This window comes from Perissodus microlepis, chromosome 5 (assembly GCF_051167445.1).
Source record: "Perissodus microlepis isolate ML-2025 ecotype Zambia chromosome 5, ASM5116744v1, whole genome shotgun sequence".
Taxonomy (NCBI): Eukaryota; Metazoa; Chordata; class Actinopteri; order Cichliformes; family Cichlidae; genus Perissodus; species Perissodus microlepis.
The window spans coordinates 20,506,568-20,794,925 of NC_140465.1; the positions used below are offsets into that span (position 1 = coordinate 20,506,568).

The 288,358-nt window shown below is 39.2% G+C and overlaps 7 protein-coding genes across 16 annotated transcripts; 4 read left to right on the top strand and 3 right to left on the bottom strand.

The window, feature by feature from the left end:
- Nucleotides 1-18,698: 18,698 nt before the first annotated feature.
- On the top strand, nucleotides 18,699-28,343 carry hrh1 (histamine receptor H1). Of its 4 annotated transcripts, XM_084928673.1 has the most exons (3): nucleotides 18,699-20,270; nucleotides 21,890-22,102; nucleotides 24,588-28,343. In XM_084928673.1, the coding sequence occupies exon 3, from the start codon at nucleotides 24,823-24,825 to the stop codon at nucleotides 26,473-26,475; it is 1,653 nt and encodes a 550-aa protein (XP_084784799.1). In that variant the 5' UTR covers nucleotides 18,699-20,270; nucleotides 21,890-22,102; nucleotides 24,588-24,822; the 3' UTR covers nucleotides 26,476-28,343. The 4 variants fall into 4 exon arrangements, with proteins under 4 accessions (XP_084784799.1, XP_084784801.1, XP_084784800.1 ...); XM_084928675.1 differs by lacking the exon at nucleotides 18,699-20,270 and having other exon boundaries at nucleotides 20,281-22,114; XM_084928674.1 differs by lacking the exon at nucleotides 18,699-20,270 and having other exon boundaries at nucleotides 20,281-22,106.
- Nucleotides 28,344-30,431: 2,088 nt separating this feature from the next.
- On the top strand, nucleotides 30,432-90,896 carry atg7 (ATG7 autophagy related 7 homolog (S. cerevisiae)). The gene is made up of 19 exons (XM_084928676.1): nucleotides 30,432-31,023; nucleotides 33,366-33,567; nucleotides 33,958-34,012; nucleotides 34,596-34,713; nucleotides 34,874-34,951; nucleotides 35,082-35,198; nucleotides 35,493-35,639; nucleotides 36,010-36,098; nucleotides 39,458-39,579; nucleotides 40,314-40,404; nucleotides 40,581-40,725; nucleotides 42,410-42,568; nucleotides 45,634-45,828; nucleotides 47,221-47,466; nucleotides 49,007-49,122; nucleotides 54,386-54,461; nucleotides 57,844-57,924; nucleotides 62,516-62,638; nucleotides 89,811-90,896. The coding sequence occupies exons 2-19, from the start codon at nucleotides 33,396-33,398 to the stop codon at nucleotides 89,841-89,843; spliced, it is 2,163 nt and encodes a 720-aa protein (XP_084784802.1). The 5' UTR covers nucleotides 30,432-31,023; nucleotides 33,366-33,395; the 3' UTR covers nucleotides 89,844-90,896.
- A 156-nt stretch (nucleotides 90,897-91,052) lies between these two features.
- vgll4b (vestigial-like family member 4b) lies at nucleotides 91,053-132,910 on the bottom strand. Of its 2 annotated transcripts, XM_084928681.1 has the most exons (6): nucleotides 132,652-132,910; nucleotides 129,844-129,917; nucleotides 106,597-106,810; nucleotides 97,141-97,402; nucleotides 96,649-96,766; nucleotides 91,053-96,168 (listed from the first exon to the last, which is right to left on the bottom strand). In XM_084928681.1, the coding sequence occupies exons 2-6, from the start codon at nucleotides 129,905-129,907 to the stop codon at nucleotides 95,912-95,914; spliced, it is 915 nt and encodes a 304-aa protein (XP_084784807.1). In that variant the 5' UTR covers nucleotides 129,908-129,917; nucleotides 132,652-132,910; the 3' UTR covers nucleotides 91,053-95,911. The 2 variants fall into 2 exon arrangements, with proteins under 2 accessions (XP_084784807.1, XP_084784806.1); XM_084928680.1 differs by lacking the exons at nucleotides 129,844-129,917; nucleotides 132,652-132,910 and adding an exon at nucleotides 113,500-114,249.
- Nucleotides 132,911-135,897: 2,987 nt separating this feature from the next.
- tamm41 (TAM41 mitochondrial translocator assembly and maintenance homolog) lies at nucleotides 135,898-141,618 on the bottom strand. Of its 2 annotated transcripts, XM_084928677.1 has the most exons (8): nucleotides 141,172-141,617; nucleotides 140,439-140,621; nucleotides 140,028-140,120; nucleotides 139,692-139,842; nucleotides 138,988-139,133; nucleotides 137,428-137,593; nucleotides 137,212-137,274; nucleotides 135,898-136,946 (listed from the first exon to the last, which is right to left on the bottom strand). In XM_084928677.1, exons 1-8 carry the CDS (start codon nucleotides 141,307-141,309, stop codon nucleotides 136,855-136,857), a joined length of 1,032 nt encoding a protein of 343 aa, XP_084784803.1. In that variant the 5' UTR covers nucleotides 141,310-141,617; the 3' UTR covers nucleotides 135,898-136,854. The 2 variants fall into 2 exon arrangements, with proteins under 2 accessions (XP_084784803.1, XP_084784804.1); XM_084928678.1 differs by lacking the exon at nucleotides 137,212-137,274 and having other exon boundaries at nucleotides 136,890-137,166; nucleotides 141,172-141,618.
- Nucleotides 141,619-154,507: 12,889 nt separating this feature from the next.
- Nucleotides 154,508-241,617, top strand: syn2b (synapsin IIb). Its single transcript, XM_084928682.1, has 13 exons — nucleotides 154,508-155,509; nucleotides 210,132-210,189; nucleotides 211,637-211,728; nucleotides 216,737-216,893; nucleotides 217,125-217,214; nucleotides 229,784-229,846; nucleotides 231,029-231,171; nucleotides 231,513-231,587; nucleotides 232,390-232,492; nucleotides 234,433-234,609; nucleotides 235,649-235,715; nucleotides 238,740-239,571; nucleotides 239,690-241,617. The coding sequence occupies exons 1-13, from the start codon at nucleotides 155,082-155,084 to the stop codon at nucleotides 239,841-239,843; spliced, it is 2,439 nt and encodes an 812-aa protein (XP_084784808.1). The 5' UTR covers nucleotides 154,508-155,081; the 3' UTR covers nucleotides 239,844-241,617.
- On the bottom strand, nucleotides 217,880-229,394 carry LOC146387232 (metalloproteinase inhibitor 4-like). 2 transcript variants are annotated; one of them, XM_084928688.1, is made up of 6 exons: nucleotides 229,130-229,394; nucleotides 228,658-228,971; nucleotides 221,574-221,671; nucleotides 220,853-220,967; nucleotides 220,339-220,463; nucleotides 217,880-219,989 (listed from the first exon to the last, which is right to left on the bottom strand). In XM_084928688.1, the coding sequence occupies exons 2-6, from the start codon at nucleotides 228,794-228,796 to the stop codon at nucleotides 219,792-219,794; spliced, it is 675 nt and encodes a 224-aa protein (XP_084784814.1). In that variant the 5' UTR covers nucleotides 228,797-228,971; nucleotides 229,130-229,394; the 3' UTR covers nucleotides 217,880-219,791. The 2 variants fall into 2 exon arrangements, with proteins under 2 accessions (XP_084784814.1, XP_084784813.1); XM_084928687.1 differs by having other exon boundaries at nucleotides 228,658-229,394.
- A 4,585-nt stretch (nucleotides 241,618-246,202) lies between the features above and the next one.
- Nucleotides 246,203-287,698, top strand: pparg (peroxisome proliferator-activated receptor gamma). Of its 4 annotated transcripts, none has more exons than XM_084928684.1 (9): nucleotides 246,203-246,848; nucleotides 268,153-268,449; nucleotides 268,730-268,896; nucleotides 271,701-271,839; nucleotides 277,736-277,935; nucleotides 280,926-281,052; nucleotides 281,719-281,912; nucleotides 282,180-282,423; nucleotides 284,886-287,698. In XM_084928684.1, the coding sequence occupies exons 2-9, from the start codon at nucleotides 268,158-268,160 to the stop codon at nucleotides 285,131-285,133; spliced, it is 1,611 nt and encodes a 536-aa protein (XP_084784810.1). In that variant the 5' UTR covers nucleotides 246,203-246,848; nucleotides 268,153-268,157; the 3' UTR covers nucleotides 285,134-287,698. The 4 variants fall into 4 exon arrangements, with proteins under 4 accessions (XP_084784810.1, XP_084784809.1, XP_084784811.1 ...); XM_084928683.1 differs by lacking the exon at nucleotides 246,203-246,848 and adding an exon at nucleotides 247,244-247,372; XM_084928685.1 differs by lacking the exon at nucleotides 246,203-246,848 and adding an exon at nucleotides 247,395-259,755.
- The last annotated feature ends 660 nt before the right edge of the window (nucleotides 287,699-288,358 follow it).

The window sequence follows — 288,358 nt, forward strand, 5'->3', positions numbered from 1 at the left end:
TAGAAAGTAAACATAAAAGAAACTTCAAGAATAACCCATGATTTTTACCTCCTCTGCCCTCTGTCAGTCAAGACTCACATGTTTGTTGACCTAAAGCTACAAATACCAACAAATTATTTTGAAAGTATAAAGGTCAAGGCGCAATTTTACCCCTATCCTCCCTGACTTACAGGACAGCTGTCACTTCTAGACATGTTTATTTAGAATGAAATCTGCCTGCAGAGAGCATATCATTGCCCTCTCTTTAAAAATAATATAATCCAAACAGTGTCCTTACCGATTGCATCATTAGGGCAAGTTATGCATGTTCGAAATTGGACTGACTCATCACCTGGACATAAAGCCAAAAATTCATCACGGAGCAAAATTGTTACGTGTGGTCAAAGAGACTGTTCTCCTAAGAAAACAGCGAGCATCAGTGCTTTCAGTCAGCTGTCAAGTAAGGGTTGACTGTGACATTGTCAGCTGCAAAGTCAAGAAGAGAGGATGTTGGGTCAACAGATAGGGTCTGACACCATACTTCTCTTTACTGAGAACTTAAAGGACATCCCACATAATGATACGTTTGCTCCTACGGTCATTATTTCACAGCTGCTGTTCCAGGAGAAGACTGACAGCCTATCCAGTGATTATTCATGACTGGAATATAATATGATTCAGATGGAGTGATGCTTTTTTACCAAGAGACAGCTGGTTTAAATCATTTTCTTAAGAGGGTAAAGGTTTTATTTAAGATAATTAAGATAATCATATACTGGCTAGAGCAATAGTTAGGTCATATGGGTTAAAGTGGGTAGTAGGGCAGTATGGAGAAATGACTCACTTTGAAATGAGTTGCATAATAATTTCTGGTGTGTGCTGCATTGGATTTTCTTTGTGGGCAGACTGTGGTCAGCTAACTTGTGTTTAGGCTGCTGCTGGTTCTATGTGAATTTAGTCAACAACAATCAGCAATATATAAGTAGTATAATAGCCGAGTCAGCTATCCAGCCACTAAAAGATAGACATCATTGTATATATACTGCCATATGTACCATCATTTAATTCTGTGTTATAATAGGCCACATCCTCTTCCAAACCATTTCACTATAAGGTTTCTGCTCACACATTTTATTACTATCATGACTGTGCATGTCATTCTTCTGACATTTGGAATATTTGAGGCAACATTGTGAACCATCGCCCTCCTCATTGTTATGATTAACGTTTGAGCTAAAATATGCTGAGTGCAGACTTGAAAAGCATGACATGGAATAAAAGCAACAAAAGGTAATATGCCGGCTTGTACACATACACGAGAGACATGAGAGGTAAGAAGGAAATGTTTCCTGCCTTTTCCATAGCCTACATAAGGACTCAAAGTGCACAACAAAACACTATAAATCATATTGTCGGTCTGTACATCAAGATGAATAACTATTTTAAATTGTTTATTTAAAACAGTTTACGTGTTCCTAAAAAAACAGTGTTTCTTCCCATTTATTTTGTTGAATCTATTAAAATTTCCAACAATAAAACAGTTTGAAAGGTACAAAATAGTGTTTTTACACCAAGAAGGTGATCCTCAAAGAGGTATTAGCTGAAAATGTGGCATAGCTCACCATGTCCTTAAAAATGGGATGAAGTGGGGTGCCAGCTATCTTAGTGGGTGAGATGACCATATGCGGTGGCCCGGGTTTGTGGATGACCCACGGACGGCCCTTTGAAGAAAGAGAAGGGGAAGAATTGCATGACATGTGTCTTTTCCTTCTCTCTCATCCCATTTTCCTGTCTATCTTCACTGCTCTACTATTGAATAAAGGCAAAAAAAACAACAGGATGAAACTGCACAAGTACTGAGCAGATGAAGAAGTGGTAGGCCTAAAAAAACAAAAACATTTCTCTGTACTGGAGAAACAGTATCTGAAAATCCTATCTTTAAGGAATAGGGGGGAAATTCAGCAAAGATCTGACACAGGACCTGAGAGATGCATCTGGCCCTTGACTTGAGTCCATGTGCCATCAGAACTGGCCTCAGTGGAAGGGTGGCTGTCAAGATGCCAAGAGTAACAGGGAGGAAAGGCTGGCGTATGCCAAATTACACAAGAACTGGACTTTAAATTTTATGAAGTGATCTAAATCTAAATTTGAAATTTTTTGTTCAAATCATGAACAATATGTACAGAGGAGGTTTGGAGAATTACAACAGTGAGTGTCTACAGCCATCTGTAAAACATAGTTTGTGACTGCATTTCAATCAGTGTTATTGAGAATTTTAAATAATAAAAGAATTATGAGTGCAGGTATTTGTTCATAAGCATAAGTGTGACAGATACAGAAAGATGACTTTTACGTACACAAATTGTAAGACTAGAGTGGTTAAAAATGTATTCATGTAACTTTTAAAAAAAACTAAATTCATTAATTTCTGAATAAACTGTGTGTGTGTTGGGATGATGAACTGGGAAATATGCAAATATGTAAAAAGTAAAAAAAAAAAGAAAAATTGCAATGCGGCTAATTTGATGCTGTCATATTCCAAAAGCAAATTAAAATAGGATAGCTGTTTAATCCTTGTGCACACAGTTTGTCTTATTGTTTTAGGTGGTTGTTCACTTTGATTGCAGCAGCTTCATACAACCACGTCAGAACATGTTAAAACTGTCTGTCCTGTGAATTCTTACTCAATTACTCAGATGCAAAGCAAGTTCAGAGGGTCATGAGGAAATAAAAAAATAGAACAGGTATAACAGGACTATTTTCTTTAAATGAAAGCAAAAGCAATATAAAAACATTTCTACATATACCAAGGTAATAAAAACAAGCCATTTCTCACTATCTTCTTTATTAGCAAGTCTTTAAGCATCAGTGCCATTTATTCTGATTTTAATTTGCAGCATTTGTCACAGTGCAGTGCCAACACACATTTTCTATTTTATTTTTTTTGCAAAAATCCAGACACAGCAAATCTATTTTCCCCTCCCCCCTCCTTTTCAAACACTACTGTAATGAATTGGCATGAATGACAAGAAGGTAGTGTAGTGAAAAGCCTTTTTCTTGTCTCCATTAGCAGGTCCTGTGTTTCCACAGAGGCATCAAAGAGAGAGGAGCAGGAGAACGCAGGAGGGACAGGGGGGGAGGCAGGCTGCAAGCTTCAAGCTGCACACAGAGATAAAGACCAGACATATCTCTCTCTCTCTCTGTGTGTGTGTGTGTGTGTGTGTGTGTGTGTGTGTGAGGGATTAGGCTGACTTTGACTGGCTCTGCTCCATTGTGACAGCGGCTTCTACGAAACTGCACACTGCCACATGATGGACATGGCTTGGAATTGCACAGATAATGTCTCCCTTTCTCTCTCCATCACGCTCTTTCTCCCTCTCTCCCTCCCTCTGGCTTGCGCTCTTGCTGTCCCCCCTCTTTCCCCTCTCTCAAATACACACACTATACACTGTATAGTGTGCGATGATGTCTTAGCCTCAGGACACTTGAGTTTTGTAAATTTGCGAGCCTGGAAAAACATGCCCTTCTCAAAACTGTGCAATCATACGCATTTGGTGATTTCTATCTGTTTTTGTTTTGTTATGTGCTCTAGATTTGTAAGTGCTGATGCAATAATAACCAGGGCAGAATGCACGCTAAACATTAGAGGAAATGTCATAAGGTCACTTTATGTGTATGTTGAACAGCTAAATGTCTTACTGAGTGAAGATGTTTTCACTACATTGCATCTGTACTCTATCTGTGCTGGTGTTGTCCCTACAAGATCATAACACTCGGGCAAAAAGACCATAACAATAATAAAGCATCAGTATAACTAAAAGCTTACCAGGGCAGGTCAAGGACCACTAGAGTGGTAGAGTTTCATATTTTTAAAAAAATGCATGATGCAAACACTTTTAATTACCTGTTGTATCCTTTGTACATATAATATATTGGTTTCCCTCTTAATGCTATTTATGTTTTATGTAAAGCACCTCAAATTACCTTGCTGTTAAAGGGTGCTGGAAAATAAACCTGCCTTGTCATCTAAATTGGGGTAGTCACAGAAAGTAAATAAAAGATAAATATAGCTATCATGTCTAAAAAGCCAAAGATAAATCAGGGAACCCTACAGCATGGGCCTATCTTATCGCGATCTTATGAGTATGCATTGTCCCTCCGTCTATTGGTGCCTCGCTTGTGATGTCTAGTTTTAAAACAGCTGCTCCCTTGTCACACGAGGTCACCACAGCATATGGCTGTACATGTTTTATTTGGCAGTTTTGTGATGCCCTTCCTGGTGCCACTCCAAAAGGGATTTGTGTCTCCAGCTGGAATCAAACCTTTCACTTGGCAAGCAAATGTGTAAACCACTACACTATGGAGCCACACTTTAGGAAAGCTACAGTAGCAGTGGCCAAAATGCTTAGCTAAAAGATTTGGAAATGGCAGATGTTACACTGATCTTTTACGTACGGTCTAGGATTATAGTCTATGGTGCAGTAAAATGTGCATAGAGATGAGGTCTCAGCAGATACATGGGTCAAACACTGGGAGACTGCGGTTCGTCTTGATTGAAACCAAAAGTTAATAAGGCAAGCATGTCTTTTCCCTGACATGACAGCAACTTAACTAAAACTAAAACTAGCAAAACGATTTATGGCAATATCAGGTTATGCAAAACTATATACAGAGGAGAGTGAAGGAGCAAGAGGGGGACAGAGAGGTAAACTAAGGAAAGACTAAGTAACCCTGTAGGGAAAAAACACAAAAAAGCAAAAGGAATAATCGTGACCATGTAAAGACATCAATAAGTAAGGAAAAAAGTAAATCCCTTTTGCCTTTTTTTTTTGAGTACAACAGCATTAGGCATTACTGTACATCCTGCTTTAGGACTTTTTTTTTTTTTTACACTGGTGTAAATGACATAAGCTCATTTCTCTGGTCAGAGTTTTAATATTTGACTAAAACTCCTGCTAAGTCCTGCCATGCCTGACCATCCTAATTAGCTTCATCACTAAATGAAATCAGCAGTGACACACACTGTAATAATTCGGCAGCATATACCATGGAGCTGCAGGGAGGAGCTGCATGGTTGCATGACTTGTTTGAGTCATATGTTATAAAGGACAAGCTCTAAATGCCAACATTTACCATAAGCTTTAATATAGAATTACAAGACTTGAATTTAACAGATTTTTCCAAATCGCTGTGTTCTTAGTTCAGCTTCTGCTTGTTTAGTGGTGTAAAACTGGTCGTGTATTTGGTGACTAAATATTAAGATTTCATAGTTTTAAAAATTAGTCATTGAAATTACTTTTAATATACTTTCGTGTTCTTTTCTTCTTTTTCGGGGGGATAAAGCAAATCTTATGGTAAATGCAAATTGTCACGTATTATCTTCTAGTGTTTCTAGTGTACTATATGTATTACACATATTACGTGCATGGTTACATCTACCAAACTGAGTTCTTGTAGCATTTTGTACCATGCCACTAAATGCCATGTCATTTAGTTGAGTGTTTAAGATAGGAGTCTTAAATCGATTTGTTGTTGGAGTCAGGCTCAAGTGGACATTAGAGGAACCACTTGGAGCTTTCAGTACTCTGTTACTGGCTTCATTTTTAAGCTCCAGAATTGGCCACTTAGCCTTAACTATCTGTTAGTATGCAGTGATAAACTTCACCGTGAATAAAAGGGATGTAAGGATGGTGTAATAATTTTTTATTCAAAATTAAATGTGGTTATTGTCAGTTCGTTGTAGGAACAACAATAAAACAGAAACACTAAGCTTTGCATTTATTACATTTTACATTTATTTACTCTAACATAATTCAATTCTATGTTTTTGATTTTTCAGTTAAATCATTCAGGCTGCCAATTGCTTAGTGTATCTTAGTATGACCATCAAACAAAATATATGTTGCTGACCCCTCTTGTTAAATATGCTTCAGCTGCTAAAGCCTAGATACTGTTAATGCAGTTATGGACATTTGTTGTTGGTGTATGTGTATAAAGCATGACTCTGTGCCCTGATATGTTTGTCATGTATAAGTGTGTTTGATGTGTGAAGGCAAGGCTTTTTTCTGTGTCCAACGCAGTGCATTATTCTTCATTAGAAACAGATCAGTGACTCTGTCTATTCCAGGACTGCCCCTGGGTTCAAATCAATCCACCACCCGGACACCCACACAGAGATGCTCACTCATGCGCTCTTATGCAAATTCACCATGTTTGTCTGAGACCATTAGAAATGAGTCTTGTCCATCAGCCAACATGGCTCAGTTTGTGTTCTGTGTATGAATAAATATATAACGTATTATGGCAAACAAATGCTCTAGTTATTTATCATAGTCTACCCTAATGCTTAACAGAGGAAAGTAAACAGACAACTCTGCCAGAATGGAAATTCCCAGTGCTGCAATGGTAAAAAATGCAAAAAGTTTTTGTTTTTTTAAATAACTTTTAATTAGGGCGTCCTGTAAGTAATTAAAGTTTGAATGTTATTTAGATTTTTGCTGAAAGGTTTTCAAAGGTGTAACTTTAATATCTTTGCCACATTTGGTCTTTTAATTAGCCTTTGTAGCAAATAACCTCAAAGGCAATTAGCCTCCCTCAAAAATATAAAGCACAACTGCAATTGATACACTTTTACAAATATATATTAACTTATCTGTGATTAAAACTCTCACATTTAATTAAAAACGTTCTGAAGCTCATGTACCCTAAAGATGTCACATCAGCCACTTCTCATGCAGGCCAGGTTTTCAGAGGTATCACTAGAGGAATATAAATTGAATTTCAGGATGGATTGAATTGCATGATTTGACTTAATATTGCCTACAGCCACACTGCCGGCTATTTGTTGGATGGAATTATCCAGTATGCTAACGTCTCACTTTTTTGTGCTTATTCAGGATGGATAAAGCCTCTGTTTGGCTTTTTTCATTATGTCAAAAGTCATTAGTGTTGTGCATAACTTCATATAACAGTGGCTTTAGCTGATTGTTGTAGAAAAATATACATAAAGTATTATTTAAAATAACTAGTTTCATTTAAAAGGAGCACACAGTGTTACTTTAAACTGGGAACCAAATTTGAAGGGTATTACGTACCAGATTACTTTGACAGGCAGGTGAACAATGGATCCAGTTTACAGTGGCTGTCTGCATTTGCTAAGTCTGCACATGCATTTACAATTCCTTCACACAAAGACAAGAGGTGTATTTGACTTCTGTAGCCTCCACATTGTTGGCAAATTGGCACCACTGTAGAGAGAGCGACAGACAAAGAAAGACAGAAACAAGAGAATGTATGGAGAGAACAGATTACATAAGTCCTTCACCTCACATGCCTGACTATGTGACTGCAAAATGCCCAAGAGACTGAGGGATGGAGGAAGGCAGTGAGAGGAGAGGAGGTGGGGGAAGCGGAGTAAATTGGAGAAAATTAAGTGGAAGAGAGGAGGGATTTGAGAGAGAGAGAGGGATGGGGTGACGGCGAGGGAGGATGAGTGAGCCAGAGAGAGGGAAGCTGATGAGTGGTTTATAAAAAGGAAAGTGAAGATGATGTAGAGAGCATATGAAGTATGCTTCTGTCATTCTAGTAAATGCCAGTCGCCTCGCCTCAACAACAGCAAAAAGACTGCCGCTGAATAGGGCTCTGATATGCAGCCTGACAAAGGCACTTATCAGATGCAGCACAGCTTGAAAAATGCTGACACGCTGACAAAATGTTGAAATCAAGTGAACTGGGAGGCAGATTGATGACCCTGTTTAAATTGCCTGGCTGACAAAACATGACAGAAAATGTGTTTTGTAATCTTTTTTTTTTTTTTTTCTAATTGCTGCAGTTACCCTGAACATTTTAATTAGAAAAAAATATTTGGATGATGGGATGAAATAGAGTTTGGCATTAAAAAAAATGTCTTTCTCCTTTTATGTTGTGAAGCGTATTTTTGATCTATGTGTATCAGAAAAACATGGTTAAGTCCAGACATAATAAGTTAACGTACAGTAGTTTTCTTTAAAGAGATTAGGTTCATACAGCACTGCAGCTGTTACAAATCCAAATCGCTAAAGCCGTTAAGGATTAAGTGTCTTGCTCAAGGACACTTCAGAAGGACATGTGCTTTTTTTTTCTTTCTTTATATATCCATATATATATATACACCCACTCTAATGGTGGAATGCAGCTAACTCAGGTACCTACATACAAGCTTAAAACATGTTTATTTGACTTCATTTGCAATCCATGCCACCTTACAGCTGCACAGTACAGTTCAGGGTTAATGCAGTACTTCTGTCTATGTCTTACAACAGAATTCATTTATGAATCATGATAGAGTCATGAAAGAATTTTCTCAGGGTCAAATGATGTTTTGTTTTGTATTTTTATTAGTTTATTCCTATTAAAGGTAAAGTGAATCATTTATAATTTAGGACCTGTTCAACAAATCCAATAATTTGAAGATGTACGTTTGGCTTTGGGATCATTTTTGAATACACTGCATACGTCACACCCCCATTAAAATACTGCGAAATTATTTACAACACCACGTGCAGGGTGTAAGTTACAGTCAGGGGGTTCTGTTTTTTGAGAAAGTGCCTTAAATTACAGCGCATTGCATTTACTCAAAGGTAACATTTGCTGCAATATGATAATAGAAAGCTAAAACTCCCTGTCATAAGTAGTCATAAGTCATAAGTTAAGTACATGAATGAAAGCCCATTTTCATTATACAGTATGTGTAATATGGGCTTCATCTTTCTTACAAAGATAACAAATAGCTGTGATGCTGCTAGGCTGCCTTCATGTGAACCCTATGTTTAAGTTTTCAATCAATCCATCTATTCCAGAAAATGTTGAAATACTGCACAAAAAATAATTTGCAAAGAAATTGACAGAAGTGTAGGAATAGCTTCAGTGGGGCTGGAAAGGAAGTAGTGTGGGGAGTAAATAAAAGTCAACAACAGTTCCTGCACTGGATCAGTTCCCCTGTTTCAGTGTAATGATTCATCACTGACATTTCGATCTCTATAAAACTGAACTGAATTTTAAAAAAACGAAGGGAAAAAAAAAAAGCTTCTAAATCCTCTGCTGCTCAGATGCCATTTCGATCTCTACTGCGTTTTTAGGTTCAGCTATTTGTTTACCGTAGAGTGTTGACATTTGCACCTGATGGTTTTGTGTACCTTATGCCAAACAAAGGTTACAAAGTCAACTTGGAGTTGCAAAGTCAACTCTGAGTACAAGAGAGTACAACTCATGTGTGAGTAGCTGAGATTTACTCATCGGTTGGTTTGTTTACAGTGAGTGACTGAGTGATGCTATCTAACTGTTCTGAGATTTACCAGATTTACAAAAGCTTTACTAAAGCTTGTATTGATTCCGGCCACTAAAAAGACATTTTTGGGGGTGTTTTTTGTTTTTGTTTTCTTGCACTATGAGCATTTCAGAGCTATATAATGGATGACATACCCTACATGAGAGTTGCTTCTATTTCAGCAGGTACAGAGCTAACCAGAAGATGTCACTGTTGACCTAAAAAAAAACACAGCATAGTGCTCTTAGACACTTGCAATATTCCTTTTACCTTAAAGAAAATAGCTAAACGTAAAGGGTGTTGATAATCTCAGTATCAGTGATCAGATCCTATCACGGGGACAAAGACCTACATTTAAGGAAATGATTTATAGGACTGTGGCTTTAATAACAAATCTAATGTCTGTGGCCTCTGATTGATTTCCATCAGAACCATCTGCTTCGTTTTACAAATATTATGACCCCACACAACAATGCACTGTAACTGGCACTGTAATTATGGATCATTATGGGTTGCCATAGTACGGAGTGACGTTAATGAAATTAGCAAGACCTGTGACGTACTCATTATAAGCCACTTGCTGTTGTATAGCAAGTAGAGTGAAGGTTCAACACCACATGCCAAAGTGGCTGGACAGTGTGTGTGTGTGTGTGTGTGTGTGTGTGTGTGTGTGTGTGTGTGTGTGTGTGTGTGTGTGTGTGGAATCACAGTGGTTTAGAAGGGTATATATAAGTGCAGCCTCTACTCATTCATACATACAGCTCGATACACACACATTCTCCTATTCACTATGCATGTACTGAAACTAGACGCACACACTTACACACACACACAGAGGAAAGAAATGTGATTGCTCATACACAGCTGTGCACTATAAATATTACATCTTAATTGATGTACATTCTACATCATTATCTGCATAATTTTAAAAATAATTATATGAAATACTTGTCAGCTCATTGGCCCCATAGCTGTCACAGCACTGTCCTTTATCTATGTTCATTTTTACTTTGTATCCTGAGTAGTTTTTTCAGTCTGTAAACAATGGCAGGCTTCCTTTTTCATGAATAAATTCAATCCCTCCGCTTTCTGAACGCAGAGCAGAGTTACTTGACTGTTTATTTGGCATTTATTGAATGATGGTATTTTCCCAAAGGAGTCCAAAAGTTCAATATCTGGAAGTCATAGGGTGGCAGAGACAGCTCTGTCATAACTGTTGCTTCTTTCTTAGCATTTATTTTAGGCTGCCATTACCTTGATGTCTTATCCTCTCCAGAAACCACACACACACACACACACACACACACACACACACACACACCTGATGATTTTGTTTACTGCCTACTTTTCTTTTTCCTCTCACTCTTGTTTTTCACCCTTTCACTCCACTCTCCCACCCTTGCTTCCTTCCTCTCTTTCTTTTTCTCACCTTCTAACCCGACCATGTCGGGTGACAGCAGGGTCACTTTTACTTTCCTGAAAAAATAAATAAATAAAATGACTTTGTTGGTGCCTCCAGTGGTGTAAAGAGGCCATCTTGGAGTTACTTACTAGTTCATTTCTATACATCTGCTGCTTGCACAGGTGTAACACAAAGTATAGCTTGTGAATTAAAGGTCCTGCACACCCACACAGGTGTTTAGGTTTCACTCTGTTTTCATTAGACGTAACGTTGGTTTCTATCATACAACAGCTACAAATCCATTTTTACATAACAAATGCAGATGGCTTCACCAGCTGTGCAACAGTTCACACTTCATAAACGCACATAACAATGATCCTGAGCCTCTTTTAATGGTTTAGACCTGTATCATCCTGATGGTACAATCACGGCTGCAACTATTGTGTGTGGAAAATGTGTATTTCTCATTAATTTTGACCCCTTCTGAACTTAAGCAGAGTCGTGACAGGGGTTTGCTAGTGTCACCGAAATCCAGACAACAGAAAGGACTAATTGTGTCTCACCCTGACAAGTGAGTGACCCAGCAGTGAGCGAGGATGGAGTGATTGAGACTCGTCACTATGTGCCCACACAGTCCCCAAGGAGAGGTCTGACTGATCAAGAATAAATGTAAACTTCTGCATATGTATAGAACTGATGTAATCTCACTTTTTAAGACTGTCATGGATAAACTACATCAGGGTGACATGTTATTAAGATTAAACAATTAATTCTAATCTCATTTATATGTACTATACACGTCTTATTCACTTAAATTCTATTAATAGTTTTCATCCCTTTGTTTCCTGTTAAAATATTTCGAACTGTCAGGCTTCATTTGTACAGTATTAAGTGAAATGGATGTGTCTCCTGAAGTCTAAATTTAAAATTGAAATTTGAGTATTACCAGGCAAAGCTCAGCAAGATCCAGTCTTGTCTTATCTCAAGATAACGGAATAATCAAGTCTGACCTCAAATTAATGGTTTAAGACAAAATCATGATGATTTACAGTTGTTCTGACCTTCTTACTACAAGGCAAATCTGCTTTGCAAATACTGTGCATGTTTATTGTGCATCTGGGGTTTCAAAAAGGATTGATGTGGGTAAATTATTCTTAAAATGTCCATATTATCCTTGCATGTATACTTGTTATAGTAATAAACAGCGTGATTACAGGAAACAGATAAATATTTCAAAATGCATTAAATTTCTAAACTAATGATGATCAATGATACACTAAAGTTTCGGAGTCATTAAATGTTTCTATGAGATTTTTTTTTACCATTTTGTTTATTAAAGGAAGGACAACTAATTGACCTGAACCTTAGACTCGGTCTGGTAATTAGGGCCCATTTACAACCATCATATCGTTCACAAACTATGACTACTGACGCAAAACTCTCAAGAGAGAAAAATGTATTGACTTTGATATCACTATTTGGTATAGCGCTATGGCAACAATTTTTTCATAGATTTATAAACACAGTCAGCGTACAGATCGTGATTTTTACATAGAAAAATAGACCACTGCTTCTACAAATGTGGCTAATAGTGAGGTCAGGGAGGAAATATCTATCTGAAAAGGCGAATTATCTGTACAAGATTGGCTGAAAGAAGCTCATTCTGATGAAATGTCTATAGAATCCATTAAAATGAAATCATTCTTTCAAATGAACCCACTCCAACCTCTAAATGTAGTGTTAAAAAGTCTTCATCCTGTCGTATAGGTAGTACTTCTCAGAATGGACAACCACCTCAGCTCCTCATGCCTTTGCTGGGAAGAATCAGAATTTATTTTATTTATTGCATTTTAATTGAAATAATCTGGAGCTCTTTGGAGGTGTGATGTACCAAGGGAAACACCAGAATGTTTAAGCTTCACAGTGAGAGCATCTATTGGGTTTGTGATGCTTTTTGGATTTTTACCAGCATGATTTGGATCCACTTGCTGCCTTTGATGAAGGAGGCATCTTTTATGTCAACATCCTGATCAATATAACATGAGAGGGTCACTGAATGGTAGAAAAATTATATGAATCATATGGCCTTCAAAGTCAACAGATCTCAGTCCAGTTGAACACATGAGGAGATTTGGACAGATGTTAGACGGCTCTCTCTATCATCGTGATAATCCTTCTGTTAGAGTTCCAGACAGACTCATAGCTGTTCTGTTCAAAACGTAGACATTATCAGGGGCTGGGTCTGCCACCCAGTGTTTAGTTTACATTCTTGATCTTCTTATGTAAGATTACAATAATGTTAAGTTCTTGTGTTAGTGTTCAGTTAGGGTTTAGTTGAGTGTTATTCTAGTTTATGCTTGTCCCCGTATTTATGAGTCTTTTCCTGTCTTGTCTAGTCTGTTTTGTCCTCTACGTTGAACATTTAACTTATGCCTGTGCCTTCATCTTCCTTATCTGTTCCCATTTGCCTTTCTTTGTGCTCCATGTCTCCCCAGTCTGTCCCCAGGTATTTCCACTTCCCACATTTCCCTTCTGTGTATTTAAGTCCTCTGTCTTCCTCTCTTCAGTGTCGGGTCATCTGTTTTTCTCCCTCCACGTCACATCAGGTTATCCCATGTCCATGTTTCATTTTCATGCTTTCTCGTCACAGTTTCTCGCATGCACCTGCTCGGATTCATGTTCATGTTTTTCTTGTCATAGTTGTCAGAGTCATTCCTAGTTATTCCCAGTATAGGTTTTAGTTTTAGTTTTCGCCCCTGTTCCCTGTGCCCTGTTTTGTGTTCATGTTTTTTCAGCTTAATAAATGGTTCGCTTTTTGTTAAGATTCAGTTCCATCTCTCCCTTGTCTGCTTTTGGGTTCATATTGCAAACTCATCTGCCATCCCGGCCGTGATAGACATTAGTAATGTAGACATCAGCAACAGGAACAACCGTCAGGCAACCCAAATAACTTAAGCAGAAATGTTTTATATAGGAACTTGAACTCAAGAAGAACTAGAGCCAAAAAAGGTATTGACAGTACCTGGATTTATCTTCTACTTCCTGATATGAAGCTTTTGGGGGAATTGCGCATTTCTGGAATGGATACTTCCTAAGGACAGGATCTGAGTCATACCTCAGCGTAAAGACTATATGACTCCACTCTGGTCAGTTAAACAATTTATCCATTAGTTCTGGGTAAAAATCCCACTCTTGCAGTGGTGAGTCATTCATTGCTGTGGGTGGACGTGAGACAGCTGGTGAGTGTATACCAGGTCAGCGGTAGATACAAGCAGCCTACCTATATGTAACTCTTGTCAATCTGGAAAAAATATATATATTTATAAAATAAGAAAAAATGAAATCTTAAAACAACAGTACCAGTACTTTTCCTGACCTCTGACTGGGTGGGCAGCCTGTAAGCCCACTCTTAAGTAATCTAACCAACACTTTCAAAAGTAAAAAGCCAATAAACAAGTTTTCCTCCTCAAGAAACACTGGCTTCTGAAGCACGACAACCCAAGCAACGTGACAGACAGACAACTAGTGGGCAGCCAATGAGCTGAGCAGTTTCTTCCTCAGGTTCATTTCACAGCCCTCTGCTGCTTTCTCCTGCCCCGACAAACACATACCCTCACACCCCTACTTGGCTGTGACTTCTGCCCCGGTTAGCTGGAGAAAAACACTAAACCCCACTGGCCCTGATGGCATCACAGTTCTTGAACTGTGTAGTTCCTGCACTTGAAGGGTGACACCATCGGAGCGTAACAACTATGGACCAATATGGACCAATATGGACCAATATGGACGAAGGTATACTGAAAAAAAATATACCTATTAAATTAACATAATGTAAATTGACTTTGTACAATAAAGTTATGTTTAATCAGCATCAGTTTCCTGTGTTATAATTGCAGAATTTTTATTTTTACATTAACATGACTGTAAAATTGTTTTTGTGAATTTGATTCATGTCTTTATGGTGATGTCATGTTAATATCAGATGAAATGATCATGCTTATATTTAAACTTTTTATATGAAGTGTATGTACTTACCTTATGTTAAGCTAACCTAATTATTTCATTTTAATAATTATATTATGTATTCTGTTATTATATCTACTAAACCACTGTTTAGTGACATGTTTTCAGAATTTGCTTAAGTATTATTAGAAACTACAGTCTTGTTTAACTAATGCTTCTACGTTACTAAATCTAAACACTTTTTGGTTAATAAACAAAAGGATACTGATCAAGTCAAGTATATGTTTTCTCAGGAATGCACAGTTGAGTCATTTAATCACAAATCAGCACAGGCCTTTAGCTCAACAGTCAGAATCTGTCATTTGGGACAGCTATGATGTAAAAAAAAAAGAAAAGAAGTCCAAGCATTGTATAGTTAATAGAAAAAAGTATAGCACTGCTGCTAGGGCTGTGCGACATGACAAAAATCTCATATCCCGATATAAGACATTTATCATCCTGGCAACGATATAAATCACAAAAATGTAACATTTTCTGTAAATTCTGTGAATCTTGGGCAGCTCGACTTGCATTTAGTTTTTCCAGCTGGGCGTCCTTTACCTGGATTTGAGTGTTTTAACCGATGCATGAAACTATACATTTTTAGACATAAGTTGTAACCGCCACCATTTTCTTTTGAGTCTAAGGTTTATTTTTTAGCACATGACGGCTCTTTTTTGCTTCTCATCTGTAAACTCTCTGCATACTCTTTCACGTGATTCAGTTTATTTTGAAAAGTCTCAACAGGATCTTGAGCTTTATTGTGAAAGGTTTACGTGGAAAACAAACAAGCGGACAGCGGAGCCACGCGATAGTTTTACCGTCATTGTTGCTAACAACAACATGTAAAAACAGGCACTTGTCCGTCCATAGTGTGGTTATATTAAATATAAGAGAAAGAGAGAATTTAAGAAATTAATATAGCCATTACAGTGACCGTCAAAACGATGAAAAAATATTGCTGTAAACAGTTTATTTTATGACACCATGAAACAAACGATAGCGTAATAGGAAACGATAGACGTTTTTATATCGTCATCCGATATATATCGTTATATCGAACAGCCCTAACTGCTGCGAAGTTCCATATGTGAGCACACACTAATAAAAGAACTTCATATGTCAAAAGACAAATAATTACAATTTCTGAATGGTACATAGTTGAGCATGTAGAATGCTTTCTAATATTAAATTCTTAGTCACCAAAATGAAGAAAATGTAATATTCATTCAACTTTCATGTTTTATCCACCAAATATAATGGGTTGTACCACAGAAATATCAATAGATTGTCATGTCCAAATAGAACAACATTCTGGTGTTTCTGGATGTTGCTCTAATTATAACTCTGACATATTTTTCATTTTTAAGACCTGGGGCACTCCCATTTCAAATAATCCAATTTTCAGAGCATTTTTTGCTCCACTATCTTCAAATTGGCTGATTTGAGATTAAATGAACCAGTCAAAAAAAACTGGAATTGCAATTTAAAAAAGAAACATATAACGCACAACTGAAAATTTCCAGTCAATATTATGTGTCCCTAAAGTGGATTTATGTAAAAACTAAAAAAAAAAAAAACAGACTGTGAGATAAGGTCCTATGGAAACAGAAAATAAAATCAGTAAAATTCTTAACTGCAATATACTGAAGCAGGTTCCAGCCCAAGCAGCTAGGTGTAGTCACTAAAAGGTATCCTTAAACTCAGGAGAGCACCCACAAGTACAAAGTAAGTGTACAGTAGTCCAAATATCATAGCAGTAGCTACTACAGAACTGTATGACTCTGGTTTGTCACAGGCATTTGTTTTTTGACCGCCTTACCATTCTCACTGTGGTCTGCTTAATGGGTCTTTAAAGGTGAAATAAAGTACAATGTCACAGCTGCGTTTCAAAAGCTTCAGTCCTCCATCAAATCGAAATGGAGGAACATATAAGACATATAAGATGGATTAAAATGTAATTTAGCTGAATGAGCTGAATTTCTCTGTCTATCAGTATCAACACACCGACTAGAATAATACTGCAAGTGAAGGCAAACAGCAGGAGTTGAAATGGAAGCGATTTTAGGACACTTAGGGGTCAAGTAGTCAAGTAGGTGCCCCTTTTGTCCTGCACTTCACCCACTCAAGAACAGTGCAGTAGTTTCAAATGGTCCAGCTATAAACAGAAGATAGTGGTAAGGCCATACTGTTTTTGTACATGACTAATACGTTCTGAGCAGAGGTGGAGGCAGACATTTGATACACCCGGGGCTTAGCCCTAAAGGGTAGTATGCATGTGGGATTTGGGGGGGGGTTTAGAAATGACTGAAAGATTAATGGGCTCTGTTTTGAGTTATGTTCAAAAAAGCATGACTTCATATAGGGAAAATAAATATCACATCTGCAGGACACCTTAAACTAGTTTTTTAATTAAGGCAAGGCAGAACAAAATCAGGGCTGCATCAAGACACGCGGCCTAAACCCCAATTCAACCAGACCCAGAACTGATCCAGAATTAAAACAGGACTACAACAGTTCAAAATCAGGACTACTTAGGACTTAACCAAGACAGAACCAGAATCAGAACTAGATGATAGTAGCACTAAAAATCACCATAGACCTGCACTACACTTATTTTTTAATTCTACCAAAGTCCACTATTTCGATTCAGAAAAGTTTATATAATTATTTAGCCTTGTTGTGCAAACAAGCCTGCATAACTTAATAAATATAGAATTTGAAAAATAACAAACCTAAAAAGAAACACTAGGTACGAGATACATGAGTACCTATGATACGGTGATACTTTTGGTAAACAACCATTTGACTAACATGTGTGTCTCACCTGCTCTTGTTCCATCTCTGTTCTGTCCTCATTCTCCTCTCTCTCCCTCTTTGTGCTGACAATCATCAAATATACAGTTGAAACCAGATATTTACAAACTCTTCAGAACACTTCAGAACAAACACTTTTTTAATTGTAATATCAAATCAGACTAAATGTTTATTTTTTTTAGATTGATAAATATAAAAACATATTTGTTAACTTTAAGAGTAAAGAGAGAAACTATCTGTATTTCTTAATTGCAAATGGCACCAAATTGCATTCAAAATTGAGCCACACTTATGGAGCTCCACAATTCTTTTCCTGGTGTTTTGGTTGATATCTCTCGATTTTCCCATGTCACAGAAACAGGCTCTGAGTTTTGCCTTATATGCATCCACAGCTGTTCCACCAATTTACTCACATGGACTCTACTAACCAATCAGAAGCTTCTTCAGCTCAGAATGGAATCGTCTGGAGTTTTCTTATTAATTAACAATAAACTTAGTGTACATGTACTCCTAAATTTGATGAAAGTGATAAAAAATAGACAGCTCTGTCTCTCTTTATTTTGACATTTCACTAATTCAAAAGATATTTCAATATTGATTTATCCAAAACAAAATAAGTTTACTCTAAATTGATGTTGTACAGTAAAAAAAATGTTCTTGTGTTTTCCATAAAGTGTATGTAAATATCCGGTTTAAACTGTGAATATACTGCTGTGTATTGAAATTCCTCTTGTTTTGCATAGAAATATACTGAACAACATACAAAGCATAATATATAAAATAACATCTACCAGAGTTTTTTCTTTGAAAGAAGCCCCTTATGTCCATTCTTGTATATCAGTGCATTACTGAAACCGATTTATTTAGCCGTGGAGGGAAACAACTGAAAATATGAAATAAACACACATGTAAGCTAAGACTCTCTAAAGAAACAGCATTGTTGTTGTTCAGCTTTTCATTTCGCCATTTGTTGATTCACTTGAAGAGCAAGTAACGTAATATGGGTCAAGTGATCAGTTTGATATCAATCTTTCATGATACACCGTCATATTTACATTATTTGTACAGTACGAATGATTTGCTTTGGTACCTGGTCAAACTTCAGTTCTCCTCTGTCTGCCTGGCTGCGTTTCTCCAACAGCGCACTTGCAGGCAGCAGCTGCCCCGCCCCCTCGCTCAGGCTTAGTGTCTGAGCTCGGATCATACCAATATTAGGGGGGATTTACGCACAGTCGTAAATTCCCACAGTGTGCACTATGTGCTTCGAATATTGTGTATAGTTTTTGTTTTATACAGTTGTCAGCCAGGCATCTAACTATGAAAAAATTACACTCCAAAAGACCCCGGGCTTCTGAAAAAATAACCCGGGCTTAAACCCAGTAAGCCACCCCCACGCTCCGCCACTGGTTCTGAGACAAGTCCAGGAGGTCTGTGTAGAGTCAACCTACAGCGGATTTCTTACACAGTTTGCAGACACATAACTGCACATTTTGATCTGTTTAAAAGATTGGAAAAAAAAATCGCTTAAAGACTTTTTGTATACACTTCATTTTCACATTTAATTGTATTTTCATCTCCATTTACAGATGAGTGGGAGAGAGAAAATAAATACATTTGCCACATCATGGAGCATTTTTGAAAATAACAGATATGGGATATGCGCAGCTAAAATAAATGCAGTTTGAATACTCATCAGTACTAGAGAGCATTTGCAGAGACACTCAGAGTGAAGGGAAAACTGATTACTGTATTTCACAGGAGAAATATCAGATACCTGTAAAATATCAATTATGCATTATGAATTTCACCTCAGAGAGGATCAACATTCAGCACATTTCTTTCTTAACTGTGAAAAAAACAGACATCCAACCTGTTGGTGAAGCATGCAAGAAATAAGGTGATTTGTTGTTTTTTTTGTATGAGACAGCAAATCCATGTAGTATTTCAGATAATCAAAGTACATATGAATTTAAATTAATAACATAAACATGCCTATGCAAGACATTAATTATACAGTAGACCTTGGAATATTATTTATAATTACACAGATTTCTGTCAAAATTATACTTAAATTTCCAGAAATGTTCATGAAACACATAAATTATCCAGTTAAAAGATCTTAAAAATACTCACCAAAGCACAGGACCTGAATCAAAGTAGAAGTCACTCTGCAGAAACAAGATGCATCATCCAGATCAACACCAGGTATCTACACAGCAACAAAATGAAATGTTACATCTTTGTGTGTCCAAAAGCAGTAAGCACAGTCACCAGTCACTTGTTATTGTAATGAACTCATTTTTCTGTTTATTTGTTATTACTGGTTGATATGTCTCTCTGGATGTAACCTATGAAAGATTTCGATCCAGTGAGATATGAGCAATTTCCTCTTGTGAGGAATAGCATGTGAGAAATAACACACAGCCTCAGGCTCTGTAAAGTGCATGCCAACAGGGACCTGAACAGGTGCAAGATTTTCTATAATGGGTTTCCATATTCTGTGCATGTGGTACAGCATGCTGTTTGCTGTTCCACAAACAAAAGCTGGGTCATCACTACAGTGTTTCTGTAGCTTCAAGCTTATTTCAGGGATTTTGGTATCACTGAAAAAGAGCTACTGTTTTGGGGTTTGTTTGTTTTTTATTAATCTTGGCCCAAACACCTTTTGACCCTCTGCTGTTTCCTTACAGTCCAAATCTAGGAGCAGTCATCAGCTGTTCATCTGCTGCAGAGAGCATTCCCATATGTGATAGCAACAGCTACAGGGTGAGGATTACCTTCTTTGATTTCTCAAGTGCATTTAATACGATTGAGCCACTGCTACTGAGAGAGAAACTACAGGAAATGTCATTATACATGTCCACCATCTCATGGATTACTGACAGACAGTTGGCAGTATGTGAGATTGGGCAGCGCTCTATCTGATTTGGTGATGTGCAGTACAGGAGCTCCACTGGGGGGACTGTCCTGTCTCTGTCCTGTTCACCTTGTACCATGGCCCAATTCTGGGTCATGGCACCTACAAAAATTTTGCAGTGGTTGGACCTGTTATTGATGGGCAAGGAGGGAGAGGACAGAGCACCAGGGAATTATTTTGTAGAGTGGTCTGGAGTGGTCTCCTCCTGAATGTAAAAATCATTGAGGCGGAAAGTGACTTTTGAAAGAAGAGGACAGCTGTTTTGTCTGTCCAGGGGCAGGGTGTTGATATGAAGGAGGCTGAACAAGTTGAACTGGAAGACCAACATAGAGGCTGCTGCAGAAAGTGGAAAAGTAGGATCTACTGCTTATGAAAAAGCTGAGATCCTTCAGCGTGTGCAGCAAAATGATGATTTTTGATCAGTCAGTTGTGGCATGTGCAGGGTGCTTTGCTGTGGTCTGACGGGGGAGCAGCATTAGAGCAGCCTGATTAGGAAGACTGGCTCCATGAATCTGGCTTCAAACTTCAAACTGAAGTTGTGGAGAGGATAAATTGTTATTCATCAAAATCCTGACCACCCTCTGCATCATTTACCAGACAGTCAGCAGAAAACCTCTAGCAGGCTGATTCAGCTCCAGTTCCACAAGGACAGATACAGGAAATGTTTCATACCACATCAGCCTCCATTATATATCTGTCTCGCAGACAGGTATCTGCAGGATAATATTATGATTATCGTCATTTTGTGCAGTAGATATTATTCGTCATCATTTCAACTGCTGTAATAAAGATTGACCTAAATATGGTCTAAGTAAAGTATTTCTCCTCGTATTATCTTCTCATCTACTGCACAAAATTAGCTCTGATGACTCAAGTTGCCTACAAGTAGTCTCACTGCTTGTGCAACCCCCCACCACACACACGTACTTAATAATACTAATACAATCCACACCAAATCACCAATACAATTTTACAGTTACATTTAAACTTTTAAGTGTCTTCACTGGATCGTCTGACACCCAACCCGAGTTCAAGAGTTCAGGACACCCGCTTTTTCTCACAATTTTCCATTCTTGGCACACAGATCACGCAGTTTCGTCATTTCCTTTTCTGTTTTGTGATTGGAGGAATTTCTGACGTTATCATTGCCTCTTACGAGTGGTCTCTCATCCCTGCTGGTGATCCTTACTGATGTCCCATCATCTCTCCATTATGCTGAATGTTAATCATATGCACAATTGTAGCTTAAATGAGTGTTAGAAATGTAAAGACAAACAGGTGTTTCCGCACTCTGTCTGAAAACCGTAGTGTTTAGCATCCAGTGTCTTTTTAAAATCTCTTATCTCCAGATTTCGTGGTATAGCTCAATGGAAGTTGCTCACTGCGTCTTATGCACTGATTCATGCCGCTGCAAATTAAAGTGCGCCAGCTCACCCCGTTCAAGCAACAGGATATTTTTTTATTGCAGGAGTAGGCTCTCCGCTGGAATATTATAGAAACTCCAAAGTTCATCAGAGGGAGAGAGAAAGAGAAAGACAGCGCTGAGGAGAGAGTGGGGGGAAGGAAGCAGACGTTTTTCTTCGCAATCCCAACCTCTGCCCCTACAATCCTTTTCTGATTTTCACCGGGAATACACGCTGGAATACGAGGATTTTCTTTGAGATGCACCTCTACATCAATGGCAAGTATGAAAGTATGAAACTTATTTTTTTAAACCGTTTAACTTTTTACTTTTTTTAAGGCAACCGAGAAAAGTATTTTGTAGCACGACTATTCTTAGAAACTATACATGTTTGAGGCGGTGCTGTAAACCTAAACGTTTCCTGCTGCGGCTCAACAGGTGGTTCTTTGACGCCGACTAGTAGTATTATATACGAGAGCCATTTTTCAGTTTAATAGACGGGCTTCATTAGGTCTCACGGTTCATCGGTGTTATTATAAGATTAGACAGATAATCATATTGTGCAATTAGTACCGGATAAATCACCCTTTCCTTTTTTCTGTGACAAGAAGTGCGTTGCTCAAATGCAGAAAACGCGCAACAGGTTTATTTATGCCTCCTGTGAATTTCGTCAGCAATGAAGGTCCTAAATATTTGTGTTGTGGGGGCAGTTGTTGTATAAACAGGGGCTGTATACAGAGAGACGTGATTTGCAGTTATATATATTGAGTCAGACTCAGGCAGAGATAATAAAAAAAAGGTTGCGAAATCATTCAAGTCACTCGAATGTATTCAATTAAATCACGTAACAAGAAGCTCACAATATGTCAGATAAGCTGTAAATGCAGTTATATGCATGCTCGCTTTTCCCCATTTTTCTGTATAGCTAGCAATTGGCCAGTGCGTTTTCTTGGTAATTTCTGTCTTAAAACTGCTTTTTCTCCTCTTGAGATATTACCCTGTCTGTGTCTGCGCTTGAGGAAATCATGTATAGACCTACCCTGAAGGCATAACACTTTAATTAAATCCACTTTATCCACCCAGCATCCACACTAAAGCTCCACAGTTCATTTATTTGGAATCTAGATTTCTATTTTTTCTTGTAATAATTGTTCCAGTGTTGACTCATTTTAATATCAAATCATCAGTATGAGTCAATTTTCAGTGGACAACATCACTAAAACTTTCCAGCCCCCACTACTGTTATTTAACCAATAAGATAAGTAGCCCACTAAAGTTTTTTTTTTTTATGTGTTTCTCCTGAGTGTGTGTCATCTTTGAGACACATACACAGATAGATTCCAGCACTGAAAGAGGAAGACCACAGAGAAAGAGTGAAAGAGGATATAATGAGGGTTGGTGTGACAGAGGAGGGATGTTAAGGATAGGATGAGGTGGAGGGTGATGACCCCTAAAGGACCAACCGAAAGAAGGAAAAGATTAATATGTAGCTTTTGTTTTGTTTTCCCTGTACAGTACAATTCGATTTAAGTGAAATTACATGATGATATTGCCTAAATCACACAGATGAAATCATTTATTAGCATGGGAGTGCAGGGACCGCTGAAAAATGCAAAATTACATCTTTTATTTCACACATTAATCACAGAAAGACAAACAGAAATGTCACCTGCATCCATGGCAACAGGTTTATTTCAGTCTACTTTCTTAAAAATCAATATCCCAAACAGTTCAGATAAGTGATTTTCCAGTACCATATTGATATGCATTATAAGTCATGCTGTGCTTTTCACATTCAAACATAGTATCAAGCGTAGTGTTGAATAGGCTTTTATCAATCCAAAGGTTCCATCATACAGCGCTGGCAGCATATTCACGGCTCCTTTCCGCCTATGACACAGTTTGTCTACTGTGTTGTTGAAGGGATTCGCCGCCCTCCCCTTGCGTAAGTGTGAAAGAAAGCCAGCTGGACAGTGAAAGAGATGGAATAAGGGAGGTTTTAGACTAATAATAATTCAAACCCAAACTGCAAAGGTGGAAAGATTACAAGAAATGTTTATCTGTGTGTTGAAATATTGCATCATGACTGTATCTTCTTCACCTTATCTTTCTTCAGGCGGTTTTCTTAAGCTTTCCTGTGGTCATGTTTCAGCCATGTTCTTTGAATAATGATTTGTGTTTTCATTTTCAAGAGTAAAAGTGTTTAAAAACTCACAGTTAACTTTCAAATGTCTTGTAGCTCTCTTCACAACTACACAGACACAGACCGGTTCTTTGAAAGGGGCGTTTATTACTTGGGCTTTCTCTCCTCCTTAGTTACACCATCGTCAATACGCCGTGAGAACTGGTTATATGAGTGAACAGTGCAAACACATTAGCAACTTTACAGTACACATATTTAGTTCAAAAGTTAAACATAAACACTTCAAAAAAATGACATAAACCTCGTTGACCGCTTGTCCTGAAAAGAGGTCTTTAAGTCTTTGTGTTGCTTTGCTTTCAATAAACCTTTAGCTTAGCAGCGCTTCATGAGAGACATCTGCTCACCTGCAGTCCATGAAAAGTCTTGTATACTCTCGCTAAGGTTGTTCTCGTGCAACATTAGCTCTTACACATTTCAAGTGAAGACATTTTTTAACCCTAAAATATATTCATGAAATTATGTAATCCATTATAAATCAATCATCCACATCACGAACTCTATACAGTACATTGTTTAACAGCATTTACATGTCTAATCTTGCCTACTTTTTGTGTTTTCCAGATGCTGTTACTTGGGGTTTACAACAAAATGGACCGTAGACTGTGGATAAACTGACCAGGGCTAGTGAAGGAATACACATTTTCCAGAGTGAAAATCAACTTGTCATTATCCATTGAGTGTAAACACACTGATTAAAACCTGCCATTCCACACATGCCATGGTGTTTAGTTAAACAAGCACTGGATGAAAGCTTTCCAAAATGTGACAGGATCTAGAGGTGTCCATCTCACCTAACATGATGGAATCTAGTCTGTCACCTTCAGCAGACCCTCTACGCCACAATGCCAGCAGCTATGTAAACTTCAGCAACAACAGCCGGAGTGGACTCCGTGATGGTGACTCATTGAGGAACAATCAAACCCTGACCTTCCATGATCAAATCAACAGCGCCCTGCTGGGAGTTTTTCTGGGATTTCTTTCCCTTCTCACGATCATAATGAACCTGCTCGTACTGTATGCTGTGAAGAAAGAGAAGAGCCTCCACACTGTAGGGAACCTGTATATTGTTAGCCTCTCTGTGGCGGATCTCATTGTAGGGACCACGGTCATGCCTTTGAACTTGGTATATTTGCTGGAGGATGAATGGAAGCTGGGGCGGGCTGTCTGCCAGTTTTGGCTGATTATGGACTACGTGGCAAGCACAGCCTCAATTTTCAGCTTATTTATCCTCTGTTTGGATCGGTACCGCTCAGTGAGACAGCCGCTTAAGTACCTAAAATATCGAACACGGGGAAAAGCCAGTGTGATGATTTCTGGAGCCTGGCTGCTGTCCATGATGTGGATTATTCCTATTTTAGGATGGAGGTCTTTCACACACGTGGACCTCAAACCTGAAGAGGAAAATAAGTGTGACACAGATTTTCGTTTTGTCACGTGGTTTAAGGTCATTACCGCAGTCTTCAACTTCTACGTACCCTCTGTTTTGATGTTGTGGTTTTACACATATATCTATTTGGCAGTAAGACAACATCTACGGGACAGAGAGAGAATCATTCATCCAACTGATTCATTTGGAGAAAACGACAATGGACAAAATCCTCAAACCCCTGTGAAAAATGACTCCAAGTCACCTAAGAGGGAAAGTGAGGTATTAATGAAAGGATCCAAAACAGAAAAACTGCTAGACCAGAATACTCTCGAACAGACAGATCCCCTTGAAGACGCTGATAAAAACAGTAAAACTGCTCTATCGAGAGCGCACAGAAAAATTGGTGTAAAGTGCCAGCAGACGTCATTGCTTGCCATGACAACAAAAGGACTCAGAATGGCACGAAAGACTAAAAGGTGCTCTTTGTCTCCTGAGGAGAAGCAACCAGACTGCGAGGTTCCCCAGAGCCAGCCATCGGCACCACAGGATGTGATTTGCTCAGGTGGAAATAATGAGAACAAACTTCAAGCATCTTTAAATGAATGCCATGTGACAGTGCCAAACCCAGTGAGCGGAGTCTGCGATACCACCAAGGTATCAGACGTGCAGAGATACACATCTGTGCTCAGCAACAACTACGACCCCAGCCAAGCTCTACCTTGGGCCGAGGAAGGAGTAGAAGATGCCAAATTAGACGCGGATAATGAAATTACTCTGAGACAGGCGTGGCAAAAGTTCATTGACCAATCACGCCATCGCATCCACAGTCTGAGGATCCACAAAGAGCACAAAGCAGCCAAGCAGCTGGGCTTCATAATTGCCGCTTTCTTATTGTGTTGGATACCATACTTCATAGCTTTCATGGTCATGGCCTTCTGTAGAGAGTGCGTCCACCATGACCTGCACATGTTCACCATATGGCTGGGTTACATCAACTCTACTCTAAACCCTTTTATATACCCGCTCTGCAATGGAAACTTTAAACGGGTCTTTAAAAATATTCTTAACATTCCTTTGTGACTGTAAATGAGCAGAACACAATCACAGGCGTCTAAATGTTGAGACAACAGCAGAATTAGCAAAAAGAAAAAATGTCTCATCAAGCGTTGACCAAAAAAGTGTGCTATTCCTTTTATGTTCCGCATTTTATTTTTATAAACACCAATTCTTTGGACTCAAGACTCAAGCTGAGGATAATATGTCAGTTTAATGTTATTTATTTTGTTTATGTTACACTAATTATAATAGTAATTATAAGAATAATAATAATAGACTGTGTCACAGAAGAATTTGAGCTTTGATTTTTGCTAAAAACTATGTAAAAATTGTATTTTGAAAAAAATGTTTTTAATTGATTTTCTGTGCTAGGAATATACCATAAGACACATAATGTGAAATATGATTAATATTGTTTAAAAAAAAAGAACAAGGAGAAGATTTTCTTTGAAAATGACAACCACATTGTGAGTCATTCTCCTTCTTATTATTTAAACAGAGTACGAGACTTTAGATGCATCTTGGTGCTTGGTACTAGTGATCGAGGAAGGGCTGAATTATGATACCTACTGTCTTTATTTTTTATGTTTTTTTAATTAAGAATGGCAACTCTAAACAAGCACATTCAGTCACCTACACTCCCTTAAAGAAAACCTCAGATCTTGTTCTACCTGTTCGTGCTTTGACATCTATTTCCTGGCATTAAGTCTAATAGGTTAATATATTGAATTGAAAGCCTTTATTGTCATTATACATATTATAACGAAATTGGAAATATATGAGCAAAAACCTGATTATGAAGACAAAACTACTACCAGAACAAACTATTTGTCACAGTGTTCTTTCGAACTGCAGAAAGGTTTTGTTTCTCTCCCTGATGGGAATAAGTTGCTTATCTGTTATAAGGTGTAGCACGTCGCTACACGTCATTAGCCAAAGAGTGTCGAAAATGATTCAAAAATGCTGCAGCACACTATAAATCTGAGACTTCTTTAATGGATTTGTGTCAGTATTTTGTAACAAACGCATTCAAGTGCATCCAGGCTATACACAGAGCTTCATGGTGCAACTCTTTCTCCCAGTAACTCCCGTGTTAGCTATGCTAGCAGCTTCCTTGTAAAAAGAAAATAAGGATAAATGGAATTAAGGACATTTCCTTACACTGTTACTTTTTGCACAGTGTCACTTCAGATTTTAGGGGGGGCAGGGACAAAGAACTGAATTTCATATTTTAATATGTGAATCATAGTGTCTGAAATAATGTTGTAATGAGCGTGGCAACGTTGTGAGTCACTGTGCAGCCAAATCAAACAAATCAGAGGAGGCTGAAATTGAGCTGGAAGAGGTGATGATGGGAAGACGGATGTGTGTGACTGCACAGAGTACACTTCTCATTAAAAACAAGACAAAGGGGAAGAAAATTTCATTTTATATGCTGTTTCTCTGTTGCTTGAAAAGGTTCTGCAAAGAGCTTCCCCTGAGGTAACTCTTTGTAATGAATATTATGTCCCACTGAATGTTTTGCTGTTTGTGTGTGTGTGTTTTTTGTTGTTTTTTTTAAAGTAGTTTGGATACTTTTATGTCAAAGTGAAGTTGCTGCCTATGCGCTTTTAATGCTGGGTGTCTCATGTTGAGGGCAAAGTTTTTGAATAATGCTTATAATGATCACCAGAGTATGATTAAAACATGTGGGTGTACAGTGTTCTGGTTTATATTCTGTTTTTTGTTATCAGTGTCTTGTAAGCCTATTTAGGCTGGCATATTATTTCATGCATGATACAGTAATGAAATAAAATTGAAGTCAATCTGAAAGAAAAAAAATTGATGACATTTAATGTCCTGTTTATGATGTACACCTAAAACTAAAAATAAAACGTTCTAATGTGCTAGTCCTTCGAGCCTCACGTCATTAACACTATTAACTTCAAACTGTTTTTCTAATTTTATTTTGTCATTAGTTTGAGGTGCTGACTTTGGCAAGAACATTTATGTGAAATGCTGAACACATGACCTAATTAACCTGGGACAAAACCCAATGCCCATGCTGCAGCAAGATTCCATCAAATGTACCCATTGGTCACTTTATTAAGTACACCTGTTCAACTACAGCTTTTCAAACCAATGATCTGAATGGGGAAGAAAGGTTATTTAAGTGACCGTCAATGCGGCATGGTTGTTGGTGACAGACAAGCTGAGTGTTTCAGAAACTGTTGATCTGCTGAGAGTTTCCCACACAGCCATCTCTAGGGCTTACAGAGAACGGTTCGAAAAAGAGAAAATATCCAGCAAAAGGCAGTTCTCTGGAAGAAAATGCCAGGTTGTTTTTACAGATCGGGGTGAATAGCCAGACTGCAGCAGTAACTTAGATAATCATTTGTTACAACCAAGGTATGCAGAAAGGCATCTCTGATTGTACGACATGTTGAATCTTGAAGCAGATGGGCTACAGCAGTAAAAGACCACAACAGGCGCCAGTGCTTCCAGCTAAGAACAGGAAACTGAGCTACAGTTCACAAAGGTTCATCTATAATGGACAAGCGGAGACTGGAAAAACACTGGCTACTCTGCTGAGTCTCAGTTTCTCCTGCAATGTTGAGATAGTTTACCTAATTTTGCCTAAACAAGATGATAGAGCCATCCTGCCTTGTATGAGTGATTCAACCTGCTGGTGATGTAATGATGAAGGGATATTTTTTTGGCACAGTTTAGGTCCTGTAGTACCAAGTGAAGATCATTTAAATGAGCACTGTGTAAATGCCACAGCCTACCCGAGTAATGTTGCTGACCATGTCCATCCCTATATGACCACAGTGTAGCCATCTTCTTTTTAAGCCATATTGGGGAATTTTAGCATTTTTTAACAAATTATGATGCACATATACTGCATCAATTAATACATTCATATTTTCTCCTGTGCAAAATGGAGAAATGGCTCCAGAAAAAAAGACAAGAACTCTATTTCTCATAATATAGTGCCACTTAATTTTCTTTGTGGCAGTTTCAATAATATTCACCAAAATCTGCAAAGCTTGTGACTTACCAGCATAAGTATTTCATTCAACTTATCAGTGTGCTGAAACTGCTATATTTCCTCTCTTGTATGGGACGTATAACAAGGACATTTTCAACAATATGCCAATGTCCCTCATCCCCTCTCTCTTAATAACCCAGCAGAGGCATCATTCATGAATTTCTATGGCGTGTCTCTCAGGTTACTTGTACTAAAATGAGAACTGTTTTTCATTTAATCTGTAATCTTTAAACTGGAATGGACTCCATGGTACAGATCTGAAAATCTCAATTCAGTTTTACCTCATAGTTTACTGTAATAAACCAGTTTGTGTTGAAGGTCTGAATCAGAAAAACATACACATGCTTTCATCAAAAATTGAAACCTGGAGCGGTCTTATCCAAGTGAGAAAAATCTGAACAAAAAAAAAAGAAATTCAATTATTAATACTAACACATATATCTCACCTTACAATAATTAAACCATGAGCTGTTGAAGGGGGAAAAATCAGCCTGTATGAGTAGGAGCAGTTTTATATCAGTCAAGCTTTTTTTTAAAGATTAGTTAAGAGCAACACAACTTGACACAGTCTGCATCTGCATGAGCATCATTGTGAGATGTTTCCTTGTTTCATTAAACCAGTTAACACAGCTCACACAATGTCCCTGAACTTACCCCGTTGAAGATTTCCACTGTAAACATGTACTCCATCTAACAAACGGAGTACTTTCAAAGCATTTTATGCTTTCGTTGAACCGCTAGTCTCATCGGCTACTTCAGAGTGTTCTTGTGTTTAAATGATAAGGTACAAGGAAACCTTGAGCACTTGTACTTTCGTTCCTGTGTTGTCCTTCAGGAAGGATTCAAGAGCTCAGTTGCTTTTATATGTGGTAATAGCTGTTCCATGTAGAACAAGCTATTTAAAAAAGGGGGGTGCTATTATTACATGCTGTCCTTCACAGTGCAGGAGCTACCACTGGATACTGTGGTTGTCATCCAGGGAAATACAAATACAAAGAGGTGACACTTTGTGGGCTTCATATTATTTTAGATGGATTTTCTCAGTTTGTTTTAGCCTCCTGGCCAAAACATGACATCTTCTAATTTATATCGTGCGTTTTTGTACAGCAGCACAGTTTTGCGACGGTCCCTAACCCTGTTTCCGTACGGTCCGCCGCTCACATACAGCTAATTTCTGGTGAAAACTGGAGTCATAATTGAGCCCAAAAGTAGGAGCAGAAGTAGCTTTACCGGTTTCACCACTATTATGTTGCGTTTGTAATTTCACAAGCTAAAACCGGCGTTCATTACAAACGCTTCAGCCTCTGTAGCAGTCTCCGAAATGAAAAGAAACGGCGCCTACAGGTTTTTGTCTGTTTTCTCCTGCTTTATCGTCTGCGCGTTCTTGTTTATGTTTTGGTTCTTTGTATTTTACTCAATGGTGCTTGCACCATAAAGACACGAAACCGTAGCAAGTAAGCTAAAGCTTACCCACACTGCACTGCTTTATTTACAAGACTCGCGATCACATGATCTCCTTCACCAGGAAGTAAGGTTTTATGGTAAGTGCACAAGTCCTGTTACACGTTAACGTATAAACATGTATGTATCTGTCTGAAGCGGACATAAATTGTCTGTGTTGTGATGCAGGGATGTCTTATTTTATGATTTATTTCCATGAGAATTTTCGTCGCGTTAAAAAGCGCTTGAAGTGCTAAAGCTGCTGGGTTTCATTGTGTGGTCTCTATTGAGCTGACTTTACTTCTCAGCAAGAGAAAACAGTTAAAGACACGAAAAAAAGTAAACGTAGAATTTAATCATTAACATGCCAAGACTGACAGCCATTAAATGCTTAGTCTTGAAGGGTTGGTGCTCATTATTTAACCAGAGTTTAGGCTCTCTTTGCAGCTGAGCTGGCCAAAAATATTGTAAAATCCTTTATTTTTTCATGGATTATGCACGTGGATGGGATACAGGAAAGGAAACACGAATCCTCTTTTTTTCTTTTTTAAATGTCCAGTTTATTGTTCATGTAGCTTGCCATCACATATGGGGTTATTTGTGACAGATATACAGTACCAAGAGTTAAAGAGAATTTTTATAAGATGGGACTGAGACCTTCCACACATCATAGCGTCTTGTATGGTTTGAAGATTGTGGTGCTGACAAAAAGACGGTTGAGCTGAAAATGTTCAGATCTTGTTGGGATTGACCAAGGTGGACAGAAATCAGTGTCAGAAGTTTAACGGTGTGGAGGTAAAGTTAGAGAGCCAAGGCTGAGGTGGTTTGGACGTGCAGAATAGTAATAGAGGATGGACAAAGGATGTTGAATATAGAGACACCAGGGAGGAGGAAAAGACGAAGACCTCAGAGAAGATTCACTGATGAAGTGAACAACTGGGACAACAAATCAGCCCTGGCATATTTGGTCCAGGCGGCTGACTATGATCAGTTAATAAATAAATAAATAAATAAATAAATTTTTATTCTTTTTTTTTTTTTAACCACGTTGGTACACTTGTTGTTGGGTTAGGAAGTCTTTGTTGTGCTTTAGTGCAGCATGGCACAATTAAAAGCTACTCTTTAGCTATTAGCAGTGGCTTTTGGTCATTGATGGTGGGTTATTTTACTTGAATGTCTCCCTTGATAATTATGTCCTTCCATTTATTTCCTTACCATATTATTTACACCTTCCCCGCTCTCTTGTTGGAACTGCTCTCCCTCCTCCATCATTTCTCCATGGCTAGTGCTGGAAACAGGAGCAGTACTGTGACTGTGAGAGCTTTATAGTAGTGGTTGCTGGTACTGCTGTTGACAGTGCAGTTGCTAATATGTATATAAACATTTTGCTGCATATATGCCTAGTTTCTTTTTCTTTTTCTCTCCTGGCTTTTCACTGACACCTTTTTTTGTGCTTTTGTTTGTCCATCCGTGTCTGTAGGAGAGGGATGGTTGCGTTAAAAGATTATATTGGTCTATCCAGGGTTACTAATAAAAATTGTCCACTGGACTAAAATGGTAAATGGCCTGTATTTGTATAGCGCTTTACTTAGTCCCTAAGGACCCCAAAGTGCTTTACACTACTAGTGTCAGTGTTTGTAGTGCCAGTGCACCATGGCAGGTGGCCTGTATGATTATAGCAACAAAGAAAAAAAAATATATTGACCCACCAGGAAAATGCCTAATATGCATTACCAGTCTAGCCCTAGTAGTGAAGGAGGATTTACAAAGGGTTGGTGTGACTGAGTCGAATGCTAGGGACAGGGTGAGAAGGAGGCAGATGATCTGCTGTGGTGACCCCTAAAGGGAGCAGCTGAAAGAAGAAAAAGACAACTGACAATAGTGTGATTTTTTTTTTTCCTTCATTTGCATGTGTGGCAGATACTTTCACATATCAAAAGCACATATAGTTACAACTCTGATATCTTGGGCGATGTACTCATCGAGTAATTTTAAACCTGGCTGAGTAATAAGCTTATTCAAATCAGATTCTTCACTGGGTTGTCAATTAAACAGCAGCATTGGAAATTTAGGGCTCAGCAGATAATGAACTGATTATTATGTGATCAGCAGGAGCTCCTGATTTAGGTATCCACTAATCACAGGGCTCCACCAACATGTGTGAGTGATTTTGGGAAGACATTGAACCACAAGTTACTCCTGATGGGCAGGCCAGCTCCTTGCAAGGGAGTTTTCCCATAATTGTTGTGCGAGTGTGAACTGGTAATTGAGGCACTCCAAAGTCATAAAACAGTATACAAGTGCAGCTTTTATTCTGTGCTTTTATTCAGACAGTTTACTTCAACAGTGCGAGAGTTACTTTTACTACTCTTTGTGTATCTAAGTCATAAGTTATTATAGTGCCTGCAAGTGTTTCATAGCCGTCTGCTGTTTTATTTCACAGCTTGTTGAACGTGGCGCTCTGTGAAGTGTAATGGCATCTGACATCAGTGAGGCATCGCCGTCCACTGCAGAACTTAAGCTGCAGTTTGCTCCTTTCAGCAGCGCTCTGGAAGCAGGCTTTTGGCATGAGCTTACTCAGAAGAAACTCAATGACTACAGATTGGATGAGAGTCCCAAATGTATCAAAGGATACTATTACAATGGTGAGTATTCTGATGGCATGGTTTCAATAAAAGATCAGTTCAATTCAGTTGTATTCATATAGCGCTAAATCATAACAAGTTGCCTCAAGGCACTTTATATTGTAAGATAAAGACCCTACAATAATAGAGAGAAACCCCGACAATCAAACTGCCCCCTATGATGAAGTACATGGCGCCAGTGGGAAGGAAAAACTCCCTTTTAACAGGAAGAAACCTGCAGCAGGACCAGGCTCAGGGAGGGACAGCTATCTGCCATTACTGGTTGAGGGTGATGGGAGGAAGACAGAATAAGCAACATACTCACTCACTGTCAAATGCAGTTTTCCCACTTGATTGACAGATCTGTATTTTCTATTACCAATGTGGCTGATCGACTTTCATGTCTGATAGGTGATCCTCTTGGTTTGCCTACCCGTCTAACTTTGGAGTACAGTGCATTTGATGTGTAAGTATAAGGCATTATGTTGTGTAAAGAAGCATTACACTTCTGCTAAGTTTTTCTGCTGCCATTGAGTCTTGTGATGCACAGTGTCATTGTAAACAAAGCCAAAATAAAAGCATAGCATAGACTGTTGGGGTCACACTGCTGGGCAGGTGGGAGGACAGCGTGGACACCTAAATTGATACCATCTACTAAAAATCTTAAATGAGTTGAATCTCGGTGACCTCCACCTGAAGATCAGAAGTTTTCTGAAAATCTTGTGAATGTGATAACTCAACAAGGAAGTTACCCAGGATGTTTCGACTTATTCCATAGGTGCAGCTACAGTGAGGCAGAGGGGAAGCACTGAAAGCTGCCAGTATTTTTAAATCGGCTCTGAACAGTTACAAAAAGCCTGTGTGTCTAAAGAAAAAAAAAAATGACGTGGCCTTCATCCGATTGTGCAGTTGTCACAGAGATGTTTTGTGTATGTACTTCTATATAGGGAAAAATAAACTTTTATATAGCCCACTGGTTTCTGGTGGTCAGTATGTTTACACTGTGAACATACAGTTTAATGAAAAATGTGTTGGTTTTTTGCTGTTAGTGATGGTTCAACTCCCGCTCGTTGCTGCCCAGCTTTGGGAACGCTGTACAACACCAACACTCTTGATGCCTTTAAGACTACTGATAAGAAGGCTCTGTTGGAGAAAGAAGCCAAGGAGGTAAGAGACATCCAGTGGCAATTTGTTCTGACATCAAAAACATGTTGAAAGTGGATTATCTATAAAGTAGGCATTAGAATGGTCATATTTCCCAACAGAACATTACCTGATTAAATTATTGAATATTTTTTCTTTTGTATTATCTCTCTTTGTTGGGTAGATTTGGGATGCTATACAGTCTGGAGCTGCACTGAAGGACCCGTCCATCCTTTGTAGATTTATTCTCCTTACCTTTGCAGTGCGTAAAAATATGATCATATATGTTTGCTTGTTCTTTTTTGCTTTTGTTTTTTTCTACACTTTAACAACTTCATGTAACCAGTTTCCTTTCATGTTTCTCTCTTGTTCTGGCTACTCTTTTTAAACAGGATTTGAAGAAGTACAATTTCTACTACTGGTTCTGCTTTCCTGCTCTCTGTTTCAAAGAGGCGATAACGCTTGTCCGACCGCCCTCCGTCCTAGATCAGGTTTTCTCTGCAAAGCAGGTTGGATTTTTAAAGATCACCATATAATTTTAGATATTACACTTTGAAGTTATCCTTAAATGACCTTTTCTGAAAAAGTTAAAACTCTACAATTACTATTAGCTGTTTTATATGATGAATACAAAGTGCTATCAGTGTCTTCCACTGCTTCATCTATATAAACCAAAAGAATTTTACTGAATAATTCGGTTTTCATCCCTTTGAGGTCACTTGGTTGAGAATTGCTGCACTGACTTCAGCACTTGTGATATGTTTGAATTGCTGGATTTTTCTAACTTCTAATTTCTGTCTTAGATTGCAGCCCTGCAGGATGCTTATGATGGCCTGTGCATCAAAACAGGAGCCACTGCAGTTCCTTACTTCCTAATAAAATACACAGATGAGTCAGTTCAGATGGCCGTGCTGGGGGACTGGGAGACATTTTTCAGTGATACTAAGAAGGTTTCAAGAAGATTTTTATATTTATATCATTAGAAACAGGAATTTAAACTTATATGTTATTATTCTGTGTGTCTGCTACTTTTTTTGCACTTAGATTAATATCATAATAGTATGATTTAAAGTATACACCAAAAGTTTCCAAACTTGTTTTTGTTCATTCTGTAATAGTTTAAAGTGTTTGAAAAGATTCAAACAGACTCGTTTTTTTTAATAAGGTTTAAAATTTATTTTGTTGTGGCTTCAAACTGGATTTCTACTGTAGTTTTATTGGCTCATCACATTTTACTAATGTTGTCTACTGTTACACACTCACACAATAACACATATTCACACCTTGCTAATGTAAACATACCTTGTTTGTTTTCTCTAGGTTACTGTGGGTGTCTATGATCCGTGTACTCTGTCCCAACATCCGGGCTGGCCTCTGAGGAATCTACTGATGCTTGTAGCTAACCAATGGTAAACTCTCTGTGTGTGTGTGCATGTGTGACTGTGTTTTGAGGAAGTTGTCTCAATGATGTGTGCTGTGGGCCATTAAGTAATTTGGAAAAACCTGCTGAATTTCACTATGAGTTGCACATAAATGAAAGGCTCCTCTTCCTGACTGATTTCCCAACCCTGCTGCAGTGTTAGGAAAGCAAACCTTTGTAATTTAAGAAAATTATCAATTTCAAAAAGAGAAATGTATCAGTTTAAAAATGTTTGCATCAGGACAAAAGCAATTGAAACTCTACTAAAGTTATTCTGCTCCACTCGGACTGAAAAAGAAATATCAAGCTGCTGCTTCGTCTCAGTGGTGTTGCAAGAGTTTAGTGGGGGTGTGATTAATTTGATCAATTACATGTGCTCCTAGATGACAGCACTTGCTTACAGAAACACGACTGTTGCTTTTAAGCTAGTCCCATTTGTCTATAAGGATATCAATTTTCCAGATAAACAAGGTTTATTTCTTCCATTTAAGCTCTTGCTAAGCTTTAATCTTAAAATGTAAATCAGGTTGTCCAAACAGTTTATATTGATCTAATCTGCCTTGCTTGAAGAGGGTGAATAATGATGTCACTGCTTGCTGATTTATTATTTTTTTCCACCTAAAAGATTTTCAAAATTATCTCCAAATTCCATCAGGAAACATTGCCGCTCTTGTTTGAACTACTTTGCGTGGATTTATTGCATTTATGTGAATCATATTTCTTTTTCTCAGTTGTATTTATTTTTTTTTTACATTTTATTTATTCATTTATTTTTTTATTGTGGCATGGTGTAGTTGCGTGGTCTGGGTAAAAGACCATAGCTGGTATGTTAACTCATGCCATACCTATCTGTGACACACAGCAGCTACTGTTTGTTCTAACCATAGGCGGTGTTGTTTTATACACAGTATGAGGTGTCTTTGCAGAATATTGACAGATATTTTTAACTAGATTTGATCTATTAAAGGTGCTGTTATTAAACACTTTTAACGGAATATGTATATTTCTTATTCTTTTTGGTTTGAAAAGCGTTAGCAGGCTCTCTTGGGATATTCCAAAGCTGATGGAGGGTTTCTATAGCAGGATAGATCGATAACGGTTGTTACTTTCATGTATGTCACGTAAAAGGAATGTGTTGTTACATTGTTACAAGGCCACATTAAGAAAATTCTTATTAATCATTTGGTATAAAGTCAAAATATCAAGATCAAAGATGAAATTCTATTTCAAGAAAAAACTTCAAATACTCTTTTGAGGAAAAAAAGTTGAAATGTGAAGATTACAGCTGTTATTTTAAGACAAAGTGCCATAGCTCCTATACCCTAACGTTTAGATGAGTTAGTGAAACAAATTGATCAGCCGTCTTATCATGTCTTGTGATACAAAGGACATCCTCTTTATTGCACGAGGGTGTAAACATCAGTATCATTGCATCTGTCCATTACTGGCCTTTTCATTTTGTACAAATCCGAACAATTCTTCCAAGTCCGTGTGTTTTGTTGAAGAAATGTTGTAGAAGAAATCGAGACACGTCAGACCTGGCAACATCTTGTCGCATTTTCTCTTGTCTTTCTACAGTTGTGGTGTGATATCACGCTGCTCTACCTGCAAATAGTTATTTGAGTTAGTTTTGCCTTTCTATCAGCTAAAAACAGTTTGGCCAATCTCCTCTGGTTAGAGAGCCCCTGCTCGCTGGATATTTTCTCTTTTTTGACCATTTTCTGTAAACCCTAGTGATAGTTGTATGGAGAAATCCCAGTCGATCATCAGTTTCTGAAATACTCAGACCAGCCTGTCTGCGACCAACAACTACGCCTTATTTTCCCCGTTTTGATGCTCAGTATAAACTTTACCAAGTCATCTTAACCACGGCTACATGCATAAACGAACTGAGGTTCTGCCATGTGGTTGGATGATTAAATGTCTGTGTTAAAATGCAGTTGAAGAGGTGTAGCTGATGAAGTGGGCGGTGAGTGTACATATTTATTCATTTATGAAGGACACGTTTTTTTATGTTTTCGAAAATAGTTATCTGTAAACAACACACTTGGACGTCCTCCTACATCAAGGGGCCATTTATTTTGTGGTTAAATTAGGCTCCTTCATGAGTATATGTCACATATCATCAGGAGCGCATTTTTAAAGCAGGATATTGTCTGTGTTCATCCAATCAGCCTCTTTAAGTGTTGTAGGCTGTGATTTTTGCTTGTTTTGAACACCTTGTGCTTATGCTCAGTGTCTCCAAAGCAGGTGGTTGTGCTTTATCATCTTTAAATATTCGATTATGATTTTTATTTGCTTTATACAGAAGTGGTTGATTCAACAGTCAGAAAATTTAAAAAATAAAATGATTCATATCCCACGGGCAATGATATATTTTAACAAGCTTAAGTAAAAAAAAAAAAAAAAAAGGTCGTTTTGTTTATTTTTTTTAAATATTGTATAAATGATGTAGGTGAAAACTGCAAATCATCTGAAAGCTTTTCGGTACTTTTATTTTCAGATGGTAAATAAAGGAGTTGAGCTGAAAAATGAAACTAAATAGTTTTTGAGTAAAAATGTAAATATTCAGATGTAGGAGTAGATATCAAAATGAAATAACATAACCCCATACCTGATAACTTTGAGCAAGAGGAAGCAATCCATCTCACACAACTGAACATAATGTATTGTTATGTTCTGAGACTGTCAGTGAAATTATCTCTGTATGTTTCTAATTGTGGCTTTTATATCAGTTAAGAAGCGTTGCACACTCTTATTTCAGGTCTATATTGAGGAGTGTTTTGTCACAGAGCTTAGTTTTCCCTCTTTTTTTCTGGCATTTAAATTTTTTTTCTTCTATTGTACAAAAAAGGAACTCCCCCAGAGGCTTGTTTAGCAATAGTCTTCTGTGATATCAACTCGCCGTCAACAATTAATCAAGAGTTTAGCTTGCATGCTCTGCAGGTTTTATCTTAAAAAAACCTCATCAATCCTGTGCTTGACTACATTTTTTCTCTCTGTTAAACATAAACTGTTGATACTGGCATAGATGGCTGTGATGTCTTGCCTATTCAGTTCTTTTATCAGAGCTTGATTGTGTAACATGACTCAGTTTTTCAGGACCATATTAGAGGAAGTGTGTTAGTACGGCTGTATAAGGTGTCAGAGTTTTATTTTGGAGCAACAGGCACGTTAACGTGTATTTCACAATGATGGATGTGAGATATCTACATGTAAAAAAAAAAAATATATATATATATATATATATATATATATATATATATATATATATATATATATATATATATGAATGTGCTATTGTCAACATTTCATGTAGCATCTTCTGTGTGTACGTGTGCACTACAGGGGGTCTAAGCTGGACACAGTGGAGGTGCTGTGTTTTAGGGACAGAACTCTGCAGGGAAGCCGCTCCATTCAACAGAGCGTCATCTTCCATGTCAAACTACCTGAGTTTCCCAGCAACTCTGGTAATCTCTATTTCTTTCTGTGTTTCTCTTTTTATGTATGGGTGCATTTGTGCAGTTTGCATTGTGCTGCTGTGCATCTGTATATCGGTGCATTTGTATTTGTATTCATGTGAACGTGTGCATGCATTCAGATACATACACTTGTGGATATTAATACTAAATTGAACACGCATTCTTAGTTCACTTTCCACCGAGACTCACTGCTTCTTTTTCAGGACACACTAATCTCACAAAGCGTTTCCATTATTCCTTTATCTGCTGAATAAGGGAAGAAAGTAATTTAAATGGTAATAGCAGGATGGGAAAGCGGGTAGCTCTTTGATCTGCAAAGGTTTTTGTTGAGTTCAGACAAGGAATCTTTGTTTTCCTCAATCTACCTCTGTGGTTCATCATGTCTTTTAATTAATTTGCCGAGGATATATTCATGCAGCAAAAAATGATTCATCTACTCTGATGATTTGATATTGTTTTGAAAAGGATTAACCAATCAACCTTGGCCCAACTTTACACCGGGTTCAGCTAATCCATCTTCTAAATTCTGAAAATAGAGAGGGAGTAGACTGTATGTTTGTGAATTAACATCCACACATCTCAATTAAATAAAGGTTTTGGTGTATTAGAAGCTTCCTTAAAGTTGTTCTAGCCTGAAAGTGTTTCTGTATGTATGTATGTCTGTATGATTTTTGCTTATTTTACATTGCAAGTGTGTTTTTTGTTGTTGTTTTTTTTGATAGCTTGTCCCAAGAGTGTCGGCTGGGAGAAAAATCCAAAAGGAGCCATGGGACCCAGGATGGTCAACCTCAGTGAATGCATGGACCCCAAACGGTGAAATAAATAATACAAGTATTTGAACTTCAGCAGGTTGTCTCGACCACGTCTACATGCCTAAATGCATTGAGTTGATGTCCAGTCATTGCTGATTAGATATTTGCAATAACAAACAGTTGGTGAAGTGGCTAGTGAGTGTATGTCTTCACTTGTCTTACTTAATTTTTTTATAGGCTTGCAGAGTCTTCAGTAGACCTGAACCTGAAACTCATGAGATGGAGGCTGGTTCCTTCCCTGGACCTGGACAAAGTGATCAACACAAAGTGTCTCCTTCTAGGTGCTGGGACACTTGGGTGCAATGTGGCCCGGACACTCATGGTAAGGATAGAAAATCAAATTGGTGGGTAGACAGGGTGATGAAGGTATGCTAGAATTTGGATAAGTGCTCCTTGGAAAGTGTTATGACTCTTAATTCATTAGGGTCTATGACTTGCTTAACCAGAAACTGTTACAGAAGATTTTTTAAACACTGATGTTAGTAAAGATGAGAAATGTTATGTTTTGATGATGGGTAGTATTTTTTTTTTTTCATGCTATGTTAAGGTGTAGCCGCAAGTCAGGTTACGAAACCTGTATAAAGGTTACTGCAACTTACAGGACAATCCATACAAATACTGCTAATACAACAATAATAAGCAGTAGCCCCGGTGCCATTATCAAGACAGTTATCCTAAAAAGTGTAGATTTAACATTATTATCATATTACTGTGTGTCTCAGATTACATTTATACAAAAGAGGAAAAAAGGACTATTATTCTTCTAACTAATATGCTAGCATTACTGTTTCCACTGTTAACAGTATATATACACATACATGATGCTTGTTTGTTCAGAGTGTTTTTGGAACCACTGACTTTCACAGGAACATACTTGAAGTCAGGATTTCATCAAAGGTCCCTTTAACAGAAGCTCATAAGCTTTGCAACAATTGTCAGCTTCACTGTTTCACTGTCACACACCTCAATTTTTTACATTCTTTTTAAATGTCTTTATTTGATAGTTGAGCAGTTAATATAGACAGGAAATTGGGGAGAGAGAGGAGGGGAAAGCAGGGGTTGTAGTTGAACCTACGCCACTGCACTCCAACCACGTGGCATGTGTTCACCAGGCATATGGTTTTACAAAGATTAGATGTTCGATGTTAATTATTTTTCATTCTGGGGATGTAGGCAGCACCTCTCTATAAATAAACCTTCTCTTAAACTGACCAGCTGACACACTGTTCACCACTTGTTTCACTTTTGGTGTCTGAACATAATGTGTGCCATAAAGCTTACAGTATACTGTAAATGAGTTATCTTGAATTGCTTTTGCTAACCACTTGAAATTCTGAAACAACTTTAGCGTTTTAATTAATTTGCACTCACAGAACAGAAGCATAGACATGTCACATTATTTGTGATGATATAATCTTGTCCAATTATCAACTGGACAAAATAGATTTTCTTTCATTTTTAAAAATCCTTTCCATCCATATCAGTGACTTAAAAAACTTTTTTAAAAAGGCTTACTCAGCTTTTAATATTTTTTTCAGTGTGAAAAACAACAGCTCTGATCTGCATTTTAGCCTGCAGGTACAATCATCATCCTTGGTGCTTCCTTTTTTTTCACCAGTTATTTGATTGTCTTTCAGACTGAACCTGGTGTAATGTAGAATAGAACTAAAATTATACAGTTGTTTAACCTGCACACTAATGATTAGATTAGATTAGATGAAACTTTATTAATCCCTCGGGTGGGTTCCTCCGGGAAATTCAGTTTCCAGTAGCAAAGCACCGAAAGAAGTTGCATGTTACAGATACATTAAGGGGAATGAGAGTAAGGATATAATAATGCACCCATTATTTCAGAGTTAGATTGTAATTGCACTAAGTATTCATTTTAAACGCACACAAGGCACACCATCTCCCACTCATTGTCACTGAAACTGTTTACAAAGCGCCATTTAGGTCAGTGTTCATGTCAGTAAATGGTCGATTATGGTTTTTCCATTTTTCTCCAGGGATGGGGAGTGCGACACATTACATTTGTAGACAACGCAAAGATCTCATACTCCAATCCAGTGCGGCAGCCGCTTTATGAGTTTGAGGACTGTCTTGGAGGTGGAAAGTCCAAAGCCATGGCAGCTGTTGACCGACTTACCAAAATCTTTCCCGGTGTGGTACGTCGAATAACAATGCTTAACTGTGTAATATGACGTCTGTATTTCTGCTCATATTTTAGAGTTAAAGCATGCCCTGCTTCTTGGAAGCCAATGATTACAGTCTGTCATAATCCCTGTTATTCATTTCTTCAGAAATCCTGTGATTCTGTTCTGCATATTTCAGCGTTATGTTGGAATCGCACCAAGCACTCATTTGAAATGCACACAAGGCACAGTGCCTACTAGTTACTGTCACTGATGATGCTCACAGAGTGCTGCTGAAGCCAGTGTTCATGTGATAAATGGAGGTTAATTATCTTAAAATAACATTGAAAAAGATGAATTTGTAATCACTTTACAACTGCACTGAATGCAATTGCCATTTTACTATTTTTAGGTTTTTAATTGTATTCCTGTTTGAGTTCTTGTAACTTAGATGTGAAGTACACACCATGGAGAATAATAAGAGTTGGTTTTTATGCATATTAATGCTGGTGGTTTCAATACTTTGCAAATTAATGAGTGGGTTCTCTGTGGGTGGGGTTTTTGTTTTCTTTTTTTTGGGGAGGGGGCATCTATTTTAGCAAATGAAAAGAAAAAGCAGCCAAACAAACACTCACAGAAGGGCTGTGGATTGGTTTGAATGGGGCAGCCATTATTAAGCTACTAGAAAGTGCAAAGACTGGCTGCATATTTATAACGTGAGTCACATGTGCTGTATGCATTTCAAAATGAGGTGATTCACTTGTCTGTCCTGGAATATTATGCAATGTTGGGATCAGAAGATCATGAAGCTTAAAAAAATGATTGGGCAGTTTTCCCTTTTATATGTTGGTGGCAGATTTAATCATCTCGGTATCTGACAGCTTCATTGACTCAGAACCCATTTATAATGAATCTGTGTGTTTCTTTTGTGTGTGTGTGTGTGTGTGTCTGTGTTTGTTTCCATGACCAATCATACTGTTTTCACATTAGCTATAAACATTTAAGCCAAAAATGATTTCTCCTTCTGAAAACATGACACTTCAAAGCTGGAGTGAGTTGACTGAATCAATAGCAATCTAATGGACAGCAAATACAAAGCTACTGCCAGGAGATTTTGGCATAGCTTAGAAAAAGCATCCAGACAGGTTGCTTTGCACAGATAATAAAATTAGCCTCACAGCACATCTAATGCTCACAAACCAAACACATTATCTTCACTTTTAAATCTGGAGCAAAATCCACTTCTGGAGCCTCTAAATCGTTTTTAAAGCATTTGAAGAAGACTGACTAAGAAAAGCAGCGTGTAAAATGCTTTCACACCTTCTGCTTCTTGTCAGCTTGTAAGTTTTAACTAAACTGACCATGTGTAGGAGTCTCAAAACTTGTGTGTCCCTAGCGTGCCTGTGCCTTTATCAGTCACATCTCACACAGCGACTCCCTCAGTGTTTAAACGTCTGATGTAATTTACCTTAAACTGTGTAAGATTCAAGCCTCATTGTAAAAGTATTGATTTTTCAGAGCTTGCAATCATCTCTGTAATAACGTGTCGGTGAAACCAGATACACTAGGACGGGAAAATGGTGTCACACACTAAGAGAAATGTGATGTCCTTTAAGTTGAACACACGCGCACACACACACACACACACACACACACACACACACACACACACACACACACACACACACACACACACACACACACACACACACACACACACATCTGTCATGTCATCAACTTGATATCCAGGTCTCTCGCCACCCTGGCCCACCCTTATTTTCAGTTTCTCTCTGAATGTTCTGGGAATGAAATAGAAAGTGAAAAAACTGACACGTGTAGTCATGACGTGTCGTGACACTTTGTGTTTCTACCATCAAACTAGCTGCATCCACACCTGCTCCTATTTTTAACAGTGTGAGCGTGTGCCTGCTTGGCTTTCCTCCCTGCTTGTTTTTCTGCAAACGTATGGGTGTCAGGTGCAACTGTGAAAGATGGAAAGACAAATATGAAGAGGGTGAGCTGAAAGTGCAGAAGTACTTTAATTGAACTGGGGGAATATGGTTCAAACAAGGTCACAATGTTGAAAATGTCAGGCAGATTTCTTATTTTGTATGTGGGCGAACACCTGACACAAGTCACCTGACATTTCCAGGAGCTTCTTTTTCTCGCTTAAAATTTGTTCTCATCAAAACTGGATCAACAACAGCGGCTTTCTTGGATTGTTTTATTTTTCCAGAAAGTTTTTTTTCTCACACTCAAAAAGATGTATGTCTTTCTTGGCTGTAGGTTAAGGATGTTTATAGAGGAAATTGGAATATGATTACCACCTCTGCAGCTTAGCAACACTTACGTCAGTGAAATATAAATTCAAGACTTGGTTGACAAGCTCCCACACTTACAATGTGAAGAGTGAAGGCAGAAGACCCACTGATTGAGTAAAAGTGGCATTTTTATTTTTTCTTGTTCAAATCTCGCACTTCTGCTTTGCCCTTTCTGTCCTTCTCTTGACTATGAAATGACTCTTGACATTTCCGTTTGCCTTGTTGTTGAGTATACACTCCCTGGAGATAAACATGGCACGAGAAGTTTGGCAGTGGACAACAAAAGACTGAACATTGCCTTTTTTAAGGATATTTTGTTGACTTTAAGATGATCTTTTATGTTTTATTTTCATACTGCTGAGTTATACAGGACCATTTTTTTCTGATCTCCCCAGTCTGTCAGTTACCAGACAGCAGAGAAATTTGCTTTTCAATCTGTGACTGAGGAAATCCATATTTTCGTGTCTCAGAAGACTTCTGTAACCTGACTTCTTTTTATGTCCAAGGTGCCTTTGGAACGGCACTATTCTTTTATGTCCTTACATATTTTATACTATAGAGATTTGAGCCACATGTACTGGAAAAACAATACCTCCTGAGAGTATTAAAAGTTGGTTGTCCCATAAATAATGTATGCATATGAATCAAATACATTTTAATAATGAGAGCTGATTGTGCAAACAAAAGACTTGTACATATTGTACATATCGTGCTAGTTACCACACATGTCTGCTCAATTTGTAAGCCGTTCCTTACCTCTATTTCTTTCTATTGCAGAACGCAGAAGGTTACAATATGAGCATCCCCATGCCTGGCCACCCAGTGAATTTCTCTCAGGCCACTCTGTCTCAGGCCCAGAGAGATGTCGAGCAGCTGGAAAAGCTAATTGAAGAGCACGATGTGGTGTTTTTACTAATGGATACAAGAGAGAGCCGCTGGCTGCCTGCGGTTATCGCTGCCAGCAAGAGGAAGGTAGGAAGGAACGGTACAATATGTAGAATGAACGGTCACAAAGCAGTGCGGTAGGATGTGTGTGTGTGCGGGGGTGGGGTTCGATTATAGCTCCACTTATAGTATTTTACATAAAAACAATGAATGAAATGATGACATGCAATGTGAAAGTGGACACCTGCAACGAAGTGCGCACTCATGATTATTATTAAACTCTGCAGTTTAGTGGAGCTACTTTCAGCTCATTATTTGGTTCTGCACATTCGCCCTGTCGCCGCTCTCATGAACTCGCTTAGAGGAGACAGCTCTTTTCAGCAAAAAAGCTCTAAATCAATCCACTGAGCAGCATCGTGTAGCAACTAGACAAACTAGTCTGTGAATAAAAGTCAAACACCAAAAAGACCAAAATAGACGTAAATATTCAACCTTTTTACCTAAATGACTAGAAAAGTAATTAGAAACAAAGTTTTTAATAGTTCATTGTTTTATACTGCAGATTAAAAGTGCATGTTATACTCCACTTTTTTAATTATTTTATTCTTTGCTATTAGGGACTTTTTGTAATCTACACAATGAATTGTAAAGGATTTTATTACTTTGTCTAGTCTGTACTGGCGCATTGTAGTCTAGTCTCAGATGTACATAAACAGAACAGGCTTTATGAGCTTTGTTGAGAGTATTTTGATAGTGGCACAGGAAATCAATACCATGGATTTAAACAGATCTGTTTGCTCAAAGGTTACTTTGGACCTCAAGCCACAGTGCAGCACTCTGGCAGGAGACATTAATGTCTTTTTAACTTTGTTTTTCTTTTATTTACCTTTAAGCTTGAATCTGAAATTGGGAAGCCCTTTCACTTCTCCTTCAGGAAACTAAGATTGCTTGATAACTCAAGTCCAACTTTTCTCTTTACCATTTTATATTAATTTTATTTTATAATTTGCCATACAAAATTGGATTTATTGAACATTGTGTCAGGAACTTGTAATGTTTCCAGTGGGAACAGTAATGCAACTCTTATGTTGCTGTGTGCTGTTAAGTGGGCTGTTGATGAGGTTTTTTTCTGATGGCTGGCTCAACTGAGAGGTTATTTGGCCATTTGTGCCATGGAGCTGTTTCAGACTTCACTGCTAATTGGCATCAAAATTTGTTTCAAGTGCTGCTCCAAAAATGTAGACGCTTTCCGTAGAGGCCAGTAATGTTTTATATGATTGATTTTTTTTTAAAATAATCCAACATGATGTTCCCTTATTGTCTGCATAAGAGAAGCCACATTTAACTGGTTGAAAATGTACTCAGGGCAAATGGCAAAAATATCAGTGATCAAGCCAAAGCAATTTTGATTCTTTTTTTTCTGTTGCTTTGTAAAAAAGCTTTTATGACCATGATTTACCATAATTGTTATTTTCACAGCTAGTGGTGAATGCTGCTCTAGGATTCGACACATTTGTCGTGATGCGCCACGGCCTGAAGAAACCTCCCAACACTCAGAGCGTTTCCACCGAGCCGGACTCCTCCCCTTCCTGCTCCTCTGCCTCCTCGTCATCCTCCACACCGGCCGGTGCTGCGCCCGCTGTCCCGGGATCATCCCTGTTTTCAAACATCCCAGGGCACAAGCTCGGCTGCTACTTCTGCAATGATGTTGTGGCACCAGGAGATGTAAGGAAACCACACAGATAACAAGTATACACTTAACTAAGTAGCTCACCTAATACACTCAAAACCAGGTAGACCCTGCTGCGACACTCAGCTGTGTCATTTACAGGGGTTAAAATTAGTGATTGTCGCATGAGCGAGATCTCTTTTCAGATGTTATTTTCAAGCAAACAAGGTTTTGAGATGGTCCCAAGCAAACAGAAGCTGAAGTGAAAATGATTGCTATTAAAAAATGACGGTCCCATATGAGATATGAACTTGAATCTCCTGAGTGAAAGTCTCACGTGATTCCTGTTAAGCCTCTTAAGCCCCAACGCCCCCTGATACGGGGGCAAAAGGCAGGAGATCAGGTGGGCTTGGGGCTTAAGAGGTTAACTGTTAGGAGCATCACATCAGTGTTGTGTTTAAGGATGCCTGCACACTTCGGGGTCATCAAAAATCTGTTGGTTTTAAATGCAGCATTTGGTTTAGTTATTGTTTGGTTTTTAGATTTTTGAGAAAGATGGTTGTAATTGTTTTTCTGTAAGAGTTACAATATGCAAATCCCCCCCCAAGAAAGAATAAAACAGAACTTGCTGCTTTGTAGCCTCGACACCCACATTCCCACATCCTGCTTGTGTCTCTGATGTTCTTTGTTTTGGGGATTTTGGATTTTCTCCTTCTCTTGACCTTTTCGGAGTAATGCACGAAGATTCTTCATAGGCTATTAAAGGCTGTGGCATTTGTTGGAAACTTGCTGCAATGGGCTCTGACTTCTACTGTAAATGCCATATGTGTCGGTCTCTCTGTGAAACATTAAAGTAATACTAAGATTTGAACTTGAGGCAGAGCCTGCTATCAGTATATTCTAAATGTTGATCTAAGGTTGAGTTCAGTGAATGAATAAATATAGAGTTTTGCATATTGTTTTAAAGGTTTAAGTGAGACAGGCCTGAAGCAAAATGATACAGATTGTCTAAACATATGGGACATATTCAGTGTGAGAATGTACTGCTGCAAAAATAAAACATGACCAGAAAGTAAAAATGAAATACCTTTGACTCTAAAGGGTTACATGTCAGATTTTGTAGCCATTCCCCTGGTAAGCATGTGTGGTCCACAGCGTAATATCCCCAAAATGATTATTTGCAGGTTTGGCACAAACACTAATGATCCGTTCATCCATCCATTAGCAATACCCTCTTACCCTTTTACATGTGAGCCGGAGCCTGTTCCAACTGACACTGGCCAAGAGGTTTGCAGCCACTGACACTAATGGTCCATTTATGAAAAGACTATGGCATTACTAACACCCTGCTCAACTGGAAGTATCCGCTAGTCATCAGTGTGTCATAAACAGTTTGTGATCAACAACTTGGTCAAAATTCCCCTGGAGAAGACCTTCGGCCAGTGCCAAGGTTTCTCACCTCTCGTTTCTCTACTTATTGTGGAGAAAGTCCTCTCAGGTTTACTGGATTGACCTTTGGCTTTCTGGAGTTCCAGGACATGATTCTCTATATTGATCTTCTTACTGTTTTTGCTGTGTTTTGTTTTGCTAAAATAGTCAACCCGGGATCGGACTCTGGATCAGCAGTGCACAGTCAGCAGACCAGGCCTTGCCATGATTGCCGGAGCGTTGGCTGTTGAGATGATGGTCTCCATTCTACAGCACAGTGAAGGGTAAGGATGACAAAATGTATGTTTGCTACTAATAAGAAATTGAAGTTGTATTAAGGGTGTAACTACTGGCCGTTATACTTGTGTAGATTTTGATGCAAATAGTCGCTGGGACATCACTCATGGGTTTATTTAGAAGTAGATTACTGTTTTGATTACTGGATTCTGTGAACATGAGCGCGATCATATTGATGACCAGTAGGTAAAAGCGAGCCATGCCCCAACTGTACAACCTATTTTATGCTTAATAGGACTGTTATTTACGAAATGAGCCTTGTACTGTATTGAAGCGACCCCGAAACTAATGGTTGAAGCCACAAAAAAATGTTGACTGAGGGAATAAATCTCTGTTAGAAGTACAGTCATCTTCTCGTCGACTGCTAAACAGTCATGTCTCCTTTGCAACATGTGTCCTTCATTATTGTTTAATTTGTTTATGTATATATTTACTTATTTTTGACTGTGGTTATGTGTAATGAACAGTAACTGTAGGCTAAGAAGGAAGTGGAGCCTGATGTCACAGAGTTTAAAATACTCAAATATTTACTGGGAGAGACCAGGGTGGACAGGATAAGGACTGAGTATATTACAGAGAGAGAGCTACAGTTGGATGGTTTGGAGATAAAGTAAGAGAGGCAAGGTTGAGAGTAACATGTGCAGACAGAGAGGGGAGTGGATATATTGGGTAAAAGGATGTTGATGATTGGGCTGCCTGGCAAAAGGAAAAGAAGAAGAGAACACTTATGGATATGGTGAGAGTGAACATCTAAAGTGCTTCATTTGACAGAAGAGTTTGCAAAGGTTAGGGTGAGATGGAGCCATCTAATCTGCTGTGGCAACCCCTGAAGAGAGCAAGTGAAAGAAAAAGCGGGCTAGAAAGATGCTAGTCTAACAGTAGCTTTACATTAATTCTTGATTACAGATGTACACAAAATCATTAGCCCCCTGATGACATTTTAAGTTGTTGTCCAAATTTGCCCATGTGCTTTTTTTAATTTAACAGAATCAGGGATCTTCAAGATAGCATTTCTAAACATATTCGTTTTCTTTAGAAATCATAAAATACTTCAATTTTCACACAATAACATAATTATTATAACAAAAACATACCAGGCTCAGTATTGTTACCCCCCTGAAAAACGACCCTTTTGTAGAGCAATAGCACAAACCAGTCCTGATGTCCTTTAACTTTGTAAAGCTCGATGGATGTAAAATTGAGTTAAAACTAAAGGATATTTTCCCATTTATTCACTTGAGAAGGCTTCAGGCCAGAAACAAAAGAAAATCAGTTTAGACTGGAGAAAAAGAATCGTTGATGCTCTCAAAGCAGGAGATGGATATACAAAGTTTTCACAAGGTTTATAATTGTCGAAAGCTGGAATGAGAAGTATCATCAAGAAATTCAAAGAGAGCGACACAGTACAGAGCAAGCCTGGCAAAGGTAGGAAGTGAAAGAGTTCACTCATTCATAGAAGAAGGTCACTAAAACCCTGCACAGAAATGCACTGCAAGGCTGTAGACTGAGGAAAAACTCAATTTCTGCGTGGACACACCTTCAAGCCAGACTCAAGTACACTTAAAACAACCTGAAAATTGTGCATCATTTAATCACATAAAGCTAGACAATTAGAAACTGAAAACTAGAGCTATTTGGCTACAGAGACACTGCTTATGTTTGGAGAAAGAAGGAGAGGCGTAAGAACATCAACCCACAGTGAAACTTGGTGGTGGGAGTATTATGTTTTGAGGATCCTTGAGTGTGACTGGAACTGGGAATCTCGTCAAGAAGAAAAACGATTTTAAAAGAAAACCTCAAGCAGTCAGCGTCAAAACTGGATACCTGTCTTCCAATAAGACAACAACCATACATCCCATCTGGTGAAGAACAATGTCAATGGTACTGACTGGCCTGCACAAAGACCTGACTTGGATTCCCCTGAAAATCTGTGGATTGACTCAAGACTGACAGACAGGTAGATAGGCATATAGATACATAGACACTTTATTGATCCCACACGGGAAATTATTGTGTTATGGCAGCAGGAAAGAATGAAAAGAATAAAAATGGTTCAGTCTACAATAACTAAACAACATAGTTATAGTAAAAGTGACGCGGGCACTTATCAGTTTTTTTAAGGAAGAGTAAGAACATTAATACACATTAATGTTAATAATACATTAATAAAGAAGATATAACACAGGTAATATCTATAATGCAATCTTCCTCAGAGGTGTGGAGTTGAGCAGGTGAGATGGGATGTCCATGTTTGTTCAGTGACCTTCTGTCCCTCATTGACTCAGACGCCTCCAAATTTTGGCCAATGATGCTTCTGGCCTTGTGAATCAGTTGGCATCTCTGGCACTGACACTGACCCCCAGGAGAGAACAGCAAAATAAATAGGGGAATTGCCACAAACTGGTAGAACTCCAAATCTTGCCGAACATGTTAAAGTATCTGGACTTCATCAGAAAGAGGAGTCTGCTCGTCACCTTCTGCTACGCAGCATCACTTTTGATCTTCTAGTTCAGTCTGTTCTATTCAGGTGGACTTAGACGTATCCGTAGCTGCCCATGTTGTTAATGGGCCGTGTCACAGATTTTCTTTCCTCCGAAGGTCAACCACCATCTCTTTGTCTTGACCTTCAGAAGCAGGTTATTTCTGCCAGACCACTCCACAAAGCTCCTCACCAGCTCCCTACAAGAAACAACTGCAGGCTGTTGTCCAGCAAAAACAACATATAACTCAGTATTAGCATTGGTGGGCAGGGGTAGTTTTTGTAAAATAATTTTGTATTTGTGTGCAAAGTAAATGCCAGCATCCAAAATAAAATTAGTATGTTTGTAAAATGGTGTTAAAAATCCTTTGCTCTGTTGAACTGCACTTAGAAAATACTTTAAAACATTTCATTTTCGTATGAGCTAACAATTCTGTCATCTGTATGTCTGTTTAAAAATAAAAAAGCAGCTCGTTTAAGCTCAGCAGGACATGGCTATGGCTATGTAACAAACTGTTAGCTGGGGGATCTTAGACCACTTTGATCCAGCCTATCCCAGCAGTCATAGGGTAAGAGGCAAGGTACAGCCCAATCATATCCAGCTCAGTCTAAGACTAATGGAAAAACAGAAAACTCTTTGGCTCCCAGTGTGGATGTGAGAGCAATCTAGCATCGTCATTTAACATGACATGAATGACATGAGAGAACATACCAACTCCATAGAAAAGCCTTAGCCAACCAAGAAGTTTGAACCCAGAACCTTCTTGCTGTGAGGCATCAGCGCTAATGCGCTGCACTGTCAAAGCCCCAAACCTGCATTTACTTGCTTTCATCTATAAGGCTAACTACACTTACACTTTCTGGTAAAACACTGTCACCTGGTGGTGAAATTTTTAGTTAAATTGTACAAATTCTGATTACACTTAGATACATTTTACACTTGAAAAAACTATATGTGTTAGAAGGGAAAAAAACAGTGTGAATACTGAGCTATGCATCAAGGTTTGACTGCTTTTAATGCCATTAGATCAATATTTTAACACAAGAGTCACTTTTGGAGCAGCCTCACGTAGTCATTAGACGATCTGCAATTTTTAGCTAAATGTCAAACTGGCTTTATTTTTTGACACTGAAGGTTGACCCTTGCCGTGACATTTTAGACCTGTACGCAACGTTCATCTTTTATGTATTAAAATGTATGGTCTGGCCATACATTCATAGGTTAAAGTGTTGGGCAAAGTGTGAGAGGTTGACAGCAGGTATTCTTGTCTCTTACCGGTGTCAGTGGATGTTCCCCGATGACCACTTGAGTTTATTCTCGGCACAGTCTGCTTGACTCTTGCGTCACACCTCTGGTTTTTGTGTTTCTGGTATACAATATATGCTTCTCAGCATGGTGCTAGAAAAAAAAAATCATACTCAGAATCATAGTAGAAAAAAAGTTTTTATGTCATACTGCCCTCTTCTTTTACACACACAGTCCACATTCCAATTTGGGTTTAATAAAACATCCTTGCAAACACTAGAGGGCTAGCACTCCTTTAGTGAACGACCCTGATTACCAGTACCTGTCTGAAGTACTCTCATCAGTGCTTCACTTCAGGCCTAAAGCTAAGGGAGATGTTACCTTTTTGATGGAGCAGCACAGCAGCTGAGGTCTCACTGCGCTGCAGGTAGCATTGGTAATTTGGTTGTAGCACAGTCCCGACCCCCCCGCCGAGCTTTTTCTCATTTTCATGCTTCAAAAGCTCTAACACCGAGGTTCAGTCAGCCCTTAAGTTCTCTTTGCAGTCTGTGCTAGCTCGATATTTCCATCTCTTAGAATGTGTATTTTTTTTCGTAACGCCAATGGGGATGTGTCCATGCCTATTAAGTGTGTAGTCATGTGCACGGGTGTGTCTTTGTGAAAATGGAATTGTGTGTGCCCTTTTTGGTGAAAATCATACTAAAGTGGCTGCTTGCTGGGCCTGATAAGACGGCCATTTTCTCTCAGAATGTTTTTGAGATGTTATAAGCTGTTACAAAGCCGTTCTTTCGGTCCTGGATAAAAAGCTTAGAAAGTAAAGGAGAAGGTGAATTTCCATGTGCTTTTTCCAGAACTTCTGTGTTTATGTAGCTCCTTGCTTTACACCAAGATCTCTCTGTGTCTTGCTTCAGCTACTCTCTGTGTCCTTGTTTTTATCTTTGTAGCTGTGTTTGTGCCTTTCTGTATAACCCCAATTCTTCCAGCTCTTTATCCCAAAAAAGCCCCTTGCACCAGCTCTCATTTGAAATCTTACTCCATAGCAACCACTGGCTTTAGAAAATTGGCACTTCAGGATTAATGTTGCTGCAGTTTGACAGAGATTTCTGACTTTGCAAAACCACTGTCAGCTCAGCGCGAGATGTGATATTTCACTTATTGTTATCCACACAGAGTAGAACCTTTTAACCCGAATTTAAATTAACTGGGGAGCAGGAGCTCTCAGATCACATGAAAAATGTAAAACCTTTTTAATATTCAAGGAAGTAGGATCTATTAGTTCTCAGTATAGAAAACCAAAGTCAGTGTTTCTTAGCAGCACATTTAGATTTGCTGTGTATAATAAAAAATCATCAGAATGCAGTGTATTATAATTTTCTGTGGAAGGCTGTTTAAGCAGGTTTGCTGGTTTTAATTCTTCATCTTATTTATTTATTTATTCTTTTATTACTTATTTCTTAAAAACTGCCAAAATTGCACAAGCGTGTGTGTAGGTATATAAACTTATGTCCCTTTTCTTCTCCTTCAGAGGCTATGCAGTGGCCAGCAGCAGTGATGACAGAATGAACGAACCTCCCACCTCGCTCGGTCTCGTGCCACATCAGGTCAGACATATAGATGCACTCATATAAAAATCTGAAATTAATAACTTGCAAAATGTTGCTAAAAATCCAAAGTATGCATGTAAGAGTTAAAAAAATAATAAAAAGAATTGCATAACAGACAGTAAACTGTAATTGCTGAAGTTGAATTCAGGGTCAGCATATTTACAGGCTATTAAAGTTTTCCAGACACCTACATACAAAGCTCTCAGTGACTCAGGGGAACAAGTGGCAGATCCTGAAGGCGGAGGCTGATTGCTTTAACATTCTGAAAAAGCTGCATTTCACTGAGAGTCCAGTTTGGGACTGCGAAGAGAACAACAGTAGTGCAGAAGAGAGATAATTGCAAAGGAGTATCTCAGCATTCACCCCAAGAAGAAATGATTATGTTTTGATTCAGCAAGTGAAAAGGGGCATAGTTTGCTGTGTTGTTATGCATACTCTGTGATGGAAGTGTTGCGTAATTCAGCAGCCTCGCTGTTATAGTATTTCACTAAGTGCCCTGCACACAACCTTGCCTTAAAAGCTTGGCAAGTCAGTTCTGTGGTTGCTATTAGTGGTGATTTTTTTTCAGTTTTTAATATTCTGCTGGGTTTTTGTCCACATCAGTACAAACATACATATGTAGAGGCAACATTCTTACATCTGATGTTTTTTATTCTGTAACAATACACAAAGGTTTCCCGTTTTGGTGACTTTAATAGTCATTAAATATGTTCAAACTGAAAGATCAAACATGACTCAAGGTTCCTAATGAGGAGACTTCATCATGCCTGGAAACCATCATAATTAAGAGATCTTAGTCTTTCCGAGCGCCAGAAGCCCATTTTCTGGGACAGGAAGAGATTTTCTGATATGCAAACTTTAGCTGCAGATTTGCATGTCTTTGTGCTTTATGAATTAGTGCCTTTCAGTCCTTTTGTAGAAATGAGTCAAGAGTAAGGGGCTACGGCTCGTCATAACAGGCAGTAACTAGACTTGAATTTGGTGCTGCCAAATAGAACAAAATTAATTCTTTTTCATAGCTCGAGAAACACGGCACTTGAGGTCAGGCAAGGCTGAGCTGGAAGCTGTGGCAAAGTCATAGCTCATAGTGATAATCAATGAGCTGCTTGCAGCAGCTATTATGGAGAAGAAAGGAAAAAGAAAGGGTCCGTGTGCTTATCTGAATAGTGCACCTTTGTGTAGCTCTTTTACTTTGGTTTGTCATTAGTAAAACTCAATTTGCAAGTTTTTTTTGTGTGTGTGTGTGTTTTTTTTTTTTTGTTTAATGTTTTTTGGATTGTGTTGAGCGTGATTGGACTAATGACACATTCAAATTGGATTTTGTTTACTAATATATTCATTTTTTCATCTAATAGGAAAGTGTAAATATTTTTATTGATTTTGCAAATTACCTAGGACAAACTGTGCTCCTGGCTAAATGGTGGTTTTTCATCTCCTCTATTTACGTATCACCATCAATATTCATCATCATGAAAACTGCCTTTTGCTTGACACATCTGCTGGCAGCCAAACAACCCATAAAAAATTGGCATTCAAATGTGGTATTTTATGTGTGTGCTCATGTACAGAGAGAAGGTGCAAAAATGATTGGAGTGAAAAATGCAAAATAAGTAATATGCTTGAGACGCACACATTTATGTATAAATGACTGAGGTGCTCAGTCCCCCGGCACTCAGTGCCTATACAGCACTCTGCAGTTTGTTTGGGTTTTTTTTTTTTGTGGTGCCACAGTGACAGCTTCTGGTGATTTGCAAAAATTGCACACTTGTATCTCCATTGTAACTGAAGTGCAGCTATACCATTGCCTCCCCCCTCGTTTTCACCCGCACTGTCAATTTTGTGCCCTTGAATAGAGCTGTGTTTGAGAGATGTTGTCAACATGTTTTTGATACTTCTGTGTGTTAAGCCCAAGCTAAATCAAATAATCAACATTAAGGGTTACTATAAGTAACAACTACTACAATAGCACTTTACTCTGATATATGTAAAATTAAACTGGATTTAGCTATATTGTCCAGTTTCACAAACTCTTAAATTTACTTCAAAGGGCATGCAAGACCTTTTATCTTCAGTCCCTCAATTACGGTCCCCAAAAAACAAGAATATAAGAATATAAGGGGTGGACAGCCGGGCCTAAGGTAGAAAATAATCCAAAATAGCAAAATTGCAACGTAGATAATGGATAAAATGATCAAATTAAGCATGGCCTTAATGTGGGAGGAATGTTGAGCAACTTGAACTGGGATCCAAAGCGGCACATATATTATCATCCCTTGAAGTTAAAAGCACTGATTGTCAGTGGAAATGATGCACCTTGATTGCTTTGATGTAACTCAAGGATGCTTTAATACTCCATGAAGTAATTAGTGGTCTTACAGTCTTGAATGACATGTCTGACGAGCCGTGCTTAAACAGCAGTTAATCTTCATGTGTTATCCAAACGCGTGTTGAACTGTGCCTGACGTCGACTGAGCACATTACTTGACACACATACGTCATATGTGGTCAGTTTATGCTCTCTACAGGAAGCTATAGAGTCTGTTCACGACTGCCTCACTCGCCCACGCTCATCCACTGGTCTGACTCACTGCCCCCCCCTTAATCTCTGGACATGGTGCGTCACCTGTCACTGCAGGTTAACACACAGCATAAGAAATGAATTTGGTGCACATAAGGACGAACACTGATGCTCTTGATCTTCAAACACCAAAAGCAAAAGCCTTGAATTTCCACCTTTTCTCTGTCACTGGGCATCAGCAGTAATTGGCCACAAATGTTTGATATACTCGTCAGTCTCACCACCAGATAATTATAGCCAGGAAATTGTTGCATGCTCCTCATGTTTTGTGCGTCATCAAAAAAACAAAACAAAAAAAACCAAAACATTATTGGCTGAAGCTTTTATTACAAAACAGGAAGCTGGGGGTGGATGAGGAAGGCGATTACAAGAATGTGATGTGATAAGTGATACTGTAACATGCATGTATATGATTAATTAAGAGTGAAGGCATTTAGCACTTAAATATGATGAAATGAACCAAATTGAAACATGCCTTTATAACACCAGAGGGCGCTCTCTGCTTTCAGTTTAAACAGCATACAGAAATTGCTGGCAAATTTTCATTACATATTCTTGTTTTGCATTTTCACGATTGTCAGTGGAAGCATTACTTTCTGCTTTCAAGGAATAAAAGCATCACCTTTGCCATTTCCTAGCAAGTCTCCTGGTGAACACACCGACTTCCAAAAGCTGCTTGTTTTTCTTGTTGTTTATCTTTTGTTAATGTCAGCTTGTCCCCTCTGTTGTCAAACCTTGATCACATAATTAGAATGTCTGCTTTTCTGAATATTTTCTTAAGGGTCTTATTCTCCTCCACAGATTCGAGGCTTTCTTTCAAGGTTCGATAATGTCCTGCCTGCCAGCCTGGCCTTTGACAAATGCACTGCCTGCTCCCCCATTGTAAGTGGCACCAAATGTAACTGAATAGTTCTAATTACGTGTTTCTGAATCCAGTTTTGCAGCAAGACTGTGTTTTAATGTTGAACTGCACTTTGCCAGAAAAAAGTAGATACAATGTAGATGTGCCTTGACGCATCCCTCAATCATCCAGGTAAGGAAATCCCAAAAAATGGATTCTGTTCTGAGACTAGCACCACTAAATGAACAATGGGCTGTGAGGTCTATATATATCCCCTGCTTAAAGTATCGGAGTATCAGATTAGATTCTGTTACTATGTGACAACATTGTTTCCAAACACAAATTGCAGCCTTAACAGAAAGAGGGGGATTCCCATCTCTCCTATTTCCACATTGTGAAGTCAGTGTTGAAATGCAGTTCCTTGAGGAATACTGAATCCACACAGAGAGAGACACAGAAAAGCTGGTAAAAGCATATGGTAACAATCAGGCAGCAGTTGTTCATTGATGTCAGTAACTGTTGTTGAGTGCAATTAGCTCCCACTGCTGCTCTCTCTTTTTTTGTCTGTGTATATGTGTGTGTGTGTGTGTGTGTGTGTGTGTGTGTGTGCATGTGCATAGATGGGTTGTTGAAGGGTTCACATATCCTAACTAAGGCCAAGAGGGGTAAGAGAAATTGCCCTTTGTGTTTTGTTTTGTTTTTTCTCGTAATAGGTTGATATCCAACTGGCCAGTGTGTAGCAATGTGACTCATTGTTTTTACACTGGTGTAAGACTGGGAACCAGGGGAGTCGCGATAGAAAAGTACAAATTAAAGAAGGAGAAAGTTTTTTGTCATTTTGTGGCTTTTGTTTGTTTGTTTGGTGTTTTTTTGTTTGTTTGTTTTTAAATGGGAAGAATATCGAGGGTTTATAAGCAGAGGAAGTAGAGCGTTAAAAGCAAGGGTGTTGTGATGAGTGGAGGGCTGGTTCAGTCTTTCATTCTTCCCTGATCTCAATGCACTCTTTGTGTCTATAAAGAGGTCATAAAGCCCCAGATCTATCACTTTCATGTGAAGACGGGGAGAGAAACCAAGAGGCAGCAGGGGGAGGGAGTTGGCTAGCTTGTGCACTAAAAGTTTTTTTTCCACCTACGCTCTGACAAAAAAAAGAAAAAAAGTCTGCAGTTCCAGCCCATCTTAAGGTGTCATGTTTCTGCCTGTGTGACTGATGAGATTATTCGGTCTGCACAGAGGTTTCATATGGTTTGACAGGGATTGGGTAAAGCCTGTGTAGTTGGGAACAATGAACAACATGAATTTGGAAAGACGATCCTTTGCTGAGGCAGGGATAAAGGTTATGTAGTGAAGCTGGTGAATATGTTTAATCCCACTCACACATCTTTTCCATCTGTTTTGCATTCGCTTATCATCCTTTCAGTCTCTTCTTTTATTCTTTTTTCAGTCTAGTCCTGTTTTACATCTCCTTCTTTCCTCTCGTACATCTTACCTTCTCTGCCTTACGTCTCTTCCTCCCCCACATCTCTCCTCCCTTTGTGTGTTCCTCTTGTCCATCTATCGGTGTATTAAATAGTGTGTGGATGTGTGGGTTTTTGTGTGTGTGAGAGAGAGAGACAGCGAGTGCAGGTCTTTCTGTGTGTATTTCTGCCGCAGTCAGCTGTGTGCTGCCAGGTCACTATGGAAACAAAACAATTCAGCCCCTGTCTGGGCTGGAGCAGTTCCTGTAGAGTTGGGGCTTTTCGCTCTGTGCGTGTGTGTGCGTGTGTGTGCGTGTGTGTGTGTGTGTGTGTGTGTGTGTATTTCCTAACTCTCTGGGGCTACAAGCCAATAAAACTATACGCCAAAGAGTAAATCACAGCTGACGTGGCTTTGTCTAAAACTGTGCCAGATACCTCTTACTACAGCTACTTGTACACACCACCAAATATGCTTCCACTATTAATAGCAAACATATACTTTTTCTGTTTGGGTTGTAAAGTTCTGACGACATTTGTAACTGGTCACTAACATAACTCACAGTGTTCCTCTGTGAAGGTGGTCTCTCTTTTAAACTTGTACTTGCTTGTGTTGTTTTATATTCAGAGTAAATCGTCCTTAAACCACAGATTGTAAAGATGAAAGTGAACAGCCAGAGAGAGTCTGCAGGTATTTTTTGTGCTATGTCGGGGTGAATTTCCATTTCATTGCTTTTGCTGATGTGTGATATTAAGTTTTTAAAGCACCAACCAAAAAAATTAATAGAAAATAATCAGATATAAAACATAGGATGCAATCATAAGTTACCACAAGTGCACCCTGGGGAAAAAACAAAAAATAGTCCTTTAGATTGCCTGATCTCCTTTTCAAGGTAGTCTCCTTAGACGGAGCTGCACAGCTGCCAGAAGGGCTTCTATTTTGGGAACGCTCAGTGGAAATCTTGTTTAAACCGCTCGCACTTGTGTGTCTGCATTTTGCGGTGGATGTAGTCCAAAATAGTAACCCTTTAACTTGAACTTCATAATGGGTAGGAGGATGAAGATGCAGGGCATCACTTCTGGCGAGTAGGTAAGATGGTAAGAAGGATGATTATGCTGATGTGTCCAGGAAAAAGAACTCAAAAAACTTCTAGCTACACATTCTTTGCTAGCTGTACCTTCTCTGAAGTGTCCTTTTTCACCAATACTGTTACACCCACAAACCTATAATAATGAGTCAGTATGGAGTTTTTAAAGCATGTGTCTGCATAGGCGTGATGGCCGTTCTTGTTAACAGAGGAAGTGAGTCAGCAGGAACTGTTTACTCACAGTATTCAGAATATATTAGGTGTCACATTATGGAAACACAAAGTCCTGGTAAATTATGTGCTTAAGTTAAAAATGAAACCAGCTTAAACCACCATTAAAGCAGCTGTACTTTGAAAAGCATCCGGTCCCGCATATTCTTCAGTGTTTACAAGCAAATTTGAGTCCTTTAAAATTTGGTTGTAAAGGAGTCCTCTGTGTCACCAAGACCACCCACTGTTTGATATCTTTAGAAACTGCTAGAGGCACACGTGTAGTGTGTCATGCTTCCAGTTAATGCCTTCTGTATGGATCCAGCTTCAAAAAGGAGGCCTGCCAACTGTCAATAAACCTCGGAGATGCATTTATGTGGCCCCGAGTGGAAGGAAGCTTTGCTACAAGTGCACGTGTGAATCCATATGTCAGCGTTTATGTCCATATATGCAGCAACCCATCTCATCCAGATGTTTGTTTGTTGGTGAATTTGTAGTTTTGCTTAATTGATGCTATCCAGCAGCAGCACATGATCACTATTAAAGCCATCAACACCACGAAACACTTCAAAATTTTCTCTCTTTTTTTTGGAGTCTTTTCATTTCTTTGTGTGTCCAATTATAGTATTTACAACAATGTAATTACATTTTTATGGGAAATGCTCTAAACGCAGAGAGCCTTTGTGGACATGTTTTTCCAAAAGGTGTGTGTTTGATGCCCTTAGCACTGTGTTTGTGCAGTGACTTTATTAACTTTATCACAAGATCGTCATGGTCATTAGGTTGCTTCCTGTGTCATGAAAAGCTACATTTCAACAAAGTGGGTTATGGCCGTTGGCGTCTCACATAACACACCCCATGGATCGAAGTGGAGAGTCAAAGAAATAAAAGAGAAAGAAGGAAAGAAAAGAGAGGTTGAAAAGATGAATGAGGGGACACATCAGTGTGTATTGTGTGCGGTGTGTCTGGCTCCAAGACTAGACGCCAGTCTGCGAACTCACACACACAGACAGTGATGCACACATTGTGTTGCTGTCTGAAGCAGAGGTAACTCTACACCTGCAGGGGAGGGTCTGTAGGCATCTATGAAAGGCTTTGCTAAGACTAGCAGGGTAGTCCAGAGGGCAGAGGATCTGTGGATGTGTGGTTTTTGGAAAGAAAGTGTGGGTATTTGAAGTCTGTACTGTAGGGGATTAAGGTAAACACCGCAGAGTGATTGTAGAGGTGCCGAATTGTGGTCTTACAGAAGTTAAGCCTGAGGGCCAGAGTTTTAAAAGTCCCTTTTTTTAAAAGTGTGTCTTCCGTGCAAAAATTATGATCTGCTTTTATGTAATAATGTTTTTGCGGATACATTTTCTCATGTTGGGATTCTTTAGCATGGCTTACTTGTCCAGTGCAAGGCACATTTAATAAGGACACCAAAAGCGTAATGTGTGGGGAAGGAAAACATTTCATAACCGCCTTTGGCAAGATGTAACATATTACTAAAAAACACAGTAAAGGTCAAACAGTGCATTTAGGTTGTGGAACCTTTTTTTCACCTGTGTGAGTCTGACCTTTGCTGTTTTAACTCTTGCACCTGAGCAAACTAAAAGAGGGCTTCGTCTGTTTAGTCAGCACACACGGCGACATCTACGTTTTCAGAAAGAGAAGATTTAGAGATTTTATCTTGTAAGTGTTTAAGTCATTTTGTATTTTTCCCAGTTACTTAGCCAGTTCACGATCAGTTTATGCTGATCAGCTGTTTCTGTATACTTTCAGTGAAAGCAGAAGTGTAGTATCATAGCACGCATAATTCAAACAATGGTGTAATACCCCAGAGTTGCATTTTGGATGAAATAACCTTTAACTGTTGTTATGTTTTCTTTTGTTTTTTAATCTAGGTCTTAGACCACTATGAGAGGGAAGGTTTCAGCTTCCTGTCCAAGGTTTTTAATTCTTCCCATTCATTCCTGGAGGACCTGACGGGGCTGACTCTGCTGCACCAAGAGACACAGGCTGCAGAGGTAGATTGCGTCCACACATACACCCACCCACCCACACAAATAGGTGGAGACATGATCACAAAATGTGCTAAGTGTGGCAAACCTGGTCCTTGAGCCATAATGACAAGAAATTGATGTTTGTATAGCTGGAATGAGAGCTGTGTGTGTATTCTTTGAAAGTAGTTAAGCCCACTAGTCACCAATTTTGTGTTTTGTTTTTGTTTGTTTGTTCTGTTTGTCTTTTTTAAATAATGTTAGCCACCACTGTCAGGTGAAGTGTCCAGTTATAGAAGTATGTTGGGGTCTGGTTTGAAAGTGGGAGTAAAGAGCTCTGCGTGGTAGTGCATCAATAGTGAGTAAGTGCTCCAAAGAGCTATGATGATGCAGGTTGTAGCCTCAAAAATATATGGTGTTTTTTGATGTTTGCACTCTGGTTTGTACTTCACCTTAGCCCATGCTGCAGAAATTTATTTATTTATTTATTTTTTATAAAACTGTCTCAGCAATGACGTTAAAACGAGTGATGAAAAGCTTTGTACTGCAGTCATTATCAGTCCTCTCCTCCGTGCTTCTTAAAACTTCTTTGATTTTATTGAAATTTGCTGTAGCAGTTCCCTTTCCTATCCATGTGCACAGGCCACATACTGTTAGTTAGCTCCAGGACCACATGCAAGCAAAAATCTGTTGATTGGTTGATTTTCAGTCATTCTTTTCTCTGCATAACTGGAAAGTTACAAAACAGACATGATTGCAGGATCATAAATCTATTATTTTTGGGGGGTTTTTGCTACCACTGCTGCTCACCAACAGGAGGTTGTTAGTGGAAAGTTGTACACAGGACTGAAAAGGCTAAAATGGCATGAAGTTTTTACATATTTACCTCAGACTGATAGTTAAACCATGTGGTCCAGTTTTGTTTTGTTTTTTGTTTTTTCTCAGTGAAATATTTTACCCATCTCTTTTATCTGTGCTCTTTATGGTGACCTCCCTACACCAACAAAAGTGATTAATGTGTTTTTAAAAGTTAAGGAGATTGATAAATGAGCTTCTCTGTAAATGCAGAGTCACAAAAAATCAGTCCACCAGTTAGAAATATCCCCCTGTTTTTCTCATTTCATTATGCTGGATCAGTGTCGCTGCTTCACATTAATTTTAAAAGACAGAAGTCTGGGCATGAACTTGTTTGCCTGCCCGTACACGTCCAGACACATCTGTGTTATAAGCGTCTTTTATATGTGGAGATTCAACATGAAAACAACACTGAGACAAATTCAGTTTAATGTTAATGTCATAATAATAAGATTAACTTAATATGGAAAATAACCTAAAAATGGGCGGACTTTCACCTGTCAATTCCTGACATCACCATTAGCACAACCCTAGCCCAAAATATACTAATTGGTCAGATTGTTGGATTAGATTGTTGCAATGGAGTTGGACATTAATAGTAAAGAGGCCATTCATTAAATCAGCCGCTAGCCTTCACCTGTGGAAACTAGTTACTGCTGGACTGAGGTAACAGCATTAGTTAGATTTGTGAAGATGTTTCAGCTCCCATTGAAGAGACTTCTTCAGTTTTAAAAACAAATTGGTGGGGTCTCAGGTACTTAACCCTTAATGGGGGTTGTCCCCTTGAATGTATTCCTGAGGCTCATTGACTTTGGGTCATGTGATGACTGACATGAGCCATGGGGTGAAAGAAGTCATGGGTCATTACCATCACTGGTGGTTAAAGGTGAAACCCCTGTGAGATCTTGCCTCAACCTATCATGTGACTTACTGAGGTCACCAGAGACAAGGTGCGAGTGGGGTTGCCTGGGAAGAGAAATCAAGACTGCACTGGAAGTGGCTGACAGCTCATGTTGTAAGCCATCACTTTTCTTCAGTGACGGTTACTCACAGTGGACAAAGATGGCCTCCTTTACTCCTCTCTTAAACCATCTGTAGTTTGTCCTTTAGGTGCACATGTACAGCTAAGTCTGTTGTTGAGGTGGTTCTTATATGTTGTACTGTGCATTTGTGAAATGGCTGTTTAGTTTTACCTATGCAGAGGTCCGACCACACCTCACTGCAGAGTATACACAGCATACATTTTTTTCATCTTGTGTTTGAGAGTTTGTGTCTTAGACAAAAATTGGACCAGGTCTAAGGGGACAGCTGCCACTTGGGGTCAAATACCTGTGACTCTTTATCGTTTGCTTTTAGAACTGAAGAAACCTCTTGGATGAGAGGTGAAACGTCTTCACAAACTTAAAGAAGTCCAGTTGGCTCTTTTTTTCAGGCTCTCTAGAGTGTAGTTGAAATGGTTTGGGCAGCTCGTTTCATATCGGCTTCATGGCTGACCAAACAGATTTCTGAGCTTCTTGCTTTGCCTTCTCCAACCATGACTGAAACCTAAACAGTGGGGCAGAGATTAATGGCTACATAGCTCTTAGTTTGGTCCTGGAAGTTTTACAACAATGGGAAATTCGTACCAATATGTTTTTTCACACAGTTTCAGAATGGTTTTATCCTCTTGTGGAAATTTTAATTTCATCATTGGGATTTCTCTAAAAGCAAAACCAAACAGGACCTAAATCATTAAGCAAAGATGCCGTTTTAATCCCGAAGCAGAGATATTTTCGTCCCATAACCTTCCTCTAATTATTGTGTTGCCATAGAAGCGCACAGTCAGTGTTGACGGAACAACGAGCGGCATAAAGTTCCAGCAAACACCCAGAATACTTTGTGGTGGAATATGGGTGGTTTTCTTCAAGACTTTCCCCCTCTGACATGAGACAGAGGGAATCGGGGGAAAGACAGAAAACGAGTGCGTGTGGGTGGTGGGGGTTGGGATTGGTCCTGTTGAACTGTGGGAAAATCCCATGTACTTTCTCCCTAATAACACATCGATGAGGAGGAGGGGGTGAAAGAAAAGCATGAGAGCCAGATTCAAATGCTGAGAAACATAAGAGATAAGAGACAGTGGAGATCGTAGAAAAGACAAGGATGAAGAAAGAATGGACGTCAAAAGAGGACTGGAGATGAAAAGAAAACAATTTAAGGTGAAATGAGAGAAGCAACAAGTGAAGAAGAAAATGCCTTCACCTCTTTTCTCTCTCTCCCCAACTTCTACCCTCTTTCTCACCTCTTCTTCTATCAGTCTCCACCTCATCCCTATCATTTTTCTCCATCTCTTGCATTTGTTCCCACCCCCTTCTGTCCACCCCCTCTCCCCGATGAAGCGTGTTGAAGAGTCTGGCATCGGTCCCTTTCTCTTCAATCAGAACACGGAGAGATTGTTTTGATTGCTCAGCCCACTAGCGCCAGAAGTCTTTGCGTCTGTTTCCTGTACACAGATTACTTTTTCTGAAAATTACTGCGCTTTAAGGACGTCCCTTAAAGCTTTTCTTTTTTTTCCTGTCATTTCCAGGAAAGACAGTAGTGTTTTTTTTTTTCTTGACTTTGAAAGCATATTATTACTTATTTCATGCGGGAACCCACTAGAAACAGGCTTGTGGATCATTTTGGGGCTCGACCCCATATTTTGAGAAGTTCTGGTTTGAAATAATGATGATTCTCACTGCAAAATAAGGGGGTTTAAAGGGTTCTTATGTGATTCTTTTTAATGTGTACATATTGGAATTGGGTACAGTTATGAGTCCTCATGGGAAGATTATCACTTTCAGTGACTTTTCAGTGACTCACTGCTTTTAAAAGGTTTCCCTGAATTGTAAAGAATAGCTATTTTCATGACTAACTATCTCATCTGGTGTGGATTTTTTTTTAGAAACTGTTGACAGATTTTACAAATATGACTTTTAAACTGCAGGGTCTGATGAGAAATACAATAGTACTGGTCATATATGAAAAAACATAGTATTACAATGAAACAAGTTATACTTTTCAATGTCCTCGCCTTTCCCTAAAGCATGACACTGAATTCATTACAGCCGTTCAAGTGTGTGTAACCATTCTAAACTATAATCTACGTCACTAGATATCACTACTATGTACTTAAGGCCTATTTTGGGTGAGTTTGTAACCTGAGAACTACTTTTTATGCGGTCACTGCAGGGTTTTGTGGGAGTTCAAGTTCGGTAAAAGTTTAGACTGCCTGAAAGCTGTGCCTGTGCCTGTGCGTGTATGTGTGTGGTGTTAACGTGCACAAGTCACTTTGAATGGCTTCTTTGTGAGATCAGCCCTGCTGAGATTTCAGCCTGTGATGGGACCATGGCAGAGTGGAAAATGTACTATAAATCTGGCAAATCAGTTACTTATATTTGAAACATTTGTATGCAGCATGCCTCTTAAGGCTGTTCATGTTCGTGGCAAGGAAAATGAAACTTGACCTGATTTTAATATTTATGAGCTGATCTGTAGTTGTGCTATACTCCTTTGTTTTTTACTCTGCAGATTGCCATGGTTAGTTTTCCTTGTGTTGTGCAACTGTTACCTCCACTGTCACTCCCTTGTGTATGAGTTATTTTCATATGGTCTAATTGTGTCATACAGCAACATTTTTCAGAATCAGAATCAGAAACTTTATTGTCATTGTCACAGGAACAACGAAATTAAGAATGGTTTTTTGGCTCATTTTCGGAGATAGACTCTCCAGCAACCACACCACCTTTATGCTGTCATGTGTTTCAGGCCTCTTTTACCCCTCTTGGCCCCTATTTATCTCATAACCACATGAATGATTATGTTTAAGTTAAGAATGAGTGTGGGCCACTATCTCTATTTTTACTATTTATAGCATTGTAGAAGCAAAAGAGATGAGGGAAAAATGTTACACAGCCACGAAAAGACCATGGCAACCATTCAGACAAGCCTTGGCTATAAAATCATTGTACTTACTTCTTCCGAGGCCGTAAAACTGCCTCATGCATCGACTGATACACATTTTCTCCTAACTTTAGATGAGTATTTGTAGTTAAACGTTATTGTTGCCAACACAAATACCCATTTACCACAAGATTTTAACTGTTTCCAGCTTGTGATTTATCCAAACCAGATCAAATAAGACTGAATCGGGTCACATGTTCAACCTGTGCTGCCATGTTGGTTCAAAAGTTGAATGGGATGCATTACCTGAACTGAATCAAGCTCCGATTTCAATTCACAATAATTTTGTCATTTAAACATGTTTAACCGGAACATTGCTTTGAGTTTTGGCTGCCCTTTCCTTCCTCACTGTAGCCTCATTGTTGAGGGCAGGGTCAGACACACAAACACTCAGAGAAGCTGACAGGAAATGAGTGTCTGTACAGGATGCTCTACCTTTCCTACGATGCCCACTGATTGTCTTTGCCTTGGAAGGATGAGTCACTGTGCTCATTCATACAGCCACTTACAGGGATCAAGGACAAAATAGGTTAATTTTATGACTTTAATGTTAACAAAAAATAGAAGCGCTATACCATTATAAGTCATAATAACAAGCTGGCTTTGCTTTTTTACTCATTTGCAGCTCTAATGCGTCAGGTTAGTAATGTGATTGCAGGAGATTTTGCAAAGGAAGTGATGCATTACACTCGTATACAGTCATCTGACTTTATCAAGGTTAGATATTATTTTGTGGCTGTGCAGTTTCCTTATATTAACATCAAGGAAGCACGTGGTCATTGATCTTCAGTTGTGTATGTTGTATGTCCCTGTCATCATTGTCAGTAAACATGGGAACGAGCGTGTTTCCCGTATGTGTTAATCTGTCAGCCTGTAAATGGCTCAAACAGAGGATGTGTGACCCTTTTAGCACAAAGGGTCTTTCTGCAGAATCCATGCTCCACTCCCTTCCACCTACTGCAACTGGCACTGGCAACAAGTCACGAGTTAGACACGTCTGTGCTGAACTTGAAGAAGAATGTGTCACTTGTCACACTCTTTTCTCTTTTGATTCTTTGGGACGTAGTCTCATGTTGAATACCGTGACAGCTGCTTGATTTTTAACAAAGGGGCCTTTAGAACATGCTTAGTACAAGAATCTCATATCACACAAGTAACACTTGATGTGATTTGCTCCACAAGGATTTGAGTGAAAAACTAGGCAACATTTAATATGGGTTTGGTTATGTGAGCACACTCTAGAGAGGGTGTAACCTGTGTTTGTGTAACATCATCATCTTATTGTTGCATTTTGAAATGAAATCATTGTGAAATTACTTCAATCCCTTTTTAATAATATAGGACCATCTTGTATTCCTCCTTTGGGTACAGGGGCCCCTGATTTGGGAGGCATTTGTTTTTAAGTTGATACTCCAAATATCCAAGGTTACATATCGTGAGTCAGTGTCTTGCTCAAGATCGGTTTGTGAGGCACACTTTGGGTAATTGCTCTGACAGTTGCTATCTAAATTATTTCGGTTTTGCTGCGTGACCTAAGATTGAACCGTACCTGTCGTCTAAGTAAAGAAGTGATCCAAGTCTTGCTGAAAATTCTTTTGGTCTAATTTTAGTACACAGAAGCTGTGTTCGATAAGATGTAGGTACCTGGATCTGTCCAGTGTGCCTGTGGCTTTTTGATAGCAATCTCAGTGCCATCAGATGCCAGTAATCATTACCCTGAGTCATACTCATCCCCTTAAGGAGGAGATGTTACCCAACCACCCACACACATCCATCCATGCTCTGCTCTGCGCTTATCCACGTAAAACAGTGCGCTGACGATAAAGTTGATTTAGTTATGTTGGCGTGTCACCCAGCAGCTTGGAAAGCATACAAGTGCGGATACGCGCACACACACTCAGAGTAACACAAATTATCCAGTCACATGCTTTTTTTCTTCTTCCTCTCTCTCTCTTTGTCCCCACATAAACAGACTCTCCCAGTGGAGACACACACACGCGCGCGCACATACACACACTTACTCTATGAGCGTCAGAGGGCCCCATGTATGTCAGAGCTTTATCCAAACACAGCTACAGTTGCTACATGCTGCAATTATTACCAGATGGACTCAGGGAAAACATATTAAGTCTGCTTTTTCATTATTGCACTGCACACCCTCCTGTGAGACGGAGAGTTAGAATGGAAAAAAAAATGAGGAGGGAGAATGAGAGAGACATTTTAAAAAAGTATAAATTGTCTTTAAATTGACTGCAATCTACCGTCCCTGAGTAGTTGCTTATTTTCATTTCGATTTACCATTAAGTTCCTTTGAAACAAAAAAAAATCACCTATTTTTTTTTAACTCTTTATATCTAAGTACAATCCTTTTGTTTTTTAACTTGATGAAATCCATGAAACTCCATTCAGTAAGACTTGGAAAGTATGGAAATTGTGTGTTAACAAGCTGTTGCTGTTCATAAACACCAACTTCCTATCCAGTTGTTAAGTGATGATGTATGAACCCTGCTTCCGGGGCCAAACTACTTTGCGTTTACTAAGGCTGTTGTTTTTTTTTTTTTAACACTATCTATTTTCTATTTAATTTTCTATTTAATCTGAACAAGCTCCTTAAAAAAAAAAAAAAAAAGTCAGTGAACACTGTCTGTGTTTCTCAGTTTTTATTACCACTATTCATCGGCAGCACGTTTTAAAGCACCGTTTTTTAAAAACCTTACAGTGTAACTACAGCCCATCCCATGCAGCAGTATATTAATGACTAACCTCGTATTGTTGATGAATGATCTCAGTTGTGCTTCTGATTGAAGTTTGGTCCGTTTACAGCAACCTGCCATGCGATTGCTAACTTTTATTGAGTGGAAACGTTACTGTGCTAATGTGTTTATATAGCTAGCCACCACGTAGCACATCAGTACATACCAGCTAGCCAAACTTCAGTAACCCCACAAACATCACTGCTGTTTAATTTTCTGTCTTCATTTATGTCAGAAGTGATAGCAGAACTGTACGTTTTAATTTTTCAGAAATCCCTCAGTTGGAACATGCTATATTATGTTTAGATGGAAATTAGCAAGCTAACTCCCTGCTAACGTCTAACTCCGTTAAACTTTAACATCCAGGCATCCATGGAAAAAAAGGATTTATTAACTTCATTGTTACACCTGGTAAAGCAGCCAGACTCATCATTTTATTAAAGATGAAAAAATTTCAGTTTTTAACTCAGTGATTCCGCAGGGTTTGATTGACTTGAAGCAGAGTTTGGACCCGGAAACAGCTAATGACATCCGACTGAAAAACTGAATTTTTCCTGTTTCCATAGTCACACACAGGCAGAAGAAACTTTTACCATCCAACCTTTAAAAATGAAACATCACTAAACACCTTCCCACAATCACCCTTAGGTCTTCTTACTTTGGGTTTAGTGAAAGTCAAAGAGCAGTCAGTGGTCCCCTGGCAAAAACTAGTGTCTAGGGGTAGAAGACTATTCCTCACTTGATTAGCAAGCGGTTGCTGGCTGTCGCTATGTGACATCGGTTGCAAAGAAGGTTCTGGACCAAAAACCTCTCCCACGGTCACCTGTGATTTGCCTGAACGATGCTGATTTGTGTGCAAACACTTGCCAACTAATCACTGAGCAGCAGTGAAACTGGAAATGGAAAATATTCAACTTCTAGCTAAGTGTTTGTCCCTTACCAACCGGTGTGTTTCAAAACTCCCTTGCAACCTGTGTCACTGGCATTACTGACCAGTCTCTGGATCTGTGGCTTCAGCAATCGATTGGACCCGAAGCAAGCACTTCCTGACCTGTTGAGTAATACACATTTTGTCCTAGTTACTGGTGGTTGCTAGGAGGTCACCGTCAAGTCTCTAGGCCTGTGTGACTGGGCCCTTATTGAGTTTAGCAGCAAAAGCCGAGTATTAGAGTGCTCTCTTGTTTAAACTTTAGGTTTCGATTATACACTTCCTCTTCACCTTGCTTTTTATTGATTTTTTTTTTTTTTTTTTTTTGGCCATGCAGTCTTTATTTATTTTACTTATTCCAACATCTGCCATTACAATCTAATTCAGGAAAACTACCAGGAAAATGAAATGTTCCTTTTGTTTTGGCTGCACGATTGAAACTTCATTTTCCCGGTAGTTTTCATGCCCAGTTGCAGACAGAAGTGCATGGTGAAAGCGACAGTTTTTCATGAAACCAGTCTGGATACAACTACATTATGCAACCAACTCTTATTTTATAATCAGTTGAAACAAAAAAGCGTGCCTGATGCATGTTTTAATATCATCTATTACTAGCATAAAACATCACCATTTGAATTATGTATAATATCTCCCCCTTGATCTCAGCCCAACATCTTCTTTCCAGTAAAAACATGTCAAACCACAAAAGAAGTTAAAATATCACCTATTAAGATGCAGAGAGATGAAGCATTTTATATTTAATTCAGTAGAACATTAACTGGCTGCTTTCATGCAGCAGTTTCCAGGAAAGGAGAGGAAAGGTAGCAGTTGTGGTTGAAACACAGAAGAAGTATCCAGAAAGTTATTTGATACCATGTTCCATAATTTGTTTACAGTTTGAAAGTCAAGAAGAGATTCTTCACAGATCTTATAAAAATAAATTTCAGTTTAAACATGAGGAAATATGTGATCATTCTAAATTTATTACTGGAAACTTTAGTCTTCATTTCTTTCTTGTTATAATTTGATAGCTTCTAAGTTCACTCTGCCTAAAATACTTTCAAGCTTATTGTTACAGATCATTTGAATTAATTGATCTGAAGTTTACTCCTTGAATAATCTCAATTGGTTAATTCCAGAAAACCTTCAAGGAAAATTTACAAAAAATATTGCTACATTACAGACTTTTTGTATGATTTTGTATTTCTGTGTATTAATGTAAAAAGTAAAGTGTGCATACCATCATGTGGCACATGCATATTTATGTCCCATACATATGCCAGCTATTCCTGCTTGACATCTTCTGCACTGCTAATTATAAAAGTGTGCTCTTCTTTCCCTGATGCATGCCAGCAGGGAGAGACAGGTCACATCTTCTATCCTTCCTTTCTTTACATAGTTTCTCACACATGCAGAAACTTTGTTCCTATACATAGTCTAAATCATCCCAGTCCTTTACAGGCTAAATTCAGAAGCTTTGTGTCATCGGTGGCTTGACTTTTAACCTCACTTGCTAATCCTACATATGCTAACCTTAACATATAAGTGGGGTGAGTAATTCTTTTGTGTTTGTTTTTATAACTAACCCTAGTCTTCACAGGTTATAGATTGTCCAGCACAAATTGGCTCTTGGTTGTCTGACGCTGGCAGTGAGTGCTGGCAACCACAAAAGGGAAAATAGGGAAAAATGTAGTGCAAACAAGTGAAGTTTGACAAATAGGGATAACAAAGTGATTCAACCACAGCCTGCTTTACTCAATAGAGTTACCGGATTGAATAATACTTGTTCTGTGCCAGGGCAGGTCATTCAGGACTTGGGTCAGGTGTGGCAGCTACAGTAGGCCATCAGTCATTTAACTGCCCCTGTCCCACCTTTCTGATCGTCTAGCTGAGGTAACATGACACTTAGAACTAGCAGAGCTGCTCAGTGTTTCCATCATTACAAGGTGCCATGTTCAGCAAAATATAAATACCCAGGAAAAATGCAGTTAACATTAGAAGAAAGAAGAAATATCCAGTCAGTGATCCATTTGCCTTATTAGTACATGCTCATATTGCAATATTGTTTGTTGCCTGTTCTTGTTTGGCCGTGAAATTAAAACGATATGAGGTGCTGTAAGTGTATAAATGCAAACAATGGTCTCTTTTAGCCCATTGCAAGGTGATTGCTAGGGAACGTGATAACATTGTCATCTATCACGTATAATTCAGCTTTTGTGGTTATAATGGACATGTTATTGTCATAAAATTAAAACAATAGGATCCTTTCATAAGGTGTTGTAGGTGCATAGAGGCAAAAAATACTGTTCAGCCTAGCCTGTTGCTAGGTGGTTGCCAAGCAATTTGATGGCATTGTAATGGTTGCTCAAATCCTCATCATGTAGGAGGAGTTGGCAGACAAAGAGACAAACACGGAGATTTTGTTTTATAAGAGGAAGAAAAGACTGGTCAATCCTGAGTTATTGTTGATTTAGCACTATGTAGGTTTATTATTGTTGTTACTGATATTAGCATTTTTACGAGCTTTTTCACTCAATGTGGAGATAAAGATGAAGAGGTGAGAAGAACAGCAGGTGATATGTTGTAAAGCTTCTTGGCATGGAAATAAGTCCACTTTACTCCCTTGGTGGGCTGTATTAATACCCTTATGCACAGGATTGGAGCCAGCAAAGGGATGTACTGTAGGATGGGGGTGGAGAAGAAGCATGGCACCCAGAACAGCTGTCCTGTGTCTTGAGCCCAAAGAAGCTCATACAGAATTACTAATCATCAATCACAGGGAGGTATTTTCATAAGTCATAAATAGGATCCATAAAGCCAGATTTTCCTTCACTACATGGGAAAACTTACAGAGGCCCTGTTCCTATACATGGCTTCTCCTCTCTGGCGCCAGTCAGTCCATAGTGATGTCTTCTTCGAGCCAGGAAGCGAGCGACAGACAGATGGACAGACGACTGGGTGGCAGCAGACAGAGTAGTAGTCTAGTCGTCCCTGTTTAGCTCCTACTCTCCTTCCTGTTCGGTAGCTTAACAACTATTTCTGTATCTGTGTCAGCTTTGCACTTTTGGAGTGGACTGTCACTTGTGCAAGCACCCCAACACCACTTGCTTACATGTGGATCGGTTTGCTACACAGCTGAACTATTCAATGTAATTTTTGTTTTAACGTGGACATTATGTTATTGGAGATTAACATTTTATTATCCGATTTCTAGTATTATTTAGTCCCAATACAAATAACTTATTTTCTAGTACTCTAAAAACTCTTGAATGATTTATTGATATGACAACACCTATATTATGTTTTTCTCATGGTGTCAAAACCCACCGTCACTGGTTTTTGTCTTCTTTTTTGTATACCCTTTTTTTTTTGTTAAACTACAGAGAAAACGCTAAGTAATGCACAATTTTTGAAAAGCAAAAAGATACACATTTTATTGTTACTCCCCAACTAGTCACAGCAGATGGCTGCCTCTCCCTGAGCCTGAGCCAGAGGTTTCTTCCTATTAAAAGGGGGTTCTTCCCACTGTCACCAGGTTCTTGCTCATAGGATGTCATCTGATCATTGGGGCTTTCTCTCTGTAATTGAAGGTTTTTTACCTTACAACAGCGGTCCCCAACCTTTTTTGCGCCACGGACCGGTTTATGCCCGACAATATTTTCACGGACCGGCCTTTAAGGTGTCGCGGATAAATACAACAAAATAAAACTAGTACCGGTACCGAAAAAAAGAAGATTTATTCATAACACATGTGAAAAGACCCAGGAAAACCGAGTTAACGATAAAAACGATAACAAAATAACGCTGAAAACCGATAAAAACCCTGAAAACCATACATTTCACACCTGAGCCTCAACTCTCGCGGCCCGGTACCAAACGACTCACGGACCGGTACCGGTCCGAGGCCCGGGGGTTGGGGACCGCTGCCTTACAATATAAAATACGTTGAGACAACAACTGTTGTTGTGATTTGGCGCTATCAAATGAAGTGAATCAAGTTGGCGAGCTATGTAACATTTAGAAAAATAGATGTTCTGCCATCTATTAATGGATGATGAGGTAGTGTTGTTTTAGGTATAAGTGTGTAATGGAGTCCTGGAAGCCCAGTTTGATAAATGCATCATTTTGAATATAAAACCATTTATATTACCATCTGTCCATTTTCTGCTACTTAACCAATTCCGGTCATGAGGGACGGAAGGCAGGGTATGCTGTGGACAGGTTACTAAGTGTCTAATATAAAGTCCCATGAAGAATGCCTTCATCTTTGCTGGATGAAGTCTGGTTATAGCAAAAATTGCAAAAGTTCCAACTTTTATGTCATGTGATTGTTTGTTTGCTTTTTTTTGTTCATTTTTTCCCTCACTGTTCAAACTGGAGACTGTGGCACTACAGTTGCAGTGATATAAGTAAGGGGTCTGCTCTGCATTGTTACTGAAACTGCTTTAAGGTAAAAAAACAAAACAAAACAGAAAAACAATGATATTATATTTAAAGACATATTATATTATATTTAATTTATATTTAAAGATATTACACTTTTCATTTGAAGGTTGGATTATAAACAATAATCTCATCCTCCTTGATACTGAAACTGGTATTAGACAACATCACTACATATTGGGTCCAATCTCATCTTTCAGGGTGAGTAATTAAATTCAAATACTTTGTTTTGTTCCTCACTAAGGACAAAAGGTTTGGAGATACCAGCGCTGAATTTAATGGATGTTTACCTTTCCAGTGAAGGTCAAATGTGTCATCTGTATCCAACTAAATGCAGCTCAGCTGGAACCAAAGGAAGCGAATGTTATCAGAATGTAAGCACACATTGTGCCCAGTACATATTCTATTGTTTGATATGCTGAAACCTGGCATACACAGATGTATTAGCACATGACGAAATCACCATTCAGGAGTGTTTCTAACATCAAACCCCCTAAGAGTTGTATTTTTCTGTTACGCACAACTACTACAACATACAGAAATTTCTTTGAAAAAAAAAATGTCAAGAATAATTAAACGATCAGTTTTACATTCACATGAACACAGATAGTTGCTGTGTGTACATATAACCTGGAGTCTAAAGTGTTTTCCATGGATTCTGTCAGTTCAGGGCTTTTTGTCCTCATTTTCTGGTTTTGGCAAACACAGTAAAAATCTCCAGCTGCATCAAAGACAGAGATAAGAGTATGTGTGTGTGTGCGTGTGTGTGTAAGAGAGAGAGAGGATCTTGTAGCCTGATTCTGGCCTGCCTTGCTGGTCACAGGTAATCTGCCCAGGAGCTCTGGTTTGAAAAGGAATTGCACACACGCACACATTGGACATCTGGCCACAGTGCCGGTTCTTATCTTTTCTCCCGATGCCGTCCTGTCGAGCACATGCAGAGCAGTGATAACATCGAGCCCGGGGTTCTGATAATTACACATACATACACGCGCGCGCGGGTGCACACACGATAAGTACTGCATGATTTGCATACAGCATGTATCTGTACATATAGTATATTCGTGTTTGTCTGCTATCTGTGAGTGAGACTACGACTAACGCTCACAGATAGACTTTGGCTAATGTTTGACTGACTTTGTTTCTTTTCTTCATATATGAAGTTTTAAGTTGTTGGCAGTGACTGATTCACAAAGTGCAAAGCCTTGTAATGAAAGACTGACTGTCTGCTGTGCTTAGCATCAGATCAAAAGATTGCTTCAACTGTGGTTTACTAGGCACTTTGTCTTCTTTTCTTCTATTAAATGCGTTTGTGTATGTGTGTCTGTATTTGCGTGCAGGGATTGCTGCTCTACAGTAGAATGACTGGTTTGAATAGTATTTGCTCTCAATTTGACAATTTGCAGATTTTAAAACAGAAAAAAAGAGTTCTCGTTTCATAATTTGCATTCTTTTGAGGGTTTTTGTTAGGCAGAAGTGCGTGAGAGGATCTGTGAATGTGCGTGCACGCTTACCCAAGCCCGTGTGTGTATTAGTGCACGTGCCCATGCCCATGGGGCCCTGCTAGTGTTTGATTGCTGCTCTGACCACAAGTTGGGCTTTGACTCATAGTTCTAATTAAACGTAGGGCAGGTCTGAACTGGCAGGGCACACACCGCCTCTGAAGTTGATCTGTTATTGCCATTCGGTTAGTTGCACCCTCAAAAATGGTTCATTACACTGGGAGCACACACACATGCTAATGCCTCGCCAAAGGCGACTGCAGCTGATCTAAACAGAGGCTTTAAACTTTTAAAGGTTTTAATTGTACTGCAGCTGTGGCACACAAATAATAGTTGTCACTGTCATAACAGCTGTAACTGAACGGCGAAAACCAGTTTTTAAAAATCATACGTAATCTGTAAAAGGACTTTTTTCAAGCGTACTATTATATATTTTACTATGTAGCTAAATTTTATATTTTTTTACCCTTTTTTTTTTTAACCCTGATATGACTTTAAAATGTTTTGATAACCTCTGCTGTACAGGAAATGTGTCACTGGGAAATGGTCAACAGGGAACGGGGAAAAACGTAGGGAAGTGGAAGATGGAGAACGATAGCCAGTGGCTGACAGTGAGAGAAAGGACAGAAAAGTAGAGTAAGGCAGACGGAGCAAGAGACTTTTAAAGGAAAGAGGATATCTCAGTTGTCGAACTAAATGTTGTTTTCAAAAACGGTTTCGATCTAGGGAAACATTTCAGAGAAAGGTAGAAAGTTACTGCCCCTGGAAAAAGAAGACATTTGGGAAATTTAAGCCCCTAAATATTTAAGAAAAAAGTTAAGAACATGGAAGAACAGTCCTCCTGCAAAGAAGGGCGAATAGTCTGTTGGGGTCTCAGGAGAAACAACAGAACCCAGCTGTTGCTCTGCAGGCCACCACACCCAGCGGAGAGAGGCTCCATTTGTTGTTGTTGCTGGCCTTCACGACGCTGACAGAAAAAGTGGGAAAAGGGGGAGGTGGAGGTGGTGGCAGTAGACTCCGGCTGACTTAAAGTAAAGAAAAGAGAGAGTGAAAGGTAGCAAAGGAAATGAAAAGAGGATGCTGCATCGCTTCTGGTTTGTCAGTTCTCCGTGAAAGGGTTTGGTCCAAAGTTTGTTATCTGGGTTGAGTATTGAGAATGCCACTGCTTTGTTTGATTACCCCAAGACTCGGGAGATTATGAAAACACAGCCAAGGGGACGTGACCTCAGCTGGGACCTGAACATTAACGCCGTTCCCACGAGAGCTCCTCTAAGCCATCTCTTTTCCCTTTTTTAACTTGCGTCAGACGACTTTCACTCCCATCCATGTTATCCTTCACTTTCCGCCTGACGTTTATTTTCTTCAACCTCCTCTCGAGCTTCATCCGTGTTGTCCTGTTGTTCCCATTTTTCCTTGTGTCACTTATTTCCCCTCTGTCTCCAAATGTAATTGCTACACTTTTAACGACTGGGCTGTTTTTTGTAGCTATTGTAAAACACACTGCTGTCATTTAATAAAATTATGACCTGGGTTTAACCCTTTTCCCCCCCAGCCTTTTCAGCCACAGTTTCCCGCAGCTACTGGTGAGCCATACAAGTAGCATTCCTTTATCGATTGAATTAAATACCTAATAAATATAAGATAATTGGGTATCGGTTAACATTTTTGTCAAGTTCAGAAGGAAATGAACCCCGTAAAGTTGCCTAAGCTACAGAGGAGTCACCAAATTTGGATCCACGCTGGATGTGGGGGAAGCTTTTTGAGGGAAAAGTGCCTCAAACATCGACACTTGAGCCTTTCAGGTCTGACAACTAGAGACTATAAATAAGTAAGATTGCTGGGCTTTGAATTGGGAAGAAGCATACGTGGAATAAAAAAAGCATTGGATTTCATAATGAGTCCAACAGTGTTACTGAAGTGCAATGGCAGCTTGATTGAGTTCTGTTACATTTCCATTGGTATGAAGCTACAAACTGATGCCTGCGAGGGTCCTGCATCGATGTAAGATGATGAAAGTTGAGCTGGCTTCCTGTAGCACTGCAGTGATGTCTGTGAGTGCTGGAGTCACACCACTGCTATTCAGTGAGGTGTCCTATAGCGTCACACCCAGTAGTATTTCTAGTAAGTACTAGAGATGGCACGATACCACTTTTTTATGTCCGATACCGATACCGATATCATAAATTTGGATATCTGCCGATACCGATATGAATCCGATATAGTGTATTTTTTAATCAATAAAACGTTTTTTTAATATCTTGCTGCATTTTGTGTAAGTTCATACTCAAGTTTAAATAAATAACAACACTAAAGCTATTCTGTTATACCTGTATGTAAAAAATACACTGCGCCCAAAATATTTCATAGTTCAGCAAAACCAATCAATCTAATAAACTTAAACCTACTCCATCCTCCCTATTCTGGTATTTTAAAGAGTACTTAGCAGAAATATTAAGCAACCTAACTAATAGGGTTGCAAACTCCCAGCAAAAAAAAAAAAAAGGGAACCACCCTCCACCTCATGATGCTTAATCGATGTAATCAAATTTAATTTGATGCAGGAGGAAAAATGCACAGAAATAAATTATTTTTCAAGAATAATTAAATAGATTCAACATCTTTCTTCAACAGAATTGCAGACTGCACAGATGGTATCTTCCCAAAGGAAAAAGTAGTATAGCTTACTAGGGTATATTAGACTTAACAGTTACTATATACAGTAATGGACTTCTATACATTTTTACATCAGATTAAAACTTTGCGTGTAAGATTCAGATAATTATTTATTAAAAGCTAGACATTTTAAATGAGAATAAGAAAGAAAAGTATGTCTTTGTGCCCCCTTTTCCCTGTTCATGCCCTATCGGCCCCCCTGGCTAAACTTTGCTAGATCCGCCCCTGCACAGTTACCAGCTACGTATCAAAAGATCCTGGTGTAGAAAGTAATATTAAATAAATTCTAACAACAGCTTATCAAGCTTAATAGTGCTGCTGTTGTTCAACCGCTGGTTTCCTCTTTCTGGTGAGAAGTGGGCCAAAAACTAAGAAGAGAGACGGACTCGCGACAGAAAAGCCGATCAGCTGATCATTAAGCAGTTTCACGATTGAAGTAGCAGCAGGAGAGAGAGAGAGAGAGAGAGAGAGAAGCAGTCACTCCATATATCGGTTGTTAAGCTTAACGCGGGAATGCTTTACAAACATTCAGAGATGAACTTACACACTTGCTTTACTTCTCTCTGGGATAACTTCCTCGGAGATGAAATGCTGGTTTGGTAGCGAAGCTACAAATACACACAGCCGCTCTATCACGTGATGCATACTGCTGAGACGTGCTAGGTTATGAGCCGAGTTACGCCGTGTAGCAAGTTTTGTGAGGTGCTTTTTTTGATATTTAATGGATCGGATTACATTTTTTATTTCTCGCCGATATCCGATCCAGTAATTTGGGTCAGTATCGGACCGATACCGATACGTAATATCGGATCGGTCCATCTCTAGTAAGTACCTCAGTAAATCACGACAGAGACAAAAGCATAGACTGCATATAAAAGATGGAACTGGTAACCATGACATAAACCAGTAGTTTGTGAAATCGTGTGTTGAAAACCTCAAGTGAGGCATTTTGGCTCCTGCGAACTTGGTGTTATAAAACCGGACATGACAAACACATGGATCTGAGAGAGAAACTGAGATACACTGCACAGTTTTAGAATAGAGTGATAGGCCCACCCTAAAGAATATCCGGTTTTATCCTTTGTTTTTAACTCTGACGGGGACCAAAATTTACAAAATGAGCATCTTGTTACACTCAAAAAGACATGAAACTGGGAATTGAGAACATAAACTCATCAGTAAAGTGTTTACTGAGGCTACAGATCAAGGAAGCAAAATGATCTTTATTTTTGGAGTGAGAGAAGTCTCACTCTGCTGGAAAGAATAGATTTGCTTTACTTTTTCATATCCTAAGGCTGTCATTTCATATACAGATTATCCTCGCATCATTTATATTTTTAGTGATGAGTGTTTATTTTTTTGTAGAAAAAACAAACACTCTTAAAAAATGTCATTATTTAATAAAAAGTTATTGCCTTTTAGTGTCAAAGAGAGGGTGTGTGGGTCTTCTTTTTTTCTTTTTCTTTGAATGTAATCTGCACATAGGATATGTGTCACCGATAGGGCAGGTTAAGTTAGTAGGTTCCCCTCCTTTTCCTGTCTCCACCCATCCCCTTTTCCTTTTCCTGTCTCAAGTCCCAGTGAACAGATTGTGTACCCATGCACACCCAATTACACGCCATGTTCACCGAGCTCCCCCATGAGATCTGCAGCCCTGGAACAAAGAGGACATCAGAAAGAACACAGGGGATTGCTGGAGGAAATGGAAGCACACATAGTGATCATTTCAAATCGAGGGGGTTGGGACTACCTACATTTCGGTCCAGCCGTACTGTAGTACACAAACCCTTCAGATGTGGAATGTCTTTAGTTTTCGTTAACTTAAGGAATACAGTGCGGTGCCATGTGGCTGCAGAATTACATAGTTATTAAGGCCCTGAGGTTTTTCCTCAGGTTACAGTGTTTTCTGGGTGGGAAGAGGACTATAAAGTGCACGTGCAGAGAAAATAGACACAAATGCTCCTTGTGTGAACCAATCACATAATAGTAAAAATCTGTACAGAAGTGAAGTCTGCTCCCATTTATGCAAGTTCCCAGAATTTTAGTATTGGTACACGGAATTAAATTTGCTGTAATTATAGTGTTTTTGTGTGACCCAGTATGACTGTCAAGAGTTTTAAAAATCTGTGGAAATAGCTGCTAGTTGTGAGATGTTTACACTCAGTATATTTAAACAGTCTTGTGGTCTGTTTCTCGTTTATCCAAACCAAATCTACATCCTGGTTTGACACATGTACTGCTTTGAATCTGTATCTCTTAGTCCCGACATCTTATATCCACCGAGGCATCTGGAACTACTTTATCAAATGAGTGTTTTTACTTCCAAGCAATACCAGTGACAGTTCTGCTTATTGTGTCAGCGCACACTACACGCTGCCTCCATCCATTTTTTAAAATCTCATTAGCAGTCTAAGCAGAGAATCCCAGACCACCTTCTACTGCATCCCCAAGCCAGGCTAGAAACATAATCTCTCCAGCGTGTCTTGGGTCTGCCCCGGGGTCAATTCCTGGTTGGACGTGCCCAAAGCACCTCACCTAGGAAGCATCCTAGTCAGATGCTCAAACCACACCAATTGGCTCCTTTTGATGTGGAGGAGCAGCAGCGTTACCGTGAGCTCCTGCCAAACACATGATTTCCACACCCTGTTTCAGAGGCTGAACCCTTAAAGCCTTTGGAGGAAGCTAATTTCCATTATTTGTCTCGGCTATCTTATACCTTTAGTCGCTACCTAAAGTTTGTGGCCATAGCTGAAGGTTGAAACAAAGATTAACCAGTAAATGGACAGATATGTTCTGCTATTATTCCATTTCTGTCTAAACTTTTTATTTCCTGCATTTGTCTTGACATTTTCACCCTACTTTAAACTGTCTCTCAACCAATAAAACCCCCAGACTGCAAAATTGACTTGCAGAATTGACAGACTGCCCACATGGTGAAGAAATACCACAGAGGAATTCAGGAATGTTGTTGGGAATACACCAACAGTTGGTGTTGCATAGTACCCTATGATGTAATTTTCTTGCCTGAAAATGGGAACACACATGCACTTATGTTTTGCCTGTGTATTTGTGTGTGTGTGTGTGTGTGTGTGTGTGTGTGTGTGTGTGTGTGAGACTGTTTCAAGTGTGTTACGGAAGAGGAGACTCAGTCAAAAAGAGTTTAACACTTTTAATCCTAATTGACCTTTTTACTGGAATATGACACATTAAGTTTACAAACCCAGATTTATTTCAAGCAATGTTTTCCTATAAATTGCACATGAGTCATAATGTATCACAAATAGCAGCAACTGAATAATTACTCGCTGCCAACAGACTTGTTGCCAACCTATTCTGCAACACACAAATACTCAGTTGATCCCTTTGTTTTCTATCATCCAGTCTTTCAGTTCTTAATCTATGAATTATTTTAAAAATCATTTAATGTTCAAAGATGTTTTATTCCATAGTGGATGCATATCATGTAGCATGATGCGTCATTTGGATCACTTATGATCACTAAGTGATTGCTTAGTGATCGTTTATGTATCAGGGGTATTGGAACAGCTGAGAGGCAACACGCTGTGCCAAAATTGGTCCACCCCAAGGATCGGGTCCCCCGGCACAAACGGAGTAGTAAAGTGTACGCTGTTAAGTGCCGTGAGGATTGCCATGATTTGGTTGGTGGTTGCTGATCAGTGGTCATGACAGTATGCATATTAACAGTCAAGAAACTGACCTCACAGTCCATTGTTTGTCAGTGGTGCTAGTTTCAGTCATTATGCAAATGAACTGTTTATAAGGTTGGGGAAACCTGGAGTCAGCTGAGACTGAAGAAGCCACTTAGATGAGTGACGAAATGTTTCTCCCACTGAAAACGCTCCGTCCTACGGTTTCTTTACCTGGATTTTTGAGCATGCATCAAGATATATGATGTAGCCTCTCTACTTTTATAAGCTTATATTATTTACACTCACCTCTTTTCACACTTTTCATGTATTTATTAAGAGTTATTATTAATCTCCATCTCTCTTCCACAGTGTGTCTTTTATCCTGTCTCCCTCTGTCCTCACCCCCAGCCAGTCACAGCAAATAGCTGCTCCTCTCTGTATTAAAGACTCTGTATTACTTTGCTAACAGAAGTCCATGTGTTTTCCTGTTTTTTGTGGTCATTTGATGCATAAAAATCGATTTTCTGCTTGAGTTAATTAAAAACCATTAAAAAAAAACAGCGGTTATAAAAAAAAAATATCATTCCCCCAAAGGTGATTTTCCTTTGGGGGAAGGCCAAAACCTCTTTGGGAGGTGCCATTATGTACCTTATGCAGATTGGTAGCGGTCAGGAGACTGTAAACAGTTCATGATGGATTTCGAGGTCTGATTTTGATCATTGTCCTTTTTGCAGAACCCAGAATCTTTTCACTTTCACTTTTTTCCTGAGTTTGCTGGAATTTTTTTCTTTTTTCTTTCTTTCTTTTTTTTTTGCTTTTTTTTTTTTTTTTTTTTTTTGCATGTAGCACTGCAAATCTTTGGTGACTATGACAAAAAAAGAGCCAGTTTACCTTCATATGTCTGTGGAACTTGTTTCCAAAACCTGCAGCTTATCCTGATGTTTGTGCATCAGCACTGCACAGTAGAATGACATAGTAGTACTCCTGTGTTGGATTAAACCTTCCTGCAGCATCTCTGCTCACCTTGGGGTGTGTTGGTCTGCTCCGACTTTCCGAGTGGGAAATCCGAGTTGAGGGGACGTTCCACAAATAATTTCCCAGCAGGAACCCGGAATTTCCAACTTATTCAGGCGCACACCATAAATCCAGACTTAGGACTCATCCTAAGTCTGGATTTATGGTACAAAAAAACCTGGAGTTCAGTATTTCTAGTTCAACAATTCACCCTTAAAAAGTTTGAATGTGTTTTTTTTCTATGCTTTAAGCTTTTTAGGATATGCTGAGACGTTGCACAGAAATGGAAGTGTTGTAAAATGTTATATCAGTACCACTTCCACCGTGTTTTTGTTATGTCTGTTTCAGTTATTTTTACTTTTTTTCATCTGATGAGTGAATGTCCCACTAGCATAGTTTACATACAGCCTAAATGCCCTCCAATGAGAGGCCACACTGTGTATGCACAGATATATGAACAGAGGTTTGTAAATACTTTTATGAACTATCCAAGATCACCTACACGAACCAAAAATTTTCTTCCAACTCGATATCCCTCGTCTTCTTCCTCAACCAACAGCGCACAGTCAGTGTTGTATCCAGCAGCCATAAACCACATCAGTCTGTGTGGTCCTCTAATTACATATCAGATGGAGCCAGTCTCCACGATGAAAGCTCGACTTTGCACTTTGTGCTTTGGTGTCAGTCCTAATATGTAAAACAGATGTGTGTTTAATAGCAAAGCCCATCAGTGGTTGTGTAGCACTAGCTAGTTGAATGACTTTAGAGGCTGGATTCCCACTGGGGCCACCCGCACTTAGGAACTATTCCTGTAAGTTGGCTCAGTATTTTGGATCGGCTCTCCTAAGGAGCAGCAACCCTTGTCAGTGAAATGACAGTGATCTGAAAAGTTTCTCCCTTATAAACTGTGATTTTAGGCAGTAAACGCTGTAGCTCGGGCACTAGTTTTCGAGATAAACGTCGCCCTTCATGCTGAGGCTTGTGCTCCATTTGCGGGGTAGCAGCAACAATCAGCAGCAGCAGAGAGCTGGCTGTGATTCTACCAGCCTCAGCTTCCAGCTAAAGCCTTCACTATCTGATCAGATCCCGGCCTCGTCTCAACAACTAGCCAGGATTATAGTTGTCATATCAGCCGGAGCCCAACTGATTACAAACACATTCGCACAATGATTACATGCAGCTTACTGTTGGATGTTATGAAACATCCTGCAATCCTTTTGTTTTCAAACCTGCGGTGGCTCAAGGTCTTGAAGCGATAAGGCGGCTTCAAAGGTAAAGATGTTTCATCGATTGTGTTGTTGCCAATTCCTTTGAGGGTGTGTGTGTGTGAAGTAGAGGTCAAACAGCCAAGACAAATATAATTAAAGCTAGAGCTGCAAGCAGTCATTAGTTTTATTGTTGATATTTTTCGGATTAATGTAGTCCTTCAAATAAAAAAAGAAAAAAAAGAAAAATTGAATCCTGCTTCTTGCTTTCTTACATCTGTTAGATGAGTCAAGTTTTACCTTCTCACGCAGCTTTTTATGGTGATAAAAGTTGAACATGCACCAAGTCTAGTAAGACATAAAAATAGGCTGGTGGCTGCCCCTCCCTGAGCCTGGTTCTGCTCGAGGTTTCTTCCTATTAAAAGGTAGTTTTTCTGTCCCACTTTCACGAAGTGCTCGATCGCTGTTGTAGGGTCTTTACTAAGGATGGGATTTAATAAGAATAGAGCGATTCTGATTTCATTATCATTGTCACGTATCGATTTGATTCCTTATCGATTCTCCTGTTGATTCTCATTGGGTTCCATATAGCACACTGGGTATTTTCTCTTCTTAGACGATTCTCTGTAAACTCAAGAGATGGTCACATGAGAAAATCCCACTAGATCAGCCATTTCTGAAATACTCAGACAACCTTGCCATGTTCAAAGTCACTCAAATCACCTTTCTTCCCCCAGTTTTAAGCTCAGTTTGAAATTTAGCAGGTCTCCTTGATCACATCTGAATGCCTAAATGCATTGAGTTGCTGCCGGGTGATTGGCTGAGTAGATATTTGTGTTAACAAGCAGTTGAACAGGTGTGATTGTACATGTGAATGATGCAAGAAGGAGTTTGAGTTTCAATAAGTTTCCTAATTGGACAGAGCTGAGAAGTGATTTATTTCGATCTTGGCTTTACAGAAATCTGCTTATGTGTTGCAGCAACAGAGGTGGCTTCCAATGGTTGAGAAACATCCCAAGTATTCAGCTGAGATCGAAAGAGTGTAGTAAAGTTGTAGGCTTCAGTTTGCTGGAGCTATTCGTGTTACATAAGGTTCACTCCCACACACACGCACACACACACACAAATCTCCCTCACTCTTCTACCTCTACCCCCCTTTCCATTTTGCGGGAAAGATTTCACACAGGCCCACATACTCGCCATCAGTGTGGCATGGCAGCCATCCAGAGAGGGGCTCCAGTGTCACTCCCTTTCAAAGAGCTCTTTTCTTGCTGTCCTTTTGATGGCTGCTACCCAGCAGCAGTGGAGCAGAAATGCAGAAAATCCAGCTTTCATAAAAATTTGTCCTTGATTTTCCACACTTAGTTTATGAGGGGGGAAAAAAGCTTTGAGAAAACTTAGCATTGCTCTGGTGCTACACTCTGTCTTTTTTTTTAAAGACCATATATACAGTAGTGGCAGAGCTGCTGTGGAACAGGTTGGACAGCTTTTTCTGCTGGCACACATGATTTTTAGCCACAGGAGCACCTGCGGTCCTTACTGTGTGTAGCACTACCTACGCTACTCCCTGTCAAAGCAGGTATGTCAGGAAAAGCTAAAGTAAAAGCATCACTGAAATATTCTTGTTTAAATAGAGTCAGATGAGGAGGAAAGAAAAATAATGATGGAATCTGGCTCAAAGAAATAGTATAGCATCGCCAAAACAGAACTCAGTGGCCCATATTTATAACTGCTCATGATTTAAATGTGAACTTTCTCCTTCAAGTATCAATAAATTCTTTATTAAAGTAAAGCTGGTGTCCTCTGGCAGTTAAGGTGTTTAAAATGGGGGGATTTACATACAAGTAAATCTAAGTACAGTTATTAATCTTTCTGTCTGTAGTAAGGTGAAAAAACAGGACTAATCCCGGGCTGCTAATAGCTGGAGACAAGCTGTGCTAAGCCTGGCTTAACTTGTAGGGAGGAGAGGGAAAACTGTTTCTTTGCAAAGTGTGAAAACACTTTTAGACCTGGTCTTTGGTTGGTGATGCTCTCGTAGTTTGATCAGTCTGCTCTGTTCTGATTCTGTCTATCAGGATTTGATGTCCCTCTCGGGGAGGGGTGGAGGGGGTTACTTGAACATGCGGTTCAGACTTCTCCTGAAAGTTACTCAAAATGCTGTTGCAGTGACTTTTAGAAAAAGTGACCCCCGAGTGCTCATTCAGACATGAAGCCGTGTCAAAATCTCCGAAATGGTGACGTTGCCAGGTTTGGTACCAAACAGAGACGTGCTGTTGCACAAGCTGATTGCACAAAGGCTACTAGGTGGAAGGCTAAACCGTTGGTGGTCAAGCAATAGTTAGAGCAAAAAACATCAGCTACAACACACAAGCTGCATGTTTTTGCGTCTCTGTTTGACACACATTAAACACAGTTTTAAAGCGGAGCCTTTTTTTCCCAAGTGACCGAGCCAGTCTGTTTCTCCAGTTGCAGATGCTAAGCTATCTGTGTTTACAGTGGAGTAACACAGTACTGTTGGACTTGGCACCACACAAAAAACAACAATAATAGTGCATTTCCCTAAATGTTAACTATTCCAACAACCATAATTTAAACAAGAATGCAAGAAAATATATTTCATTGCATTCACGCAGTAATAAACCTGCTGATGTTCACACCAGGATGATGTTGTCTTGGATACAACTCCAACACCTTTGTTATGCTACAAGGCATCAGTAATGATTTATTTGTTTGCATCCATTTCTGTGAGAGATGTTTCCCCTCAGTGGATCATCTAAGAACACAATCACTGGACATTTGTCAGAATCTAAAATAGGTCAGTCTCTGTTTTAATGAGGCCAATGTGCAGGAGGGTTATGCTTGCAGTAAATTGGTGTATGACATTGATTGTTTCACATAAACCAGCCAAATCTAAATGTATAGTGTAAGTAGCTAAGTTGTTATGTATACTATTGATGACATATTTTAAGTAGAAGTGGCAAAGCCATTGCCCCTCAGTGCTGAGCATTCACCCTTACTGTGGGGTGGGCTTCTGTATAATGTCTGTATGTATAGTCTCTCTTCTCTTTGACATAGAAAATCCTACATTAAAGGACAGGTGCAATAATTATTACACTGTTGGTGTAATAATTGCTGTTAATTTTTATTCATGTAAATTTGACCATTAATTTAAACATAGTTGATCATGCAACAGCGAAAATAAAATAAAAGCATAAAATGAAACAATAAAAAACATATTTATTGAATTTATATATGATTAAAAAAATAAATAAATAAAAATAAAAATAAAAATAATAATAATAATAATAATAATAACCAACCAAATAAAAAAAATGTTTTTTTGAAATTTTATTGCAACTGCTCTTGGAAGATGTGTGACCTTGTTCTAAATGACCTTCATAGAGTTCAAGGCGATAATCAAAGAGACTCGGCTTCACTTAAAAACCATTTGAACGTGTTGGATTTCTGCTTCTTCCCTGAATTTCACGTTTCAGCGCTGAAAGCCGCGAAGCAGTGCTTTCAGAGGACGCTGTGTGTATGTGTCAGAATTGCGTGTATTTGTGGCTGTGTGTGTAACATTCCAGAAAGTGTCAGAGGTATGCGAATTACGTCTGACAGAGGAAGAATGTGAAGACTTCTGCTGCCATGTGAAGGCCGCTGTTGTTTACTGGCAGACTCATGCAGAAGAAGTTGCTCAGCTGTGTGTGTGTGTGTGTGTGTGTGTGTGTGTGTGTGTGTGTGTGTGTGTGTGTGTGTGTGTCTTTTATTGCGTCACTTCCGGAAAATGTGGGAGTTGCATCACATTTCTGACATAATTGTGTTGCAATTATGTCAGATTTTGGGTTATGTAATTCCTGGTACTCCATTCATCTGAGTCAGAAATATTTTAAACAGATTATTGGGGAAATAAATCTGCTTAGTGTACATGAAAAAGCAGGACTGTTGTGGAGGGCCACGCCAACGTCTTAAAAAGAGATCAAATTGATAAGAACCTGAATAGTAAGCAAAGTTTTTAAGCTTTTAAATGTTTGAAGTTGCATCATTGATCAGTGTCTTCTAAGAGCTGCTCTACCTGTCCCTACAGGAATCCTTTAACACTTACTGTTCTGGAAACACAAACATAACTGATGTGTTAATTTTGTCTCTTTTTGCCTTTGCTGATCTTTAGTTTTCCTGTTTTTTGTCTCTTTCTCATTAGATTTGGGACATGAGCGACGATGAGAGCATCTGAAAAACTGGCGGAGCAAGCACTCAGAAGGACTAAACACATCCATCCATACTTTCTTTTTTCTAAAGTAAATCCTGTATTTACAAAGACCAAGTTGTTTACGTAATCAGCACCAAGCACATGAGCAAATAAATAAATAAATGCTTTAAAAAGGCTGTTAAAAAGCTTTAAAATTCCTAATAGTCCTCATTTGGATTCAAGATGGCCCAGATCTTCAGAGCTGGGAAGTAATCTAATAATAAGCAATTAAGAAAAAGACAACAAAACAATAACTGAAAGCCTGAACAAGTTTTGATTTTTTTTTTTTTTGCTTTTGATATGTAAAACTGTTGAACTTACTAAAGAATGTACCTGTTCCTGTCACCTGCTGTTGTCTAAACACACTTTAAGTCCCCGAACCAAAACACAACAAAACCTGCAAAAAATATTGGAACTAAAGAGTCTAAAAACACCAAGAAACCTCTCTGAAGTGCCACAGTTTCAATCCCCTCCCAAGGTCTCTGCATCAACACATTTAATGATTTTACTGGAGAGATCTTTGGCAAGGCAGTTACGACATCTGTTCACTTATTCAGTTTGAGAAAGAGCTTTGGATAAGTTTTGAAAATAAAATACATTTCTGCAGATTCATCCATTTTTGGGGTCTTTTGATTAGAGGCTGTGACACGTACAGTAGAAGTGATGCTTGAACCAGCTTTGTTGCTATGAAGCTTTCACTCAGAGAGGACTTGCATACAGATGTTACTGTGATATAATTAGAACTGTGGAAACTGTTGCTCTTGGTTTGTTGGTGTTGATGCATGTACATGTTTGTGTAACTATGTTTTTTGTGTTTATTTCTTCCTCTGCATTGTCCTGGAAGTCTCATCTGCAGTGATGTATTCAGTGTATTCACATGTACATTTTAACAAATGCTTGGATATTTATGAAAGTGATTGAGACTGACTCGAGTTTCAATCATGAGAAAGGATCTGGTTTGTTTTCTGATTAATCTCAGAGCTGTTTTTCTCTTCTGTATTAAAAAAACTGGAATAAAATCCATTATTTCTCTATTAACATCTGTGAGGTTTATGTCGCTATGCAACAGTTTCCTTTTTACTTTAGCTCAGTCTTTCCAAAAAGCTGTTTACCGCTTTTCGAGCAACTCTCGTAACCATTTCACAAGCACAAACACACCAAACAATTACACGACAAAAACCCACACAGTCAGACTGTGGTTTAAAAGCACTTTATTGTTCATCAAGGCTACTTTAACGTACAAAAAAGGTGGCCTGCCAAAACCTTTTAAGTAGGAGACACAGAGCCACAAATCTTGATAGAAATTTTATTACAGTTCAGAGTATTACTACCATTAAGTACATGCTACTTCCACTTCAAAAAAGACCTGGAAAATGTGGTGCAGTCCGAGTAAAGACCGACTCCTCTTTATTTGCTCGATTTTCATGTTAACTTGATTAAGAATGCAAAACGACTTCAACAGATGGGAACTGTGGTGACATATTTAGGAGTGACATCCCCAGAACTCATTTGCTTCTTAGATCATCTACGCCTCGCTGACTGGCACCAAAGCAGATGATCCACAGCACAAAACACATCTACAGTTTCATCAGTTCCAACAGCAAATTCAACAAATGCTGACTGATAGTTTTACTTCACTCATTTCCCATCCATAGATGAAAAAAGTCATGAAAAAAAATGCTATTGCTTACGTGCTGTTTGAAATTGGACCTGCCTGCTAGCCCGTGACTAATGGGGACTTTGCTTATATTTTTAAAATGAACTCTTTTGGAAATGGCAAGCAAGACAGAATGGGCTAGAGGCAAAATCTTCCAACAACACAAAACATGCAAATTGCTCAAAAGGCCCGCAAAACAAACTTTGTTTTGGCTTACTGGTAAGTCTTGTTCAAATGTCTCTGAAGTCACATGATCGAACACCATGGGGACCAATGGAAGTAGCGATTGTCACCGACACACCTGTGGCTTACTGTGGTTTCACACGTTTTCTGTGCTCCTGCACTTGAACCTTTACTCTAACAAGACAAACTCTATAAACAAAAAAGATCAACTTTTTCACAAAAAAAAAAAAGAAAATGCAATGATTACAATATAAGGACAGGGAAAAAACAATTAAATAGCTACATATCATTAACAAATTCATTGTTCCTCAAAAAATACCTACGATTTTTTTTTCTCTGTACATTCGTTACGCACAGCGTAATGATGGTCTTATAGTTTACCTATTATAAAAAAGTATTTTTTTATTAAGTGATTTTCCTACAGTGCGTAGGGAGTGTGTGCCAAAGCATAAGGAGAGCCTACCTACAGGGTGGTAGTGAAATAATAACGAGAAAGAATAACAGAAAAACAAAATCCTCTGGACACCGAGCCCATTTCCCTCGTGTTCCGATGTTACTGACTGCATACAGGCTGACTGAATCTGAGAGGTGGGGGGAGAGGCAACGCTGAGTGCAGGTGAACATGTCCTGGCTCACAGGTCGCGCTTACAAAAGCTCAGCTTCTGAAAGCTCAGCCTCCCGCCCCAACACTCTGCCTGCGAAAAACCACCAACCCAATCCACTCGAAACTGGTCACAGAAAGCACAAGTACATGACAGAACTCCAGTTAAATGTGAATCTCGGGTAACATGGTAGAACTTCCATCATCTAGTTCTAGGTTCTGATAGCTGAGACTGGAATGTGTAGACGCTTTAGAACACGGTACAGAACTCTAATGTACGTACTTGCCATTCTTGACACAAATTACACAAAGCCAACGAATCAAAACCTCACCACCTATCTGCCTTAGCTCAGAGACTTTAAGTCAATCTGTAGTTTTAATGCAGGGTGAGTAATGTTTTCACTGACTGCTAGTAAGACCCCAAGTTCTCTAAATCAGACCACTAAATGTCCTCAAAAATTAAAATTCAGTTGTTCCTTTATTCTCTTTATCTTTTATTCTTCACTATGACCAATTTATTTCTTAAAAAAGGCAAATGGGGCACCTTTTAATTCGGGCAAAGACACAAGAGATGTTGTTGGGAGGGGATGGGGACAAGTAGCCCTCACTACTTATTAGCTCCGCCTGTTGATATAAAGATAGCGAATGCATTGAGGCCTGTACAAAGTTGCCTACAGCAGGAATGTATGCCACCTTGGCGCAGGTTGCTTTGCAGAGTAAAATTCATTTCCTTAGACTGCAATACTCTAGTTTAAGTTCAGAAAAGAAAGAGAGAAATATGTATTTATATATATATTTATAAAAAAGGTCTAGACACCAAGTCGGAACACAAAAAGTCAGCTGATGGAGGTTGAGCGAGGTGAAACGTCACACCATAAATTCAGATAACTAATTATCAGCCAAGTGTTTTGTTCTCTAGCGTCTCTCTGCTAGGTCTGCCAATGCTATTTCCGTAATGTCGTCTTTTTAGTGCCGTAACTTTAAGACACTTTTATGCGTCAACAAGATGTTTGAGAGCCATTGCGAACCAACTCTTCTTGTAAACAAACCCTGCTTCCCAAAAGCATCCAATGCCTGCGAAGGTGACTTTAAGATGGCAGCTGAACAGGCTAGATGCTCAGATGCTTTTGGAGAAAACAAGACCCCGCTGACTTTTTGCTGTTTGTGTGGTGTCTCAGCTCAGTTAAGCTGACGTTTGTAGCATCCTGTACCACTGATGGATCAACATCTTAAGAAAACCTTAATGAGCTTTGGATCCCAAACCCAACTAAACCCCAAGACGATCGTCACACTGCTGCGGGGGTGAGCTGATCGCCTGCTGGGTTGAGATGATTTTAGGAAACGTAGCTCTCATCATTTAACAGAGCCTGTCCGGAGGCTGTCCCACTATAGATGTTTGTTACCATACTGCTAGTAATGGAAAACAACAAAACAAAAAAATACAAAATTGTAATAATAACAATAACAATATGGAGTACAACTGACCCAGCAGTGAGTGTATAGTGTCTATGTCTGTTACTGACAACGAAAGAAGTAACAACTAACGTCTGAATGAAAAGGCTAATAAAAGTTATGTTTGAAATGCTAAAAACACTAATAGATACCAGCTATTAAAAAACAAACAAAAAAACAAAACAACATGCATTAATTTACCCTTAAAACCTTGTAGAAATCTACCAAACCACAGTGTGTAGGAGAGGGAGGGAAGGACAGCAGGGTGTATGCCAAATATAATTACTACACCCACGATCAAAGAGACCAACCCCCCCCCCAAAAAAAACAACAAAAACAAAGGTGTGTTTGAAGAGATCTGAAAAATCTTCTCTCCCCCGGTCGAGAAACCAGACTTTTTTTCTTTCAACCACAAAGTGACGTGCAGCGTCATCTATCCCCTCATCACTGTCAGCAGTTAAGCCCGTGAAACACATCAAAGCACGTCGTTCGGCAAAGCCCAGCCTTCAACACATTCGGTCAGTGTTTTCAACCCTAATCTCCTCTCATTACGGTTGTGATGGCCATGAACATCACAGGAGCTGATGGTTTTTTTCATTTTTAACCTGACTGCTCTTAAACTGAAAGCCAACAGTTTTTATTGTTCGATACAAATCAACGCTGCTTAAATAAGAATCTGGATGTGCGTAGAGCCGATACCAGAGGACCGGGCAGCATGACATGTTAAAATATAATACCTCCCAGGATCAAACCAAGGGGTCTTTTGCTTTTTAGGTATCTGTATAAACCACATACAAACATTCATATTTACACATCTTATGGCCACATTAGACCAAATCTGTGAGCTGCAATTCTAGTGTTTAATTCAACCTACTTATAACCTTGTTCTCATAATATGATGTAGCAGTTTGGTGACTAATGGTGGATGGTAAATTTTTAAGTCCCTCCAATAACTTTTCTCTTTATTTATATTAATACTTGCAGCTCTCAATATAACCACTCTTTAGTGAAGTGCTGGTGGCTGTTTGAATCACCCAGTATCTGAAGTTTTTCACCTATGTGTGTGTTTTCAGCTAACAGCTTCACTACTGAAGTTTCAGTGATGGCGCATGGACAAACGCTAGTCAAAAGCTTGCTGTGAGTCATGCGTCTACTGCCCAATGCCATAAAGGCGTGTTTACATTTTCCTAAATGCTTTCAATAAATAATGGATAATGACCTTGTTCACGCTTTTCTACCAGCGCTGGGGTGGAAATGTGCACGGGTAGATTTCAGAGAGGAGTTCATGGGATGCAAAAATGGCTGTTCCAACAAAAGTTGGAATAATATGCCATCGTGTCAAAGTCAGCCTCATCCGTCCCAGTGTGTTCAGTGCCAGATCGCAAAATGACATGCCACCCTTTACTCTCTACGGCAGTAGTGCAAATCAGACCGAGTCGATCACTAAAGTATACACATACAGTAACAAAACCACGAGAACACATACACAGAAGAGAGAGAGGAAAAGTGGGGGAGGGGGGGGGGGGGAAGGCAGGTGAGAGGATGAAAGAAGATAAAAACAGAGGGAGGTGATTGCAAAATGGCTTTTTGTTGTTTTGTTTCCGAGGTGGGCATGGATAAACATCAGCGTCTGAGGTTTCTTTGGTAGAACAGTCAGGTGGTTTATGTTCATTTTCTCCAAAGTGTTTCTCGCTCATCTTTCCTTTGAAACGTTGGGCATCGCGTAACGCAGAAGCAAGTACACAAAACTACCGTTAAAGAAAAATAACAACAAAGAAGAAAAGAAAAAAAATTAATAATTAAAACACCTCCTTTTCCGTTCTCTCCGTATTTACATATAACTACAGACACTTGCTCAGCTCCATGCTTGACATGCAGGATGATGTATGACTGGAAGGAGCAAGCTCATGCTCCACCTAAGCTCCAGGCTAAACCCTCATCACTCATTACTGATTGTCTGGGAAAAATGACTGTGTTGTTATTGCTCGATTGATCCTCTATGAGTGCACAGTGAGAGAGCAGGCTTGAGGGTTTTAGATATTTTTAGCAGACCAGCAGACAAGCATTCCCTCTGGGATGCTGGTGACAGACCAAAGTGATGGGGGCATGGATGTTAGAGCCAGGATAAGGATTGGGAAAACTGGGGTCTATCCACCCCCTTCAGGAGACGACAGAAGGGGAGTGGTTGTGATTGACCATGCGACTGTCAGGGGAGGAGTTTGGGCTGCTGTTAGATGACGAGGGACTCCCTTTGTTTTTGATCTGCAGCCAGGTTTCGCCGAGCGCCTTGGCAAAGTGGTCATCCACTGAGCCCGTGATGGACACCGAGTTGGTGGCGGTGGGCTCGGGCTCCTTGTAGTTTTTCCCAAGGCTGCGACGGAAATGTTCCTCAATCACAGGGTCACACACTGTGTTGGCTTATGCAAGAAGAAGAGAAAAAAAGGGTTTTAGTTACAATTTTAGTAAAAAAAAACCAAAAAAAACTAAAATACAAAGAAATGGTCAGCAGGCAATTTGTTTTAATGTGCATGCGAGTTTACTTTTTTATTGCAGGTTTTCTTTTTAAATCAACATTTTAAACTTCACTGTTAACCTCAATGAGATCATAGAGCCTTCACTGGGATCATAAAAACCCACAGAAAACATGAAGGAAAAAGAAAACAAATGTTTTATTGGCCAAGGCCTCGAGTGACTCTGTGGGTACAGAGATAACAGATAAGATTGTAATTAAGTATGTTTAAACGCTATCATAACAATGGTTTCGCTATAAAAACAGAAGAACCCTAGCATTACTAGCATTACTACAATACATTTACATCTGAACGTGGAGAGTATGAGCTGTTTTCTCTCTGGGGTGCGCATTGCTGTTGCAAATGCATTTGCAAACGTGTACTCACTGTTGCTTCTCCTGTAGTTATTGGTGAAGTTGGAGCAGCCGTTGTGGGAGACTGTACAGTGAGACAGGTTGCAGTTGCGGTTGTTTGCTGGGGCGCATGTGATCACTGAGGGACGATTCTGAAACACAAAGAGTCTGTGTTAAATGTCGAATTCAGTCTTATGATTGCCGATCAGCAATTTGCTAAAGCGTGTTAAAAGAAGCAGAGTAAATACAAAATGAACAGAACAGCAACTTTTCAGAAAAGATGGAGAAAATGAAAAGACGTTTTAAGTTTGAGGGAGCAGGAATGATCCAGTGACCACCAGGATTTTAAAACATGGTTTGCAAACAAGCCAAATAGGAAATGTGTACTTTCCACCAACCAAGGAGGCAGGTTAATGAAAGCATATTAGTCACATCATGTGGGGGACCTACCAGAGTTGAGGTTTCACTCGACAATTTAAGAAAAATGTGGTGTGCATTAGAGCCAAAGACAGGACGGGTATGTTACCTGCTGGCGTTCCACAGTGCTGACTGTGTGCAGCACTGTAGCCATAGCTGCTGTGTTGCTGCGTGCTGACTCCACCATGCTGTTTTTGGTAAGTGCCAGTGGCTGGTCCATGGTAGCTAAGCTGGCCAGGTGGAGGTGATGGGGGTGGCTGTACATGTGGTTGCTCGGCACTCCCAGAGCACCCGGCACCACCACACGTTCGATGGGGCTCCTGCTGCGGTCCTTGGAGCCAGGAGAGCTGCGATAATCTCCATTAGGTTTCCTGAGGAACAGCCAAGTAGCCAAAAAACAAATGCACGTTATTCATCCTGCACACTGGATAGTGTTATTTAATTCATGTGTATTCTGAGTCTGCTAGCACTAAATTGACTCTGAAGCCAGTATCATAATTAAAATGATAAGAGAAGACATTTGGAGCTTAAACATAACGATCCAAGGTTATCAAAAACACAATATTTGGTGTTTGGGATGAGATGAAAAGTAAACATGATGTGCAAAGAGTGTTGACAAACGATGTAAGGAATGGGCAAAGAAAAAAAAGCCAAGAAGTAAAGAGACAGAAAGATCGAAAGGAGTTCAGCTAAGACAGGGAGAATGTGACGTGGGGGAAAAATAAAGATTATAAAAGGACAATTGTAAACGGTGCTCTGTGTCAGCAGGAACGGCAAAAGCTATTAATACTGGTCTAACAAATACACACTCTCATGGACACACAGCCTTAGCTCTCAGATTGCTGGTGGGGTTTGATAAGACCATATGGTACCAACACAGGCTCACACACTGTCCTCAGATGGAGGAAGGAACACTCTCCTAACTTTATCCAACATGGATAGACTCCAAACTTATCTCGACACAGGAGGGACAAATGGGCACAAAGTTCAAAGCTCTTGAGAGGTTTCCCCAGCAAAGCAAATCAACTTCATCTCTTCGGCAAGCTGCACTTACTGCAGTCATAATTTAAAAAAAAGAAAAGAAAACTACTAACGGAGCATAGATGCAGGCTGATGTCACTCAACATTCAATTAAATTCACTAAACATCCTTTCTTTGAGTTTTATTCCCTGTCCACACTTACAACAATGAAGTGATTAATGGAGGTAAAAGGAGGTTAGCCATGCACCTTCCATATGAAAGGGAATTATTTAGCAGCGCTGTTATCACCAAGCAGTGAGCTCATATTTTAATCACTGCAAAACAGATAAGGATAAGGGATTAAAGTAACAACAGTTTAACAAAACAGGCTTTCTTCCAGCTCTGACGATAATGACTGTGATATGTCTGATATGCAGACAAGCGTCTGCGACTAAAGACCATTGAGTTGTAGTTTAACAAGTTAGTAATTGTTTTGGTCCCTGCATCAGATTTGCTCTGTGTTTTTTGTTTGTGTGTGTGGGTGTGTGTCTGTGTGTGCGGTTCACTCCCCTCTTACAAACTGAGGCCCAGCTACAGGGAGCAAGATTTACTGTACTCGCCTCTGTCTCTCCTTTTCTCCCCAACTCCATAATCCATTCACAGATAGAGACATCGACTTGCTCATTCCTACACAGAATACGCTACACATAGACCATGCAGGCTTGATTAAATTTGCAAGAAGTAATACTGAACTCAAGCGAACATCGATTATTATATATAACTTCCTCATTCTCCACCGAATACTATGCAGGGGCATTTCCTAACCCACACAAGTTAAAAGGCTGCAGGAGCCCTTCAAGTTGCAAAACAAGCTCAAGAAAGCAGTTGTAGATCCATGTGACTAAGCAACCTGACTGTTGGGTCAAGCATCTGGAGTCCATGGCACAGTCCTCCACAAATAAACAATCTACACAGAATACATAAAGGGGGAGAGGAAGAGCCGAGGAGAGGTGGGGAAGGGTGAGTTGCATGTGAATGGTCGGGACCTCGACTTTAAGAAAGAGTGAGGTCAGTAGTTTCCTTCGTTTGTGCCGAGAGCTTACATTCGCGGAGACCCGCTCTCTTTTTTTTCCTCCCCTTTTTCTCACAATCAGCAGCAAACTTCCTGAGGGTTAAAGAAGGAAAGGACTTGGCAGCGCTTGCATAAACCCCAGCCGACAGCTCACCAACAAGCTTTTTTTGTTCTTTCACAGTGGCATCAATTCTCCGTTTCATCTTCATTTTTTTTAAACAGTACAAAGAAAAACATACATTCTGGAGCTGATCCCTTTAAAATCAGGTCATAATTAAAACTAAAGCCTATTCAATTGAATGAATTGTTTAAATTATTACTACATGAAACATCAACTTTTAATCAGACAATATAAAGAAAGGTCCCCCTGCATAATTTCTCTATTATTTTCAAATATAAACAATCTCTTGATTAGCTAAGAGGCAAGCAGATAACAAAGCTCTCTCATCCCTTCCCAGCAGCTGGGTCTTGAGTTGGGTTGTGGAAGTTGTTCCAAACTTTAATCACTGCCAAAGAGCAGGCATGCCCACATCCTCATTCAAGAGGGCCCATTGCAGGAGCCAGTGAATGGGATCAACAAATCTGACCAATGAATGGAATAGCTGTCGAATCCACCGCCGCCCCCGCCTTCCCCTCGCCTGATTGCCCACCAAACCCTGGACCACATTTCATGCCAGAGATCAGGCTTTCAAAACCCACCCTGTGCCTTTGTCTCTCTTACTCACCTCTTAATTATCATTAAGGTCACAGCTGGGGAAGGAGGGAGAGGACGGACAGGGTAGATGGCAAGGGCTACACATGAAACATGGCCACTGAGTGGTAAAAAGGGCTAGAGCTAAAGAGAGCAGGCTACCAGGACAAGAGGAATAGATGGGAGCTAAAAGTGGGAGAGAGAGAGAGGGGGGAGGCAGCCTTTGATTACTAAATAACACAGAGACTTGGCCCCTACAGTGGGCACTGGGAGACAAACAGCATTTTAAAAAAAAAGAAGGGGGTGAGGTTGGAAACAGAGAGTAAAGGAAGCCCAAATCCAATAACGTATAAATAAACATGAAGGAAAGCAGTTTACAAACAACAAGTGAGCTCTTACCACCAGCAGTGTGATGACAGGATTCCTCTTAATTGGCAGAAAATGTTTGCTAAAGTGACGTTTCCTAGATAAACTGGCCAAATTACAAAAACCAAACTAAAGCTTTTTAAACGTAGAGCTCAGTCAGAATATGTGAGAATATTCAGTCATATCTTTTTCTAACATCTCTGATCCCTTTTTTTCAGTTGATTCACTTTGTAAATAGGAATGATGTAAAGGACATCAAAATGATCTGTTTGACAAATGAAATACAGAGAAAATATCTATCTGACTGTATTTTACTGCAGGCTGGGTTATATGCAGCCTGGTATTAGTGGTAGTCACTGTGGTGGGCACCTACTGAAAGATCCCTTAATTTAAAACCCAGAGAGTCCAACCCTCAATACATAAATGATATATTCATATATCTTTAACAATGTTACACTACTCAGATCTATCATTAAGCATAGCCTTTTAAGTAACCACTCACATGACATCCGGCCCTCAAGTCAACCTCAAGTTAAAGATCATACTGCGATCATGTGTTTGAATGATCTGGGAGGTGGGGGGGGGACAAGTAATTAGTTCATGCTGGCTAGAAAAGCAAGTTTGTTTGAGCTAACATGCCCTAATAGCCACGACAGTAAACTACATAAAACAAATAGAAACAAATGAACCAAGAACTTTAAAAATATGGGTTCTTTTTCAAAGTGTGCCAGGGTTAATCCTGTATGAGACTGCCAGTTTGGTGAATTTGCTATATTTGACTATGAGGCAGCGAGACAGAAGCTATAAAAGCTCAAGGCTTTTTCTCACAATTGTGTTCCAAGGTCTTTAGAGAAAACCTCCCTACAAATCTTTGGTTGGGCAGAGGTTCATATCCAACTCTTTAATAAATGCATTTTTAAAAAAAAAGCAAGACGAGAGAGGGGGGGGAGAGATACACACAGGAAACATCTGGGAAGAATCAGGGTGTAGAGGGAAGACAACAAAAAGAAAAAAAAGAAGTGGAAGAGGATGAAGGCTTAACCACAGGTTATAACCAGAACCAAGCTCTACAAGTTCTACACAAAACCACAAAAAAGAGATATACATACACATACACACTCACAGACTGTGAGCCACAGAGCTTATTCAGACTATGTATATATAGTATACAAACATCTCAACACCGTTTACTCTGCTGTTTGAAGTCTTTAGTAGCTGGTGTGAGCGGAAGTTAGCAAAAATATCTGCATCCTTTAGGATCAAAGCCCAGAGGAAATGCCCTTTAATCAAATATCTGTTGAAACAAATGATATATAACACTTCAATTCTAAACCAAAGACTAGCTTGTTCACTGCTCTCTACACGCTGGTGCTGGAGCCTTCAGATTGTCAATCATGCAGAAATACTGATAGAAACAGCACATTTTTGACAGTTAACTGACTGCAGAGACAGAGAACTGAAGAAAATCCTTTGTTATCAAAGCTGGGACAGATCGGATATGGGAACAACCACAACAAGAAGGCAAAGAAAACAACATGTGAACACACACAGACACATAGACACACACAGCTAAAAACAAAAACCCACATCTCCCCTCCTTTCCTCACATGCTCGCTACATAAATAGTTTCATGTAAAACAAGAGGGTAACAATGACTTCACCAGCCACACTCACTCAGTCACACACACACACACACACAGCCTCTTTCCACTCTTATTTTCTCCCCATATAGCCTCTAGAGAAACTTCCATGAGAACAACTTACTGATGAAGTTCCCAGTAGAAAGCAGCTGTGGTTTCTGTAAGCTACAGTATTCTGTGCAGCAATGTGATTTACTTGGATTTTGCATTTAGTGCCTATAGATACAGCAGTACATTTTGAGTAAACTGTAATACTGTATACTGTTTCAGCATAATGTAGCATGAATGCAACTGCAGATCTTCAGGCTTTCATTTCAGATTTTCATTGGTGGTTAAAATTCTGCAGAGTGAAGAGAAATGGAAATTCAGAACTATTATCAAGTGCATGAAAAGCAAATATCTGTTCCAACCAGTGACTAACCAGACATAGTTTGCATTAGTCAAGGTCCTCATGTTTTATTGGCGCATTCACAGAACCAACAGATTTTCAAGGTATTTCAAAAAAAACAACAAAAAGCAAACTAGTACCTAATGAGTCTAATGTATTTTGACTGCTGAAAATAAACTTTCCTGTAGTTAAATTCGCCAAACTACGGTCAATGCAAAAACTATGTCAGTGGCTTTTAGTCTCAAGGAGCAATGAAACTGTTGAGGACTCTCATACTGGCGAGTCTACAACTACAGAGTGGCAGGCAGGCACACAGGCAGGAGCAAGCTTCCAGCCCGCAGGCTCCAGTGGACAGGATAAGGCTTCTTTGTTCAAGACTCCTCCTACTACTCAGAGAAAATGAAAAAGTAGCCCCTGTTGCCTGACCTCACCCCACACAGAAACACACACACAAGCACTCAGATGATCACAGGTAGGAGAGCACGCATGCATGTGTAAACAACACACAGACAACGGCACATGTGCATGCCTGCACAAATCGATGGATACATGTAGACTAGGGTGACATATAAGCACTGGCAGTTATTTCTATTAAGACTTCAATATTCAGGATTTTGAATGCCAAAAACCCTTCTGTGTTGCAAGAGTCTGTTTTCATTGGGACTTACAGCAACAACAAAAAAAAAGGAAGATATTATTAAAACAATAAGCCTGCTGAGAAAAACATACTTACGGCCACATTCTTAAACACACAGGCAGCCGACAAAAGCAAAATGCATTCACTTATCATGCATGTTCATAAAAAACAAACAAAAAAGCTTCAGCTGGTTCAGAGAGTTTACTTTTTCTCACCACTGCCTGTGTACCTCCCCCTAACTTTAGCTCATAATGATTGGCCAACAGAGGAAACTTGAGCGTCCCCCCTTCATAGCCCCGCCCTAATCGGAGGTGTCAGGTGTCTGTGTGTGTTGAGGCTCACAGAAAATATGACTGAACTTAAAGACAAAAGAAAGCCAAATACACGGAGCTCGACAAGTCAGCACAGAGGAAAGCTGCAATACGAGCAAAAAGAGAGAAAAACCCACACTTTTCAGAAAAAAGAAGAATGAACACAAAAGCTTCTGTATGGGCAGGGACACTCAACAGTGAGCTGAGCAATCAGTGCACACACACACACAAAAAGAGAAAGCAGACAGACAGAAGCAGCCAGGAAAATCCAACAGATAGAGAAGACGTGGGAACTGCTTCTGTGTGTGGTTTGGGTGGAGTTTCATTTTTCTATTGAAAAAAAAAAAATCATTAAGGGCAAAAAATAAAGTGCTGTATGAATGTGAAGGTGAATTGGTGAATAAGGGATGCAGTGTAAAAGTACTTTACTTATTAAGAGTAGAAAAAGCACTGTATTACAGTATCAATCTCCTTACATGGCACAGCTGAAAGGAAAACAATGTATGTTAAAAATCTGGCTGCCCTATGTCGTTTTTCATGTGGGGAGGGTGTTTAAGGAGCATTTTTAGCTCAATTTTCTCTGTAGCAACATCCCATCATTTTCCACTTCACTCCAAGTTCTTTGGAAAGGGAGGGGAGCTACACCTAGGAGGAAAGTGTTTCTGGCTGATGCTGGATACAAGTTTCAACAAGTCGTACAGCAGTTACCAGGGGAAGAATGCCCTCAGAGAAACCTCAAATTAGATGACTAAAAAAATACACATTTGGGATGACCCGAGGGGAACTTGGTTTCCAGGATAAAAAAAAAATATATCTTTGTGAACTAGAAAGGCCCTGGATCCATCTTCAAGCTGCAGCAAGTCAAGTAGCAATTGACTTTTGTTAGGTAGAGATTAACCTGCAGCAGCAGGAGTCAAATGACTTCAAGGTCATAATTAAAATGGAGATTAAATAGGGGGATTATGGCTTGCGCCTTGGAAATAATCATGGTAAAACGAGCAGTCTGAAAAGCCCTAAACATCACAGACATTTGCATCAGTTTTATTTTACAGAACCTTATTCTAGTCAAACAACATGGTTGCACGTAGGAGCTGTGGCGAGGATCTGTGACACCAACCGAAAGCTGATATAACAATAAGTTCTACTGTGCTTCACAACACCGACTTACGAAACTTGTGATACACAAGTAGGAGCACTTGCGTATCGATGCATGCAAAAGTTAACCACACAGTGCATATATAATGTCCCACGTGGAGTGAAAAACAACAGAGACAACAGAATAATACCACAAGTAGTGGTTGGATTTACTGCAGACTATAACTCTAATGCCCACACAACTGCCAGAGAATAACAGGAAAAATGATGATTCTGCACAAATGTCAAATCTCACAAGCTAATCCTTTGTTATGTGTCACAAGATTAAAGAACAAAGACCCTTACCCACGGCCTCAGTAGAACAGCTTAATTCAAAAGTCAGATGCAACCTAGTCTAACCCTGCCAATGTCACACAGGCAAATGGATATATGCAACTTAAGCAGTTACTGTTGTTTTGTTTATGCTTCACAAGTCAAACAATAAATACATAAAAATAATCATGACAATAAAACGACATTATCTGTATGCTGCTATAGGTTCTGCAAACAATTATTGCTTCACAAATATCAGTAAATACACAAACTAGTGTGTAATTTTTTCCATTTACCTGCACTGTGGAGTGTTGGAAAACAGTGCCAGTAATTTGAGATACTTCTGCAGAAAGTTTCTTGAGATTTTAACTTGTTTAACTCGATTTTAACTATTTGGCCAGAGTTGCTCGATTATATCATAACTATTTAATGTAATCCTAAAATCAACATTATTTACTCACTGACTTTTCAGACATACAAACTCATTTGTTGAAGGTTATATTCGCTCTTCCTTGTTGGACTCCCTGAAGCAAAGTGTTTCCAAACAGCTGAACTGGTTTTACCTCTCTTGTTGCCCTAGGGCTCTTTTCTTCATCTTGGCTCGAGGTGAATTAAACCTGCCACAGCATGGCGAGAAATGACTTTGAGCTTTTTAGGGAGGGGTAAAAGGGCCACAGTTGTAAAGGAAAGCGATGCTCTGGAGTCATAACAAAAGAAAAAGCAAGTGCATCAGTGCGAAGCTAAACGTGGCACAAATTTTTTATTTTTCCGGTAACTTGTATTCACAACTACCAGGTGCTAAAACTAACTGATGATGAAAATCAGGTGGTGGGCAACCATAGAATCTATCTACACGTGAACATTTTGTAGGGTTGCCTTTAAAATCTGTTGGTTTCCAAGTCATCTATTCTCAGACACTTGTGGGATATTCCTGTTTGGGCCAGTGGCACCATGTACTACATGTAAGTGTGTGACTATATAAGTTTAGCTATATAATAACAATGCTTGTAACCATTCTCTCTTCTTCCAGTTTCCAGTATATCCAGTCATTCATCTACTGCATCCCATTGTGTCAGTTGAAAACTTCAAGAAGGATAAAAACAATCCACATATTACTTGTACTGTATTTTTGCATGAGGTAGAAATGGGCTTGAATATGTCACTCTTTGGATATTTCCTAATTTTGTAGAATATGTAGTTTTCTGCTGTTAAATTTAAATTCATATGAGAAGCAAAAATATAATTTTGCTGCCCCTCTTCCTTTTCTCAAACTGATCATTTTATATACAAGTACAGCCAATAGTCATAGCACAGCCCTTGTCTAGTCATTTGGCAGACAGCGCTGTGGTTATAAAAATATGTTCGACTTCTGCTCAGCTCCCCACCCCCAACCCTTACCCCCAGCATCTGGACATACTGACATACTGCACGCAAAACTGTACAGCTCTACCCAGCACCCCTTGACTCCATCTGCAATAAATAGCAATGGCTGGAGTCCTATAACTGACTCAGTCATGTCTGACTCTGACTCAACTGCCCCTGGCCCCAGCAGTCCTTCACCACCACCAACCAGGACTCTGGAATCTCTGGTATTGGGAATGCGGGAACGACGTGAGTAATCGTTCTGTTGTGCAGTCCCTGTTTCCAAGCTTCCAGAGATCTGCAGCTATAAGGAGTTTGTAACACTGTTGAGCGAGCTAAACCTGGCATAGCACCCTGGAGTCCAAACTAGGACTTCTAAGATAGTGCCACTGTGCACCGTTTCACACATGGATGGCAGAAACACGTGCATTGACAGGAAAAACTGACTTCTTTTAAAGGCCCAAGGCACCACGGGTTCTAAATATGCACTCTGGACATGTATGAAAAACAGTTCAGTGTACATGGCCATTCACTGGCTACAGTGTTTGTTTGTATTTGAAAGAGACAGATGGACAGGAAAGAGAAATGTGCACTGATAGCAAACTACAAGTTCATTTTCATTTCCAGATACTCATAAAAAAGTGAGCATCTGGAAATTATAACTCCAGATGTTTATAAAGCTTTTTATTAGAATTTGTGTGTTGTTCAGTTGCATGTGTATATGTACTCACAGCTGCGCGGCAAACAGTCGACTCATCTTTGCCACGTGCTCGTTTTCATCCATGTCGCTGTCCCCCTGATCACCACTCAGCTTCCTCTTAGTGGGGCTGATGGGAGGAGGACCCGTCCTGTGGCTGGAGGAGGAAGATGAGGAGGACGATGATGAAGACGAGGAGGAAGACGACAGGGACAGGAGTCTGGGGTCTCCTCTCAAAGCTGCCTCACCTGAGGAGGAAAGACATTAAGGGAGGAAAAAAAGACAAGACAGAGGGTTATTAGTGCTGCTGACACCGTGTTCCAAAACACGATCATTTAGAAGTCTGAATGAGTTTGAGATTGCTCCACTGCTACACAAACTCTGAAAGAAGAAAACATCAGGTGAAACGCAATACAGCATTAGGAGAATGTGTCTTAGAAAGTTTGCAAAACAACTGCTGGCTGCACTTTTGTCATTTTCAAAAATGAGACTAGAGTGACAGTTGTGCAGCTGTGGTCACCTCACGTGGTTAGCTTTACTAAGATTACTGTAAAATAAATGTCAATTATAGTAATTAGCCTAAATTATAGCATTTAAAAGCAGAAGGTGACTGCTGTATTGCCACTTTAAAACAAGGTGTCTACCGCATGACAACGTTACAGGCTGTGTCTGGGGTTTTGTTGACTTATGCAGTTTGCTGAGAGAGGCACAAACCTCTGGCATAAAAGAAGGAGTATCTGGTGAGGAATGTTTTGAAAGAAATAGTTGCGGATGGATTCTGCATATGTTTGTGTGTGGGGGGGAACTATTTCTCCCTCTGCAGCCTTATCCCTCGTACAGAAGGCCTACAGAGTTGTCAGTGAGTGGGAGTTTAGAGCAAGAGAATCAGGAAAACTACCACTGGCTCTGTCTCAGCATGGGGACTTTCCACTGCTTCTGCCTCATGTATCTGTCTGACTTTACCCAAACAACACTGAAAGGCCTACACTAAAACTCCTAGTCCAACTCACATAAAAACAAATTAGTTACAAACACTTGCTAACTGTTAGTTCATCCTTCATTTCAAATTATTTTGTATAACAAACCAATCAGTATTGATTAGATTTTGGAGAAATATTCTTCCTGCATTTGTAGAACCAAAAGACACACACACACACACACACACACACACACACACACACACACACACACACACACACACACACACACACACACACACACACAAGTACTAAGTAGCAGGACATTAGACATTAAACTGAATTCTTATAAATATTTATTCTTCTTTTCTTCAGATGAATAAGGTCATAAAATCTGGTTGAAAGCCAGTTTAAACTAAAACTGAGTCATTCAGAATGCGGCAGCAAAAACAGCCTAAAGACTATGAAAAGACTTTGTTCCTCCACCATTCCTCCATGTATGTTAAGCTTCATAGCCCATGAAACACAGCTGCAGCTCCTCCCCTCACCCTCTCTCTCTGGCATGTTCCTTCTCGTGCTACTGTGTACCATGGTAACAAGGGTGACATCATCTTTTTTGGCAGGGAGAGGGATGGCAATAAAGGAAGAGAGACTGACACCACACTGTCCAATCAGCATCCAGGACTCGCTTATCACCGAGTGAAGTGCTCAACAAAAGAGTGAATCTGCGAGTGGTACCTCTGCAAACGAGTAAGACATTCGACCGTATGAGGTCAAACACTGTTGACCTGCGCGACAATACAACTGCTATTGCACACTAATATATACTAGGTTGTCATTCATGTGTAACCATCTGACACGACTGCAGCCTTTGAGAATTTTATTATGTCCACTTTTTCTTATGAGTTATAGAAGATGATTTCACAGCCTAATGCAGTTTCAGTACACACTAATTTTGCATTAGTCATCCGTGTTTTTTTAAACTAGGGATATACAACAAACTGGAAACTGGTTGCATAGTTTTCCTTCTGAAACTAACCTGTATTGGTGATAATCTGAAGGATAATGCAATAAAATCATTTTCTGCAATTTATTCTCAAATCAAAAGGCAAAAAGAAACAACAAGAGCAGAAGTACTTACACATTAAGTTTTTATATATTTTTACACACAAGAAATGTATCTGCATATAGGAAGTGATTATTTATAGTACATTAGTTTAAATATTTGTTCACTAAATACATTTCATTTACATTAAACCAGCAGACAATTAGTGGGAATAGAGCCGTAACCCAGAAGCCAAACTCCACTCTGTCTTTTCCCCTCTCTGCTCTCTGAGTTCATTAGGTCCACATGATCAAAGCCTATTTCTCCTGATAGAACTTCAAACAGCTTGGATCAGGATGAGATTGGATTACAAACTGAGGCGAGCTTCCCTCTCCATCGCTCTCATTTCCGTCTCTCTCCCCCTTCCTCGCTCTGTCCTTCCCCCCTATCTGATACTTAAAAAAAGATGGTTCCTAGCATGTCTTCTCTCTGCAAAACAGCTATGTAGTTATTTTTGGCTGAATTTCTCAGTAAATTGAACTTGGCCCTCTGGCTGCCTTTATTATCCGAGTCCATGGAGGTTTTACACTTTAAATACTAAAAAGGAAATACAAAAAAAAGCTCTTCCACAAAAGTCCTGGACTGTATGAGACTGACCTGAACTTTTAAACCCGATGTCAGATTTGTTTGACCTCTGATATGAAAATGGAGGCACACAGACAGACAAAGAGAGAGAGAAGAGAGGGGGAAAAACAGCGCAAGTAGGTGGTTTAGCATAATCAGGTGTCGCATGTCACATTGATGACCCATCGGAATAAATCCCTACAGGGCTTACATTAAAAAAAAGATTCAGTGTCCTATTTGGCAACATGGTTTTAATTCTTAGCTAAACTACTGAGCATCAGAAATGCTGATTGCTCCAAGGTCAGCTTTGATGTGTTAGGCAGATTTTAGACAACTATATCAATATAAAGACTGCTGCTTATTAAAACTCTAAATTCTATTCTCCATATTTTGGTTAAAATAAAGAGATGAGATGATGTTTTGTGCTGTGCTTCAGTGGTCAAGAGTCTAAGCTGCAAGTAACAGCAATACAAAACTAGTTATCTCTAGTTCATCAGATTAACTAACTTAGAGAAACAACCTGGACCTAGTGACCCTCTTATTGGCTTTTTAACCCACCAAAGTTGTAACTGCCTTCACAGTAAATGGTGGTTAATGTTAACTCTACAACATAATTCCTTCACTTTGCCTGTGTTGCTTCACCATGGCGTCACTTCTTTGCTGCCTGCTGTGTACGTTAGACAAAAATGATGTTGTATGATGTCAATCATGAATTAATTTTTTTGTTGGTAAAAATAATTGCTTTGGCTTAACTTTTTTTTAAATTCATAGATCTGCCACCAACTGCATTTTACAGTTTACAAAAATCCATATTTTGCTCTAAATCCAAATGAGCCATTTGAACCACTGAGCCCTGAAATCTCTTTACAATTAATTAGGTGACAGCCCCAGGAAGCTGCCAAAGCTGTGACCACTGCTTGTCGAAGGACTACTTATAAACATTTAAGGAACTGTTTAAAACTCATATCAACTGAGCTTCAAGTTTCTGAAAACTAAAGGGGTGTTCAGTGAAGTAGAAACATCATAGAAAGTCGATGACATTCAGCAACTTCAAGCAACGATGCAATGGGCCCCAAGTAAATGTTTTGTCAACTTTAAGGCAACTGATTGAAGCAACTAGCAATTAGAGTGAATGGTATTGCTGATTGGCAAAGGGGGCAAATATATTAACAAGTTATCCAGGCAACATTAGCCTAGAATGTCCACAAGCAACCAACCACAGGCAGCAAAGTGACAGCCAATGAGCAAGTCACTTTCTGTGAGGATGCCCCTTTATGGTGATAGATCAAGTTTTGGGTTTTGTTTTGTTTTTTGGCAAGTCCTATCCCCACTTCAGCCAGTATGTCACATGTATGTATTTAGTTTGAACATGCAGCACATCGAACATGGCTGGAGAGCATAGAAGGAAAGTGTTGAACAATGTCAGTCGCAATCAATACGTTGTTTAACCAATCTAATTTCAATGCTGTGGGCCCACTGTCAATCAGCTCTGGCCAATCACAGATAAATCATTACTGTTTTTTCCTGTATATGCTCTTATGGCTTCTTTTATAAACAAACATAAAGCAGAAAGATATCTGAGGAAGTTTAGAAATGACATCACTCTGTGGTTTTTGTCAATATGGCAGCCCCAAAACTACAGTATTGGTGGGCTTCAGATTTGAATGACTACTATATGGAATTTGTTATGAAGCACACAGTTGCATACAATTTATGACATGGCATAAACTTCCAAATTTCACATGTTCATCTGTCCAACCAGGAGTGAACACACATTTTTCTTTAACTCACAACTGAGATGAATTAAGTCATAAAGACAGAAAGGAAGACGATTAATGTCACTGTAGGTTCACGTCACCGTCATAGCACATTAACCACCCCTGGTGAATGAACTTGAGGTCAGAATCTGTTTTTCCATGAGCCAAGTCAAGACCCTGAATGATGTCAACTTTTTTCTAATTCACTACAGCTGATTTGATTTGTTTGTGCGAGAATTCACTAAACTTTGTCACTTACACAGTCTGTAAAAACAATATATCTACCTGAACAACAAACAAAATGTTCAACCTGAAATTACCTAGAAAGTCACACTAGTGCAGGCTATCCAAGCTGTTCATCCATTATTACTTTTTTAACAGCTATTCAGTTGCATTATAGGCAGGGTATTCAAATGTCCCATCTGCATTAAATGTTGTTAAATGTCAGTGATAATACAGGAGCAGTAATAGCTTCACAACAGGACAGTATACAAGTAGGAGCGTGATTGTTGGGAAATGATGGTGTAGTTTGGCTCATGCATATAATAACAAGTCAGAACACCCACAATATCACAGAACACTTCTATCCCTTTCTTGGCTCAACAAGTTTGAACATGAGGGGCTTTCCTTTTCCCCTCTTCACTGATAACCTTGTCCTTTTAGCTTTGTTTTCTTATCATGAAGCTCAGATTTTAGCTCAGTCAGCTAAAAACCATACACTCTCTCTCTCTCTCTCTGTCACACACACACACACACACACACACACACACAAACAAACAAACAAACACAAAGAAAACCAAACTGATTGTCTTATTAGTGCAGAGATATGCTTCCAGACACAAATTGTATCCAAACCAGCAGATATATAAGCACAAAAATACCACTACAAAGATGTTATCTCCATCTTTACTTATGTCATTTTATTTAGAGTTAGATGACAGCTGTGAAGAGTGAAGCTTCGTGGTGACACAAACGCTCATATTCTGACTAGCAAAAATCCCGGACCAGTGGCAGGCTTATCTAATACACCTGCGCTGTGCAGAAATGCCACCAACATTTCTCAATAATGGCATGTGAGCTCAAGCTTCTGAGAACAGTTTGAAGAGTCATGTGCCTAAATGTAAGCAACAGCCAAACAGGAATTACAGCAACTCAAGGCTTTTTTTTTCTTTCCCCAGAAGCATTAGAAGCAGATAAAAACACAACAGAAGCCTTAATCACATGCCAAACCGCAAAAAAAAAAATCAAAAATATTTTTTTTCTTCTACTGCTGGTAGCATAGGTTCACCAACAAACAAAACAGAAACTGACATCTGTTTTAATCATATGCCATTGTGCAAATGTGCAAAATGGGTGTCAGTCACAGCATATTTAAAAGGAACTCCATTACAAGTTAATTATATGTTAAATGATGTGGCAAGCTGAAAGGCACAATAGCAGGGGAAAGAAGCAATGTGACTAAAAACAGGAGAAGAAAAGCCTGCCAACCAGTTTATTAAGAAAATGCGTTGTCTTTGTGTTGCTGCTGCTTTTGTAATAGTAAAAAATAAGATAAGGACTAATTATCAGTCACCACGTTTATCTACCAGTCTCAAAGATTTACTTTCTATCTATAAAACATATTACTTTATGTTCATGTCATAAACTGAACATTTTGACCTGACTTCAGCTTGACAGTTGAGGACCTGCTGGTGAAATTAAACAAGGACATGCTTTTTTTCACTCTTGGATTAGACCCTAGTTGCTGCAGTAGAGGCCAGCGACAGGGCAGAGGGAAAACTTGGACATAGCCCCCGGACAGACAGGGTAATCTTACAAAGCCTGACAGGAGAGAGCCTTTTCAAAGTCAGGCAGTTTGCAGAGATTTGGAATCTTCTACTCTCTGATTTCATGACAAAGACATAATATTGAATGAAAAAGTTACCTTAATGCCACGAAATGACTTGCAGCACACAGAAAGAAATCTCTGCACTTGTAAAATTAAACAAAGATTAGCAGCTGCAGCTTACAGCGTGCTGTAGGGGGTCAACCCCACAAAACAAGATGTGAAAATCTTGGACACATCCGTTCATCTGAATGCAAACGGCATGAATAATAGGACAGCACCAGAGAGTCAGAATAGCTCGCTAACTAGTAATACTGTGAGTCAGTCTTATGAGAGACCATTAAATGAACACACGACTTACAGACAATTAATTCAGCCTTTTCTTTCTAGATTTTTATTCAATAATAAAAACAATGATATGACAAGTGAATAAACGCACTTCCAGCCATTCAGAAAAGGACAAAATAGAAAGAGCGCTTACACCAACTCTACGTAAAATGCGTTACAATCGGGTTAAAAACAAATGCTGAAAAACACTACTCAAGTCTGTATTCATAAATCGTATACAAGCTAAATCAATGCTCATGTGTACAGAGTGGCACGTTTTATCTACCGTGCTTGCGGGAAGAAACGGCTAACTAGCGAAGCAGCGTAAACTGAGGAGAAAACTTCGACCAGCTACGTCGTTAACGTTAGCTCGCAGCGTAACGCCACTCCGAAGTTTAAAAACAGCCGTACGCCCACAAACAGCCCAAACCCGCTAGTTTACCTTCGTAGCAGAGAATGCCAATGTTGTTGTTCATCTTGTCCAGGTACTGGTAGTTCAACAGGTCCATTTTCATTAGTAGCATTTATCGGGCTTTAATTAAAAACAAAGGGAAAAAAAAGAAGACCAGCTTGTTTTCCCCCTCTGAAGCGACGGTAAAAAAGCTAAAGGCCCAGCCTCCAACTTTACTTCTGTGGAAACTCAACAAAATTTAACCCGTGTGGAAAGTGATCTCAGTAAGTTTACTTTTTGAAATACGGGTAAGTATGCAGCGGTGACAAAGCGCAAAGAAATAAAATAATACAAAAATAAGAGTAGCGTCAGTTCTCCTCACAGCCAGCTGTAAGTCGACTGCACTGACACGCAGGCTATGCTTGGTATGACTCCTATGCTTCACCAGCGGTTTCCACTGTTGCTGAGAGGGACGCACTGGGCATGCTCGCTAAATCCGTGGAGCGCCTCAAATATCAGGGATATTTTACGCACAAGATCAGCCTCTCCAAACACATCCAGAGAGAAAGCGAGCGACGGGAGGGAGAGAGAGAGAAACACACACACACACACACACGCACACAGATACCAAAGAACTGCAGCAATCCCACATGAAGTCTTTAGGAAATAAATACTACAGTTAGTAAATATTTTAAGTCCAAGTGCTGTAGTTTGTTGTTTTCTTGTTTTTTTGTTTTTGTTTTTTTTTGCAAAAGGGTTTTAAATATGCAGACGTGCAATCCAGGCACACTCCATCTAGGAATACAGATTAAAGTTGCCATAAAATAATTTTAGGTCGATATAACCTTATCTGAGGGAGAGTGCCTTACTATGATGACGGCGCTTTATTGTAAACGTTTCTATGTGTTGTAATAGTACAGGGAGACCTGCGAGATGTCAGGAAATTAGGAGAAAAAAACTTGAATAAAAGGGTAAATAAAAAAGAAACTGTGCTTCAGTTTTTGGAGATGCTGTTCATAAAGCGTTTTGGTTACAGCCAAGATACTTTCCTACCAAAATATTGTTTATTTTTTTATTTATCTGTCAACAACATACTTTATAGCACAGAATATATTGTTTTTCATTCAGGAGACGCCATGAGGATAAAGAGCAGGGATATGCATGCGTTTATTTGGACAAAAACACCAGCAAACTTTAGTGTGTTAATTTAAAAAAAAAAAAAAAAAAAAAAAAAAGGTTTAAAAGGGCCTGGTGGGCCTCTAACATCCCGAGTGGTCCTCTTCTGCCCCCTAGTGTTTGACGTTTGACATGGGCTAATTCCAATTTTTAGATAGATAGATAGATAGATAGATAGATAGATAGATAGATAGATAGATAGACTGCACTGATCAGGCAAGGGGGAATGAAAAGAGTACATAGACTCATGAAGCTCAAAACACTGCATAGCTTGTTGAGAAGAGAAAAGAACAATTTCCTCAGGGCATATGACAACACACCTCACTAGGTGTGGCTGTGCTTTAGTGTCGGAGTTTTTCATGTGACAAATACATGCAGAATACCTGTGGATATTCACTTTTACACTCAAAATAAAATATTTATAATGGAAAGACAGCAAGAGGAAAGAAAATAAGCAAAAGAGTGAAAGATTCCAAATTAAAGGGAGGAAAAACTTATTTAGCCAATGTGACCATATATTAGCGTTGCATGTTTGTTTTTGTTTCTGGTCTTGGTAACCTTACGTAACAACATACAAACAGGCCAAATAAGAACAAGGAAGGGTAATGGAAAAGAGCACAGTGGATTTGTTTTGTGGGAAATATCTGATGGTGTGGATTTAACTTTACATGCTAAGTCTACATTTCTCACAAAGCACTTAACTGAGAATTTATGGCTGACAAACAGACCTCTATCTCTGTCATTTAAAAAAAGACCCCCCAAAATCTAAAACTGCTCAAACTAATGTAAAAGGAAAAAAAACTTTACCTCATGTCTCGCAGAAATATACAAATGCAACAAACGCAGTACGCATCCATGTAAACACACACCCACTTCATCCTGCTTCACAAACACATTGGTCTATACGCCTTCTCCTTTCTTTGTTGTGCAGACACAGACACACAAAAGCCTTTCCTCTCCTTCCTCCTGGCCTCCTCCTCCTCCAGTGGTGACTCAGAACTGAGGAACACGGTTCGTGTCTATTCGGACGGCCATTGTTTGCAGTTTCAGTCACATAAAGGTTGATTTCAGGCTAACTCCTTTCAGTGCTTCAGATTATTCTCCGGGCAGAGAACCTTGCACAAATATTTTGTGAAGCTTAAGTCTGTTTAGTGCCACAACTTTTCAGGATACACCGAGCTGTTGTAACAGAAGAGATAAGGAGAGACAGGTGCTATCCATCTGTGTACAGAAACTCTCAGACAATAACAGATTGGTGCCCTCTTATGGCCAATAGAGGCTTCCATTGACCAACAAATAAGAAATATCAATCAACATTTACAGATGTGTGTATTTGACTAGATAAGTCCAAACCATGCTGGTGGTCTTTCATGATTATACATACCATATTTAATGAGACGTACAACTAAATACCAACATGTTAAACTCATAATGGCATTGGAGGAAATATCTGGGAATCCCCACAGTTAGTAGACCTTGAGACAACATCTATTACATGGCAACTACTACATGAGAAATTGTCATAGTAATCTATTAAAAATGGTTACTGAATTTAGAAAACAGCCTCCTTTCATGTCCAATAAGGGTTAGCTGGTGGAATGTGTGCAATATTAGAAATAATGCAAAACAATAATTGAGTGAAAATTTCAATTTGAAGCAAACTGTGAAGATAAGTGTGAAAATGAGCATCAATATTTGTCATATTTAAGGAAACTTTCTTATTTTCACTCTGACAAAACCATGATAATGAAGAACAGAAGCTTACTGGTGAGCCACAGCTTAGCCCCACATCCCTGTACACCAGAAAGTTACAAGGGTTTGATGTCAAGTTTCTTCCTTCTGAACACAGGTTTATAGTCCCAAAGTGAAAGAAGTAAAAGAGAGCTAAATTGTAACATCGTGGATCTCAGTTATATAAACTGAACCCTGACTTTTTTTTAACATAATAATGGATAAAGGATGATTCCAACTTTTGAGACTATGTTATACTATTTATACTTACTCTTGTAAAAAATACTGAAAGCCATCAAATAAAAGAAAACTGTAATTTTTACATTTTGCATTCCAATAAAATACAATTACCAACATCAGCAATATCATCAACAACAGCATTTGGGGCATGTTTGTTTTTCCTGAGTATAATGCGGTCTGATTGCAGCTAAAATAAAATGCATGAGTATTCCTGTGGTGGCTACATTTACTTTAACGTGCATACCAATCATGCAGTTATCACAAATGCATTACACAGAGTTTGCTTATAAAGAAAAACACATTCTCCAACACAACATTCCTTGTTCTGGCCTGGCAGGCTGAATAAGTATAATAAGCAGATTAATGGTTACACAACAAGCTGGTGAAAATCCACCTCTTTCTTCCGCAGTGGCAAGTTGTTACACACAAGTTAGCCTAAGGAGGAAATAAACCTTTTCTCCTCACTGTTTCCATAGCCTGCTTTCTTTTGCGCAACTCATATGTGCCAGCTCTAGGAAACACAGTATGGCCCATCAGCTACTGATTATTTATCTTTACCTCTGCCTACTACGGACCATAGACTACATTTACAATAACACCTGTCCTATTTAGACTTTGCTGATCAGGTTTGAATTATGCTTAGTTATAATTTTGCTTAGTTTAGAACCTAAACAGGAGAAGTTGATCCATTAGTATTAGTATTAGTAAGCCAAACTTTTCCAGCTTTCCTGCCATCACCCCCCCTTGCTTCCTCTGTACCCATTCATTAATGTAATGTGCCATGACGAGGTGCTATCAGAACTAGTTTTTTGATCTCCTCCAATGTTTACGTGTCTCTGATCAGGTCTGGGCTTCTCCAGAGAGTGGGTGTGTCAGGAATAGCAACGCTGCACAGGCAAGGTGGTAATTCATGTTAATGCTTCATCAACACACTCTCATGTTGCGACACAAACACTGACAGAACATAAAAGATGACGCTGATTTTAAAGACTATAACAAAGGCTCTCTTGATTTGCTCATGCTTCCTATTTCTTCTCCGTATTCTGAATCCTCTTCACGCCTTATTGAAAAGTGAGAAAAGAATAGAGGTTTATCACTTTCTTTGTTTACACAAAATAACATTTGTGTAAACAGAATCTCATTAAGGCGTGGAGCAAGAACAACTGTCACAGTGGCAGCGGCCAAAGGTCAAACCCTTGATGACTTTACAGCGTCTCTGAAATATCCCCAAACCATTACTGGCTTTGTTTACACGGTGACATAATGCATCAAAGATGTTTTTCCTTCCTGAAATGTGTCGTCTGAGCCTCTTGTATGAGGCTGGTTACTGAACAATCTCTTTTCCACACACCTCGAAGTTGTAAAAGGTTTGATCGCAGCTATAATGTCTGCAAACGGCTGATGTTCTTATATTTTACATCATGACACAACACAGATTTTAACCAACTCCACGTCACTATGAATTAATCCAAAAGCTTTAGTTTAAACATTTAAATCTCCCCGCTTCTTTACACATGGTTTCAGTGAGCACACACTCCCACAGGAGGGAATATCAGGTTGCTGCACTGAAACAATGACAACAACAGGTGACTGTGTGGAAGCGAAGCCGTTCAGTCATTTCCCGCCTTTGTCTGGCGTGGGGTGAAAAGCTGAAACCTTTTGTTTATTATTAAGCACGGCCTTGTTTAATATTAAACACAAGCTCGCTTTTGGTGGGATTGTTTAACCATTACATCACTGGAGTTTGTGTTTTTGTTATTTTGGGGTTTTTTTTTAGCCTGTCATCACATAAGAGACACTGACCTCGAACTCGATTAAAACCTACATACTAACTCTGTAATATAATACTACTGACATCATAGATACAACAAACTTAATGGGAGACAAGAGGTAAATGATGGTGATCACCATTATGTACAATATGCCCTACTTTTTGCATTATATCCAATTACTAAACCTTAACGGCAAAAATACCTTAACCTCCTAGGACCTGCCGTCCACATATGTGGACATCACATTTTGGGTTATTTAGACCAAAATACTCAATTTTGCTCTACATGGGCCTGATATCCACTTACGAGGACATTATACTGCTACTGTTCTATCAAAATTTTAAATGAATATCCTCATTTGTGGCTCTCATTTTTCTTAAAAACAAAAATAAGGTAAAAAAAAAAAATCTGGTAATTCTTTGTTTTTACATTCATCAGGCCCCAATATGCCCAAATATCAAAGAGAAATTAAAAATGCATGTCGTGGAAGAGTTCGGGTCTTAGGAGGTTAAGTTGTATAATTCAGAATGTATTATTTTAGGACATTTAGCAAACTTCTATCATGTTACAAAGGTTTAAATATATTTAGAGGAAAGTATCGCAATAAATACATTATTAGATACAAATATTTTTGGAATCTGGGCCACGTGGACACTGACAGCTCTGAATAAGAGTCAGTACACCATTAAGGTTGAAGATTCAAGCTTGAGCTACTCCAAGGTTCATTTAAGGAACAAAGACCATTTCATGGTGGTGCTGCCTAATGGCAACTAGATTCCTTTGTTCACATTTAAGTGCTTGCCTTTGAGTATCTATCAGATCTGTTAAAACTTTATGTCCCATATGCCTCGCTTAGGTCATGAGAAATTTCGAGTAGTTCCAGTTCCCAGATTTGCTCTAAAAGCAGACTGAGCTTTTTTAGTTTCAGCTCTGAAACTCTGGACAGTTTCACCTTTCAGATCAGGTCATCTTCCTACAGTCCTCAACTCACCTCTACCTGTTAGCTGAGTTAGGTCTCATTCATAGCGGTGTATTGTCAAATTGCTTTGTACTAATTGCTTTAATTCTGTCTGGTTTCCATTTCTTTTTCTAAATTATTTTACTGTGGTTTATAACTTTCCCTTAATTTTATCTTAATATTGTTACAAATGCGTGTTCTGCAGTACTTGAGTCAGTGTAACTATTATCAACAATGATGGTGGTTTCTTAGTAGTGTTATATGATCTTTAAAATCAACATAAGCCTGCTATGTCCTGTGCAAAGTGTTCTCTCACAGCTGAGACATCCTAGTCATCTGTGACCTTCTCTTCAGTATAGTCCATCTGTCCTGTTTGGCTTTTTGCAGTTTGAGCAGGCTTCCTCACTCTTCTTCTCTCCACGTGATCTCTTGCTCATCTTTAGAGTTTTTGTCTGTCAGTGCTAAAGTTGATTTGAACATCTTCTATCTGCCGGATCTTTTTTCTCCCTCTGTCTCTAAGTGCTCTCGTCTACTCCTCCCCCTGCAGCGTGCCTGCCAATATTTGTTTACGACATAAAGAAAACAGTCTTGACAGAAACTGGCTGGCACTGGCTACGCTGGCTTCAGGCAATGCGAGGCTGGATACTAATATTATGCAACTGTCAGAAACACATCTCCAATCTTATACACAGCAGGTTGAGATTCAAATCTCTCAAAAAAATGCTGATAACCACCAAAAAAAAGAGAGAAAATTTTCTAAATATGGCATCCAACTTTGACACAGAAAAGTTGAGGGTGGTCAGTGTCTCTTTTGTTGCTAATTAAAGAATGGTTAAGCACTTCAAATATATCACACCAAACAGATTCTATTTCTAGTAATGGAAAAGGATCACTCTGCCCATCAGCCATTCGAACCTATGACAACATTCTTGCCATGCTAACAATTAGCTTGTAGCAAACCGACCCCGGGGGAATGTCCGTGCCACTGCCACTCATTTTCTCAATCTTTGTTTTGTATCCTGCTTTGCTATGCTGGATGCAGTGGCAATTAACACAATATATTAGTTGATATTCTTAGAGTAACCCTGAAAATCCCATTTGAAAGTTAAAATGTACAGAAAATATAGAAATCTAACCTAGACAATGATTCATCTAGGTGAACACAAAAGAATGCAATAAATAAATAAATGCAATGCATTCTTTAAAACTGCTGCCTTGCATAAGATGTGTGCGCATTTCTTTTTGTATGCTTGGACAGGTCAAATGAACTGCCTTTGTAACAAAACAAAAATGAAAAATAACAACGACTCATCAAAATGCTTTTCCTGCACTAGAAAAGTCAACCTTTTTTTGTGAAAGGCAATGCAATCCTATTTTATTTAATTCTCCGTAGCTATAGCGAGCGCTATCAAAAAGAGAGGAATGTCAAATATGTGTGGTCAGCACAGCTCTGAGAGAAGGTTCCCTCACTGAGACACAGAGCTGCTATAAGACCAGCAAGTGTGACATTTACTGAAAGCAAATCTAGGACATGGTTTCTTTTACATTTTAAATGTCAATGTTAGGACCCAAATTCAACCACCGCCTCTTGTCAGCTGAGTTCTCTGAACGTGACTTGAATATTTGACTATTTCACTCATTATAGAAAACTTTCATGTAAAGAAAGAAGAGAGGAGCCTTACATGAAACCTGGTGGATACCCAAAAGTAAGGAGTGTGCTGGATGATCTGCGTGTTTCTGCAGTTACTTAACTTTCTAATCATTTAAATTAATCAATAAAGATGATAATTCTTTGTACTATTTTCTCAATACATATTTCATACTTGATGCTGCTGATGTCGTAAAATATTATTGTGCAAAAAGCCTGATTTCCATGCCTAAAGGAGTCTGCTGTGAAAATACCACATTGCAGTGTAATGTCATATCAAATTTGAGAGACAAGTAATATCTGTATAGAAACTATAAAACAAGCAATTGGTCAACGTAAGAAACTCAAATGACATTTTTTAACACACATATACAAAACAATCTGAGGTTTTGTATATGTGTGTTACAGGGAAAACTGTGTGTAACAGGAAAAAAAAGGCTTGGAACCATGATCTTGTGACACTTGACTTTTGACCCTGCAACAATGACAGCCTGTAGAACTTGTCGCTTTAATAGCCGTCTGCTGAACCGGTGGTGATGCAATACCTGAGTAAGTGTGCATTGGTCAACCCCTATGTAAATACAACTGTCAAAGGAAGTGTAGAGTGTAGAGGCAAAGAAAGATGAAGTCATCTTTCATTTACTGCTCGTTACGCTGCATTGGGGAAAATCAGCCATGGCAGTATTCTGTACACAGGAACAGGAGGGGAACAAACCCTCGGGGTCATTCAAATTGTACGAATGTATGATTCTGAGGAAGGTCAATCATCAAAGAACTCCAGGGCACTCTCTGGTACTCTTTCTGTCTGTTGTCTTTTTTGAAATACAGATGTATGTAAAGTCCCTTTGTTTTCTATAAAGATCATAAGATGTTTTTTCTCCCCTTGCTATACTGTAAAGATAGTAGAACCAGTATCAAAACACAGTACACTGACTTTGGGCTCAAAACCTAGAGAATCCAATAAGAGCAACCACTGCAATCATTGCTCAGGTGTATTATAGACTAAGAGACTAAGATTTCACACTAGAAAGGAGTTTAATATTAACTATTTTATTGGGCTATAGTGGCACTAGTGCAACGTTTTTTACACTGGTAGTGCAAAAAGACGTTTGCAGGATGTATTAGCAGAACACATATGCCATATCCACAGATTAATTATCTCATGGCTAGACATGGACTTCCGTAATAGTAATCACCTACATCCACATTGAGCATATTCCTTCATCCTGCAACATGCCACTTGGGAATTGTTGCTAGCTGGTTATGTTTTGGTGTTTGTTTTACTATTTACTTTCATTACTTCAGCTAATTTTTTACTAGCATACTACATGGTCTATGTTTATGTGTCATGTTGGGTCTTAGACTCCACCTCTCTGGGAACATCTCAGGCCACCCTGAGTGTGAGGGCCTGTCTCCCCCCACCACCATGATGCCAGTCGCAGATGCCCTCACCCGTCAGTGCATTGGCGGTTCTCAGTGTCCAGAGCTGGGCGCTCGAGTGTGTACTGGCTCACTCCCAGCGGCTGCTTGGTGGGGCCCTCAGATCTCGGCTCTCTGGGCCCAGGGGCTTGGTCCGCTCTGGCATAGCAGGCTGCCGGCAGAGCCTGCGGGCATGTCACTGCAGCCCCCTGTGGCTTCTGCGCCATTACTGCTGGGTAACCCCCCCCCCCTGGGGCTCTCCTCAGCTCTTCTGTAGGAGAGTGATGCAGCTGCCCCTCCGGTGGTCCTCCTTGGGCTCTTGTGCTCTGGGTAGCCTCTAGATGTCTGGGGCCTGGATCTCCTCCATGCCTGCTTCATATCCTGGGGGGCAGGGCTATGGCTCCCCACACCTACTATTAGATGGTTACATGGAAAAACCTTTGAATACAAGTGTGCTCACGCACACAGGTGTGCACAGACACACACCATCTTCCTCGGCTGCTGCCTCTAAGCATATCATGCGTTGTCAGTCTTGTCTGCAGCTCAGTAACATTCAATATTTATTACTGAATGTTACTGAGACTTATCTTGGTTGTTGCTGTGGTTTCCTTGGTGTGTTGTTCTCTTTTGCTTGTTTTCTTTTTTTTCCAGCAGGTGATCCATCGGATATTCAGTCTTTTCTCTCTGTCCCTCTCCCCCCTCTGTTTTTCTTTTCCTCTCCTTTTCTTTAACTTCTCTTGTCCCCCAGTATTGTGTGTTCAGATTGTAATAACTTAAAAGTAAAAATATAAATAAATAAATAATAAGGATCAGTCAAGTGGACCAGCCTGTCAAAGCCGTAATGATTCACTTGGGAAAATAAAATCTGTTGGGCATTTTTATTGGCCTTCAGACAATAATCCTGATTGCTGCAGGCAAAAATAAATAAATAAATAAAATAAAATAATAATTAAGTTAGACAGTGAATATGGACTTAACATGGAGAGCTACACATCATGTGTCTGAGAAGTAGTAGTAATATTACTACTGGAACAGTAACATTCATAATGCCTGAGAGTCCATTATTACTTTATGCCTTGTTATTATTGGCCATCAGAATCAAATAATGCTTCCCTCTGCTTTTATCATAGTATAACAGGCTTATAGTAACAGTTAACTCTATCAAACTGGAGGATGATAAAAAATAATCCCAGTGCAATTCCAGTCACTCTTTATCATTTGACTCATCCTACCCAGAAACAGCCAAACACACTGCAAAGCCTTTGGTCTGGTAATATTTTACATACCATAAATGTCTTTTGTTATGGTAAAAAGAAGACCATAACAAACAGATGTGAAAGAACTATGGAAAAAGTGTACCAATAAAATATGAGATAAAATGGGATGAGAGAAACTTTTACATCACCTTGCCTTAAATCCCCGTGGTCATTACAGCTCTGATAAAGACCTTTCTGATAATTTTTCTACTGCAGACTCTTTGAACTATAGAACAACTGATAGGGGCGATAACCCAGACAGGCCTAACAGTTCTTGTAATACGTAGTCTGTAAAATAAGGAAACTTAAGAGATACCGGCTACAGGACTGATAGTAAAGCTGACCAATAAAACAACTGAAGTAGACACAATACAGGACACACATAAAAGGTATTATGAAAAATAACTGCACTGTCTGCCATTATGTTCCACATTGTCTTCCATTGTTTTGCTTGTGGCTGATTCTTGCTGGTAGCTTTTACTGTAAATTTAACCACTGTCTAAAAAAACAAGACAGAGTTTGTCAGTGAAAAACATGGACTGAATCTATATGTATTATAATAGAGATGTGCCATGGGGCTATTAATGGTCATAGGTCCAGCTGCTATATATAATGTATCGTAGTCTAATGTTATGGATGGATAAAAAAAAAAAAAAGAGTGTGCAAAGTGTCAACACTTAGCATTTTTACAGAGGCCAGAAGTTCCTTCATTTCTTTTGAGTATTAATGTCTGTTTAAAAATTATAATTTTATTCTACAAGTAGAGGGCAGTTAGCTTAGCTTCGCAGGCAGGCTTTGTTTAAAAGTTAATAAAATGTCACCTTCTGCCTTAAAGTTAAATACTTATGTTTAGTTTGATGACAAGTCTCAACTTTATATGAGGTACATGAGACCATTTCAAGAGCACTGACTTGCTGGATTTCTCTACTCTGTGTGAGTTTGCCAAACAATCAGAAACTCAGAAAGGTATCAGTTAAACAAATGTCTATTTTGCATGTATGCAGTCCTTTTGTGAATCATGCAAAATGTTATTATTGGCTGCCAATGTTGAATCAAAGACCCACTTGTTTTTCTTGTGAGCCACTGGGTTACCCATACATACAAGATCGTGTTTATCAAGAGCTAAGCCATTTACTTCAAAATGCCCCACCAAGCCTGATGCACTACACAGAAGGAGCTGTGCTACTCATTATCTACATTTCATGTTCACTTAAAACCTGTGTCATGTTACACGGGCTGAACTGAAGAAAAGTCAGAAACCAAAACAGGTTTGAGGGCAAACCAACTCTTTCCTAAGGAAGCCCTAAACAAAACCAAACCCATCCCACCCACGGGCACGAATTCTCAATCAAATTACCTCCCACGTAGAATCCCTCCGGATGGGTTTAGACAAAGAGCAGTGATGCAAGGTCTCCGATTTCCCTTTCAGTGTTGATCCAAGTACATACAAATCATCATCGACATGCTACGACTAGTCCGGACAATACATTTGCTCGAAGAACTTCTACACCACCCTTTAAGAGTTTAGAAAAGTGCCAGCTCAGATTAACCAAACTTGCCTCTACCGTTGCGGTACACCTCAATAAACCTCAGCTGTGTGACTAAACTGAGGAGGTTTACTGTCGTTTGCAAGCACAGTGTCAAAGCCAGTTTCATGAAATCCATTTGATGAACATTTAATGAGCTTAAGAACTGAAATAAAAACAACAAAATATAAATTTAGCCTTCGGGTGTTGTTAATCCCCTCATTCTCCTTTTATAAATCTGCTCTGGATTTTTTTTAATGGTATATTATCTTTATATTTAAATAAGACTAATAATTACCGAATACCACTGTTCCTACATTAGCATTTCTAGCTAATGCTAACACCAGCTAATACCAATTCGCTTACCTGCTAACAATGATAATGCTACTTTGCTAGTATTTATAAGAAAATGTTTGTAGAGTTCACTGTCGTAAATGAAAATGTGAGTATGCTAACATTTGTTTAATGTTTATTACAGCAACGTATGCACAGAACTTGGGGAAAAAAGCATTTTCTTATAATGCTTCTTATACGTGGAACAAATTACAACAGGATCTGAATCTGTGCAGCTTAACTGGACTGAAGGGTTTTAAACAGATTCTGAGGATGATGGAGAAAGCATTATTGGATGGCTGTTCCTGCTCTTAATGTTTTATTGCTACAGTCTTTTATTTTATTTTTACTTGTAATTTTCCAGTTATTATTATCCAGAATTGTAATAACTATACTATGTTTAAACAAGTTGTAGATTTTTATGGATATTTAAAACAAGACGCTCTTGAAAATGAGAGCTCGTGTCACAGTGAGATTATTGTGAACAATTTATTTAAGTTTTGCTAATAAGCACTAAATGCAAAGTGATGAAGTGACTTTTTTTCTGTATACAGATTGGAAAATAAAATAAAAACTGGCAGAACCAGAAAACACAATGTTTGTCAATCCGTCTGTCTCTCCATCCATCCAACTTTTGTTACTGTTATATGAGAAAGCAACTACTGTATGGCACTCATCAAAATCAGTCAGAATTTAGTATAAGTGAGGAAGACAGTTGAAATAGTTGGAAAAAGAATGAGTGCTTCAACAAACCATGGAAACTATAACAATAAAGGGTGTATTCTGAAAGTGTGTGTGTGTGTGTGTGTGTGTGTGTGTGTGTGTACGTGCGTGCGTGTACGTTTATTTTATAAACAAACAAGTAGGATTTGAGTGCACCATACGAGACCACAACCACCTTCTCTTGGCACCAACTCCTCCTTTGTTGTGGTTCCTGTCAAAAACAAAAGGTCCGTATTCCATCTTTTCAATAGAGCCCTAAATAGCTGGCTCTCTTTGGAATGACTGGCTTCAGTCTGACGTCCACGATCCAACACGCAATCTGGGCCTGCTCACTGAGAGCGCTCACCGAATTTATGAAGCATATTATGTAACTTATTATTCAGGAAATGTGCATGCATATTTTATAAGACGCAGAAAACGCGAAGCTACAAACAAAAATAATTAATCTGTCCTTGAAGCTGGGCTTGCAATGCATTCTAGACTGATTTTCAAATACAGGTCTGCTTCCAGGAAGGGTGGAGCACACCGTGAGATCTTCCAAGTAGACACCAAAATTGCTATGGAGGTTGATGACAAGTATTAAGCATTTACCCACATTCACCATTAAATACAAGGCACAGTTTACTTCACTGTTTTTTTAGTATGTGTGTAATTACCATATATTCGGCTTCAGGAGCATAAAACCTGTCATTAGTGTTGCATGCAGACAGTTTGTCCTCAAACCGGAAGGTGGCTCCCTGACAAAGACCGGTACTGCTGAAGAGTGTGTGTACTGTAGGCATGTATATGCAAGCATTGTGCTGTTTCATATTTTGGGTAGGTTGGAGTATATTTATATACATTTATATAATTTTTTTAGCAGGCTTTTTCCCTATAGTGGTTAAAGTTGTAGTTTCTCATCGAAGTTTTTTCAGATGCAGATGAATTGCTTAGAGAAACATACAAAAAATATGGTGCAAAGAGCCACTTCATCCCAGCATGCAAACATCACCTTATAGATGAAGTAAGTGAAAGTGAAAGAGAAAGTGAACTGCAAAATTGATCCAGGTATCTTACAGGATGTCAGGGTGGCTGTGCAGCTGGAGCTCAGCAGAAGTTCTAAGCACCAAGCCAGAGCCTTGGACATTAATCCTGCAGAGATGCAGTGCATCTCTCACCTTGAGAGAGCCTTCAATGCTTGGCACAAACGATACGGCAGAATTAAACCAGTTCTGTGAGAAGCCCAGAAGTCTGACTTTCAGGTCTGACTAGCAGCTAACAGCAACATTTAAATGTTTATTTGGTTTTGTTTAATGATAAGTGTACTGTAATCGGGAAAGTTGTTGTGTTGCATTAGTTTAAGAGCACTGTCTTTGACTCAGATCACATTCTACGAAAAAACAGTTTTTCTTTTAACTGTACTCATAAACCTGCAAGGCGACATACAAACGTAGATCCAAGGTTATGATATTTCTATACTTTTCTAACTGTCGGCAGATTCTTGTGAACAAAGCCGTTACTGCTATCAGCCCATCACAAGTACAAAAAAAGGAAAACAAAATGTTTGAATTGCATAAACGACAAAAACTTCCTGGTCTGAAAAGTGAAACCAATACAGAAGTGCCTTTGTATATCAGAGTCAAAAAGGAGGATAAAGAAAGGAATGCTTTACAGTGCGACTGACAGGTAATAAGCATATGAGAGAAGCACATCAAGTCTTCACAAAACTAAGCAACATCACAGTGACTGGATCACCTCAATCTATGGGTTCTCCTTGAAGAGTTGCCTCATGTTGTTAGAACTAATGGAAGTAGAGTTTCTTTTTAAGCTTGTATAAGCTTTCATATTCAATTAGCCTTAATATTTGGGCCTGAGCCAGCAATTCTATTTCTAAACATTACTGCAGTAATGTCAATACATTATTCATGTTCAGTAATTTTATGTCCTTCAAGACGGCATTTCTATAGTTCCCTGAAATATTTCAAACAGTGATGGCTTATCTGCAGGGGTATGCAGGGGTATGGTTGGAACAGCTGATCTGATCCAAAGCACTGACCTAAGTGAGCCCCACTCATTCGACGTGAATTAAATCAGTTGTTGAAAAGGCAGGCCTGAGCCTCTCCCTGATCTGTGACAAGGCTCTGGTGTCAAGTGCTGCGCGGTCTCTGCAAAGGCTCGTCATAAATGCAAATGAGCCCACAGAGGTTGTTGACTTAACTGCCTGTTGGCCTGGTTGTTCAACTAACTTGAAGCTAGTTTTGGCAGACTAGCTCGTTAGCTGACTAGTGTAGCAGTTAGCTCAGCTGGCTCTCCGATTCAAGCGGTTTTCTCCGCACTATTGTGGAAACAGGTTGCGTGCATTGTCTTTGGACAAAGAGGCCATACACAGCTGACAACAAAAAGTGGCATCAGCGCAGGAGAAAAAAACAAAAACACTGCAGGGGAGCGAGGGAGCAGAGGAGGAGGGGTGGGGAGATCCCAAGGCCTTTTACTGAGAAGTACAAGGAAGCAGATATTCCACTTAATTTGAGTCAGAACATTACGAGAACACGCTGGTGACACAGCAGTTCTGATTATCTTACTGTATAATGACTTGCTTATATGTGCGTCAACTTAATCAGCTCCAAAATGGGGATCTTCAAATAACCTTCTAGCAGGTTTTATCAAAGTGAAATAGACACAACAGGAAGACTGAATCTCTATAAAATAATGATACTAAGAAACACTTGTCTCAGTGGAATTCACCGCATGTCTTGTTTCTTTTAAGAATTCAAATCATGGTATTTATGGAAATAAATCACAAAAAATTCACAAGTCAGAGCTTCTAGATTTTTCTCTCAACAAAAGTACAAACATTTCCAATGCCACTCTACCAAAGACCAATTATTAAAAGTCAAATAAACAAACATACTGTGTTTCTGTGCAAAATATCAAAAATAACAAGCTGAGCTGCCTCCTCTAAACAGTGCATGTCAATTATCAGTGGTATCCACTGAATGTTAAGTGTCCTTGTAGTTTTCGCTCAGCTCTGGAGCCTGCTGGCTGCAGGGAGGCCTGCTGAGAAGGACCGGCCATTTCTCGTTAATCTCGGAAGGAATTTTTTTCTGCACTGCCAGAAGCACTCAGACATGATTAGGGAAAGAGAAAGGAAAAGACAGAAGAGAAGAACAAAAAAAGTAAGAGAAATTAAGACAGCGATGAAGTGAATGACTGGCGAAGAAGATGGACAGAAATCAATGAGAGTGACACAGACACAGAGTCAGCAGCAGGAAAGATAAAACCCCACCCTGATTTCAGTAAAAGCAGGTTAACAGCGAGCTGCTGGTTAAAAAGAAGTAGTGATGACAGTTGAAGGCCGTTGGTCTAATTTGCCTGCAAATCAGAAAGCACAATTGTACAACACAAAGACACCTATTGTCTTATGAAAGAAAACGTGGCCCGGGGGTTTAGACTGTAAATACAGTTGCACTTTCTATATGTAGCATGACTGTAATGATACAAATCATTTGCCTGCACCTTTCAACGGTACAACAGTCAATAGAGAGGGAGAGGAAGCAAAAAAGCGGCATGCATCTGAACTCGATTTCTGCAGGCTCATAAATACAAGCAGAAATGGAAGCTTGATAAAACTTACTCTCTTCCTCATTCGCGTGAACAAACGATGCTGCTCTCGACAGAACATCCAGTGGCGTCTCCATGCTTGGATGCCTGCAGGGCAGACAGGAGGGCAAAGTGTCAAAACTCTTTAGGGATCACTATTTGTCAGTTTAAGCAAACAAAAAAAGGAGTTAATATTTAATTTCCTTAAAAGCTCCAAAACTGTTTCAAAGTCTCATGGTGCACAAAAGTAAAAATAAGAAATCTGACTGCTTTAACTGATGCAGAATATAAATATAAAAGATTCTCTCGTTTCTTCCTCATTATATTACAAAATGTTGCTTCTCTACTCATCACTAAGGTGATTGTGCTTAGTGTTCCTTTAGCACAATCACCTGTCTAAGACTTTGCCTTTATACTAGAATAGTCTCACCTGATTTAGGTATAAATATAAAATATAATAACAAAGACATTGTAGTCAAACATTACAAGCCAGTGTTTAATAGTTGCGTCCTTTCAGCACTTGCTAATGAAACAAACCAGCCTTTACTCAAAACAGAAATAAAAATGCACATTTCTTACCATTGCTGTCAAATATATACTGTTGTCAATATTAATATGTTTATTTTTTTATTTATTATTTATAGGTGAGGTAGGTGTGTTGAGAATCTTAGCCGCATACACTGGACCTTTCCCTTTTGCAATAAATGATATATTCCCAGTGAGCGTGCTTAGACTACGAGTGTCTTTGGTGCATGAATGCTGAAGGTCTACCAAGTGCACATGTGCAACTCCTCAAAGATAACCATAACCCTGAAGGGAAAGGTTTACAAACTCTCTTAAAAGGCTACTTTACTTTTGGAGCAAAGTAAAGCGTGCAATTAATCATGTGATTAACATTAAACAAATCAAACACTCTTTAAATGGCTAAAATATCTTTGTTTAGTTTATGTCTATTTCGTGGTTATAAGTGGACTCTGTTTTTAACTTTACAAGCTTTTATTTTGTTGATACTTCTATCTTTTATGTCATTAGACTGTGAAAATTATATCAACATATGGGTGTCAAATATATGACTCGTGGGCCAGAACATGCTGCCAAAGGGTTCAGTTTGGCAAACTGGATTGATTTAGGAAAAAAAATATATAACAACAATAAAATTAGCTGCAAAATAATTAAATTTTTTGGGAAAACACACTGCTTCTCCTGGTGTCGTGATGGCAGCATTGCTATACAGCAGAGAAAATGTATGGAAAGACTTCCAGAGCTCCAAGAGTTCTTTAAATTATTAAATACTAATCTGTTTTTCTGGGTTTTTAAGCTCCATGACACTCTATATGTGAAGGTTCACTCTAAATTGTGATGCACATGTAATTACTAAATGTAATTACTATTATCAAAAACATTATGATACAATGGATTTACTGGTCCAACTCGCATGAGATCAAACCGGCCTGTATGTGGCCCATGAACTTAAATCGGCCCTGTAATACCAGGTCATAATCATTAAAAAAGCCAGGTGCTTTCACTGAAATTCAAAATTATATGAATGTTATTTCATTGTACTGATCAGACTTGAGATCACATGTGTGACTGGTCCTTAAGAGAGTCTTTGTTGCGATCCAGCTGATTGTCAATAAGCCTTTCACTTTTGGGCCAAGTTTGGGATTAAGAGTTTGCTGCACTGACAGCAAACCCTTAATCCAGATGGATTGTGAAAGTACCTTCAAACACTTGTGTGGTCTGCAAGCCTCAGTCATCAACATGAAGAAAGCATGGCCTACAATATATATCACTTTTTGCTGTCTTGTCCAGTAGTCGTTCTATAAAATAATTATGCTTCCTACACTGTCATTTATCGTCAGCAGTAGTATGTATAAACCAGCCATCTGTCATTCCTGATGTAATTACACTTCATTATTACCACTTAGAGCTTTTTTATTCACTTTAGAGTTTTCATATTCTTATTCAGACACAGAGTTTTGTTTTCTTAGTTTGTTTTTTTAGGATTATTTTTTATTTCTCTCGTACAGTGTTGACTAGCTGAGCTATGAAAGGTATTTGTGGATTAAAAAAATGCTCCAGCGCATTTCTCTTCCCTCTTTCTGCATTCCTAGGATACCTTGTTACTCAAGGAAAACAGAGTATCGAGCATCGTTACTACTGAAAAGTAGCCCGTACTACGACTTCAAATCAAACCGCAAACGCAGCAGGGTTACGCGGGGATACCTCGTTACTACACGGTGGTGAGCGTAAAGGAAACTCGACAAGCATTTGATGGGACAGGTCTGCGCTGAAAAAGATTAAAAAAAAAAAAAAAAGCCGAATATAATGGTAGCAAGTGCGTCCACTTTTATTCCCACCGGTGAGAGTATTTATATCGGTCTGACTCAGTGCTTCCTTAACAGCGGTCCCTTAAGATGAACCCTATCCAGGAAGGATTAGAGCAAAAGGATCTGCACTGAACTCTGCCTGGCACTGGAGGGGAAATGCATAGCCTCTTGATATTGATAAGCTTTCACTCATTTCCTCCACACTCACTGCAAACAAGTGAAATCTCTAAAGGAAAAGCGTGTGGCCGAAAGCATTATAAAGTTTGGGAACCCGCCAGCACTGCTTCATATCGTGAATGAAATGTGTAAGAAGGCGCCGGATAATATTTCAGCCCTATTTTTAACCGCTCCAATACACAGGCTTCATTTACAAGCTTAATATTACAGGGAAAAAAGGGTCCAGTATTTGTCCTTCGCAGCTTAGATAAACACTGCACTCTCATACTACTGGGGGAAAAAACAAAAACGAAACAATGTCAGTGACACACAACTTCATGTTTGGCAGCACATACCTCCTTCAAGCGCCACTTTGGTATCTTCCAGAATGATAGCGTCCACACAAAAATTAACCGAAATAAAACATATGGTCCCAAAGAGAGTGCCAGAAAAATAAAAAATAAAAAAACTGAAGCCGCGACTGAGCGGTCCCGTACGAGGCCAGACAATAGTAGCAGAGCTGTCGGGACAAACTTGCTTGTAAACGAAGAGGAGGAGGAGGAGGAGGCAGGGAAGGGAGGGAGAGAGTAGGAATGCCTGGAATGATGGAATTCAGTTCCTAGCAGGTGGTGAAAGTGAAGCGCGCTGATTGGCGAAGGACGGGAGCAGTGATATCAGCATATATTATGATAATGACGCATTGCATCACATCCTCTGGAGGTTTGTAGCCCCTGCTGTCACTGCGTGCAGCATTATTAGGTCTTACTCTGAGACTCGGAGATTGTGAAACGGTTAATAGGTGACTCAAGGGCACGTTTACACCCGCGCACAGTGCGAGTGTTAACCAGTGAGAATGGGGTGTGGCAAGTATTTAGACGTACTGACATGAGACGGGATATTTTAACTGTCAAAACTGTGTTTCTGACACCTTTTTTTAATATTACCGGGTCGAGAGGGAACAAATTCTATGTACTGTTCAATTAATTCATAGAGCACATTATAAAAAATACCAAAGAGTACATGAGTACACTGGATGGCTTTGGAAAATATGAAGGAAGGGATATATTTTTAAATGTTCCATGTACTTTAGTAGCTTTTGTCTGCTGATAAAGACCCTCCCCATGGTCATACTACACCAAAGTATATAAGTAATAGATAAACAATGAATTGATGAAAAGGTTTCTGTTTTTTCACTGTGCACTTTCAGGGGTTCTTTGTTGTTGTTTGTTTTTTTACAATGGGTGCACATAAAAGGGGCATATTCTATGAAATAACACAATGCTTTGTTCTATAATTACAGGGCAATCTGGGCAGTAAGCTACAGCAACCCTTCCTGTTTTTTCTTTGTCTTATAGTACGATATCACAGGGATAAAATGTGTAGTTAACCTTCTTTACCCTGTCAGAAAGGGGAATTTCACTGGTTTGACCTACTTAAGCTCAAAGTTGGTTTGTGTTTGACATCTCTGCTTTATTAAGAAGTTTACAAGTTGGCATTCGGACGTGCTATGATGTACGCTTTGGAGACGGTGGCATTAACAAACGACAGGAGGCAGTGTTGGAAATGTTAGGGTTTACACTGGGAGTGACCAGGAGGAGCACGATTAGATCTAAAAGGGCCGTTTGAGTACACAGAACTCATTGTTATGTTCCTGAAACCAATTTGAGATGATTTGGTCTTGGTGAGCTTGGGTGGTTGGTAATAAGAGGCCTAAAGCGTGTCTAAAAAATATCCTCAGCACCATGACACAACCACCACTGGCCTGAACCCTTGATATAGGGCAGGATGGATCCATGCTTTCATGCTGTTTACACCAAAATTTTGCCCCTACAATCTGAGAGTTAATGAAATGAACAAAACTATGGAATATCGCCATAAAACCCTGAACTCAATGTAAAAAGAAAAGATAAGAAACAAAACAAACAAAAGAGGAAGTATGGTTAGTTTTGGGTTTTTTTAGACACCATTTTTGTAAGAAGCTACAAGCCAAAAATATTTCCTCTCACAGGGTTCTGAAAATGTAGCAATATAACACTGCACAGGAAAATTGTGATTAACTGCAGTACTTGTATAAATCTAGCAACTTACTTTCCTACACTAACAGCAGTGTTGGTCGATTTGTGGAACTGCAAAAACAAACAAAATGTGTTTAAGCGCAGGTCATTAATAATGCAGTAAAAGTTCACATAGTGTCTCGATGATTCATATGTGGCGATTACTGAAGTATGAGTCATGATAAGTGCAACTAAAACTCAACAGTATGACTAACTGATGTTGCTCTTTTATGATTGTATCTTTATGCTTTTTAGTTTAAAGAAGTTCCCTTTGTAATTTGGATTTTTAAGAAGAATTAAAGCAAATATGTTAGGAAAAGCTTTTGTGATTAATTTTATATCCATGATTATGACTGAAGCTCAAAGATATTGTATTTAAACATAAACTATATGGACAGTTATTTTGGGGAAATACCTATATCCTGGAATATGTACTCATTTTGAGCTTGTTCGGTGTCTGTCTTGCTTGTCTATCATACAAAAATGCAAATTCAATTGAAACAAAGAGTAACATTTTTCTTAATCCTTAAATCATCCTAGGGGAAGAGGTAGGGTATACCCTGGACTAGTCCATCGTGGGGCTAACACAAACAGACAGGGACTCACTCTCTCACATATCGACACAAACCGAGAATTTAGAATCACCATTAACCGAAAAATCTTGTCTGGATTGTGGTCGCAAGTGGAGGTACACAGAGCCAGTAGGGCTGTGCGATATGACCAAAATCACATATCCCGATATAAGAATTCTATCGTCAGATAACGATATAAATCACAAAAATGTAACATTTTCTGTAAATTCTGTGAATCTCGGGCAGCTCGACTTGCGTGAAGGGTTTCCAGCTGCTCGTCCTTTACCCGGAGTCGAGTGTTTTAACCGATGCATGAAACTATACATTTTTAGACATAAGTTGTAACGGCTGCTGTTTTCTTTGTATTTATTACACGGCGTGCTGCGGGAAAAAGCCTGTTCTAACGTTTGAGTCTAAGGTTTATTTTTTAGCACCTGGTGGCTCTTTTTTACTTCTCATCCGTAAATAATCTGCTCTTTCACGTGATTCAGTTTATTTTGAAAAGTCCCAACAGGATTTTGAGCTTTATTGTGAAAGGTTTATGTGGAACATAAACAAGCGGACGCGCGAAGGTGTTACCGTCGCTGTTGCTAACGACAACGCATAAAAACAGGCGCTTGTCCGTCTGTAGTGTGGTTATATTACATATAAGAGAAAGAGAGAACTTTAAGAAATTAATATAGCCACTACAGTGACCATCAGAACGATGAAAAAATATTGCCGTAAACAGTTTATTTTGCGACACCACGAAACAAACGATAGTGTAAAATGAAACGATAGATGTTTTTATATCGTCATCCGATATATATCGTTATATCGAACAGCCCTAAGAGCCAGTTAATCCAATTTAAAAGACCAGCAATTTTTTAAAAAAAAGGAGTGTTTAAATAAAACGAGGTCATAGGATGCAAGAAGCCAGAAATAACATTCCTAAACATGGCTAAATAAAATCATGCCACAGGAGAAAAAGTCTCAATTGATGTTATATTAGAAATTTTATTAAAACAATTTCTTGCAGCTAAATTACACTACAGGCCTGTTTGTAAGGAACCAATCAGTGCATCCTCCCATTAAAAGGTTCAGGTTTCCATTACAAGCTAAACCAATTAATAAAGTCAGTGAATAAAGACACACAGACTAAAGAGTTGAACATTAGAGATCTTTGGTGAAATGTGTAGGGAAATAAGTGTGCCATCCTCGTGAGGACTAGTTTGTGTTTTAGACTAGTGGAGTGAGGACGTTTCGGCCGATAATCACTTCTTCTTATCCATTCAAAGGCCTGGTTGAGGCTCAAGACTTAGTTTTACAGTTGAAGTGCTAGGCACTCAGATGGGATGGTTATGGACATGGTAGAGGGCTCAGGAAAGCATTATGTCACAAATATCCACACAAATATGGGTGTTTGTCACACAGATCCATCCACCTGACCTGTTGATAGCACCGTTCACAAAGAAAACTCAACACAACACTGACATTGATTCAGAAGACACACATGCGACCAAACTTATTCCTTCACAAAACTTGAGGTACAGGTTTCAAGTTCTTAACACTGATTTTGGGCTATTTTTACTGCATGGCCTTTAAAAGTAGTCCATTCAGACCTTTCAATATGTTATCAGTCACTGTAGTCCATCATCCAGAAAGGCTAATCTGTACTACCGGCAAATGTCAGCCATTACTCAGTCCAACTTAGAAAATGCCACCCTTTATTCATGAATTATATGAATTTAATGAGGGCTCAAGCACAGATGGTTCTTATTTTTCACACACGGCCTTACACCTGGTCATAGGTCGCATACGTAGACACTACAGAGTGATACAACCATAGGTTAGGGTGTGATTGTTCTAGATGGGGTTTAAAAAATGACGGGCAGCATTAGATTGTCAGACTGACAGTAACAAAGACGAACAAGTTCCTGGTAAACTGACAAGGTCAAGACATCTGAGAGACCGACGGCTTCCTCCTCCCGCCCTTCCACATCTTCATCAGTTTTTTGGAGCTGTAGGATACAGTCTTCCACAATCCTGGAGGACGGAAAGGAGCACACGGACCACCCATTAACATGCATAACATAGTTCTCTTATATCACCCCAATCATTGTTTTATACTCTAGATTGTGTGTAGAATAATCAAACGATATATGATAGGTACTGAGCTTTGGAGGTCTTGTTAGGCAGGTTGTCTTTAGAATGCACCAGTTTGACCAGTTCCCCCTGTTTATCTTCAGGTAAACCATTCATCTAGCTGTGGCGTACACACAGACACAATACATAATATAAGATTTCTTACCAGCTGTAGCAATGCCTTTGATACTCTGTGTTATACTGGAGGATTTCACAATGGATGAGATACCTGGGAAGCAATAGAAACAAGCTCAAACATGTAATTAAAACACACTTAATATCTGTTTCCATGACCCATTTCTTCCTCCCTCACTGCCTCTGCTTATGCAAATGTTCCTCTAAAGAGAACCGATCCCATTTCTTCGTCATCTTTCATCTCTACCTTGTTGCACAACTGTTCCACAGTCAGGATCCTGAGCCACCTGGAGCAGGATCTCTTCCACATCCCGGTTCTTCCCTGGAGGATCAACCAGCTTTGTGATCCTTTGTTGGAGAGTCCGAGGTAACGCCATCAGCTGAGTAAATTGGCCTTCTGGGCTTTTGTCAACCTTCAGGAAAACATACAAAAATAAATGAACAGAGATACATATAGTTGGCCAATGATCATTAAACTGACCTCACGGCCCACTGCTCGTTAGTGGTGCTAGTTTCAGTCTTTATGAAAATATACCGTTTATAAAGATGTGAAAACCTGACTGAAGAAGTCACCTGGGTGAAACAAAACGTTTCTCCCACTGAGCAGTCCAGATGAACACAATCAGCTTTCAGTGATAGCTGGCAGAATAGCTCTACAGGTGCTTTACATTGTAACTATTAGGAATGAAAGTGCATTTTTACTTTTTTGTCATCTTTTAAAGTATGCTTCTGTAGAAGTTTATTCAGAAATCAGAGTCATTGGGGATCTCTGCAGCATCGTAAATCAGGTAAATTTTTTTAAAGTTAAAAAGAAAAAAAAAAAACAGCCAATGCATCTCTGATCTGCCGTTATCAGAGGGAGGCATTTTGTGTTCACAAAATTGGTCCTATTGCTCCAGAATATTTATTTACAGCTGCGAAGCTCAACATGACATATATAGGTCAATATAATTCACTAACTTCAACTATTTTAATACAAAATATGGCTTTTAAAAAGTATTTATTAAGCTTTATATTATAAATCTACAATTTTAGACCTGAATGATGAATAGGTAATGGTTTTATGATCTGATCTGCACATCAACATGTGCACACATAGGCAGCTGCTAATGCTAATGGTTGCATAATATTACTGTAACCTCACTGAAAACGTGCCAACAAAAGCAGCAAAGGCAGCGCCTCGCATGTTGGCATGTGTCATGCTTTTTTTGTTTTCTTTATAAGTGGGCTCGTGTTTACATTGCAAAACTCCCCATCTTGTAACAGATGACTGCAAAAGATATCACACATACAAAGACATACACATTTCTTGGCTCTTCTTCTCGTAATCGCTCAGAGTCATTTCTCAGGTATTCAGTGTTTCATTGGAAAAACAGGGAGTGGTTGCAGCATTTAAAAAGTACACAGATTTGACTGCAAAGAAATTTGCCATTTATTGAGTAGACACACAGTTACCACACTATACCATTAATTACTGTATGTAAAATAATAAGGGAGACTTTTAGTGTGAAAATCTATTTGTGTATTTCACAAAACAGGCACGACAGCTGGATAATTTCACTGTTTATAAACGGTTGAAAGGCACTTTAAAGAATTTATCCATCTTGTTATATTTCTGGAAATATGTTGGTAGCTGTTGTTTACATTTCAACGCTTAATAAGGACAATTTCTGAGGTACAGCACTTCAGTTTATTCAGCTGACACTCTGTAAAAGTACCCAATGTCCAAACTGAGCTGCGTTGCTCAAATATCAGAGATGCTGAAAGAAAGTGTGTATTCTTCTGGTGCCTGTTTACAGTATCATACCTCAAGTTTTCCTTGGTGAGGTTTGTAGACCACTTGAGGGCAATCTCTTAAGATGTTGCTATACAAAATCCTGAAGTGTTGAATGTTGTCTTTGACGATATTGGCCACCTTGGACTTATCCTCTCCAATCACCATCCTAAAATCCCCTTCAGAGGAGCAAAAAAATAATAATAATAACACTTCAGTTTGCCTAAGTCAGGTGTGATACAGAATATTTGCTGTTATCTGCTTTAATTTTCAAAATATGTGTCTAATTCCCAGAAGTAGTAAGACAGTCATTAGCACACTCATAATCATCTCCCATAACAACCTGGAGTGTTACACAGCACTGTCATTGTACGCACACTCTTTGCTTTAAGACACTGAAAGCCTCATGATGAGGATAACATGTGTTGACTTCAAGCCATTTCATTGCATATTATCAGGAAAATTAAAAAGTTTAATTAAAATGACGTTGAATAATTCTGAAGTCTTCTGAACAAGCAGTATGTTTTTCTAAACTACAAAAGCTGGAGCACTACAGCTTGGATATTAATCCCTGTGTTGACTCTGAATAACACAAGTAAGCAGTATATGTGTGCACATGGGAGAAAAAGATCAGAAAGAGAAATGGTCTTATTCTGATCTAAATCTGCAACTTGAAAGTAACTATGAAAGTATGCAATCTTCTTAAGCTGGTAAGAGGGTTTTATAAATCTGCTTACCAGCATAAGAAAGACCAGCTATCTGCAGGAAAAGGTCTTCCTCAGTGAAGCTCTCTGGGAGCATCAGGAAGGAAGCAGTCACAGCGCTCTTCAGGTTGGCGACCAGGGCAGCGCGGAGCTTTCGGCTCTCACTCTGGACCAGCAATCTCACCTAAACACAAGTGCAGACCAATGCAGTACGTTATCAGAAGAACTAAACGTGAATGCAACAAAAACATTGTTCTAAACCCTTGCATCCCATTTCAGATTACACATTACAATAATTATTCTAATAAATGTAAAATAATCAGCATAGTTTGTCTCAGGGTTCAATAACAGTCCAATCTGGATACCAACCGGTTTGTGCAGGCGCCCAGCTACATACATGGTCTTCCAGTGTATCAGGTCGTCAATCAGAGAGTCTGTACTTATTACCCCATATTTTATTATCTGAGAACAGGAGAAGAAATATGCAGTTAATAAATTAAACCCACAAAAACCTCTTAAAGTAAATGCACATCTGAACATGCTTGCATCACCATAAACAAATGAATGATTTTTGATTCAGACATGCATTTTGTATAGAGGTGATCCTATAAACTAACCTACAAAGGAACACAAAACACCATCACTGCTGTGACAAATTCACAGGTTATGTGAGGAGTTTTGTGTCTGTAGTTAGAGCAGGGCACATTGATGGTGCACACATAGAGAAAACTAGAAAAGACCTACAGATGTGTTTAGGTTTATGAGAATGTAGTCATTTACCCTTCCATCCACAGGCACCAGCGTGTTGTAGTACACCGAAGCTCCGTGATCATTTTGTATGGAGCTGATCACCGTGGGACCCAGCAGCTTGAGGATGGAGTAGTGTTTGCGATTCTGCAGCAGATTCATGGTGTGCCATGTCACCGGGTCGTCCACCGCAAACACAAAGTCCAGCATGTTTTTCTGCGTGTATCAGAGGACAACAGAGGATCGAAGGCATTTCACTACATCACAACTTCAAACTGTTAAGGAACAACTTCATAGGTATCGCAGTGTATTGTGTGATTTCGTGGTAACATATACATATTGTACATGCATGTCAGAAATATAAGAACAATCCATAGTTACACGTGTGCAAAAAGTTGTGATGTAATACACAATATGGTGTTTACATCACTGAAAACAATTTGATTCCTTCATTTTTTTAAAGACTGTACGATGGTTTGAAGTATTGCAGTGTAATGCCTCAGGAATTATCTATGTTTACATAATGATAGGACTGTTATGCACAAACAGCCTCATTCATGGACAAATATTGAGTCCATGTCCCAACATACACATTTTCACTGATGTGTGTATATTATAGGGAATACAGCAGGGTAGATGGCTCCCTGCCACAAATACAATGTTGTACAGTTAACTTGCGGATTAAAAATGTGTAAAGTATTTTGTATACAATGCTTACAGTGCAGATTTAACGCCATGAGTACTCAGAAACAGCTATGTCTCTTACCTCCATTTGACCTTGGCTGGTCCCATGCTGTTTAAAAACGCCAGATCCGTAGGCAAACGCTAAGCTGATGTCCTGAGGAAACTGTGACAGTATCCGTCTGTAAAGCACGCTGGTGTTGTGCAGAGCTGGAAGAGTCATTTTGAACTAGCCGAGACACCTGTCCTGCAATAACACGAGCTGGTTAACGGCGGGAAAACCTATTAAATAAGGCGTAAAATACAAACTCGACTCCGTGAAGTATGAGAGACATTTCAGACGGAAGGCCTCAGTGGCACTAAGCACGATCACGGCCAGTGGACAGGATTAAAATGACCCATTTTATCGTTAAACGTCCATCGTGTCAGTTTAGCTCAGCTGTGCACTTCATAGTCGACGAAAATATGCGTCACAGACGCCGCTCCGCACCGAGGGCTGACGGGAGATGTGGTTGGTATTGGGAGGTAAGCAACGGGAGCCGTTAAATTCCCTTTAATCACCCTTAATACACGTGTGTTGTGTTTTTTACAGAAATACTTGTATATTTCAACGTATTACTACAGTTTACTACTTGGAAAACAATTTGAAGACGTTTGAACCGCTTTATATTTAGCCAGTAGATGGCAGTTTTCCATTAAGTTTAGCAGGAGGGAATGAGGTCATGCTAATTTCCTATGTGGAGTCGCTTTAAAAAAAACTGAACCGAGGGAGTTTTTATACGTAGTTTCTTTTTCAAAAGTTATAACTGAAGGTTTAGAATGAATTTGTCTCAGTATGTTTCTTCTCTAAAATAATTAAAAGATTGCTTAGGAGTAGTTCTTTCTTTTGTTGTTTCTGTTATGAATAACTGAATCATGGACATGGCCAGAACTGGTGCACAAATGTCTATGGATACATATCACATAAGTTAAGATGAGTTAAAAAAAAATATGTCTTCCTTAAACTTACAGAGTTAGAATAATATCTGTGTATGATTCTCAATTAAACTTCCTTCACTTTATTAGTAAGAACGCATTTGTAGTCCAAAACTTTATCCAGTTAATATAAGATAACTGTGCCAAACTCTTTTGTAGTGGTAGGAATGTCATTTATTATCAGCATCATTATCATATTATTATTATTATTATTATTATTATTATTATTATTATTGATAGAATTACAGTCTGCCAAAAAGTGATTGCCAATGTTTCTGTGTGTTTTTATGTCTAATATTGTTGCTTACATTAGTAAATACACTGTATTAAGATAACATCACAGGTAGCAGACATCAATTCATATTGAAAGTGATGATGTTGATCTTTTATTCTACCTTTATACTGTCTAGGAGTTGGAAAATCAGCCTTTTGGCTTGTGAAGTTTTTTAGTTGCCTAAATCCACAAACAGCAGAGCCTCAACAAACAAGTTATTTTGTGCCTTATTTCTAAGTAATTATTTTCCTCATACTGCACCATTGCACAAAATCCTAGGCGGAGGCTATGCAAATACTGATGTAAACGGCAGAACCTATGCAAAGCAGTATGCAACCAAATCAAACATGTTTGTGCCCAGTTCTCCCAAAAAAGCAGGATAAGCAGGGATTGTAGCACCAGTGAGCATTTTGCATTGTTTTTTAATACACGCTTTCATTTCAGCTCTTGTACATTAGTTTTGCTCTTCTTTGTGGCTAGCAAGGACCAACACCCATGGTGTAAAAACCAAAGTGCCTTAAGTCTGCATTCTATCGTAAGGCCAGCAGATGGCGCTAACTGTGGTTGCAAAAAGCCCCTCTGTAGAAATCAGTTGGGAAAAAAGCTCTGTCTCGACCTCTGCAAAAATGTTCCTGCTGAGTTTATGGGCTCAGACACTCACTTTGGGGTCATATTGAATTAAAAAGTTTATTTTGTAATCAGTGGTCATATGTTTTAAATTGGGAGGATGATCTGTGGTATGACATGCTCATGAGCACAGGTCAGACCCATTTTCCTCATTTTTTTGCAACTAAGATGGCGACAGCGGGAAGTTCCAGATCTCTACAAAGTTCCAGATCTCTCAGGATTTCAAAACTGGTCTTCAGAAACCGCTGTGTGATGTCACATCAGCTACGTCCACTTTTCAAACTGCTTGTAAAAACCGCACAGTAGCCCACAGACCGAATTTCTGTGACAGTAAAAAAGCTACAACAGGTAAACGATTGCCAGCAAAGCTGTCCCTACAGTTGGTGCGCTACAGTATTATGTTCCAGTCCTGAACCTGGCTGCTCTACCACTGAATTGAGGCTGTAGCCCCTCTAACTGGTGCTGGTGTAAGGCTTTGTTCTTATTAACTTTGCCATCTCTGCCTGAAATTCTGCAGTCAGGTCCTGTGGTGTGCGCTCTGCCCTAAGCTGGTACACCATTAGGCCTGAATATGGGTATTCTGTGCTTAAAAAAAAATAAAGCAAGAGAAGTGATAGAGCTCCCTTTTTCAGTTTCTCAGTCCTCGAGAGGTAACGACAACGTCTCCTGAAAGTTTCTGAATACAGATCTTTCAAAATTAAACATTTTAAAACCTCAATTTAGAAAGTCAATGTTTCTTTAAATATAAGAACTGTATACAAAATAGAAAATACCGACTTTCTATGCTGTTTTTCTTGAATTTTGTAGAGATCTGGAACTTACCTTCACTATTTTTATTCTGCAGATTAAAATTTCCAGTGATTGTTTTGAATGTTAACATAATGAGCAAAATCCAATATGATGCACACACATTGCAACACATACACACACACAGCGGCATGTGCAAATGCATCCACGCACACACTGAGTTATTCAGGTGTATGAATTGCTGCATAAAACCTGCTGCATAATTTGCAGTATGAAATTATTTTTTTTAATGAAGTCAGCATAAGGTCACACTGTTTTATTTTTTTAAAAGCTTGCAACTTGCAGCCAGCCACAGAGCCACCCTTCCTGATCAGTTTAGCCAGTCTGTTGGTGTCACTTGGATCAATAGGACTGTGGTGCAATAAAAACAGACACCATGAAGTCTGCCAGAGATTAGTAATATCTTCCCCACTCGCTGTCTGAGGAGGATGCATAGTATCCTGCGGGACCAACATCACCCTGCGCGCCACCTTTTCCACCTGCTGCCCTCAGGGAGAAGGTACAGGTCTATACAGGCCAGAACATCCAGATTGGCCAACAGCCTGTATCCACAGGCTGTGAGGCTTCTGAACTCTCTGCCCCCCTCTCACGGACAATAACCATATCCAACTCTTTAATAGCACTGAACTGGTCTGCATTGGTGCATCATATCTTTATTCTCTTTCCCCCTCCTGCCCCCCCCCCCCCCCCCCCCCCTCTTTCTTAAATAGATAACTATCATATCTGACATCATATCTCACAGTACAATAATAATATTGTATGGGTTGCATTGTTGTACTTTGTCATGTTTCTCAGGTCTTTGTCTGAATTTCTTATGAACATTACTTGTCATGTTCTCATGTTGTTGCTAAGGATTGTCTTATTGCACTGGAGTCACACTGGGTTAAATATTTACACTTGGGTTTTAAGGGGTATTTATTATTTTCTTTATTATTGTATTTATGGGTTGTACGGAAGCTCCAAACGCAATTTCATTGTTCTCTGACAATGACAATAAATACTTATCTATCTTATCTAATGTCAAGCTTTTGCTACGCCTGTTTTAGAGCAGTCATTCTGTTATTATAGAGTTGATATAAATCATAGTAAAATAATCACCTCTATACCTATTAGAATAATAGTAATAAAACAAATTCATAAAAATGACCATAAAATTACAACATCTTGATCTAGATTAAATGAGCATTATATCAGTGACAGTAACAGAACAGTTAATAGACTGCATGAGCTGGAGCCTAAATCCATTTACCTTTGAATATCCTTGTTTTCTTTTCTGTGTAATGGATTTTTTTATTTAATTTGAAGTCAATTTGATTTGTTAGGGTTTTTTTGTTTGTTTTTTAAATACATCTGTGAAGTGCTAACTTGAACCCTCATGAAAGCTCTTCAGGGAAAGAATGGAATTGGTTGATCTTTGTGTGGCATTTAAATTTCATATTGAATGTCACATCTTGTTAAAAAAACAAAAAAAACAAGAAGATAATGTAATTATACTGACAGGATGATGAGGTTTGTTCCTATCAGCTCCTAGACTCTCAGATTGTGCACCAGAGTGTTGTGACTCCAGAGAACAAATTCAATAAAAGCAATTAAAAGCAAATATCGAATTAAATCTACATCAAGAAAGGCTTCACTTACCAGCCTGAAAATTCTCATAATGCTAAAGGGCTGCGAGTTTTTCAGTGTGAGAATCACGTCAAATACAGCGGTGGTAGTAAAAGACAGAAGACTGCTGTGGCTACCATCAGTCTTACCCACTGGATTAGCTGCTAGTCATATGGGCCCGATGCTCACATCTATCTGACTGAATTAATATTGAATGTAGCTACATGACACATCAATGTGTCTGTAGCTCATTATGGGAGTGTCACGAGTTGGACAAATATTATCTTTTTTGGTGATTGCTGTGAGTCATCTTTTCAGCCAAATGAATATTGATAAGATTAGTGAATCCTGACTAACAAGCTCTCTCAGTGCATTAAAGCACCTTGTTAAATCAGCAGTGAAGCACCAGAAGGAGTAAAAAAGGGTTTATTTTATTTTATTGTATTATTATTTTTTAAATATTAATGCTATACATGCAGTATATGCTTTCTATTGACCTGTAGTGATTCTACTTAATGCTTTTGCATGACCTTGTAATTATATTATTGCATTTAAATAAGATTCATAAAATATATTCTTTTTTCTATTCCCACAGCTAAACAATCCTTATTAACGGCAGTTAATTTGAATTATTCTGGACACAGATGTCAACTTCTAAAACTGTGTTAGTATTACTTTGTGAGGAAAAGCAGCAGGATTAGTCCATTCAGCAAATGACCATCCGCATTGAATGATACCAGTCCACTGAATGGACAGACTTCGAAGTGGTTGCCTGAATTCCAATGGCACTCTTTTTTAAGAGAAGGCCCTAAAATATCTGGTACAAATTGGAAAATGAAGCAGGCAGACATTTTTTATTATGTTTCTCATAAAGATAATACGATGTCTAATGTAAGAATCCACGCACACACACACTTACTATCCAAGAAAATACCAACAGTTAACAATTCAGATTTCTAAAACAGTTTGAAAGAACCAGTAATCATCTATTATTTCTAAATTTATATGCGTGGGCTTTTGTTCCTAGATTCCACTTCTCGGGAAGCTGCAGTGATTTTTTTACGAGTCCTCTTTAGAAAGGGCTCGCTGCACTCCTAGCATCTATAATCTGCTTGGTTTATGCCGACAACACACTGGATAGTTATTGATGCCCGACATTCAAATGACACCTTAAAAGCTTGTCAACCCAGTGCTCTATTGTTTGCTTGAATGAGACTGAGATAAGACTGTGGTAACTTATCTTCGCACGGCCATCATTACGTCGCCTCACCACCCTCACTTTAACACTCCTGATGTGTACGTTCTGAACTGTTTCTTTATTCCATACCTGAAATCAAAATATTTGCATTTACTAGCAATTAACAGAATCACCTAAATATGAAAATGTTTTAAGTCAAGACAGGAGCACATGAAGGAGAGTTGGAAAAAGGTCAGTACAGGGAGATTACAGAGGCAGACAGATCGAGATATGCTTTTGTTTCATTTTTCAGCTATTTAAATTTCAGAACAAAATATATTATTAACTGTTCAAATTACCTGTAAACATTGCCTTATCCACTGGAAGGTGAAAATTGTATTCCTCTTGGTCTGAATCTGGAGTACTATAGTATTCCTGTAAGTAGTATTCCTGTACAACAGCAGTATAACCAGCATTGCTTGGTAACTTTAGGCTGTAGGGATTATGACTCTCAGTGTTGGGAGCAAATCTGGATATTGGTTAGCCTTATTAAAGAGTACAAGTGCATATAGGGAAATCATGCATATTTTTAGCTGCTGTATTTAATTTAACCAAGTAAAGTTAACCTGTTAAATTTAACAAACAGAGCTAGTTACTTTATTACAAACCACATTTGCTTAACCAAGTCTGCTTGGCCAAGTATAAATTACCCCACTGACCGACCAGCATGGTCATGGATGTCCCTTACATATTCTGGCTTGTAAGCAGTTTTCATAGGTTTTAGTGTAAGCTTGCGTGTTGCTTTATTTTAAACAGCACTGGCCTGTAATATGGAAAAGTTGTAACACAAGATTATTGTAAAGATACAAAGACCACAGTATTAAAACATATAATAATAGCTCCTCACTTTGTCACAGCTGTACAGCACTGCTGCCTCACAGGAGGAAGGTCCTGGGTTCAAATCTGGTAGTTGAGGTTCTTTGGGGAGTGTGCATGTTTCCCCTGCAGTTATGTGGGTTCCCTTCAGGTATTTCAGCTTCATCGCACAGTCCAAAAACACCTTGTTTTGGTTAATTGGTCTTTACTTGGCTGTAGGTGTGAATGGTTATCTTTCTCTATGTGTGTGCCTTTTGACAAACAGCCAAAGTGTCCAGGGTTAACCGAGCACAGACCCCACTCTGACCCTGAATCTGGATAAGTGCAAAAAATGGACGGATGCGTGGACTTTGTGATTAAAATGTACACACACCTAAATGAGAGTACTTTACATCCTGTGTCATCTATAGAGGCCCCAAAATGCTGTGCATGTTTTAGTATTTACTCTGCATTAAATTAAAGAAAAAGGAAAAAAATCTTCCAACCTTTTATTCATTTTTAGTAATAAACAGTTGATGCTGAAAAGTTTGTGTAGTCAGTCATGTTCTCTCAGCCCAGTCTCAGTCTCTCATGGGCATTAACTCTGACATCGGTCAAGACAAATATGTATGTAATATTTTTTAGTAGGCAGTTTAATTCGTGTGTACAGTAGAGGGTACAAATCGGTGTGTATGACGGGGTGAGATGAAAAATTGAGTTCAGGGACAACACTCAGTTACAGATTATCACTATTTGGTTCTTAGGGGAAACTGCGAATGGAGGTTTCCAGGTTTTGGCCTAATAAAGTAAAATCTTATCTTTTAAAACAACAGTAAACTAGTTTCAGATGCCACACTGCAGAGAGAGTCCTTCCATGTGTTTTCACAGTATTTCTGGAGATTACCTGAAAATAAGTGCAGTGACTGGAATTAAAGTGAGAAATATCTGTCTTTTTGATTGTAAAATACCTAATTAAGAACTAATTAAACCAAATCAATATTTGTGGTGGTTGCACATTGATTTCCCTACTGTTAAGTGGTCTTGGTGGTGTCCTATAAATTACTGTGAAAGTTCCCAGTGAAACTTCTGCAGCAGATTAAGTGGCAGCCTTTATTCAGATGCCACAGCTTTGAAAGATTAGCCTTGGCAAAGACTCAGATGACAGTTCATCTTGCTGTTAACTGTTGCAAACTTTTTGGTTTTTCAAATTTCTGTCAGTCTGAATCATAGAAGTACAGATCATGCAGATTGGCTGTGAGGCAGTTAATACACTAGCTATAACTACGTGTCTGCACAAACACAAACATGTACAACAAATGACTAACCAGGAGGATCTTCTTCAGCGCTCGCAGGACTGTTGCCATGGAGATAACAATTGCTTCCCATGCCTGGTGGAACATCAAAAGAAAACGCAACATTAACCAGGCACACACACACAAACACACATATAACTGCCCGAGACCTGCAGAAGAAGAGCGATACAGAGGCTTCGGATTTTATCTTAGCCCATAAAGGGGTTGCACTGTCACCAAACATGGATTGGGCCAATATCTCACTCAGAACCAAGTGAAAGTGAACCTTAAACCCACATTTGAGGTAAAAACTTACCAGTTTGCAAAACAGTTCAATTAATTAAAAAAAAAATAGTGATTATGTGGATCATGTAAAGAATCCACTTCCTACTGCTGGCAGATAATAATCATAGCTTTCCTGGGTTGTGCCCCCTTTGTTTTAATTAACTTGCCAATGCATCTGAAATTACGCCCTACAAGGAAAACCTCCATTTAGAAGGTTTTTCATTCCCTCAGTATTTGCACTCTCATTTATTTTAAAAAGTATGAATTTGAGAAAAATTGCAAAAGTGATTTTAGTGTCTTTACATACAGTTTATGGATGCAGCTTGACAGTCAAGCTTGCTAACGTTAGCTGGTAACTTAAATGTGGTCACTTTAAAGTTTGCCGCTACACTGCTAGCTGGCTAGCCTATGTGTAGTCATGTCAGTAATGGTTGTTTTTCATATTCACAGAGGTCTATGCACAAAGTCCTGTGAGAAGTGTTTCCCAAATATTAGAGGTTCATTTATAATCCACACTTGTGATATGAATGATTCAATAAAGGACTAGATGTTACAATCCCTGATAATGCATTGCTTCCAATGGAGAAAAGCTTGAGGGATGGCTACTATGAAGAAAGGCAGCCCAGAAGCTTTACCAGTGGGACACATCATCAGTTGTGTGCCTTAACTTCACAGGGGTGTTTCGGCTTTTTATCACAAATTATACCAATTTTATTTCTCAGTTTCTTTTTAACTTCCTTGGTTAGGTTCAGGGATTAGAAATCTGATCTAGAGTATAATATTTAAAGTATTAAACATTTTTAAAGACACATCATCAGTAGTGGACCTTGGATTCATTGGGTGTTTTGGCCATTATCACTAGACACCCTCATCCAAGCAAAGCCCTGCCAGGGTTGATCAGGCCCCGGAGTGTCTCACTGGTATATATTAAATTGTTATTTCTCTTCAACTTTCTTCTGTTTAGTTTTCTAGAATTTATTTTCTTCTATCAATTCACTCCAAAACCTACGTAAGGAAGTGGCTTAGACTTCCGAAATGCCTCAGCAGTGTTGGACTCTACAGCGACGGGATACTGTCATTGCCTATCCCTAGCCTGGTAGAGGAGTTTAAATGTGCAAAAGTGAGGCTGGAGATGTCACGCACAGACTCTCGGGACTCCATGGTGAGAGGCGCTGCTCCCACCCTAGCAACAGGGAGGAAATGGACCCCAGCTACAGCTGTGCTACAGGACAAATCTGCTCTTCGCCATCGTGACGTGGTGAAAAGATCCTAGGCGTTCTTTGCAATATGGTTTGTATTTTAACCATCACTCCTCTGCTAAATCTTTCTTTGCCTCTCCTGCTGTTGCACTGCTGGCATAAAAGCTTTACTGCAGTCACTTATTGCAGCCCAACCTCTTCTCCACCAGTTACTAAAGTCTGAGTCTTAGTTTCCCAAGGGCAAAGTTGTAAGGTCACTCGCTATACCCCGCTGTGTTGCACATGGAGTATTAATAGGGGAAGTGCAACCATAGCTAAGCACGCAAAAATAAATATTGTGTATTTGCACAATTGTGTAATTGTAGATAAATAAATTTGCCACACGAAATGTTTCAAATGCAGGGGGTTATATATCACTGTGTATAGCTCTGCATTATTTATTTGTTATTGTTATTGCTTACTGAGCCAACATCTCTTCTACTTGTTGCCATGGCAAGTTTGAATTCTTCATTTTATAATGTATAAAACATACAATACAACTGCTTGACATTAGAATTAGTCTCTGTAGCACTGCTGCATGCCCTAAAGAGTAATTTTTGATCCTTTGTGTCTGTGTGTGTGCGTGTGCCTCTGTGTGTGTAGCTCACAAGCCTGGTTAAATGGTGTTTTGGGGGATTTGCAGTAGATATCTGAGTTGTGTGTGGGTGTTTTAATCTCGAAGCTCCATCCATCCACACAGTGCTGTTAAAGTTCATTCAGAGAGATTTTTTTTATAATAGCTTGGATAAATCCACAGTATTCCCTGAAGGAGAATCAAGGCTAGAATACCCTTTTAATATTTGCTTTTTTCCCAGTTTTTCAACCAATTCAAGTGCGTTGAAACACAATCACTCACTTCTAATGCACGAGATGCAGAGATGAGGTGACCTTTGTGACAGTCTGCTATTGTAGGACCTTGTGTAGAAGCAGAAATAGTCTGTAACTTTATAATTGCATAGCCAGATAATAACCATAGCTTCCTGGGTTGTGCCCCCTGTGTTTTAATTAAGTTACCAGTGCATCTGCATTTACTCCCTGCAAGGAAAACTTCAGTTTAGAAGGTTTTATTCCTCAGTATTAGCATCTCATTTATTTTAAAAGGCATGAATCAACAGAAAAGAACACTGGTTGAGTTAAAATTGAATTGGGCAATTAATTATAATATCAACGTTTGCAATTATATGGCTGGCTTTTATAAGTTGTACAGTGATTTATACCATGTCATGATCACTGCACAAAGAACTGAAATATTCCAAATTGTTCATGCATTATCTAAATTTAACCACAAGAAGTTTTATCACCCACACACACACACTTAGAAATCTGCAGCAAATCTGCAAAGCAGTTTATAGTCATGCTTGTGCAAACCAGACACACTGACATGGATAATATACAAATTTACAAAAACCCTTAATATCATTCACTCCGCTAGAAATACCACCCTGTATTGTTTGTTGTTGTCCAATGGAGATGGAGAAGGATCACTTTTTTTTCTCCCGATGTTTTACAGCCATGTTTTTCAAGAAACAGTGACGTACACAGAAGGGCTCAATGTGCTCCTCTGGATCTGTGTTTTGTGTAGACAGCAGTGTGTATGTGTGAGGATGTGTGCGCACATGTGCCAGTGCTTGTAATGTATATAGTCTTGTGTCTGTTTTGACAGATGAGAAACGCTGCAGGCGTAGTGGGTTTGCTAAGTCTGCTCATCCTTACTGTTTTTCAGGAGCGCCGAACAAATCATACTGTCTCCTTCCAGCTGTAGCAATACTATACTCAACAATACTTACTCAAGTCAGCACTGGAGTGATTGAGAAATAGAGTAAATAGAGCACATCTTATTTTTTTTAAAAAAAAAAAAGATGCCCTAATGGCTGAGAGGTTAGGCTGCATATCACGTGGGCAGTGGTTTCTGTTTCGCCTCTCAGCTGTCAGGACCTTTGGCTTTGCTGCATGTCATTCTCATGTTCTCTTCCCCTCATTTCCTGTTTATCTCACCTGCCCTGCAGAAATAAAGCCCTAAAAGTGTTTGTTGAAGATGATGATTGCAACAAATCTATTCTACAAATACCAGAATATTCTTTGTAAGTGCTAAAGAAAAGTAATAATTCAAGAAACCTTTAGCTCCACGAATTACTGCAGAGCTTTTCTTTGACTTTGTTACCTGCATAGTTTTTACCCATATTTATTATATAACGGCTCTCTGGAAATGTGTTATGTGATGTGTGTAAGTGTCATGAAACATGTAGGCCAGCACGAGCTTAGGATGTCGCTACAGTTCACACTGCAGCTCTGTGACTCACTCTGGCTCTCTTCTGGTTCGCTAAACAAAGCCTCCCTCACTAGACCTGACTCATCGTGACTTGCTACAAATGTGAATCCTGCATGTTATGCAAAGAAGCCGAACAGAGATCCATTAAGTCTTTTATACCCCCAACATACTACACTGGGTTACTTGTCAAATCTGCCCTTGATCATTTCTTTCTTTTTTTCTTCTTTTCTTTATGTAACTGAAAGCAGGGTCACCTTTTTCTGTCATCAGCACTTTTTCAGGAACGGTGAACATCATATAAATTTGAATGTACCCTTGAGGTATTTCTCTCCAACCGAACATAAGGGGATAGTAAAAGACGGGTGCTGGTGGCTGATGGAAATTGGTTGTATCTAAACAGCAGTCACTACTTGCCTGAAAAAAATATGTATCCATTTGGGTAGCTTAGACAGCCGTTGAAAAACAGCCTCTCAGTTTGAAAATACATTTCAGTTGAGAGTCTATCGGTGGTAAACCATGTTGAAAACAAAAGCTTCCAGAAATCTCAATTGCTGACATATAATGAGAGGTTGGACATGATAAATGGGTTTGGTAGTGGGCTAAATTGGTAAGACTGCTTTCCATCCTTTAAGAAATATTTTCCCACTGAAGATGAGATGAAAGCGGTGTACTGTAGGTCTGTATTTTTCTTCTCCCTAATGTGGCTCAGACATGTGTGGGATTTTCTTCCCGCATGAATAATCGTCTTTCTCCCTCTTTGTCCTGTCGTCTTTGGACTGTTTTTTTCCTTCTTTTTTTCTTTTTTTGGGAGCAAAGCTTAGAGTAGCAAATATTGCACTCTGCTCCTGCTGCCGATGGCTTTCAGCAATCGTGCTCTTCTCATGGCCTGGAATAGTGAATTTACAATGAAGCTAGACATAGGCTGGAGATAGTCGTTTAGTAACGAGAAGCGTATGACTCAGTTGTTTGTGTGTACGAGTTTGTGAATGTGGTATCTATTTGTTTACACCCTTTATCAATGCTGTAAAGAAAATTGAGATGTGCTGCTGATTTGCTGTATAAACAGATGTAGTCAGCACAGAAATGTACCATGTATTGCCCTTTCAAGTGGCTGCATAACATGCTGATGCTGAATTGCCCTCAAGTTAAGTAAAATTGGGAAAATCTTACTGCAGACGATATCATCGCACATCCTGTTACAAAGATCAAAGTAAGGTGAACCTAAATGTCATACCTATATCGCTACCAAGAGCAGATATGTTTAGCCAATACCACCATTAAAGAATAATATAAAAATCTGTTAATAAAGTCTAAAAGATATAGATGCATTTCTGCCCTTCTCTGGTTTGCCTTTCTTTTCCTGTCCTCTTGTTCTCTACATCTCAGGTCAGTTTTATTGTGCACAAATCATAAATTCACCTTAAGGGGCTTTACAGTATGTACGTGACATCCTCCTTTCACTTTTGATCCATAAAAAAAGATCTGGCTAAAAAACAAAGATCATATTTACCATTATAACTGGAACGGGGACAGGCAAAAAAAATCACACACATATAAAACAGAGAGAGACAAGGACAACATGGAAGCACAAGGCAGAAAAACAATGAGCTACTTCTCCGCTGTATTTCAAATCATCCCTGCCATTTGTTATGCCGCATGCTTTTGGTGGTAGTGCACTGGCAAGGATACCATCCTAGAGGAGGTTATGTTTTTTCTATGAGAATTTATCTGCTGTAGCAATGCATCAGCGAGCTGACGTTAGATGGTGGGGGGAAAAGATTCAGGGAAGACATGCTGCACAAGTGGCTGAAAGATGGATGGATGGTGGGGGAAGAAGGTGGGGCTTGCAGAGAAGGATGGCGTTTCCATCTGTGAACTCCACCTTATGTACGCTTGCAGGAAACCCCTTCCACTGATTGCACACGGCACACAGCGTTACAAGGCTGCAGCACGACACATGAACGTAATCTGTGATGTAGGAGGATGATGACAGGAGAGAGGAGGAGGGCGGGGGAGGGGGGGAGCAGCCAGCGAGCACAGCGAGTGAGAGAGTGAGTGAGGGAGAGGAAAAGGGCACATAGAGCATGAGCGAGTGAAAGGGTGAGATAAGCAGAGAAAGCAGCATCTCTTGAGTACATTCAGCTCGCAGCAGCACAGCAGGCAGGAAGGCAGAGTGGAGGGGGGAGAGCACCAGCACCTCACCAAAGGGGGCGACACCACACCTCTCTCTCCTTCTCTCTCTCTCTCTCTCTCAGACACACGCTTTCACACGTCACACACGCACATTTGTGAGGAGGCGTGAGGCTCAGCAGGAGGAACACCACATACACGCGCGCTGTTTCGCTGGCTTAACTGCACTTTGGAGAGGTGTCTCTTGAAGACTGGACCAGAGCTGTATCCATCGCTTCATCCATCCTTTCCTTCCACAGAGGCAGCTCTCTGACACGCATCCCTCGATCATTTGGACTGACTTGCTTTCTGTCACTCATCCGACCGTTGATCAAGCCTGCCTCTGCTTTCACCCTGTTCAGACCTAAAATCAGAGGAGAAACTAACTGACCGACTGAGGGACCCACCTTTCGACCGCAGTCATGAACTTCCTCAGACGCCGTCTCTCTGACAGCAGCTTCATGTCCAACCTTCCCAATGGCTACATGACAGACCTCCAGAGGCCTGACCCACCTGCTCCTCCTCCCCCCACTGCCTCCTCCCCTTCCCAGCAGGGTGCAGCGCCGGCTCCTGCCCCGTCCCCAACCAAAGCTCCAGGACCGACCCAGGTGCCGGCCAGCTCTCCTGCAGCTCAGGAGCGGCGCCCTAGCCAGCTGGCTCAGCAGCCTCAACAGGCCCAGTCCTCCACCAGTGGTTCCTCTGGCTTCTTCAGCTCCTTCAGCTCCATCACCAATGTGGTCAAACAGACAGCCGCATCTGCTGCTGGCTTTGTGGAGCAGTCGGCTCCCTCTCCATCCCTCTCCAAGAAGTTCAAGATTCTGTTGGTCATTGATGAGCCACAGCATGAGTGGTAAGTGTTCACTGGGCTGATTGGCAGAGGGTTTTCCAAATGCTTGATGGGGAAGCTGAAGCTATCAGCAGTAGAGCTGAGTGTTTTTGCTGAAACGAAACTTGAAATTTTAGTGACCTGTTAGAGACAGGCACACTGTGTCTGAGTTTTTGGAAGGCTCTTCAGTTTGGTGAAATAAAAATATTTGCTTCATCATCAGCCAGAAAGAACATGATTTACTGTAAAAAATAAAAAAATAAAACAAAATAGCCAAGTTAAGTGTGGGTGCATTGGCTTTATACTGACTGGCACTGATCAATATAAATAAATGCTTTACAAATTCCAGTAAAGTTGCTACACACACTCTAATGAATCCTTCTACCTTTTTTTTCCTGTAGTTTGTATCTAGCTTTAAAATGAACTTTGCTTCCTTGTTGAAGCTGCTCCCAAAATAGAAACAGGCCTGTTAATCCAAACAGACAAGTCAGATTTTCTCTTGGGTTTGGATTCAAACGTCTCACCAGCCAGCAGTGTTACCTGTCTCAGTTCCTGTGAGGCTGTCTTAGTGTGTGTGTGTTACAGAGGTCTGAGTATGACTTGCCATCCCTTGACAGTACAGGTTGGTTAACAGGAGATAATCCTTATGCAATGAACTCATACATCTTACACTGTCATAAAACAGCGTGTAGCCCTGAATAAAACACAGTCTTCTGCAAGTGAAATGGAAGCCGTAGGCTACATATTGTTGCTATTCTACTTGCTGCTTTCTGTCTCTGCGCACCTTTAAGCTATAAATGTTTTCTTAAGTGGATGTTGATGTTGGATTTTACAGCTGTTCAGCACTGTTGTTATCTAAGTGTAGTTTAATCTTGTCAACCTTTCATTGAAAAATGGCAGCCTCCTGAGACACTTGTGACCTTTTCTATTTATTGGATGTCCTGCAGTGTTGCCATTTAGCAATTACTGCTTAGTAGCATAGATAAAAGTGAATATGATGCTAGATTGATATGGTTGAAAGCTCCAAAACAAGGAAATAAGTGGACTGTGATTTTTAGTGGGTCAAGTGAGTCAGTGGGTCATTTGGAAGACACATTTTCAGTACATTTACACTGAATGAAAATGGACTCCCTCATTCGCTGGACTCATCGGGCACTTTGTTAGGTGCACTTTGCCTTTTGCCTTCAGCATTGCCTTAATTTTTCATGGCATAAGATCAACAAGGTCCTGGAAACATTTGTCAGAGATGTTGATCCATATCGGCATGATAGCATTATGTAAGTGCTGCATGTTTGTTGGCTCCCCATCCATGAGCCAATCTTGTGTTTTACCACATCTCAAAGGTGCTTTTTTTGACTGACATCCATTGATGTAAAGGCCATTTGAGTACTGTAAACTCATTCTCATGTTCAAGAAGCCAGTTTGAAATGATTTCAACTTTGTGAAGTGGCACGTTGTCCTGCTGAAAGCAGACATCAGAAGATGGGTACACTGTGGTCATAAAGGGATGGACATGGTCAGCAACAATATTCAGGTAGGCTGTGGCGTTTAGACAATGGCCAGTCAAGGTCCCAAAAGTGCCATTACACCACCAGCAGCCTCGGGCCTTTTACCGTGTGCTTCCCCTTGTTCTCTCGCGACCTTCATTTCAACTGTCCTGCCAAAATAAAGGCCAAAAAGTACTTATTTCGAGAAATTAAGACTTATTTATGGCCTGAGTTTTTTGTTGTTAGGTGAGAGGAGTGGCATGAATCCAATTCTGTTTAAAGTGGAACTGTAAAGCATTTTTGACTGCTATCTATCTTATGATTTGGTAAGTGTGAATTAAAGACACTCACAGCTTAAAATGGAATAAATAGTTCTCAACACAGTCAGTGCAGGATTATCTCTTCAGGGTACAAATGTGTGGAATCAGGCATGAAAATTGAGGTTCCACTATTCTGTGCCGACTGAATGTGACTCTATGTTATGGTAATGCTGTAGTTCATACTGGGACTGTTTTGGTGGCTTATGATTGGACGGCTGCCATCCATGATGTGGCAATCTGAATGTGAGACACTGCCTTAATTCATAAAAGACATTTGAATATGTGGCTCTAGTTTGTATAATCCATCCTTTTTACAAATTTACAAAGACCAAACAGAATGTCTCTTTTTATAGTGGTCTCGAATTGTTATCGATCATATCAGACTGTGCATGGTAATAAGAAATCTGGTTTTAGCATATGTTTGAATGCGTGAGCGAGTGCTGTTGCTGGAATTTAAGCTCCAGTTTGATAATCATTTATAGTTACTTTGGTTCCAGCTATGAATAATGTACTCTGGATTTGCAAAAACTCTTTTGTGGTTTATGGTTACTCAACTCTAAATGCAGGCTTACAGTATGCAATTGGACACTGTCGTTGCCTTTGCTCACACAAGAAAGATTTTATATCGTGTAATACAAAATTAGTCGCAGGTCACAGGCATCTTTGGCGATGCCAAGAAAGTAAATATGATTCACAGCAAACACAATATAATGGAATGAATTGGCAATTTCACTGGCATAATTTCAATGGCCTTTTCATTTTGTTTGTACACAATCTTTCTTTCAGAGAACACAGATTAAATATTAATGTTTATTCATTGGGAGTGATGGGTAGACTGAGCTTTCCTTTAGGCATGAGGACTAAAGAGGCATTCTGCTAGACATTATTGATTATCCATCAAGAAAGAGCAGGCTTGAGGCTCTTAGTGATATAAACTGAGAAACAGAAAGTAAAAACTGAAACTACTGCCTCTAAAATGAACCTGAAGGCCAGTCATCACTCATGCATGAGAGGAAACAGTTTTTTCTTTCTGTATGTGCCAATAATCAGGGCATTTTTGTATCAAGAATCTGAATTTATGATCTCCTTTATTATTAGATTTTCTTCTTATTTTAAATAAAACCTTCCATACATTTAATTTTCTTTAAGTTTTTACAACTTCGTACTAACTTTTTTTTTTACCACTTTACTCTTCATCTTTAGAGTAAAGTATGTTTACACATGTGGATAAATAGAATACATCAATACATACAGTACATACATTGAGTATGTACGTAGAAGTATGGAGAAGAACATAGCCAGCAGGCATCTCTAGGGATGCTAAACATACCATCCATCCCTCCTTTCTTTCTTCTTTTCTACATCTCTCTTATCCAATTTAAGGTCCTCAAATGGCTGACACTTTATGTGTCAGATCACATAAAATTACAGAGCAGGGTTGTTGAGTGCTGAGACGGCATAATCACCAACATGCTGCTGACTCGATAACTGTAGAGTTTCCAAAAAACCTCTGGAGTTAACATCAGCATAAATACTGCATGCCAGAAGCTTCACAGCATGGATTTCCAAGGCAAAGCAGCTGTTTATTTCTTTTGTTCTGTTTAGATTCAATGTATAGGTATCCCAGTACTTTTGTCAAATGCAGTGTATGTGTTATAAGGATTTTAGAAGCTCTAAAAAAGCTGGTTACAAAACCAGACTTGGAGCATCAGTAAGTACGCGAGTGGATATTCTTAACCATGTTCAGGCTTGAGGTATTTTATGACCCTTTAAAGAGTTCTTAAACCCTCAGGTCCTAGGCCTCTCATGCCCAAAACAAACCCGTATTTAAATAGAAATAGCTCTAAAACTTTCAAGCCAAAACAAACAAAGTTGGATTTCATAGGGAAGAGACAGCTAAAATACAATAGCTATTTTTGTCCCTATTACAGGCCAGAATACAACAGGATTTAAGTAAGTAGCAAACAGCATCCATTTTAATCATTGGATAACTAGACTGCATCTCCACTGAATGCGTCCATTCAGTAACCTCAAAATGGCAGCAGGTTGCCTTTTAGTATCAGATATGACCTGGTTCTGGAAGAAGGTTAAAACCAACTAATAAATGAATATTTAAAATGCATTTTAAAAATCACTGAAAAAAACATCAATTTAGAGCTTATTCACTTCTGCTGGGCCAAGGTAAAAGCAGCAATCAAAAAAGGGCCTGAGAGAGATGCTGTGTTGCACTGTGTTATGCAATGTTAAGGCAGTAATTTAGATTTTTGGCAAATCCAACAAACATAAATTCCCTCTGAGGAGAATTTATTATATAAATCTCACTGAATGCCAGATTACTTGTCTTCTTAGAGTCTAATAGAAACAAAGCCCACTTTACAGCCATATTCACGAGTTACAGGAAATGTTTAATCAACACATTCATAAACCCTGAATGGAATTGGCATGCAATAAGCACTCGCCACTTGTACCTGTCATGATGATGGCAATAAAAACGAAGCTTTGGCTTTTTCTTACTCTCCTCTTTTAGTTCTCTGTACTTTGATTATTCATTTCCATAAATTATAATTCTTTGCATCAAACCTCGCATCTTAAAAGCTTGAAGATTAGGATTAAATTTTCATTTGGCTCGCCCTGCAAACTAATTGATCCCAGACATGCATATACAAATGGTTTACAGCTCCAAATAGAATTTGCATGCCCTTTTAACTGCTGACTGACTCGTGTATAAGCAGCCATGGGTATCATGACTGTCTGTGCATCTTCCTCCACGTTCTCATATATTGACTGTGCTATAATGATCGGTTTCTCTGACAGTGCCTCAAAAAGAAGCCACAATGGGAGTCCAGCACTGAATCTGCAATGTGAAAGAGTGAGTGTATTTTCAGGCAAATCTGGATCTGGCTCTGTGTTCGAGTAGACTCTTCCAGTCTTTATGTAACAGACCCAAGCCTGTGAGATGGATGACGAAAGAGACAGTGTCCTCCAGGGCCTCTCAAGGTGATATCAGCACAGAGGGGAGGATAAACAAAGGGGGAGGGAGGATATTTGGGGATCTCCCTTTTATCACTTCCTCTGGATGTTTGCGCTCTTTCCTGTTTGTCTGCTCTTCTTTCTTTTGTGGGTTTTTCCTCTGTGTCTTCCCTCTTTGCTGTCGTTCTCTGCCTTTTATCACAACAGGCACTCTGTGTTTGCTCCAGAGAAAGTGCTCCAGGTTCACGATGCGATAAAGTAATGAGAGGAGACGTGGTGATTCAGCAGTTTCAGCCCAAAGGCCACATCTGCTCTCCTTCCTTTGCTCTCTGTATCTGTCTGTCTCTCACTCCCTCTTCTTCCTCCTTTTTTCCATCTCTCCAGTTATCTACTGAATACGTTCTCTGCAGTTTCTGCTGGAGTGCCAGTGAGTGTATTCACAACCTATATTGCATAAGTGCCCATCAGAGGAGATTAGTTTGGATTGTTGACTTTTTGAAATGACTCATGGTGGATGGTTTTTGTTGGTCTGACTGCAGGTTGATGGTGAATGGCTGCATGCTGATTGCCCTGCAGATGTAGTTTGAGCTGTAGCTGGTTGGTGTTTCAAAGAATAGCTATGACATTTGAACTTGCTTCACTGAAAGCAAGAGGTGAATAAGCATTATTTTACTCAGTTATTGTGACTGGGAAATGCAAAAACTAGATCACAGTAACACTAAAAATAAAACTCTGCTTTGAGCTAATTGCTCAAAACGCTAAAAGAAGGTACGTTTAAAAAAAAATAATCACGTTCACCATCTCAGTTTTGATGGTGAAGCCTACTCTTTACCAGCTGATTGGTCATGCAGGCCTGCTGCAACAGATAGACACTAATGTTAGAACTATTGTTAGTCCAGACATTTCTAAATATGCCATTTCTGATGTGTTAACACTCAAATTTGAGTGTTGGGAATACCATTACTTTTAAACTAGCAAACCAATCAAATAGACAATCCCGAGATCACAGCCCTACTAGTTTGTTGTATCATGCATTTAGACATCAAAGCCGCAAAGCAGCGGAGGAGGGATTGAGTTTAGGTGTTCCATGAGGAGTCTGAGCACTTTGGAAAAAGCAATTCTTTTCTTAGTATGCTGTTTCTATAAATCATCCAACATTGTAGGCCATTGCTACACAAGTAGTTGCAACATTAATTTGTCTTATACCTTTAAACTTAAACAGATTATTTATTGTTGGAACACCAATGTGTCTTCCTCTAACCTGCAGGAGCAATTTAAGAGCAAGAAAAACAAAGTTAGAGAACGAAGATGGGTCTTCTTTTTAATCCTATAGCTTAAAACTCCATAAGTAATAAAGCCCTACAGCACCAGCCCTTGCAAGTTAACATATTTACAAAGGCATGCATAGGAATGGTATTTGGCCTTGCAGAAATACACTGAACAATTTTAAAAATACACCAAAGTTTCCTATCTTTGGGGACATGTTTCTTATATTCTGTAGCAATCCATTTTCATTAACGAGATATTCATTTAGGGTCAAAGTGGTGGATCAACACAACAGTGGGCCGCCAGTGGGACTATGAAACATCATAATTACTTGTTTTTTTTTCTTCAGGTATTTATTTGTTGCATAAAGTGTGTTTTTTTAAACAGCTGATTTATATTTTTCCTATGTTTTGCTGTGGTAGCACTGACCTGGTTTTTAGCATTAACTGCAATGTATGTGCATGTCTGGGCACTTGCACTAATGCACTGCTGCTAGTGGAGACAGAAGTACACAGAGAGAGCAGGTGGGGAGGTGGAGCCTTGTATATATCCATCAGCATCACATACACATGCAGACACACTAACAAGCACCTGGATTCTCTTTCTATTTTTTCCATCTAATTAAACATGATGAGAAAAGTGTTTTCCTAAAGAAATGTAGCATGTTTTGATGATATGTTCATTCTTGATGCTGTCGATTGAGTTTATCCAAGAAGAGTGGGTTGGGATTAAAGTCATTTATTGTTGAAACTTGTTGAAGACAACACTTCCTTTGCAGCCCAAGTACGCCTTTTCACATTACACCCACTTCCAAAACAGTAAAATTCACAATAAAGCGCAAAAGAGTGCCTGTGTTTTTTGGATAGTTGTGATTTGACTTTGTGGCACTGATTAGGAATTATATGTGGCATTATGGCAGGTCGTATTTCCAAGCAGACAGGCTAAGAACTGACCTTATTACAGCCAGTGGCAATGTCATGTTGACTTTACAGGGTGCTTCTGGAATTGACCCTGCTCGTCTTGTCTTAGCTGTTGTCATACTAGACTGGTGGCCTTTTGAGTGCCACAGAGGAGGCAGAAAGAGCTCCAGGGTAAAATGGTAACATACTTTTTTTTAATAGGAAGTGGTCACTTTACAAGTTAAAACAACCTGGGTATAGTGTTGAAGTATTAGGCGATTAAAGCTAGTGTGTCATTAAATGGCAGTGACAAACTACCAGATTTTTGCTTAAATGCTTGATACAGAAAAGCTTGTTTACAATGACTAGTGGCCACAATGTGATCCCTGATCTAGTTTTTCTTATTAAACCACAGTTTTCATCATTACCAATTAGTATTTGCATCTAACCTACAGAAAACCTACATGTTATTATATAGTGGGAGATAAAGGTGTTGTCCTACCTGATGGAGATGGAGTGAGCAGAGGAAAACGGCTCGTTTCAGTCATTTTTGAAGATTTATATGTTTAGACATACGCTTTGATTTCTTGTGTTTGTCTATGTACATCACAGATGTTGAACATCTTAGATCAACACACATTTGCTGCAGTAAATGTAATAAACTTTTACAGTTTTTATTGTGCAGTAGATAATAATTAGAATACATATAGCATATTGTCTCAGTGAAGAATGTGTAAGCGAACAGAAATCGTGTGCCTGCTCCCATGAGACCCGGCTACTTGTGAATGCAGATTTGAAGCACTGGCTGTGTCAACAGCAGATGATTATTAACTGGCTTTAAGAAATGCTTTCATCCCTAAGGCCATTTGGGATTAAATATCACAGATCACCCACTAAATCCATGTCATGAATGAGGAGAAAGCAGTTTTCCCTTTTGCTAATTTGAATGTCACAGGAGGCCAAATGTCCTGTCTCTGTGTTAGTTAACATGCATGTTCCTTTTTGCTTTTTCATGTCTTTGCCAGCTTTTTCACACTCTGAACTTTGATGGACATTTCTGCAAAGACAGTTAGATAAGGACAGCACTCGCTGCCTGTGCTATCTCCATAAATTTACACCTCAACAAACTGTTAAACTAAAAGAGCCAAACAGCTTGAGGGGCTTTATTCCAAAAATTGAATTTAACTAAAAGCCACAGGCAGCAGTGTAGCCTGAATGATTGGCTAAGTGAATGATGCCAAAGCAAAGGCCAGCTGATCCCTTATTACGACAAGAAACGAAGACGTTGACCGGAGACACAAAGTTGTGTGACACACTTGTGAAGGATTTGTTTTAACTTGGCAAACACCTGTGCATAAAATGACACCCATACTCAAAGTACGCTACTTATTATGTCCTTGTGTATCTTTGGGATTCAGTGGTGTTATATAAAGCAGAGAGGAAATCGTTTTCTTTTGGCGGCTGGATTTTACTGCTTCTCATTCCAGAGAGTTAAACACTGCTGTTTCATCAGAAGCTGCTGGCGGCACTGAGATAGAAACAAGGTGTCCTTTGGTGTCAGCGCTGTGATGCGCCAGCATTATCAAACAGATAATGGTCCTGTTTAAAGGAGCGACATCATCAAGAAGAGTGTCATATCTGGCTTTCAGATACATTGAAGTATCTCCTACAGAAGGCTCTATTTTTACTCCATTGTAATGGATTTACTTAGACTGTTTACTTTTAGCTGACTCAAGCAAAGTGGAGTTTTGTAGCTTTGGGTCATTTTATGACATTTCTGCTTTATTAACTAAAAGTGGAGTTACTGAGGCACTTTGGCTCATGGCCTTTTGAGTTTTCTTATAGCTGTGGATGATGCACTGCACTGATTGACCAACAGAATGACCTTTACTATCTTGTGTTTGCAAATGAAACACAATACAGGGAGAACTGCTATACAAAAACACAAAGAGACTTGAGTTGTATTGATTTTTCTCGTTAGCGTTGCTGATTGCATTTGTGTCGAGAGCTTCTCCTCTGCAGTAGAGATAAAGCTGTTACTATGAAGCATGCAGATACCTTGGAGGGTCGTAAACGAGACCAATCGGCATCGCAACATCTGGTGAAATAGCCCACTGTTGCTATGACAACAGGTAATCGTCCTCAACAATCTTGAAACTGTGTGGTTCTAAGGAGGGGTTGATATCAAAGAAACAATTAGCCTTTACATTTATATGTTCTGCTTGAGCTGCACAATTAAATGGAACAATTAAGACAGTCCAAGTTGAAAAGTTCTTATCTGACATCTCATTTTCTCCTCCTCGTGTTCGTTCCTCGTCTCCCTACATCTCACTTTAACATTTGCACACTTTGAACAGTTGACTTTGAAGGAAATGCACAATTTAACTCCCTGTCAGGAAGGAACAGTGCAAAAATGTAAGTGATAAATGAGTTAATTCATGGAAACTCTAATCGACAAACATATGTTATGGAGAGGGGTTAAGGAAAGTGATATACTGACACAGTTTTATTGGGAGAACAAATAACTCATAAATGTTCAAGAAAGGATGTCAAGTTATTGCATCAGTAAAATATTTTCATCTCATTCATATGTGCAGGGGTCAGAAGGAAACCATGGAGTTCAGCCAAGGGTGATTCTAAAGCGTATGCTCCTGCTTCAGGGGCCAAAGTGCCACAGCCGGTTAAAATAGTTTCTACATGCTGAATGTCCTCAGTGTTGCTGAAGATAGATTTTTTTCAGTGACAAGATCGGCTTGATGAGGGACTCTGCATTTCTCATTTACTGTAGGTGAAGATGTGAGTGCAAGTGGTTGTTTGGTTATGTTATTGACAGGTAACCTCCCCAGGGTCCTCCTGCTTAATGTTTGCTGAGCTCCAGCTCTGCTCTGTGACCACCTAAGCATGTATAAATAATGGATGGGTGGATTATTTAAGAGGCCTTGCATAAAATCATTGCATTCCAAACCATATTGTTTAGCCTCTGCTCATTATTAGTGGCACACGTGACCAAATTTTAAGATTGGTAATGGGATATTTGTTGTTTTACTTACAAAGGCGTGAATATTCCAACTTCTGTTAATGAATCATGTATTTTATTATTCATTTTTGTACTTACGATTCTACCAGAAGACACATATAAAAAGTATATTGCTGTGGCCTCCATTTTAAGCTCTTTGGCCACATGATAAGATTATACTTTGAGTGTATAGTAGCAGTCTGTGGTATAAAGGTAGCTGTTGAGCCGCTGCCGTAGTGCTGAATCCCGCTGCTGATTGAAACTAGAGAGCACAGATGTTGCTCCAATGGAAGCCTCCCCTATTTGGAAAACTAATTTACTTCTAAAGCTTTACTCAAACTCGGTTGTAATAATTACCGATTGTTTGAATGAATGAAGCATCATCACGCTGGATTCTATTTTTATGAATGGATGGATTGCACCTGCTGTGAAATGACCAGCTTTCTGTGGAGAAGTGCAGCAGACGCTGTTTGTGAGGCTGATTTTTTGAAGCATTACTGTTTGGTTTCTTCTGGGTTTTCTACGGTTTCTCAACACAAAGAGAAAGAAAATGTTCTCCATGCTATCAGAAGTTTATTTCAGGTGGTATGGATCATTACATATCAACAAATAACTCGTAACAACTAAAGACTCAAGCTCCCTGTTCATGCTGGGATTGTTTTCTCAAATTATCCCCATGAGGTAAGAATGAAGACATTTCTCTTGATTGCTCTTTGTTTAATAAAGCAACTCATTATGCAAAATATATGCAATTTATCTTTTTTTTTGTGCCTGTTTTCCTTCAGTTGCCAAAAATGAAAGATTTCTCTCTGCTCTATTCTTCAATACATGCAGGGGGTGTGCTGGGATTATGTAACATTAAAGCCAATTGGAAATGTCACTGCAGCTCTGCAGAAAGTAACAGGCTCAATGACTTACAGTTCACATCTTGCATTCACACTTTTTTAAAAAAAAAATTCTATTATATTATTTTTTAATTAGAACAGACTCTATTCATATTAACTCACAGTAACACTTCAGCAGTCATAGTCTGACATGACCCAGACAGTTTCTTCAGGTTATTTCTTTTTAGCCTCTGGCTATAGAGTAAATGTGTGTGTGTCTGTATTGCTGTGTTTTGGGGACTTTTTTTTTTTTTTACAGTTACAATTAAGCGTGTGTGTGTGTGTGTGTGTTTCTGAGAGAAAGATAGTGAGAGAACAGTGTTAGCACTTGCTGTGATAATATCAGCAGCAGAGGAAAGGGAGCTATTATGTCACCACAAATATTTAGCAATTTTTTTTTAGTTTAATTACAACCAAGCAATGCATTCAGAACAAGTTTTAACAATAAATGGTAAATGGCCTGTATTTGTATAGCGCTTTACTAGTCCCTAAGGACCCCAAAGCGCTTTACACATCCAGTCATCCACGCAATCACACACTGGTGATGGCAAGCTACATTGTAGCCACAGCCACCCTGGGGCACACTGACAGAGGCAAGGCTGCCGGACACTGGCGCCACCGGGCCCTCTGACCATCACCAGCAGGCAACGGGTGAAGTGTCGTGCCCAAGAACACAACGACCGAGACTGTCCAAGCCGGGGCTCGAACCGACAACCTTCCGATTACAAGACGAACACCCAACTCTTGAGCCACGATCGCCCTCCAATAGTGGCCTTATGCACTGGTGTTCTGTGTAACAGACCTGATGTTGCAGAGAGTCTCGTGTCTTGTTAAAAGGCGGTGATATCGAACTCGGATGACAACAGCAAATAACTTTCCAGCAAAATTCTAACTTTAGAATTTGCTATAGCAGACAGCGTTCAGTTTCCTTTTTGATATCAAAGTGGAACAAGCTTCTGTTCTGTCCATCTCTTTACAACAGTCTGTTTCATGTAGGTAAGTGTGAACAGACATACAGTTAGATCCGTATATATTTGGACAGAGACAACTTCTTTCTAATTTTGATTCTGTAAGTTACCACAATAATTTTTAAATGACACAGATGCAGGTGGGATGCAGACTTTTAGCTTTGATTCAGTGGGTAAAAAGGGGGGAACTAAAGCATTTTTAAAACAATCCCTTCGTTTCAGGGGTTAGGGAGTTAGGGTTAGGGTGTTCATTTCTAACACTTGGTTGAAAAACTTCTCTTTATGGTAGACTTGGATAGTGATGCCTCCTGGAGAGTGCTGTTACCTTGGTTGTCTGTTGTGAAGGGGTTTCTCTTCACCGTAGAAATGATCATCCACCGCTGTTTTCTTCTGTTGATGTTCGGGTCTTTTTGGATTGTTGAGTTCATCTTTGCTTTTTTCTCTTAGGATGTACCAAACTGTAGATATGGCCACTCCTACTATTGTACGAATCTCTCAAATGTTTTTTTTTTCTTCTTCTGTTTTTGCAGCTTCAGGATGGCTTGTTTTACCTGCATGCAGAGCTCTTTTGACCGCATGTTGTCTGTTCACAGCAAAATCTTCTCAGAAATCACCTCAGATCAATTCCAGGACTTTTATCAGCTTAATTTATCATGACATAACAAAGGAAATGCCCACACCTGCCCATGAAATAGCCTCTGATTCAATTGTCCAATTACTTTTAGTTCCTTTAAAAAGAGGGTGGCACATGTTAAGGGGCTGAAACTACTAAACCCTTCATCCAGTTTGAATATGGATATCCTCAAATTAAAGCTGAGAGTCTACACATTATGTCCATGTCCATTATATAACTGTAATTGGAATATGTTTCAGTAAACAGGTATAAAAAAACAAAACAAAACAAAAAAACAAACTTGGGTCAGTGTCCATATATATATGAACCTAACTGTATACACACACAAATAAATGGGTATCATGAGTCTCACAGTATGAAGCAGATTTGTCTGCAACAGTGTTCAGGTAGGTGCTTTGTGTTCTCATCCCTATGAATACCAGGACCCCAGGTTTCCCAGAAGAATATTTCCCCCTGAGTGATTTTACAGTTACAGCTGACATATCCATTGTCACACAAGATACAATGTAATGCACCATTTAAATATTGATGCGTTAATCATTTTTTCTACATAACTGGATTTGCATTATAAGATGCATGATTGCTTAATAACTCTTCCCAGGCTTAAAGACATGGCGGCATGGTCTGATTAATGCCATTGTTTTGTCTAATTTTCCCAGGATTGGGCTTGTCACTAACTCACTGACGTCACAGAAATGCTGTTTTTGTTCTCCTATTGTTTGGTAGATTTCGATCCAAGTGAAGAAACACAATATTTGATGCTATTATTTGGCATGTTAATGAATCCTAACTGACCACAGGTCATAAGGGACTGTGTTTTCAGTATAGCAACTACTAGATAGTTTTTTTCCACCCCCACAAAACAAAAGATGTGATGGTGACTTTACATCAATGATTTATCTCGGCTCAAACAAACACAAAGACACAGTTGGTGTACTTCTGCTGTCCTAGTTGCTGTGGAAACATGCTAATTAGAAAGTTTTGGATTGTGGGGGTCGGCACAAAAATATGTGCTGAACTGTTGTGGTCACTGGTGTAAAGTTGCCACCTATTATAAGTGTTAATGGTGCAACTTATTTCCCCCCGAATCCAAATCAGTTCTTGACTGTTCTCAGAGGATTAGCAGAGAAATATAACAGTTTGATTTTTTAAATGTCCTACCACTTCCCACTCTGTGCATGTATTAATACAGGAGTTCTTGTCAGTCTGTGCTCACAGAAGTCAAATCAAACGGTATCGCACGGAAATGTTTTTCTTTTTTTAATCTTAAAACTCTCCTACTTTTATATCATTTTTTGGCTTGCTTGTGTATTTGAAGATAGATTCATCTGACATTTAAAAAAAAAATTACATCTACTCACACATGTGAAGCTGCAATGCTTTGACTTGAAGAAAGATGCTAAACAAGTCTTTCTATTATGACGGCGGACAAAAGTGGACTTGACAGTCTTGGTGACATAAGAAGAGCATATTATAGCCTATAAGTGATATTACACTGTCAAGCAGGTGAAGAAGACTGAAACAATTCAGGTTTGTCTCAAATTTGTCTCCATCCCTTGCCCCTTAGGTTAGCCTTTTGTGTTATTCAAATTTCTCTGTGTGATTAAAATAATTGACCTCTAACAATTTAGTGGACACAATGAAGCACAAGATTTAACAGTAAAATAATGGAACTAATAAAATACAGTCTGGTCACACATCCTTTGTTTGCATTTAGAGGAGGCAGTGGACCAAACCATCATAATGTAGATGAAGGGAGTCCATCACCCCAAACTTTTTTTTCTATCTATAATTAAATCAGTAGCTTCAGTGCATGTAAAACTATTTAACATTCTCTCTATACCTTTCTTAATCAGTTATTGCACCAAGTGTCTTGTCTAAAGTGAAATGCAGAGGAACAGGTAGAGAGAGAGAAACGGCCTGAATGCATGCATCAGTGTGCGTCTTTGGGATGTTCTACTGTGTGCTTTGGATGATCTGCTGAGAACAATCTATAAGCAAGCATGAAAGTCATGTCTGATGTAGATGTAATGTGTAGATGTTCTGAGACTTTGGTGAACTGAAATTTTCCTCGTTTTTCTTTATAATATTAGTGTTCATATTCACAGCTGGTCAAAATAACATTTGTACCAGTGCTCCCAGCAGTCAGTCTGCCATTGCTGATTTGACAGAGAGTGATAGTGGAAAGTACCCTATATGAAGACCTGAAGAAAGTTAACAAGGAACCGAGAGCCATTGAAGCTGTTGTACAGAAATATACCCTCTTAGGCTACGTTCACACTGCAGGCGAAAGCGCATCAAATCCGACTTTTTTGACCCTATGCGACCCATATCCGATCATGGTGTGACAGTGTGAACGGCACAAATCCGATATTTTCAAATCCGATCTGGGTCACTTTTGTATGTGGTACTGAATCCGATACATATTCGATGTTTTAGAAAGCGACTGCTGTTTGAACGGTCATGTCGCATTAAATCCGTCTTTTACGTCACTGACACAAGACAGACGCCAATTATCAGCGCCAGAGAAGCGCCTGAGAAGACATCGCGAACGCTTCCTGGCCATCCAGTGTAGATGTCAGTGAAACTGTTGGGAAGACAACGTTGGAGAAACGTGAGCATGTTATTTGTACTGTATAATCTGCAGATTCTGACAGAAATCTGCAACTATCCTTTGAAGCACAGCTCCTCTCTAAAACAGCAATAAGGATAATTATTAGGTTATTTACATTATTATGTAAATAACAAAATAACTTAAAGAAAAAATTAGGAAACGTAAAGTCCGAAGTCTTTATATTAAGGGCCATCAGTCAAACAATATTGTTTGCTCTGGGTCTAAACAGAGCGCGTTGTGTGTGACATCTTCTTTTGCGCATGCGGGCCGCTTTGAGCGAGTGCGTTTGCTGTCGCATTTTATTTGTAGTGTGAACAAGCAGACAAAAAAATCGGATTTGATCAAAAAATCGGAATTGAGCATTAAGACCTGCAGTGTGAACGTAGCCTTAGTAAACTGGCAAGATACGATGGTATCACGGTATAGTATAGTGAAGAGGATTATCAGGAGGAAGTGTCACAGCTGCAAAGCAGACACTAGAGAGACGAACTGTAGTTTTAAACAAAAAGTGAGCTGTTTATTATAGACTAGTTGAACATGGATACAAGGCGTAAACTAAACTAAAACCTACACTAAACAATGATAACTATGACGAAACTGTGATAACTGACATGAACATGATTCAGACCAGGAACATGTGGAAAACTATGAAGAAACAAGAACATGAGAAATGAATATGACCTGAGCTGAATCATGAAGAACGAGGAACTAGACAAAGGAAGACAGAGGACTTAAATACACGCAGGAGGTGATCAGGGGAAGTGGGAACACGTGGGGAAACAGCTGATACAAATGAACAGAACGACATCACAGGAGAAGAGTGAAAAAACTAAACACACTGAACAAAGTACACAAGACTTTCAAAATAAAAGAGGAAACATGGAGAGACGTAGACATGACAACACAGGCTTGACAAAATAAAACACACAGACAACAAATACATGAGACTAACACAGACCACCTGGGTGAAACATCCTAAACTAAACCCAAGGCAAACAAATAATAATCCTATAAATCAACATTATCTCAAAATATAACATAAGAACTCAAAAGAAACTGAAAACGCTGGGTCACAGACCCAGCCCCTGACAGGAAGAGAATCTGGTGAGCAGGATAATTATTTTCCATTTATTTTAATAATTGTCTCTGTCATGTATTTTATATTGGGTTACTTTGGCATCAAGATTAAAATATGAGATTATAAAATCAAGTCTATTTGTTCTTTTTAAAAATATTAGTCATATACGATTGGCCTGCACATCTCAGGAATTTCATTTGTACCAAAGACACAAAAAAGTGATGCTCCTACATGAAATCTAATGATCTGTGTTTACCAATTTATGCAGTTTAGGATACTCTAATTGTTCTGATAAGATACAGAATGTGTTTAACAATAAGTACTGCACAATAAGCCTCACCCAGCCAGAATCAAGGACTCCTCCCCCCCTTGAGTGATTCCTAGACGGGCTGAAAGCTCTGTATAGATTCTAGGAAAGAAAGTCCTACCAAAGTGTCATATACTGTACAGTAAGTCTGCTCTGTGATCAAACAAAGGCTCAGGGCTTTCCAAATTAATTCTGTGAATTCCCTGTGGTCTATGCTCTGCTCAGCTACGTTCAGCCTGCCTTTGTTTCCTGCATTAAAATGGGGTTCATGTGAAGCCCTGTTAGTTTTGGAGTCAGTAGGGAGTCAGAATATCTGACAGACAGTGGAAGTAAAAGAAGTGGAGAAAAAAGGGAAATCAACATAACAGCGGTCATGACAGAGAAAGATGAATGGAAAGCACAGACAGTAATGAAAGCAAGCAAAGATTGGGGAGAAAATGAGCTCAGCTGAAGTAAAGCTTGACAATCCCCATGTTCCAGCTATAGCTATCAGATACTGATGAAGTATAGGAAATGTATCAAAATGGGCTCTTGGCTTTTCTCCCCCTGCTAACTTTCTCTTAGTGTCTATTACTCCTTCCTCTTATTGCTTTCACTCGCTGTCCTGAAACCATATAATGAGAGGCTCCAATCCATCAAAGGATCAGATAGGCCTAAAGCCACTCTGAGCCTCTGGGTGCTCAGCTCACTACAGGCTTTTGGTTTTGCCTGCATATAAGTTGCTAAGTAAGACTTTGTTGTACAGCAAACAAAGGAATTACAGAACAACCGATTTAATGTGTCTAATATGTATTTTTAAATCCCCTGAGATATAATATCTCTTGTAGATAAAGAGAGCTTGCCAAAATGGCAGCTTAGATTAGTTGACACATACAAACACATTTAATTTACAGTGTTCACATATCCCTCATTAAAATAGGACCCAAGGGGAAAAGGAGATCCTAATTTTTTAAAAAACATTAAGTTGCTATTGCGAACACACTTTATCTTTGAGTAGGGAGTAATTTTATGGACAAAGATTTTCAATCCACCACGGTGGATTTGAAATTAATTGATCAAATGTAGTCTGCAATACAGCTGTTCATGAAATCTGGTCATTTTATACATGGCACCCCATTTTCAGACATTCAAAATTTAAATTAAAAATATTTGAAACCACCCATGTTGAGGAGTTTGCCCCCTCACATATACTAATGTGCCACAAACAGGACTTTAATATCACCAACCATTCCCATTTTATTACGGTGCATCCATATAAATGGCCCACCCTGTAGAGACCAGCGATGAACTGGTAATCTGTCCAGGGTGCACACTGCCTTTCACCTAAAGTCAGGTGGGACATGCTCCATATTCCCTGCAAGCCTGAAATGGATAAGCAGTTAAAAGACTTGATGGATGGATTAGATGGATGGGTGGATGGAGTTATAATAGTATAAAAATCAGTAAATCCAGTGTCATCATTAAAAGTCTTTGCAGACTGAGTCTTGTAATGGAGATTTACATCTGTCAAACCTAGGATGAAATGTTAACCTTCAAAATATTTGAAAGCTGAGGTTTTACAGATATTGTGATATTAATGAGACTTGGTGAACGATTTAGATGATGAGATGAGCTCTGACCTTGATTCTTTAGTGGTCTGTTATTGCTTGCTGCAGCAGTCTCTGCATGCTATCAATAGAATCACCACATAATAACAGGGAAAGTGCAGACCCTACACATCCTGTGTGCTGGTATACAGTACAGCAGCTGCACCCGCATCTACTAATTTGTTCAGCCAAAATGTTGCATCTTCTGAGGCTTTATGCAAAAGCCTGAATTCATGTTCAGGGCACTGGAGAGTGGACACAGTTGAATGCAGCTGTGACTGTAAATTCAATGAGGTGCTGATTGGGTTTTTTGACAGCTGCAGCGTAGTATCAAGCAAAAATTCTTCAAGGTCTTAAAGAGCACGGCTGGCCATATGGTGTGAGGTGCAGTGGTGCATTTTTGCAGGACGCACAGAGAGACGTGTGTGTACTTCTATTCTTGACTTTAAACGACATGTCTCGCTGCAAATTCTACTGTTTTGGCTAATCAGGGACTTAAACTACCCATTTAACATGTCTGAACAAAATATGCACAAAGATAAATGCTCTTCCAAGACAACAGCAGGTGGTCTGTGAGATTCAAATGAGGGTTTTTTTCAGGAAGACGACTTATGGAATGATAATGGATTTCTTTTTTCAGGATAATTTGATTTAACACAGACATTACCAAGAACTGAAGGAATGATGTCCAGTAACGGAAATTTAAAAAAAAAAAAAAACAGATAAAAAATAAAAAACACAAATTCTGTGATTTTCTGATCAGAAATCAGAAAAAAAACAACATATATGTTTAAAAAAATATGTAACAATAAATGCGATAAAGTAGACACATTTGTTTGTGTCATTTGTTTTCAAATTATAGATAAATAATTATCACTGATTTTAAATTGTAGTTTTTCCTGCTTTTGCCCCTAATTCAGTGAAGGGTAGTTGTTTTTTTTTTAATATTTTTGTGATACTCTTTACTTTAAAATATAACACATAAACACACACTGATGACTTCAGCACAATCAAAGGTAAGCACTGTCAAAATGGTTTGCAGTTGGGCAAATATGCACAGTAAAAAAAACCAAGTTGACTCACAAACGCTGCAGTTTATTTCCTCACATGGCCACCGCTTCACCAAAATCATTTATTTACAAAGTATTGCAACCCTTTGAAGAAATTAAAATGTCATTTTCTCAATATGTGCTGACTCTTTGGACCTTAACCACACACACACCAAATATCCCTTTGATATTTTCTGTCTTTATCCCTGGCTCCCTGATCCTCATATACATACACATCACATAGCGCTGCCATGACGCGGTGCTCCGTAGTAGGTGTAAGTGCCAAACTGTCAATATGGAGACAGTACAAACTGCAAAGGCCAAGTGAGAGACTGCCGACTGTTCTCAGTTTGTATTTGTTTTTTTAAATGCACACAAACAAAATGCACACGGTAAGATCACATTAAAACACAGAAGCACAAACAAACACTGGCAAGATACATCATTTATCAACTACACTGCAATGCAAAGTTATTTGACTAATTATATCTTTATGAAGTATGCAAACGTCACCGATCCAAAACAATTTTATTCTGAAATTTGAAGATTTGTTAGGGGTTTCTGTTGGAAGTGACCCAAAGGGCCAATTCTAGGTTCTCTGTGTCTCGGTCCCATTTTGTATTTGTTGTTTTTGATTTTATTCATATTATTTTCTGTGCATTGCCTGTGCCTTAATTCCTTATCTTTGTTTTCCCACCAATTCCCAAGTGTTCCCACTTGTCTTATTGTACAGTCAGTCTTTTGTGTCTAGTTCCGTGTTTCCCTTTGTCATATCACCTCTGGATTTTTCTATCAGTCTGGACTTCTTGTTTATTTTTTTCCTGCTCATTTTCCCCCTGAATGTATGTCTTCTCTCCTGTTACTGCTAGGCACTATGCACTGTAACATTCACTGTAGTTTTCATCCTCAAAGTCTTTTTGTGATGCTCGTCTTTCTTGGTGGCCTTGTGGTCTTTCTCTGGCTTTGGTTTATATTGTTCACAGGCATATGAAGGTTGAAAGGAGGAGCTGTAGGCAAAACATAGAAAGCACCATATTTGAATGAAGGGATGAAAACCGTATTTGTCTGAAGTATGAAAACCCTCTCAGTGGAGGACACCCTCATCCTCGTTCTCACTGATACCAACTGAAAACAAAAGAATCTGTCATGTACTGTGTGCGGCCGGCAGGAAATGGAGCACCCGAAATGCAGACTCTAGGAGGCGAAAAGTAAACTAAAAAAAAGCTTTATTGCTGAACACTAGGAAAACCAACACTAGCTAAACTGGAAATACAGAATAGACCAGGTGGTTGAGCATGCAGAAAACACAGTGAGAGATGAGAAGAACACAAAGGGCTTAAATACACAAGGAATAACGAGGGAACAGGAAACACATGGGGAACACAGCTGGGACTAATACACACAACGAGACAGAGGACGCAAAACTCACAACACATGAGACGAAGTACCTTCAAAGTAAGAGAAGCCAAACAGAACATGGCGTACACAGACAGGAGACTACCAAAGTAAAACAGGAAGTAAAGGGAACACACATGCAGAGACGCAGACAGACACACGGAGACACGACTGGGAAAAACAGGCAACTAGATAAACATGAAGACAATGCAGGAAATGCTGGGGAGGACATACACAGGGGCAAGACCCACACAACATGACACAGCCTAAACCAAACATGAACAGGACCAAATATTAAGACAACATAATGAAATAAACAAGAATCAAAGAACCGAAAACACAAAACAACGGGTCAATGACCCAGGTACCCTAACAACATCCTACATCTGAGTTTAGCTTTTAAAAAGAAAAAAAATCGAGTTGATGGAGTTTAAAAACAGTAATCCAAATTCCTTCTGTAAATAGCTTTTCCCCTAATATTGAAAAAAATCATAAGAATTTTGAATCTTTACCCTTTTCAAGCTTTATCGTTTCTGGAAGCGTGGTCATTTACATGTAAATACTGAAAGAGAACTAGAATATACTGTGAAGGACTGAAATATAAACAATACGTAAGGGTTAAAAGGCAATATCAAAAATTGTATCGCTTTGTATCGGTTTTTTACCCTCCAGTGTCTCTCCCTGAGACAATTTGTTATTTGCCATTTTTGTAATTGACAGTTGAGGTCATGTCTCCCTGCAGCTGACAGATATTCATTCTTTATATGAACGTAACCCTTATAAATCCGTTGTTAGTAATTGAACCACTGTATGCGACAGCTAGAAGCAGATGTCATTACATCTAAACAATCTCCTGAAGGAATAATTGAAGCTACGCTAAAGAGATTAGGAGAGAAAAATTGACGTGTCAACATTTTTTTTTATTTAATGGAAAACTAATTGTGCAGGCTGCTTTCTGTTCTCTGCAGATAAGCATGTGTGTCTTTTATGCACGCGCTCTAGGTGTGGCTTTGTGTGAGTGGAAATAGAGCGACTGACGGCGCGTGCTGTCGTGTCATGCCTTCCTTCCCTACTGTAGCCATTCACACACTTGGATTTCACACATGCACACACAGGGGAAGTCACATGACTCCTCTAAGCGAGCACTTTTCTAAAATAGCTCCAGGAATTATGGCAGGAATACATCAACACTGAGCTAAGCATGTGCGTCTGTGTGTGTGTCTCTGTGTGTATTTGCGCATGTGTTTCTGCATGTGAAGACCGTGCTGGCTTTTGAGTCGTGACCAGAAAATATCCTCCCTCCTGAGCTCGTCTCAAACACCCACATTGAGGTTTTGCTGCTGCCAGTGTGGAGCTGCAGTATATGCTGTGCTGTGTATACATTTGTTTGCCTTAGTGTTAGATGTGACAGGAGTATAGGACAGAAAAGAAGCTCTAGTGAAATAGCAGCTCACTCCCTCTAAAGCCACAGGAATCCTTAAAACATCAACTTCCAACTGGCAAAACACCAAGTCTTAAGCCAGGAGTGATGAGGCTTGATTAGACCCATCATCTAGTTTCAGCTTGTTTCTCACAGGTGGTACAGCTGCTGTGGATGCTGGCTTTAACCCCTGCTGCTTTAACCCTGTAGAGTGTAACGGAGCAGTTTATCATAGATCAGACTGGTAGCAGGTTGTCCCTTAGGGTCAGATCAATAACCCGCCTCATCCACATTTCACTCGACACATTTTTCGCCAGTAAACAAAACGTGGATACCATGTCTTATATCGACTCTCTCTTCTGGTTCTCTAACAAACCTATCTACTGTGATCTTTTTTAATTGTCCACCATATTTATGTGTGACTATGTGCTCATTCATCTTTTTGTGATAAAGAGCTGTAATATAAAAAGACACGAGGCAGCCCAGAGGGTAAGGTAATCTATTTTGTGTAACTGTACATTTTGTGTTCTCTGATAAAAGATCCATCCCTGCAGCCAATCGATTTAAACCAAATCACAAAACATATATGTAATGTAAAGAACGCATGTGTAATGTCGCTGTTTCTTTTGACATCAGCTCTCTTAATGCATATAATTTGTAAGGATTTGAATGTTATAAAAACAATTCCCAAAAGCTATAAAAATGTTGATAAACCTGTTACTCTAGATGGTTTAAATAGTCAGTTTCACCCGTATTGCAAAATACGATCATTACAGTAAGAATATTACTGTTGTTATTATTATTATAACAACAGCAACAACAATAATAATATCTCAGTGTGACTCCGCCTTTTTGAAGTGAGCATTTCAACATGGTAAATTTGGCATGAAAATGAGGCACTCTAGGAAACATTAGCTCGATCAAATAAACACACCTTCCACAAATTAGACTTAAATCACTGACGACTGCCACGACAAGTAAAAGAGCTACAAGTAGCAAAGGTCATGGAAAATTAATCCTGCTTGGCTCCACTGAGACACTTTACATAACTCTGGTTTATTAGTGTTAGTTCAGCAAAGGATACTGGAGGCTCCTCTGCAACCTGTTACACTATTAGCTATTCTACCTCAGCACCTCAATTGTCATGTTAAGTAAACGATTGCATGATTATTATTTTCATTCTTCCATTAATTTGTAAAAATTCACATTATCCCAAAGCATGCTATAAATTTCTTTCTTCTAAATTGATTTATTCTTTTAAAAAAGCTGATGGCTCATCAGCTTTTAATCTGATATTCTGCTTTAAGTCAGCCTTGGTAATAGGCACCTTCTAGCCACAGTACAAAAATAACAAAGTAGTGTTAGACTGATCTTTTAGACAGTTTGAGAAAACTGAAACTGCACAGCTCAATAGAAGTCTTGTACACTTGTAAATGGAAATTCTTTTAAAATAGTTTAAATGAGTCAAACATAATGTTTAGCAGTGAAACTATCATCATGATCACGATCATCTTTTACTTGTGATACTAGCTGGTATAGTAGAGTTTTTAGAAGATTCCTGGTTTAAACATATTTTCATCTCGATAGTATGTAGAACGACACAAATGAACTCATATAAATACCACAAACGATCTCTTGTGTACATAAAACCACCCAATTACCACTCTTAGTAGCAATAACATGAAGTAATCATTCTCTTATTTCTTTATCAGTCTCTCACATCGGGGTGGAGGAAGTTTTGTTCATATTAGAGAGAAGAGGCTTTCTCCTGGTAACTCTTTTAAACAGGACATGTTTTTCTAATTGCACTGTCATGAACTTTAACATTAGACTCGCACAATAGCTACAGTCTGAGATGTCGCCCTTGAGTTTTTTTGTAGTTTCCCTGAGCATTGACTGGTTTGACCTTGGGGTGAATTTGCTGCGATGCTTCGGTATTGTGTTTACCTAAATGTCTTTACCTGGTTGCCTGAATTCTAAAGACCAGCAGCATGTCATGTCCTACTGCAAATTCAGTAAGGGTGTACTGCACAGAATCCTATGGAAAATCTTTTTCACAGGATTGTACATAATGAAGATTTGAACAGAACAATGTCCAATATATATAATGTCCAATAAATATACACAGTATATATTTGTTTTCTAACAACGTTGAACTTTAAAGTCTTATGTCTTAGTCTCTGGTTAAAATCTACATATCTACCTTTTACTGTTGATTTTACTCTGTTATTACTCTTATTTTTGTATAATTCCCCCTGTTTTATCCATGTAAAGCATTAATGTTGAATAAGGAACAGTCCTCGGTTAGTGGGGGAAAATAACAAAGACATGAAACCATCGCATGTGTCTAGAGTCAGTTTCCCCCAAATGTTCATGTATTTTCAGTAATAACACACAGAAGTGTGATTTTTGACAAATCTGTATTTTTAGAAATGAAAGTGCAATTAATTTGCTTCAGCGTGTGAGAAATATAATTCCCGGTTTTGTTATGACATGATGATTTTCCATAAGTGAGCTCCAAGGAAACAGATGCTAGGATGAGAAAATGAGAAGGAGAAAATTACTTGCTGGGGCCACTGGCTTCTAAATCACAGAGAACACAGATTACTTACCATTTTGATGTGTTTTCTTGTCTTCTAGCTGGTAAGATTGTATTTCTGCTTTTAGGAAAGAGAGATGAATGTGGCAGATCTAGAATGAACTGAGGAGAATCAGGCTTCACCCTCAGCCTGTGATGTCACTAGGTGTTGTTAACACAGGAGTGTAGAGCATGATTGGAAGTGAATGGAGGACAAAATAATTGCCAGTGCATGCTTTTATTTCCCAAAGGATCAGAGTAGAGGACTGAGGCGTTAAAAAAGAAAACTGTGACAGAAAGACAGACATACAAGGGGATGAAGGAAGAAAGATGATGGAAAGGCAACAAAAAAGAATAATCATATGTATGTGTGGGTGAGGTTTACAGAAACAGTTTGTCTCTGAATGGAAATCTCTGCGACATGTTTCTGCGACGTCCAAGTGAGCGCCATGGCACATGACTGCCCCTAGGGCTGCTACACTCAGCCATGTCATAGCTGAACGAGCTCGGCACACACAGAAACAGACATACGAAACAGGAGAACCGACAGGAGGACAAGAGAGCGGGATGGACGGTAAAGGAAATGGAAATCGAGGTGTGAAGAGATGTTGATTTAAGTGGTAAGACAAGGCTCATGTGGGACAACTTCAGATTCAGATACTGAGCTCCAAATGAATCTGTAAAACCAGAGAGCAAAATATTGTATGGTTCAAATGTTGCAGCTGTATTCCCTTGAGTCTGCTGTTATTTGTGCATAGGTGAGCCCAAATATCTGAATAACTGAAGTTCATTTAACACAGCGTGACTGGAGAGTCTTTAGTAATGAGAATACATGAGCTGTGCACTGAGAGTCGATGGAAAACACTGGATAGTAGTCTGGATCCTCAGTATTTATTTTTATTTATTTTTATTGGTTTTCTACTTTTTGTTTATTTCTTTTATTTCTTTCTTTTTTTTCTTTTTGTTCTATTAAGAAAACTGAATCCATAAACTAATACCCTGTAAATGTTAGTACGTTATTACTGTATGATCTAAGACAGTTGGCCCTATTACCTATCAAACAATTGCATCTTTGATCCTTCTGGGGCCTTTAGCATAACAATATTCTAACAATTAGAGCTGAGTCATGGTTTTTACTTCAGTCTTGGCCTCATGGCTCTGCCTGCTAAACTCTTTTAGTATTCATTTGAAACCAGGCCTTGCCTGGTCTGGAGATTATAATCAATCATCTGACCAATCTTGCCTTGCAAGGCCATTCAGATCCCCCAGGTCTGCCAGTGTGAATTTTAACCTTTCTAAAGTTCAAGTTTAAAGTGAATGATCGGGTAATAAAAAGGCGATCAAGCGGTTGCTGTGCTGCCACCTTGGAACAACAGGTCTCTGAGCACCAGCTCAGATTTATGCTTGAACTGTTTTCATGTTTTGTTTTTTCATTTATATTCACAATACACGGAGCTTGAAATGTACTCTGCCCACTTTGTTAGGTACACCTCTTTAGCTGCTCATTAAGGATCATATGTAATTACCCAATCACATGGCAACAACTCAGTACATTTAGACCTCTAGAAATGGTCAAGATGACCTGCTGAAGTTTAAACTGAGCATCAGAATGAGGGATAAAAAAAGGTGCTTGAAATGAATTTGAATGGGGCACAGATTGAAACTTGAAGCAGATGGGTGAAGGAGAAGACCACACCAGGTGCCACACCTGTCCACTAAGAAAATAAGACTAGAATTCATATAGGCTCACCAAAGTTGGACAGTAAAAGATTGGAAAACAACATTACATTCAAATGGTACGGTCAGAATTTGGTTTAAACAACATGAAAGTATGGATTCATCCTGCCTCACATGAACAGTTCAGGGCAGTGATGGTGGTGGTGGTGGTATAACGTGGTTGGGGATCAAGTGAGAATCATTTAAACAGCATCACGTATTTGAGTGTTGTTCCTGACCATGTCCACCCCTTTATGATTACAGTGTGCCCATCTATGATGATTGGGATTGGATAATAGAATAATGCACATGTCACAAAGTTTAATTTCACTTTAACATGACAGTGAATCGTAATTCAACAGATCACCTTTGGGATGCGGCGGAAGGGAAGATTTACATCTTGGAGGTACAGCCAACGATTCTGCTGTGTGATCCTATCATGTCAGTATATCAGTAGCTTAAATTCAGCTTCAATTTGGTTGTTTAGAATTTATAAAAAATCTTTTTTATCGCTGTGTACGTGCACTCTGTCTGATTCCATGTCCCAAACCTGACTGATTATAGCTCAAGCCTAGAATCTGGACATAGAAATAATGTCTTGGTTTTAAATCTGTTTTTTAAAAAATCCAGGAGAAGGAAGGAGAGACACAAGCAATATGATAATGACTTTTTCTACATATGTCTTTGACACACACTCACAGACACACACACTACAATCCTGGGTACTTTATAACTAATGAGTTGCACTGAGGCAAAAAGAAGCAGAGGTCCTTGATATTTCCATTGTGTGACAAGCTATTATGCAGAGCAGTGACAGAGGAAAACCACATTAAATGACTGTATGCTTGCACAGTATCCAGAGCAGAATAGCCCTTGGAAGTCTATGGCTCTGAGCCTTAGTTTAAATGATGACAAACAGACATGCTGCCTGTCTATCACTATACATTATTAATTAATTTAAGAGAGTCTTGTGTGTCTTTGCACAATGGATCGGAACAACCTGGTCTACACTGTTTTACCTGAATATAATTTGAATTACACAGAGCCAGTGTGCAGTGACAGTCATCTATAAACAAGAATGTGGGAACAAATTCCTTTTATAACGGCAGCTATTTGTGCCTTCTTTAAAGTCAACCATACAAGTAAAACCATGGTTTCTTGTCCACTGATCTATTTCTGATCTACAGATTTTAGAGCATCTTCAGTAACTAGATGTGTTGCTTAAGTGATATGACTATGAGGGTGGTATTCCTGTCTTCTGCTTGGCTCTAGTAGTCTGTCTCTGTGTTTTATTGACTCACTAAAAAGTGGCTGTGGCTTAGCAAATATAGTATGACACAAAGCTGTAGTAAGTTATGTAGTTGTATATGACTGGTAGCCTCCAACCACAACCTCCCTCAGTCCTGTAGTCGGATCATTACACTCCCACACCACTCTGAACAGGCACCTTGTAAACTGGCAGGGTTTACTCCTTCAGTCTTCCCACCCAGAAGCACTGCCAGATCGAATAAAATAAGGAAAACTGCAGAAATGGATAAATCATTTGTCTTCGGCATTGTAAACACAAAAACGGCTTCATTTTTCATGAAAGCATTCTATGTTTTTGCTGCAAACAATCTGGAGAGGCTGATTAACCTAGACTATGTTGTGTTTGAGCCTAAATTTGGTTTTATCAGTGAAGAACCCTGAAGTCCTTGAAGTCTGAATAGAAACAAATGACATCTGACTATAAGCAGCGTCATAATGCACGTGTCTCTTTGCATCTGTGTCCATGAGTGTGTAGTATTTCAATTAACTTGTGATGATAAATGGTAACTTCCTCTGTCAGCTTAATCTCTATTAACCCCAATGCTTGTTACTTCCACCTTTCACCAGTTCAGCTAATTAATCCACTAGAAAGAGGCCCTTTCTCAGTTTCTTTTCATCTTCTTTCTCATTCTTCCCTTTCACTGCTAATGCCTTCTCGTATGCCTCTTGTCATCTTTGGCTTCCACTTACACTCGCTGCTGTACAGCCTGAGAGTTAAAAGGGGCTACACAATGTTACTACAGTCAGTTGCTGCACATGTCTTTGAGTTACAACATTTTATAATATTAAGAAAATCTAAATGCCACAAAAGGAGAGATATTACTTTTTCTGTCGTAGGGTCAAAATGACCCCTTTGGCTTATTTGCCAACTGAGTCATCATAACCCCAGGAAAATGGAGGAGTTAAGCTAGAACCAGCAGTATACTTCATTGCAGGCTTAGTCACGGATCAGTTGAATAAATATATTAATGTCAACAGTAAATTACAAAAGACCAAAGAGCAGTATATATATATACAATGTAATCAGTTTATCTACTTTATGCCTGCAGTATGTTTTTTAAAGTTTGCATTAGAAATACAAAAATAGAAATCAAACTCAGGGAAGACTCGTTTCAGGTAGAGGCAAAGTCTTTTCACTGCAGCGTTTCACCTTCATTGCCTTGCCATCCTGAAATGTATCTGTAGCCTCAAGGAGTAATCAGTCAGTTCACTTAGCTGTGGCACGTAGAGGACAGACTGCTTAGCCATGCAAATTGCTTTCTACAGACAGCTGGCACATTAACTAAAACAAAGACGCTATCTGAGCTCCTGCAAACTTAGATTGTGGGGAAAACTTTTAGGATAGCAAAATAAGTAAGCACAACACCCAAGGGTGTATTTTCAGTCCTGTCCAGTGCTCAGCGGTATAGAAGCAGCCCGAGTTCCTCCCCTTGGAAGTACTCTGAAGCCAGTATGGCTTAAATAAGGGCATTGCACTAAAATTATTATGAATATCACGTCGCTAAAGAAGGCAGAATCCCAGAATCAAGAGTACTGCAGCTGTCGCTTTTCTCTATGGCACACCAGTCTTTAACGGCACAGTATGAAAGTCATTTTTTCTCTGTCTCTGCTAAATGTTTTATTCAAATTACCCTGGAGAAGCAGGGAGCAGAACTCCCACCAAGGTTCTAAAGGAATGGCTGTCCTTTTAGGGGTTGAAAGTTCTGAAAGGACATATTCTAACTTGTGTTTTTATCTGGTTTTGCTTTTTAATGTGAAGATTTAAATTCTTTAGCTTAAAAAAACTTGAGATTCAACTCACCAAAGTAACTTACAGAAACATAAAAACACGTGGGACGACAAGATTCACTGACCAGTAATATGAGACAAAGCGTTATGTTGAGCCTTTTGCTTACAGAGGAATTGTCAAAGCACCTCAGGGTTGTACAGTGCACAACAAACACTTTTTTAATAACATTTCTCAGTTACCTCATTTTGATTTCACATTTTGTGCAAACCTTGCTTGCCTTGAAAACTTGTTTACAAGACATTCAGCCTTTGAAGCTGTTTATATTTAACTGTCTCAATAAGCAGTAATTTGAAGACCCCTCTGGTGGGTCTGCTGACATGGGAATGGTTTACATTTCTACTTTAACAGGTTTCAGTGTTATACCTAGAAAACACAACAGGGAAATTGACTAGAAAATGAACAGGCCAGTTAAAGGGCTGGAAAACTGCCAATACCCCTGTAGGATTGGTACCTCTTTTGTGCAGCAGTGCATTAAATTACCCAGGCTTTAATCACCATATTTTCGTTTAGTACCAGTATCAGTGGTCCTGGTGTATATTAGTATCTTTTACTTAACAGTATATTGTTTGACTGAGCAGCAAAACCATTTTTGCTTGATTGCTTGTTTTTAAATGCTTCTGGACAACAAAGAGTGAAATAAGATGCTGGCGGTGCAAATTAATGAATGGTGTCCCTTTACATTTGGTTAATGTTTTTGTGTAGCTGCACGCAAATGCAGTTGTGTGAAGTTCCAGGTGCAATGAGTCAGCTCAGTGTTGACCAAGCTGTGCAGCTGTTTTGATACTCATTTTGAAGTGAAACGTGATTATGGGATTTTAACCACCCATTTAAACCACTTTTTGTCATAAAAACAAACTCTGCTATTTTAGTGGGTTTAGTTAGCATGCAGAGGTGTGAATACTGACTAATTCAAAGTTGAGTTTAAGTCAAGACAGTTTGTCTTATTTTCTTTTTTTGTGACATTATATTTTCATTGGAAAAGCTTAAACAAACTAGTCAGCCTCTCCTTACTTGATCAGGTCCCGAAAAGCTATACATCGCACTGGTTCGTTTCTGTAGCATAGAATTAGATGACATCAGGACCTCTGCCCTGCCATCACTTTACCTGGCATCTATGTATGCGCACAAAAGCCAGAAGGTCAGTCTGGTGGAGTGTGAAGAATGCAAAAATCAACTTATCTGTTGTGCAAAGACAAACTGTTAAATATTTCAAATACTCCCTGTGAGAGGATCGCCTTCAGGACTGGATGATATTCCCTCCCTACCTTTTTCCCCACCTTTTCATCCATGATTTATACAATAAATATATCTTTATTTTGTAGTTTTCATCTACATCTACTGAAAGATTTACTGCACCTGCTATCTTTCTTGACAGTTCCTAGATAAAACTGATGATAGGGAATTTTATGCTTTAAAAGGGATCATCATTTGTCCTTGGAAGTAAGTATGAGTCCTATAAGACTCTACGCCTCTAACAAATTTCTCTGAAAGAAAGCCACCCCGCTTCCCCAATCAGTCCACGGGGGTAGGGTATGCTGCGTTTAAAGAGATGTCATCAGGCATCGCTAATAGCCGCTCCAGTTCTCCCTGCTGATAGCGTAATCATCTAGCTCCAGCCAGTTTTTAGATTGCACCATATTGCACCACCATTATGTCGTTCGATTCACATTTAGCAAAAATTACAAAATTTGTGCCGCAAAAGTACTTTTTTCCTCAACATTTCAGAAGCATAGCAACCAGAACATCCCTAATTCTGCCGAGCAGCAGTTCGCACTCATTCTTAAAGGAGAGAATTAAAATTTCAGTAATTGTTTTGTTTGTTTGGCTCCTAGCAAACACTCGCAAGACATAAAACAAAACGGCTTTATTTGGAGTCTTGTTTTGGGGGATGAATGCAATGAATATGAGTAGAATAATCATCTTTTATCCCTGTTTACCTGTCCACCAGCTCCAGAAGGAAGTATCGATTTAGCTGCCAAATGCTTAACTGCTTCAATGCGCTAGTTAAGCTACTTAACAAGACTAATTCTGTTATGTCTGTCTTTTTTCTTTTTTTTCTCTTTTTGCTGGGCAGGCAGGTGGATTTGTCATGTTGTGCAAAGTTGCTGTGAGGAGTGAGATTGAGCATAACGCTAATAACGCTAATCAACATAAGTCAACACTTTGAAATAATGAGCAGATCTGCATGAAGTATAGGCTTGATGACACATCTTTAACTGGTTGAACACAACATTTTTTCTGGCACACATTATTGCCATATTTCCCCTCTAACAGGTGACGTAGTATTTGCTGCATCATTTACTAAATGTCCAGTGTGCTGGCTTTGATAACCTGGAACTTTTTGTTTGTCACTCTTCCTGTTCAGTGCCAGCAGGTGAATTGCCAATGTCCTCTTTCTCTGTGTGTGTGTGTGTCTCTCTGTCTCTCTCTAAATTTAAACTCCATGCTCCAAGCATTGTCACGACAATGTGGGTGGTGAAAAAAAAACCAAAAAAAAACACATGTACACACACATGAAGCTGCTCACCATAGCCCTCGACAAAACAGAACAATAAGTGAAGTGATGATGGCTTTTCAAACAGGAACATTGTGGCAGTGACACAGTGTGTGGGGAGCTTTTTGTAGGTGTATGCTGTATTAAATTATAAGTGTCGATATATATGTGAGAGTAAGGGGGTGTGGGTGCTTCACCCCACTTGGCGGTTGTTGTATAATCTACCATGACAATTTTCTGTCATTATTCTGTAGTTAGATTGATAGAACAGTTGAACATAGTCATTTCTCAGATGTCCATTTTGCAAATCTATGAGATTGTCCTCCCAGAGGAAAGAGGAGCTCATCATATCTACTATATTCTTATAATATATTAAAAAATAGACATAGCAGCTGGAATATAAAGTGCTAAGTTATCGGCTAATGCTAACGAGATTGGTTATTAAGCTCTATGAGTGCACAGGCACCTGCTATTTAATGCTTAATGCTACAGTTGAGGCATCCAGTTATGTGATATGAATTTGCTGAGGTGATAAGTGATGGCCTAGTCATCATCAAAGGCTGAAAACAGCCTATGGTTTCCATTCCACTATCCAATAAACTTGACCACTTGCTTATCAGAGCAGTAATGATAATGAGGTTCCTCTATTTTAATACAAAACCTGTCTTTCCCCAAAATCTAGGTAAAAAGAGATGAAAATGACCTGTGCTTTATTTCATGGTGTCTGTAGGGCCCGACCTTCTTGCTCCAGTCAAAATATGTTACAAATGTCTTATTTTTGATGCTCCAGCAGGGTTAGGCAGTTCATTTTCCCACAGGGCCACATGAGAAACTTACAAAGAGATACAACTGAGCAAAACTGAGTTCAGCTCAGCTTACAACAGTCCCTGTTTCCTCATGTGGCCCCTTGGGAAAACATTCGTTCTTACCTTGCATTTCTCATGGCTGCTTAGCAATAAAAACCTGTTGTACGGGCGACCGTGGCTCAGGGGGTTGGGAAGCGTATCTGTAACCGGAAGGTCGCCGGTTCGATCCCCGGGCTCTCTGTCCTGGTCGTTGTGTCCTTGGGCAAGACACTTTACCCTACCGCCTACTGGTGTTGGCCAGAGGGGCCGATGGCGCGATATGGCAACCTCGCTTCTGTCAGTCTGCCCCAGGGCAGCTGTGGCTACAACTGTAGCTTGCCTCCACCAGTGTGTGAATGCGAGAGTGAATGAATAGTGGCATTGTAAAGCGCTTTGGGTGCCTGGAAAAGTGCTATATAAATCCAATCCATTATTATTTTATCATCTGATGCTTTCAGCTTGAATTTGCAGGAGTAAGAAGTCTTTAGTTTACATTAGTAGTAACATACATTTTTGATGACCAGCAAGAATTACCACAGCAAGAGGTGATTATAAAAACTAAATGCAGTCAAAGATAATTTAGCAATTTAGCAACTGAACAGAAATACATATTCTCTTGAATGGTGCCACAAACACTGCGAACTCTTTGTCTCTACACATATGAAGTCATAGCCAGTGCTCCTCCTACAGTGTCTGAAGGGAGAGTCAACTTGTCCATATCATAACCTTCAGAAACAACATTAAATATGAATCCTGTGCCAAGACTGAAACCCGTTCTTACTCAAGTAACAAGGAAATTCACCACAAAGAGCCTACAGCAGCTATGAACCTGATATTAAAACGTCAGCCAGCCTTGAAATAGCCCACTCCTCGGTTTTGTAATGATTACAGGAAAGTTAACGCTGTTACCAAACCTGATTCATTTCCTCTTCCTAGAATGGAGGATTGTATTGATAGAGTGGGATCGGCATCTTTTGTAACCAAACTTGATCTGTTAAAAAGGTTACTGGCAAGTACCTTTAACTCCCAGAGCATCTGAAATATCTGCTTTTGTCACGCCAGATCATTTCCTCCAGTACACGGTTATGCCGTTTGGGTTGCGTAATGCACCCGCTACTTTCCAGCGCCTTATGGCCAAAGTACTGGCAGGCGTGAATAACTGCGATGCCTACTTGGATGATGTTGTCATTTACTCATCCACCTGGTCTGACCACTTACAAACACTCTCTCTCGTTTTCAGCCGTTTTCAGAAAGCCTTGCTTACACTAAACCTAGCCAAATGTGAATTTGGCAGAGCCACCATCACATATCTGGGAAAACAGGTGGGTCAGGGACAGGTACTGCCGGTGACTGTGAAAATACAGGCGATCGTTGAGTTTCCAGTCCCACAAACGAGAAGGGCGCTGCGCCGATTTCTAGGAATGTGTGGTTATTACAGAGGTTTTTGTAAGAACTTTGCCACTGTTGTCGTTCCTCTCACCGATTTGATCAGTCCGGTGAAGCCTTTTGTGTGGACACCTGTTTGTCAGACTGCTTTCGAGTCTGCGAAAGCGTTACTGTGCAGTTCCCCTGTTCTTATGGCACCTAACTTCATGTTTCTTCAAGCAGCCACAAGAAACAAATCCGTTAGATACAAGGTGATTTATTTACAATGTGAAATAAAGGAACCAAAACGGGAGTGTCAACACTTCAGGGTGAGCCAAGGCCAAAACAATAAACAAAACAAATCTACACAAATCCCGCACCCCTGACCTTACCAAAACAAAGATGAAAATAAAGACAGAGTCTGACCTCCTTAACTAACTCAAAACAGGAGAAAACGGGTGATCAAAAGAAACGGCAGCTCACCCCTACCCACTCCACTTCCACAACTTTCAAGCGCACTGCAGCCAGCGGCTGCCACAGGAATACTGCTGGGTCATGAGGAGAAACGCGAGGACCTCTCCCCGCTGTAGCACTCCAGCCTCCTTTTAATGGGCGGGTCCTCCAGCTGGAACCAGTCACATCGGGGCGGTGTATCCACGCACCAATCGGAGCAGGGCCCTGGCACAGCTAAATTAACATAAAAAGACACAACACCTGCACAAAACAAACACATGGACATGCGAGTTCGTAACAAGCCCTCATGACTTTTTTCTCTATTTGTATCTGAGCATATGTGTGCGCCTTTCGCATCATGTGTGCTCACAGGTGTGTCAGCACAGCACGTCAGAAACAGACATCTGGATAAAGGGCATAAAAAGTGTCATTTGTGCCGAGCTGCCGCTGCATCATCTCTTATGATTTATGTGATCAGACAGGCACTCTGTCTCAACCCAACATTAAACCGGGAAGAATACTCACCTGAGCTTCACCACGCTGTGAAATGAATCAGTGGGTGTCTGTCTAATCCCTAAATTTAAGCCTTCACTCAATAAATAAAGCATTGAACAGGAGTGGAAAACCCAATCTTTGAAACTGAGAAAACATTCTCATAATCTTAAGTAAGGTGTGGATGGTGTATATCCTGGCCGGGCACATGGAGGAGAAAAGGGGGAAAATGGAAGACAGGCAGATTTTAAGTTCAATTTGAGTATAAACCGTGAATTTTTAGCTTCCTCTTGAGCTCTTAGCCTAAATGAACACGCTTGTCAAATCATTTTTTCCCCTGTGTTCTCATCCCAGCACATACCCAGAACACAGTCACAGCAAGCTGTAACAGGAAGTAATCTTACAATTAAATGGAGAAATCTGACTAACTGGAGCAGAAATTAAACAGAAATGTCAAATTAAGAAGAAACAGAACTCAGCCAGTGTAAGTGTTAGGCAGAAATTGAGCCCTGAAAGGCAGAAATGTCAACACCCAGGGAAGTAAATGTTGAATTTTTTGCATGAATTTGAAAACCCTCCAAACAGAGGTGATGAAGTGCTAAAAGTTGACCTTCTGTGTCTGTTCTTTGTTTCAGAACTCCACCTGCTAGAGTCAAAATGATTTGTTTATTCACTGATTTATCAAATGACAAGTTGGATGGAGTGTTCCTTACTCCCTCCAGCATTTTATATCTCAGCCTGTTGGATGGATGTGAAAAAGTTCATTCATGGATTTTAGAGGATGACTTTCTTTTGAGTGAAATGTTGTTGCTTTTATGGGTTGAAGTTAGTCTTTTTTCAAGCACAGGATAGTAATATATCTAGTCTTTGCCTTTACTGTGATATAAGCAAATGTCTGCTATACTAACCAGAATTATCCTATGTTAGCATGTGAACTTACAGAAGAACTAAAATGCTGAAGATAACATAGATACACTAACGCCACACTTTGTTACTTTGTGCTTGTACCGGGTTGGACAACCTTTTTTCCTTCAGAACTGCCTTAATGCTCCATGGCACAGATTCAACAAGGTGCTGGAAAAGTTTCTCAGAGATTTTGGTCCATGGTGTGATGATAGAATCACACAGTTGCTGCAGATCTGTCGGCTGTACATCTAGGATTGGAGTTTCTTGTTCCAACACATCCCAAAGATGGTGGAGTGTGGAGGTCGTTTGAGTACAGTGAATTCAATGTCATGTTCAAGAAACCAGTTTGAGATTATTTGAACCTTGACATGGTCCATTATCCTGCTGGAAGCATTCATCAGAAGATAGCTACACTGTTGTCAGGAATAATACTCAGATTGTGGTGTTAAAACAATGGTAAAAGGGGCCAAAATGTGTGAAGAAAACATCTCCATGTTACATCAACTTGAGTTGTACACACCAAATCCTGACCCTGCCATCTGATTGTTGCAGTAGAGACTGATACTCATAATATCAGGTGGCATTTTTCCAATTTTCTACTGTCCAATTCTAGTCTCAGTTTCTTGTTCTTAGCTGACAAGAGTGGCACCCAGTATGGTCTTCTGCTGCTCTAGCCCATCTGCTTCAAGGTTTCAGGGGTTTTGCATTTAGAAATGCTCTTCTGCATACATCGGTTGTATTGAGTGTCATTGGTAGTTACTGTAATGTTCTGTTCTGAAATACTGGGATCAGCCCATCTGTTAACAATAAACATACAATGTTCGGAGTCACTTAGATCACTTTTTTCCCCATTCTGATGCTCTGTTTGAACTTCAGCAAGTTGTCTTGAGAATGTCACCATGACATAATGGAGTTGCTGCCATGTGATTTGCTGATTAATACACAGTAAAACTGGTGTATCTAATGGAGTAGACAGTGAGTGCATCTGTACCTGCTAAATATCAAGGCATTGTCCTTGTGACAAGGTTCACATGCTAATCTTAGCATTTAGCTCAAAATAGCACTGCAGACTCACAAAGGCTCCTCTTAAATTGGTAATTAGACTCTTCGTGACCACAGAACAATGTGCTGATTTTTAGCAGGTTGTTACATTCACTTAAAAGAACACAAAGAGTATACAGGAGGTTAATGTTTACTATGTTGCTTCCTGGTCCTAAACCTTTAGGTTCTACCCTGTCCTACTTCCCTAATACTGGCTCCTGATCATCCTGCTTTTCATGTCATTGGCTAAAGTCTGAGACCTGAAGCCAATGGATGCTCTCCAGGGCCTATATAAGTTGACCAAAGCTATACACTTCAGGGTTGATGTTGTTGCTGTTGGCGGTGGCGGTGGCGGCTGCTTTCTTGTTTTCTTAGGTTTCTTTATGGCTTCTACAACCTGATAGAATTAGCCTTTGTTTCTCTCTATTACAGTGGCCAGGGGATGTTTTTAGGGGAGAGCTGTAATTTTCTGTGTTATTCACTGTTTTGTCCTGTTCTTGGCTGATGAGGAGTTGAGGTGTCGGTTTGTAAGCTTTCTGTTGACTAAGTTACTAAGTTGATGGCGTTTTATTTAAGTAAGTGTTGGCAATGGCTCTCGCTGAAATTAACATATTTGCTAATTTATTTGCTAACATCCTGGTAATCCATTTTTTCAAACCCACATACTAAAAAACAAAAACAAAAATAACATCGGCACTCACTGATGAAGTGCTCCTTAATGGGTGAACACATTTTGGCTATATGCAACAGTGGGATTTAAAAAATGAAACAGAAATGATAATCTATAGAAAGACCAGACAAACACCAATCAACAAAGAGGATTAACTGCATGACAGAAAACATTTGCAGATAAACCACCCCAGAAAGTTGAGTGCATCTTTTATCACATTTATTATGATGCTAATGTTAGCATGTGGTACAAACTTCATTTTGAATAATCTGGATGCATTAGTATCATCATAATGATACCCAAGTTTCCAAGTTGTCTATTAAAAGACAGTCCACACACACAGTCCATGCACTGAATGCAATTTCAACCCATCTGCCGGAACAACCTGGCAACCCACAACCCATTTCAAGGAGTGTGTGCAGATAATCCGTGCACAGACAGATAACTTAAATGCTGAATTAATTGCCTGCTGTCTTAGCTACTGTTTGACCATTTCAGCTCCTTTTCCTGCCAAGACACAGTATAGAGAGAGACTTTAGAAAGCATTCTAGAATAAATCAGGGCAATTAGAGCAATGTGTGCCACTCTTTGGGTGTGTAACTGGGAGTTTTTGACTTTGGTATTGCTGGAAATATATTCATCTACAATTAGCTGTTGCCTTATTCAACTCTGTGCTTCACTAACAACTTATTAAGTTAAATATGTTTTTATTTTTGTTTAGTTTTACTCTGGTGTCCATTGGAAAACATAAATACAACAGTCTCAAACAGTCAGAGTTTTACCACAGCCATAGAGGCTTTTCTGACTCAGCCACCAATTTGCAGTAATGAGGAGGTTAGTGTGCTTCTACCCGGAGAATCAGTCTTGCCACATATTTGTGATAATTGTCTGGCTTTGTCATCCCACTAATTAGTGAAGTACAAATACCACAGCATTCAATGTGAGCGGAAACAGACCTGACTGGCTGTATTGGTCACACTATGGCTGTAATGCTTTGGGGGTTTTGTTATTGTTTTGGTTTTAATGTTGTGTTTGGTTTTGTAGTTTTTTCCCTCATCTTTGCCCTTACGCCCTCTCAGTGCATCCTCTGTTTCCCTCTCTGTGTCTCTGTTCCTGTCTGCTGTTAGTAGCTCTGCTTTGGTTGACCAAAAATATTTATCACGATATACATTTGAAAATTTGTGATAACGATATAACTGACGATATAATTGACACTAGACAAAATACTTTACAACTGTCTTCATGCCCAAAGTGATAGCAAAACCATACATTTTAGTTTTTTAGAAATCCCTCGGGCAGAACATAATGAGTGACAGCTAGCAAGCTAACTACCTTCATCGATGACATGATGTTAAACTTTATTCTAATAAAGTTTAATGTCATGTTAAACAGTGACACTGATCATTTTATTGAAGACAAAACATTAGGGCTGTTTCTAACTCTCAGTGATGCCACAGTGTTTGAGTTTGGGAATCAAAGAAGATTTTGGACCCAGATATTGGCTAATGACATTAGACTTAAAAGGCAAATAGCAACCAATAAAATAAGCTTAAACGGGTTTCAAACGGACATTAAAGAATAAGGTTTCTGTATTTTTATTAGTGTCAACATACTCGGTGTAAAGAATTTTTTTTATAAAGAGTATTGTAAAAACTGTTTTAAACATGTCAGTGAGTTTTATATAACACTTGATATGAAAGAAATAAACACCGAATATGTGTTATTCTGTAGCTGAAAATAGTCCCGAAGAAATACAGTTGTTGACAATACAGGGAGTGCAGAATTATTAGGCAAATGAGTATTTTGTCCACACCATCCTCTGCATGCATGTTGTCTTACTCCAAGCTGTATAGGCTCGAAAGCCTACTACCAATTAAGCATATTAGGTGATGTGCATCTCTGTAATGAGAAGGGGTGTGGTCTAATGACATCAACACCGTATATCAGGTGTGCATAATTATTAGGCAACGTCCTTTCCTTTGGCAAAATGAGTCAAAAGAAGGACTTGACGGGCTCAGAAAAGTCAAAAATAGTGAGATATCTTGCAGAGGGATGCAGCAGTCTCAAAATTGCAAAGCTTCTGAAGCGTGATCATCGAATAATCAAGCGTTTCATTCAAAATAGTCAACAGGGTCGCAAGAAGCATGTGGAAAAACCAAGGCGCAAAATAACTGCCCACGAACTGAGAAAAGTCAAGCGTGCAGTTGCCAAGATGCCACTTGCCACCAGTTTGGCCATATTGCAGAGCTGCAACATCACTGGAGTGCCCAAAAGCACAAGGTGTGCAATACTCAGAGACATGGCCAAGGTAAGAAAGGCTGAAAGACGACCACCACTGAACAAGACACACAAGCTGAAACGTCAAGACTGGGCCAAGAAATATCTCAAGACTGGTTTTTCTAAGGTTTTATGGACTGATGAAATGAGAGTGAGTCTTGATGGGCCAGATGGATGGGCCCGTGGCTGGATTGGTAAAGGGCAGAGAGCTCCAGTCCGACTCAGACGCCAGCAAGGTGGAGGTGGAGTACTGGTTTGGGCTGGTATCATCAAAGATGAGCTTGTGGGGCCTTTTCGGGTTGAGGATGGAGTCAAGCTCAACTCCCAGTCCTACTGCCAGTTTCTGGAAGACACCTTCTTCAAGCAGTGGTACAGGAAGAAGTCTGCATCCTTCAAGAAAAACATGATTTTCATGCAGGACAATGCTCCATCACACGCATCCAAGTACTCCACAGCGTGGCTGGCAAGAAAGGGTATAAAAGAAGAAAAACTAATGACATGGCCACCTTGTTCACCTGATCTGAACCCCATTGAGAACCTGTGGTCCATCATCAAATGTGAGATTTACAAGGAGGGAAAACAGTACACCTCTCTGAACAGTGTCTGGGAGGCTGTGGTTGCTGCTGCACGCAATGTTGATGGTGAACAGATCAAAACACTGACAGAATCCATGGATGGCAGGCTTTTGAGTGTTCTTGCAAAGAAAGGTGGCTATATTGGTCGCTGATTTGTTTTTGTTTTGTTTTTGAATGTCAGAAATGTATATTTGTGAATGTGGAGATGTTATATTTGTTTCATAGGTAAAAATAAATAATTGAAATGGGTATATATTTGTTTTTTGTTAAGTTGCCTAATAATTATGCACAGTAATAGTCACCTGCACACACAGATATCCCCCTAAAATAGCTAAAACTAAAAACAAACTAAAAACTACTTCCAAAAACATTCAGCTTTGGTATTAATGAGTTTTGTGGGTTCATTGAGAACATGGTTGTTGTTCAATAATAAAATTATTCCTCAAAAATACAACTTGCCTAATAATTCTGCACTCCCTGTATAAACAATGGCAGATTTGTTCTTTACAAAACTTGAGTGAAGAAAACCTCACAGGAGACCCGATGAATAACTGTAAGCTGGTAGAGGGTTGGCAAGAAACAAGAGAAGTTATGAGAGAAAAACAAAGAAAGCTGCAAAACAAAATAAAAACAAACTCGTCAAATTAAAGGAATGACATAAAACAAATTGCTGTCACTCCCTCCTTCTTTACAAGGATACCAACCATAATAATCACACACTTAGACACAAAACCAAAGCCACACTCAGCACACACAGCCCAACGACAAATCATCTGCATGTGGGGTTAAGCAAACGCTCAAGAAAACAATCATCTAAGGCTATTAGTTTCAAAATGCTCCCTAGATGAGTCCTTTTTCATTAGCACACACACTGTACTGTATTTGGGTGCTGTCATACATGCAAACTTATAAGCATGCTTCGGCATCTACACGAGAGGGCAGTCTGCCCCACAGGTCTGTGTTTATCACAGTAATGTAATACAACCACGCAGGCCAAACCACAGAGATAAGTCCTCTTCTGCTGCACGGACATAAACACATCTCCAGCCCCATTTATCACACTGCTGAAGGAAATGTACAAGCGTAGAGCGGACCATAAATATTTGGTTATATGTATTTTTTCATGTTCTGTGCTTAAGTGCATACAATTTTAAAAAGAAATATAAGCTTTATTTTGTGTTGGTTTGCATTAGAACTGAATAAAGTGTATTTTTAGTTTATACAATGTTTGGGACTTCAGAAGTAATTGGACAAGTCAAGTCAAACAATCATATTTTATCAAATTTATGTACAGAAATCAACGTCACATCGACCCTCTCCATGCAGCCACCTGCGTGTCGTGGAGTCTCCTTCAGCCTGGTCTTGAAGTGGGCTGCTACACAATCAGATTAAGGGTCAGCTAGCCCAGGCAATCCACTCCTAAGAAGCTATTTGATTACTTTGGCTTTGTGTATTTGCTGTGAATGGTACCTATTTCTGATGCACAGAGTTGGAACAAACAGAAAGCTCACATATGCCTCTGCATTCGTCATGTTGTTGCTTCCATCAGCAGCGAAACAGTTATCACTCACTGACAGTTATTTCACTGCCGTCCCAAAAAACTTCAAAAGAAAAATGTATCTAAAATTTATTTCTCCATTTTAAATTAAAACCCGAACAGCAAACATATTGAAACCATTTTCCTGTAAATTCTAATACTTTCAATATTCTGTATTTAATTGAAATCAGAGGAGCCATAATTTATCATATGACCTGCTTTCCACAACATGCAGTGGTTTCTAGACACACAAATGAGCTTCAGTCTCTGGGATACCTGCTTTCCTGTAGGGCTCACTGAAGGAGGATGATAGCAGGAGGAGTTACAGCCCACCTGGTCTGCGGCTAAATAATTCAAGCGACATCTACACCTCAAGGCAAGAATGTACAAGTCAATACCACTGATTCAAAGGTTTCTATGCTGTGTCTGTTCCATCAGCACAGCCTATCAAAAGTCTGGCTCTCCTGACCAATTTTAACATTGAGCTAGAGCACAGAGTGTCAGTAAAAAAGACTGATACCCTGCTTAGTGAGAGAAAGGCAGGAGAGTAAATTATGTTTGCCTATTCATGCCTTGATCTGTCAGTGTCTGTGAGTTTCTTAGTGATTTACTGTGGCCTTCTCAACTAGCATGAGTCATCAGAAAGCTGCTTGTCACAACATAGTCAGACAAAGCTTGGAAACTAAATTGATAGATTATGATAAATCAGTGTGAGCAGTGTCAAAGAAAAATTAAAGATCAAATAGACAAGTATACTTGTAAAAAATGAAAAAAAAAAAATCCTAATATCATATACAGTAATGTAAAAAAAAAAGGTTTTCACAGGTCTCTAAGAACTCTTTTGTATAAGTTCATTTCATGATTCTGTACCCTGCAGAGCCACTTTTAGCAGCAATAACTTGAAGTAATTATTTTTTGTATGATTTGATCAGACTCTAATATCACACTTTACAATGTTGCTTCAGTTCACCGGAGTTTGTGGATATTCGTTTATGCACAGCTCTCTTAAAGTCTTGGGACTGCATTTAAGTCAGGTTAAGGTCTGGACTATGATTAGGACATCACAAAATTTTGCTCCTTTTCTTTTTCACTTATTTTTTTGTAGAATTGTTGCTGTGCTTAAGATCTTTGTCCTGTATTATCATTCAGTTTCTACTAAGCTTTATCACATCCTTACATTTAACTCTAGAATACACAGAGGAGGTCATTGTCGACTCAATGTCTGCAAGATGCTCAGGTTATGTGGCTGTAAAACAATCCCAAATCATCATCCCTCCACTACTGTGCTGTGTTTGGTTTTCACCAAACACGGTGCAGTGCATCATGGGCACACATCTCCACTTTGGTCTCATCTGTCGAGAGAAAATTGTTCCAAAACTTTGAAGGCCGAAGCCATGTTGCCATGTTAGGTTTTTAGAGAGAAGTTCCCAGGAGAAGGCTTTCTCTTTTCTCTTCTTTTTGTGTTAACACACACGCCTGAGTGCTCCAGACCAGCAAACATCCACAACTTCTGCTTTTATAGGTGTGGTCACACTTGCTGATGATCAGGTGATTTACTCTCTTAATTCATATGGAAGAAGTAGGCGTGTACTTTTTCCCAGTTTCCCCAGTACTGCATAGAGTTCCATTAAGTATTTTTCACTTAACTGTATTTTGTATTCATTCAATGTTTATCAAATATTGTTTTGAATTTTAGTGCATTTTAAAGGAAAGCAGACCGTTTTTTTTTCAACGTGAAATATAGTGTACCTTTGAGGATTTTATTTCATCCAACAATAATTAATGCTCCCCATCAATAATGAGCACAGTCTATCGTTTACTGGTGTTTAATGAAGCTGCCTGTGAGGACCTGTGCGGTGTCTTTTTGAAGACAGTCTTTTTGGCTCAGAGGAACTGTCCTCATGCTCAGTTATACACCAGGGTTTCATTATATTGTGGTTAGAGCCAGTTTGCATTGCTCTGTAATAGGAGCCATAAACACCACTGTATGAAATCTACAGTTTAACATGACAAAATAGCAGGTATCCCTTTTTTGAACAAGAGTGTATAAATACATACTCCAGTTATATCCTGTTAAGGATTTCTGTTTTCTCACACCTTTCCTTGGTAGTCTAACATAAACACCTTAGCCAGTGATTTCAGATGATGCTATTTATTCATCTTTCCACCATATGACACAATAATTTATACTCAGGATGTAGTCCGAAAGTTTCCATAGAGACTGGAAATTAATTCTTGATGTACAGCCTGCAAAGTTCACCGATCCCTGTGTTTCATTTTCATGCACCTACATTGTCTGTTTGCACCAGCTGTCTCACTACACTTGAGCAGACACTTATAATGCCCTTCTACCCCAGCACCCAGAATCTTGATTTCCACAATCTCAAGTGTAGATGAAGTAGAGGCAAAGGCGAATACTGGCTCGGATTGCCACAACAAAAGAAGGGACAGCAGTCATGTTGTAAAAATTAAAGCATTCTTGATCATGTGAAACTACAGTAGATCAGCTTTCATTTATTAAAATCACAGCTTTGTTCTTTTCAAAGTGTTTGCATAACTTCACAACTTACATTTTTCTCTGTCTTCTCTACTGGTAGGCAAATATGTCAGCAATATAATATTTCCACAATTAACACAAAGTACCTTGCATGATCACTCGTGCACAACTCTTTTGTTTTCTTGCATCTTTTGGATGCACCTACACACTGAATCAATTATCAAAACTACTGAGTGAGAGGTGGAAAAATGCCTCTGAAGGGTAAACAACAGCTAAAATAGGAGAGAAAAGAGTGGAGAAATAGAGTGCCAAGGAACACTTTCTATCATAATGTTTATATACGTGTGTGTAAGAGGATATAATAGGCAGCAGATACAGTCATTATACCACAATTATTGACTGTATACTTGCCAAGTAAATTTCATTGTATGATACAGGACTTTAGGCCATGTAGACATCTTTCAGGGTAGATATTTGTTGAAATGGTCCTGTCTATTTCATGACCTTTTAGCAGCCAGACGTGAAGTGTTTGGCTTTTGGTGTGAAGTTTCTCTCTTCTGTGCCTAGGAGCCTAGGAGCAGAGTAAAAACTTTAAGAACTGAAAAATCTACTACTATCTGACTTTTTAGCAGAATTATGCAGAGCGTGATGCTAGAGCTATTACATGTTATCTTTATTTTAAATCTACTCGTTGTATCCCCATCTGCAATACTGCTGGCACTCATTTCTTTGCCTTTTGCTCTCATCTGTCTTTGTCATCTTTTCCTCTCCTTATTGCTGTCTCTCTGCCATTACTATGCATTGATTTGAAAGGCTTAATTTCCACAGGCTGCCGCAGACTCATGGACTCCACCAATCAATAGCAAAAGTGGAATCATATTAAATGATCGTAGAAAAATGAGCTCAACTGTTACATTTAGACCAGTAAAAAGTCCTCGATAATTTGGCCTGCTGTTACTGTAGTTCACAAAATATGCATCTAAACCATCTATGTCATTTGAGATAGTAACATTTTATAATGGACTGCATTGCTAAAATTTGCAGACAAATGGTGTGCTGAGCTGAATATGAGGTTCCCACAGAGTAATTTCTACAGTTAAAAACAAAAGAAAAAGAAAAAAAAAAAAAGAAATATCTGCATCTGTTCCAGAAGTTCACAATTTCAGTAACACATCCACTTAACACAGAACCATTACTAATTGCTACTGTGTATCACTTCTCTTTTTACTAAATTGAAGCCATTCAACTAATATGTAACCATACAGACATTTTTTTTTATCCCTAACTCTTATCAACTCAATCCATTAGAAACTTACTTCAGATGCATTTGGCTGATGTTCATGAGTTGAAGCTTACATTTACTTTTACAAAGACAATTCCCCAAATTTGGAGATGCTGTGTAAAATGTAAATAAGAACAGAATGCAATGATTTGCAGATCTCATAAATTCATATTTTATTTGTAATATAGAAAACATATCAAATGTTTAAACTAACAAAATGTGCCAAATGTGTCGCATCCCTTCAATTTTTAACAGCAGTAAATGTCTGGGAACTGAGGAAACCAGCTGCTGGACCTTTGGGAGAGGAATGTTGTCCCATTTCTGCCCGACGTAGGATTTTAGCTGCTCAGCAATTTTGGGACATTGTATTCTTCAAATGTTTTCAATTGGTGAGGCCACCTGGAGTCTTCTGCGAAGCCCTGCTGTTGGGATAGATGTAGTAAACAGTTTAGCATTTTCGTGCTATAATATAAAAGGTCTTCCCTGAAAAAGGCATGATGGTGCCTTTCCAGATGTGCAAGCTGCTAATTCTATAGGCTCTGATGCATGCTGGAACAGATGTAGACTTTTGAACTGAGTACTGATAACAAGCAGCATGGTCTCTCTGTTCTTTAGACTGGAGCAGGCAGCATATATGTTTCCAAACATAATTTCACATTTCAATTTGTATGACCAAAGAATAGTTTCCTTTTTCCTCAATCTCCGCATTTATGGATGACACAGTGAACTGTGTTCACAAATTTCTGCAAGTGTTCATGAACCCATGCTATGATTTCCACGATGGAACCATGAAGGTTTTTAACGCAGTGCTGCCTGAGATCATAAGCGTCTAATGATGACGATAATGTTGATGGCTTTCGTTGTTAGCTTTGCTTTATTTGGATTCTTGCATTTATGGTGCTTTGAGCTTTTTATGTAGCAGTAAAAAGCTTCAGTATCTGAATCTCACCTTAGTTTGAGCCACATTTTGCAATCTAGTTTCTGAGCTGTAAACTCATTTCTTGGGTTTCAATTATATGCTGCCTCATTTTTCTTCCCCCGTGTCTTGTTAAGTCTCCATCTCGCTGTTCGATGTTCCCCTGTTGTATTTTAGTAGCTGTTTTCTTCTGTGGCTTGTTCCTGGGTTTACATCCTTTGTCTTGTCATTCTTGATCAGTTTCAGCTGTGTCTGGTTACCTTATGTTTCCAATTTTCCGATTAGTTCTTGTGTCTTCAGACCCTCACTTTGCTTCTGTTCTTTGTCATGTTGTACTGTTTAATCTGCGTGCCTTATACAGTTTTTGTTTCTCCTGGAATTTAATCAGCCTAAATAAACAGCTGTATGTTATTGGAATGCTGTTTTCTTTCGTCCTTGCATCTGGGTCCGAACATCTTCATTCTCCAAACAGCCCATCTTTACTACTGAGAAACTGCCATTCTAAGAAGTTCTTTGTAACGCTTGCATGTGTTTACAGACCCCAGCATGACACACATACAGCCTGCGTTTGCCTTGCCACAACTCTTTTTATATCCAATCATGTCACTGACCTGCTACCAATTAACCTAATTAGTTCCTAAATGTTCCTCCAACTGTTTCTTTTCAGTGCCACTTACCTTTCCAGCCTTTTGCTTCCCCCATGAGACATGTTGCTGCCATAAAATTGAAAATGAGCTCATGTTTTTCCATAAACATTTAATACATTGTGAATAAAATATGGGTTTATGAGATCTGCAAATCTGCAAATCAATGCATTCTGTTTTTATTTACATTTTACAAAACAACCCAATTTTTTGTAATTTGGTCTTCTATTTTTGTCTGTTAGGCTCATTTTGATAATGTCTACCACAGTCTTAATGCATATATATCTATATATATCTAAATATATAGATATATATAGATATATATATATTTAGAGAGAGAGAGAGAGAGAGCGAGAGATCAATATTAACAACAAATGTTGTTTACACAGTTTGATGGTGGGGTTCAATGTAAAATTTCATTTACATTGAATTGTTGCTTTAACACAAGCTAATAGACTTTTGGGGAATTGCTCTGTACATATTTCCTCATAATGTTGATCTCTGCTGCAGTGCACTTTAATGCCGTGTAGTCCGTCACTGCTGATGGATTGAACACACTTTTCGGTTTTCTCTAGAATAACAAAGCAGCAGTGGGTGTGTGTCTCTGGGCAACACTATTAAACTCTGCTCAACTATATGTGTTTATTTTTTTAAGACATTAGTGGATGCTATGTAATAAATACATGAAAACTTATGAATAACCTGTCAGAGATGATTTGTTTTTGGCAGCCTTGGGATGTATGGCATCCTTTAGCCTAACAGAACTAGTCACACTATCTGCCCCCTGAGAGTGCTCATTATGCTGAAGGAAACAGAGGCTTGAATGGATGTAACAGAGAGAAAGCTTTCAGTATAACAGTCTTTGCCTGAGGGTGCATACAGTGGCTTGCAAAAGTATTCGGCCCCCTTGAACTTTTCCACATTTTGTCACATTACAGCCACAAACATGAATCAGTTTTATTGGAATTCCACGTGAAAGACCAATACAAAGTGGTGTACACTTGAGAAGTGGAACGAAAATCATGCATGATTCCAAACATTTTTTACAAATAAATAACTGAAAAGTGGGGTGCCGCTGAGCTCCTGCGCCTTCGTGGGCACCTATCACTCCTGTCGCCAGCGGAGCTCCGCTACCACCCGGGCATCACTTTCCAGCCTCGCCGGAGATACATCCATCGCGGATCCCGCAGGATTTTCAATAACTTCAATGGAACTAAATTATTCTGGTCTGCTGCTCGCCACCCTCGCAGGAACCCTGATCGGGCTGTCAACCATCGATCTCTAGCCCACCTGCCCAGGGCGCCCACCGCGATTAGCAAAAAAGAAAATACTCCACTCAACTTCGGTCTTCTAAACATTCGTTCATTGACAAGTAAGGGACCTCTCATCCAAGACCTCCTACCTGACTGTAAGTTTGACTATTTCTGCTTAACTGAAACCTGGCAACAACCTGATGACTTTTCTCAGCTAAATGAATCTGCTCCTCTGGGGTTTGTTTACTTTTCTAAACCCCGCTGCTCAGGTCGTGGGGGTGGTCTCGCGATCTTTTTTCGCCAGCACTTGAAAGTCCTGCCAGTTAATGTTGATACCTTTAGTTCTCTAGAGGTCCTTGCATGTGAGCTGACTGGACCCATTCCCACCATCATAGCTACTGTATAGCCCCAAACCTAACCCTGTCTTCCTCAGTGACTTTGCTAATCTACTAACCCATCTTTCATCTCTCTCCCCAAATGTGATCTTGGTGGGAGATTTCAACATTCACATGGACAACAATGACCTTCTGCTCACCAGAGACTTTTCCTCCTGTCTCGAAGGCTCTGAATTTAAACAATTTATCGACTTTCCCACTCACTCTAAAGGCCACACCCTGGACTTGGTCTGCTGTTCTGGTCTTACTCCCTCGAATCTTTCTGCTACTGAAATCCCCATAACTGACCACTTCCTCCTTTCATTTAACCTCACTCTCTGCTGCTCTTCTACCAAGCCAACCCGTCTCATCTCATTCCGCAACATCAAGAACATTGATATGGACATTCTCACTACCAGTTTGGACAATGTTCAGATTCCGGACTTCTATTCTACTCCTGATGATTTGTTGTTATATTATAATAATTGTCTACGCACTGTCCTTGATTCTCTGGCTCCTGTAAAAGCCCACTCTGTTTCCTTCGCTCGCTCTGTTCCCTGGTTTACCTCTGACCTCCGAGCTCTGAAGGCCAAAGCTCGGCAGCTAGAGCGTAAATATAAGAAATCTGGTTTAACTGTTGATTCAGAAATCTATAAATATCACGTACTTCACTATAAAGACTCCATCAGCAAGGCCAAACAAAGCTTCTACTCTGGTATTATCAGTTCTTATGAGGGTAATGCAAGGACTCTGTTTTCAGTTCTCAACAAACTAATTCAACCCCCCAACGCTTTACCACCACACTTCTATTCCTCTGAAACCTGCAACTCCTTGATGCTGTTCTGGACTACGAAAATCAATAACATCCACCAGCAACTGAGATCAAATGTTGTGTCTACGCCCTCTCCAGAACCCTTTCTCCTTTTTGAGCCGTTTTCCACTTTTCATCTTCCTGATTTATCCGATATTTCCGAGTTCATATGTAAATCAAAGCCTGCCACATGTCATCTTGACCCCATGCCCACAGGGCTTGTGAAATCCTGCCTCTCTTCTTTACTCCCACTCATCTCTGCTATCATTCACTTTTCTCTCACCACCGGTATCATTCCCTCCTTATTCAAGACTGCTCTAGTCACTCCTATACTGAAAAAACCTTTAGATCCTAACAACTTTAACAACCTCCGTCCGATTTCCAATCTACCCTTCATTTCTAAGATACTCGAAAAAGTGGTTGCAGCTCAACTTCAGTTACACCTGGTTAATAATAACATCTACGAGAGATTTCAATCTGGTTTTCGCTCATGTCACAGTACAGAAACTGCTTTACTTAAAGTCACTAACGATCTTCTAATCGGAGCTGACTCTGGTCTTCTCACCATTCTCGTCCTTTTAGATCTGAGTTCAGCCTTCGACATCATCTCTCACTCTGTACTTCTAAGCAGACTTTCTTCTCTTGGCATCTCTGACACACCCCTCGCCTGGTTTCAATCATATCTCCTCGACCGTTCCCAGTTTATTCAACTAAGATCATTCCGCTCTCGTCTATTCCCCGTCGCCTCTGGTGTACCTCAAGGCTCAGTTTTAGGCCCTCTTCTCTTTATAATATACATCCTCCCTCTAGGTACCATTTTCCACAAATTTGATCTTGAGTTTCACTGTTTTGCTGATGACACCCAGTTATATCTCTCTTGCAAACCTGATTCCTCCCTCCCACCTTCCTCCCTTTCAGAATGTCTATCCGAGTTAAAATCCTGGTTTACCTCTAATTTTCTAAAGCTCAATGAGGATAAAACTGAGATCCTCCTTATTGGCACCAAATCCAACCTTTTGAAGGCGAACCATTTCTCACTCACCATCAATAACTCCACAGTTTTCCCTTCTCCTCAGGTTAAGAGCCTTGGTGTCATCCTAGACAGTTCACTTTCCTATAAATCTCACATCAATAATCTCACCCGTTCTGCCTACTTCCATCTACGTAACATTAACAGATTGCTTCCTTCTCTTTCCACCCAGTCTACGTCCATTTTTGTCCACAGTCTTGTTACCTGTATTGACTACTGCAATTCTCTTCTGCATGGTCTCCCCCAAAAATCCCTCCATAAGCTCCAACTGGTTCAGAACTCTGCTGCTACATTATCACCAGAACCCCCTCCTACCAGCACATCACTCCTGTTCTTCAGGAACTTCACTGGCTCCCTCTGAAATTCCGGATAATTTTCAAACTTCTTCTGCTCACCTTCAAGGCCATTCATAACCTCGCTCCTCCTTACCTTTCTGACCTGTTAACCACCACCTGTTCTGTCCGTTCACTTCGATCTTCTTCTTCTATCCAGCTTGCTGTACCTTCCTTCCGCCTCACCACCATGGGAAGCAAAGTTTTCAGCTGCTCTGCTCCCAGGCTGTGGAACTCTCTGCCCCCAGAAATAAGAAACATTGGTTCTCTCTCAGTTTAAATCCCAACTCAAAACTCATCTGTTCAAATCTGCATATTCACTGTGAATCCACTGTTTGTTAATTTTATCTTGTGCTTTTGTTTTATTGTTCTTATTCTGCCATTGTTTTACTAAGTGTTTTATCCTATTGTAAAGTGTCCTTGGGTGACTTGAAAGATGCTCATAAATAAAATTTATTATTATTATTATTATTATTATTATTATTATTATTATTATTATTATTATTATTATTATTATTATTATTATTATTAATTATTCAGCCCCCTGAGTCAATACTTTGTAGAACCACCTTTTGCTGCAATTACAGCTGCCAGTCTTTTAGGGTGTGTCTCTACCAGCTTTGCACATCTAGAGACTGAAATCCTTGCCCATTCTTCTTTGCAAAAGAGCTCCAGCTCAGTCAGATTAGATGGACAGCGTTTGTGAACAGCAGTTTTCAGATCTTGCCAAAGATTCTCGATTGGATTTAGACACCAGACAGGTCAGGGATAAAGTTATTGAGAAATTTAAAGCAGGCTTAGGCTACAAAAAGATTTCCCAAGCCTTGAACATCCCACGGAGCACTGTTCAAGTGATCATTCAGAAATGAAAGAAGTATGGACGGCCTTGTCTTGCTAGGTTTACAGTTGTTCCATACTTCTTGAATAATTACACACACCCCACTTTTCAGTTATTTATTTGTAAAAAATGTTTGGAATCATGTATGATTTTCGTTCCACTTCTCACGTGTACACAACTTTGTATTGGTCTTTCACGTGGAATTCCAATAAAATTGATTCATGTTTGTGGCTGTAATGTGACAAAATGTGGAAAAGTTCAAGGGGGCCGAATACTTTTGCAAGCCACTGTATGTCTGTGCTGGCATGGCAAAGCATTGTTTCTACCTTTATGCCTTCTATCTTATTGTATACTATTCTGGGTTTGCTGGAAACTGGGTCGTGTGTAAAGGGTAACTTCCTCCTACTGACCTACAGTGGTTTACTTTGACTTGCAAGTGAAACTGCTTTTTTTCCACTAGGTGAGGCAAAAACCTTACCTCTTTTCAACGTGGTTTTAAGCTACTCTAAGCTGTGTTACATGCATGATTGTTGCATTATTTGAGAACCAAGTAGTTTTAGCTTCAGGTAATGCAAACCATTGAACTGTATGTTCCAGCTAAGCATTTGCACTGTGCAATATTTAAAGCTATATTATAGATATATTTACTAGCCTGAAAAACTAATTTTCAGCCATAGCAAGCAGCAAAGATGTAGTACAGATGTAGTTATAACATAGCTTACCCGGTGAATTACACTGTGGAGGATTTAGCTGCTAAATAATTAGACATTTCCTTTAAGTAGTGGCAAAAAGCACAAGTGAATACAGGATATATCGAGTTGCATGAACACATAACTAGATGCAGGCTAAGGTCGCTGCTTGTGTGCTGGATATGTAAAAAGTTGCCTGTTTGCATTTACTTTTGCTACTTAAGTGTGACAGTGTCAGTGGTCAATTTTTACTGAGAATAAATCGCAGTAATACAGCTTTGTGGACATCTGATCCAACAACATTTTGTCATCACACACACATTGAATGTACAGGTCATCTTTGTTCCTATCCAGTAAAAGTTCACTCCCAGAAATTCACTTACAGCTCAGTTGAGGATATTTATGTGCATGTCCTGCATTTTGCTATGTGACAGCAGCATTATGCTTTTTAATGGAATTAAACAAAGAGGCTCCATCAGCTGTCTTTCAGTAGAGCTCTATAATTGTCCATTAGTGTGTTGCCCTGGTATTGCATATCTCTGTGTATTGTTTGCTTCATGCACCAGATACTGAACACATACTGAACCCTCATTTGCTCCTAAACCCATTCAGCAGCAGAGGCACCAGCTATGTTTGACTCTCAATACTCTGTTTGGAGGCACTGTGGTGTAACTTGTTGAGTCAATGCTGTGGGAAGTGATGACATTTTTCATTCATAAGTATGATGCGTGGCATGGGGTGGTCATTTTTCACGATGCAGTAGAGGCTTCAGTGGTGAATTCATGGGTGTCACCAGTGCAGTGTGTTTAATCAGCTGCCTGTGCTGAGACACACACACACACACACACACTAAAACGATCACTTTCTAGTAGGGCTAATAAAGATATATTGCTGCAGTTATAAGGTCACCAATTTTGTTGGTGTGGTTATTGATTGTCAGAAGTTAAGGCATCATATCCTCAAAGTGCTTCTCTCACTGATGGTCTAATCCTAATGAACCACACTAACGAGCCAGATGCCTGCGTGCCGCATTACACGAGGTCCCTGTGAGGTTATGTGGAAAAAAACCCTGCAAATATTTTTAATTGACAGCACAGAGAGGAACCATGTGTGCGTGTGCAATCTGATGTCATGATAAATCGTGGTACATGAGCTGGCATAATATTTGCCGAGGATGGCTGTTTGAATGAATAATTGAAGGAGGTTCAATTAGGAGTGAGATTAGAGAGGGAGTCGTTTTACCCGGGATCCAAATGTGTTTGGAGAACTCACTTCTCCATCTTTTTAGATGCATCTCGTCTCCTGGAGTTTCCTGAAAAGACATCTCACAAAGTATTTCATAATAAATTTGGTGAAGACTCATAAAGAAAAGCTATCAGATGCGACTTCCAAAACATGTCTGCTGTTTTTGATTCATGTTCTTGGTTATTGCTTTTTTTTTTAAGAGTCAGTGTACGGTTTGATGATGGATGTGCAGTAAACACTCTGCGATCCATTTGTGATGCCTGTGTATAATAAAAACATCCTGCTTGTGTTTTGGCTGACGGTCTGTGTGCCTCTATTGCTCTTCTCATTCTCTGTGCCTGTCCGTCTTTTCCTGCCTGCTCTCCATCTGTCTGCCTGTTTGTGTTTACTTGCAATCTATTTCTACATCACTCTTGAGCGATTGGCGACCGAGATATTAGTACGTAAACATCGAACAACACACTTATTGGAAGTATTTATCATTCAAACTGCAAAATGTTTTACAGTTTGGATCAAAATTTGACGTCACCAACATGTGTGGTGAGACCAACTGCAGTTTCAGCACGGCCTTCTTATCTACTGTATCTTTTGTAATATGTTCACAAAGGCTCATTAAAATATGCTTCGTCATGCAAATATGAGAAAGTTTGGCCATTAGAAGTGCACAAACAAAGGCCTCCATTTTCTGTCTCCCATTTGTACCACAGCAGCTATATTGTCCAGTAGAGGGCAGCATAGACAACTGAGAGGTTTGGTGTGTGCAATAGCAAACTAAAACACTTCTCTTCTTTTGCAGGGGCAAGGTGTTTCGAGGAAAGAAGGTCCTTGGGGAATATGACATCAAAGTGGAGCAGGTATCATGCTGGATTTAATAAATATGTGATGCTACAGAAAAGAGATGCCGGTCATCAAAGTGAACTGATATTCTACTGAGTATCATTAATAATAACAACAGAAGATGCTTTTCGCAGCTGTAATGATCTGAGAGGAATTTAAGTTTTCTCTTTAGTTTAGCTTAAATCTCTTTGAAAACTAGAAATATTACTGTCAACATCAGTAGTATTTTAAGCCACTAGGTCATATTATGCTGATAAACATTTTAGAATGCTACAGGCTAAACACAAGATTGTGTGAATGTGGTAAATATTACCTGCTTCACAACATAGTGATAGCATCGTCAAACAACATATGAGGTTGATGGTGTTAACATTCACCCCCAGGATTCTCATAGTGTCACCTCATAGCAAGCTAAACCTTAACATTAACACATACAGCTGCTGTCAAGACATGATGTCCCTCTAATGTTGAAATCTAATGTTGCTGATGACCTTGTAAACAAAGCTGTTTGATTTGGCCACATTTTCTTACGTAACCTTCACGTACACTAATACTTTTTTGAGGTGTTTTGGTGCGGAAAACTTGAAAAATAATCAACTTTTTTGTATACGTCTGGATTTACATTGATTTACTTTGTTTTTTAAACATCATAAAATTTTATTGTCCTCATCTGTCTTCTCCTTTGTCCAGTAAAGTGAGTGTCCACGCATGAACAGTTGGCTAGACTTGTAAAACAAAAAAAAGTACAGTAAAATTATACAGGACCTGTGTATTAGGCTGTACAGTTAATTTTGCTCACGTTGTTTCAGATGTAGGATTTGGCTGTCGCAGTGGTTTCATATTGGTTCAGCCAACTAACCAGAAAATCCTTTTGCAGTGCTCGGTTACTGCATTTGAGATGACTATTCTCTGGGGTTTCACACCAAACAGTTTCACACCTAATAGATGTTGACAGTTAAATTACAACCTCAAGCCTCACCACAGATGTGAAATAGACGCCAGTGGAGACAGAAGTCGGCAGCTATGAGTCACAGACAGATCTTCGCTGTTTTTTCGACCACACCAAAGAGCAGCCATGTACATTGTTTTGCTGCACAAGCACACGGTTTATTTACGCTGCATAACACATCGTGACTGCGTAAGTAAATAACAGCAGGAAAAGTCTGTGAGGTTGAAAAGTGTCGTTTAAGGACATTTGATAAAAGTGGGAGTTTTTTTTTAATTGTTTGTTTTGATTGCACCATGACTCATTCATTCAAATGATTAATAATGAATAATGTGCATGCTGTGAAAGTAGCTTTATGAGAGAGAGAAACAGCACATTGGACAGAATTTCCTGCACAAAAACCTTCAACAATGAAACAATGTTATTTATTAAAAGCACAAATAACCAATCATAAGCATCAGATTGTATCAACATTGCATAACTGATTAAATTATCTTCTTTTCTCCTTCGCCACGTAGGCTGAGTTCTCAGAGATCAACCTCGTCTCGCATTCAAACGGGACCTGTAATGTGGACATGCAGGTCATCAGGGGCGGGACCAAAGTTGTCAGGTCAGCATCACACATACACAGACACTGTCACACACATAGAGACAGAGTAATTGTTAAAACATCATTATCCTAATGAGTAAAATTGAACAGGAATAATCCCAAACTGGAAAGAGAAACAACACAAATTCATAAACAGTGTAAATGACAACAGTGCATACGAAAAAACCCAACTTGACTTCTACCCACTCTGTAACTTACCAGCAAGACACCTGTCAGCAGTGCTTTAGCTTTCGGTGTCATTCATCTTTTCCTGATGTTACTGAAAGTGAAACAAAACATAAAGACAGACAGGAGCAGGCCATTGTGCGGTATGGTGTTCATCAGAAACAACACAAATTCATAAACCGTGTAAATGACATTTGTGAGATCTTTGTGAGATAATTTCACCTTGGTTCTCACAGAAAATAGTAAACGCACATGAAGTGCACCAGTAAGCAACAAGAGCTTTTGATGGCAAACACAATGCAGCTGTAACCATTAACTAACTTTGCCTACAGTAATGCCATGAAGCCAAACCTACACCATCTTCACAAAATCACCAAACTTTGTAGTTTTACTGCTGTTGCAAGGGCACACAAAGGAGCACCAGGCACAACACTGCACGTGACACAAATGATTCTCCTCTTAAATTACAGCCACTTAACACAAATAAGTCCTTGGAAAATTACCACCACTTTGAATCCTTGTGAAAGGGCAAGAGCAAACTTACAGTTTTAGCCCTGATTTACCACATTTATGCATCAGTTAGCGTCGTTTCTGTAAGACAGAAAAGCTTCAGAGTGCATTTGGAAAGAATGAACATTGTTTACTGAAAGCTCTGATCAGTGGAAAAAGAGCAGAGGCGTTTGACCACAACCATCACCCGCAGGGCGGTACAGTAGATTTGCCTATACTGTAGACATGCTCACACACCACAAACCACACTGACAGAGACACCAGTATCCTGGCTGAAGACTGGGACTTATTAAGCAAGACGGTAGCTCCTACTGGTGTAAAACAAGCAAAAAACCAACAGGAAATGAAGGGTGTAGCATTAGTTTTATGATGGGCTGGACTGCACATGCTCACACAATGACCAGGGCCAAATGCTGAAGATCATGTGGAGTAAGGCAGACTTTAAATTACTGCGGGCAGAATGATTCACACTCGTCTGTCCCAGCTGTGTCATGTCTACGGAAGTCTTATTCTTTGTGTGGAGGCGATGAACGAGTTTCCAACATAAACCTCAGTGTGTCTTGCTGTTTGCCCGTGTGATGCACAGTTTTTCGACCTGAATGCACCTACAATTGATTCTGTAATTACAGCATGTTCATTGATTTCAAGTCAAAGCGGGGAGTTCCTAACTGCTCAGATACTGCGTTGCTAAGTAACCTCGATCCCCGAAGATCTTTTATGTCTAGACTTTACCACTGCACAATCTACATCTATACTGTCTTTACTGAACAATTTCTGGTTTGTTTGTTTTTTTGTTTTGTTTTTAATTGTTATGTATGAAAAATGAAGCAATAACAAAAAGTTTTGTTTTCTCATTATTTACGTTGAAACACTTTGCACTTTTTGCATTTGGGTGGTATTTTAGCAGTACTCACAGAGCATTTGGCAAACTCTTCAGTGCATGTATGCATAGCTAGCCTCCACATACTCAGACACACAAACCAAAATTTGGATTTAATTGCTTCGTTTTTAATGTATGTTAATGCACGTTGGCCATAGTCAGTATTCATAGCATCAGTATGTGAAACTCCCCGAAAAACAGCTAACGTGGCAAAATCTATTACAGCAATTTCAGTAAATGCAACAGTGTTGCATTTACTCATTGATTGTTTGTGATCTGAACCATTTTGGGTCTGCTTATCCAGGAAAAACTGAATCTCTTTTGCTAATTGTTGTGGTGCGTACATGGAGAGCAACCATATGCTTAGCCACACACATAGGATTTCAGGCTAAACAGGAAAAGGCTCTGCTAAAGGAATCATGCTATTTGATGAGAAGTCTTCAAGAGGCCATTAAAAATGTTTTAGTTTTGTGTTTTGTCTGACTTTTGTCTGCTTTATTGAAGAAATTACTATTTATTTCTAAATAATCATCTTTTTGAGTTCAAAGAATTTATATTTAGAGTCACAAATAAATGTGCTCAAAGGCTAAAAAGTGCTATATTTAAAAGGCCCTCTTTTATAAATCTCAGTCATTGTTCTCAGTCGTTTAAGCCTCATCTCCACTCCCATATTTAGCCACAAATAAATGGGCACACGCCTTAATTTCGTCATTTACAAAATTGCTCTTCTATTTAATTATTGGACAAACTGCCAAGACAATATCCTGGAAGAAGTTTCTAAAGCACAGAAAATGAACTTTGGGTTGGTGTGGTTCACTTATGGAATCTCAAACAAAAGAAACTAAGGATAACCTGAAAGGGCTTGGGTCAATGATCCTGGCAGTGACAAAACAATCTATAAATAAAGATATACAAATAGTACTAATATTAGGGATAGTGGTAAAAGTGACTGACTCAATACAAAGCAGTACACTACAAGGATGTATGTGAGTTGGAATTTATGCATAAATTACTAGCGGGTGGGTTTGTAGACAGAAAAAATAAAAAGATAATAAGAAATGTAAGCTCTGTCTCATCTCCACTTTACCTGAGTGGGATTGGCTTGCTCCAAAAACCCAGTGCATGCATGGCCAGAGTATGCCTAACGTCTGCGTATTCGTTTTCAAATTGTGCATGTTGCATCTATGTGAATACATCGTTTATACATGTGACAACCATCGCTTTAGTTTCATTTCATACTGAAAGCTTGTTTGGATGGCTGTGGCTTTCTTGGCAACATCAAATGAGGGTAGTACTGATGAGCCTTACTGCCAGTAATGAAGAGGTTACAGTCACATTAATTGCTCTGTCCTCTCCACCAGAGTCCTTTAGTTTGTTGGAGTGTCTGATTAGTATTCTCAGTGCATGAAGAGCTGGTGGTGGTCACACTGCGGCAGAGTTTTCACTCTCTGTCTGTCTTCTTTCACTCCTCTCTACATCTCTTTCTTCACTGTAGTCTTTCTCACACCTCTCTCTCTGCTTTTCCTCACATTCCCTCGCTGTCATACGTGCATGCAGGGACAAAAGAAAAAATAACAGGAGTCATGTCCTGTCAGCGTCAGCCATTCAGTGAGTTGAACTGCACTGAATATTGTTTCTGACCTTAACCCTCTGGTCATAAATTGCTTCGCTGAGCTTCAGTGCTGTGGGTGTTTTTGTATGGAGACCTACACAGTTTCAAATGTAGAATATTACAGAAAATCAACAAAAAGGACTTTAAATCAATAAAAACCCCACTGGGAACATATTACTCTCTGCAATTTAGCATTTATTTCTTTTCACTTGTGCATAACAATCCCTCGTGTCTGTGAAGGTTCTCAGTCATCCAGGTCATCGTAGTCAAAGGAGCTTGCAAAGAAAAGCATCTGGACTTCTTTAAGTTACTTGAAGACGGAATAACAATCCCTCATTACCTCTCAGTAGTTAGATTTTACTGCACTGCAGTCCTCATCACTGTTAACTGTGCACAGCCACCTCTCTGACAGTAGTATTTTCACCACCTTCATTTTCACCTGCCATGATGGGATTTCCCAGCAGGACAGAATGTGTGTAAGGCTCAAACAGCTTCTTGCCCACCCCAGTTTTACCTCCGGCTTGGGGCAATAAAATAACTTGAGGTTTCAATGTTATACCAAGAAAAAGCAAGGTGAGACATACAAGTAGTAAAACGCACTGTTTTCTAGCAGCTAATTTAAGTAGCAAAGTATTTGGGTTGTCCAAAATTTTATGAAGGGGAGGAATATAAGAGAAATATGTCATAATTTAGAGTTACTACATTGTTGATTGGTTACTTTTGAATATGTTTTTATTGGCAAATATAGTGTTTAATGTTTCAAACGTAATGTTTCCCTTTATCAATGCTGGGATTTTTTTTCTGACAGCAAAACAAAGATGTCAGGTTTATTGCAGTGGAGCTTTTAAATGGAGACCTTTTTTTCCTATTCTGTTTCTGCAGTAGAAAACAGTTTGCATTTTTTTCCACACAGAAATCAATCAGACAATCAATAAAGAATCAGAACTCTAAGCAGAACTAACAATTGCACGGGTATCGATAAAATTGTGTCCGTGTTAATCTCTGTTTAGCAGTGGCAAAGAAGTAAAAGCAGATTTTTTTTTTGTTGATTGATTAAATGCTCAAAACAAGACTCGAATTACTATTAAACGACTAGTTATAGTGTTTAAACTAATTCTAAGATCCTTTCTGAGAGAAACTTTTATATACAGTAATTTAATGTGTTTAGTTAACTATCTCCTGCCCCCTTTTATAATCTGCTCATGCTTTAGGTAATGTATTCAAACATGAAAGGTCATTTCGCCCAAGAGCAACTGCTCAATTTTCTTAAAGGGCTTCCAGATCCACAAATTTCATCCAAACTGACTGTTTGAAACATCCAAGTAGAGACTCCACACAAAGCAAAACAAACCTTTCTCACTCTCCGTGTGGACACAGAAGATAACTGTGATGTTTTGAGTTGCTGGTAATGCTTATCAGTGGGCTGTGTCATTTTACTGTACACATAATGTGATACATTTAATTTCAATTAAGTACATGAGACTTCTTTTACCTTCAAAGTTCTTCATGTATCATTCAAAGAAAGATTCTCTCATAAGAGTGCTTCAAAGATGAGAATCTACTCTTTGAGGAGAGATCTAAGTTTGTATTTGTATTTTTGCGCTTCATTTTTTGTTCATGGATAAGCCTAAGCTTACACATTTGTTTTGTAGCTGTGCGAGTTTACTTACTTTTTCATAATCTTTGTCGTTTTCCATCCAAAAGTGCACCTTATGCCCTCCAGTTTTATTTTAATAAAAACAGCAACACCCTCATGAACTCGTGAATATAAGCACAGAACACCTAGAAACCAAACCTATCCATTTATTCTTTATTCACCTGCCTTTATTTTTGCATTCCAGGTCATTCAGGCCTGACTTTGTGTTGGTGCGCCAGCATGCCTTCAGCATGGCCCAAAACGAGGATTTTAGGAACTTAATCATTGGTCTTCAGTATGCTGGCATCCCCTCAGTCAACTCTCTGGACTCCATCTACAACCTCTGTGACAAACCTTGGGCTGTAAGCAATTTCAACAACACAAATTTACAGCTGCAATTATCTAAAGAGTATTTTAATCACTCTACATCGTAATTGTACGATTTTTTTTTAAGTTGTCAGTTAGGAGACTCGTGTAGAATAAACACCTAACAGAGTGCAAGCATTATAACATTATTACTATATGATTAATCTGCATATATTTCTTACGTATGCACCATATTGCTGCTTCTCTCTTTTTTTCTTATCCTCTAGTTTTCCCAGCTGATCAACAATCAGAAGAGGTTGGGTTCAGATAAGTTCCCGCTCATTGATCAGACCTTCTACCCCAACTACAGAGACATGGTAATGCTATTTTCTGCTTACTGCACACTGTAAACTGTGTTGTGTTTCAATTTGCAGAACACTCACACCTCACTGAGATCTGGAGCTGGCATGTGGCAATGTGATGTGCAGATTATTATATAATGTATTGTATTTACTAATTTACAGTAATTGCCTGTTTCAGCACAGCGACAGTCTCTGAAAGGACAAAGCAGTGTAGCGCATCAATTAAGCTTCAGGATGCCTGTCAAGTTTTTTTCAGTTTTGATGTATTTTTAGCAGAAACACTACAACACCATTGCACAAATCCTTGCTAAATATATGCATCTGAGCTTATGAGAACATAATAACAATATGAGAAAGGTAAGTATTTTTGTTTTTTAAACAAAGATGGGCTAAAAACTGTTGTACAGTACAATGAAAATCCATGGGTTTTTATTATACGTATAAGAAAGGAGATGGTGCCTATTTCCCTCTTGCATTTTACTTACTAGATTTAGTAAAGCAATCGTGTGGTATAATATAGAGGTAGGATTTAAGACACATTTACTTTTTTAAAAAGTGTCATTAAGTAAAAGTCGCGATTAATCTATCTGAGCTCTTGCTGAAGTCCTGCAAGGTTTATTTTCTTTGATGTTTGGTAGCTGAGGAGAATTTCTAAAAAAAAAAAGCACATGACACACAGGTCATCTGAGACATTTTATATACAATCTTTTTTGGTACATGGAAATAAAAAAGACTCTATTCGGACAGAAACACATAAATACAAACCCGAACAGGTCTTACAGTATAAAACAGACATGAAACTGCTTAATGCTTCACTAAAGCCATACAGTTAGGATGCATTACTATCATTTTACTTGACAGAATCCAATGTACAAATGACTGCGTAGTGCAGGTTAAATGTAAGTAGTTATTGTTAAATGTGACCATAATACGATGTCGAGACATTCTTGACGTTGATGTTCACAATGCATTTTAATCTGTATGACTTTAGTAAAGTTATCCATGAACAAGACAGGGGTCAACTCACACTTCTTACTGAGTCATTATATTGAGTAATTTTAACTGTTAATTATTGTTCATTCAAGGTTGTCAGCTATTTCTCTTTTTTGCTGGTTTTGTCAATTTTGAGATGAATCCACTTCCTCTTTTACTTTTTTACTTTTGTTTTAAGTGAATTGAGCCTTGTCTTGTTAAATCATTTCCTCTATGGAGAGGGGGGCAGGCTTGGCTTCTACAGATGGCAGTGCAGTTGTTAAAGCGCTGGATTAGATTTTTTTGGCACAGGAAATAGTACAACCAATGAAACTAAACACACAGAAACACAAGAGAAGAATCTATATGCTATAAGAACAAATATTGTTAGCATTTAAAATGTTAATTGTCACAAAATACAATATTTACAGTCTCATAAATTTGAGGGGGAAAAACTGTGATTAAGGTGAACGAGACTCGTGGTGTATATATAATTCCTGCATCAGATTTAGTAAAAATATAATTAATTCGAGAATGTCGGTGGTGCTTTGCTGCCTGTATACCATACTGTGAAAAGGTTTTAGGCACTTTAAGTTATTATGCATTACACAATACCATTTTTATGGGGCCCAAATTCAGTATGCAGCATGAAACGAAATAAAGAAGCATCTCAAAGAACAATCGTTAGAAGAACAAAGAGTCCTGCAACAGATGGTATGGTCCCCATAGAGCCTTGGAGTCTGAATCATGGAGTCTGAATGGGTTTACATTAGGTGACAAAAGCAATGGAGACAGGCTAAATCCAGCAGAACATTGGAAAAATACTCAGAAACGCTTAGAACTGTACTGAGGTTACCACTGAAAAGTACACTAACATACAGGCTCCCTTTGCCTTGGATTTACATGCAAAAACATTGCCCACACCAGATATGGATCAATTCATAAAAATGTAAAAATAAAAATAATTTTTTATGGTAGACTTTTGAAAGAGACTTTCAGTTTTTTAGTGCCTAAACCTTCCACACAGATTTGTATATACTGTGTACCTTTATTTGTATTGACAGTTAGCAGATACTATTTAAAGATATTCACTCCCAGGAGGTGTGAAGGAAAAAGGGGGGAAAGGAAAGCTGCTGCAGTGGGTCTGGAATTGGTTCAGAAAAGGTTGTGACAGCTTCCTTCTATTATTTATTTACCATTTTTGTTTCCTGATATAACTTTGTCTTATTTTTGCAGCAAATGAACACCTTTATGCTTCATACTTCATGCATAAACAAATGTAAGGCCTTGTATAATTTTATTCATTTACCTTCAGGTAAAAGAACGGTCTAGATCAAATGATGAGTCTAATCTGGCGTGAGAGAAAGAAGATGACTCACTGGAGTGCTGCAGTTTGGACAGATTTTCCAAGATTTACTGTAACAACCACTCAAAGCTCACGGTTACATTATGCTCCCTCAGATTTAATATTCGCCCAAATTTTTTTAATGAAATCAGTTGCTGTTTTCAACCCCAAATCTGATCTACATAAGCCAAAGCAAGGTTTTGTTTTTTTGTTTTTTGTTTTTTTCATGAGGCATATTGGGAAACATGAAGTAAAATGAATCTCAGAATTACAGGTCAAGGGTCAGTCATGTCAAAGAAGTCTTTCTCAGACGGAGGCCCACCCCGGTACCAGCTACAGCTTGTGTCAGAGCGGCGGATGCAAGCGTACTGCCGAGCCTGCTCGCCGTTTAGGCTGTTATCCAGCAGCCAGTCAGTCCACAAGCACTCGTTTTCTCCTGTAGATGCACACGGCACTGTGTAACAGGTGTTGATCTAAGAAGAAGAGAAGAATAATCGATTCATCCCTGTAGTCGTTTTCTTGTCTCATCATTTATTAGTGAAGTAGGTCTCCCGTGTATTATGGATTACAGTTATGCAAAGGTTGGAAGAGAAAACAATGTTCACACATTTTAGACAAAATAAAAACAAACAATTTTTTTTTTAATATAGAGAGACGGTAAAGAGGCAAAGCAGCAGGAACAGATGAGAAGAGTGGCCTTTCTGCTGTAACAGCTGTTACACTGTTTCTTTAGTCTAAGCTCATGAAGACGTCTCTGACACAGACAGATGAGTGTGAGAATGATAAATATGTATGAATAGAGAATTGACAGTCCTTACTCACTCTGCATTCACAGCCCATCTGGTATCTATAGTTGAGATTCTTCTTTTGCGACACTGATAAGTTGTCCCAAGACTCTACCAGATCACACTGGCCAATAGAAATCCTCCCATCACTCCACATGCTCCCTGTTTGGTGACATCAGCATTTAGCCTTGCATTCAGTAGAATAGATTAAATAACTTTTGCTGTGTCCAAAGGCCTCCATAAGAATCTTAATACTCCTAATGATAAACCAAATTTTTAAGAGCTTCATTGGTATACAGCTTTAACCTAGTGTTTTGGTTGATGATTGTCTCACCTTGTGGAATAAACCTTACACTGGGTGGTGGTCTAATGAATTTGTTTAGCGCTGTCCCCGGCAGACAGGAATCAGTCTCGGTGAAAATGAATAGTTTCACTCCCAAAAGAAAAGCCATTTAGGAAAATTTCTCTCTTTACTGATCACAGCACCAATGTACCAACTTGTTTTTTCTTTCAAAGCACAATATAAAAAAAAGTTTCATTGCATACTGTACCTGAGAGCAGATACCCTGCCTTATTGTTGGAGTCCAGCTTGACTCCACACAGCGATGAGAAAACTGGAGTGTACACATACTGGATATCCTTAGCCTTGTCAAAACCTTTGAACATCTAGATACAGATGAGAGGAAAAGAGCAGAAAAGTTTTCTACTTTTTGAGAATGGGCTTGGCTTAATGTAAATTTAATGCAGTACAGTATGTGCTGCAACAGTGTCGTGCAGGAGGAATAATAAAAGAACAAATCTAGGTTTCCAAATTACAGCACCAGAGCACATCCTAGTGCTTAAAATCCAAATGTGCAAATGAAAGTGTTGCATATTTATAATGAGCAGACATTTTTATGAAGAGCAGATGTTAATCCTGTTCAATAGTCATTATTAACACCATGAGGTCATGTGGAGATAGACATTTGGAACATTTCAGCTTGATTTTTTTTCCCATTGCTCTAAAAATATTTGGACATTTTGCCTTTATTTGACAGTTAACACAGGGACAGGAAGCACTTAAAGACAGAGGGGAGTTTGATGTCAAGCAAAGGTGGGAAATCAAACGGTGGATGTTATACTGTTATGTGTGTGCCATTGAGACATTTAACATGCATGATACATTTTGCTTTATAGGGGGCAGGCTATATGTAGCTCCATATAAACCACACAGTATACAGTTTAAAAAGGGAGGGGGGGGGATGGATATGTGTGCATGACCAGGGCTCTCACCTTGATCATTTTTATTTCGTATTGGATCATCTTCATGTAAGGTGAGGAGCTGTTGCTAGGCGACACAATCTTCTCTCCAGATATCTTGGCTCTTATCACTGTTTGGGAAACAGAAAAAAACAAGGATTAGGATCCTGCAAGTAAATCCAAGATAAGAACATTGTTTGCATACAAGAAACAATGAAAAACCTGTGCAGATAGATAGATAGATAGATAGATAGATAGATAGATAGATAGATAGATAGATAGATAGATAGATAGATAGATAGATAGATAGATAGATAGATAGATAGATAGATAGATGCATTTCCTCTCAGTAGTGATACACGATGTGTCCTCCTCTCCTCTGGGAGGGAAATCAAAACCCACATGGAATAACAAGTAGCTCTCTGCTTGATCACTCCCATTAACTACCAAGTCCTCTCCACAAGCACATACTGTATGTGAAGTATGAGTATATACTTCACTGTGCATACACACACAGCACATTTTAATGTTACAACCTCTGAGAATATTAATCATAATCAAAATATTATTAAGACTGATTGCTTTAAGCAACCTGACCCAAATGTTAGAGGCTTTATGGATACTGAACTCTTCCACCAAGCACATTGAATCTACATTTTTAGACATAGGCATGGGCTGTAATGATGACTGACAAATTAATTTCACTGTTAGATGTTTCTTTTTCAGACTGATAACATACTGGTAAGGGAATCAATCCAAGAGAACTGACTTTATTATTATACATCTGAGGTTCAATTTAATGAAAAGTGAAAAGCAGTGGCATCACAGAAAAATGTATGTGACAGCTACTTATAAGAAAGTGATTTAAAAACATGCATGGAGTGTTTCTTTTCTTTTACCATAATCGACAAGTGCTACCATGTTCAGATTACTAGATTACTGCTTACATTAGTAACACAGTGTTAAAGTTTGTAATATGTTATGGTTGCATTTCACATTACATTAAAAACTGGCCTGTCAGTGGCTAATGAATCTCCAGCAGAATAAGGCGTCTATATGAGCTAATTCTCACCTTCAACACATTTTAATGGGGTTTTTTTTTTCAACATGCAGGGCAGTATGATGGACTTTTTGTTTGGAATTCCCTTCATGTTGAAGGTAAATGTGCTCTGTAATAGCACTAAAATCCACTAAATTTGCTGTAACAAGTTTGGCGTTGTAACATTTCAAAAGGGTGAATTTTAACCCTGGTCATGAATAAGCCTTTCATAAACCGAACTATGTAGCTTGTGTGGCTAAATGCCATATATATAGCCATATCAGAGGGAAAATCAGTGCAGGTATTACAGTAAAAACACTTCTTTTTGAAAGCAGTTGGGTCACAGTTTTATACACATGCAAAGTCTCGATAAACATGTCCATCAATGCCTCATCAAGCAACTTGTAATAATAAATCTTTACCAAACTAACAGATACTAAAACTAAGGATATTTCCTCTGTATTTTTATTTTATTTTTGGTAACTAAATTGTTATTTTTCACTTCTCATTTTAGTTTTTAGTTTAGTTTTCATTAACTATAACAATCTTGCCCTGCGTGTATGAATGATAAAGGCGTACCCACTACACCTGACAAACTTTTAGTATGTAAGGAGTTGTGTTGTTTTATCAGACAGAATAATATTCACCAAATACACTGGGTATTTCTTGTCCTAAAAGCATTTGTGCTTTTTCTCTGTGAAGATATTCTGCATGATGGATAATATCCTATATAATGAGGATATAATATAAAATATCCTTTAATGAATTCCCTGTAAATTCATCTTCCACATCTATTCTCTGTAAAAGCAGGAGTACAGTCCCTTGTAGTGCAATGGTGAAAGAGAGGGGGGAAAGTAGCCAGAAGTGAATCGAGTAACCTTTGTGAAATCATGAAAGAGAGAGAAAAGTAACAGTGTTAGGGAGAGGGAGTGAAAGTGTGAACCTCACTCTCGCACACAGCTAAGCAAACCTCCTCGCTTGTTTTTTCTTTTCGCTCGACACATAACTGTGCCACGGTTTTGTGTGCTAGTAAGAGGAGGAGGAGCTCAGCATGTTCTGTGAAATTGGCTCAGGAGAAATAAAGACTTTTTTTTTGTTCATCAAACACACAAGTGGAAAGATGGGCAGGCAGACAAATATGTGCGAACCCGTATAACGCTTTAATCGTTACACTGCTTGCAGCAAAAGAGCTGATCAAGGAACCTTCATATATTACCTTATAGAAAATGTCAGGGAGCATGACTGTAGATGCCTCTGTGCTATTTGATATACTTCATTGTTACACTGCATAATTCATAACCGGAGGCTCAGATTCTGTGTGGTAATACATTTGAAAGCATTCGACTTGCAGCCATGCAGTAGTTTTCTTGAGAATAGCTGCTGTAGTTGATAACTTGATCATCTTGGCATTATCCAAAACTTTACAGTGACCACGTTCCCTGTAGTACCTTACCTTACAGTCTGACCCCTACAAAGACACACCTGCCCATTAACCCACCTACTGTGTATACACACATGCAGCTGCAACCTCAAAAAATGTCAGCAGAGTTCGGTTTGATTAATTAGCTGTATTTGTTTAAGTAGGCATTGTCAAAGCTTGAGCTGTAGACGACTACATCTACAGCTACTACTGAATCTTTTCACTTTCTCTCTATTATATTTGATCAAAGTTGTTCTTTTTTTCCATAATATCCAGTTAGCACATTGAATGTGGCACTAGTAAAATAATAGGTTGTACGAAAGTTTAATGTAACAAGTTTGATGTGTTTAACATTCTGAAAGGATACATTTTAACCGAGCTCACAGGGTATTAGGAGACCTGTTACTTTTGATACTAAAATACATTTTGAAGCTTATTTTTGTATTTCAGCTCAAATATCTGTATGCAAGATTACAGTATTATTTAGTTAATATTTTATGTATTTAGAGCTTAGGTATGTGACGCTAAATCATTATAGATTAAGGATTTTTTTAAAATTCTGGTTACCGCACAGGAGCCGGTGTATATATTTTTGCATGAATTTATTTTCATAAGAATCTTTCAAGGATTTCTCAGTCCTGCTCTATTGTGATGTAAAGTGTGTGCATGGTGGTACACACACACACACACACACACACACACACACATACACACACACACAAAGAAACATGTCTCAAGATAGACAAAGTGCTTTGGGAAATTAGCTGTCACTCTGTGTGCCCTATTAATGGTCAGCAGTATACCAGGGAATAGATATGTTCTGTGGAACGATCAAAAAATTTGCAGTCTTGGCTTTGGTCATGTGTCAGTGCCAAAATAGAATCTATAGCTAACCAGCCAGGTTGGTGATTTTGATCTGTAATTGAGGAGCTATTGGTTGGGTAAGGCAGAAAAATTCTAGATTGGATTTGCAAGAAGCCATAACATTTTTTGGAAAGTGCATTCCATGACATATACTTAAGAAATTGTCTATAATAATAAGTGAATTGCAAAACCTTCCAAAACAGTTGTCTTGGCCTAGATTATCTGAAATGTTTACCCCCACACCCCCACCCCGTCTTTGAAGTGTACACGCTGGGTTACCAGCTAATTTCAGTTACTGCAGCTGTGTTATGAACGGGAATAAGGACAGGCACACCTGCTGAGTGAAAGTAGCTGTACATCTGCCCCACAGTTTCATAACCAAAGAGAAATATTGCAAACTTGTACCATGAGAACCTATCTGTAGTAAGTAACTTCCCCCTCCAAGATGAATCGGCACCCTTGTCATGCTCACAAAGCTGGACTGTCAGTGGGCTTTCACACTGATATTGTTAGTATGCAGACCATTAGACCAAGCCTATAGACATGGAAATGAAGTGGGGAGAGACTGGGGAAAGAGAGAGAGCGAGAGAGATGGAGTAGGCTGAGTTGGCATGGCTTGGCCTCTGTCCAACAAACAGACACTCACATGCACACAATGTCAAATACACAAACATGGCCAGGGAACCGTCCAAGGTTTGTCCAGATGGGATATTACTCAGATGTTGAGCTTTATTCAAAGAGCTCATCGACTCTGACAGCACTGTCAGGTCAGCTAAAGGACACCACCAGCCTACTCTTAGAAAACAACCAAGGATGGCCTCAGGTGCCACCAAGTGAAACACGTTTTTTTATTTCGATTTTGAGTCTCCTTTTTTGTTATGCATCGGTCCAGAAAATTATATCCTATCTGAAAAAGGCCCAGTACCCATATCCATTAAGAGACAGGCACATACTTTTGGAACTAAAAACTTGCCACAGTTCAAAAGAATTTTCAATTATCTTTAGTAATTCTTCCGAATTTATGCACAACTTATGTAAAAGGTTTTTCATGTGATACAACCTTTTTAAGAGTTCACGCAATAAGTGTGTGTTGAGTTGGAGTTTCATCTGGGCTCATTTTTATCATTTATTTTTACTTACTGTTTACATTGTACACCTATTGTCAATGCCACTAAATATCACATGACTTTAAAATCTAGCTGCGGACAATCTCTTTGGGGACATATGCCATTTATCCTTTTTTCACCGCTCTAAATCTAGAATTTGTATTGATCAATTTTGTTTTGTTTCTGTTCTGGCCCATGTTTAGATTATTCACTGTATGTTAAAAATCGATGTAACTACCAGCAGGGGGAGACAGTTGGAGTTTTACCTGGGTGGCTCCACAGTGTAGTTAAGTGAAAAATTCCTGGTTTGATCCTGGAGGAGACAAAAATCCCTTTGGTACTGAGTCAAAAACGGCATCAGCCTTAAAAAAAAAAAGAAAGAAAGAAAACCACGTGACACTGCGGTGACCCCTTGTGAATAAGCAGCAAAAAGTAACTTGTTTTATATAGAAGCCAATGGAAAAATGACCTTTGACCTCTGCCCCAATGTTTTTGTCAAATAAGTGTCCAGATCAAAGCTAAGCTCCCCTCATGAGGTGCAGTGCTGGGAAAAAGTACTTTCCCCTTTCCTGATTTTTTTCCCCTTTTTTTTAATTGTCACACTTAAATGGATCAGATCATTGTCTTAATAATAGACAAAGTGAACCCAAGTAAATACAAAATACAGTTTTTAAATGATCATTTCAAGGGGGGAAAGCTATTCTAAGCTGCCTGGCTCTGTGTGAAAAAAGTAATTGCCCCCCTAAACCTAATAGCAAGATTGTGCCATCAAAGTGTTTGTGATAACTGACAATGATGGCAATCTTTCTCATCACTGTGGAAATATTTTGGCCCACTCTTCCTTGCAGAACTAATTTAATTCAGCCGTCACTGTTAAAGGTCATGCCAACGCATCTCAATCTGATTTAAGTCCAGACTTTAATAGCTTGGATAGCAATTTTCCCCACAATAAACAAAATCACCATGTAAAAACTAGATTTTGTAATTATTTGGGTTATCTTTGTGTGTATTAAAATTTGTTTGATTATCTAAAACATTTAAATGACAAAACAATGCAAAAAAAAAAAACAACCAAAAAAAAAACCCCAAAGCAATCAAATTATGTTTCACTGAATTGTATATTTATCTAAAACTGTGTACTTTTCTCTCAGTAGATTTTTGTTCGTTTCAGTTTTGTTGTAATCAGTAAAAGGATAAGGTAAAAACATTCTTGTCTACAAAATGCCCCTTTCTACAGAGTCCAATCTAAACACCCTGCAGATGGTGAGGTTTTGTCACAGTTTTCATCTTAGAACTATTTTTCAAAGGTTTTGCTGGATAGTTTCATGTCTAATTGACTACAACAGGAGTTTTTTGTTTTTGTTTTTTTTAAAAAGGCCTACATTATGTCTGACAAGTCTCTACTATGTGAGTAATTGGTGTCCTTCAGTTGCTCTGTCAGATCTGCAACATGCTCAACAAGTCCAGTTTCAAAATATAAAGATAGCAACAGCAATAATGCTCGGTTCAAGGTGTCTCAGTATGACTTCGCTAATCAGTGGCTGATGTCCATCTTCTGTTAACATTCTGTGGCTTACTGAATAAGCATACCTGGACAAGCAAATAAATGTGTGACAACTTAGCAGTTAGAAACCTGCTCTCTATAACCAATGATTAAAAAACAGGGCACAGCGCCATGCAGCTGAAAACCAGAACATTCCAGCTTGAGATGTTATTCTGGTTAGTTCAGGTCCTCTACTAGTTTTCCTTTATAGTTGCAGGCTTTGAAGAAAGCTCAAAGAGCCAAATATTCATACTTGCAGAAATGTAATCTCAGCCATCAATGGCATGTGTCACATGTAAAATGCTGTCCTAAAAACCTTGTATTGAGATAACCAAGATCTAAATTGGCTGTTCACCTGGAGATTTTGAATACGGGTATTGCCTTTCATTTAACCCGGCCTTTGTTTTCAAAGCACTTTAAAGAAGTTGACCCTTTAAACCTAAAGGGATTTGCAGACCAACTAGGAAACATGACTAAAATAAAAGCAATTTCCCCTTCTCTCTCTCTCTGTCTCCCTTTCTCCTCTGCTGGAGTGTAACCTTTGACCAAAGCACATACTCCAGCTTTCCACACTCTGGAGCCAAGTACTCAAAGTCAGAGCAGAGTGTTGGTTTTGGCTTGTGCTTAGACAAGAAAGAACTGGATGACGGGGGCGTCGGACAGAGAGACAGGCACACAGACAGACGGACGGACAGAAAGTAGGCCAGGACTTTTTCTTTTTTTTAGGGGTTGTTTTTACATGAGTGACAACAGGAAGGCGCTAATTTCTTAAAACAGATAGCACACAAGAAAAAGTTCATGTTAAGAGAAAAACTGCATCCAAATCAACTTATTTAAATACTGCTAGAAATATCAACCATGAAATTATGTTCAGATAACTCACATTTTCTATGAATAATAATCATAATAATCAAAAAGGCCACAGTAGCTTAGCCATGAACCTCTATTGATTAGTTCTTGTAAAACTAATTTTGCACTGTGGTTTGATTTTTCCCCCTAAAAGCATGTAATTAATCTGATCAGTAATCCAAATAATAAATTGGTTAGTCAATATGTAAGGACATTGTCCAGATTAAAATAAATAAATAAAGCATGCACCTATTTTCACACATATAACCTTGGTTATTCTACATTCAATAACTTACCAATCTCAGCACTGCAAAAGAGCTGCTGTGGGTGTGCTGGGTGGCAGCTGCATCCCTCCACAACTTCCTCCAAGCCTGCACCAAGCAAAATGAGCACCCAAAGCCCCAGACACACACTCCGCTCCTGGGACACGGCCATGATGACTCTGGCTACCTCTGACCGCTCCACCACTTGATGAAAGCTCGGCAACCTCTTGTGATCCTGTTAAGTTCCCCTGGAAGCAAGTTGGGTGGGCAGTCAGCAAGAGGGCAGGGTGATAGATAAGACGGTGGGGTCGAAGTGGTAAGATGAGCTCTGCTGAGCCGAAAGGCAGCTGTGGATAGAAATGTTTTCATAAGTTTAAAGTAAACCTATGAATTCAAGCTGCAGTGAAGGGAAGGGAAGGCTGCTGCTACTGTTGCTGCTGCTGCCACTGCTCTCTTTTCTCTTCTCCTCTCTCCCTCTCTGTAGACAATACGCAGAGGAACTTACAATAGTTGGATCCCCTCACACTCTGGTCTTGAATGCTGAGAGGGTCGCACACAGGGAGCCTCTTATGTGCTCAACAATTTAGGGACAGCCTCCTCTAACGCAAGAAGAAAAACTACCATCCTTTGGCTCTTCTTCTGCCCTCTTTTGATGTCCTCACTCTCCTCCCATAGGCTGGCATAGGTCTCATTCACTTAGTCATAGTTTCATGTTTCATGTAATCACATCCACTTGGGAGATTAGGTTTGGTGTTTGGATTTTGTTTACAGAGCTGCAGTGGATCTGTGTACATACATGATTCCCGGAGGATGAGTCCCGCTGATTTTGGTGATTCCTGACTTGTCCTCTAGCACCACCATGAGCATCACATGTTAGGATTTTACTGAAATAAAGACACATGTTTTTTGTTATTTTTGCACAGTGTTCATGTGACTTTCATAAGATGTTTATTGACATTATTTGAGGATGAATTTTACTGACTTTGATTTGAGTTTTTGTTTATTGCAGCAGTTTTACTGCCTTACTAATAACGACCACTGCTAAAGGGGCCTCTTATTTTTCACTGCAGGATTTTCCAGTTTGTTATTATAACTAACATAAGTTGTCATTATGCTTCTTCATCATTATTTATCCATCAGTTATACTGTTTATTTGCAGATTACAACACCAAGCTTCCCAGTGGTGGTGAAGATTGGACATGCTCACTCTGGAATGGGAAAGGTAATTGACTGATTTATCTACCAACTGACATATATACAGTTAGATTAACCATTTAACCACACCTGCTTTACTTAGCTGCCATTCAAGGATATGCAGTGATGAAATATTACAGCCATGAAATAGTTTTGGCTCTGTGAATGGAGGACAAATCATGTGGCTATTATAGTAGTTAGCTTAGATGGTTAAATGGTAACCATAAAGCACCACTACATCTAGAATCACATTTATTATACTTGTTAGTGCTTATGCTGGCGTACGCATGCACTTAATAGCCTTCTCCCATCCTCTGCTTCCATCTTAGATGTCCTTCTTTATCCCTTTCCTCCTATCAGTTCATCATTTTTATTCTCTCTTCCCTTTTACCTTTTGTCCAAACATTGTGCTGTTATTGATTGACAACTGTGTTAATATTTTCTGGCTGAAATCAGAGTGGAGCGTTTCTACCGCTCCTGATCGATCCACCACACATCATTCCCCTGAACTGCTCAGTTCAATAAGCCATTTTCACACATGCACTGCAGCCCCGAACTTTTCTGCACATTAAATGGAGAAGCTTTATGTGAGAAAGCAAACGTCTTAACCGGTCAGATTGGACATTAGATTGATTTTACACTGTTAACCAATGTTTGATGGCCAGTTGAACCAATGTTAGAATCAAGCAGGTCAAACATTGTCCAGACAGTTTGCAGCAACTGCATTGTCAATCGGCTTTGAACACAGCCAGTCAACTTCATGAGTATGTCCAGTAGTGATGATGCATTTGTTTTTAAACAAGCTTGTGTTCTACATTTGAGAAACGGCAACTTCAAGCACTGTCCTGACCTGACTCTCCTGACATTGTGATCCATGTAGTGCCAACTCTGTGCTGGGTTACCCTTATTCATTAAATATAATTTATTGTGACACAAGAAGGTATTATTTGTGTATTACAACCGAGTTACAGGAGCTCAACAACCACTCATCCTTGAAAATGTTCTACCCACACATACCATCACAGTCCTCGCGGTCTTAAAAGTAAAGCCAATGGAGAAGCGCTTTAACCTGCACTTTTTCTATTTACCAGCAGGGGGTGAAATGTGCATTGGTGGCATTTGCGTGACAAATTGTAAGACTGGGTGCATTTTGAGTCTTTCTTTATTTGAATAAATAAATTAAGTATTTATATGTTTTACTCCACTGTAGGTTAAGGTGGACAATGTGAGCGACTTCCAGGACATTGCAAGTGTGGTGGCCATCACTCAGACTTACTGTACTACAGAGCCATTCGTAGACGCCAAGTACGACATCAGGGTCCAGAAAATTGGCACGGACTACAAAGCCTACATGTAAGTGTGCTGTCCTTGTGCGTCATTTGGATTTAGGGATGACATATTGTGCGTGCGCGCTCATGTACCAGCATTTTAGCAGACAGAAATATAAATCCTGAAGTTTACCATAGAGCATATGCTAGCATATGGTTATGGAACTGCCATTCAGACAGAGAACCTACAGCTTTGCTCTCTGCCTGACTGCAGTTAGTAGCTGAAGCCACAAACCTCCTGCTGCAAGGATGCTTACTTCTCTCTGCCTTTAATTGCCTGCATTTATAATATCTATACTGAAGGGCTGACTCTGTAATGAGGCTTTAACATAATAATTTAATGCACAATTTCCTCTCCTTTTCCAGGCGAACATCTATCTCTGGTAATTGGAAAAGCAACACTGGATCTGCCATGTTGGAACAAGTAGCCATGACTGACAAGTGAGCACCGCTTCCACATTAGTGATGCTCAGGCTGCCCTGATGTCACACACATCTCTCTTGTGTTTTACCACAGTTAGTCAGTGTACTCAGATTAATTCAGCTGAAAGCCGTTGACATTTTGTACCACAACTGTTTTCACATCATCTGCTCATGGGTGAAGCATGCATTTCAGCACAGTATTGAGAGCACAGGTATAGTAAGTCGAACTGTAAACAGTATCCAGTGCACTTTCAGCACCGTTATCTGTGTACAGCAGCCCTGGAACAAACGGTGCAAACATTATTATTCAAATATTATTTATAGAATTGCAGTTGTCAAACAACTTTTAGCTCAGTTTTCAGTTTTTCATGGACTCTGTTATGCTTATTGAAGCTAGCAGGGCTAGAACACTGGATTAGAGTACATTATCCTTCAGGTGAGTATTGATCCGTCTGTTTCTACCCTAGATTGACTGTGAGGAGTAAAGCAAGGAAAAAAACAGCACCTTCATAGGTTACAGCCTGGAGCTAGAGAGGCTCAAGAACGAGTTTGCCATTGGGATCTAAGCCCAAACAACATTTCTGCTACACGCTGTGCTGAAGTGATACATAAATCAATACCACTGCTTAATTAGTGTGCAAGAACCAAACTTTTCATTAACAATAAGGCAGGAAAGGTTCACCATCATCTCCCACCTTGTTTTGACACAGCAAAGAAAAATAATCGCAAGTTAACTACCTAATCTTGTTGCACATTGTCACCTATAGTCGCCTTTGACAGCTGTTAATAGGCCTAATTTGTCACGCTTTTCTTTGTGACAGGTATAAACTGTGGGTCGATACCTGCTCAGAGATCTTTGGAGGGCTGGATATCTGTGCTGTCAAAGCCATCTGTGGTAAGGATGGAAACGACTACATTACAGAGGTGAGAAGGAAAGGAAGGGAAGGGAGGAGTAAAACAAAACAAAAGATTTTTAGACTTTTTCCTGCATCACTGTATTTATTGACTCTTGCTTTTTGTTTGGAAACTTTCGCCACGTTGACATCAGCCTGTGGGAGCTGTGTTGCATAAGCATATTAAATTTAGCATGTCTGGCCCAATTTACACTGCTGGGAGCAGAGATTGTCTGGCTGGGAATAAACTGATTCAGGTAACCTGAATGCACATTAAGGGTTTAATAACTGATGTCTGGTGACACTCTGACGTGCATACATTTCACAATTTGTGTCACTTTATGTTCATCTTTTACAACAGATTGCTCTGTCTGGGTGTTTCAAAACTTTACTATCTCTCTATTTCTCTTTCACCTCTGCCTTTCCAGTATTTTTGTTTTTTATCACAAACTGGTTTTTGTGTTTTGCAGCCTTTAGTCGTGATGACAGGAAAGTAGAAGTATAAATTTCTTCTGCTGTAATGCTACCTTTTATGTAGAAAATGTTTACATAAACCAAAACCATTAACACTCTTTTTAAAGTTTTTAAAGGCTATAAAGTATAAGAGCTTAGATTTAGGAATGAGTCCAGATTGGACAGATTGGAGGCATCTGGCAGGATGACTGCACCAGATTCTCAATGTTCAGGCTGAGATAGAGCCATGATCAAGAGAAGCTGACATAGAAAGAGGTTACAATAAAGTATGAGGAGCTTTGAGAATTGGTTTTCTGGCTGTATTGGTTCTCTTAAAGTTGGGTAGTTAAGGCACTTCAGTGTGGCAGGTTAAGCTTCAGAAACTGACGGGAGTATGTTTGAACCCAAAGGCAGAGAACTGATACAAAAAGAAAAAGTATGAGCTGCAAATAATTGGAGGGACTCAGACTATCGCAGCAACACTACTACCAAGCTGTTGAAAAATAGGTAGAATTCAGGAGTACAAGGCCAAAGATGAAATGTTTAGTGACCAGCAGCTTGACAAGCTTGGGTTTGTAGGGCAGAAACTAAAGTGTTCTAGAAAGAGCTGCTTCTTCGTGGAACAATTTTAGCAGTAAGTACAGAGCATCATAATTATGTAGGTCATTGCAGCTTGCTCATTTATGGGTCAGTTCTTATCAAAATTGTGATAATTGGCCATGAAAAGATGGGACAAAATGGTAAGCACACTTCAGATATGGTAAAACACAACCTGCTTTGTGAAAGTCAATAAAGAAGCCAGAACAGACAAACCAACTCGATGTTTCTAGACGGCAGCTAATCAACTTATAGAAAGAGTAGAGCAAAAGCTGAAGTAGTCTAACAGCTAAGAGTGTGTTTGTGATAAACAGATTAGACAGATGGAGGGGGAGATATGGTGACAGTTTTAAAATAACAGGATTATGTAGTGATGATTCAGACAAGATATGTTTGTGGAAATAACTGTATGACTAAAAATGATAAAAAAGAGACCATGCATCAGAGAGAGTACAGGGAAATTATCCTGGAGCCGACATGACACAAAAGGCTTGTCATCCATCCCATTTAAGCTTTGAAAAAACTTGACAGTCATAAAACTGTGTACTATTTAAACTGAAAGCAGATTTCATACTGAAACTGAAAAAATAGGAAACAAATAACAAAAACATACCTCCACAGTTCCCATGAGTCACTTTTTATAATGATGTAAAACTGAGGGCAGTTTTTGCTCATTAAAAGACAAAATCCTGTAATGGTGTGGGTGTGTTTTGTTTCTGTTTTATGTTTTTATGTTGTCTTTTTTTATGATTTTAAACTACACTTTCCCTGCAATTGGAGAAATATAACAGAATCACCTAGATACTCGGTTCAGACCGCTGTGCTGTTTAACCTCCTTTTTTCTTCAATGTCCTGACTTTGTTAGCCAGTCATAGTTCGTACATCTTCTCGTCTCTCATATTGTTGTCTCCTGTTATCCAGGTTGTGGGTTCATCTATGCAGCTGATTGGCGATCACCAGGCAGAGGACCGCCAGCTCATTTCAGACGTGGTGCTGGCTAAGATGAACCAAGCACTGGCCTCCAGGTCATCTAGCGTTTCCCGCTCACCAACGCGCTCCCCTCAAAGCCAAAAGCCAGCTACTGTGCAGCCCCAACAGGTGAAGCCTTTAATATATTGCATTGTGTAGCATTTGTTCTACAAATACAGTGTGGCTGCTGTTTTAAGATCTCCCTGTGGAAATCATGTCCTGACCACTTAAAATTGTGCATCTACAAAGGATCCTGATGAATAACTTCAGGTTTAAAGATACTGTAAGCCTCTTTAGAGAAGTACATAGATGCTTCTGGTTATGCTCCCAACTGATGGACTCCTATAAAGGTTGCTATTTGGTCTCTGGGTTCGAGCTAGAGAATTCATTCTCATTACTAATGATAATATTTTAACATTAAAACTGGATCAGCTTTAAAGAGATGGCTGATGTTCATTCCTTGGAGAGCAAACATTGAAAGCATAGCAATCATAAATATGGTGGAATCAGGAAATCCACAATGTGATCTAAAAGTAGCAAGTGTTTCCAAGGTGCACAGGAAGCACCTACTGTAGTCCTTCACAACTCACTAGTGCATCCTTACCTTCGTTTTCCTTTATCCCCAACCATTTGGGGTAGATAGTTGCCCCTCACTGAGCCTGGTTCTGATGGAGGTTTCTTCCTGTTAAAAGGGAGTTTTTCCTTCCCAGCTTTGCCAGGTGCTTGCTTATAGGGGGTCGTCTGATTGTTGGGGTTTTCTCTGTATTATTTTAGGGTCTTTATCTTACAATATAAAGCGTCTTGCAGCTGTACTACTGCTGCATATACCGGAGCTCGATAGTGTAGTGGTAGCATGACTCACCTTTGGAGTGGGAGTTGCAAGTTCGAGTCCCACGCATGAAGGGTCCTGGCTAGACCCTTCATGCTAAAAACCACAATCCCTGGAATGGTGTGGCTACATCCGCAGCATGGACTCAAAAATTTTTCACTGCGTCTTGTACTCTTTATGATACTGAATGTGACAAATAATGAAAAAGCTTGCTGTTTTGTTTTGAGGCCACTGTTGTTGTGAAATTTAATTGTATATAATTTAATTTCCCTTTCTCGTTTTTTATTGCCTTGCCAACTCTTTTTTCCATTGATCCCTTGTCTCCTCTCTGTCTACTAGACTGCTGCCCCTAAGGAAGGACTGGCTGATCCTAACAGGACTTCAAGCCAACGTCCTCAACCTCAAGGTTTCTGAACACTATTCACCAATGTAAAAGTGCTGCTGCTGTAGCATGTCTAGAAAACACTAACTAAATTCATCATTGGACAGTCCCCTTGCTAACATCACTTTCTGAAATGAAGTATCCACTAGCTGTTAACTTGAACATCTTCCTTATCAAACAAAGTACTGCCATCAGAAAGTAAACAAGTGGGAAATAAGTATTCAGTGCTTTCACATCGTTGAATTGGGACTTGATACTGTAACACATAGATGCCCAATCATCCAGTTTACCAGCGATCTGTTAATAGACCTGTTTGGTTTTTTTCTGCCAAGAATTAGACAAGAAGACCAACAGTAATGTCTTCTCTGTACTGTAGATATGCAGCTACCATTAGCTTTGCCTGGGCATGGAAACTGGGAAAAACAGCTTACCTGGCAACCCGATCCACCAATAAACACCTTTAGAACTCACTGATTTGCACTTTGACGTCATGTGTTGCTCTGTGGCTTTCACAGGTTTTGTATTCATCAAAATTATGACACACATCTTGTCAAAATCAACTTTGATCTGCTATGGTTTCTTTGGAAAGAGCCATGCGAGCTGTTTCCCCTCTTTCCAGGCTTTGTTTTTAGTCTACCTAATTACCTGCTGAGTGTAGCTTCATGTTTACCGTATAGGTACAAGAGGCATATTCATCTTCTCATCTAACTCTTGGCAAGAAAATGAAGGAGTGCAGAAGAGTAGAAGCAGCTTGTATTTTGTGAGCATACTGATCCTTGTTCCTTGAACTCAACAGTTTCCTTCATTACTGCCTCAAACTAGTATATTGATATCATGGCTTCACTTCGGTGTTGACAGAAATGATTGGTGCACTAGTCTGGGTCCAAGAACAGCAAGAAGCCTCTTCTATCTGTCAAAGCTATGCCTTGCCTCTTTTTAACTTGTGGCATTCATTTATATTAACAAGCCAGTGTTGTCTGTTTTTAACTTGTGGCATTCACTTGAATTAACAAGCAAATGTATATTAAAATGCACTTAGCCAGCATGTTAAGTTTAATTGCAGATGTAATGTAAGTGTTCAAATGTGTGTGTGTGTGAGAGAGTGTGTGTGGTGGTGTTTGTGCTCAGGGGTGATGTTTTAAAACTAAGTGTGCCTACTAAACGCAGTGATAAAAGGCTACCCAAAGTGTTACATTAACAAAGCCATTAATGTCGGAGTTGTTGTGTTTGTCTTTGTGTGAATTTGGGTTTGCATGTTTGTTCATTGTGGTTTCTCATTTTTTGCATGGGTGTGGCAAATGCCTGTACTCCATGTGGTGGTTAAGATGTTGTAGAAATAGCAGCTTTTTGTGTCTTATGTGAATTGCTGGAGATAAATATGTGCCTAATGAGTGTTAAGATGTGCAAATCGGACTTCACTATATATGAATTATGCATTAATAACAATGCCATATGTGATACTAATTTAACACTGTGAAAACATGTGCACTTATTGGTGGATTAATATTTTATTTTTATGTGTTCTTCAGTGAAAAGCAAAATAACTTACAGAGATTACCATCACTCTGCTTGTTAAATTTTGGCCAGCTCAATTGGGTTTCTGTGGTTTCTGCTTAAATCATTTTTATAATCTTTAGATTGCATTTTTATGCTAAATAAATTGATTTCCTTCTGGCTGAGCAACAAGATCTTGACTTTTTTTGTGAGTAGCTGATTAGAGTTTGTGTTTGGTTGTAAATAAGCCTCAACTGTTTTGTGTTATAATACTTGAAACAGGCATTCTGGCTTCATAAAGTGCAAAATATGATGAGTTGTTGTTGTTTTTTTTTCACAATTACGACACCTGATTAAATAAAGTTTTAAAAAAAATTAGCATACTTTTCTTTGTCTGCATGATCATTCCTCATTTGCTTGGATCCAGACCATTGAATTGCTAATATTTGAACATCTGGCATTAGATTTGATGAAGATTTTGATTTTTAAACCTCTTCTAAATAAAGAGATTAAATAATATTTTTAATAATATAGCTAAACTCGTTTGCCACTTTCTGTACTTGCTTGACTGATATGGCGAAAATCAATTATAATAGCGGTCAACAAAATATTAAGCAAATCTCTAAACACAGTTTTCCCTAATTCTGGGTTTGTAGCCAAGCAAATTGTTATTGTGTCTCCCTTTATGAATTATGTTTGTACAAATTGTATTTTCTTTGGTTTTTATGCGTCGTGAGTCCCAAGCAACCATTGGGATGCTTTATGACAATCTGATCAAACGTAAGACTCGTGGCCAATTAGCTGCTTGGCAGCAGTGACTCTCTGAGAACACATGGGATGAATTTTCATGAAGTTTTTGTAATGAGAAAAAATATATATAAATTCATAAGTCCATAAACAGGATTCTGTTTACATTTTTCAAGCTGTGTTCAAAGAGGCTTTATAATGTAATTTACATTCAGTAATTTTGTTTTGGAGAAAATGAATTCTGAACTGCTGGAAACTCATCCCTGCCCTGCTGCTTCTAGCTCAGCTTGTGTAATCACTTGATTCTTTTGTGTTGCATGTCCCGCCACGTTGCTGCTTGTGTTTGGATCACTTGTTCGAAACTGTTTACTGTCTTTCTCCTCACCGTCAGTCTGTTTCTTTCCTGTCACTGCCTGTTTTAATTAGCGCACTAGTGCTGGTCACATGACTTACTGTGCATAACACTTGGCATGATAAGCGAATCACCGCACCTTCTTTTAACTGCTGTTCTGCCTCCCCCTGCTGGTCATTACAGCCAAAACATTCAGAGCCTGCTTTGCCCCAGTCTATTCTTGATAGATTAGTTAGATAGGATTTCTATGAATGTCTGAAATCATTTTGTGAATGGGCATGTTGAGATTCAAGCTCATTTTCTTTGTCATGTTCTGCTTTGGTTTTTGGTGAGTGTTACAAATGCCTGGTTGTCTAACGCTGCACTAACAGTCTCTATTATTAACCCCCTTTTTGCATTTGGGTGTTGTATAGCAGTGGAAGTACAAGTTCATATAACTATATTTCATCTTTTAGGTGCACCAGTGAAAGCGCAGAGTGTGGACACATCATCAGAATCAGCTAAGAGAGCATCTGAACCAGTACCAAAGCCCAGCCAGGCTCAGAGACCTGGTCCAGGTCCAGCTCAGAAACCAGCTCAGGCTCAGAAACCAAGCCCAGTGCAGAAAGCTGCCTCAGTCACAAAACCACCAGTACCGAGGCCTCCACCAATGATGAGAGCCCCGTCTGTCACAAAGCCAATCCCAGATTCTGCTTCCACTTCAGCCCCAGCCAAAGCTTCACCATCATCCCCTGCAAAAGTACCGGCAGCTGCAGCTCCAGGCTCTCCACCAACCAAAGCAGCAGCCGTAGTTTCTGGCCCCGCTGCAGCCTCAGCTGCAGCTCAGGCTTCTCCCCCAGCCTCTCCTCCAACCACAGAGCAGCCCAAGCCCCAGCCTCAAGGCTCCCCATCCCCAGCACCTGGCAAACCAAAAGATCTTCCCCCCAAACCCACACCACCTGCAAAACCCATTCCTCCTATGCGCAGAAATTCCAAACCACAGCTCCAGCCTAAGCCACAAACCGCACCTCCTCCGAAAGCTTCGCCCACACCCCAGCCCACTGCCCAAGCACCAGCTCAGTCTTCAGATACAGCCTCAGTCTCTGCTCCAGCACAGGTTCCGTCCCCAGCCAAAGCCAGTCAGGTCCAACATAACATCCAGTCTCCAGCTAAGGCTCCAGTTCAAGTTAAGCCAGCTGCCGCTTCCCCGAACCCTGAGCCAGTCCCAGCTGAAGCAGCCGCAGCACCGGCTGAGGCCGAGGCAACGGTGGAAGAACAGTCGCAGCAAAAGACTCACCCTCTTCTGAAGTAAGAGCTGAATTATCAACACGCTTATCTAAAGACATTCATTCATTCATTTGAATACAAATTCTCCTTTATCTGTCCTTTCTCGATTTCCCCCTCCTTTTCTCCATTCTCTTCCCAGTAAATCCCAGTCCCTGACCAATGCCTTCAACGCCTTCAGCGACTCTTCTTTCTTCCGCGGGGTCTCAAGCTCCGGAGGCGAAGGCCAGGAGGAGGCAAAGGCCGAGACCATTCGTAACCTTCGAAAGTCTTTCGCCAGCCTTTTCTCTGACTAGACACACCCTCCATTTACCATTGGCCAGTGATGACTTGATTGACATTAAATGTGAACCAGTCTGAGATTAAAGTTTGTGTGTTAACTGTACTGTATTCCCTCTGTCCCGGTCCCTCTTCTGCTCCACTTTTAGCTTTCCTGTGTGAGTAACAGTGAGGCCTGCTGGGTAGGATGTTCCGTGAATGAACCCAGACTAATAGGTCTGAAGGAGTTAAGTCATTGATATAGAATATATTATGATATAGTAGAAAGAATAGAATAAAAAATTATTTTTTCCCAGCGCACACAAAGGAACAGAGTCTAAGGTATAATGAAAGTATAATATTAAAGACTACAGATGGAATGTACATAAGTTTATATACAGTATATAAATGCATTATAAACACAACTATAATGGGAGAGAAGCCAATAACAATAAAAAAAGAAATCAGCAGCACTTTTTGATTAGCTTTGCAGTCAGTGACATAACTCTTTCATTCAGTAGCTGGATTTATACAAATGTTAATGTTCAGATATGACATTTGGTTTCTCCTACATTTGATGGTTTCCAGTGAATCGTTGGTCAGCAAGTCAGTAAAAAGGGAAGAAGAAAAAAAAGAGATACTTCTTTAAAAGATTTGTTCCTGTCTGTGTAAATCCAGCCATTGTGTCTCTGGTCCTTGGCTACCGACTACTGGGCTCGTCATTGCTGCCCCTTTTTGTCTATAAGCCTTGAAGTTCATTTATGTGTGCGTGTGTTTTAGGGGGGAGGGGGGATATCTGTGTGTTCATTTGTGTTCACTTGTTGTGCATGGCTCCTCCAAGTGTGTGACTTTTTGGAGCAAGTGAGAGCTCTATCAGTGTTAGACTTTGCCCTCCGTTGCCTCTCTCTCTCTCTCTCTCTCTCTAGATGTTGTAGCCTTATTGTGAACATGTTTTCGATTCACAGCTATGTGTGTTAGCTGTGCAGACCTGGGTCAATTGCATATTAAAATGCATTCATTCACTATGAAGCTTTTAGCATTGGAATCAGCGTGCCACTGCTGTTTAGGAGGCGCACGGCTGGCAAGTAAATGAATGCATTTCACGTGGTAACTCATGTCTGTAGTTGTGACTGGTGATTTCTTGTTTCACCTCTGTGTAGATCTATCAACAGTATTGTACTTTGTTGATTATTCTCATGAAAAGACATTGAGACAGTAGTGCAATAACACCTCGACATGACTGTTGAGTGCTGTCACCCTATTATATTATCATACATACGGGATCTGTGTATGTGTTGAATACCTTACTCTTACATTCCCTTTAAGATTTCTTTCCATGGTGACTCTCCAGGTTGCTCTTTACGTGCAGTCAGCATCTGATCTGAGTACTATCACAACTGTTGGTGTTTCGTCCTTAGCCTTGTATGTATAGGTGCAATGAATTTTACGCAGCCTGGATTGAACCCTCTACCTTCACCGGTCATTTTTGGTTCAGTTGTTGCATTTCAAGAACGTACGCGTAAAAACAAATCCTACGACCTGCATATCAACCTGTCGGCTTATCCATTTCCATTACTATGTTGCAAGTAAACTTTGACATATTGTATTTGTCAGAAGTTTATTTATTTTTTTGTAATATATTTATTTATTTTTGAGGTTCTATAATTATGGTAAAGTATAAAATGTTTGTTTTATATTGTGTTTTTATTTGTAATGCAATCCTGCTTTGCATGATCTGGTGACTGGTTTTTTTTCCTGTACAGATAAAAGTTAATAAAGATGTGGTTCCATCATCCCACTGATTCACTGAGAGTCATGCCAGTGGCTGTGTCTTTTTTTTTTGAGTGTTTTCTTCACATGGGCACATCTATTTCACAGTCATAAAGAAGTGTGGTGCATCTGTGTAAGCATATATGGCCTGGGATAGATGTGGATATTCACCAGTCAGGGAAAGTCTAATTAAAAAAGCTGCTGTTGAGCAGACTAAAACCAAGTTCGCCACAGCCACTGCTTCTTCTGATTTCAAACTACAAACCTGAAAAAAAGTAAGTTTCTTCTTCTTTCGCTTCCTCCCTTTAAGGATTGCCACAGCTCATCAGCTGTCTCCATTACCATGTCACCAATCCTAAAATACTGCAACATTGAAACCACTGTAAGTTAAAAACAAAATATGCAACTGCTAAGACAAGATTTTGACTTAGGTGTCACCGACGTCCATGTGATTGTGTCACATGGACGTCTGAAGAGTCTGAACAGTTGTATGCACTGGCATGGCTTGTCTAGCAGGAAATTTGAGACATACCACATATCACAAGACAAAGCTTTGATTAAAGTGATTAAAATGACTTTAAGCTTTAAGACACATGACTGTTAAAAGCATCTGTTGTTGTATCTGTTGAATTGTGAACTCAACAGATTTGCCCCAGTGTGAAGAACTACACCCTAATTTACCAGATAAATGTTTTTAAAAAAAGCACACGTGGCACAGCCTACTGCTACTGACAGACATCAGCTAAGAGGGTCCCACATTCATTCATCACGCTCTTAGAAATATTCACACTGAAAATCTTTACTGAGATACATTGTTTAATTTGTTGGTATGTCATTTTTCTCTCAGCATATATATTTATTTTCCTTTAGATGAAAAATACTAAGACATCCACAACAGAGTCTCCCTAACAAATCTAGCAATGCCAGAAGGCTTACTGTATATCAAAACATTGTAGAGCGTTATATCTTACACAGGCAGTACAATATTTACATTTTAGGAACATTTAAAAGTAGAAAAATGATCATTTGCCAGTACCATCACATAAATTTAAGCAAGCGAAGTGTGAATTATTGATGTCTTGTGGTGTTTTATTTAAGAGGCACTGGGTTGAATTTTCTCTTGTGAGGCAGCAGATGGCACTGTGTATATGTGGAAGTGCTGTCAATTGTGTACTTGCCATTTCTCAAGATTAGCACTTTATAATTATTTATTACACTCTTTAAAAATACCTTACATATAAATATCTCTAAAACATCTCTAAACATTTCTCTAAAAACATTACTTATACATACAGACGTGTGTAAAAACACATATTAATGACACTTTTAAAAAAAAGTTCTTTGTCATATTTTCCTCATCCTGTTCTTCTTTCATATCCTGCCTTTAATGTCACGCTTTTGTCACGCTTTAAGAAGGCGAGTGGCGGAAGGGCCCTTTTCACATGTGCCGCTTTAGCCTTTAACATAACCCACAATACTTTTGCGTGAAACTGAACTTTTTTTTCCCTCTCTGTTGTGTAAAGATGCAGACAGTGTGTTTACTGTATGCAGCATAAAAAATCTGACATAATCAGATGCTTCATCTACATCGCAAAGGGTTTCAGGGTAATGTCAAGAATAAACGATTTATTAAGATTGCTCTTTTTAAAATTAAAAACAGAACCAGTTCTTCAACAAAGTCTGCCAGCGCTGATAACATGTATACAGTATGCACAGTGAAGACAGAGGAAACACACTTTGCTTTTGGCTCTTGGTCCATGGGGCAACCAGTCAACAGAGATCTGTGGGAACGTCTCCATCACGTTGCTCAAAGGGACATTTATGTGGGCGGCTAACTCACCAAGCAAGCCTATACTAGCCAAATCCTGTTTGTCTTGGTGCTCATCCCAACCTGCTGGAGGGAGAGATGGGAGATTAAATGTTATAATCTAAAGATTTAGTTCATTTGTCATCCCATACATACGAGCATGGAGGGACAAATCAAGCCAGTTTGGCCGATTTCTTCTGTCATAACGTTAACTGTGAGGGTTTCAATTTCCTCACTAAAAGCCACGTTGATTTTTGAGCAGCTTGCACCCCTCCTAAGCCTGAAAAATGACAAGTCTTTTCCACTTTATAATAATCACGACAGCGTAGGAGAGCCCTGTTAAGATACACAAGTACTTTGATGATGAACATTTTCAGATACCAGAGATCCAGTCTGCTGGGATTCGACTGTATAAACAATCAGAAATTATTGCTTTGCTTTGTTTGTAACAGCCAAACTCTCAGGGGTGTCATTTTTTTTATCTCTGCAAAAAAAGAAAGAAATTCTGCATGGGGAGGATGTTATGCATGTGAGACAGAGTGAGAGAATATGTGTAAGTGTGTGTGCGTGTGTGTGTGTGTGTGTGTAAATAACCAAAGTGTAGCAGCTGTCTCAGTCCACCATACTGAGTTATAATAGATCAAAGGCAGCTAAACTGAAGCTTACTGTTGCACTCACAGGGTAGCAAAATTAACAGCTGCATTTACCTGCGTTTGAAAGAGTTTTTTTTTTTTTAAGAATTGATTGCAGTGTTGAGCAGTGAGTGGCAGGGCTTAACATCGGTTGCGTTGAATTGCTTCAAAAGCAGGTTGAAAAGTCTGCTCACAGAGATTCTACCTTGATGTTCGAGAAGTAACACCATCAGGTATCTGTTCACACATTTGCTTTAGTTTGGTTTTGACACAAATCCCACTACAATTTTTGGACTTGTTACATTTTAATTGAAAGACCTTCTAAGAATTCCAGCACATGCTATAGATTCATATTTATTTGTTGCAATCACAGTAACACGTCGACGGCTAATAACAGAGGTCTCTATTGCAAACCAAAGATTACAGTTTGCTAAAATAACTTCCTGAAAAACCATGAATGCAAACCAGGACATGCAGTTCTGCGCATGCTGTTTCAACGTCATACATAGCCACCACCTCAAAGCGAGCAGCCCCAACAGGTCAGACTCTGGTCAAATGACACTTTGACCAAAAAAAAAAAAAAAGGGGGGGGGCAGCTTTATTGCTTTGTGTGTTTTCTACAGGCCTCTTTGTACCTGTTGGGCTGTTGTACATTTCAGCACTGGTAAATGTTTAAAACAAAATCTAATATGTGGGTTTGTTCATGGGTTTTGTTTAGCCAGCTGTACTCATGCAATGGCACATTTCAGTCTGAACACCCACCTGCACCGTGAGTGCTGAGATGCTTCATTCGTAATCTTAAGAATAGCTCCTTCAGTCTGTGGTAAGTAGGGTATTTACAGCAGTTCAACATCCGATATGTAGTCAGATATAACAAAATGTGATTTCAAGATAAGGGTGTTAAAAAATATGAACCACATCTGCTTTCAGTCAGCAGTGTAAAAAAATTAAAAGTAGCCCTTAGATTCTGTGTCTAGTTTACAGTTACAAACAGAGTGAGCTTTGTGTTGAAGTTAGTCGAAGATCCTTAAATCTACAACAAAGTCTAAAAAGATGCAGCACGCAGGCAAACTTACTATTCATTGTGCACCTGTTTTTGCACTAAGCTGAGTTTCAGCAGGCTAGCTGACTGTCCGGATGGCGTTTCATGAACTAAGTGATGCAGCAGAGTACAATTTCAGCTTCAGTAAACACATGAGAGGGTCGACAGGATGTTATCTGCTAAACGACACTTGCAGGATTTCCTAGTGAACTAGATGACTTAATTGCACAGTCAAATGATCACCCTGTTGTCTTTCAGCAGTTGAATACAGTCCCGTCTTCTGAGACCAAAGACTGTGATGTCAGAAATATGACTGTAATCAGCCCGATAGTCATCACTGGTAAACTAAGTGACTAAGAGGGGGGGAGCCCGACAGACAGCAACAAAACAAGCAACCACTTACTGTCAAGTGACTGAGTATCAAAGGAACAATTCACTATTATTGGCGAATGAACTTAATATCGAAATTTAAATGAGATGGTTAACAGTTTAGTACAGCTGCTACTAATGAAGTAGTTACAAGTTAGCTTTCAGATTTGATGTACACAAGACGTCAGCTTAGAAAACGCGTTGCACTGTTTTCGATTAAGCTCCCGACCAGTACTGGAACTAAAACGAGCCCCACCTTAAGAAACTACATCAACAAACCCGTGCTTACACGTGAATGCATCAGTATTAGTGATCCAATAATATCAAACAAGAGAGTTAATCCAAGCTATGACTTCTCAGTGTGTGCCTCCATAATGAAAACTGTCAAAGTTAAAGTACGTGTAATTGAGTAATGGAGTATTTTTATAACGATTCTAGTGAATCACGATATATAAATTACATTAAACTGAAATGATTTTTTTATTGCCATGTTCAACTGGTTGTCTTACTAAAAATAAAAATATATATATTTTTAAAAACTTTAAAAAAATATATATATAAAAAAAAACCTTACCAAATAAAATGTAACCTTATACTTGCTTAATCTGCAAAACCAGTATCAAAAAGCCGAACTAGTTCTTGGAGGGGAACAATACTTTAAAGAGACTCACTTGTTCCATACACAGTTCCCGGAAAAAAAACTAGCGTGACACATAGCAGGTAAATGATATACGAATGCAGTTTACTATTGGTGCATCTTAGTTAGAGGAGCTTCTCACAAGTGGTACGTGGATTTTATTAGTTTTTAACCATACCAAAATGTGATTTTCTTTTCTTTTCTTTTAGCAGTCTTTGGTCTAAGGTAACCCGCTGAGCTCTTTCCTATAGTCAAAATTATATCAAACTATCTTAGCTACCTGCAAGTTAGGCAAGAAAGTGAATATGTGCTTTGCTGAAACTTAAACTATTCCTTTAAGTTATTTGTTCCACGTGGCTAAACCCCTAAGAAACAACACTTTTAGGTCTGAATTTTACATTACCTGTTTCTCCCATATGGGGCAAACAACTGAGAAAATCCACTATAATGGGTAATTTGATGCCTCTGCCTGTGTCCTCAAGATCCCGATCGGTTGTGTTGAGAGGAGGGAGGAGAGAGAGCGAGAGAGAGGCAGGCAGACACGACCACAGCTGCTGCTGCTGCCGTTTGAGCAGAAAACCGCACAGCAAACACACCGGACCTCTTTGACGCCGCGCTCCCGTGCGCACGTTGCGGACGCCACGGCTTGTTTGGGTTTTCCGTTGTTTGTTTGTTCTTTTCGAGTTTTGAAAGAAATTTAACACCACCGAAAATAAAAGACAAACCATCTAGCTTCAGAAACAGAGAGTGTGCGCTGTCTCCTCTGCGCCTCAACACACCGATCAGGTCAGTCACCTTCCGGTCGGCACAGAGTCTGCCGCACTGAGTGTTGCGGTTGCTGGGCTGGGTGAGAAAATACGGGAAAGCACCCGTAGGGGGGAGAAAGTTATTTAAATTAATGAAGACTGGGTTAATATTACACTGTTGCAGTCTAATCTGATATTAAATATTCGTGCACGTGAACCAAAAAAGGGTGATTTGATTAAAAAGTAGTTTAAACAGGTAGATTCCAGCTGAAGACTTGTTGATTTATCCAGCTGTGTCTAAATCTGGTTTTATTTGTGCGTATTGTCCCCGATGTAAATGTTAAGGTCGACACGCACAGGTAGCCTACAGTGTGACAGGATGGCTGTGGCACACAGTTTGGGGGTGGCAATGACGGGGGGGGCGGGGGGCGGCCACAGGACTGACAACTGACACAAAGTCAGGTGTTGGGCCATAGTGTGCCTGAAGGCCATAGTGTGAGTGTGAGCTTGACATGCAAACACCAGGCAGAGATTTTACCCATCAAACTGACCACAGCCTCTCTGGTGAGTGCAAGGAATGCTTTGTTTGTTTCTGTGTATGTCATGCTGAGAAACTTTGTACAATACTTCCAAAAGCATTTATCTGTGTAAAATAGGCTTTTTATAGGGCCTATACAATACATTCTTGGATGTGTACTTCTGTGAAGTCTATACCTTTTGTGTCATACGTGGAATTTGTGGATATGTCACACACGCTTCAGGCAGTTTTGTGTTCTTGGAATTGACAGGAAAATAATGGTGGTGACTCAGCAATATTGTTGACTGGAGCTCAGAGTTAAACACTCGTTTCTCTTTGAGGCTTGCTGCGTGGCTGTGTGATAGGTGATGTCTTTATGGTATTCTTTTAAGACTCAGTAATGACACACGGTGAGAAAACTTGTAAGAACCCCGTGTAAAGCGTAAGAGTGTCACAATAAGTTCAACTGTTTTCCTCATCGCTTTGTATGATCTTCATGTCAGTCGTCTCATAACGCCGTGGAGTTGCTGGAAAAATGTTCAGAGACATTTTAGAACAGCAACAATCACCATTTTATCCATCATATCTTGCAAATCACAACTTTTGGTTGAAAACTTAGTTTGCTATTTATATACACAAGACATTTCATGACTATTATATGTTATATTTAAAATCACAGCAGGTTTATTGTCACGGTACGTTGACCCTCAAAACCAAAGACTGGGAATCAATCTAAGGCAAGTGTAAAAACAGCTCCCCAAGTGAGTAAGTACATGTCAGTGGTAGTAAATGAGCTGAAGCAGTCATGTTTTATCATAATATTCAGCAAAGATAAAGATAGTGGAAAATCAGCAGCAATATATTTTTAACCATTAAGTCAGAAAGTCAGAGAAACAGTGTCGACAAAAAAAAGAGGAGTTATTTTATTTAAAAGTAGCAGTAGTACATTTTTAAAGGTGATCTCAAGTAACAGCAGCATTTGTGCTCAAACTGATCCTGTGAATTATTAGACATTTAGCAGAATGATCTCACAGATTAAACGTCCATGCAACGTGACCCTTGATGTAATACGGCTATTTTAAAATAAGAGAACTTAAAATATGACAAGTTATAAAAAGATTATTTTTTTCTGATTAACTCCTAGATTCATGCTGTAATATCGTTTTACTGGGTTTACAACATTTTGTTGAAGTCATTTGCGTTGCTGTCATGTAAGTTTGGTAATACTCTGTTTGACAAAGACTTTTTGTTAGCTTTTTGAATCTTTTGTTTCGCTGTGTCTGATACGCAAACAGATTCAAATATTTGTGTCTAAAATCTCCGGGAACTTTAATCAGTTAGAGAAATATCTCATATCTTTGGTGAAATACCCTGCTTAAAATCTGACACTAACCAATTGAGTGTGTTGATACATCATCAATCAGTGCATTATTGCCTGTCGGGTTATATAACTGCTGAAGTCAGGCGTGTGTGTGTTGGTGCGTGTGAGAGAATGACTGTGATAGATTTGGACTTTGCTTAGTTGCCATAAATGAAAGGAGTGCCTCAAGATACCATGCTATGTTTTTGTTGTCCATCACACGTGCTGAAAGTCTTGTTTGACTTTCCGTAGATGATATACTTCTGCACAAAGCCACAGAGACAAAGTTCAGCCTCTTAAAAATACCTCCGCACAGAGAATTGCCTTAGTTCTTGAAAATCTGTGTTAATTTGAAATCTATGATGAGAGAGTTGCCGCTCCACTATCCAGCGGTTTTAAAATGTTACAAAACCTCGCTAAGAGCCAAGCATAATCACTGCATGAAAGGAAGGAAGACAGTGTGCGCATTTGTGTCTGCATAAAATCCAGATAAAAGAGAATGGCACGTTCCTATACAGCCCACAGATAATTAACCACTTTTGTTTCTACACCACCAACACTTTGGTTTGTTTACTATATATCAGATTAACTTATTCTGACTGTGTTTTTCAAAAGTGCGTGTTTGATTTCCTTTTATCTGATGACATGCGTATTTGACGCAGTTTAGCCTTAAGGTCATTTACGAATGAAAAATTCTGCTTTACTAGTTAACCTCCTAGGACCTGGCGTCCACATATGTGGACATCACATTTTGGGTTATTTAGACTAAAATACTCAATTTTGCTCTACATGGGCTTGATATCCACTTACAAGGACATTATACTGCTACTGTTCTATCAAAATTTTAAACCAATATCCTCATATGTGGCTCTTATTTTTCTTAAAAACAAAATAAGGTAAAAAAAAAAAAAAAATTCTGGTCATTCTTTGTTTTTACATTCATCGGGCCCCAATATGCCCAAATATCAAAGAGAAATTAAAAATGCATGCAGTGGAAGAGTTTGGGTCTTAGGAGGTTAAACTTATATGTCTGGTCTCCCTTTCTTCAAACCAGTGTCCCCTCCTCTTTACTGTAAAATTTGTGTCTTTGTTGATTTCTATACTGATTTTATTTGTATTGATAAGCATTATGAGTTACTTGATTTTTAGCCCGTTTTTGCGGGGAGGTATTTTTACATTATTGTATATTTAGAGCTGATCAACATCAACTGTATATTTGGGAAATGTAAAAACTTCCCTCTGCTTAACATTACACCATTTCTTAGACTGAATCAGAAGATTGAGTCTGACGTTTAGCATGCCGAATGTGTTAGATGTGGGTTTTTTAAACAATGCAAATTGAGTCGACAGAACCTTCGGCAAAATAAACTTTTTGCAACCACAGCACCTGTTCGCATTATCACTCTCACAATGATTCCTAAATCACAACAACACCTGCTACCTGAGAAGTGACTCATGTTTCTCATTTCTTTACATGCTGTTCTAAATACATCTGTGTTTGTGTGGGAAGAGAACATGTTTTAGTTGCCAAGTGTAAACATGATGCCTTTCAGGTATTTCTCTTCTGATGCCCGCTTAAAATTGCTGCCTCAATTTTAGACTGTGAACATGAGAAATCACGTTTTCCTGGGGCTCGTATTAAAGCCCCAATAAAGGCCCTAATTTTATTAGAGATCTGTCGACCTATCCAACCTTTACTATCATATATCTTTACTATTGTTTACTATTGTTATTGTCGTGGATTAATCTACTGATTGTTATTAATTTAGGGTTCTCTGCAAAAATTCATTTTACCCTGAACATTGAGAAACGATTTATTGATCGTTAAGATTACCCCTGCTCAATCATCTGTTAATCTGTTATCAACTTTCACATGCTTGAAAACAAAGAGACGGTATGTCTGGAACACAGTGGTTTTATCTGACATACATCATGGAGGTAGCCAACCAGTAAACTATGCGTTGCAATATTCGTAGAGCCTTTTAACAAAAGTAATTTTTAGCGAAAAGATACCCAAGTACAATTTTACCCGGACTTCCTAAAGTTTGGAGAAACTTCCTGGTTCAGCTTTGATCAAACTCATACTGGATGGAACTACCGTGAAGTCTCGTGTTTATTTTTGAAGTCCCTATTTGAGGCTTCGAGATAAGCATTTTCACCGCTGCCATCTTGGTATTTTGAAACCGGATGCAATGAGAGCTGGTTCTGACTGTGAAACTGCATGCCTTTTCTCTAATGGCGGTCGATCCCAAGTCATTAGACAATGAGCGTTCCGCATATATTCCTCATTTCTGAAATACAGCACGGTCAATTTTATTTTCAATGATTTTTTTATTTAATATTTATATTAAATAAAATGAGTTCTTGAGTCTGTAAGCTAAATGCTTCCAGTCGTTTTCCCATAGGCTTCAATTACAAGTTTCCCCCCTGATGGCCATCGTTGAGTGCAAGTTAAAGGCATGTACGAATTGGTTTAGATTGTCTATACTTGGATGGAGTAATGCATTATTAATGGTATTTTTATAATGGTACAATTGTATTGTTACAGGTGATACTGGGAGAAACCTTACTGAGTATATACCTTACTAAGTGATATAAAAACACAAAGAAATACTGGAATCTGTCATGTGAGACAGGTGTGTGTCAGGCAGAGACTGGACCCAAAGTGCATCACAGCTGGAAAGAAACAACTAACTAACCAAATTACTGTACAGAGTAGGGGATAAATGGATAGACTGATAGGGTTATGGAAACGCACACACCAAGGGGGACGAATACAAGATATACACAGGGAGAAGCTAAAGCAGAGAGGACACACGGGGAAACACAGCTGAAAAGAATCTGACTGATGAGACAGGGGAAGCAAAACTAAACTCTACATCAGTAAGGAGACTATCAAAATAAAACAGGAAACAACACAAACTGAGACCTAGACTGAGACACATGAACTTGGCACAGGAACTCGTCCACAGATGAATTAACATGAAAGGACAGGGAAACCAGATAGAACACAGAGACAGAGATGAGACCAGGAACAGAGTAGGCATGAAAGAGGAGTAACATAATAAAACAAGATCCAAGAACTTGAAAAAAACAAACTCAGATGAACTTGAGAATACAAAACTCAAGACTAACTAATGCAGAACTAAAACTAAAAAATCTCTTAAATTCCAAAGAATGAAAAACAAGATGATAACAAACTCAAAAACTGTGTCCAAGACCCAGGACCATGACAGAATCCTCCTTTACCAGTCCAACAAAAAGGGTATTATTGAAGAAAAAAAGCTGGTGCTGTAACATTAGGAGCTCTTCCCATTATGGTGCAAAAATAGTTGTGAACATTAACCTGGTAATCTGTTGACTAGCCCTTCTAGGTGTTTTAGTGGTGAGTACAAGACAACAGATGACCTGCGTGAAACTCTGACATTACTAACACCATGTTCTAACCTACTGAGCCAGAACAGTCAGTACAAATCTCAGACTTACATTGCATTTAGCCAACATTGTTGAGACACTAATCCTGCATCTTGAGCCAAAAATAGTCATTGTCGGAGACAAAAAACTGCAACATGAGGCTGAGGTTGGAGGGGGATTTGGTTTCCAGTCAATCCAGATTCATAATATGGTCCACTGTGTAATTTCTCATTATTAATTCTAATAATTCACGCAAAATACATGAACATTTTACAGCAATTAGAGCCTTAGCCAGCGACTGCATTGTAAACCGTTAGATAAGAACATTACTATGAAAATGTTAAAACAACTTGCAGAAATTATGAACACAGCAAATCGATACTGACTTTAGTAGAATAATAAATTATACTGTGTTACAAGAGTATCGTTTGCATGTAGATATACCCCATCAGGATTCTCCTTCCTTATTTAGCTTTCTTATAGCTGATGACCTGGAACTACCCAGGGAAAGGACCCATCCTCAGATTTACCTCTGCATCCTGTCAGACAAAAAAAGTTAAATTAATGACTTGAAAACAACTGGAACAAACTGAAACTGGAGCTCCTGAGGCCTCATGGGAGTCTGGCACAATCAGTCCCAAAGACACAAAACACGCACGTCCAGTCGCACAGTTACACACATATACTGCCATACACACGCAAGAAGGATTTTCTTGCCAATGCACTTTAACACAGAAATTATTCAACAGACTGTAGGGATATCTAGTAACCTCTGTCCTAATTTCCCTTTTAAAAAGCTGTGGGAGCAAAAAGCATCTCATCAGGTCAAAATCTGGTCTCTATTGGAAACTTGAAACTGACTCATACTTGATGTGCATCTGGTGCTTCTTGGGTTTACTGGATATGGCATTGCTTAATGCCATATCCAGTTCAGATTCTTCCCTGAATGATCTGGCTGATTTCTGCAATCCACCTCCTCAATTTAAAATTGACTAATCATAACCGAATGCCAAATAACCTAAAAAAAAAATAAAACAGGAACAACAACTGCCAGTAGCTTGCGTCTTTATGGAATTATTTTTCACCTCTCCAAGAAGGGGTGAAAAAGTTTCCATCTGAATTTATTTGTCATGCTTATCAACCAATTTTGTCATTAATCTCTGTGAATAGCTTTAGTGTTGAGTAAGCTCTCGTCAAACTGGAGTCTATCTCAGCTTTCACAGGGACAGAGGAGGGGTACACCAGGCACAAGTTACCAGTGAAGTCATCACTGCCAGATCTGGCTAATGGTTTAAACTGTTTTTAAAAAAATGATAAACAACCATTATTTTTTACAGTTGACTCAAGTCTGAAGCTTTATGTCAGTGATTTTTAGATATTCAATGTTTGAATGTAAATGTCCACTTGTTATTTGCACTTACATGTGTTTGGCTGCTTAGCGTTCATGGTGAAATGCTTTCAAGTAGCATTAAAACATTAAGCTGCCAAAAACACAACAGCATGCCAAGGACTGGACAGTGTTTCATCCAGTCTTACACTCCTGTTCATGAATATACATTTATCTTTGCCACCAGTCCAGCGTGTGGTAGAGAGCACACGCTTCCTGAGCCAACTCTGACCTTCTTCTTATACGTCCTTTACCCCTCACAGAAATTTTGTGATGTTTCTTTCTGCATACACCTTTCCTGGCACTCATATTTACAGTGCGTCTTTTGAATGAGATTCACGTCATGTGTCGTTTTGTTATTGTCCAGTTAAGTGCAGTTGACGGGAGCACACTCCCGTCTTTTCCTCTCCGCTTCGAGGAACAGGGCATGACCCTTCCCACATTGCACCTCTCCCCTTTCCTACCATATCACCCTCCTTCTCACTCCCTGTGTTTATCAACACACAAGTTTAGCAATAAATCATTGCTTGTGCGTATTCTCACATGACTTTCACAGCTGGGATCATAAGCATATAGAGTGATGATTAACGTACGTGATCATCATATAGGCACACGTGTCACAGCATGAAGCAGTGATCTCACTGTCCCTGTTTGTCATATTATCCTCATTGTTTTTATTCTTGCTCCATCCTTTTGTTTTTTTGGTTTTTTTTAACCTGTTTCATGTTTTCAGTGCTAGATGTCTGAAACACATGTGTCTGGACTGTGCAACAAAGATAGATAAAGTCTGACTTTGTTCTCTTCTCATAAAGGAAAGGAGTGCCCCGGACCGTGCTCCATTTATGCTGTGCACACATGTCCTTACATACATGTCTTGTACATGTGACACCATTGCTCACACAGGTGGTATTTGCGAGTGGATGTGTAAAAATCTGTGTGTTTGTGACCATGACAACATGCAACCACTCCTTCCCCTTAACCACTGAGGAAGATCTTGAGGCTCAAGGGACTCATCAACCATTAACTCATAGCTATTTAAAGGAACTGGGTGAGAGTTCATGTCCTCAGATTATTGTGAAAACTCATGATTCTAAAAACAGAAGCATGTATGGAAGCAGATGCATACATAAAAAGCATTACAGCTAAAAAAAGAGGCAGGTGCTCTTTCGCTCTTTGTTTGGCTTTTCCCATGTGTTTATGTATAGCCTTCTAACCAGCAAACACAGCAGATGAAACGTTGTTATCTCAAGAAAGCTGACCTGGAGATGCATACATGGACAGATGTTGATTTTGTGTCCATTTACAGTATAAATATCAGTCATCCATCCAACTTAGTGTCACAGAGCCTGTGCCGGTTAATAGTGGGAGGGTATACTCTGGATAGTCAAAGGAGCTTGTAAAGAAAAGCGTCTGGACTTCTTTAAGTTGCTTGAAGACGTTTCACCTCTCATCAGAGAAGCTTCTTCAGTTCTTCAGTTCAGTTCTGAAGCTTCTTCTTCTTCTTTAAGAAGCTCCTTTGACTACGATGACCTGGATGACTGAGAACCTTCACAGACATATACTCTGGATAGGTTGCTAGTCTGCTGGAGGGCTCACACAGAGAGAAGGGCTGTATCTGGAGGGAAAATCCATGCAGGGACAGGGAGGACATGCAAACTACAGACAGTAAGGCCTAAGCCACCCAGGAGACTGGAACCAAGAAACTTCTTGCTGTGGCATGTCGGTGCTAACCACTGCACCACTGTGTCGCCACCAGTGGCTTGATATGTATTGTGATAAAGAAGGCAAATGAATGTTCCTTTGTTTAATATTTATAATACAACAGTATCTGATTGACAGCTTATTTGATTATGAAATCCAAAACATTTCCTGCTCATAAAAAACTAGTATTACCAGATTGCCCCCCCACCCCCACCCCTTAAAAAATGAGCTTGCAAAAATGTATTTCTGACATGTAAATTCTTCTGTCTTATATGTTGTATGATGAACGTATGCATCTGTGTTTATCTCTCTGCCTCCAAATGCCAGCAATATAACTCAGTAGTGTGCTTTATTTAATAAGTTGAGTAGATCAGTAAGATAGAATATGGTCTTCAGAGCAAGAGTTCGTGAGTTTAGGTTGCCCTCTTCTCACTCAAACAGTTGTCGCTCTTTCAGCAAGCGAGAATTTTTTTTCGTTTGTTTCGTTGTACTCTAACTGTCAAAAGTCAAATGTAAAACAGTTCTTGCATGCACACTTACCCTTGCAAGAAAATCCGAGAAGGGCATCCAGGAGATGTTTTAGAAGGATCCTTGAGCACATGGCAAGGAAACACTGCAGACATCGCACAACTTTTGCAACAATTTTTTTCAACCAAGGCGATGTCTAGGAAGAGCAGTCAGCCAGGACTAAGGTTTCGAAACATCTGCTGATCCCTTTGTACACCGTTTCCCATTTCTTATTTGTCTTGCAACATATAAGCAACAAACAAAAGCAGCATACTGTGTATGCGTCCTTGCACATCTCACTATGTTTAATACGATCAAGAGTGTCCAGTGCTATAGGAGCGGCACTGTCATTTGACACAATGAAAACATATTTTGAACATCGCTGTGTGTACAGATGTGTGTGCATGGGTGATTCTGCCAAGCCATCGCACAGAATGACAGCGACTTTTTCAACGTTATAGAGTCATATGAGCGAAAATATTTGGTGTGGGTTTTTTTCTTGTTTTTTTTTTACATTTTTACTGGGACCCAGGCCAAGCAAAATGTGGTTACTCATTATGATTGTTGAGTGGATAATAAATAGAATGATATTTTAAGGATAGCTGATATGATGACTGATCAGCGGAAGGGATACTATGAGCAAAACCAAATGCATCTGGTGTTGGCAGGGCGATGTTGTATGACTGCTGTTGCACAAGTGAGATATATTATCGTTAAAAACCAAACTGCCTAAAAATGGCGAGAAAGAGGTAAACCAGTACAGTGCTCCCTTGCAATATCGCGGTTCACCTTTCGCGGCCTCGCCGTTTCGTGGATTTTTTTTAGTGCAATTTTGCATGCTTTTTTTTTTTTTTTGATAGAGCGCGTTGTGTTCTGCGTCCCGATCAGCTGTAGACCATTGTCAATCAAGCTTCTCTGTCCCGTGTCTCCTGTCCAGTACAGAATGTATTCAGCTTGTCAAATTTACATAAATCATCGATCACTAGCAGTGTCTCTGAAGTTGGTTTCATTCTATAATACTGGAGTTATTTTTCTACGAAGGTTTGAACTTTGAGAGTGTTTAAACAAGAGAGAAAGATGTAAAAATGTTCATGCCTGTCTGAGAAAAGTGTATAAAGTGTGTAGTGAGGGGTTTTACAACCTAAAAACATCTATAATAATTGTAAAAAAATAAAGCTGACTTCGTGGATTTTGCCTATTGCAGGTTATTTTTAGAAAGTAACTCCCGCGATTAACGATGGACCACTGTATTATCTCATTGGAATAAATAATTTTTTCACCTAATCTTATCAGTCTGCAGCTAAGAATTAAAAGAGTAGTTTAACATTTTTGGTAAAACAGTCTATTTATTGTTGTTACAGCTTATGATTTACAATTCTCCAAGTAGTGACACATTTCATTTAGTAAGCTTTAGCGGTACTGGTAGGTGTTTTTATTTTTAGACATGGACATCCTTGCTGCTTCTCCATTTCCTGTTTTCATGCTAACTTAAGCTAACTGTCTGCGAGTTCTAGCTCTTGTTTGATCATCTCAGTCAAAAATCACGTCCTCTGAAATACCAAACTGGTCATTGAGGTTCATGTCGTAACCAGCTATGACACTAATCCACGTATTGACCAGTCATTCTCATGTGTCGTTTTCGCAATCTTCATAGTTTATAGCTAGTGTTCAAGCATGTACTACCCCGCCCTCACTGAGCTAATGCCATATTTGTGCTAGTTACATAATGCAGCTCCAAAATGTTTAGAGAGCTGGCAGCAAGAACGTAAGAACAATTATGCATTAATTATGCATTTTTCAGTGTAAACACTCAGAATGAACACAGAAATTCAGTATTATGCCACTTTCACTTTCGCATATGCAGATATGAAGTAGGTAATTTGCATATTGTGCCCCAGCGGCACAGTTGTTCCGACAAATCTGCCACATTGTGTTCTAATGTGTAGGTAAAGAAGATAATTTCCTACTGCAGTTCTTGGGGGGTTTTTGGGGTCAAATCAGTGCCATCGTTCCACCCTGGCATTTGCTATAATGCAAGCCGAATCATAAACTATGCACATAAAACTGAGCCTGTACAAATGTTCTCCTCTATGGTAGCCATTATTTTAAGCTAGTACATCTCAACACCTTGGCTACAAAGACAAGTCTCACATTAAATTCACAATGAATAGCATCATTTTCTAATGATTGATTTCATATATACAAAGAAATCTCTGTTTAATATTGGTTAAACCAACTTATATGAGTATCAGCACGTATGATATATACAGAAACACGTATACCATGATGTACAAAGACACAAAACCTAGTCTCTTGATAAATGGAAAAACAGTTGTATGATATGGTCAGTGAGTCATTTTCGACAATTTCCCCCCACACACCTGAGGTTTCTCAGAGACAGTTTCAAGTTGTACCTGAGGTTTGTACCGTCAAAACTACAGTTCTCTGTCTCGTTCGAATTGTTAATCCCGGTGGTATATCTGCGAATGTGTGGGCAGCCACCTTGTAGTGTATGAGTTGTTAGATTAAGACGTGAATGGCCTCAAAAAATAAGTTATTTTACATGAAAAATGATATTTACAAGCACAAATGCTGCATTTTAAATCTGCCCAGTGCTTGTAAAATTCACTCTGATTTAACCATTTTTACATTTTTTAAAAGTATTTTTGCTTTATTTTGTTTTTTAATCTTTATAAGAACTGAAGACTTTAGTTCTTAGAAAATATTTGGGTCATTCACTATATTGTTGGAAGGACCGGTTGTTTCCTCTGCGCACACTAACTGTGAAAGTTTCAAACTAAACCACTCTCCTCCTACCTTTCCAGACTTGACCCTTAGGGCCAAAATGACAGTCTGTCAATGACTGTTTGATGTTAATATGCAAACAGAGACTCTGTCTCTGGATTTTTTTTAGTATGTCAATCACTTGTCTCTTTTTTGATATGCTAAATGCCTTTTTGGAGATAATTTTTCTAGGTTAAGTTGCGATTTGTGCATTCTTGTGGAGTCACATGATGTACAATTGCAGATGGAAGCTGAAAGAAGAAACCACTTCTCTATTACTTGGCTTTGGAACGTGAGTTTGGTAGAATTTCTCATAATGAGAGATGAAAATTTCAGTTCTTTCTTTAATATATAATTGAAACAGACAACAGATAAACTGAAATCAAACAGAATCTGTCTATAAACCAATTTGGAGTCAAACAAGAAAAACAGTGTGCTGTAAAGAGCTGGAATAATCTATCAGTGCTATGTATTTGTGCATACAGAGACTGAACTATACAGCACATCTGTTGTATTGAGGAGTTTGCTACATTGTTGAAATCTGTTCAGATTAAATCTCAACAACAAAAGAGATAGTGAGCGTCTGACCCCAGCTCATGAGGTTAAACAGCGGTGCTTTTCTTGTAAGAAATCAAATCAGGGAACTATTATGTTCATGTTAATGTTCTTGGGTTAGAAATTGCATGAGGAGCGAGTGCGTCACCATGGTCACATCGACACTGAGTGACTGAGCGGAGGGAGAGAAGTGCAACCAAAGAGGCATGATGAGCTTGCCTGTCAGTGTGTAGCAACAGGAAATCATCTGCATCTGATGTCTACCACCTCACACACACACACACACACACACACACACACACACACTTAGACACATGAAACTAGAAGAAAAACTGTATACAAGAAAACAACTTGAAGCACATGGCCACACATACACAAATATGCACTGTCTATTTAATACAGCAGCAACATGCGCACATAAAAATATATAAAAATGAATGACACATATAAAACTGACAATAAAACCACACACACAGACACACACACAGACCACATGATAGTTTGCTGTCTGAACTTTTGCTGAGCCCAGACTCTGTCAGAAGGAGAAAATGTGTGTGTAGTTCCCTTTCTATTGGTCATCACTTCCTGAGGAAAAACATGACCACACACACACACACACACACACGCTCACTCACAGTAGTCTCTGCTCCTGTCACTGCCACTGTCACTTCTTGGTCATTTAGCGGACACTGAAGACTCTGAACCAAAACAGGAGAAGCAGGGTGAGTGGACCGTGCTGTACCCCATGCGCGCGTGTGTGTGTTGCTGTCATTCGGTTCATTATCTTGTCTGAACATTAGCTGCTTTGGATAGCCTTAATAAACCAACAAGTACAAAGACCAATCATGATCAGGAAGGTGCAGTTAAATCATCCATGTAATCGTGGCATCCAGTCAGTTATCTGCGAGCAGACAGCAGCACTGATCAGTGCGATACTAGAGGTCAGCCAGTTTTATTTGATTTGCCTTACAGACCGATTATCACTTTATGGACATGTTTTGGTGTGTAAGAAAGATTATCATGATATTTGGTAGCATCACTGAAAACAAAAACCTTTGAGTTTTTTTCTTTTTTTGTGTGTAGTAAGAGCACCAATTCAGATTTTTTTTTTAATGTGTGTGTGTGGGTGTATTTCTGCTGTTAATGCGAGACTCCTTTCAATAGAACAAATTAAAATTATGATTAGCAGGACATTTTAGGATTAGAGAACAGCCTCGGTTTTGTTTTGTTTTTGTCTCTTTTAAAGAGGGAGGTGCATTTTCTTTGATTTATTCGTACTTATGTTAATTTTGCCTCTCTCCTGATCTGACCTCAGGTTGACTTAGTGTTATCAGTGCTCAATTTTCCTAGCTTTTGAAGTTGAAACAAAAAAAAGAGAGAGAGACAAAAATCAAATTGAAATCAGAGAAAGGTTGTCTGGATGCTGTTTTACTCAGAGCTGTGCCAACCAGACAAAACTTGTGGTTTCTAACCTCCCACTGTGTCAAACTTTGAAGATTTCTGGTGAGTAAATTCAGTACCAACCAAGTATGTGGGTTTTCAGACAAGAGGAGACTCTCGATTCTACTGACAGGGCAGTCCAAACCTCTGCCTGACACCTTGGGTGCACATGGTTTTCCATCACTATCCTGTTTGATCATTCAGGTGCAGAGGGGGAGGCCCTTTTCAGGTAATTCTGTCCACTGTGGCTTCACACCACCAGAATTTTTTTTTAATGCGTATGATGATGATTTTTTTCTTTCTGGGTATTTTTTTCTTCTTTTTTTGCATTTGAACTGCATTCGGCCTTTTAAACTTTGCTGGGGTTTTTTAAGTGCATCTCCTACCATCTCATATTGTAAACTAGGTTGCTTAGTCAAATAAACCACAATATTTTTTACAATGCATGCTTTTTCCAGTGTCCCACAGCTTCCTTATGCAGGACTATCGAGGCAAAAATAAAGCGCACTAATCTTTTCAAAGAATTTGTGGGGACTGTGCAGACGTGCAGGCGGGCATATCTTTGTTTTAGTCACTGACAGCGAACCACATACTGTTTTACATGAAGAGGTCAGGAAGTCACAGAACTCTCTGCACTAACTCTCTTTCTTTCTCTCTCTCTGTCGCACTTCAACGCATTCATGTGCACAGAAAAGCTGGTAAAATAAACAGCTTACTGTGCAAGAAAAGAAAGAAAGAAAGAAAAGAGGAAAAAAACGCTCTCTTCTACAGGGGAAATACTCTGCAACATGTCACTTTATTGTCAGGATCTCATAAAAGCAACGGCTAGAAAACTGTTAGACTGTTAGACTAAGGTTTGTTTAGTAACTATGCAGCTCTTCTTTGTAGTGCATGTCTATATTTATCTATTTTTCTTCACTTAGTTGTGATATATGAAAAAAAAAACTTGTTGCTTTTTTTTTTGCAAGAATTTTTTTTCAGCTTTCATGTGGAAACAGAATATATTTCCAGCCACATGTGTTGAATGAGAGATTGCCTGGTTTGATATGCATGGTTCAGCCCTCGCCTTCAGACAAGTTGAATAGTTTTTATTCAAACAGCGAAGATAAGAGTGTTACTCCCTTGAATGTAGCAGGGCAGGTTCTCCCTTTACTAAGTATACGAGGCTGATTTCTGGGTTAACGTCTCTCATGTTCTTAACCGCTCTTTACTCTTGCCTGACTTATGTTGAATAGCACTCTTGCTGGAGTGCTGTTAAACACTCAAAAAGAAGAATTGTGAAAATTATGATGCTGGATTTTTTTCTGACTGTAGGGGTTTTTTCTTCTTCTGCACATTTTGCATCTTTAAGTGTTTTTGTTACGCTTTGCTAGTAGTGCTTTAAAAGGCAAGTAAGAGGCTTGTTCCCTTGATTGTCAAAACAGCGCTCAAAGCTACAGACAGGGCTTTAAACGCTTTCTGTGAAGTAATCTGATCTCTTGCATTTTCTTCATTCTGCTTTGGACCAAATTATTGGCGCTGTGAAGAAATATGAACATTAAAAAGCGTCACATTTGTTTTGCAACTCGGTCCCTGAAGGAAAGATTGCACATCTCTCAGTCTGACCCCCTTTTTTTCCCTCTTTTTTCCAAAGTTGCTGCATCCAGGCTGCGAAAAAACAACACAACACTCAACTCTTAAAGTTAACATTTTGGTCTTGCTGTTTCATGTAATAATAGCTTCTCTTTCCTCTAAAGTAATTGGACACTTCTTGTCCCTGTTTGTATGAGCTCATTTCGCAGAAAATGCTGATGTGTCTCGCTGTGTGTTTGCTCCCACACACACTGTCTGGCTTGTTCAGGTACACCAGCCTGCCAGACCTGCCTGCCAGATTGCCGTTGGGCCTTTGTTATTAGGTCGCGAGTTAGGCAATAGCCAATAGAAAGTACTCCTACACACTGTACTCTTACGTGGAAATCAAGTTCTGACATGTGGAAATTTGAGAACTGGCAGGAAACAACTGTCACACGTGCTCACATGTACACACCTTTTGAAACATACTGCGTGTCCCTCACTAGTCATCCCTCACTTTTTATAAACTCTGACAGGTTGCTTTCCCACAAACCAGTCTGATAAAATCAGGTTAATTTGGTTGCTTTTGCACTGTAGCGTTTCCAAGAAGAGGAGCTATAGGGAAAAAACTTTTTACCTTTGATTGCAACATAATTTAAGCACCTTGGTTTAACTGCCACTCTGCAGCCTCCTTCCCTTTTTTTTCCTTCCCATGTGGTGATCAGCACAGAGCATGAATTTCCTAAGATAAGAGTTTTTTCAAAGTCTCAGGGGTCCAGCTTGATTTCTTTTGGTGGTCTGGGAACTCGCTCTCTTTCACCCTTCCTGCTTTATCTCTCTTGCCTTTTGTCAGAACTCACTCTCCTGCTAATTTTCTGTGTCCTGATGACTTCATGCCAACGAGAGCGCAAGTTGCTCTGGTGCTATTTTAGCTTGAGATCAGCTGGCACCTGGCCAGCATATGGAAAAATATCCAGGTTTCTCTGTTTATTAATAGTCACCAGCTTCCAGGGCAGTGGAAGTTACAGCATGTGGACACGCAGATGCCTTCTCTCACTCGCTGTGAAACAATGTCACAGTTGATGTGAATTTTAAGTTGACCCCCTATTGATTTTCGCCACCACATTCCAAACAAGTAGAGAGGAAACAATATGCAGTTGAGGAGGATGAGGAGGATGTTTGTTCCACAGGGATGTTGTGCCAAGTAATTTGGAGCCATTTCAAGCCATTTTTATAGCTGGTGCTACTGTGCCACCTGAGTATTGCTATTTTGGCTTTGTCCTGTTGCATCATTTGTTGTATTCTTTTGTTACACTTATTTTTTTCCAAATCAGGCAGTAAAGGTTGATGAGCGGAGGGGGGTTTATTTTGAGATTTAGTGGTGATTGTGAAAGGTTGTTTGGAAGGTCACTGAACTTTTTCCTCTATTGATTATTTATAAATTGCCTGCTGTCCTCTGTGTTTTTTCACAGTCTCTTCAGTTTAAATCAAGGTCAGAATTTCAGCGCAGTCCTGTCACAAGCACAGGAAATATATCCAGTTTTCATTGCTGATGTTTAGAAAGACGCCTGATCAGCCTTTATCTTCCCATCATAAACTAGCAAAAATAAAGAAATCTAACAGACTGTTAGACTATGGACCCCACTGTGCATTGAGTCAAGTGTTACTTTAATCCAGTGAGTATTAGCACGTAAGTTAATTTGACACTAACACAACAACATGAAGAAAGTAGATACCCACTAGTGTAGCAGTGGATATGAGCTAAATATTCACATATAGTCATTTCTACCATAAAAGTAAAATTGGAAATAAACAACATTAAAAAGTGCAGTACATATCTGATTTAGATCTGCCAGTATATATTTGGGGTCCCTCTCTTTTATGGCATGCAATCTGCCCCCAGTGTGTACAAGTGTGTAGTAATAGTGCTATGATGCCATTTATTGGTTAAAGCATTTCTGCTCCTTCCATGTTGTTACTTGTTTTTTACATAAACCTCCTTAGTTTTGCTGTACAGTTGCATATTTTACCATAAAGCCAGAGCAGCGTCGAAATTATGCTGAATTGTGCTGATAGATAACCAGATAACCTTCTGGTTATCACGACCGAGGAGGACACGGAACAGCAGGGCATGTGCAGGTCAGACTTTAGGAAGTACTCCTAATTTCTCTTTAAAACTTGAAACAGATCACTCATCGGCTTGTGAAAGTAGTTTTAAAGCATGACCCCACTGGGAAATTACAAAAGAAATGAAAATGTGGTAAAAAAAAAAAAATATTCTGCGCTCACAGTCATTTTAACCTTTGGTGAGTTCACTGGTCCAATTCTTTGCCTAGAAAAAAAATCTATTCTGTCATTCTCCTGGTTTGCCTCTGTAGTCTATTACATTTTGGATTTTTTTGCACCTTTTTTAAATGTGGCTACATTTCTCTGCGAGGGTGTAGTTTAAAGTAGCTTGTTTATGCCTAAATTTGTTGTGTTACCTGTAAGGGTGGGCCGGTTTAGGTTTAGTAATGGTCTCTTTTAAATGGGTATCGCTGTGCTTTTTAGTTTACAACCTCTGGGCGTAGCCTGTGTGAGTACAAGTGCATTTCTTTATTTATTTATTTATTGATGTATTTATAGGCAATACCAAAGTGACTAAGTGACTTGAGCCAAATGTCATAGTTGGTTACCCTCCAGTTAATGCGCTCTAGTGAAGACCCTGAACCAGAATCAGGAGTCCATTCAAGATCCTGTAGGTTTCTGCATAGCAGTCCTTTAATCTGTTGCTGTTTTCTAAACTCCTAAGACTTTTGTGCTGAAATTCTGACCTTTATTTAAACTGAAAGAACCAAAAAAAAAAAAAAACACTGTGGGCAATTGGTATATAATCAATAGAGGGTAAAGGTTGATGAGCTGAACTACAGAAGCTGCCACCAGATCTCAAAATAAACCTCCGCCAATCAACCTTTAATGTCTGATTTTGATAAATATATCAGCCTCCCTGGGAAAGTCTATGCCAGGGTGCTGGAAAGGAGAGCTCGTCCGCTAGACAAACCTCGGATACAGGAGGAACAATGCGGTTTTCGTCCTGGTCGCGGAACACTGGACCAGCTCTTTATCCTCTCAAGGATACTTGAGGGTGCATGGGAGTTTGCCCAACCAGTCTACATGTGTTTTGTGGACTTGGAGAAGACTCGTTCCCGGTGGGTGATGGGCTCTGCCAGGGTTGCCCTTTGTCACCGATTCTGTTCATAATTTTTATGGACAGGATTTCTAGGCGCAGCCAAGTAGCGGAGGGCTTTCACTTCGGTGGCCTCAGAATCTCATCTCTGCTTTTCACGGATGATGTGGTTCTGTTAGCTTCATCGGGTGAGGGCCTCCAGCTCGCACTGGAACGGTTTGCAGCCGAGTGTGAAGCAGCAGGAATGAGGATCAGCACCTCCAAATCTGAGGCCATGGTTCTCAGCCGGAAAAAGGTGGAGTGCCCACTCCGGGTCGGGGTTCCTGCCCCAAGTGGAGGAGTTCAAGTATCACGGGGTCTTGTTCGCGAGTGATGGGAGAAGGGAGCCGGAGATCGACAGACGGATTGGTGCTGCGGCTGCAGTGATGCGGACGCTGCACCGGTCCGTCGTGGTGAAGAGGGAGCTGAGTGTAAAAGCGAAGCTCTCAATTTATCGATCTATAATCGATCTACGTCCCTACCCTCACCTATGGCCACGAGCTGTGGGTAGTGACCGAAAGAACAAGATCGCGGATACAAGCGGCGGAAATGAGCTTCCTCCGAAGGGTGGCTGGCCTCTCCCTTAGAGATAGGGTGAGAAGTTCGGCCATCCAGGAGGGGCTCAGAGTAGAGCCGCTGCTCCTCCACATCGAAAGGAGCCAGCTGAGGTGGTTCGGGCATCTGACAAGGATGCCTCCTGGGCGCCTCCTGGGGTTGGTGTTCCGGGCATGTCCCACTGGGAGGAGGCCCCGGATAAGCTGGAGGAGGTGGCTGGGGAGAGGGAGGTCTGGGCTTCTCTGCTTAGGCTGCTGATGGATGGATGGATGGATGGATATATATATATATGTATATGTGCATATAGTTTGTTTTTGTTTTTTCAAATAAATATATTTAATTCTACAACTGGACAAAGAGCCTCGAGTGGTCTCTAGGACTAGAAAAGCGTTGCATAAATGCACTCAAGTGAATTGTACTGTCCTTAGCTAGCTGAACGTTTCCACAATGCGAGCATAGAAATGTGGACCTCGGTGGCTTATTGCGGTGCCAATTAGTTTCCCCTCCAGCGGGTGTGGTTTTCAGAGAATGACTTCCTGTCCTTATTTGTGAGCTTACTTGGAACTTTACCAATGAAAACTTCAAAAAACACACATTCAAGAAACCGCAGTTTCGAGCGTAACATACCTCACCAAAAAAAACATGTAACCTGTTTGCAACAGTCTGCAAAAGTCTAATTTTTTCCATTAATACTGCTTTTCTAATACATTATCATTCTCATACTGCGATTTAGAGTGGACGCTAATTGTTCTTCAGAAACAGTTTCATCTGAAAAGATGCGTTATGGCAGCATTTTGACCTGCTGTCGGTTGGTGTTGAGCAGTTTGACATTGTTTTGCAGTGATAAGAATGCTGCAGCGCAGAGCCAGGGATGAATTTGCATGTCATTAAATCGGTGGCAAAGGTTTAGATTTACAGGTAGGCCATTCTGAGAAAGTAATGTTCTACATAATTTTGATATACAGCGGTGTTTTTTTTTTTACAGGTTTAATAATTGCCAGGGGGACAAACTTCAACCCATATAAGTGGCTCATTTTTAAGAGCCACTGTCTGGGAAGGCCATTTAAATAGCCTACATCCTAAAAACAACATATTCTACAACTTGTACATTACATCAGGGCCTTGTGCAAAGGTAGCCAGGCTTATAAAGGCTCGTATGTGGTTTGCTTTCATGTGGACTGCAGTAACCTCGGACTAGCGGACTTTGATCATCTGGGCTTTTCTTTTTTCCTTCCAATGTTTGACCATCTGCATTAGAAACTGAAATGACACAAGAACTTTAAGTTATTTATACTAACAACAAGCTGAATACCCAGAGGGAGCCTTTCAGTAGAAATCAAGAGATTGCACACGTTGCTTAGGAAAATGTTTTCTCAGTGTCAACAAATCCCATGAAAAAACATTAAGAACCAACAAAGACGTGGATCATACCCATTTGTCATTGTAGCCAAAGCTTTTTTTTCCATGTAACTGTTAGCAATGATTAGAAACCCATCAAAATCATGGTCCTGGCTGCTGTACTTTGGCAAGTGCAACAAAGAGAAAACAATAAATGCACCTTTTTTAAGTTGTTTTTTTTTTTTTTTTTTTTGCTGTTGCTCCTTTTAAAAAATAATTTAATTCTCTGACCTTTTTCTGAAGATGCAGAAAAAGTGCAGTCTCAAAGTATGCAGAGACAGACAAAACATTCCAGTGTATTAGTTATCGATTAGAAAAATAGTGGTAAACACCAACTGTTTCCTTTAATAGAGTTGCACAAGATAAAATCTTCAGCAAAGGAAAAGTAAAATTCCTAGAAGTTGAAAAAGATACTGTTCAGTTTTTACCACCAACCCAGTCCTTAAGACCAGAGAAGTTGCCGAAGCTAAAGGCCTGCATCCTTGGCCTGCTTTGTGTGTCCTGTGGTTGGGCAATCGCACAGCAAGCACCCAAACAGCAACAGAGGAAGGCAGTGTTTTGAGCAGAAGAGACGTTCCTCAATGCCAGAGTTCATTTTGTACTGCCTGTGACACAATCAGTGTTCCCTGTTTACTAGATAACAGACACACTGCAGGAATGAAGTAAAGCACGACGGGTACTCCTTGTAGTGTTTTTAATGGAGTGTGTGCGCACACCCAAATGTTTAGAATTTTTCTGAGAGGTCCTTTTTAATTATTAACAACTGTACAACAGTGCATGTGGACTTGTCTGCGTGTGCTTTTATTTTCATAGACATCTTTTTTTCATCCTATCCTTGCATCTTGTGCTCCAAGTTTTCTTCTTCCTTTTATTCTCAGTGGTTATTGTTTTTCTAATTATGTTAAGTTAAATTTAGCTGGCAACTGATTTTTGAATTAACTCACATACTTGCCTTTTCTCTCTCTTACAGTAGACATGGTGGACACCCAGCAGCTCCTGGCCTGGCCTGTTGGCTTCAGTCTGAACACAGCAGATCTGCCAGAGCTGGAGGACAGCTCCCACTCGCTCGAAATGAAACATTTGTCCACGTTTGACTACGCCTCCATTTCCTCCTCCTCCATCCCTTCCTCCCTGTCTCCCCCGCTTGTATCCTCCATCCCTTCCGCTGGCGTGGCCTATGACCTAAGTCCACCGCAGAGTGAAGAACACCTGACCAACATGGACTACACAAACATGCACAGCTACAGGACACAACCAGACATGTTCAGTAAGCACATTGACCAGAGACGAATGATATAAATGTAAAATATACTTTAGGTGTAACAAAGCAAGCAGTGACCTGAATGAGATGTAGACTGAGATTAAGAGATGTGCTGCATGCATCAGAGTAACTATTAAAGCCAGTTATGGGTGACAGGATGCAGATTTATAGAAGCAAGGTTTAAGCAACCGAGTGCTGAACTTTTAAATGGATGTAAGAGGTGAAGTTTGAATTTTGTGTGCTTTCTGTCTGTCTTCCTTTCTGCGTGATGGTGTTTCTTGATCAGATTCCATCAAGCTGGAGCCCGAGTCACCTCCACAGTACTCAGATAGTCCCGTGCTATCCAAGCTCCCAGACGATACGTCGGCGGCAGCGCTAAACATCGAGTGCCGCGTGTGTGGGGACAAAGCGTCAGGGTTTCACTATGGCGTCCACGCCTGTGAGGGCTGCAAGGTAAGGCTGAACGATCTCACAAGGGAAGATGAAAATGCCGATGAGCGTAGAAACATTTCAGATCGTCTCGTAATCTCTTCGTTAAATTCCTGTTTTTTGTTATGTCCAGGTAACGGTTTAAAACCTCTAAATATTCAACGTGTTCTTAGAACAAAAACAATCTTCACTGAGGTTTGTCATTGGTTACAATTTTACTAAACTGCACACAGTGGTTGATACGATTCATGTTTAAGTCAATTTGTGGATCAGTCAATACATTTTAAGCAGTGCTCCGTCTTTGCTCAGTTTTAGAGAGGATTTTTTTTAAATGGTTTTCAATCATCACAGAAATGATTCATGTGTTAAATCATGATTCATATCAGTAGAGAGTGTGTTAAGTCTTTTTCTTAACAAGTAATGCTCAGATGATTATAAATCAGCAGTCATACTACTTTCAAGTCGTGTCAGGAAATGGTAATGGGTGTAACAATTTCTACTGCAGCTCTTTTCTCTCTCTGCCACTCTTTTTCTGTCACTGTGTGTCACCCGTCGGTGAAACTTGTTGGTGGAATAAATAATTCTATAATGCATGGAGAGAAATGTGCTTTTTTTTTCATCTTTTTGATGTCTGCCACTCTAACCACAAGCCCCATACATTTTCCACTCAGCGAGGGCTCAAGATAGGCGTGTGCTTCTTCAGACAGCCACCCATTTAAACTCTCTGTCTGTTTGTCTGTCTGTATAGAGTATAAATAACTAATAGAGTGTGGGTGAAGTTTCAGAAATATTTCCATTTTCTTTGAAATATTGACACATTACAGAAACATGAACATTTTTCTCCAAACACATATGAGATGGATTTTTCAGAATTGGCAGACCTGTCTGTGCATCTTTTGGTTTAGATCCAAGAAGCGTTTGCATGTCTGAAATCAAACTAATTTGAAAAGAAACCTTCACTCTGGCGCTTTCACAGAAAAAAGAAACTGAAATGCAGCAGCTTGTTACTGAGTAGTATGATTCAACTTAGTGCAATACAAGAGGCCTACTATATATTGCTTACTTACTAGGAAAAGTCCAGCTGAAATATTTTGTAGTTTTGTAGGAAATAAAAATTTTGTGCTGTTTTCTGCCTAATATCATTTATTTATCTTTGTTAAAGAGTGTAATTATAAAACAGCCCACACTACAGCCCACGCCACACTGGTTGTGTGGCTCATTTATGCTGGTTTAATAGTTTTCCACTTTAATAGGTGACTTATTCCTTGTTCATTACAATTAACTTCATTTCAGGCTGACATCACATGTAGTAAACACAAGCTACCAAGCCAAATTTAGTCTTAGTGAGGTTTTGCCTCCACGGGTAGCAGAGTCTATTTTCTATAGACATGTTCGTCTCTATTCTTACACACACAGTGCACAGTACAGTGCTTACTGTTACAAGGCCACTGATACCACTCAGTGGCCTCGGTGCCCTCATCGCTCGTCAAGGTGAAGCTACAAAGCTTCATGTGAATACAGACCGTGAAAGTAAACTTACAGACCCGCATATCTGTTTCATGACAGTTATTGATGGATTTATAATCCAAATGACTAAATTCAAAGGGTGAATGTGTCCTTATGAACACAAGAAAATAGTCATGCCATATTCATTCAGTATGAAATACTGTGTAAGAAAAAGGGCTGATCAAAGAAGGGGGCCTTTTTTCAAAATAAGAGTTTTCACTAATTCGTGGACTCACTTTGTTTGCCTGCCTCACAAACGTCCTTCCAGTGGATCGTAACCATGGATTTGTTTTTGGTTGGCTTAAACCCTACCTCCCTAGAAGAATGAACAGAGCCGCAAGCTACGCATGATTTATTCAAACGATCAGCTTTTCTTATAAAATTTGGACTCGTACTGAACGCATAATGCTGACAGTATATTTTTTTGCAGCTTGCATTGTAAAAACAATCAAAAAGAACACTACCACTGACAGTCACCTTGAACTCCACCACAGTGTTAAAACAGAAGCTCTTTGACACTGTTGCGGAACAAGGGTCTCTGTTTTTCTGCCGCCATAAGCTGTCACTCTGTTCCGTCAGGGGCTGAATGAAGGTGAGGTAGAGTAGTTATTGTTCTGCTGATGTCTCAGGGGAGACACAAGAAGACGGGGGTCAGCCAAGCAGGCAAACACTTAATTGTTTTAAAACAGAAAACATTCTTTATTGAGGTGGAGTCTTGACCCCTTTTAACTTCCTTCTTCTATAAATAACCTATGATTAAAAAAGAAACATCTGTGGATCGTAGGAATGTAGATGCTTATTTGAAAAGCCTTCGCACAAAGTCCTGATGTCAGTTTTTATTCTCACTGAAAATTCGCCATTCAAAGATTTGCAGCCCATAGGATTTTTTCTCCTTTTACACTGCTCAGGGTGTAGGAATGTATACTATAAGTTTGACCGTGGCTACACATTAATAGGTGAGATAAGCTTCTTTGGTCCTAAGGTTGAAGACATAATGTGTAAATTTGCACAGTTAACTTTTGAATAGACTTGTTGGCCCAATGATTGGCTTCCATACAGATTAGAAAGAGCCAGGTGTCTTATCAGTATTTGTCAGTCAGTAGACACTGCGTTGAGCTACTTTTCCAGCAATTAACTTGATTCAGAATTTGAATTATTAAATGAAATGTTAAAACTTTTTTATGCCCCTCAATCCTTTTTAATGAAGGGATAAAATATGCATTAGAATAACGCTTATTTGAAAAATGTTGCCAGAGTAGGCAGAGCAACCATAAGGACTGAAGTCACTACGTGTGTACTAATCGTATTCCTCTTTTTCACAGGGTTTCTTCAGACGCACCATCAGGTTAAAGCTGGTGTACGATCACTGTGATCTTCACTGTCGAATTCACAAGAAGTCGCGTAACAAATGCCAATACTGTCGCTTCCAGAAGTGCCTCAACGTCGGGATGTCACACAACGGTAAGCCGGTGGCATTCATACACACATTTTCATGACAGTCTGCACACAGTCAGAGCATGCCTGGGTCGTATTTTTCATTAAACTCAAATATGAACTAAAAAAAAAGTTGAAGCTTCTGTGCATTCAATCTTTTTTTCATTTTCACATCCATCCCTCAGACAGGAATGAAACCCCCTATTTATATGTCTATAAATAAGCAGATGTAGGTAAAAAGACTGATTCTTCTTTGAAATTGAGGTTCAGGAAGCGCCTCTTCTCAGACTGAGTACTTATGCCCTTTGAGAGCCGCAGATGCGTGTTGACCACACTGCTTCCAATTTAGCCTTTGAGGTGTCATAGTAATGTGTGCAGAAATCTATATCACTGTCTTAGATGTTGCCAATTCTTTCATCTGTGGTCTTTGGCCATTGTTGCAAATCTTGGTTCATGTTTAGTTCCCATCATTCGCGCAGTGTGTACCCGCCACCCCCCCAGCTGATTCATATCACAGTAGAAATTCAAAGATGAGAACTATAACGCCTATCAAAAGTTCTAAATTTTGACCTGCCTTTGTGCTTTATTCAACAAAGGCCTGATAGTGACAGATATGATAGGTGTGAGTAGCACACCTATCAGAGGCATGCTACTCACAGCCTGACTGTTTTCACTGCATATCATCAGAAAATGTGTTATAGCAATTCTGTCAGCGTTGCTGCTGTTTGAATGTGTGAAAAGTTGCCATCTTCGGTTTTATTCGCACAAGCATTTGGCTGATTGTGTTTGTACATCAGCCACGTGAGTGGGTCTTTTTTAAAAGAGTTTTTAAGTTTTTAAAAACTGCATGTACAATTTAGAAAAAAATGAAAACACACATATGTTTGCCTTTCATGTACCAGACATTTGTACGTGGAGCTTTTTACTGAGATACAAGTAAACAGCTCTTAGATGACCTCACCATTTGCAAACTACTCCGCAGAAGTACAATATGCAGAGAAACCGTTTACTTCAAAAGAAAAAAATCTCTTCTTTCAATCGTCGCTATAGAATAGTTTTGTTTTGTTAGCTTTTGTTGTCCAGTCAGGAGCATCAACAAGCACACCTGACTCCACCTCCTCAGCTGTGTTTCATTATGAACCTCGTGAGTAAATAAGTATACTCTGGTTATGTTTGATTGATGTCTTCCTGATTCTCCTGTTATATTTGTTGCACCTGTTAGGGTTGGACACGTTATGGCTCTTTCCCTCCTCGGCGCACTTATAGCATACTCACTTCGGTGAGGTCGGAAAATTAAAATAACTCTGCAAATCATGACAAGTCAGAAAGCCCTGCTTCCCACAAAGATCGCTTCCCCATTTGCACTGAAAAAAGTGTGTGGGTTATGTAATTTGTAATAAATAGTGAGCATGCATTAGCTATTATTTTGGTGGCTGTAACACCACCAAAATAATAGCTTTCCTGTCGATTGCAAACACAGATTTGAGCACTCTGATGAAGTAGGTTTGCCTGCTGCACAACCACTGGTTTAAAAAAAAAAAAAGCAATGACAGCGACAGGAAATTCTCTCATACATTAGTGGAAGTGTGGCTACACTGAACTCTGTGGTCAAGTGGGCAAGAAGTTGACAGAACAGGAAATAACAAAAGCATGATGGTAAATTATACAACTTTTATCAAACACTGATGTTGTTGCTGCCCTGTCATTGGCCTTGCACTTGCTGAAGCTTACCCTTTTTGTATTTGGCCATATTGCTCTAGAAACAAGCAGAATTCCCCCTTTCAAAGCAAACAAGGTGATCTTTGAAGAGCTCCGAATAATCCTGCTTCTCAGGTAAATTAATGGGGACTGCACTTAAGACTCAATTAGACAAACCACTGAAAACACTGGCATGCTTGCACGGTATTGTTGTGCTGGATCCAGAAGAAGTCTTTTTTTTTCTCCTGCTTGACAGCTTGTAATTGCAGCGTGTTAAAAACAATATGACGCTGTAATGGAGACCAGGAGCTGAAAACCTTCTGAATGATTGATACTGGAATCACTTAAGTATTTTTTAAGTGGCACTTTTTTTAAGGGGCAGTTGGACTGGAAGGTGAATGAACACAGAGGAGATGGCCATCTACCAGAGTTGAAAAGAAAGCCTTAATCAGAACTGTTCACAACTTAAATTCTGTTGTATAGTGCATTAAAATAGAGTGTCTATATATATACATATATATGTTAACAGTACTCAGTGTTTCTTTAACAGGATGTAAGTAAAAGCAACTCAGTCACCTGCTTATGAGGCCCAGGGACAAACCAAAGTAACATATGTGTAGTCATTTAAAGCATATGTAAACAGACTACTTTATAGACAGTTCTTCATTTGGTTTTGTTACAAACTTAAGCCATTCCAGATACTCACCTGAGGCAGGTAGAGTATAAAAGGAAACCAGCTGCATTCAGTGGTTTTGTTAGTTCTGCTCTAATAGTAAATATTAAAAAGTTGATGAATAAATTTTATTACAGCCTGATGCCTCTTTGGTATCAGGAGTCTTGACTCTGAAGAGTGAGGTGAATATTAAAAGGTGGGGGAAAAAAGAATGATTTTAATGAAGTGGTAGATGATGGTGGAGGTGCCACAGCTTACTTACCCAGTGGGCTAGAGCAGGAGGCAATCCTGACCATAGACTGCATATGTGGGCAGATGCAACCTAAATAGTGAGAAATGGCATATTTTACCAAGACTGAGGCCATAGCTTGATTATTTGCTACCTTGGGCAGGCCATCTTGGGGTTTGTCCAGTCTGTCAGACATAGCAGCTTACTTCCACCAAATAAGTTCCCAAGTTCAGCCATTGCCCATCATAAATACACCAATTGTAAGAACAGGAACAGGTTTAAGTCATCCCCCTTGAAAGAAGCTCACCTGGTAACTCATACATATTAGTCTGGTAACTGTTACACGTTAGTCATTTGTAACTGTGCTGCCCACTGTCTTAAAGCTTTGCCCCTGTGATGAGTAAAAGGCAAATTATCTGCTGTGTTTTTTTCTAGGTAGGCATAGAGAGGTGGGGACAGATTTTATATCCAAACTTCTACAACAGGTTTATCACCTACTAGGTTTACATACCACCTCCAGTCAAAGCGTTACAGCACGACCCCGAGGAAGATGCTGCACAAATTTGACAATGGTTCAGTAATTCAATTCATCATTGAAAACACTGGCATAGGTGTGTGGCATCTGTGTGCTGGATTCATAGGCTGAGGAAACAAGTTTTTCCTACTTGGCAGCTTGTAACTGTAGTTTATTGAAAACAACATCACATTAACACAGATGTGATCTTATCTCTAAGAGTTTGGTGTCAGAGTAATTATACATTACAATCTCACAGTTTCATGACCAAAAGGTTCCTAATTCAAGCCTTTTTTTTAATCCATGTCTCCTTTATCTAAGTAATGACCTTATTGCTGGTGCCGGTTAGCACGAAAGGTTTTGTCAATCATCATGGCAAAAGTCTGCTGGACTCGTTGTCACACTTTAATCTTAGAAGTGACTTAACCCTGGAGAACCCATGGGGTCAGAGCTGACCCCATTGGTTTTCTAGGGAACCCATGGGGTCAAATTTGACCCCATGGGTTCTCCAGGGTTAAATTCAACAACATTATGAGCATCTGCTATCAATAGATATATGTTTTTTTCTACTCTGCTGTTGCTTATCTCTGCGTCTTTCTCTCTACCTCCACCTTTTCTGATATCACTCTGGTGTAATAGGTATAGCTGGAGTTGTGTGGGTTTTTGTTTAATCAATGATTGACTTGCGTTGAACTGATTTCTCCAGTTTGCTGTGTCACTGCCGTGGGCGCGGTGCCCAGTGGTAGAGCCACTTTAGTTTGTATGCATTTGCTTAGGGTGTGCAGTCAGCATTACATAATCACGTACACACTGCAGTAAGTTCAGAGCTGGGAATGAAATGGAAATAAGGAATAATTAATGACTTCCACTAACAGAAAAAGAATGGTCACACCTTGGTGTCAGATTTCTTAGAAGAAGAAAAAAGACATCCACATCAGCCATGTTACAACCATACTGCTGCTTTCATGTACACGCAGCAGGGCGAGGGAAGCATTCACTTGAATGCTGGTAGATAGATGTGCCGTTACCTCCTACTTTCAGCTGCCAGTGGACCATTTATTTCTGTGGGGGTTCACAAGTCACATCTTGCAGGGTTTTTTTCTTTTTTTTATGTGTTGTTTTTTTTTTTGTTTCTAATTCTACAAAACATGGGTTGCATTTTATATTCATTGACAGATATCAGACCTTACTGCTTTACAAAGTTACAAAGTCTAAAACTGACACGTAGTATTCAGAGAAATTGGCAGCTTGTAAAATATTTTGTCACATTCAGCATAAATAGAGGCTGACTATAAAATTTGAAAAGTGGCATGCAACTCTAGTAATATAAGATAATTTTATATAGGTATTTTTTTTGATCAAATGAAATATAACCAATATATTTAGTTAAGGGGCATAAAATACACAGAATTTTATCAGGAGGTAAATAATTTTGCATTCTGTGAAAATTACATTAATGCAATGAAAGCTGTTACATTTCAGGTCTGTTTTTATTATATTTTATTTTATTTAACCTTTATTTATACAGGTAGTCCCACTGAGACTCAATACCTCATTTACAAGAGAATATATTTATCTCAGCTGAATCCTAAAATAAATACCTATTCAACAAACAACTCATCTTTCGGTGAGCTGTGAAAACATCGGTCCGTACACAATATCAGAGTCAACAAAATGTTCTAATTGCCTCATAAGACACACCTCAAAAATCACAGCAGAATCATTTGTCATCTTTTGATGCCACTGGATTTTCCCTTTCATTGAAGAAGCCATGAGTCATATGACTCATGTGACTGTTTAACATTCAGAAATCTTTGAGTTATTAGAGCAACTCGGACAAGTTTTCCATTACTTAAACTCCAAGCTTGAAATATTGTGACATCGCAACGGTTTAAAGAGCAGTTACCTAACATTGGCGTTGTTGCATATCAGGCAAAAGAAACACGTCCCCTGTCTCAAATGAAATGTCCCACATTTTCATTTCATTCTTTGTTCACTGGGGTTTGTAGTGCTTCAGTGTGCCGTAAAATCTCGTGTGTTTGCTCTAGATGGGTAATTCTGTTGACATTAGCTGTTCAATTTGATTCATTGCTCATTGATCAAATATTAAAGATGAGATAAAGAAATTAAACATTCTAACAGAAGGTAAATGGGGTGATGAAAAAGGTATTTAAAGCCTTTACTTAAGCAGATATTGTACTACAGTGACTTCAATATAAGTATAAAAAATGACCAGCTTTTAGTAAAGTCAGTTTTTTAAATTTTTCATTTACTTACGTAGAATATTGTTTATCAACTGGTCTGAAATAACAGGGAATGGATTTCAATCACATGACAGATTTATTTTTGTGTATGCTAATCCATCACATGTAGTCACTTCCAAAAATGACCTTTTTGAGCGGGAAAAAGCTGGGATTCATTCATGTGTACATGGCTACACATGAATGAGCATATTGTACTTGATGTTACAATCTGATACACAAATAAATAGTGTTTTACTTCTGTTAAAGCTAGTTTACTAAAGGAAAAATGTAGTTTAGAAATATTTTTTAGGGTTCCCCATGTTCTTTGAATTCATTATTCAACTTTTCAGCCTAACTTGTGTTTTGTAGAAGTGAAGTAGCACATGGTAACACGTGGTTTGAGGTCAAAATGTCAGTCAAAATGGTATTAATTCAAACTGGGACTTTTGAGGTCGCGTGACTCCAATAAATTGACTCAGGCTTCAGGTTTTGTGTATTTGCTGTGCACATGTGATTATGTCTGTTTTTCATGGTTCACCAGAGTGTTCTTCTGTTTCCTTTCCCAGCTATTCGTTTTGGCCGAATGCCTCAGGCGGAGAAGGAAAAACTGCTAGCCGAGTTCTCATCTGACATGGAGCACATGCACCCGGAGGCAGCAGATCTGAGGGCTCTGGCCCGGCATTTGTACGAGGCCTATCTGAAATACTTCCCTCTCACCAAGGCCAAGGCCAGGGCCATCCTCTCTGGGAAGACTGGAGACAACGTGGTAAGCAGCGCTCTCTAAATTCTCATTTGCTTTGATTCGGATGCATACAAAATCAGCAGACAGATAGCGCTCAACATTGGCATTCTCAGGACAGAAAATAGATCAGAAAAAAACTGTATATGAGCACTGCTGCTTAATATTAGACCAGCATTTGAACTGATAAGATATGTGCAGGTGTGCATGTGGTTTCACTTGTCTTTGCATTCCAGGGATATATCAACCATCTACATATACTGAACGTTCTCATCTCGCTGATGAGAGCTACTGAACCAGTTTCTCTTTCCTGTTTCCTTTTTCTCCACTAAGAATGACATCTACAGCACAAATTTGACCTATATATATTTTTTTTATATCTCCCATTCTGGAAACTATCACAAGCAAGGATGACATTAAACAGAGTCAAGATCATACTGAACAGGCCAGGGTGAAAAATCCATAACTTCATGCAGTATTTTACCAAAATTCAGAAGCAGGACATAGAAAAAGCCTTACTGCTCTATTACTCTTTACCTTCACTTATACAAGAATTCAATTTAGTTGGAATTGTTATTAATACTACACCATTACTATGATTTAAACTCTAAGTATTTTAAACCTTTTACTTAGCATGTCTTATAACATTTGTCAGCATAAATTCCTGTGAGCACGCTCAGTTTTGACTCAGATGACGCGATTTAGGCTGTTGCTGCTGTGTTAACTCAAAAAGTGGATGGACTGGTTTCAACATGTCTTGGCTGTTAGAAAATATCTCAGGTTACAATGGTCAAACTACAGAACAGGGTGGTGTTGCTTTTAGCAGTCTTTTCTTTTACAGCCATGGCTTCGACAGTCCTGCTCAAACATCAAATGATTTCATAAAGACATTTGGAAATTTAGAAAAGTTGAATGGAAGAAGCTATTTAGAGTTTTCCAAAGAGACCTAATCAAATAGCATGCAAGCAGAACATAAAATAGATCTCAAGTGAATATTTTTATCCACTTTGCATTATTTTATTTTATTTTTGCTTTTAATTTATCAGTTTTCTCCTTTTTTTCTCCTTGTGATACCGCTATTCCTATATGTGAAGTTGCTTTGTCTGTGTATTATTCATATAGTAGTACTAGTAGTATTACATTGAGTGTGGCAACTACATTTCTTTAATCAGACATACATATGTGATCTGAAGATTATGGAGTTGGCTTGATATCAGATAGTACCGTCAGCCTGTTACGCTGTGTTTACATTATCATTCATTGTTCCAACTGTAAGTAGTTTCAGTTGGGGATTTGATTTTAGTCTCTCCAACCAATCAGCAGAGACCAACATATCTGCAAGAATCCAATGTAATTTTAAGTTGACACTGATGCATAGCCATGTCATCATACTGGTTTTGCTGGGCTTTAAGGAGTGGAGCGGAGCAAAGTAAAAAGCAAATTCTACTGGTACATGCATATGCTCTACGTGTGTACCAGTAACCATTGTTCCTTCTTCTTCTTTTTCTTGGTACTGATGCTGTTTGACTAATACGCCCATGATGCACACTGGACAGTATTTTTTAACCGATAAAAACACAGGATCGTGTCACAAGATGTGAGATGAGTCACTGGAGGTCAAAAATTAAATTGTCTGTTTCCAGACAAATGACGGTTAATCTTTGAGAATATGAAAAACATGCTTAAAAACTATCAGCATGAAGATATTTACAGTATTTGTGAATGTGTATGTTTATGTAGGCTTTTCTGTGAAACCTGATCACTTCATCTTCTTTGATTTTTTTCCCTCACAGAATAAAAAAGTGGATTAAAAACTTTGAGCGTATTATATTCTTAAAATGTAGAAGGAGATTCTTAGTTTTTGGTTTTTTACTCGTGTTCTCGGATAACTCTCAGCTCAAGGTTGCGCCGCATCTCTTTCGTCTGCTTGTTATGACTGGTCATCGTGGTGATTGCAGCCAAATAGCACCGAATCGTCTCTTTGTTTGAGGGACTGCTTGGTTATTTACTAAACCAAAGCAATCCTCCTAAAACAAATTGGGAGTCAATGATTTTAACTTTCGTAGAATATTTACATTTTTTAACAAGCAGAACCTTGATATGAGTTGATGTGTAATCAGTGTTTAACTGCACCGGAACTCCAGACACACCATCTGAGATAAAGGAAGAGATTTTTTTCCTTAACCTTGGAAAACCATCATTGTTTTGCTCAATTATTTTGGAAACGGAGCTACAATGTCTCTGCGCAAGATACCTATTATTTTACCTTGTTGTATGAGTGATTCAGATAAAATGGAGGTTTGATTCCTTTGTTATACATAATGTTCACACAAGTTAAATTTAGCTTCCAACAAAGCTACCCAGTATAGTGTTTTTTTCTTTTTGCACATTTAGTAATGTTGCTAGTGGCAAATGCTAAAACGTAGCATTACAGTCGCACAAATAGATTAAAGGTATCTTTATATAGACTATATTCGTTTAGCCTATATGTTTATAGCAGCAATCCTGAGTGTGTTGAAAGAAATTGTATGAAAGCTGGCACTTATAAGAAAATGGAGGCGCTCGTTGTGCTTGCACTGAACAACATACATACAGTTGCTGTGTAAAGACAAAACTACCAAACAGATTCCTGCACAGTGAGCACATAAAGACATTTCACTCCCCCCACTCAGTTTCATTCACTCACGCAGGAAATGGGTTGTTCATTTCACAACTTCTAGAGAATTTCCTGCTTTAATTCCCTCTATTCCCACTACAATGAAGATTTATGTGTGTGAATAGCAGCATTCATGTTTCAGGCCAGTGCATGTTAGTTTTACTAAAGTAAGCGTAAGTTTGCTCAGATACCTGGAAATGATGTTTTTTTCTGTGTCGGCCTGCAGCTGAGACTTTCTTTATTTGCCTCATCATACAGATGAGACTAAATGTCCTCAGAAGACCTATAATCAACTTAATTTTTTCTCTTTTTTCTTTTTCTTCTGCCTTCTCCCAAAATTTTCCTTGCACTCTACCTGTAGCCTTTTGTCATCCACGACATGAAGTCTCTAATGGAAGGAGAGCAGTTCATTAATTGTAAGCAGATACCAGTCCCAGAGCACCAGCAGCAGCAGCACCAGACCTCCGCTCTTCCACCTGTACACGGAGGTGGGTAGTATCAAATTACTCTGTTAAATAACACCTTTTGTTGCAATGTCCAAAACATGTTGTTTGTCTGTTATTGTTCTGTTTAGTTTTAGGAATGCAATTAGCTACAGCAATGCAGAAGATATTGTTCCTATTATTCCACATTAAAAAAAAACTTTACATTGGAATTAATAGTAATAGCAATTCAAAATATACAAAACAAAGGCTGAAACTCAGACAAGCTCCTTAAAATGAAAATCCCAACTATTCAAACTTCTTCATTTACCAGTTTCACCCAGTTTTTTTTTGTTTCCACATAATCAAGATAATTATTAAAGCACACATATTAACCCCAATTCATTGCATTAGTTTTTCTGGGGAGAAAAGTGCAGTTTTTACATTTTTCAAGTCCAGTTTTACTGGTGCTGATAAATTATGTTACCTATTCTCAATGGTACCTCTGTATCTTCTGTCATATTCTCTTCATCAGTCGATAATTGTATTGTTATTTTCTAAAAGTCTTGCAGAAAAATGGAGATGAATGAGGATCGAGAGATCTAGACACAAAATTCAGCAATTATCTGTTAACTCTTTGTTAAGTTATTTTTAGCTTCTTATATAGTTAGCTTCTCTGTTTTTCTTGTACTCCTCCAACTAAATTAAGTACCTTCTCTCACATGGTATCAGGCTACACGGAAACGCACCCAATGTCAGAGAGTGAGGTTATGAGAATGGCAGTCTTCGGTGGACAGGGAGAAGCAGACACTGTGGAGCTGCGTTTCTTCCAGAGCTGTCAGTCTCGTTCAGCAGAAGCAGTGAGAGAAGTGACAGAGTTTGCCAAAAGTATCCCTGGATTTGTCGATTTGGATCTAAATGATCAGGTGAGATTCATCAGTGGTTCATCCGTTCGGTCCTGATTGTTGTGGAAGATTTTTTCTGTTCTAAAACAACTTTAAAATAAACAGTTTTGGACAATTTCCATTCAGAAAATGATCAACGTAAATAAGTCGACATAATGGTTAGCGAAGCTCATTGCTGCTTGCAGTTCTAGATTTTGAATGAAAATGAAGTTACGACCCGACTATCATTTCTACTAAACTTAAGATCTTGCCAGATTTTGATACAATCATTGTGTTCTTTATTTTCAGGTTACTTTGCTGAAGTACGGTGTGATTGAGGTTTTGATCATCATGATGTCGCCTCTGATGAACAAAGATGGGACCCTCATCTCCTATGGACAGATTTTTATGACGCGGGAGTTCCTCAAGAGTCTCAGGAAACCTTTCTGTCAAATGATGGAACCAAAGTTTGAATTCTCCGTCAAGTTTAACACGCTGGAGCTGGACGACAGCGACATGGCCCTATTTCTGGCTGTTATCATTCTCAGTGGGGGTGAGTGTTTTTATTATTGTTTGTTTTACTATCTGTCCCCAGTTCACCTCTCCTGACCTTCGGAGGAGGAATCTGGATATGTGAATGGTTTGGAGCACTACTCTTAAACCTCCCAAAACACTCACAGATTCATTGCGTCCACTGTTGGACATTTAGAGTTCAGATTTGATTATGAGTATATCAGCACTTTATTGGTGCTGATATACTCATAAAAGAAAGCGTCTGCAGGTATACAGACATGATTAACATGGCATCTGCTGCACTGATGTGTTGAATGAACTGTTTTTCCATATATGGCAAGAACATGATTGCATACATAAGATGGTGTCGACAGATTTTATTGACAGTTAAAATCTCGCCTCGGGTTCTCGTTCAAGAATAAATAACCCTTGCTGACCACATCGACCCAAGTACTTTGTCATCCAGATTTTATTAGCCGCCTGATTTTTTTCTCATTGCAAGCTATTGCTAACATTACAGCAAGCGATTGCACCACAGTCTCCATTTTAGTCTAGAAATGCAACCACATGAGATCACTCATATTGCTCCCTCTGGCCTAATATTTCTAATAATTGTTTTCTGTATGTGCACGATGAAACAATTTCAAAATTGGCTTGGATTTTAAAACGTCTGTAGTCTGAGTTTAGACTTTGAGTTAACAGGACTGACACCATTATCGGTTAATATCTGTCTATTAAAGTGATGCTGCACACAGCTTAACCTTGCTTTGCGTAACAGCTGGAAGCAGGGAGAAATAGCTGTTCTGGCAGTGTTCCTTATTGAGGTAATCATGGCTGGCTACACAGTGTAATCAGTGGAAGCTATTGCATGTGTGCAACCCCGCGAAAAAAAAAAGCCCAACAGCATGTAGCAATACGTTAAGTGTATGTAGAAAAATTGTCTTAAACACATGCAGAAAACCCATCAAAGATCAGCCAGCACCAAGAGTAGCTGTAGTGCACAGTTCAGTGTTTTTAACACATGGTTTGACTTCACTACAAATCTTGGTCACATTGGGTGGTGCAGCGCAGTGGTTAGCACTGTTGCTTCACGGGAAGAAGATAGATCATTTGAACCTCTTGGTCACCCTGGGCCTCTCTGTGTGGAGTGTTCCCTGTACAAGTTTCCTCCCATAGCCCAAAAACATGCATGCTAGGTTAACTGGTGAGTCCAAACTGGTCGTAGATGTTCATGTCAGAGCGTCTGATTGGCACAAGTAATAGTTGTGCCAATCAGACGCTTACTAAGCCTTACAAGCCTTACTAAGCGTGCGCCACATATGCATGACATTGCCCCCTTGTTGGTAGCTACAACATGCATACGTGGGTCTGCAAAGTTCTATGTAGCATCTACTAATGCACTACTGTGTCAGCTGCTTAGCACAGTAAGAATACCATGATCACCTACCAATAAAACCACTTGTGCAATCTCATTTTTACGCCTTTCTGTTTCTGTACAGAGCTAAGCTAACCGCTTCCTGTTTCCTTACCGATATATATTAAACAAATACAACACTGGCGACCCCATTCTCAGCTCAATATTTGGCAAAAATGAAACAAAAATACTTTTTTATTTTAATTATTTTTTTTACAATCATGATTCCAAGGTTATTTCATGTTATCGCTGTGCTTCTGCCAGACAACGTGACTTTAATTTACATCCATGTGTATATAAAATAACATAGTTAGCTGCTCCAAGTAAATCCAAGTTATCAGTTCTCTGTGTTTAACACACTATCTCCGGCCAGCCTCAGCCCACTCATAGATGTATTGGATGTTTTTGGGAAGGGAGTCTAGCAGAACTGCAGTAAACAGAAACTGCATCACGTGCAGGGAGATTTACAAACAGCAAGTTGCATGTTGGTGACAACATTTTGACTCACTGTATCTTAAAGAAAAGAAAAGGTGAGGTTTCACTGGCAACCACATGAGCAACTAACAATCACTCAGTTGAGTTGTTTTTATACAACTTTGACATCTTTTAACAAACATTTTTGTTCTAGTAATATCACAGTAAAGCAAACATTTTAAATCTAAAATGTTAACAATTCAGACCAGCTTGTGAACACTTGAGCCTCACCCTCTTATGTCAACAGATCCTAACTGCTTAGTCTAGTATTGGTGATTATTATAGTGCTGCTTGATAAAAACCTGACCTTGGATAGCATGATGATTAAAATTAAACGTTTTATTTAAATATTAACCTAAATGACAAATATTATCTCTTGAAATCGAGATAAGCATTCTTAACCTAAACTGAGATGTTTTCTGCCAGTGAATGTGGATAATGTTTAGTTATTTGCACCTCTCCATCCAACATAAGTTTTAAACTTTAGGTCATTTTCTATCGGTTTTATTTCTCTTCTTATGCCAATTTAAATTTTCACCTACCTGTTTTAATGGACTTTGGATATATTGTGGTCGGTCTCTCATTTATCCTCCTTATCTCTGTAATGTGTCCAGACCGGCCAGGCCTGCTGAATGTGAAGCCCATCGAGCAGCTTCAGGAGACGGTGCTTCATTCACTGGAGTTGCAGCTGAAGCTAAACCATCCAGACTCTCTGCAGCTGTTTGCCAAGCTGCTCCAGAAGATGACAGACCTGCGTCAGATAGTCACCGATCACGTCCATCTCATCCAGCTGCTTAAAAAGACAGAGATAGACATGTGTTTGCACCCGTTGCTGCAGGAGATCATGAAGGACTTGTATTAGAATTCAACAGGAGAAGAGGACAAGTACAGAAAGGGGTGAAGAAAAATACAGTGCTGTGCAAAAGTCTTGAGTCACCCTTGATTTAAGAAGTAGGTTAGCAGTTTTATTGAAACATCTGAAAACACACATGGGAATACGTTATATAAATCAAAAACTGAGTGTGTACTTTAAGTAGTTCTCGGGAATAGCTCTCCAGGCTTCTTGAAGGACATTCAAAGCTCTTCTTTGGATGCTGGCTGCCTTTTGTTCCATTCTCTGTCAACATGATCCCACACTGCTACAGTGATGTTAAGATCAGGGCTCTGGGGGAGAATAGTCCATGATAATGTGGTAATGTTCAATCATGTGTTTTTCTATCCAGGTATGCTTTTACTACATTGGCAGTGTGTTTGGGATCATTGTCATGCTGTAAAATTAAACCATTGCCAATCAAACACTTTCCAGATGCCTTTGTATGGTAGATCAAAATCTGAGCGTAATTCTCTGCGCTCAAAATTCAGTTTTGACAACATCTCCTCCAACACCATTGGCTGAAATGTCGCCCCAAACCATGACAGACCCTCTGACGTGTTTTACAGGTGGTTTTAAAGATTCACTGTTGTGCCTCTCTCTTGATCTACAAACTGACAAGGACAATGATTTGAACCAAAAAGTTTAAGTTTGGATTCATCACTCCATTAGACTGGGTGCCTGGATTTCAGTCCGGTTTTTGTGTAATTTTCTCCTTGTTCCCCTTTCTTAAGAAAGGCTTTTTCAATGGTGGCCATTTCTGATGAGGCTTCACTGAACAATAGATGGATCAGCTGAAGGTGCAGATGCATCTCTCAGTTCTTGTGTCAGGTCTTTGCTGGTCTTTTCCTATTTCTTAACATACATTTCATCTGCTGTTTTTTAGGCCTGCCACTTCTTCCTTTGTCCTCCACTTGTTCTGTTTCTTCAAATTTTTTAAAGACATACTGCACACTTTGCTGAGATATGCCAAGCTTTCAGCTAACAGCACTCTTGGAATCACTTTGGTGCTGAATTTTATTTTATGCCTGTCAGACTGTCAAACTTACCTTTAGCATTTTTATACATTCAACTAAATCAATTATGCACTTTTGCAACGGGCTGCTGGTAACAAAGTGACTAAAGTAGACTTTCTGTAAAGTAGACAATTGCTTATCCTTACAGTTTGTTGTTTTTTTAATCCTCAATAGTAAGTGTTGAACAAACAAAACAAAAACATTCCTCTGAAAAGAAGCAGGTATAATGACTGGACTACAAATGAGTTACAAAACAGTCAATGTCTACAGAAAAACTTGAACTAAAACTAAAGACATTCAGAAAACCTGGAGAACAATTGCTCAAGACCACTTGACCAAATTACAGGAAACTCTGGCTCCTTCAAAGTAAAATATGGAGAAATGAGAGTGACTGAAGACTTTTGCACAATACCATAAAAGAGAATGAAAAGAGATTGCTTTTAAAATTATGAGTTGAGATTAAGCACTTTGTGCTCTGTGTGTGTGTTGGTTATAAAGTCATGTAGCCAGACAGACTGACTAACTGAAATTGAGAAAGAGATGAGGAAGAAGAGGAAAACAGAATTCAGGGAAAGAAATGCAGAATCTGAGTATTAGATCTTGTCTAGACAGTCTGCATGTGAATAACTTGTGGTGCACAGTCATTTTAGCCTCTGCTGAGCAGGGTGCCAACTTAAATATGAAACTACCACCTATTGCACCAAAAGTAGCGTCTGGGACAAACTGAAAGTGAGGGGATTTTCTTACTGGCGAGCTCGAGGGTAAAATTGTGAATGTTCAACACAGCCAGCTTCAAGTGCCTCAAGGAGAAATGTATCACTGTGAATATATGACACCATGTCTCATACAATACAGTATGTGTTGTTCGTGTGCAGCTTATCTACACGGTCAATTACAGCTATCATAAGCAGCACCAGCAGCAGTGTGTACATGCTTCAATACCTCTGTGAACACGCACAAATACATGAATGCTTACACACACGCTAAAGCAATGCTCAGACAGACCTTTTCTGTTTTGGCATCAGGGTGAAGGTGCTATCTCTTTTTAATCAGCTTTATCCAAAAACAGAAATCAGATTATTGCCTTTAACATATTTTAGACGCCTGCAGAAACTGTGAGAAACTGTTGAGCTGACCAAATGCAAATTGCCATGATGATGTTTGCTGTTTGCTGAAAAATAAAAGTGTATGTGCCATATTGTGCCTTCAAGAGTTTATCTTTAGCTGTTTTTTGTTTTGTTTTTTGTGAAGTTAATGTCATTTTAAAAACATTATATATATTATACATATTACATGTATGGTATGTATTGACTTTTTTTTAATTGTCAGATACAATTGACTTTTTGGCCTTGGTTTTATTTCAAATTCTAAAATACTGGTTTGAGTTATAATTTTTGCTAAGAAATGATTTTGTATGTGTGGACCAAATCTACTATATCTGATCCATCAAATGTTGTTTGTGCAGACAAAAAGAGTGGACTGATATGTTTGTGGGGAAAACAGAATAAAGAAGATGTAAATAAAATATTTTTTAACTTTTTACTTGAAGCCTGTCTTTTCTTTAAAAGTCGTGGAAGCTTGCTCACACATGTTTCATCAAAAACCATTTTTAAATACTATACTTCCCAAAGGCATTCCAGTCATTCAGACTCTTGGAAATCTGTTTTACAGTCATTACATCAGCTGCTCCTCAGTGTCTATTACCAAACACACACACGCCCTGTTGGAAAGATTGCAACACATGAAGACCAAAGTCTGTGGATACAAATATGAACAGCAAGCAGGGAAGTGGTTTTACTTTTTTAGAGTTCTGGTTTTTTTGGTTCTGTTTTTTTTTCTTTGCTTTTTTTTAGGTGGCATTACATTTTGTCTCTTTGTTTTGACAGACAATAACAAAACAAAAAAGGTGTGTGTGTGTGTGTGTCGGGGGGAAACTTATAGAAATTCTTGGAAAAATAGGATTGAGATGGGATCGCGTGCGACAACAAGGTCAAACTCAGGACATCAATTATTAACCCACTCGGACATCAGATCAACTCGATGCCTGGCGCAACTTCACAAAGCTCTCTGACTGGCTGGCTCTTTGCCAAACAACAGTTCACAGAGTGTGTGATCACATGATCACATGCAAGGGGTTAATCTCGGTGACAAAAAAATACTCTTGGGGGTCAGTCCCTACAAAGTTAACACTGTTAACATT

Coding starts and splice junctions, on each gene's coding strand:
- LOC146387232 (XM_084928688.1), bottom strand. CDS start 228,796: ATGGCCGTGTCCCAGGAGCGGAGTGTGTGTCTGGGGCTTTGGGTGCTC. Junction 220,968..221,573: donor ACGAAATAAAAATGATCAAG/GTGAGAGCCCTG, acceptor ATCTGTATCTAG/ATGTTCAAAGGTTTTGACAA. Junction 220,464..220,852: donor GGCAGGGTATCTGCTCTCAG/GTACAGTATGCA, acceptor GTCACCAAACAG/GGAGCATGTGGAGTGATGGG.
- atg7 (XM_084928676.1), top strand. CDS start 33,396: ATGGCATCTGACATCAGTGAGGCATCGCCGTCCACTGCAGAACTTAAG. Junction 40,405..40,580: donor GAATGCATGGACCCCAAACG/GTGAAATAAATA, acceptor ATTTTTTTATAG/GCTTGCAGAGTCTTCAGTAG. Junction 47,467..49,006: donor ATGTTGTGGCACCAGGAGAT/GTAAGGAAACCA, acceptor TTGCTAAAATAG/TCAACCCGGGATCGGACTCT.
- tamm41 (XM_084928677.1), bottom strand. CDS start 141,309: ATGACTCTTCCAGCTCTGCACAACACCAGCGTGCTTTACAGACGGATA. Junction 140,121..140,438: donor TGGTGCCTGTGGATGGAAGG/GTAAATGACTAC, acceptor TCCTGTTCTCAG/ATAATAAAATATGGGGTAAT. Junction 137,594..138,987: donor CTCACCAAGGAAAACTTGAG/GTATGATACTGT, acceptor GTTTTCCTGAAG/GTTGACAAAAGCCCAGAAGG.
- syn2b (XM_084928682.1), top strand. CDS start 155,082: ATGAACTTCCTCAGACGCCGTCTCTCTGACAGCAGCTTCATGTCCAAC. Junction 229,847..231,028: donor CTCACTCTGGAATGGGAAAG/GTAATTGACTGA, acceptor ACTCCACTGTAG/GTTAAGGTGGACAATGTGAG. Junction 234,610..235,648: donor CTACTGTGCAGCCCCAACAG/GTGAAGCCTTTA, acceptor TCTGTCTACTAG/ACTGCTGCCCCTAAGGAAGG.
- vgll4b (XM_084928680.1), bottom strand. CDS start 113,581: ATGCTACTAATGAAAATGGACCTGTTGAACTACCAGTACCTGGACAAG. Junction 106,811..113,499: donor TGGCATTCTCTGCTACGAAG/GTAAACTAGCGG, acceptor TTTCCTCCTCAG/GTGAGGCAGCTTTGAGAGGA. Junction 96,767..97,140: donor GCACTGTGGAACGCCAGCAG/GTAACATACCCG, acceptor TTTGTGTTTCAG/AATCGTCCCTCAGTGATCAC.
- hrh1 (XM_084928673.1), top strand. CDS start 24,823: ATGATGGAATCTAGTCTGTCACCTTCAGCAGACCCTCTACGCCACAAT.
- pparg (XM_084928683.1), top strand. CDS start 247,321: ATGCAAACACCAGGCAGAGATTTTACCCATCAAACTGACCACAGCCTC. Junction 268,897..271,700: donor ACGCCTGTGAGGGCTGCAAG/GTAAGGCTGAAC, acceptor TCTTTTTCACAG/GGTTTCTTCAGACGCACCAT. Junction 281,913..282,179: donor ATTTGGATCTAAATGATCAG/GTGAGATTCATC, acceptor CTTTATTTTCAG/GTTACTTTGCTGAAGTACGG.